General features: G+C 44.0%; 5 protein-coding genes and 1 long non-coding RNA gene across 18 annotated transcripts; 3 read left to right on the top strand and 3 right to left on the bottom strand.

Annotated features, from left to right (window-relative positions):
- Positions 1-9,333: 9,333 nt before the first annotated feature.
- Positions 9,334-27,549, bottom strand: LOC142032551 (lysosomal amino acid transporter 1 homolog). 3 transcript variants are annotated; one of them, XM_075031278.1, is made up of 10 exons: positions 27,309-27,549; positions 24,638-24,761; positions 23,334-23,444; positions 23,099-23,234; positions 21,723-21,852; positions 20,507-20,597; positions 18,602-18,726; positions 17,624-17,719; positions 16,393-16,578; positions 9,334-10,346 (listed from the first exon to the last, which is right to left on the bottom strand). In XM_075031278.1, exons 3-10 carry the CDS (start codon positions 23,434-23,436, stop codon positions 10,245-10,247), a joined length of 969 nt encoding a protein of 322 aa, XP_074887379.1. In that variant the 5' UTR covers positions 23,437-23,444; positions 24,638-24,761; positions 27,309-27,549; the 3' UTR covers positions 9,334-10,244. The 3 variants fall into 3 exon arrangements, with proteins under 3 accessions (XP_074887379.1, XP_074887380.1, XP_074887378.1); XM_075031279.1 differs by having other exon boundaries at positions 23,361-23,444; XM_075031277.1 differs by having other exon boundaries at positions 23,099-23,444.
- A 393-nt stretch (positions 27,550-27,942) lies between these two features.
- VEPH1 (ventricular zone expressed PH domain containing 1) lies at positions 27,943-124,993 on the top strand. Its single transcript, XM_075033179.1, has 18 exons — positions 27,943-28,189; positions 28,682-29,506; positions 30,292-30,389; positions 31,843-31,964; positions 39,732-39,802; positions 45,800-46,091; positions 48,146-48,361; positions 52,646-52,820; positions 66,807-66,973; positions 68,520-68,729; positions 76,721-76,941; positions 83,672-83,881; positions 84,791-85,185; positions 100,425-100,564; positions 104,377-104,511; positions 109,900-110,017; positions 119,783-119,919; positions 124,623-124,993. Exons 6-18 carry the CDS (start codon positions 45,954-45,956, stop codon positions 124,857-124,859), a joined length of 2,499 nt encoding a protein of 832 aa, XP_074889280.1. The 5' UTR covers positions 27,943-28,189; positions 28,682-29,506; positions 30,292-30,389; positions 31,843-31,964; positions 39,732-39,802; positions 45,800-45,953; the 3' UTR covers positions 124,860-124,993.
- On the bottom strand, positions 56,585-62,300 carry PTX3 (pentraxin 3). The gene is made up of 3 exons (XM_075033178.1): positions 61,912-62,300; positions 60,982-61,515; positions 56,585-57,893 (listed from the first exon to the last, which is right to left on the bottom strand). The coding sequence occupies exons 1-3, from the start codon at positions 62,057-62,059 to the stop codon at positions 57,280-57,282; spliced, it is 1,296 nt and encodes a 431-aa protein (XP_074889279.1). The 5' UTR covers positions 62,060-62,300; the 3' UTR covers positions 56,585-57,279.
- Positions 124,994-152,019: 27,026 nt separating the features above from the next.
- CCNL1 (cyclin L1) lies at positions 152,020-166,014 on the top strand. Of its 4 annotated transcripts, XM_075031274.1 has the most exons (11): positions 152,039-152,650; positions 152,870-152,944; positions 153,181-153,290; positions 159,583-159,703; positions 160,110-160,174; positions 161,515-161,614; positions 161,760-161,864; positions 162,134-162,275; positions 163,833-163,944; positions 164,103-164,201; positions 165,219-166,014. In XM_075031274.1, the coding sequence occupies exons 1-11, from the start codon at positions 152,339-152,341 to the stop codon at positions 165,565-165,567; spliced, it is 1,590 nt and encodes a 529-aa protein (XP_074887375.1). In that variant the 5' UTR covers positions 152,039-152,338; the 3' UTR covers positions 165,568-166,014. The 4 variants fall into 4 exon arrangements, 2 of the variants coding, with proteins under 2 accessions (XP_074887376.1, XP_074887375.1); XR_012650881.1 differs by lacking the exons at positions 164,103-164,201; positions 165,219-166,014 and adding an exon at positions 163,236-163,331 and having other exon boundaries at positions 152,023-152,650; XM_075031275.1 differs by lacking the exons at positions 163,833-163,944; positions 164,103-164,201; positions 165,219-166,014 and adding an exon at positions 163,087-163,286 and having other exon boundaries at positions 152,021-152,650.
- Positions 166,015-171,072: 5,058 nt separating this feature from the next.
- Positions 171,073-182,822, top strand: LOC142032550 (uncharacterized). 4 transcript variants are annotated; one of them, XR_012650886.1, is made up of 5 exons: positions 171,073-173,711; positions 174,501-174,658; positions 176,444-176,661; positions 176,826-178,106; positions 178,226-182,822. It is a non-coding gene; the product is annotated as an uncharacterized LOC142032550 (long non-coding RNA). The 4 variants fall into 4 exon arrangements; XR_012650885.1 differs by having other exon boundaries at positions 174,486-174,658; XR_012650884.1 differs by having other exon boundaries at positions 171,073-174,658; positions 176,826-177,066; positions 177,815-178,106.
- Positions 182,823-190,849: 8,027 nt separating this feature from the next.
- On the bottom strand, positions 190,850-254,429 carry LEKR1 (leucine, glutamate and lysine rich 1). 5 transcript variants are annotated; one of them, XM_075031269.1, is made up of 13 exons: positions 254,347-254,429; positions 253,851-253,932; positions 243,292-243,506; positions 230,544-230,663; positions 229,718-229,893; positions 226,173-226,358; positions 205,920-206,001; positions 204,007-204,084; positions 203,545-203,748; positions 201,636-201,729; positions 195,489-195,641; positions 194,186-194,485; positions 190,850-191,471 (listed from the first exon to the last, which is right to left on the bottom strand). In XM_075031269.1, exons 2-13 carry the CDS (start codon positions 253,896-253,898, stop codon positions 191,058-191,060), a joined length of 2,070 nt encoding a protein of 689 aa, XP_074887370.1. In that variant the 5' UTR covers positions 253,899-253,932; positions 254,347-254,429; the 3' UTR covers positions 190,850-191,057. The 5 variants fall into 5 exon arrangements, with proteins under 5 accessions (XP_074887370.1, XP_074887371.1, XP_074887373.1 ...); XM_075031270.1 differs by lacking the exon at positions 254,347-254,429 and adding an exon at positions 254,266-254,338; XM_075031272.1 differs by lacking the exon at positions 254,347-254,429 and adding an exon at positions 244,292-244,353 and having other exon boundaries at positions 253,851-253,884.
- Positions 254,430-288,358: the final 33,929 nt, after the last annotated feature.

Raw genomic sequence — 288,358 nt, 5'->3', positions numbered from 1 at the left:
TTCCTCACTACCACCAGATCACCTTAATGAAATCAATGAGTTTATACAAGAAATACTAAGCTGTCAAGAAAAGTCTTTCCCTATTAGTGCAGTGATTTTATTAAAATGTTTCAAGCAAAACCAAACAAAGAACTTAAACAGATCTGGGGGGAAAAAAGTCATGGACAAGAGATGGTGGAAAGCCCTGCAGTACCAGACACGGCGGCTGCAAAGACCAGGGGCGCAGGGGATGTCTTGGCGAGGTTGGCTGTTTACATAAAGGCGTTTGGCTACGAGCAACAGGCTCCTGAAAGGTTTTGCTACTCCCAGCATCGTTTGCTGACAAGTTGCGGAGGTTATCCATCATTGTCAAGGCTCCCTTTGCAGTATAAGCCGTCAGAGGGATTCAGAATACCGGCAGCTATAGCTGTTCCTATATCTTAAAGATATCCTTTTCAGAAGACATCGGTAATGACAACAACAAAAAAAATCCCTCTTTGTAAGGGTCTCATCACGCTGAAAACTTGCTTGGGTTTGTGACAGCACTTTTACATAAAGATAAAAGAATTCAGTTTCCCCGCGATGTGGTACCAAAAATCACATTAGCAGATAGTTGAGCAAGAAGATCAACATTTAATATGTCCCCATCATATACCCGTTTTTAAGTACAAAATGAAATATTGAATAAAGATGGCTTAAAATAAAACCTGTCTCCAGCTCTGTGCTTGGGGCATCTTCACGCAGCGGTGGTAGCCACCAGGATTGCATTATATTTGTTGTCGGTTACATCAGGTTCCAAAGCACAACTAAAATAATTTGTCTGTTGTAGGTAGGGAGATTGAACTGATGTGTGTTGGCACGGGGAAGATTAGGAGAAAAGATATGCTCTAAAGCTTAATACATCTGGAATATATATTATAATCTATTCTAAACTAAACACTGTGTGTGAGCAGCAATTGGAGTTGGCACCGAAGACCTGTAGACCTTGGTGTAATGCAGACCCTCTTCCAAGCCCCTTTAGCTCGTACGGTTTCTAAATTGAGCCAGACATGGTGTGTAATACGGAGCAGGGGCACACATCAGTGATCTGGGCTCAATGCAGAGCGACTTGCATCAAAAAAAAAATCTCGCTTTCTCTCGGTAAGACGTGGATTTAACACAGGGCAGGGACGGGCTGTGCTCTGTGGGCAGCGGGGGGTCTCGGCTCGCCGCGAGATGCTCTGCTGGATGGAAAGCTCTCTGGCGGGGGGGCGGCAGATGAAAGCGCTCGTGCTGCAGGTTGTTGCTGCACCGAGCAGCAAGATTTCTACTTTAGCAGCACCTAGATCTGTATTTTGGTGCCCAGGCAGCACAGTAGGAACCTGTGAGTGCCTCCGCCTGCCCGCCCTGCTGTGATGCTCCCACGGCAGCACCAGGAAAAGGCAGCAAATAAATAGGCATGGGAGAGTTACATACAGAGAAACATGTGGGTTTCGAGGCCAACAGCATCCTTTTGTGGGGGTCTTTCGTAGCAGCAGCTCAACATCCAAGCATTTTATTGCACATGTTTGGCTGAGACACATCTCCCAGGACAAGCCACGGCTCCTGTCTCGCTGCCGGCCAGCTCAGCTGCTCGGAGGTCGCACTTTGCAGAAGTTACTGCGCTTTCATAGGTACAAATGGGCAAAAGACGTTGGTTTCCTTTGGAGACACTCTGACCCCGTCCCATCCCTCCAGTCCCCGGGCAGGAGCGCTCCCTGCTCCCCGGCGCTGCCCACCGTCCCGCAGCAGGTCCCCACAGCCCCACCAGGAAAAGGACGACGGACGTTATCCACCAGGAGAGAGGGCGAAGCATCCACGTCTGTGCAGGGAGAGGATGCAATAAATAACAAATGAGATTTGACTATATAACATAAAATTACTTTCAATGTAAAAATGAATTACGCTACATGTAGTAATAAATCATAACTTCACGTTTCACCAGCACAGAGCCAGTTCTGAGCTGCAACATCTGGAGCTCAGGCTGAGCCTTCCAGCTTTTGGGGATACCTGGACCCCAAGCTTCATCTCCAGCAGATCAGATGAAAAACTTGAGCCTGATTATCATGAAGGTACCTGCGGGCAGGAAGAAGGCATCACAAATCCATGGCAATATGCGACCCTCGCAAGAAGGCCAGATGGGTCAGGAACAATTTTTTTAAAGGAATAGCAAAGCAAAGTCAAGAAGTCCTAAGCTTGGTAATTTGAACAGCTTTCCTACTCCCACTGCAGCAGCACATGAAGGTACCGGTCAGTGATACGTGTGGGGCCAACATCACGGGTTGTCCTCCCGGGGAGCAGCATCTCTCTGCAGCCAGGGCTGGGGGAATACTGCCTGCGTTCCTGCACAGGGCAGGTGTCAGATCCACGAGGAGCAAGGGCGTGGGATGGGATTCAGGGCAGATTAGATGGGTAAAGCTCAGCGCTGATGTTCTTCCAGGCCCTGGCGCAGCCGCAGCCCCTCTGAGGCGGTGGCCGGTTATTCGGCGCATCGCCGGCGTGCCTCTCCTTACCCGCTTGGTGCAGCTCTGGGGAACGCACCCACCGGGTCAAATACCAGACGTGGCCCCACGCGGGTACGTCTTGCCCACGCCACGTTGCCGGTGGCACCCGTGGAACCAAAGCACAACCTGGCGTGACGCGGGGCGAGCTGCCAGACCCGTGCACCGCGGTCACCGTGCCCCAGCCGGTGGGCAGCACGCCGTCGGCTCCCACCCAGGAACGGCACAGCCGGATCCGCAGCTAGGTCACATTTGACTTTTAAGCGTTGCACGATTTTTAAGCACCTGTTCAGCATTTTGGCCAAACCGGGTGGAAAGAAACAGTTTGCTAAAAAAGCACCAGTCCCCCGTGCCTGGCCCCTACTGCAAACGGCAAAGTTAGAAAAAACACAGACAGAGGCTTGGGCACGCTCGAAAAGCGAGGAGCTGCCAAAAAGCAAAGCAAAGGACCAAACCAGAGGCAGTGCTTCAGCTCGGCTCACGCGGCTCTGGGACTTTTGTTCCAGATTTACACCCCGGGAGCAAAGGCGAGATCAGCCGGAGCACTTGCGGGGCACTTCAGTGAGGATGCGCTGCGGGGTCCCTCCTGGGGGCCGGGGGGCCGCATCCCCGCAGGGTTTGGGGTTTCACGGCTCGGCAGCACTGAACGGCAACTGCTCCATCTGGTGGGAACTGGGTTGGGACCGTGGGCTTCCAGCTTCGTCCTACAGAACAGGCGGCGATGCCCTGGCCAGCCCCGGCACGCCGCGGGGCTCCCAGCCCCCTGCCACCACCCAACCGTCGCCCGCTGGAGGCACCAGCCCCCCGACGTGATGCAGCAAGGGTGGACGAGGGAAACGTACTTGTGGGTAAAGGACACGTGTAAAAGAGGAGCAGAGCGCCCAGGATCGACCGAGGACGAAGCATACGCCCTGCGGTGGTGCTCACATGCTTCAAAGGAGAAATGAAAGCGGACGCGCTGCAGAGCGATGCCTCTTCTGCCGAGTACCCCGGCGTTGAAGGGTCCCTGCCAAGGGTGTTTGAAAAACAAGGCCAGCACACGACCTGCAAAACCGCGGCAGCGAGCCAGCTCAGCCCGAAGAAACGGGCGTGCAGCTTCAGCGACCCAATCCCTGACATGAAGGAGAGCCGCTGTGGGCACGTACCCTTAAATAAACCCGGGGCCGGCTTCTTTCTGGTTTTAAGCATACGACAGGACAAAGGTTTGAAAGGAGGTTTCACCGGGCTCAGCCCAGTATCGCAGCACAGGGCAGGGACGGGAGCCAGCAGCCTGTGCCGGGCTCTGCCTGTGTTCGCAGGCAGGTGCTTTGCTGATTAGTTAAATGATCTTAATATTTAGGAAAAAACTGTGAGCGAAGATAAAAGTGGAAGGAGCTGCTTTCACTACAGCTTTGGTTCAACAAAACAAACCAGTTGTGAAGTGGTGGGGTGGTCGAGCTGAGCGGAGCTCTGCCCCTGCAGCTGCCAGTAATTCAACAGCCCGTTACCATTTCATCCTACATCAAACATTTCTCGCTTCTTCACTACAAATATACAAACAAGAGAGGACTGCAGCACCCTAGGACTTGTAGAAAGCTTCCAGCTTCCGTACTTTAAAAAAACAGACACAGAAATGCAGAAAAAAAATTCTATGATGTTCAGCATTTAAACTTTCTTTCTGTATGTTTTTGCTTGCTCGCAACCCAGGGAGAGCGCCGAGACGAGGCTGTACTGCAGGACTCATCTCCAAATTAATGATCATAGATGTGCTTAGACATCATTGACTCCATACACTTGCCCAGGGCCAACTTAGGTGCGCGATGGGAGAGGTGCCCCGCGCCCAGCCCCGCTGGCCCCATGGCGAGGGGCTCGCAGTGGCTTTCTGTGCTATCCAACGTGCCCGATGTGCTGTACGGAGACAAGCAAACAAACAAGAGATGCTGGAAGAAGAGGGGAAGAAATACTTGCTTGCTTTCTAAGCGTGGCACTTTTGTATCTCAGCGAATTGGCGTAACTACAGCTGGCAGTCCTTATATTAAAATATGGGCATTTCTCTGCTGGAAATGCTATCCTCCACTATTTCCTTGATCTGAAAGCTGCAAGTGTCAATACATCAGCACTGAAGTCTGCTGAGTGCCTAGAAATAAGGTGATATCATTTCCAAAAGTAAGTGACCACCAGGCTGCTGTTAGCTCTGCCAGCGCAGAGGGAGAGATGGCTTTTTGCAACTTTGATTTACTGACAAATGTTGGAAAAGCAGCAAGCACGAAATGAAAACCCAATATTTCCATTACAGTTTACTTAATAAAAAAATATTGTAGGGAAGTCAGACATCATAAAATGCCCATCTTCCCTGTATATTTACAGGATCATACAATAACTTGAGCCAGACCAGTAATCAATTTTAAAAAGCCCTTTGCAATTGAAGGCACAGACGAGTGTTCAATATCCCCATAGCAAAGCAGCATCCACACTGCACCAGAGTGCCCCGAATACGGCCAGACTGCATGACAGCAAAGGGCAGAGGGTAAAGTACTGACTAAAAGGCTGCTCGCAGAGAGCTCTGGAGCGGGACACCGTATTTCCAAGAAGCCGTTTTGGACACCGAGCAATTTCTCCTCCAACGCGCCCAAGAACTCTTCTGCATCAGCCATTCTCCCCACTTGCAAAACACCTTCTCTCGTTGATATGGAGGATATTTTTAACATCAAGCTCCCGTGTAATGGCCAATCCGTCAGGCAGCAAGTGCTGCCGATGGCAAAAAAAAGATGAATTCTGACTAGGTGTTTTCTCCTCCCCATCACACACTCCTCCCTCTCCTCTCCCCCAGCATTACCCCCCCTTCCTTGGCTTCTTCTGGTCCTTCCCATTATCTCCACTTACTCCTGGTCCTGCAAAAGTCTTTGGTTTTGCCGTAGATACCATGGCCTCAGTGCTAGGGGCTGGTCCTGGAGCAGAGGACCCTGTCACCCAGCCCAACCGCTCTGCTCCAGCGTTCCCACCCTCCAAGACCCACACCGGGCGCTCTGCCCCACGGGCTGTGGTGCCTGGGGGAGTCCCCAGCCTTCCCACAACCTGCCACGGTTTCGGCTCCGTGTCCTACCTCCTGCTGAGCCAATGTCCCCCAAGGAGACGGCGTGAGTCTGTGCGAGATGCCTGGCCCATGGGCTGGTGGGTTTAGGACTACCCGGGGTCCATCCATGCCCCACCGCAGACGCTGAGGCTCTGCTCACGCTGCGGTCCCAGTAAGTAACTCGGGCAGCTCCATACGTTCGGCTTTGTCAGAAGAACCGAGTCATTTCACGTACGAGTCACTTCGGGACTTATCTACAAGAACTGCCTTTAAGAGGAGAAAGTTCAGGCTGCTGCTGAAGGAAACGCAAAGACAGTCGCTGAGCTTGCTCTGAGAAATAAAGGCTCATTTCCCAGCAAAGGCCGTTCCCTCTGGGTATGTTAAGACCCTGGAAGAAGTCCTTCAGCCGAACGATGGCTTGGGCTCCCAGAAGAAGCAGGTACAAGCCTGCGACCCACTAGCAAGCCAGACAAAATGATGCAGTGCTTCTTTCTTCTTGAAGTCTGCAACCTGTCCTCCAAAGACATTTAAAGATAAAATGTGCTGTTACAATAGGAGCCAACTTTGAGGCATGTGATGCTCCTGACGAACAGTAACTGGTACCTGCCCGAACCTCCACGCAGCAGCGAGAAGTTTCAGGGAGCAGGAGGGGCACTGCTGTAAAGTCACACCAGCACTTCTGCCGGAGTCAACCAGCGTTTCTTATTTCTCAGTCAATAGTTTAATCTATTTTAATGATTATCAATACTGATGTTGAGTGTAATCACCTTGTCTGATACAATTGCTAGAATCTAAAAGTCAACTTGATTTTAACGGTTTATTGTTAGGAGTATTATTTAGTTGGATTAAACTGGTCTTAATTCCTCCGCAGTCATCATTTAAAAGCTGTTTGGAACACATTACGGCGACTCCTCTCATCACGATATGAATCAATGCCCTGTCTCCATACCATATATTTTCAGCAGCATCTAGCAAGCAGCCACATGGACGGACACCAAAGTACTACAACCTATTAATATTCATGAATCATCCCTACCACCATTAAAATTTCCTTAAAATGCACCACAGCAGTGGTTGGATTTACCTCTCCAGGTGGTGATGGGGCCCATTAACCCCCGACTGTCAGAAGAACGGCCGGGAAATGCCCACGAACCAGGATTTGGAGGAGGAGCTGGGGCAGCCCTCGCTGCAGTACTGAGGAGCTTTCAGGGGACGGATCCGGATCCGTCGGAGGAAGTGCTGTGCTGCAAAGGCAGCTCTGGGTGCATCCCCATAGCTTGCCAGGGCTGTCTGTTGCCCACAGCGGCAAAAAAGCCCCAAACACGAGAACCAGGCTCCGCTAGCAGCAGGGATGTGACCCAAGGAGCATCGGCCTCCTGCCTGCACGGCCGCTGTAGGGAGCAAGGGCATGTCCACAGCCCAGAGCCGTACCGGTGGCTTTTGGAAAAAAACCCTCTGGATCTCACCCAGACCTTGGCCCCGTAGCAGGAGGGGGCTGCGGACGCAGCGGGGCTGCATCACTGCTCCGTTCCCGGCCGGGTACCAAAACCGCATCTCTCCTCCCTCCACAGCAGCGCCGTGCTCCGCTCCCCCGCTCGCGGGGACCACCACCCTCACCCACAGGACCAACAGCCTTCATGTGCAGAGCGTTAATTTCCCGGCTTTCTGCCATTAGGAAAGCAGGGCGAAGTATTTGTGCCGCTGGGGGACTTGCCTGGGCTCGCTCTGGGACGCAGGCACAGCCGGTGCGGGGTGCACGGACCCACCGAGCCCTGGCTCGGTGTCGTGGCATCAGCTCACCGCAGCCGCTGGCCCAAGCGTTTTCCGTGTCTTTTCCTTGTTATCCATCAAGTCATCTTCGTTGTCTGTTACCTGAGTACTAATAAATGCCATTTGAAGGGACCCAGCCCTGGATGTGGGTAACAGTTTCTTAGGGTTCCCTCAGTTAAAGCTTTGATTAAGTATGTATTTTTCTTGTTCAAACAAGTGATCAGAACCGATGTGTAATGGCCAGGAGTAACTCCATTCCTGGAAGAATCTTCCGTGGACGATGGAGAACTACGGTAGCTGAATTATTTCATTGATTTGTTTAAAAATAAAGCCCTGGAGACATTTTAGATGTTTCCTTTAGTTAATGAGATTTCCATGATAGTTAAAAAAATAAAATTAGAAAACAATGCCGTTAATCTTGGATTACATGCAGCATGAGGGAAGAATTAGTAGCATAAAGTGAGAAGATTAAGACACTTTGCTTCCAACAAAGTAGCTGCAACAGAAGCTACATGTCGTATTTTCCTGCCTGAGATTAACAAAGAGGTGATCAGGATCTGCCCTTTAGTCTCTAACCTGGTATATTTGGGCAAGGCTCTACCTTCTCCTTCTGACATGGCAGGGTCTGGTTCTGAGAAAATAATTATGGGCTGAGCAAAGGATCACAAAGACCTTGCATCCTAATGGGCGACAGGAAACAGCAGGACAACTGTATGTATTCGATCAGCTCTTGCAGTCAAATAGCTAATTGGAAATAATGTTTTCTCAAGTGTAGGTATTTAATTTAACCCATATGCTAAATATTACGTATATATAAACTATCAATAACTAGCTATCATTGCTTCACATTTAAAAAGTTAAAGTATTTTCCATTAAAGGCTCAAATTAAATCACAGTAACTTTATATACCCCATATTTGGCTGTTCTAATAAACGGCAGTATGAAACGGGGATAAAAAGACATCCCAAAATAAGACTACATACAGTAATAAAAGGGGAAATAATCTTTGAAGAAATGATGTAAGAACAAATTCTAACTGCATTAAAAAGTAACAAGTCATGGTTTCAATCACCAGCCAGGCAAGAGTTTGATAATCTCATGTGTAGAGCATATAAATCTCCGAGTACGACAAATTGCATTTTAATTTATGTACTGAAAAGGTTAATTTCTAATACCCCCTACTCGCTTCAGAAATCAGGGCAAACATGTTCCCCCTAAGTACACACTGGGACTAATAAAGCAACCGACTTCACTGGGGTAGACCTCGCATACACCCTCAGCGTCTCGCAGAGCTGTAAAACGTTTCAGAAGTACTTGGCTTTTCACAACACGACTTAGCAAATCCCTTTTACTCGGCTGTTGTGGCACTGCCTAAACCAACACCACCGACGCGGGGATTGCCAAGCAGCATTTTCGGCGGGCGGCAGGGCCGTAAGCCATCCAGACCTACAGAGCCGCCGGAATGGGTTTATCCTTCCACGGCATGCTGTGCCTCTAACACCTAATCCACCATCTCGCAGTCAGTCATCACTTAACAGGATCCAATTCATTTCTAGCAAGGACACAGAATTCAGTTACTTGTCTAAGTTACTGCTGCAACAGAAGCTGAAATTAAATCTCCATATACAGCAGCAGGGATGAGGTTGCCCCCGCTCCACTCCAAAACCACCCCAACCCTGTTACATGGGGTGTTATCAGTGGTGCACAACGTTCTAGAAAAGTTCAGAGAGAAAAATGCTTCATTTTTAGTGTGCACTTTTGGCAGCAATTTAGATATGATCAATTGCACTCATTAGTTCCTTAAAAATAAATTCATTATTTATTAGTTGTTGTTATTTAAAAACAAAATTTAAATCACGTCCCTTTAACAGTTACCTGAAATCAAAGGGAAGGAGCTTCATGGTAAGCCCACAAATGTATAAAATGCTCATATTGACCTTTTTAAAAAAGCAGCCCTTCTGTTCACAAACTTATTTATTGAAGAGTGAATCATTATACATATATTCAATGAAATATTAATAAGAAGTTTATTCTTTGAGATAATTTTATTAAACTTTTCTTCAAACACAACACAGTATTCCAAAAAATCCAAATTGCAAGGTACAGTCTCCTCAGTTTCTAATTTTTCTCTGTGGTACTTATCTAAACCAGAAGCTTGCAAAGAGAATGAATGTTGTACAAAAACATTATATGGGGTATATGATGACATACAGTAATTATAATCCTTGGAACACACCGGTATTGATGTACAAATGCTTTAACTCTTAAAAATAAAATGCATAGTGATACTCTGCAACGAGCTGTAAGTGAGGCTCCCACCAACTTACACCAGGATTCTGGTTTTGCATCCATAACAGATCCTCTGCACTTAAGTTACTTAATTATAGGATGTTTTTAATTCAGATGCATACAAAATTGAGTATGAATGAAAAAAGGCCAAGTCTTACCATACAATGCAACTGGACCAAGCAGTCTGTAACTCCAGGCTGGGTTCAAGGCACAGGAGTAGTCTCATCCATTGTTTCTAAACCAGCCACACTACTCTTAACTAGACATACGTGTTCATCTAAAAATAAATAGTCATCCCATGATATGCACTGTATCATGATGTCAAATAAATATTTCTACAGCACCTATTGCTGTGACTCCATATCACACTTTGGGGAGAAACAGTTAAAATCAGGGTGGGGGGTGGGGGGGAATCAGGAAAAAAAAAATTGTATCTATCCTGAAACAACACAGTAATTATTAAATATTTTATTATTGGCATGTCATTTGCAAATAAGTAATGACAAATTAATGACAAAATAAATAAGAAAAAATAAGTAATAAATTTGGTCCCTAAGCAACTGCAATCTTAACTGTTCGACAAAGTCATCCAAGAGCAAAATCGGATGAAAACAGGAGCTAAATCCAGCACGGCACTAGGCAGTCTCCTCATTCACCAGCAATGGTTCCACTTCCAGTGCTACTAAACCAGATTGTCCCTCCTTGTGCTGACGATACAGGATGAATTGCACAGTCACCTGTTATTTTGGGGTAAGGAAGTAATTAACTAGGATACAGAGGTAGCATTTGCAGTACTTGCTTTCAATTAAAACCAAAATAAGCTGTACAGAATAACAGCAGCCATCCGTTTAGTTCTGGCACAGGCTCTGAATACCACAGTCCGCAGAGGAAAGCTTAAAACTTGCTGTATCTAATTCATGTACTGTAGAGTAAGTATTATCCACTTATTTAATCCCGACTGTGGAATTTTCTACATTAGCATATAACCTTTTCCAAATCCTACTTAACGCTCATTGTCCGTACTTCTTTATGGCAAAAAGTTTAATCATATTTTATTTGCAACACTAGAAAAGGGAGCACACAGAAAAATTGTAACTCAAAACTTCAGATCCCCTTGGTTACATGGCTCAAATACACATGAAAATATCCTTTACTACCTCATCCTCGTGCTTGCAAGGGTCCTAAGCGTGAAATTCATTAGCAGCAGAATAGGAACAAGGTTCATTTGGAACAAGGTGGAATCAAACATATTGTCCTGTACTACTCCAGCCTCAGTGGTCTAAATACTGCGGGCTGGGCTGAGGGTGGATGCTGGTAAGGAGAGAAAGTTATTAAAAACTTTTCTTACCAATAGATCAGGAAACAAAATTCTCATTTCCTGCAAAATTCTAGGCCGTTTGATATTTACAGGCACTGACACACAGACAACCCCATGACTCAATATTTAATGCTATTTTCAACACAGAATTGTGCAATTAGACATAATTATTTATTTCTATTGTAAGACAGACCATTGGAAACACTGCCAATCTAAAAAGGATTAACAACTATGTACTTGTCCTTTTTCTTGATGGCTCCAGCTCTCAAACAATTTTTTTTATTCTGAGCATAGATAGCCTTTAAATAAAAAAAATCAGGGGTGTGCATCTAGAACAGACAGGAGAGAGATTTCTTACTCTTCAGAATTTTTGCTAGACAGTTGAGGAGTTTGATAGTTGAGTACTGAACTTAATACAAAACACTTTGTTTTCTGATTGAAATACCATTTTAAGATACAAAGATATCGTACAAACCTATCCAGCTATGCCCTTCCCTAAGTATTCTTTTCTAAGAAATATGCATAGCATGTTACAGAAGAAAGATTTCCTAGTCACAGAAAATCGATATGGAAATGAGGTGAAATGCAAAGCCGCAGGTACCAGAAGCCTGTCTTCACAAAGAGAAACCATCGCCAGCCAGCGAAGTGGCAATACTCGGTACGGCAGGGTTTCTGGCTCCTACTTTTTCACTCACTTTGGGCACCTTTGGGTTTTTTTTTCCTAAAAGATGGGAGTGATGTCAGCAGCAGACTACGCTAAACCCAGCATTAGTTGCTATCCAACTCTGACAAAGAAGGCTTTGAGGACAGTAGATGGGTGGAAGCAGGTGTACTAGATGAGGTCAAAGAGAGCCTCCAACATAAGGATCAGCATGAAAGCAGGTTTAAACGCATGTGGTGTAGAAACAAGCGGCCATCTGTACACCCCGGCACCTTGTACAAAAGTCCAGTGTGTGCTCATGTAAGTTCAGGTTTTATAGAGCCTGGATCACCACTACTGTTAGACATAAAATTCCCTTTTAAAAATGAAATCGTTTCTCTGGGAGGAAAGTTGACATACAGAATTCTTCCACCAACACTTTAGATCAGTTAAAATAACTTGGCTGGTAGACAATGGTTGTGAGAAGTTTGAGGCTAATGTATGTAATTATTTATAAAAATAAGGAGAGAAAAAAAAAGGCTTTCTGGGAGGCCTGGATGAATGGAGAGGAAATTCTCTACATCCTAGGCAGAGCACCAAGAATTATCCCACCTTCCCAAAGCTTTCCAACATCCCACCTCTGAGGCCCCCCAACTAAAGACTAGACAGGATTTCCTTCAGAGACAGCAGGTCAGCACTCCTTTTTTTAGTATTTCTATAGTATTATGTGGGGAATGCTTTCTTCTTAGAGCTTAGCAAATTAGTTTTATAGCATATATAGCTACCACTTAAATTTCCTGCCGCCTTCTTTTTTTCTTTTTTATAGGCCTTACTGTATTTGCAGCTGAGCACCTCCCCAAGTCTTAATAGTTGCACTGGTGGAAAAAGACACTGTGAACTGGGAATCAAATTTGCTGAAATCACACTGTGGGCTTGGGACAAGCCTGGGCTCTAGCACTGTGCATTATCACTCTCAGCCACCAAGTTGGCAACAGCAACAGAGCTTTTAAGGAGGAATAAATTATAAACACAAGTTATGTGGAGCTTATCAAAGAGTATTTCCAGAATATGTTTTTGTAGCATACGTACTCAGCTGCTCATATTTTTAAAATAAATGCTAAACTGCCAAGACTACTTAATATAGAAACTAACTTGCTCAAGTCTGACTTTCTGGGGGAAACTTTAAGACCTAAGCATGCAGACAGCCCAAAGTAGAGGAGACAACCAAACTGACTTCTCAGAGTAAAGTTCATGACAGCCACTAAGCTACTGTATTAAATTTGTTTCATTAAATTAAACAATTTAATGACAACTCAAAAATTGAAACAGTTTTGAGACAAAAGCAGTTATTTACAGGAGCACAGAGAATAAGTTGTACATTTGGCTGGGAAACTCTCCTGGCTGAATTGTCAGGACAGACTTACATTCTTTGCACAGTGTAATTAAATTACAAAGCGTGATGTTTTGTAGAAATATATAATGGATTCCAAATGGTTGCCCTGCAAATCACAAAAGGTGCAAGAGAAGAGTCTGTGTACAACAGCTTGGCTCTTGCTGAATATACTTTGGCTACCCAGTTAACAACCTGGCTACACTTAATGAAAAGAAGTACATGTGCAGGATTTGAACACAGTTCTCTGACAATAGGGTGATGTCAAATAATAACAAAAAAAAGGCAAAAATCTTGGTAAAGGGCTTTGTCTGAACTAAACACAAAGCAGAGTTGTTTGGTTTTGGTGGGAGCAGGGGAGGAAGGAAGCAGGGTGAAAGAGGATAGCAGACTTACAGAATGGACCAAGTTTTCTGGAAAACCTTGCACTAGATTCAGTCTCTTAAAAACTTCATGATAGCGGCTGCTACAAGTCTAAGGGCAGAACTACTCATCGACTGATTTAGTGTTTTAAAATACATAGTACTGCATCCTTGTGTTCAAAGTGAAGCATTAAGTAATCATCCACATAAAATAAAGCTCTAATAAGGCCCACCGTGGAACCCTATAGCAGGCAAACCTGGACTAAGCATCTGACTGACAAGGCACCCTATCAGGCCCACTTAAACCCCGACCGTCGTGGTTTCTTGAGAAACTCCAACCACCTTCCACTGCAAAACAGCAGTTGGAAGGAAGCATTTACTGGAAAACAAAATCATGTTGAATTTATAATTCAAATGTGTAATGCTATGAAACTCCTCTTAAAATGAAAAGGAGGACAATTCATACTTTACAAGTAATTGGACACTTCCATTATTTATCAAAAATAACTGGCTTTATTGTGCAACCAAATAACTTTAACTGTAGACACCAAAGAAACAGGATGACTGTTATCCTGTTAAACCAAGCCGAAACAACTCCAGTGTAATCCTGCACTAAGTAATGCTGGAGCTGCTGTTCCAGCTATGATCAGGAGTCCATTTGTTTCTAAAAATAGTCAATGCCGGCTGTGTCAGATGGAAGCAACAGAATACTGCAGTAGACACAGAGTAAGTGAACTCTTAATCCTGGCTTGGACCTTGAGAAATGAGAGTTTATCTTCCACCTAATGAAAGTCCGGCAACTATCAGGAATAAAGTCTACCAGAATTAGGCAATTTCTGCAACTACTCCTCAAAACAGAGAACGTCTGTTACACAAATAATCAATTATGAAACACCTCCCTTTTAGAAATTGTGACTTTTTGGTTTAATTCCTCTGTTTTCCAAAACCAAGGTGATCCTGTTCTTCGTTTTCTGGTCTAACGTGACATACCAGTTTGTTAGATTTTTTATTTTCTTGCTTGGCAAGAGACAGTAATGAAGCTCTCTTTTTAAAAGCATTGATTTCCTTACCTTCAGGGCTTCTCAAAGCAGGAGGTCTGCTTTTGTTTTCTCTTGATTACAAATACATCATACATTTTCAGCTAACACTATATACTTGACTAGATTCCTATAAGCTCCCCAACCTGATTTGGAAGCATCTGTTTTCAATATAATTTGAACTGGAGGACTATTAGCAAGATTGGATTCAGACTCCAATCAAGACAGAACCCAGAAATGAATGTCATGTGCACACTGGCACTGCAATCCTGGGGCAGGGCTCAGGGAGGGGGGAGGTTTGTGGCCAATATAAAAGTTCCTTTTCAGAGTACATCATAGCAAGGCATCTGCAAATATGCACATAATGTACTGTAAGGGTCATCAAGATCAAGTTCTAGGGGTTTTTTGGGTAAATAAATACTGGCTGGTTTATGTTTCCAGCTGGGGGGCTGGGGGCGGAAGAAAGAACGAGTCACTACTTCGTTCATGGAACAAAAGGTCCGAGAGCTCAAACCAGCCACATGGGCTGGCTAGCGACCCTGAATCCCTACAGTCTGCTCACGCAAAAGAAACAGCATTGTCTCATAAAAGATAAAACTACAATTTATTTCAAAACGGGCCACGAACCACAGTTTAGTCTCACCACTGCAGTGGAGTATTGCGTTCCCACGATGCAGAATGTTTTACTAAACTGCCCACTTAAATCGCCATGGCTGGAGACACAAAAAGCACAGATGGCTATTCTGAATGACAGTATAATTTAACAGTCCATCCATAGGCCAGGGTCAGCTGTCCCATCGCTAGTCTAATCGGAGTGGCTTATGAAATTACTTTAATCAGAAAGACAAGACTGATGCCTGGGAATCATAACTTCTGGAACTGTTCCAGGTAAATCTGGTAAAGAACTTCCTTTTAATATGGAATGGATTAACACAGTATGCTTCAGCATGGTCCTGAAATCACTCTTCATTTTATCCTGTTTTATAGTTTGAGTTTATGGAGCTAAGTACCAAGATGTTTTCAGACACAACCCCAAACTTCTGACTTCAGGAAAAATCAGAAAATCTCCTCTTTGTACTCTTTTAAGTGAAAATACAAGCTAGAGTAACAAAACAGGTGACTATGAACCTATAGTGAACAGTAAGACCAAGTACCACCACATTACTGTTTGCTAGGCTTTTGAAGCAAAAGTACAATAGTACTCTAAACATTTTGCTTTAACTTTTTGATCACAAGATGCTAATGCTCAATCTAGAAAGAGCACGTCTAACAGTAACTAATATACTGTGGGCCTCTTATGTATGCCCCCTGAATATAAGAATAAAAATTTACAGTGTTTTAAGTTTGCTCAGGACTTTCAAGAAACTGGCATACAAATCTAGATAATTGTGTAGTTGGCTAGCCCTTAGCATGACTTAATGAGCATAGCTGCTGGATTTCAGAGGCACTCAGTGTCTCAATGCATCTGATTTTGCCCCGAATTATGCAATTAAGGGTAGCTGCAGCATTTCTTTGCTAAGTGCTATTTTCTGAAACTAAGTTTGCCAAAACCTCATTGTTTGTCTCTGACGTTAATGCAATCTTGCAATAACACTTAAAATTTAACCAAATCCTCAAAGCTATAATTCTGTATTTGCATTTAAAAACAAGCAGGCTTGAGATGTGTTGTGGGTTTTTTGTGTGTTTGGGGGTTTTTTTTGTTTTTTTTTTTTTTACATTTATCAGACAGCAAACCTAAGAAAAACAGCACAATGTGTAACAGCCCCCCCCCAACTTATAGTATACTGCATATTGGCTACAAGATATAAATTAACCTGTGCAATGTAGCTTTAACGCAGGTATTTTCTACAAACTTGTTATTCTTATCAAGAATTATTATTATAAAAAGCATACAAATTATTGTTCAGAAAGAAGATTTTATGATCAGGTTAGAATCATAGAAAAAAATTCAATTTAAAAAAAAATCAACTTGATTTCTGATCTACTTATTAGCAAGCCTATCCTGAGAAACTCTACCTATAACAGGAAAAGGATACAAAAATGTCTAGAAACAAAACTCCAAAGCTCCCAATGAGCCATGGAAGATGGTGTAAAAAGTAGAGGGCCCGGAAGGATTCAGTAGCTGGCATCTTTAAAACAAGACTCAGTCCATATGTACAGTTTCCCATCATGGCTAATGCAAACAGCAGGTAAGAGGTGCCTTCTGTTGATCTTCTTCGGAACTAAATACAAAGAATTTTTCACAAATACAAAGAAATGTTAAAACATGTATCACAGTAGCCAGTTACAGATAATTGTGGTGGGTTGACCCTGGTTGGATGCCATTTTTTGGGACCCTCGTTTGGCATTTTGTACTATAACACATCCAAAGACTTTCAGTCATTCTTGTCCATCTCTTCCTGGGCTCTGAATCCTCCACCCTTAGTACTTTCAGCACCTATCACTGTAAACTATAGAAATTGTTACGCTTCTTAGAAGCAGCTCCAGTTAAAGTAATTTTTATGTAAGTGCAAAGCAGCAAGGATAATCTGCTTCCAAATGATATTTAGTTCTTAAGAAATCTGTTGCTCTATCAGCCTGTTTAGTAGACCTTTTTGAAAATATTGTGGTATTCCAGCTATGAAGGAAAAAGTAAAGGAGGAATATGAATAGGCTTGAAAATGAACTAATCATTTCAATCAATTAAAAAGCCTGTATACAATTGACAATGTAAAACCTTCTTTTGTTGTGTTTGGTTTTTTGGGGTGGGGTTTTTTTCTTTTGTTTTGTTTTTAAATATACTGGTAGTGAAGAGGCTGTGGGGGAAAAAAAAAAAAAGCCAGTAATGGCATCTTTGTGAAAAGGGTGTAAAATTCCAAACTAATTTCCCTCTAATTCTAACTTTTGATCCCACAGTTGGTTTCTTAAGGTACAATAGTTTGGAGAAGGAAAAGGGGAGATATCACTTGCTCACGACAACAATCATGGAAAGCATGTTTCTGCTCATATCTGGTAAATCCAACTGTAAATACTTCAATTCCTCTTCCCTTGCCTATCAAACCTCTTCCATCAGTCAAAGACCACCATTTTCCTAAAACTCTCATCACGCTCCTCTGAATGGGAAAAAAAAACCCAAACCATTTTTTTTCTTTACCATATCAGACACTCACAAAAGCAAAGCAGGCTTTTGAGCTCAAGAGGGCTCACTGTTAGGGAAAATCCGACATCTAAAGCAACAGAGAGCATTTTGTAAAATACACAAGTATACTTAGCCAAAAACCTACTTACATTTTTATACAGCTGAGGAAATCTACTTCCCAAGTAAAACACACAGGATATATAGCCACAAATGAAGCCTGACATTTCAATCATATCAAGAGAGTTCTGAAAAAGAAAGGTACATACATTTTGGCAAGAATGTTTTCAGGCATTTCAGAGGATTAAACTGAGAGTCCACTGGCTGATTTTCTGGACAGAACTCCTTTCAAAGCAGTTCAGTGCTGCTCTTCAAATGACCAAAGAGGGTTAGAAAGGGTTTAATCTTTATCTCACAACAATGCACACTGCTGCGTCATAGCCATGACCGAGATCAAAACTAGTGCTGGGCTTTAGGATACGACACTAGTATCAATCCACTCCTCCTGCTAAAAAAGCCTGGGCACAATAATTCAAACCAAAACTACGAACTGTAGCTAGGGCCACTAAAAAAATGAATCGTCCTGTCTGGAGGAAGCAAAATACTCATTTTTCATAGTTTAAGAGTTGTTAGTTTTCTCACTCTAGCTGTGTTTTGAAAATAAGCTGCTTCCCTGCTGGGCAATGTTGCTGGATTACAATTATTTTACTGGCATTAGTATGAAGGCCATCAAATTGCTAGAATAGCCTGTGAACTTTCCTGCTGAAATGACAGCAGCAGCAGGTACAATTGTAATTTTCCACTTTTATTTATTTCACTTGTGACTGTGTAGTCTCTACATGGATGTCTACAGTACTTAACACAAGCAGAAACACAACACGTATACATGTTATTTCACAGAGCAGCACAGGGACAGAATAAGCCCGAAACACAGGAAGCTGAAGCAATTTTCTAACTTCTTTATTTTGGGATGCATGGGCCACAGTTAAAAGATCCACACAGTGCCACATTATGATTTCTAAATCATTGTTAAAAACACCATCCAAATTTCTTTAAAGCTCAGTGTACACAGTCTTTTCAAGACACGTTTGGGTGGGATTTTGTTTGAATGGAAGCAGGGAAGAACTTACATTACTTCTTTCGATTACTGTATTCTGGTCTTGGTTTCTTAGTAACAGCTGACAGAGTAAAATAACACACAGTGCTATACACACCATGATCCAGGTTATACAGAAATTCTTCAGGCTTTTGCTGCCTACAATGACATACAAACAAATTAGCTGAAAAATAACATCTGCTGTTGATTGGAGGTTACTTTTTGTTTGCAGTATAACTACGTAAATTTAAAGGTACAATTTCATGTATCATTTTCTTGGCAGCAATGTAAGTCCACCTCTTTCTTCTGGGCTCTGTGCCCACCCCTGCTCACTATCATAGTTGTGCTGTGTCTTTGTGCAACAACCAATGGTAGCAGTGCAGGAACGGGACAGGAACTCCTTAAACAGTCATTGTTAATGACAGAAAATTGTCATACTTGGCTTATCTCTTATATTAACTTCTAATAGTTTATGATTAAATAACAGTTGAGAAAGAGAAAACTAAGTAGAATAGAATGTAACAGTTTCTTTCAACATATCTTGATTAAAACCTGCAAAAGAAGGATATTTGAAATTTAAATTAACAAAACTAGCTCTAAGATATATATGTAATCTAAAGTGCTGTGCTGGACCAGTCTCTACATCCACGGTTAGCTAGATACCGAGCCTCACCGAGACTCCGATATTCAAGGACACAGACTCCATACAGCAAGTCTCAAGAGACACCTACAAGACAACTTGAAAATGGCAGACAATCCTACAGAACTCTGGAGCTACGGTACCTTCTGTATCTGTAAGATGCTGGTAAAGTCCTGCGGTCGCTGTTACCAGTGAGACAAATTGCTGTATGGCATTAGTAAGTCTGCCCTAAAGACCTGCAGGGCTAATTACACAGGCTTAGTAGTGCTGGTCCACAGGCTGCACCTTGGGATGCAAAATTGACCAACTTGTCTAGGGTAACTGCTCCAGAACTGGGTACTGAAAAGTCCTCTTTTGCAGCTTTAATCACAGTACCATTCCCCCCCCTCCAGCTATGCAAACCATTGAGCTGCAACAGGCACTGGCAGTTAAAATGTACAAAAGCTTGTGTTTGTTTTCAAGAGTAGGCAGCAGGAAGGAAATATCTTCAGCACTGACCTATCTCCAGGTTTATTATCAGTTCCATATTGAATGAATCTGCTTTATCCCTCTTTAGTCTGCTGGGCAGGCATCTGTTTTACTTCAGCTTTTTGTTACCTCTGCTGTACCATGGATTTTCTTTGATTTTTTATTTATTTTTTTTTTTAGTTTGATGAGTTAATGTTTTTGATTTGATACAATGTGAACAGGGCTTTCTGTCTTCCATTTCAGTCAAAACAGTAGTCCACTGGTAGGCTGAATACTACAACTACTGCCAGGATTTTATGAAGCACAACTCGAGTAATTTCATTCCCCTTGAATATGTTTTTTAACTACATGTATTGAAACAGAACACATGAAGATGTCAAGATATTTTATGCTATAAGCAAATGAAGTCCAGTTTCAATCAACATGGAGCAAACTAACTGAACCACACAAAGAAATAATGCTTGCATTCAACTTATACATATATTTAGATAGCTGTAAGTAGATAGTAAAACCATGGAGTAAGTTAAAATATGGAACTGGATTCCACAAAACTATTGCATTTTTTATGTCTATATAAACTGAAACTATTACATGGAAAATATTTACAGATACTATGTGGGTAAGAAAAGAGAAGAGAAAGGAAGAGAAAATGTAGGATTTTCACAAGAGCCTAAGAAAACTGGAAGCAATAGGCCTAACAACTTCAACTAGAATTTGTGCACTCTATTTTTTGATCCCTCTGAAAAAAAAATTATTTAAACACTGTAGAAAATATCAAAGCAAAGACTGTGCTACAATATGAAGAATATTTTAATTGTTGAAAAACCTTACATTTTGTCATCTTCTGATTCTTCAGCTTATAGTAGACAAATTGTGAAATCATAATTACATCCATGTTAACATAAAAAATGGCAGTGACAATCTGAAAGAGAAGATACATTTGCTTGTTCAGTATACAAATACTTCAAAATACCTTAACTTAAATGTATAGAAATTTTGCTTCATAATCATAATGTGAATGACAAATACCAAAGCACTTTCCCCCCCAAAAAAGAAAAAGAAAGCATTTCCAGTACAAAACAAGTTAGACCACTGTAGATGAATGCAGTGTAAACCTTACGAAACAGGGACTTGCTGACACAATCACAATAGTTGGTCATTTTCCAGGACGCATAGCACAAATTCCTACCTGGGCAGACTGATAAATCCTTCCTGCCCAGAAGTTTAAGTCTGCTCCACCTAGTTTCCCAGCACTTCGGAAGCTACTGCTCTTACTTAGTGCCTCTTATTTCAGCAAGACAAAACCAACATTCTCTTTTCCCCTTTTCGTAATGGGGAGATGGAACAGTTAGCGCCACACGTTAAGTTGTAAAAGAGAAGACAACTCTGTCCATCCTTGGGTCCATCTCCAGCTTGTGAAAACTTCTGCAGGTGGCTGACACATACCTCTTTCTCTTTTAATTAAGAGTCAAAAATAAAAACTGCAGATAAGAAAGTTTCAGACACAATTAATGTATTGCTGAAAATGACTGTTTCTTTCAGAGAAACCCTCCCTCTAATGAAGAAAATATATTTTCAAATTAGTCAGACACTAACAGCTTTGAACTAGTATTTCACTGTTAATAAACAGTTTTCTTAAAAAAACAAACAAACAAGAGGAAGTTTAAAGAGTAGCTGCCCCAAAACAGCTTGATCTATTACAAACTAAACAACACAACTTCCTTCCGGCCCCTTCCAGCCCTCTGCAAGCTTACTTTGAAGCCAAAGCTCAAATGAAAATTCCCCACTTCATTCATCATCAAGTAATACCCAGTAAGTCCCTTTGAATGTTAATTACGAGTGTGAAATGACTCCTATAACATGTAACAGCATCAATGTAAATATTTAGGAAATTATGACTTCTGTTCACAGATCTATCATCTGTAAAATAACACAAAACTATTTTATTCCCCAATATGTACTTCACTGTGCAATATTAAGTTATCCTAGACTTTAAAGAGACAGTTTGAAAAGAATAAATCAAAAAGTAGGAATATTGACAGATTACCTGAATTGGCAGTTGATTTGTTAAATAGCAGCCTATGAAATTGGTAAGATCTCCAGCTATCCAACACAGCAGAAAGCCCAAAGACAGTGCTTGATCCACTCTTCCATTCTGACAGGCAACGTAAATTTGACTGGCACAAATTTGAGAAGTAATTGTAAAATAGTGTAAGTAAAAAATGTTTAATATGTTCAGAAGTACATTTTTCAAAATCTGAATAAAGATTAAAACTCTAGCCACAAGAGACTTATCACAGCAATACTCCACTTACCTTTTGAAGAAGAACTCAGTATCACTATAGCTCACCATGTCTTACTCTCACATAACAAAAGACTCAAATCACAACCTCATTACTGCTTGCATGCGCTCCTTTTTTTGTGGCCTGCACTGAACTACAATTTTCCGGTCACCAGACCTATGCCATAAGCATTTTATATTCATTTGCTGTAAATACCAGCCATTAAAATATTGAAATAAGAAAAACACTGTTATTTAACATAGAAGGGCTAAGAATGAACAAAGCTGCTAAAAGAGCTGACAACTACACTTATGCCTCTAAATTGGAGAACTATTATTCACATTCACAACAGGGACTATGAAGCAATCCCAAATGTGAGTCCATTAGACATATCTTGATGAATTCCATGCTCACTAACATGACAGTTTTAATGTAAAGCCCCCTTTCAACGAATATTTCAACTAATATTTTTGAAGCTCAACAGCTTACTATGAGTGGTTTTATTTTGCTTGATTTCCATAGCCTTTTTACTAGTTCAGTAAATTATATCCCCCTTATGGGGACAGACTTTGGAGTCAATCCCATTTTGTTTCAGGCATTTTCACCTGCTGGGAGCATTTCTACTTTTCCTTTGTCATCTCCTACCTTCAGGCTGAAACCTGAACCCAGTGCCAGCGACCAAACAGCAACTGATTTAGCACTACCGAAGTGCTAACTCATGTGCCGCTTCTGACCTTCTCCCAGTCCAAATTTCGTTGGCAGGAGCCAGCACAACAGTACTGGTGACATAGCATGTGGTTTAAATAAACAGTGAGCCAACTTCTGCTGCAAGTGTGCCTGCGCGTGCACACACATCTCAGGGTGGAGAAGATAAGAGAGAAGAGGTGATTTATTCTCATTTGCTTTAAGTGGCAGAGATTAGTGTCAAGTCAGTACAACAGAACAGTACATCAAGCTCATTTGTCAACCACCAAATATTTTTGCAAACATGAACAACATGCTTCTCTGGCATATTATATCTGTATTATGCAGATAGAGAAACATATCCAAGATAAAATAAAAAAAAGGCAGCTTTTGAAAAAGGCTTCAGGCAAGATTACTCATGTTTGAATCTGAGGACTGCTTAAGACTTTAAACTTACGGTAGTGCAGCAAACAGAAAACAGACAATGGAAATCAGTCCTATGACAACGCTCCAATACTCCCACGCATTCTCGACACATTCTTCTAGGAGATGCCAAATCCATGGTGTTCCATTTATGCACAATCTCCTATTCTCTATTGGGGAGATATTGAAAGCATGTGTATACAGCTGAGAAGCCATCATTCCTGGACCGAGATTCAATTTCAGAAGTTTATTTCTGCCTCCATTTTTACCCCATGCAAATCCGCAAATCCGTTTACCAATGCTGAATATCCTCTGTGAAAAGACCTCTGCATCCAGACGGATGCTTGATATCACAGTTATTTCCAATCTCATAAACGAACCTGCCAAATTCAAAGAAATAAATATAGCCAGTGTGAATAAGACATTAACAGTACAATGCTTGCTTATATTTATTGCTTACAGAAGAGAAGTTAGACTTCCAAGAAAGAAAAATACTTCGCGGTCCATCGCATTCATTAGTTCTTGACAAATATGCAACACTGCAGATTATATCACTATAGCATTCTAGTCTGAGGTTGTGTTAGACTAAGACTGCCAGTTACACTGAGATGTCAGCATTCCGCTACAGGGTAAAGTAAGCCAAGCTATTTATTTGCACTTAAGACCAAAACTCTGATTTTCATGTTCAACTTTATGCCAATAAAGTAACAGTACTTTATTTAACGGTACTAGCCCAGATTCTGAACACTCTTCTCACACTTAAAAAACATAATGTTGCTTTCTATGCAACTAACTTCAGGATAATGTTATGAAAAACAAGTCAGTCACGACTCGGATTCCAGACAAGCTCTAAGGTCTACTTGAATCTAGCTAGCCTGTCAGACTAACCAGTGATTCAACATAGTGTCAAACAGTTTGTATTATTTAATACTCCAGAGGAAAGATGGAAAGCATAAGAAACTTGCAGAAGGCAAACATAGGGTACTGCCACCCCCAAAATCCCCAGAATGAAACATAATAGTAAAATGCGGCTTAAATTTTGAAGCAAGGGAGGGTTGGGTTTGACCTTTAAAAATATTTTCTTGTAGCCAATTATAATAATTCTGGTATTTTTTGTTCCTGCTGAAATATCCATCCTATTGGAAATGTTAATATTTACTTAGAGGGCTAACCACTACAAAAACGAAGAAAATTTTAACAAAAAATGCAGAATTATCTATTACTATTCCTTGAAACTTCCTGGTGACAAAACCCAGCTGATACATTATCATCAGAATGAGTAGGTTAAGTCCTCTGAACATTAATAATTCCTCATACAGAAGAGTCTAAAGTCAACTAGCTATTATGGAAAAAAGCCAGAGCAAATGCACTGTTTAAAAAAACCCAAACAAAATAAGTACTATACTAGTAGGTTCACTTGGGGACAGGGCTTGGAAGGGCTGACAATATACCCTTTCTGCAACGTAACATGTTGGAGCCACCCTCATTATGCATCAAACTACTCTCAAATCTTGATAAAGTTTCTCAAAGTTTGTTTTCATAGAGCATCATTCACTGTAAAGTTAGGACTCACTTTGCTAGTCGTCGAGAAACCTGCTTTTTCTTTTCATGAGACTTCAAGTATCTGCGGCATTAAAAGCTGGAACAAGTTTTCTGCAGAAACTGGCTGCCTCTCAAGAGAACCGTCATCATTGGACCTAAACCAATTAAACGATAAAGAAAGAAGATGTATTCACACACTGAGAATTCACCTTAACCTATTAGATATATTCAGCTTATAGTGGTGAAGTTATTAGACTTTGTAGCTATCTTTGAAAACAATTTTTAAAGTTAAAAAAAAAAGTTGCGAGTAATCTTTCAACTAAGTTTCCCATTCTGGTACTCTGCAGCTGAGCAGGGTTTTACCACCCACTAAAACGGGAGAAACATCAAAGCACACATACTACTTAGGAGGCAGGTTTTAGGCATGAACTTGCCATCATTCATAAGCTTTGTAACAAAAACCTTACACATTTTATTAAGCTTCATCCCCAAATGCCCATTTCAAGATAAGCAAAATGTGTCAGATGTTAAAAAAAAAAAAAAAGAAAAAAAAAAGAATATGGTATTTGTATTTTAAATGCATGTCTGAAAAATTAGGTTTAACATGGTATTTAAAACCATGTCTGAATATCATAACTGCAGTTGGACTCACACATGCAAAAGTTCTCTTACAAGATCAAGGACTATGTGGCAGCAAGTCTAAACAAGGCAATTCAGACTCAACCACCTGATCTTATGCTATACCCTGCTCCAAAACCCTGCAGCTATTACGGAAAACCAAACAGTTTAAAAAGTGGTGGGAATTAGACAGGCCACTTACACTTCCCAGATGACGGAAGACTTGAGCTTTGGCCTCCTGCCACACAACATACTTAACACATTTAAAGCATGTGGATATTCTTGGGTTGTTATTACTTAACATTTATACAGCAGAATAATGTTCGTGTTGCCAGTCCTTGTGACTGTATTTTTAATCTTACAATAATTGCTATTTTTCTTAAATCCCCAGTAAAATACTCTGTCCTAGTAAGAGCCCGATCACCAAAACCAGCAATTCCAGCAGCGGCTAGAACAACTGGGTGCCATCAACCGAACATATCGGCCACAAAAGCTGAACTCCTCCTGCCATTGCTGGGAAGGCAAAAGGCAATGGTGTCTGTGTTTGATCTTCAGTTATTTTCACACCTGGACTGGGTGTGCCATATTAGGATATAGCCTTCACCAAACAAGCTATGTCTTCTGACACTAAAGCACTTCATAACTACACCTTCAGCTCAAAAGAATAAAGGTGTTTGAGCTAGGCCCATACAGATGGTTCCCACCCCCAATATGTCGAGTCTTCCAGAGAGATTTGAAATTTTCCTCAACATTTAAAAAAAAAAAACCCTTCCACTTCTCTTTCGTTGCGTTAAATGCTTCCCACCTGAAAAGAGGATAAGGAGACTGCTATGACATCTCTTTTCTTCCTATAGTATTTAAGTTGCCAATGATGAGAAAAGAAAATAATATTAAAAGGTGATTTATGGTCCTATAACAATTCCTTGCCTGCAACCTCACATGCTTTCTTAGATTAATGCCCAAATACTAGTTACTACCATTTGGAAAAGTTATAGTAAAGGTATTCTTTTCACAGGACAGTGAACTTGGAACCTTGACATCATACCTTTCTGAAAAGTTTTAGTGTTTGTCTAGCTAGAAGTAAAACCATTATGGTGTAAGATACTTAGTAAGAAGGAATCAGTAGCTTAAGGCTGCTGTTTGGACACTCTTTTTCTTATTTGAATACTTTATTCAGGAGTAAAAACGTGCAAACAGAAGTAGTCAATGGTTTAAAAGTGAAATCCACTTCATTAAGAATAGCTTCACAGTGCAGACGAGGAAAAGCAAGCTTTCCCTGGAACCTGGGAGACTTGCTGCAGATTCTCTGCCTCCCCAGCTGCCAAGCTGCCGTGAACATCCATGCGTTCTGGCTGCTGCGTGTTCCTGGATGTCAAATAACGAGACATTGCTAGTAATGTGTAAAGATGTCAGATATGTGTGTTTGGCAGATTTGCAAGTTCTCTAAACAGCAGCTAATAACAGCCTGAAATCTAAAAGGATGTTCAGTTGTACGGTATTCATAACTTAATTACTCTTGGGGGAAATGGAAAAAAAAAAAGTGGAGCTAAACTAAGGAGTAATTCAGGGCTTCTTCACACGCTTCCCAGCGGTAACCAGGTGATCGCGTTTTGTCTCCAGCTATTCTCTAAACATATTTTTACACACTCCTGATTGTGAACGCCGCCTCTTCAGAGCCGGTGAGCAAATTTTACCTAGAAACCAAGCCCAGTTCTCACAGAACACTTCCAACTTAGCTTATAAAAAATAGTAACAATAAAAAACCCCAACAACACATAAGGAAGCATCTTTCTTCAGGAGAGTCCAGCTGCCATCCCAGCCCTAAAGCCCCCGGGGGAGCACCGTCCCTCAGGGCAAAGCGGGTCCAAGAGGCAGCGGCTGCTTGTGGGGCCTTCTGCAGACGCGGGGTGCTCCGGGGGAAGGGGTCTGTGTCCCCCCGTACCTCCGGCCGGTGACGGTACTTGGTCATCAGAGGAGAAACGGGAGCGGGGAAGGCAGCGTTAAAGGAATCACGATAATGGCGGAGGGGGCTCGGCCTGTGTGGGGAGGCGAAGACACGCACCCGAGCGGGGGCTGGCACCGACCTGACGAGGCTGTGGCTGTGGAGGCGGCGGCTGCTGCTGCTCCGGGCATCCGGCCGGGCGCGGCGGTCGGTCGGTTTCACCCCACGGGAGACCCTGCGGACAGGGAGCGCGTTTAAACTCCCGCCGGAGAGGAGTCGGGGGAGCCCGCCACCCACCCACCCGCGGCAAGGCGGAGAGACGGACGGACGGGCGGGCGAGAGGGCCGGGCCGCCGGCCCTCCCCTTCCCCCGGTAGGGCCGCGGCGCCGCCATGAGCCGCCACAGCGGCGGGGCCGGGGCGCCCTCTGCGGGCGGGCGGGCGGGCCGGCCTTCGCCTCGGCCCCGGTCTTCGCCGCGGAGCTGCCTCCCGCCGGCGACCGAGAGCGGCGGCGGCGCCGAGGCCGAGCTTGTGCCCGGGGAACGGGGGTGGTTGTGAGGGGACTGAGGGTGAAGGGGCGAGCCGCCGCGCGCGCGCTGCTGTCACCAGGCGCGGCCATCTTCCCTGCGCCCTTGAGGTGGAAGGGCGAGGCGGGGGCAGCGGAGGCGGCCCTGTGGGGGCGAAGGTGCACGAAACGCTGACGAGGTGCCAACAGCTGTGGTGTTTTTAAGGCCTGGGCGGTTATGTCAGTGGCGCTGCCCCTCTTTCGTGCAAAAAAACCCCGTGGCTTTCAGGCCTGTGTACGCAGAGCGGCCGCGGGGAGGAAGAGAGAAGCGGGGTTTTTGTGGAAAGGGGCCCCTTACCCACGCGTTTACCACAGGGTTGAAACCGACATGCCCTTCGCAAGCCCGGCCTTGGCTCTGGACGCCTGATAAAGACCATGGTGACCGTTCCGTTGCGGTGTCGGTGCCCGCTGGACCGGCCGAGCCTCGGCAGCTCTGGAACGCCGCCCTTTAATTTGATCGGTAATGGCAGTTAGCGATCGGTGATACAAAGAAGTCTGATGAACAATCCTGGGATCTTTGTAGGATGTGCACTCTTGGACACGAATAGTTTAAAATATTGTGATAGGAAAGAGAGTTGTATAATTTACTGAATTTTTATTACAATTTTACTTTTCATTCTCATATAGGCTCATCATTTCTGTAGTTACTGCAGCCTAGCTAATTAACACAGGGTTGGGAGAATGATTAAAGGAAGGCTCCGGGTATCTGCATTGTTCTAGTTTAATTGCTGCTCAAGCAATGATTCAGTGTTGGTTTTGGCAATCGAGCAGCATTTGTCTGGCACTGTGAAATTCCCTGTTTACGTCCACGAGACTCATCTGTTGTTGATGGGCAAAAAGCATGCAGATCTGTAAAATTTTTAGCAGTATACAGACTTGTGGAAGGAATAGGTTTTGTTACTCGCCTTATAACGTTTTGGCTGAGACACTGAGGTGGTGCCTGTTGTTACAGTGCCTGCTAGCTGGAGTCTCCTCACCTGCATAGACAGAATTGGGTCTCGTGGCTGGTGCAGAGCAGGAGAAGTGAGGAGCAGGCTGGAAGGAGCTGCTTGCGCTGCAGGAGGGGCCGTACTGGCAGCAGGACTGCAGAGGACCCGTCTCCTACACACCCCCCCCACTGCCTAAAGAAAAGGCCTCTTGGTGTAAGTGACCCGCGTGGTACCAAACCCAGAACTGGATGTGAACCTGAAGCACGCAAGGGCAGTAACTGGAGAGACCATGCAGGTGACTGGAGAGGATAAAATAATCTGCAAATGTTCCTCATAACAATTTATGAAGGCAAGCAAAATTTGAGCAAACAGGTAATGGAACCTGGAAAGTGTTTGTGCTCTGAGGGTGCTGATGGGCCTGGATGGCCCTGACTAGCCTCACCTGGAGCCTCCACCCACACCTGCCCAGGGGCCCCAGTTCAGCTCAAGCTGAGTCCTTCAGTCCTGGATAGACCTTGGACCGATGCTGTTAGCAGCTTGGCTCCTGGATGGACCCTTCATGCAAGCACATTATAGCTTGCATCCAGCCCTGTTTCCTGGATGGACTTTGGACTTACGCTGTAGCCTTGCCACTAGACCTGTCTCCAGCCTTGTCTCCTTTTGCTCCTGGCTGGACCGCCTGGGTGTATCTGGGGCTTGGTTCACCGCTTGACTCTCCTGGGACCGTTAGGGGCCAGTGTTGCCTGCACCCACCTCTGCGAGGCTAAGCCCTGCCCGTGAGGGCATTGCCTATGCTGAGACGTCTCTCTGCTCCTGGCTTGCCTTGCTTTAGGATACCGACTGAGGAGGTTTGAGTATTTTTATTATTTAAGTCAAAACTCCACATATCATTAGATACATGAACGTAAGTACGTTGATGATCAATTTGTTGACCTCAAATGATTTAATACATAACGTTAATCGTAAGGAAAAAGGAGTAAAGTAGCAATTTATATGTGGAAAAACACTGTAAAGATACTTCCAAAATCCTTCTAGACACTAGAAAACGTTTTCAGAAACAGAGGTTGAAATTCACAGGTTTTTCCAGGCCAGTTGCTGTCTCTGTTCCTGGAATGAACACATCTTCTATGTCATGAACTGCATTTTATGACATCCGCTTAAAAAAAAAGTGAATAAAGAGAGGATAATGTGGTGAAAGACAGCCAATTATTTCATAAATGTAAACTACATTAAAAAGTGGTGTACAACATTATATATTTATGGATACAATTTTGTTCTGCTGTCACATAACAAAATGAATAATACATTAGTCCAAGAACTTGTCATTAAGTGAATTTCTTTGTTGCCTTGCCATTAAAATAAAAAAGTCCGTGGTCTGTATATATGCATGCCATTAACCCTTTTCTGGGATCATAATGTAGGGTGGTTGAAGGTACTATTAGACTGCAAATTTAAAGTAGATTTTATAATTTTTAGGGTGAAATAATGCTAATGAAATTTGTCAGAGAGATTTGAAGACATTCAGGAAGGCTTTATAGGTTTTTTTACGTTAATGAGATGTGATAAATGGAACTGGTATTGGATATTATTTAGACAAGAAAGTGCTGTTCTTTTTTACCCTCTCTATTGTCAGAATATTATTACGGTAATCGGTAGGAAAGAGTTTCTTTGCAAGAATTAATGAGAATGTGGAATTGGAGAAGATTTGTTTAAGCATCAGAAAACTTCCAGGTAAGGCTGACAGTTCTGTTTGATCAGTTTTAACTCTAAAATACTAATCCTTTTTCTCTTGCAAGTCATTATGTATTACAATACCAGTATCACACTTGATGTCTGTCATCTTGTAATGAGGTTGAGTCCAGTTGTGACAGCTATGACTTTTCTCTGTAGTGCCTGTTTGTATTGTTCTAAAGCCTGATTCTCAAAAGTAGTGAATGAAAACATTTGAAAACAATGCGTGGAAAGCTGAACCAGTGTCTATGGAAGTTTATGGGTACAGAGGACTTTCAGTGGCTCGTGAGCCAGCAACGTGCCCTTGCTCCCTGATGGCACAAGTGCCCTGTGGAAATGGGCCGAGAAATTCTAGAAAAGAGAGTGCACAGGAGATTCAGCCAGAATGAAAAAAAGCAAGAAAACATGAGAAGAGTGAGAAGCTGAAAGAGACGTTTGCTCCAAAAGGAGATGTTTTGGAGAGCAAAGAATTGTAAAGTCAAACACCATAACAAAACAGTGATCTGTTGTCCTCTCTTTCTAATGGAGTTGGAAGAAGTCTTTGGCTACTGGGTAAATTCCTAATTATGAAGTGTTGAAAAGCTCTGCTTAGGGAAGCAAGATCAGAACAAACGTCAGGTGTGCCTAGACCTGACAGTTCTTGCCTCAACATAAGAAGATAGGTTAGATAATCTCTTGAGGATTTTCCAGTCCTACATTTCTATGGTTTGGTGCTCACTTATAAAGAGGCTTTCTTCTACAAATCTAGTAAATAAAACTTTGTCCTGGAAAGGCATTTACATACCCATATTAGTCCTGATATTAATTAATTGAAATAACTTGTCCCATGAGGTGCTGCCCTTTTTTTTTTTTTTTTTTTTTTTTTTTTTCTACTGACTGGTTTCCTTAAGCCTCCAAATAACTGCCACTACTTAGCTCTGATGCCATTATTGAAATTAGAGTTTCTGGTGGAAGTACTATTCCTCTTGTTTGTATTTGAAAGCATTGTGCTAATCTGTGAGGTATAGTGTTAATGATTATAAGCTTATTAAGCATCTGACAGATGTTTTAGTGTTTTTTAAATACTGGCTCTTACTGTGGCATCTATCCATAGCCAAGAGGAGAACCTGTGCAGAAGAAAGGCATGAACACATTGTATCGCATGTACTGCTTCTCTTTCTTGTAAGTTAGCATAAATGCCCATATTAATTTTAAATGTGGATCTATGGTATGGATTATCTGGTTTCATTAGTAGCTTCAGAGTGTAGGTGTTTAATATTAATAATCACTCTTAGCCTATAGACTTAATTAGGATGAGAAACAGCTGGGTGCTGTGCAGAACCAGTCTTGGCTCCAGAGGCTGTGTCTCTCTGCAGCAGGCATGCCCTGATTGCTGAGCTCTTAACTTGTGGCAGCTGAGAACAGCATGTCCTCATGGTTACTTATCAATACTGCTTTTCCCTCCTACTTCTAGGACCATTTTAAAGGCTTCTGGCTCTTAATCAGAAACCAGGAGTGTGAGTACCTATTGGAGCAGTCCTTTGTGGTCAGGCAGTTTTTCTTCTGCATGGGAGTAGCTGCCTTCACTCACTTAGGGTAAGTTTTCTTGACTTCTGCTCTCAGGGACAGAATACAAGGGTTACTTCAGCTGTCGTCAACAGTTTAATTAATTTGTCCTGGCTATCCTTAAAAAACCTTTTGCTTAAGCCAAATTTAAAGCAGATTTCAACCCATTCTGGTATTACAAATTTGGAAAAACATACAGAAATCTAAGAAGTGAAAAATAGAGCTGAACCATTAAAGTACTCCTCAACTTGCAGAGCTTGTAACTCCAGTGGCACAAATATGTTTGATACACTTGAAAACACTTGATATGCTGCTTGGTACAGTATATAAAAACTCAGTAGCAGAGTTACGCAATTCAATTAGCACAGTTCATAAACTATGCAGCTCAATTAAGAAAGCACTGTATGTGGGAAACAAAGTGAATGGAAATAGATGCCTGAAGTAATAAAATATGCAGTTCAATTGGAAAATGATGCGGGTGGTTAACGAAAATGTTATCTGATATGCAGAATGTGAGTGTGTGTGTGCACGTGTATATGTAAAAAAGAGATTGGGTGTGTTTGCAGTTTGCCCATCACAGCAAGCCGGGCTGCGGAGCATCTGAAGTACTGTCAGATGGACCCGCAGTGACATTTGCTTGTTGCCTATGAGTATTTTGGAACTGCCTCCAAACCAGCAGTGGCTATAAAGAAATGAGTATGCAAACTTTTTCTGTTTCTGATATACTTTATCAACGAGATGGCATCTAGATGCGCGGCAGATGTTGTCTTTTGTGATGCAGATGAGCCTTTTGGAGCAGTGCAGCTGATAATGAGCTCTGTGTATTGTTACAAGATAGGGCTGCCAGGCAATAACCACCTACGAACCTGACTAACGATCATCTACAGTGCTGAGGCAGGGTCTAGCTCCTCTGAGACAATGGGTCAAATCCTATAGTTTTTAGACTTCATTCGGGGAAAACCTCTTTTAATCTCAACAGGAGCTTTGACTTTGTCTGGTACACATGATTCGGCCTTTAGAAATAAACAGCTATTCTAAAAGTGTCAAGCAAGATTGCCATGCTTTGCCAATAACTGAAGTAGAATATAAGCAATACTTAGTATGGGAAAAAATTTAGAATAGTTAGAAAATAGCTTTAGTAATTAATATGGAATTTGATAGAAATGTTAAGTTGACATCAAACTTTTTTTATTTGGCAGGACAGTTTACAATCCTGTCTAATCCACTTAGTGTATGAAACTATGCAAGTACAATAAATTTTGGGCTGCTGCCAGTCAAATGCATGGCCCAGAAATGCTTATTGTTACCTGGGCCATATAGAAACCAAAGACTACTTCATAAATATCTGTGTCATTATCTACTTCTTTGTCTGGGACAGCAAATGGGTATAAGGTAACTTCAGGAAATACCTACTGGGAGAACAAAAGACTATAGATCCTTGTAATGACAGTAAGAGTCTCTCCGTTAACTTCAGTGGGCTTTTGAGAGGCTCTGTTATGTCTGGAGTGACATATTTCATCCTCACAGGAATGGGAACACCAGGATGTGTTATCTGAATGGAAAAAAAAATAAAATTGGATATCTCCTATTATGGCAGAGGAAACATTGCCTCCGGTTCTACAATTCTTGGATGAAATTCCTAATATGTATGTAAAAGATGTAGCTGGGAATTAGTGAACTGTATGTCATGTGATAAATGAAGAACTTGCTTACATGGGAAACATTTTCATGGTCCTCAAGGTATTTGTGTCCTTGGTGATTCTATCAGAATCAGAGGAATGTTGCCAGGTTTTAAAAATATGAGTGGGTTAGGGGAACATTCACCAGTGTCTTGCTTGGCAAGATTTTGAGAGGCATGAGTGCACGTATTTAAAGGACAGTAATAGGTGGTACCCCATCCTCTGCTGAATCTGTCCTCTGACAATGCCACCACCAGTGACTGACCACCAGGTCCTACAACACAGAACAGATTTTTGCTATGTGAACTTGTTGATTACAGCAATGCAGACTTTAACTTTGAAATCGGATAATTATTAGCCAAACATGTAAACTGTTTGGAGGTATGATCTGTGATTTCTATACTGTTCTCCTTGGTTTTCCATAGCTGACTCTTGGTATACAACAGACTTTTGGCATCAAGACAGACTGCAGGGATGTAAACCTGTATTTTGCATTAGCCTTTTATGTTAGTAGGTTGGGAGGGGGTTGGATTTTTATGAAAACCCTAAATTAAAGAGACTCCAGCCTGACTGTGAAATTAATAGAGCTATCAAAAAACCCACTGTCATTATACAACAATTGTTAATTATTTACAAGCAAACTTCTGCAAGAACGGTATTGTAGCTGTCAGCATTGTCGTTATTAAAATTAAAATGCTTTGTCTGAGTAGAAGATAACATGACTCATTTAGGCTAAATGCAATGAATATGGAATATTCTGTTTCTCTTCACCAATTAGTCAGAGAGAGAACAATAGCATGTCTCTTTCCTAACAAGATGTTTATTTAAAAAAGAAGTCTAACAAAATAAATATTTTCAGGGCTTTGTTTAGGAAGGACATCAATTCATTGTAGTTGTTATAATAAAAGTTAAAACCAAGGTTTTTTTCTAGGATGGGAAAAATTATTTTCATAAAGTAAATTATCCTTTTTCAGATAGTGAAATGTATGTGAAAATCTTTTTGCCTTATTATCATAATATCTTGTTTTGCTTTATTATCATAATATCTTGTTTACCATGTGTATTATGTGGTTTAGACTTATGAGTTGCTCGAGTGCTCTTTGCTGTCTCTGACTTCATTTGTCTTTCCAAGCATATCCTGATCCAGGGGTAATTTCTTGGTTCTCTTCGAAGTTGATGACAATTTTTATAAACAGCAAGGGGAAGGTCAGAGAAATTCTAAGACAACTGCACTGTGTGGCTTGAGTCAGTCTTCCTGCTATATTCTTTCACATGCCATTTTCCATTAGCTAAGATTTCATTGTCTTAGTGACATTAATGGTTTATAGCAATGAATCCATCAATGAAAAAGCAGAAGCAAAAGAATTAAGGTATGACTATGTCAGGGTTGTAAAGGGTGATGCTAGCATGACAAACCTCTTCGGGGAGTGTGCAGAACGGAAGGAATCGAAGTGCCTAGCTTGGAAAGGGCCACGTCGCTGTCTTTCTCCATGGTAATGCCATCAGTCTTCTTTTCAAAGCTTGTTTGGGTCTCTCTCACTGATCCTTACTTTGCTGCCTTATATTCCCCAGTCTGCTGTCTGTCTTGGTTTTCTTACTGACTGTACAGATGATTCTGGGAGCAGAGCGCATTCACCTCAGAGTAAGAGGAACCCCTTCCTACTGTCCACCTCATGACATTAAGAGAATGGGTTGTCTGAGAAGACAGTCAACACTGGTTTTATCCTTCCAGCATAGTTATCAGAAAAGCTTTTCCATGTAAATCTTCTGAGGACGGTCATTAGCTACAACTGTAGTTGTGTTTGAGTAAGTACAAAACCAGCTCGTGGTTCTACTTTTCCTTCCACATGAAAAATTAAAAGATTGTCATATGCTGGGGGGAAATGTTACTTTGGTTGCTATTAGAAGTCAAAAGTAGGCTCACAGTGAGTGAAGGAATCAACCTCTTAATCCCTACTGTACAATGACTTATGTAGTTACCAGTGCAGAAGTAAAATTCAAGACTCTCATGTATGCTTTCCTAGTTAGACCATGCTGCCTTTTGAAAAAAGTTTTTTTTAAATCTCTTATTTAGAAAATGATTTTTAGAGTGAGAATATTTATGTTCTGCTATCAGCTTGCAAGTTTTTTTACAGTCTTGTAGAGGTAGGAGACAAGCAAGCTGTATTCTTCATATACATAGTAAGTTAAAAGGAAGATGTAGAGAGCACACAATTGCATTTTATTTAAAAACCAGTAACAACAACAATGATGACTTAGCATCATTAAAAGCATGTGTTCACCCACCATTAATTTTGTATTTGGTTGTAGATGCCATGGTGGAATGAACAGGAGCGAAAAAGCTATTTGGAGGATTTGCTATCAAATTGAGGACTCATATGACTGAATGTGTATTCTATGGAGCAGATTTTTTTTCTAAACTGTATGATTTATAAATCCTTTCTGTATTGCAAAAAGACAAAAACCCCAGCAAGAATGGTACAAACGTGCCCCCTTGTTATCTTTGGGCAAACAGTCTTTATTTTCTTCCAGCAGCTGGCTAAGAGCATTCGACCTTACACTTCGCTGTTCTAAGTGTTGGTTCGTTTGATATTACTTTGGCTGTTATTAGAAAAATGTCAGTGCTGGGACACTCCCAGTGTGGGTTTGCTCCTGTGGTCTCCCAGGAGAGGAGGACATAGCCAGTATCGGTTCCATCATGTTCCTTCGGGTCTGTGTAGGGTAGGCTTTAGTTATGGTTGATTTGTTGGGAATCTGGAATTTATTTATTAAAGGAAGGTTAAAGGGAAAAGTGTACAGACGTGCTTAATGTGGAAGGAAAGCATATTCAGCTTGTGTGCAGAATGCCGCCAGAATGATTTAGAAATAATTTCTCTGCTACGGCTGCCAAGCTTTGGAGGTTTTCAGGTAGGTCCTGGGCACTGGTTCCACCTGGGCAGTTATGCTTTCTAAGGGCTGGCTGAAGTTCTATGATTTGGTGAGATTCAACGAGTGTCAACTGAAAGGATGAATTTTCTCCAGTGTCCTCCTCTTTCCTGATTTTTCTTTTGGCTAATGTTCCTCCAAAGACACTGAAAGGGTCCAGCCTTCTCACCAACTTCTGAGAAGAGGCCCCATAAGTAATATTAAACTTCTGCAATTTCCTCGTTACTCTTAAGCAAGTTACTAATTAACTGAATGTAACCACTGGCTGTTGATAAATCCTTTTAACTAATTCAAATTCCATATCAAGCTCAGAGCATTTTCACTCAAGCTGCTGCTGGAGTTAAGCTTTGTGAAGAATTAGTTCTGATCTGTTTTTGAGTGCTGAAGTTGGGGAAAATGGAGAGAAGATATTTGTTTGCTTGATTCCACATGACAACTCCAGGGTAACTGAATAGACTGTACGGTTGGTTTGACAAGGCTGTGCACTGAGCCAGCAGCCTCGCATACCAGAGACAGGGGGATGGAAGGGAGACTGACAACTGTAATGGATTTTATCAGAATTTCTCTAAAGAGCGACAATTTGCCTTCAATTATTAATGTTTTTCAGAGGTTTCTCTTCTGAGAGGTATGAATAACTAACTTAAATATGCATTCATGTAACATTTTCAATAATGAATAAATTACTGCATGGAAAGAAGTTGAGTAGCAGATTCAAATATTAAATAATGGAAGAGGTTTTTGAGAGTGTAGGAAAGGTAGTCTTTAATAGTGTGACTGTTACTGTTTTTTTCTGTGAATGCAGGAACTGTGCTTATTATATGTATAACTGTGTTACAATAATGTTTGTGAAAAACATTGTAAGTTAGCTTGAAGTGCCACAGAAAGAAAAAGCAGTGCCTGTGTATCGTGGTGTGTGACAGCATGTAAGTTAATCCTGCAGTGCTCTTGACTCATCCTGGGGCTCAAGTGTGTTTCGCTTTCCTCCCCATGCTCAGGAGGCACTTTGTGCCCAGTGCTGTAGAATTATTGCCTTACATTAGGGGAACTTTGAAGGCTAGGGAAACTGTTGGCCCTGTTAAAACATGTGCTGAAGAAACTGGAGTGGATTGCCAGGTGCCTGGGAGGAACTTTAGGACGTTCAATGATTGTTCGGTGACTGCTGCTTCAGGAGACTTAAAGGGACAGTGACCTTGCATTTATTTATTGCTCTGGTTCAATTTTCACTTCCAGAGTGGCATTCTTAGGGACCCTATCCTGTAGTCCCTCATGCTCTGTTCCATTTAGTCTTTCACTCTCTTTAGACAGAAATACATATTTATACATTTTGTAAACTTTTATAACAAGTTCCTTTTCTTGTAACATTGAAAATTTGTCACAGATATGAAAGCTCATTAAGCAACACTTGAAAATGACCAGCTTTTGACAGCATCACCATGACAATGAGTGTACTGGTATTTGTTATATGAAGCAATTTATTCGGTATTAGCAGAGTGTTGTTTATTTTAGCATAATATTTTAATATCATGAAGATATTTAGAAATGGAATTCTTACAAATCTGTCTTACTGATGTTAAAAAATGTTAAGTCTTACAAAGTGTTATATATAGCATTGGTGTGTTCTGATACAGCAGTCAAATATAAAACTTTGTGATTTCTTATATACCGAAAATTGTAGAAAACTGTCTTGACAGCACACAGGTTATCAAGTAGGTGTATATATATATATATATATATATAAAAAAAATTTGGTCAAGTTATAAACTGTTTGCAAAAGTAGCAATTGGCAAGTTTATAAGTACATTCTTACCACTCTGCATCAGCTGGGTTCTGCATGGATTGTGCAGCCAAAATTGCCTCGGAGATCTGTGAAATCTGGTTCACTTTGAGCAGGATCTGACCTATAAAACCTACTGATCAAGCCAGTTTATCGCAGGGGAGAATATTTACAAGCTGGTTTACACTTCTAGGAAGAACATTGAACTTACTTCAAACTAAGGATAGTAGTATAGCCCTGCAATTCTGGTAGAAGAGATAGATCTTGAGAGAGGCTGTATAATTCTTCTGATTATTTTGCAGTTGCCTCCAGTAAGAATACTGCTTCCTTGTGTATAAGAGCTGGATGTTGAGAGCAAGTCAGTTCACAGTTCCCAGGACTGCAGCAAGGTGTTTCATTAGCAGAAAACATTTATAACCCTAGCCTAATTAGTAGACTTCATAATTTATTGTTTCATCATCTGGTCTAGCTCAGCATCCATGGGATTTCTAGACGACATGAAGTGTGGAAACCTGTCATGACAGAAAAAAAGAGAGAGGCTTGTAGGAAACAATGGTTGTCTTGTGGGAAGAGTTTAAATATATGCAGCTGATCCCATGGGAACTGCTGTAGTCTATTCACCCTGTGTGAAAATGATGCTCTTTCAATATAATCTTTAATCCTTTTCTTTCACTGAAAAATGTGAGAACTTTATTTAAAAGTTTTGAAAGAGTGCTCTATTTTAGTCAGTAAATGCTTTTCAAACATAAAAATAAATCAAATTATTAGTCTAACATGGAAGAGGAAAGTTCTCTGAAATATCTTGCAATATTCTGTCCATAAATTGCATATGTGAATGTTATTGGGAAAGTTTCAGGCTGAAAATAAGCAGGAGATGTATCCAGGCTTTCTTTTTTTTCCTGGATGGGTGCATGTGGCGAAGGAAGTATCCAGCAGTCTTGGAGATATTACAAACTTCTGTAACTGTTTGAGACATACTTTTTCTAATTCCACAAAACAGATTTTTCCTGTGAGATGGGAGAGAAGGATTTCAAGAGAAGGGAATCCTATCATAGGCACAGAATAAAAGTTTGCTTTAAAGATGATTCTAACCTTCCTCCTATTCATGAAAATGTAAAGTAAAACTAAATATGCAGTTGCTGAAAACATTTTTCCCCACCCCCAGAGAGAATGGAAATCTAAACGTCATCTTGTTCAATCCATGTGTGTGTGAATAACATCACAAACTCCCACAAGGTTTAGTAGAGCTGCTGTCCTGTTTGGTTTTTATGGGACCAGGTCCTAAATATTAAGCCTTGTTTGTTGAAATACACAGTTGTATTCCTGGAGGTATCATGTGGCATATATTTTATAGTCTGCACACAGAGTGCTGAAAAGGCAAGGAGTTACTAATACTGGTTTGCTTTTGCTTTCCTATAGTGTCTTTCATCTAAGGCATCCAAAGCACTTCATACAATCCAGTGTATTAAGCATGGCAACATGTCTGCGAGGTAAGAAAATGGATTATTTTTTTTTTTTTCCCCCTTTCCTTTTTATAGATAGAGTAGTCAAACCACTGGACTATGATTTGCCCAAGATCGCCATGGTAAAGCAAAACCTCTGGCTTCTCAGTCCTTTGACACAAGTGTCTCCATTTAAGGGGAATTCTCAGATCACCTTCCTCTCCTGTGTAATTTACTTGACACTTTAAGTTACTTTTTTGAACCGGGTGCTTGCTTTATACCTTTTAGATTTCTTTCTTTAATATTTCAGAAAATGAATGTTACCTTTTGTTTATCAAAGAGCTTTGGTGCCTGTGGTTTCTTGGTCCTTCAGGACAGAATAAGAAACACCAGCTGGAAGTGCTCCTGTCAGGAGCTGTGCTGCAGCATTTGAGGAGAACCTTGCATGGTGCCCGTGGCAAACTGAGTGTTACAGAGGAGAATGGGGTTTGGGAAGTGCTGAATGAATCTTGGATTCACTTGGGAGTTCTGGCTGTCTGCTGGGTTTGGAGTATCATCTGTCCTCGGTGCTGCTCCAGCAAGGGGATGGTTTGTACTCGCAGCCTGTTGTCTCTTGATGTATTCAACTGCAACTGGACAGTGGCTTTGAGAGCCTGCAGGGACTATTCCTGATGGTGGTGGGTTATGGATTTTGCTGCAGGGCTGAGTTAGCTCAGGACTTAGTACTGTGCATGCTTAACCTTCTGAAATGCAGTATTAATGTAAGTCCAAGTGCAAGATTGGTTCAACAGTATAGTAAGGTTTTAATTGCCTCTTGCTTTGCAGTGAGCAAACTGGAAGATACTAAAAGGTTCACTTAACATGAACTCTAGGTGGCCTGCATTTCCTAAAATTCCTTAAATATAGTGAGGTTTTTCTCCATTTATGTTGCTTAGCATGGAACTAGATTAACAATATTATTGCACAGTTCTTTGCAGGTTGCACTTTTGTTTTCAGTGGGATAGCACCATCTGGTAAAATCAAGCAACGATACTTACATGTCAAGTCTTTTGAAAGTTAAGGAAATTATTTTAATTTCTTGTAGAATATGCTTCACTGTAAATTTAAAAATTTTTATCCTCTCTCCTTCCTCTTTGATTTAAAAGATATATTTTTTTTTTTTTTGTCCTTCTAATGTCATTCTGCAGAATCCAAGTTCCTGATAAAACTCTAAGACTCAGTCTTTTAGCTCAGAGTTCAATTGGCTTTTGGATGCCCTTAGGTCCAACTGCCCTTTTACATGGAATTTTTATTGTTAATCTTCTATTATTGGGGGAATTATTTTGCAAACACACCAATTCAATTGCTTCAAGCTCTGAAACCTGTCAGGCTAGCTTTTATTCTGATTGCTTCTGATAAGGAGCTTTGGTAAGAATGCTGTGCCTCCAGCAAGTTAAGAGACTCACCTTGGAGGGGAACAGCTTCAAGGTCCCAGGGAACGTATGGCTCTTTCAGCTTGTCATGAAAAGGGAAACTAGGTGTTGAAAATCAGAATCAAAACTTTCAATTAGATGTGGGACTGCACCATGAACCAGTGGAAATGGCCTGTGTAATCAGCTGAGTCTTTTTTTTCCTGCATAACGAGTTGAGATTTGCTACAAGTTTGACAAGAGTCACTGCTTTGTTTCCCATGTTTTGACCATAAGAAGGTGTGGTTCCCTGCTGCGACCCCTCACAGACACTCTGCCGATGGGGAACCACACAGGACTTACAAACTTTGGCAAGACCATTTGCCTCTTCTCTGTTGCTTGTGTACATGGGACGTAAATATAAGTCTGATCTGTCTCGGACACTGGTCTGACAGATACAGTAATCTCTGTCCTATCTGAATGAGAAGATGCTGATAGGTGATGTGAAGTCAAGCTTATGAGACATCTTGGGAACCATACTCTGAAGGAATTTTATCGTCCAACCTGACCCTTTTTAAAAAATAAATTAAAAACCCACAACATTTTAGAAGACACATATATTATGCTTTTCCTCAGTGCCAGCTACCTATTAGTAGGACAGAGTATAATCTTGTAGTGAGCAAGGAGATGCTTAAAGGACATTTTTCTCCTTTTAGGACCTATGCAAGAAAAGTATTTTCAGCACTGTTACATAATGTAAGTATTAAGAAGATTTGCTATAATTCCATTTCAAAGAGCTTATAGTAAGTAAACATTTTTCTGTATTGTCCTTAGTGTTGTCTATAAAACTTACATAAAAAGTGTCTGTTCACCAGGTAGACAACAGGGCCTTTCTGACAAACTCTTCTTCTGCAGAAGCACATTGAGTAGAATATCATTTGCAAAAGGCCAAGAAGGGGTTGCTGTGTTTCAGTGCAGCTGATCAAAGAGAGGGTTCAAATGGATCCTCGTTCCTAGAGCATTTTTCTAAATTATGTGTGCAGATTTTGTTAGGCTACTTATGAGAGTAACGTTAAAAGCTAAAGCGAACTTCAGACCCTCCTTTGTATTCATGTAAAGTTTTCCAGAATGATAGCATTTATTCCATTGGACAGAGAATCTCTTCTGTAGCAAGTTTGTTCACTTGTTCTTTTTCTTTCAAACAATGTGAGCTTACTGAGGTTTTTTTTTACCTTCGTCCCAGGGAAGGATAGCTTTCCACTAACACAGAGAGTTCTGTTTTCTCTATTAAAACCAACTGCCCTCAAGTGGAGTAGGCTTTGTATTTTGTCCTGGAAACAGAATGTTTCATTCAGAGATAAGGCCTCTCTGCATTTAGGTTCCTTTAGTCACCTGACGGAGCCATTGGTAACTTTTAGGCTGCTTTAGTCTGCATTCCTGAAATGCCTTACTCCTGGCACTGCAATTAACAGCTTCAGGTTCACTGCTTGCCACCCGATTCCCCAGCTTTCCACTTGCTGTGCCCTGGGATGCTGCCTGGGGTAGCAGGAGAGCAAAGCAAATGGTCAGGCTTTGTTTCCAAGAACACAAGCTTTGCACCTGTAACCATCATTGAAGGTGTCGTTGTGGAACGTGAACAGGTAAAAAAATCAGTTTGTGTTTGTGGCTTTTTGAACTTTTATTTTTGAATTTGAGAATTGCTGAGTATGAGAACATGGGCCCAATCTCCTCTGTACTTATACCATCCCCTTCAGCTCGGTGACTGGTGATTTATGCCATAGCAATTGTCAGGAGGACAATAGCCTGTTGTGCTTCAGGCTTTGCAATCTTATTTGCAGGCTCTTTTCTGCTTCTGTCTTGTTGCAAATAATCAAACCAAAAGTCCTGTGTAATGATATTGATAGATTTGGGAAAATTAAAAAAACCCTTACAATCAGGCTTGTGGCAGATCAAGTGCAAGGTGCTGTTTATGCTATTAAAATAGATGTTGTTTCACTGAGTTATTTCCAGAACGCTCTCAGTGTTCTTCCCCTTATTTGACATTTTGCATTTTTTTTTTTCCTGAAAAATAGCTTAAAATAGAGTAACAGGGATTAAGGATACTCTGTATTTCAAGTAATAATTATAGATCCAGTTTGCAACAATGTAGTACTTTGTTCATCAGCTCAAGAGAAGAACCTAGAGGAGTTGGCCCCCTGGAAGATGTGCTTGGTATATACTGTATTAGATGAATAAGTGAAGACAGAAGGAAAGTTTTCATTTGTGACTTAATGTTTGTGTTTTAATGCATGTTATCGTGTCAAGCTACACTGGGTTAGATACAGATCTGCACAGAGGTTCCTGCAGGCCTCCACGTGCTCCAGCGGGCAGGCAGCAGCAGGCAGGAGCTCTCTGCCTGCCCTGCTTGGCATGTGCCATCGGGGTGACCGTGGTGGTACCTATAGCAGGTTCATCTAATGCAAGCCTGTGTGGAAAATGTGGTGAAGTTTGAGTCCTTACTTTGTCACACTTACTCAGCCTATTCATCACTCTGTCCAGACTACAAATAGCCTGGTTTTCATAAGATTCCCTTTTCTTCTATATTTTACTTCAGCTAATATATCTGTTTTTCATAAGATTCCCTTTTCTCCTGTATTTTACTTCAGCTAACATATGTCAAATCTCAGAGATTTCTCTTTCCTCTATATAAAGCTGCGGGGAAATTTTACTCATTGGAAACGCAGGCTAGGTCATTTAAGCGATATGCGCAAACCAAGGCAGACTGGTCCAGTTCTAGCAACTGCTTTTCCAGTGTGTGACATTTGAAGCTAACTCAAGCTCTTCAATTAATGAGTATCATATATAGTGTATGCCTACCTTAATGTCACAATTTTGTCAGCTAGATGGTCGTGTATCTGTTGTATTCCTGCAAAGACACCCACTAGTGGCTAAGCTGAAACTTTTAGATTGTTGCATACCTAAAGGTAAAGGACATGCATATATACACATATATTATATGTAAGGCCTTTACATTTAGGTATGTTTACTTCAATTCAGAAAGACATTTTTGATTCACAAAACAGCCTACTTTGCAGTTTCTCTGAGTGGTGCTGTGTTTATCTCCACACACTTTGTTATGGAGAGAATATTGATCATGTGGAAGATGTTGGTGTTAAAGGAGTGAGAATGATCACTTGTGTACTAAAAGATGGCCAACACAGATGCAGTTAAAGCTAAAGGGAGCTTGAGGTGACCGTCAAGCAGAGTTTGTTCGGGGTGAAGTCGTTGAGCTGTGCAGCAGCTTCCCGGGGCACAGAGGCATTCCCATTTGTAACCTCTCCTTTCATGTGCTTCTGAGCTTACTCAGGGCCATTATGCTATGTGTCTTTGTGTCCCTTTTGACTGGCAGAATCTCAGCGTGCTGCCGGCCAGTGTGGCTCCTATGAGTGCCGGTGAATGTCCTCTGTGTGGTTCACCCCTTTCTCAGTAGGGTCTTGAACAGCAGGCTCTTCCACTGCCCTACTTCCCTTGCAGCTCTGCCTGAAGAGCTAGCAGCCCGTGGAGGGCCCCACACTTAGAGGTGCTCTTTGGAGCTGAAAAATCATAGCTTGCTGGGTTTCTTTGTCATCGTGAATAGTGTTGGTTGGAAAGGTTGGAGGAAGTGCAGTACAATTGGGACCTGAGGGAGGACGGACTATCCTTCCCCTGTTCCTACTGGCAGGGCCATAATGGAGACCCTTGGAAGACTCAAGAACAAACATTTTCTGCTGGCATGGATTTGTACCTGCCTTGGCAAAGCCCAAGGAGGGTGTCTAAGCCCCATGGGATGTTCTGGGCTTGAAGAGCCCTGTGCCGTTAGTCCCCTTCTCGTGTGCACTGAGATTGGCCATGAAGACCCTCACTTTAAAGGTGTATGAGCAGAGGGGACCTATCAGCAACAGGCAAGTCCTGGAGGGCTTGGAATAACAAATAGCACTTCTGAAATGTGGAAAAAATGAAATTCTATAATTAAGGCAAATATCTCCTCTGTGGATGCTTTAAACACCAGAGTCTAGGGGCACAAGTGCAGGACTGTCCTCTTTCACAAGTGTATGCATGGTGCTGAGCCCGGCCCCGCTTGGCTCGGCTTCTGTTAAATTCCCCAGCCAAGAAATGCATAGTTTCAGCTCAGCCAAGTGTTTGTTTTACAGGAGTTGGAAAGACTGCAGTGATCATTTTGGCAGTAAAACTGACTGTTTTTCTAAACAAAAATCATTATCTTCTCAATCTTGCTAATAGTGTATTTCTGGAGTCAAGACACAACAACCCAGAAAACAAACCAAGTTGCTTTACCCGCCTCCTCTAGCTCCACTCTGCTACTGACCACAGAAAGGCAGTTTGTAATCCTTATCAGTTAGTCCAGTCACCATCCTGCTCAGGTAATATGCATTGAAATGAAAAAAACTTGGTTTTGTTTATTAAGAATTTTGTACTGTTTAGCTAATTTTAAGCTCTTTAGTGTTTGAGGGGAAAAGGTCCTTCAACATGCAGTTCATGGTATGTGCTTAAGGATGTCCCTGGATCAGGGGATCCTGTATGCTTCTCGCATACACCATTTAAAAATCTTTGCTAAACTGGAATATGACAGTCAATGCATTTGCTAATTCCTCCCCCCGCCCCCCTTTTTTTTCCCTTTTAGATGGGGGCCAAGGAAGTCTTGAAATATGCCCCAGAGTTATTCTTCATATTAAATTGATCACTAGTCCACAGGATTGTTTCCATTCTGTCCTCATCTGAGTCATTCACGCACATGGTGCATGCAGAGGTCTGGCTGAGTGGCAGCGAATGTAGCCATGCATCATCTGTTTGGACTGGTTTTGGCACAAAAGGACCTTTCACGTGCAGGGGATCTTTTCTCCTTAGAGGATGCTGAAATTGAAGGAAGCCTCTCGGAAGCTCTTGAACAAATAAGAATAATTAGTTCATCTGCGGTAAGTGAAACACTGTCCTTAATAATTTTGCATGAGATTAAATGTGTTGTATAAATAAAATATTAATGACAGGGTCATAAATGATTTAAGTTTTTTAGAAACTCAGGAATGCCAAGCAAAGTGTAAGATTTAAAAATGTGGTAACCAAATCCAGTTCCTACTACCTGGATTTCCTTTAAAGATATTTCAAGTTCTTCTCTATCATAATTTTTATTAAATATTGTTTAAGGCATATTAAAGATTAACAGGCAGTTACAGGTACACTGTATATATAGTGTGTATTCTGTTTGCAGTGTAAAGTGTTCTGAATGATGATAGGCTTACAGATTTTGGTAAATTCTTCGAAAGTGCTGTCCAAAAAAAAAAAGCTCTTTATCCTTCCTGCTTCCAGTTTACCAAAGGGAAGGGAAAAATCTTTTTTGAGGCTTAGCATATTCAATTAGCAACATGTACATGTTCTCACAACTGCGCTTTTCTGGCACTTCATACAGCATGTGATTTTTAGAAATCACTTTTGGCAAGGTGCAAACCTCTGACTCTCGGAGCATTGATCATGACATTGCCAGTTGCAACAAGAACTGACTCATCCATCAGGACAGCCACTGTACACTGGCTCTTCTCTTTGGTCATTTCTTTGACAGCAACTATATCTGCACAGTCTTTCAGAACATTAATCAAGTTATTTTGGCCATTGCTTCTGCTGTTTGTGATGTACTTTGACTCGCCTAACTGCAGATTATCAGGAATTTTACACAAATTCCCCCTACCATGCTTTTTGAGAGAAAATGCCTGAATTGGCTAAAAAATGTTTTCATAAACACGCCGGTCTGCATTAAGCAGCTAAAGCATCATGCAGAGCCATCCTCTACCTCCAAGCGATTCCCACCAGAGGGCTCTGGAGATCGGGCAGCTGCTCCAGCACTGCCTGAGCAAGCTGGGTTTGACACAGGTTTTTCTGCAAATGTGAGGACCTTCACAGCAGTAGGGACAGGACCGCTCTGCTCTCCATGTCCACGCACAGCCAAAGACCATGACTTTCGCTAGGGGTTTGCTCTTGTGCCTTCTCAGCCAGCGGCTGTTATATTGTTCACCTCTTTATCAATAGGTAAACTTATACAAAAGAAAAATCTAAGTGTTTTCCTTTTTTAATAAGCGCGTGGATTTTTCTGTCATGCCAAGCAAAGCTTGTAGAGGGCTAGCTGTGAATAAAGGCAGAGAATTGCTTTGAGACAGACCCAAACGTTGTGGTTTCTGCCTGTGATACACTGTCGTACCACGCTGCAGCGCAGAGCCCCTGGAGCTAACTCTGGAGCTGCACTTCTGCAAGCTAGTGCTGAACTTAGCTCCAGCCCTTTAAAAATGACCTTACTTTATCCAGCAAAACCAATGACTTTTGATTAATACTTCAGTCTGTCTTTCATCTTCATTACTTTTTAGGGTGGAACAGCATAGGTTAGACTGAGGGACGGCGATTGTGTATTCTGAGTCTTTTAGTTACAGCGAAGCACTGCCATTTCATATCCATGTGGCATCTGTGTCAGTAATTACAGGGGATTACAGGATTTTCTGATAAAGCCTATTTAATTAACTTCTATTCATGTTACATTGATGCTAATTGAAACTAACTGTTTTTACATGAGGGACTCAACACGATGGGAAGTATTTGGGACACTGCATTTGGCTGTGTATATTGTGGGTGTATCAATTCCATTTTCAGTTTTAGGACAGTTATGGGAGAAGAGGCCTGTGTAAGTGATTCTATGGTGTGTGGCTACAATCCCTGGTCAAGAAAGCCATGCTTCAAGACAGACTACTAAAAATCATTTGATAATATAATCCATACCTTTACAATAATGAGAATTAAGACCTAAACCAGTGAATTGTCTATGGGATGACTAATTTCTGTGCTTAATTGCACTAAATGTTTGTTGTAAATGTGGAAGTGAGAAAACAGACACTGGACAGTTACAAAAACTTCATGCCTTCAGGCTAATTTTGTGGGGTCCTTGAAAAGGATGGGCATTCATTGGCAAATGTCTTTTCATTTGAACCAGGACTACCAGACCAATGACAATGACCAGGCTGTGGTGGAAATCTGCATCACTCGCATCACCACTGCCATCAGGGAGACGGCGACCATAGAAAAGCACGGGAAAGCCCTTGTGGCTCTCTGGGAGTCATGTCTAGAACACAACCTGAAGCCCTCTGGAAAAGATGAGGACACACCACATGCAAAAATTGCATCTGATATCATGAGCTGTATCTTGCAGGTAAGAATGAGCTGAAAACAGGGGAGTGTAGTGCATTCGTTGGCTATTCAGTTTTATCTTTTAGAAGGCAGTTGTACTTTATGGTTTTTGAGGGTGCATGGGAGTGGTTGCATTTGTTTAAAACCAAGAATATGACCCCAAATGTTAAAGTATATTATTACATGTGTATGGCATCCATTGCAGTGAATCAAAAGTTTTGGCAGCCTCCTTATCTTTAGAAGTGTCACGATTGTTTAGTACTAGATTTCATTAATTCTCCATTAATTCTAAGTATTGGCATTTCATGTAAGTATTAAAGTGGGAGATGTAGGACTATCACTTTCTGTGGTTACAGAAAGATTAATTTGAAAGCACTTAGCATCAGGGAAGAGGTTATTCTTTTGAATCATTCTGGAAGGCAGCAAAATGCCAAAGAGACTTTAATGATGTGAAATTTAGGTCACTAGACGTGCTGTCAGTAAGGAGGATCTCCCTTACCATTTTGATTGTAAAAGCCAAGTCCATATATAACATAGAAAACTGACTTCTGAACTAAAATCCAATTTCTACTACTCTATTTAGAGGACTAGAAAGAAGTTATGCTCTGGCCAGGAGTGTTGAAATAATTTCTTAGAATACTTTACTAAGTGTTGGAGGCAGCAACAAGAAAATCGAAAAGGTATTTAGGTCTCAAAAACATTTGCTAGAAGAACAGCTAAAATAGGGTCCTATCTGAACTCAGTAGTCTATGAACTATCACTCCCTGTGAATGCAAGACTAAAAAGAAGACATCTTAGTATATAGCAGCCTTCTGGAGAGAGGAATGGGCTATTCCAAGGCTTTCTAAGAAAGTAAGCTGGGAGTGAAAAGCCATTTAAAGGTGGGGGGGAGAGGGAGTCTGGTATTAAATCAGCTGTGGGTACAATTCATGGGGACCAGCTCAGTCTCAGATGAAGAAACAGTTGCTATGAAGTGCCTTTCTATACAGACTGCTCTGGGGTGATGTTTGCAGTATGTCTGCTGTTTCATAGTTGCTTTCTTTACCTCTGCCTCTGAAATCAGATGTGGGGGGTTTTTTTGTTCTTTTATTATAAAAATTCAAATGATAGTGGCACAAGTAAGTCACTGTCCCATGAAAGTTACTGCTTATCCCCTTGTAGAATATATCGTTCCATAAACTTACTGAGATTCCTCATCTAGTTTGGCTGAAAGTGTTTAAAGTCCAAAAGAATCAAAATGTTCTGGAAAAAATAACATCAATGCTGAACTTGCTTCAATGAAATTTTAGTTTACAATCCTTTAGTATGGTCAGTTCTGTTTACTCCCAGTCTGTCACTCTAAAGATGCACAAAAAAGTGTATTATAGCAAAATACTAAAAGAAGAAAAAACCCTTCTTTTCTGAAGCCCATGTTCATATTAATTTTGGTTTAGGAAGCATAGAGGTTTATTCTAGCCAGACTTTTGGTCAAGACTGCAGATGAAGCTTAGCAAGATTTCTTCTGCACTGTGCTGGCACCCCTGAGCCATGAACCATAAGCTGCACTGCAGCACAGGGCACAGTAATACATCCTATGAAGGTCAGTGGTAAATCAGGGGGTTACGTCCCCTCTGCCTTTCTCTGTGGATGACTGGCTTTGGTAGGGACCACCCTTTCCGATTAGGCAACGCATTCCTGGAGGTGTCGGTTAACTCTGTTTTGGTCTCGCGTACCCGGAGGTGAGACAGTAACTGGATTTGGATACTGACAGCAGCACAACTTAAACTTTCCAGACAAGAGACTGTACATCGTAAAATCATATTTGGTCTTTGAGGTACTTTAGCAATCATATTTCATAAGAATACTGAAGTATGCAATGGCTTGTCTAAGCTTTCAGTTTGTGCTGTTGGCAACTGTGTGCCTAAATCAAGCTAGCTCGCATCCAAATGTTTTGGGATTGCACTGTGTTGCAGATTACTTCAAGGAGTTCACTGGAATAAAATGAGAAAGTTATAAAAGTACATTTATTGCTCCCTGAAACAGAGCTATTATCAGCAAGTTCCTTTGCATAAAAGAAGAAAGAAGGCATAAAATGAGTTTTTATACAATACGTGAGGGATAGTTGAAGTAGTAATGAATATCTGACAGCTGGGTTGAATCTCACAGCATGTTTCTGTTGATATTAGCAGCAGGGAGGTCCCCTAGGTTTGCAAACATCACTATATCATATTATTGAAATCTGTTTTTCATTGTCACCTTCACATTTTCATAAGCGTGCATTCATGCCCTGATATTTATAACAGAACAAATGAAACCTTTCTCCTCCCATCTGAATTCAAACCTTTTCTTAACTAGGTATTTTGTCTTTATTGTAGAGGGAAAAAAAATTGTTCTTTGGAATTTTCTTAGATCTTTTAAATCCTAGTCAGAGGGCCAAACCTTATCTTCCCATTCTTTCTGTGTGGAGTCCCAGAGTATAACTTGGAGGCAGAATATGGCTCCTACTCAGTAGTACCTCTCAGCCAAATATAATGAGGCATTATGTTGATTTAAACATGCTGCTGCATAAGGCTCTATTCATTTTAAGGGCTATTCTCATTAAAGACGCAGGTTTTGGTCATATGGCAGTTGCTACGATGAGCTATCTTGACACCTAGGAGTTGCTGCAGCCCCTTCTTCCTTAGGGGCTGGCAGAAAGGAACTGTCCCAGCGCGGCTACAACAGTCCACTGCTTGGCAAGTCTCTTGCAAGGAAAAATCCTCATAGCCACTTAAACTTGGCTCTTTTGCATTGGTTGAGTAGTGTAATGTAACCTTAATTAGGGTCAGTCCTGCTCTCCGTGAGGCTGATGGCAAAGGCAGTTACTGCTGATGAAGGCAGAGCTGGCCTGGGAGGCAATGTAGCAGGGTATATGGAAGAACAGATTTTTTTTTTTTCTCAGGTCTAAATTTATTTTTTCAGCACTGCTCCAGAATGAGCATGTGTTAATTCTGGACTGCCTTTCTTTGCACTGTTTTGTTGCTTTCTGAAACATCTGGGTTCCAGTGGTTGCCTGTGATTTCAGATGCTAATTAAATATAATCATATTGCAGGATTATTTTCAAAAACAATGAAGTACTCCAGTTTCAAGGAGATGTTCAAAACTGAGTGAAGAGGAGAGAAAAGCACTGATTAAGGAAGGTTCAAGAGAGATTGTAGGTCCTCAGTTACACATAAACATATCCTACTAGTTTCAAGGGCAGTTATGTATGGGGAATTTAATGGGCAATAGATGTGTATAGTCTGTGCACACAATTTTACATATTCAAATAATTGCAGAAAACCTTTTCTGACCTTAATGTCAAAACCAAAGTGTACATGCAGATACCCCTGAGATTGCTGAAGCTTGGTGCCGTTTTGAGGACAGAAGTTAGCAGTCCTGAAAAATTTCAGTTGACCCTGGTGTTCAGAGAAATTGGCTGGAGTTTAGAAAAGGAAATTATTACAGGAAAATTGATGATCAGTACTAAAGCTATTACCCTGTGAGCAAGTCTCCCACTACACTTACTCATGCATCCTCTTTTTCCTCATTTGACCGGTCTGCCTTTGATTTAGTCCCAGCGGCTTAGCCTGGGATCCTGTTCTGGGAACAGAGGAGTCCTTTCTTCACGTGGTCTCTGCCAGCACAAAGATAGACCAAAACTCAGAGTAGTAACACACTTCAGTTTAGATGAGGGAAGCTGTGACTTGTGCTGGGGAAGATTTACCCATGCTTGAAGTAGTTTCCCTGAACTTCGACTGCCTGCACATTGGGCTGCCCTGCTTGGGGCTGGACCTTGGTGTGGGGCAGGTCACTGCGACACAGGAGTGAAAGGCAGCAATACCTCTTTTACTGCAGGGAGCAATATTTACCAGTCAACAGAATCAGTGACTGCTCCAAGGTGTTTCCTATGCTTTGGGATGAAAATTACCTATGCTGTGTGAATGATGGATACAGCTTCTGCTGTATTCTCTGAGAGCACCAAACACAAAATACCGTGTTAGAAATGTTACAGCAGTTAACATTTAACTCGTACACTTCATATCATGTTTTCTCCTTCTCTTGCAGAAGAAAAAAATAGGTGCATTACTAACATTTCCTGGCGCAGTAGTTTTAAAGTTCTTTACTTGCTCTTTCTTTCAAGTCTGCCTCCAGCAGTGTTACCAAAACATAACCTTTCTTGACATGTTTTTTGCTTTTTTTCCCCTGTTGTTTTGATTTTTGTTTTTCTACTCTGATCAGCATGAGACTTTATTTTAATCATTATTTCAGCTGCTTATTTTTCAGTGCTTTTTCATGTTTTTGCAGAATTACAATCGACCTCCCATAATGGCCCTAGCTGTTCCAGTGGCAGTGAAATTTCTTCAGAGGGGCAATAAGGAACTGTGCAGAAACATGTCAAGTTATCTATCCTTGGCTGCAATTGCTAAAGCAGATCTGCTGGCTGATCACACAGACACTATTGTCAAAAGTGTCCTTCAAGGTATGAAAGCACTGAGATTTTGGATTTAGTCCTGCAGCATGCCCACCATTAGATTAGTTAGGCTGTATTAGCCATATATACAAACATGTTATACATGAAAACATGTATGAGGCATGTATGTATAAAGCATGCCTATAAAACATATTAGACACAATCTAATAACAGACTATATCAAGGAAGACCTTTCAAGAATATGTGAATTTACTGAACCTTGTTGACTATGGAAGTCTTATTATAGATTGGATGACCCATAGGGCAGGAAATAACATCTGTATTTGTTAGTATACTGTACTAATGGACTTCAAATTATAAGCCATGATATGAGACGCTAGTTACTGGGCTCTTATCCTTTCTATTAGTGTCATTGGCAATACTCCAAAATATAAATGGGGATGAAATGAATCCCATTCTGTGGCAAAATAGTCAGATGTAAAGTATAAAAGCTTTGTCGTGGTTCTTCAATTTTGCCTACTTTGTTAGCTTTGCCTAGAATATTGATGCTAAACTCTGTACATTTTACTTTTGTGGTTTAAAAAGCCAAAAATATTCATACCTCTACAGAAGGAAGACCAATTTAGTTGAACTAGTAGTGTTCACAGTATTTGTTGCAATACAGTGCTACTGCAGTAGTAAAATCACTGCTTGTTCTTCTTCAAGTATGAGCAATAGCAATAAGTAGCAATAGCTGTATAATTATTCCAAGAACAATTTTATGAAGATGTTAAGCCCTTGAATTAAATGTATGCATTCTGAATTTATTAAAAAATATAAATGGAGCGTATTATGGAGGGATAGCTAAGCTAGAAAGTAATTTTGTCCCTAAGACATTGTGGTAAGAGCTTGCATATTTCTGTCTGCTTTGTTTAAGGACAAATGTGTGATAAATATGATAAATATGTATGAGCTATGTGATAATACTAACTGAATAGAGTCCAAGAACAGGATATTGCTAACAACTTCCAAAGCCACATGGATAATTCTTTTAAGACTTGTGACATTAGTATTTATGTGTTAACATTGTGCATTGCCACTTGTAACTGAGTGCTATTAATAGAAACAAATAGAGTGAAACAGGTTTTATGGTATAGTCATAGGTTTGGGAAAAGTGATAAACACCCACAACTGAAGGTTTCATCATGAGTGAGCCTGCTTGTTTTTGTGTATTTATGTTATTCTACCAGCAGATGTTGCTGTGGACATCAGGTTTGGAAATTCCAGACTGGAAGAGGGCACTCTGAATAGGCAAAGTGCTTTGTTTTGCATAGTGGCTTAATTGCACTGTACATAATTTGTATTTCAGGCATGAAAAGGTTGGTTTGCAGCAGGCTAAGAACCACGCTTCAGGACTGAGTGTTTGCTGAAGGGAGAAGAGAAGCTAGAGGATAAGCTGCTAAGGATGAATTTACAAAGCAGCATGGAGACAAAGGGCCTTGTTCTGGTGCTGCACAGACAGGGCTCAGCCTAATGGCACCAGTGAGACTGATAGTAGACTTTGGCCTGCTGCCTGCGAGTGTTTGAGAGCTAACTGGATTTTTTGATTACTTGGGGCAACTGTTTGGCTGCATAATCAGTTTCTTATCTTATTAGCTAAAAAAGAGCTCTTTAGAAAGAGTGTTTAACTACTCTGTTCCAGTTAGTGTGAACTCAACTTCTAAACATGCAAATGTCTGTACTGTGCTCGTGATGCTGACAGGCCCTGTGCTGACACCTTCCATCAGCATAAGGGATCAGGCAGATTTATTCTGATTTCCAGGGGACTGCAGCAAAACTACCCTGAAGTTGTTGCTGTAATCTGAGAGTCCCACAGCTGTTCCACCTTCCAGAGGAGCTCAGGCAAGGGAAGTGGGTGTTGCATTCAGCAGAGGCTTGTTAGAGAGCATAACTGGGCTCAGCAACATACTCCAGAAATGCATGTCTTGCGCTCGCTCCTTCATTTCTACGTTTGCAGTGCAAGAGTAGGGTCACAGTTCCTTTTCCAAACTCCCCCAAAATGCTATTTACTTAGTGTTTTCTAAACAGGCAAAGTAACTGTTGACAAAGAAAAACATAGTTAAGCTAGGAAGGAAAGAGAGAAGTGTCCTGATGGAGGTGACAGAGGGGACTAGACTGTGGGAAAGCTTTGCTAGTCCACAGAAGTGATAAAGGAAGAGCAAAGCAGTTGGAAAGAGGAGAGTTTTCCAGCTGAGTCAGTGAGAATGAAGGGACTGGCTTTGCATTTGGTCATCTGCCAAACCAGAACAGAGATAGGGAAAGGCTACTTCCAAGACAAAGCATTTCAGGTATGAGGGTACAGTAAGAAAAGTAGGCAGGAAGGATTTCTGGTAATCTTTTTGAGGATTTTGCTTTTTCTGCTGCGTTTCATGGACATTTGTTTTCATTTAATGGGGGGCGCTCTATGGAAAGAGGATTTGAGAGCGGTTTTGCCCTTGCACAATGTTGGGACCTCAAGTGTTTTTCGTAACTCTGAAGATCTGTTTTCTGGCTGACAGCAGATGAACGGAGATAATCTTTCATTGTTCTGTAGTTAAGGTTATTTGCAGATATTATTTAGTAAGGGATTTTTGTCATGCTTACCACTAAGCATTTCTTAATTTAGATATATTTTTATTGTGGGCTAATAGGAGAAATTCCAACAATCGGAGCAGTTATTTTTACCTTAAATAAACAGCGTTGACAAAACTTTGGAGCAGGTCCTATAAATAGGTATCAAGTACAGCCGCCTTGAATGGCATAGTAAAGTGGAAATTACCTTGTCATAGCTTTTTCTTACTACTTTTGTATTGTGGAAGGAACGATCTGGTAGCTGTTCAGGAAATAAGCATAGCAGCAACATGTCAAGAAAGTTTTCAAAGTGTTTTCTTAGGACATCTGTAGAGAATAAGAAAGATGGAGAAACGTGTGAATAGAGCAGAAGGGTGGGCTGTTTCCAGTGGAAATAAGAATTGCTTTGAATAAGACGTTCTCCATGATAACTTGTTAAGAGGCTTCAACAGGTAGTAAATAATCGTTCTTGTCATAAATGGTTACATATACAGTGAACAACTATTCATCATTGTCTAATTCTGCTCTGTTTCCTACACGCAAATCACCACTGGTGTCTTGGCTCTCTGTGCTGGCTTCTTATGTGCTGTGTCCAGCCCTAGGTTTTTATTGGATTTTAGATAAGCTTGTGAATGTGAGAGAAGAAAGCCGCTGCCACCAAATATTCATCAATTCTGCCTTGTACAAACCTCCTGTTAGAATCAAACAAGTTGGTTACTTTGGATATCTAAACATATCTTAAAACTGAGTATGTCCTTCTCAGATGGCCAACATTATGCATGGGGTACTAGTTGATTTTTTTTTTTTTTTTTTTGGGGGGTGGGGGCGGGGGATATCTCAAAACCAATCTTTCCTTCAGTCTCCAAGTGCTGTGCTACCACAGCCTCAGGTCAAGGTGCATGTGTCAGTATGTTAAAGCATCTCTTCTGTACAAATGACCACATCCATGTGGGAGAACTCCTAGAGTGGCAAATCCTTGCACATGACAGTGTTCACAAGAGGGATTGTTATCATGACAGGCCTTTAAAGCTGTGTCTGGCTAATGCTTGGATTTTGGTCCTTTGAGGGTCTCTCCATTTGTATGAGATGTTGATGTTTATGTTCTTTTCTATTAGCAGCTAAAACTGCATGGTTCAAAACATGGAAAAATTCCCAATTAGTACTCACTTTCAGAGTTTCAGTTCATGAGAAGCATGGAAAGTTTTAGTTTAGTGAAGTATCTTTATTTACAGAACAACTTTACAAAAATAATTTCAATAAAATTATTACAAAGTCAATTTACAATATAATACAGCTCCAAATGTAACACCAGCTTATGATGGGGAAAATATTATTTTTATATGTTAGGTCAATCCGTGGCATAAATAATGCTTTAAACAAGGAGCTAGTTTTCTTATAGTCTACAAATTACTAACGACGATTAATAAACAATGCATTTCTTGGCTTATGTGGTTCCTCTGTACAATTCACATTAGCACTATAAAAAACAATGACTGGAGGAGCCTGGAAGATGTACAGCCTTACGTCTGTTCTGCAGAGACTGGTCAGCCGGATACCCAACGTGTTTGCTTCAGCAGGGCTGCCAGGAGCACTGTTCGGCTCCAAAATGTCCACAGTGGCACTCACTTCTATACATCAGAAAACATTGCACTAGAGAGACACCAGTCGTCTGACCTCAGGAACAGCTTTTCCAATGTCATGCCTTGATGTGGGGGTTTTTGGTTTTTTTCAGTGTTTTGCCAAAACAGCAGGCAGACATCAAATCCTGTCTCCACAGTACCTCGTTCTGTGAACTTCCAATACTCATCTTCCTTGGGAATTCAAGACACGGGCTCCTATGGCTCTGTTTACTTGTACGTAATGGCATTCGGCTCTTTGTGAAATATGTTCTCTGCTTCAGAAACTGCCTTGCCAGAATTTAAGAAACATACTGGGCTCCTCCGTATGGCAAAACTTCTGTGACTCCCCACCCAATGATGTTGCCCCTGATACTGCATGCATCTTCTCCGCTCTGCGCTGCTATCTCTTTGGCACTGAGCACTCTGTCCCACATGTTAAAGCCAGTTAATTTTCCGGAGAAGGCTAAAGCTTCGTCAAATCCACCTCCAACGCAGCAGCCATTCTTTTCTTGACCGAGCTGCAAAATCCCTCCGTCTGGAATGGTGTGAGCATCAGCAATGTCTGAGGCAGTGACTGCGAGCTCTCCCTTCACCCACAGGGATGCAGATCCGTTCTCTGAGCTCCAGGCACCGCAGAGATGGATCCACTTCCCAGGAACAACTACGTTTTTGACAGCTAACTTGTGCTGGTCACTACCAACAACAAGCACTGCAGACTCCTGGCTGAGATAAAGCTGGATTTCATATGGATTTAACTTGGTTCCGTAGGAGAAGACAATAGTTTTGTCCAACACCTCAGTCACCTTGATCCAGATACAAGCAGTAAAGGAGTGAAGGGTCATTCCAGCAGTTGGGTGAACGCTCCCAAATATCTTTTTTGAACGCATGGGGAATAGAATTGCTGTTTCACACCCTGAAAAAGTTAGAAAGATTGTTAGGTAGATAAAAACTGGTCTGTTCGTACATGCACAGTTAGGACCCTTGACATATGCTTGCTTCTGGGCTTCTCAAAGGGAGCAGAGAGCTCAGCTCATCCAGTGGGATGTTAGGATGCTTTGAAGAAGCCGTCAGATCTGATGGATGAATTTGCCGAACACTATGGCAATGGGTCTAGGGGCTAATCAGGCTGCAGGAACAAGGCTTGGCTCTTCCCTCACTGCAGTAGCAGTGTATTGTATAGTCCCGTGCCATGCTAAGTGACATTTGAGTTTAATGCTGCCTGCCTGCTCTGGTGCTTGCCTTGGGAAGTTGGGCTTCCCTGATGGTCTGTGCGGGGCAGGTGCCTTCTGCTCGGAGGTGCCTCCTGGGAGAGCTTCTCTTTTGCTGGGTCACCTCAAGAATTTAGCACTTTACATTGGGTAATTATGCCGGGTAGTCCCCTCTGTTTCATTTAAGTCTTGTTTTAGCCTCCATGTTCTTTTTCAGTATGGAGTGATGAAAACAGCAACGTTATGGTGAGGGGATGGGTTCAGTGGTCTGTCAAACGGCGGGTTTAGATACCGTGCCGTTCCTGGGATAGCAGTGCGAGACTGCTGCTGCGGCTGGGGAAGTGGAGCTGCTGGGTAGATGTCACGGGCAGTTGTGCAGTGTCCTGCGGTTGTCCTGTGGATAACTGGGCAGCAGAGGAGACAGGGACAGGGGCTACGGAAAAGCAGTGCAGGGAGCATTGGTAGAGGCATGCTGAGATGCGTTTATGGTAATGACTCCCTTTTCTGACCCTGCCTTTAGGGCTATTGGTCAGTAGCTTTCATCGGCGCTGGTTAAGCATGGGAAATATAGAAGACAACTGGTCTTTTAAAAACAGTTAATCTCTCATCTCCAATGAATCAATATGTTGATAACAGAAATTAGATTAGCTAAAACCACTAACAGAAATTTATGGAACTTGGAAAAGTGACTGATGATCACTAAACCCAAGCCATTTTTGGTATTCTATGTACCATTCCCTAATTGTATATAACTTAATATTCTAGGTGACATGGGGGGAAAAGCAGCTCCCTTCTACAATTAAGCTGGCTCATTTCCTGTTTAAACAAGCTAGAGGATCTAAAATGTCTAAAAACGTGTGGAAATTTCTGCTTCTGTGAATGAAGGACTCTTTGTGTCCTCCAGGATCATGCTGCTGTGTTATTTCATAGACTGCTTCCTTTCAACTTTGAGCAGATTTTACATTTCTTCATTGGCCCTTTTGAGAAGGGGCAGGGTCAGCAAGCAACTGTTGGGGATACTCCTTAAAATGCTACTTAGGAACACTATTGTGAAAAAGCTTTTAATTAGGAAGCTTTCAAGCTTTATTATCAAGGCCTAAACAAAATTAAAACCAGCCTCACTGAAGAACAAAAAGTGTGATTAGAAAATCCCTCAAGAGCATGGCTGGCAGTAATTCAAGATGTGAGAAATGAAATTCAGTTGCTAAAAATTCTTTTGAAAAAAAAATTCTAGAGACACACTCTGGAAGTACTTAAAATGTATCCTTTAAATTAAAAAATAAGAACATTTTATATAAAAACATGTAGGAACCAGTGGAAATAATCTGGATTTCCACTGATGAGACTGAGATTCTTAATGCCGATCAAGTTTTTACTCTCACCTAGTGCAGAGTAACTGACTGCAAGGCTGGCTGTGTTACAGGAGAGTGATAAAGAATGAGATCATGCTTTCTGGAAGGCAAGATTCATGTGCTTGGGGAAAAAAAGGAATATGCTGTAAGATCTACTCCCAGTACACAAAGATTACTGAAGTGTTATGATAAATAAAGGAGTAAAAGCAATTTACTTATAAAGCTGAATCCATGCCCTACATGAAAGGATAGATTCACGTTAGATTGTAAAACGCTTTGATGTAAATTATTGTGTTTGTATTGCAATAGGCTTGTGTCAGTTGTTGCCTTTGCTTTAGCAGTTACAAGAAGCACTCCTTGCTCACCTGTGCAAGAGCTCAGGCTGGTGGTGCTGCTCAGGGTCGCTGGCAAGGCTGGTGTAACTGCACCCCTAACTTCCTATTCACAGACACCCGTGGGATTCTGTGAGTTTAGATTTCTGTGGGGTTTTTAAGCTGCAGTAACCTCCATTTGTGGAAAATACGGTTGTTAAAGACATGTCAATGTTCAGAAGACAGGCAGCGATAGCTATCTGGTAGGCAGAGTTATATTCAGTGTAGTTATATTGTGCATGTAGCAATTTTGCATCCAACTTTAAATAGATGGGGGTCTGCTCTGCCATACCCAAGTTGCTGTAGCTGCTTTTTGGGTGTCATATTACAGTGCACAGAAAAACTGATGTGAAATTTGAGATATGAGCTCCTTTTTCTATGGCCACCTTGCTTGCTGACCAATGCAAACATTTTGGAAGGGGAAAAAAAACCCCGCAAACCAACAATACCACAGTGTTACTAATTTTTCCATGCTTGAGGAAATATTCTGTCCTGACAGTTGCATGCAGTGAATGTGCCCTCCCTGCTGCGGGAAGCGTGCTTAGCTGGTTGACATCAGCAGCATGTCCTCAGATCTAGCTCTGCTCCTGGGCAGTTGGAGTTGGTGAGGAGACAACATTTAGTTTAGGAAGAGAGAAGAGTAGGTACATGCATGAACAGAACAGGAGAGCTCAGCAACTAGCGTGTATGTGTAGGCGTTACCAGCTGGGAAGGTAAAAGGTGAGAGAACGTAATTTGTATGTTTAAAATACATTTGCTGCTCTCTGGTAACTGTTTTGATCTGGGAGAGCCTGCAGGAGGTGGGATCTAGCTGGCTTTGCCCTCTCTAAGGACTTTGATTAAAGCCTTCTTTGATCCCACGTTTGGAAATCTCAGCACCTCTTTTCTGAGAACAGTTAATGGGTTTCCTCCCTGTATGTACAGACTGCTCAAAGCTGCTGTGGTGTTTGTAAGATTGCTTTGGAGTCTTATGCAGAGGAAGGTGCTTAAGAGGGGTGTTTGCAGGATGTCTGTTTGGACAGGCCCACCAAAGAGAGCTCTCTGGTAAAGCACAGCGCACGTGGACTTACCTGCTGGCAGTAAGTGCTGAGCCGCCCATTTCTGCGATGCTTTCAGTTCAGCTCTGGTTTGCTGTAGCTCTTTCCACAGAGAGTTCAAAATGAGATTGTCTCCTCTGGTGGGACTGAATTTATCCTGCTGAAAAGCTGTCTCCTGAGCCTCCGCCTCAGACCTCCTCAGCCAAGCACTCTCCAGCCGGCCGAGCCTGCTGGACACGTTGTGGCTCAGCAGCAGAATGTGCTCAAGAACCTTTCCTTGCTCGGACTCGTGAAGCCTCTTGGCTTCTTCAACTTGGTCAGTGTTCCTTACAAGTGCCTGCTCTACCTGTGACATGATGTGGGAGGTGACTTTCTCGATGGTGGCGGTGAAGGTGCCCGCGAGGTTGGTGGTGAGCTGGCTCAGCTCTGCTTTCAAGGTCTGCAGGTCCACCTTCAGGATCTCGTCAATCTGCTGCAGCATCATGTTCTCTTTCATTTGAGAGTTCTCAAGCATGATGAAGAGCTTGTCCCACTCAGTGTGCTCTCGCTGGCAGTCGCATGAAACAGCTGGAATGGAAGATACAGATGTTGCTATTCCTTTGTACTTACATTTTTAAACAGAAGGAGTATTTGACAAAATCTGGCTCTGTGCAAGGCTTACAAGCTCCAGACTGTCAGTGTGTGTCCCTCTATATCAAAGCAGGAAAGTGGTGTGTATTATAGCTATTTTAAAATTGTCATTGGCAGTCTTTTGCAGGAACACTGAAAAATAGAGAGTATAAAGCAAATTTCAAGGCACGCCATCCAAGTGCTTTAGCATTTGCTGACCATAATAACCTACTGGTGCAAGCACATGCTTCTTCCTCTGAGAAAAATATTTATGTTTGTAATAACTGTTACAAGAGCTAGGCAACAAAGAATGCAATTCTGCACTTAACACAAATTTAGTTTAAATCTACTTACTTTCCTCAGTACCAAGAACTGGACCTTCAATTTCATTATCCATATTCACATACATGAGATCATAGTCGTCATCTTCATCCAGAACAGAAACAGAAGCCCTGAAAACACAGAACAGCGTAAGCAGAGAAAGTATTTCTTGGGGCAGCATTCTTTAGCTGCTTCCTGAAAATAGCTGGGCTGTCTGGAGCTAAAGTCTAAGTCAGACTTCAGCAGAGACAAGACTGCTAGTGAGACACAGCGAGCCCCTAATAAATGCTCCGAGCGCCTCAGCTTGAATGAATGAGCAATGCTAGTGCCAGTGTTGTAATAAGAGCACTTCTGACTGTTGGTTTTGGCCGAGAGGAGAAGGGGGCGTGCAGCTTGCTCAATTCCAGCCTTCCAGGTTTGCACTGGGGGGAGATGTACTGGCTCACGAAGGGGAAGAAACGGGAAAAACTGCTCTTGCGAGCTGCCGCTTCCCCTCCAAGTGCAGATTGCTGTAACGTGCATCAATGCGAGGGTGAGAGTGGGGGGTGCAATCACTTGGAGTTCTCTGCCTGTGAGCACTGGCTGCGTCAGTTATGTTATTTTGTGTTATTTGCGGAAATGAAAGTGTTGTCTGCAAACTCATTTTGTAGTTGGTATGTGCCAGGGCTCTGGAGGGGTTTCGCAGAAAAATAAACATACCTGGAGTTGGTTTGGATACACACGTATGGTTTAACCTAAATATTGTAGCTTTTTTTGATAGTTACATATAAAAACTTCTATTATATACTGACAGTTTACTGCTTTAAGCAATAAAGGAGAACTCATAAAGACAGCTTGTTAAAGTTTTGCTTTTCTAGCCCTAATTACCAATAACAACATCATAACTATGCGGATAATAGGTTACTGCTAGTATCTTGTTTTGCGAGCATGTAGATTATCAACTGCATGATTAGAGTTGTTTCTGTTAACTTGGAAAAAACAAAACAAGGCACTCTTGGATTAGACATTAATCTAGTGCTAAGTATTATTGTTATTGGTGTTAATCTGTTTTAAATTCTGGAAGGCTTATCAGTTCAATGGGCCATTAATTATTTCAGAGATGCATTGCTTAGGTGAGATTAGGGATAATATGGTACAAATTATATATTGGCTATGAAATATTCAGAGAATAGCAAAAAACCCTGCATAATTGCATCTAGCTTCCAATCAGTGTTCCCTTTCCATTTAGGTCTGGTTTAGCCCCTTATCACTTGATGTAGGAGTGTGTAAAGAGGGCCCTGTGCTTCTGTTCTTGTTCATTCTCCCTCCAACACCCGGGCCACGACTGGGAAATGCAGCTGCATGAGGCAGCAGAGACGGTGTGCGTGGCCTCAAGCGTTGCTCCCTCCTGCAGCGGGGATCAGGAGGCACTTTGCAGGTTTCTCCTTTTGCTCAGGAGGGAGGTAAGGCTGGAGCTGCCTGCTCCCCAGCCCCTCCAGGCTTGCTCCGCATACCTCCAGGCACACCGCTGCTCCAGGGGCCGCAGAAAGCTGCTGAGAGCCTGGTGCTGCACCGGATGCCTCCTAGCACCCAGCCTCGCTGGTGCAAACCTGGACTGCCTGCATGTTGGACTGCTGGCCACGGTACTGTGCTATTCCTGCGTGCCAAACTGGTCTCACTGTTTCACCCTGTGTGTATGTGGGGTTTCTGCCACTGTGGGGCCCCCAGCTGCTCTTACGCAACCACAAATAATAAATAGTAACATCGACGCAATATGTTAGAAACCTCAAAACTTTGGTAAAGTAGAGGTGAACATTTTGGGGAGGTACATGCCTAACTTAAGTCATCCTGGGGAAAAAAATTAGGTGTGGGCTCTTATCTTTGAATACTCAATTTTTAGGGAATGTCAAAACACTACTGTATAGCTTCGAGAGTTCCTTCTGTCCATGTTACATTTGCAGTGTGCTACAAGGCTCTTTTTTCCTTTTTTTTTTTTTACAAGCTCTCTGTGCTGCTGAGTTGGGCAGAGAGCACAAGGCAACCTTTGCTGCTCATCGTCTGTGCAGAGAACATGGCCAAAGTGCGCCCTGAGCATGGTCCTGGGGCAGCCGGGGTGGACTGGCATCGTCACAGCACGCAGTTGTGGTTGCTCCTGCTGTACGTGCCTCCTCCTTGCCTGACTTGCAGCCAGAAGTGCAAAGCCATCGAGTGTCCCCAACTGTACATTAGTTTCTGCCTGAGTTGCATAATTCCCAGTGTGTGGTCTGCTTGGAAAGTCTGAGAAAATCTAATCTGGAAAGTATTGGGGGGGTAAGGGTGGTAGGGGAAGGAAGAGGGAAAGAAGGTAATTAAGGAGTAGAGTATAATGTTTTTCCATTCTCAGACAACAAACATACTTTTCAGGCTCTTAGTTTAGACTGAGACAGATGAAGCAGGATGGAAAAAAGTGAATTACTTGGGAGCGGGTACAATATCGCCTCTGACTGCCCGAGCTCTGAGAATCAAAAGGTTGGTGAGTTGCTTGTGCGTCATACCCTTAGAAACTGAAAAGGTGTGACAAACAAATGGCAAGAAGTACTCAGAGCTAACTTGAAACATGGAAAGAAAATAAAATAGTGAATTGTGTTGTGCTCCATGACCTTTCTTAAGTTATATGAAGAACAGACACAAACTGTAGTATCTGCTTGGATCATTTACAAGTTTGTATACACAGGTTATTCAATTAAAAGCAATTCCATGTCAGTGAGGTCGCTTTAATATCACTCCAAAGTGATGGGGTTGCTTCTAAATTGCCTTTGCTTTTCATTTATCTTGGTTAGTGAATATAAATGCGGCAATGCTTGCTGTAGGAAACTGCCCAAATTTGTGTTTGTATGAAGTATTTTTGTCCAGAGAAGTTTCATGGCTGCAATCCATCATGTTGTGTCACATCAAATTGCATCCCTCTTCTAATACATCCGACACTTGAAATGCTTGTTTTCTCAGGTTGAATAATTAGTCTTACTTTCCAGACACCTTCCTATCTGTGACATCCTAGCTTAGGCAATAGCACATCTCAGGCTTGTGCCTGTCTTTCCTTGTTTGAAGCTGCTAGTTTTTGTTACTCTCTGCTGAATTCCTTCCCTCTACACTTTTACAGCTGAGATGAATTTGTTTGTCCAGGAACATGGGAATTTCATCTTTTACAATTGTTACCATTGCCGAAATTTGACTGGAGCTTAAGGGTTCTCTTGCGTATGAGCAGAAAACTTCCAGTAGAAACTAAATGTGTGCAAGTGCAAAAAAAGGACTTATTTCTGTAAGCACTAAGTTATCTGGGGAAGAAAATAATTTTTAGTGTATTCAGTTACAAAATTGTTCAATTTCAAACTCAGATGTGAGTCTAGAAAAGTTCAAGTAAATGCATGCTCCCACCATTTTAGTTCTAACTTTGGGTGGATTGGTGCTTTGCCTGAATCCCACGGTACGTTAGTGAGACTCGTAAAAATGTGACACTTTTTTACAGACTCACTTGTAACATCAGGAAGAGATTTGCACAAAGAATGTGGGTAGAAAGTGGCCAGAACTGAACAGCTTGCTAATTTGTTTAGGGTAATTCATCAGCAAATATCTTTCCTTTGCAACTCACCTTTGTGCTTTACATATAGAACAAAACAAGACTGAAATTTGCCATGTGCATGGGACTAGAGGTGGGGTCTGAACCTTGCCTTTAGCACTGCAGTGCTTGTACAGAGGGCTCAGAGCTGCCTTCAAGGAGAAGCCAACAATTCTTCAAGCAGAATAAATGCTTCAGGATAGGATGCAGAAGTGTGGCTGGCTGAATAGTGTGGAGACTCTCCTCCAAAGCGTAAGGACCCCTTAGGGATCATTACAAGCTGTTCGACTAAAAGTTGTTTGAACCTGCGATAAATTATACGTTAGTTACTTGGCTCAGAGTTGATGTTGCAAGACCTAACAGTGTCTTGGGGTGCGTTTTCTGCGTCTGGCAAGAGCACGATGTGGTCCGGTCTGACCCATATATCCTTTTTCTACCATCCGTGAAGTGACTTGCTTATCTTCCAAAATTCGAAGGCTCAGATTTAAAAGGGAGAAAAAGCAGCAGGCCAGAGTGCTAGTTCCTATTGGAAACCAAATCCAAAGAGACCTTAAGAACTTTCAAGGGTTTACAAAAAGGAGCCATACTACATTGCAATAGGCAGATGTTTTCCATATGTTGTTCAAGTGAAACTTAAATATATTGAGGCAGGCATGTACAGCAATATGAAGTTATATATTTTGGTATGAGCCTGGGCTTCAAACTGAATTATGCACAGACATCTTAAGAAAATGTGTGAGAGAGGGTTTTGCATATCTCTCTCTGTCTGCAGTTGACTCTCTCTGGCTCCTTTCTATTCCTGGAAGTGGCATCCTTAACTATTTATGTTCAAATTTACTGTCATGCATATTTAGTTCTCTTAATAACCAGCTATTCTTTCCATATGCTGCTTATTTAATTTGAAAGTCTGAATCTCGACAAAGCAGAAACATAGCTTTTATGTGCTTTCTAGCTGCCTTCTTTCTTTTTTCTTTTTTTTTTTTTTTACTTTATTTTTTTGTTAATTTAAATCACACTTAGTTTGGTGTAGGACTCAACAAAGAATCATTCAAATCTGAAAGCTCATTAAGCAGCCTTCTCATGATATTGTACTTGAGAATTATCATTAATAGTATTTTCTTTTTTTTACACTTACATTGTTATGCCTGCAATGATTCATTCTATTTAGGTTATTTATTTGTCTTCTTGGCCCAGTATATATTTTTCTACAGTGTGTTCCATGTCTCCCTTATTTTGTACTGATGATTCTTAAAAACTGGTGTCTCCAGGTGTGTGCTGATTTTCTAGGGCTCTCTCCAGCTGTAGGCTATGGCTATACAGTAAGTCACTGGCCTCTCATTTGCTCTGTTCTCAGGGAACTTGATGCTGCTGCGTGTCCTGCCTGCTCTGTATGAGAAGCAACCGCAGCTGATAAACCTCCATCTGAGGGAGCTGGTGGCACTGATGGCTCAGCTGGATCAAGCCGAACAACACCACCTCCTCAGGCTCCTCCAGATCGTGGCTAGGAAAAAAGAACTTGGGGTAAAACCATGTTTGGAATATCTTGCTGCTAAATACTGCACCTCCTTTTGGAGGAGTTTATTTGTTTCAGATGACTTGGCAAGGTCTGTCTGCTCACTGCTCTCTGAACAGTGAGGAGTCCCGTAACATGCATGACAGTGCTTTCCTACATTAATTCCCCGTGAATTATTTAATTTCATTCCAAATTCTCCATCTAATTATAAAGAGAACATAACAATGACTCTGCTGGACCAAAAAGTTTGTGTTAAACCAGAACTGTTTTCAACGTTTTTGGTTCTTCCTCTGTCAGCTGAATATGAATTCCCATAACTATGTTTCTGTTAGAATACATGAACTGTATTAAATTATATATCAAGGAAAATTAAAATGAGTTAGGAATTGATTAGAAGTGAGCTGGAGATTAATTATCTAAGGCAAAATATACCATGCTTTGGAAATTGCATGTCATTGACAGCACCCAGTGCATTTAGAACAAGGCACAAAACTACCTGCTTTGTGAATTTATTAAATTCATAAAATTTTTGGAAAAGAAGAATCAACAGTAGTTAGTATCTTTCCCCAGGTAGCCAAGGAAACTTTATTGTAATACAGAGTCCCAGATGAAATAGGGCTCCTTTCAGAAGCAAGGCCCTTGTCAGCTGGGGGAGGCTGGGGTGCACCTCTGGCTATTGCAGGGGTCCACACTGGAGCCGACGCATCAGAAGTTGTTTTGCATTCTCATTATTACTATTATCACTTATTGCTACTAACAATTTATTCAGCCACCTACCTGCGGTATTTTGCCACAGTGACAGGTATCAACTTGCTAAAACTGATAATCCTCAAAAAAACGATAGAAGAATCGGTTACTTTGTGCCCCGTTTCTGTGTTGAAATGTCTTTTGCACAGATGCAACAGTTTCTTTGAATCAAAGGTGTATTACTGTACATGCGTGTTTATGTGAAAAATAATCATTTGGTAGATAATTGTATACGCTGCATCCTGTTTGTAAGATGATTTTAAGGACTACACCCTCAGCCTCTTGAAAATTGTGTTGTTACCAAGAAATGACAACTTGCCTACAGCATTTTTTTGTGCAATGAAGATCTTGCCTCTTATTTTTTCCTCTGTTCCAGCCATTAACCTTGACACGTTATTTAGTTTCCGGTAGAAACCAAAAAATTCTGCTAGTACTTTAATTTACTGTATCATTGGGGAAGGCTAAGTCCTACATTGTTTTAATCAATAAAGTATAGGACAGGCCCAGAGCAAGGGAAATATTTGGTGAGGGGTTTTTTTTGTCTTTTTTAACGATTGGGCATTTCCTTACTTATATATGCATAACTGCAATATTTCAAGGCTGCAGCTTACCCTTATTCCATATGTTGAGCTGAACTTTGATTGACCTCAGCAATAGCTCTGTGCAAAGGTCAGCAAGGGTGGAAAACTATTTTACTAAATCAAAGTCTAGTGTTTTATTGCTCCGATGTACAGTACCTCTTTTGGTTATATGTGTTCGTAATTAAAAATGTATTCAATATTTGTTTCTGTCTAATTTTTGTAATAGGTGCTGAAAGAGTGTATGCCATTTCTATTTGGACACTTGAGAGACCCTAACCATAGTGACATTATTCTAAACATACTTATAGAAATATCCACCTATGAACCAACAGCCTTAGCCACTTTTCTTCCAATGCTGAAGGAAATTGGTGAGAGTTTGCCAAGTTTGATTGGGCAAACAGCAAAGATCTTTGGAGCTGTTGGGCATGTTGATGAGGTAAGTTTAAAAACAAAAGAAGTTGGTTGGTTGGTTTGGGGCTTGGGTTGTTTGGGGTTGTTTTTTTCTAAATCTTGTATAAAGTAATACACCTAAGTATTCCTTTCTTCATGAGTAACCAGACTGCCCTACCAGAACATGTTCCTGGTCCTAAGACCATGATAGGTCTAGACTGTAATACCAGTATGGCTGGGAGAGCAAGTACCACAAAAATCAGCTGTGGTATTTTGGCGACTGAGACTGACTTTCAATCTTCTAACCAAGGAACTGTCAAGTAGTAAAGGGTCTCTGCAGATATGGGGTTCAGGTTAGCGGGAAAGAAAGAAACTTTGTAGAAGAGCTTAATGAACATAAAAAAGATGAATACTTAAATTCTCATAACTGTAAAGATAAATATCTAAATTATTATTATTATTATTATTAAACTGTGTATCTCTATGCATGTATATGTTCTAAAGCAGGTAACTGTCATTATTCCAGGGGCTTAGCTAAGCTACATTGCAGTGTACCTATGTGTGAAATGAAAGGCAGAGAAGAGGAAAGAAGTATTTTGTACACCCTTTGTATGACATCATATTTTAGATGCACATAGCCTTCAGGAATGTTGTAATCATGCAGTGAAATATGAACTTCCTTGTATAGTGTAATCCAGATATTTTGGCTTTGTAGCCATAGTTAATTGGATACTTCTGACAAATGTCTTTATAATGAAATGCTCAGTGGTGATGCTGGGCTCAAGCCTCATCACAGGAACCTCTTCACAGTTAACTTGGTTTGGGATCTGATCCAATGGGAACATTTTGCCTAAAAAGGACTTACACTGACAAGCTCCTAAAAAATTATGGGAGTTTCATGGCAGCATAATTAATCTGCACTGAAGTTTTTGCTTTAGTCGTAAGTGTGCAGTCTGGATGCTGCAGCAATGTTCACCTAATCCAGGTGCCATCAACAGACTCAAAGACAGTGTGTACAGAAACCATTGGGTAGTTCGTAGGTCCCAAAGCCCTCTAACCTCCCCAAAATACCAGCTCCGGTGAGCAACCCGAAAACCCCTGCGTACCCAGCAGCAATGGATGCTGATCACAAAGATCTGATGTTAGCCCTGCCTAGCTGGGACTAGGAAATGCCTTAGACCCCGACGAGACCCATCTTACCCCACTGCTGTCCCCAGCTCCTAAAAATACAGCCTGAAGGAGGTTGCTACCACAAGCTTGTAAACTACCTGATTCCTCACGACCTTGGGTGTCCTGAGGACACCAAACTGGTTAGACTTACTTATGACACATCATGATTTTTAATGAGATTTTATTTTCATTCCCAGGTATGAGCTTATGTCTCTTTCACCACTGCTAACAGACATTTTCCTTCCACTTCAGATCACAGTTCTGTAAAGGCAAAAATAATGTTCTGCTGAACTCAAAGAGTTTCTGGTAAATAATTCAAATTTTTATGGCTGTGACAAAACGCGATTATATAGCAGAAAATGATGGTATGTAATAAATCTAAACATTTGCTGAAGTGTGGCATTGATGCCTGCCATACAGTAACCTGGATAATTTATTTCAGCAAAGAGCTGAATCCTGCAGTTTCCGTGTCCTTTCAGTGATCCTTGAGGCAAAACTTGCACTAAGTCTACTGGAGTTTGTCTGCATAAAGGCTAGAGATTTCACTGCAGCTTTTGCCTTTCTGAATCAGACCTTGGGGTTGTCCTTCCTTTGACTCTGCTGGAGGCCGGTTTGGAGGGAGGAGGGGAGAAAAGTGACATTGTTTTGCTGTGCGGGGAAAAATCCTCCACATGTTCATCTTCTGTCTTTAAGATGACAGTTCTTCTATTTACTTGTTTAGATACAGATAACAATGTGCTCTCGTCAATGATAGTGGTAATCAGAGAATCTCCAGAGAGACTTTTCTCTCCTGAGAAAATAGTTTCTTTTGGCCCCTAACCAGTTAGTCCCTTAAATCTTGGGAGTGGAGGGGTTAGGCAACTTGAAGCATATCTCCTACCCTGGTGTAGGCAAGTCCAGCAAACCCATCGTAAGGCATCAGGGTGCGTTATGCCCTGTTAGGTGTCGCTGAAGGTAAAACAAGACCCGTGAGAAATGCAGGGAAGTTAAAAGGGAAATTTTCCTTTGCACACCCATTTTAATAATTCAGAATTGTCTCAGTAATACTCTTAGATGAGATAGTTGCACTAATTTAAATGGATATTGTGGAGCGGAGAAGCCTGGCGTGAGGCAGGGAGAAGCCGCGTGGGGCAGGAGCAGAGGGTCAGGGGGCAGCCCCTCAGCAGTCCTGTTCGCTGGCACGGAAGGATGTTACACAAGTCTTCTTTCACTCGTTGCAACAAGTCCAATCCTTTCTCCTTTGGCATTCAGTTATGAGTGTGTATTGGCTGGGCGATGGTGTCTGATCGTGGTGGGTACAGCACAGGAAGACACTACACTTGCTGTTTCTGCTGATCTTGAGCTTTATATTCATTTATCTTGTAAGAATCAAAACCAGATTTGGCTTGGCTTTGTAAATCTTATTTCTGGGGGGGGATGAAGTCAAAATCACATTGAAGACTGTGAGCCAAATGAAGTTTGTTGTTCTCTCCTTGTTTACTTACATAACCCCAGCAAAATTTACCTTTATAAGAACTGCAGCTGACCACATTTAGTTCTGCGTTTAGTACTTAAAAGTCAACATCTCCTAGAAGCCTTACAGCTTATAACTAGCTAATCCTCAAACGAGCACAGCTGGGATCAGAATTTAAGGATTTAATTTGGATCCTGTATTTTAGTGTGTTGAACCAGCTCTTCCCATGTGAGTGTCTCTGAGGCCCCTTTTCTGCTGTGTTCTGCTACTTAAAAGGGACTGAATTTATTTTGCCTTTTGTTGTTGTATTCTTTTATACCAATACCAAGAAAAAGCAAGGAACCAACTGCACATGTTGTATTTCATATATTGTTGGAAATTATAGGCTATAGTAAAGTTTACAAAGAAATGATTTGCAAAACATTTTCTCCTTATGTTTTTTAATCTGTTGGTCTGCATGGATACACGTAGCTACCAAGTGTTACACACAGCCTGGGCAAGCCTGCATTGCATAATTGATGTCCAATCTCTCTTGTAAGTGTCAAGTAACTGGCATTATGTCCTGTGTCGTATGTCTTATTTTTCTAAGAAGCTGCAAGCTGCTGACTTAGCAGCAGTCTGCATTCCAGCCCGCTCTGCCGCCACCAGCACTGTGTGTTTGCAGAGATGGCACGCTTTTAATTTGTTTGTAGTGGGCTCTGTTTTAGTGACATCCAGGAGACCTTTCAGTAGATACTCAAAAACATTAATAAAAGCAGCACGCAAAGGGTGGCAGGGGTGAACTTTCCAATGTGAGGCGAATGGCTCCTCTCTTGTTTTCAAAAAAATATCTGAATTATGGAAGATCTGCCCTGATTGAAATGTGTAAGTAGTTACCAGTGCTCCGGTGACTTGATTTTGTTTCTGCAGTCACCTTTGAGCTGTATCAGTCCACCAGGCTCCTGACATCAGTGTCAGGCTTGCACAGCACTGTCACCTGGACACAGGTGACACTGCCTTTCCTTGGTCAGGAGCGGTACGTCTGTGTCACTGGTGTTCTCAAAGGGGTTGGATGTGTTTCTGTCAGTGCCACGCTACCAGTTCAGTTATTCCCTCTGGTATAAATGGTGCAGAAAGAGCCTTAAAACGTGCTTGGGTGATGGCTGGGCATTGCATGCTGGACCCAAGGTGAGTCACCCTTTTGGGTGCAAAACGTATGCTAGAGTTGCTGGCAGGGCTTAAAGTTTCCCCTTTTCTCCTTGTGGAATATTTTTGTTTCGTGGGTTTTTTGTGATGTGGGATGCAGTCTGCTGCCCCACATCACCTGGGCATTTTCACATAGCAATTTCCCTCTTCCTTCACAGACGTTATAACTGATAGTCTTTCTTTCACCTTCTACTTGTGAGTTTTGTCTCTTTACCCTAAGGAATTTTTATTTTATTTCAGGGAACTTGAGTGCTTTGTGGCCCACAGTTTTGTGGGGGTATGAGGAGCTACTTTGGCAGGACATTTGTTGGTCTACAATTGCCTGGGGTTGCATCAGACCAGACGTTGACTGAAAGGTCCTTGTGGCTCTTGTGTGTTTAGTAACACAATGGATCTCTCATAGTCCTCCTTTTCCCTTGTAAAGGTTTTGTTTGCTTTACTCGGGCAGTTTCTTGTGCAGATTTTACCCTCACCGTATTGTGAGCCAAGAGACGGATCATGTCTCTGGATGCTCCCATGCAGATCAGGCTTCTTGAAAGGAAAAAAAATGCCATGGATTTCTCTGATGTATGGGGCATCACTCACTGCAATGCAGACAATCAGCCTGTGATAAAATCCGCAGAAACACGTCTGGCATCATAAAAGCTGGACAGATCTTAAAGGCTCAGTATATAACAATGAGTGCACCCACAAGAAAGAATTAAAATAATACTCTGACCTATAAGCATAACTGCTAAGTTACAAGCATCACTGCAGCCAGTTTATTTAGATTAGGTCCAAGTAGAAACATGCAGGCAGCAAAATGGTCCCTGCAGACACATGCACTGCTGATGGTCTTGTCTCGCAGCCCACCATGGCAATGCCTTCCTGAAAACCTCTGCTGTCACTTCTCCCCCTCTTCCTTTTCCTGTAATGGAGCCGTGTTACAGATGGGCTGCTAGCTCTTATAGATGTGAATTAGCGTCAGCATCCCTTTCCCGGCCAAACAAAACAAGTGGGAAATGAAATGACAACGGTAGTGTTGGAATTTTAGTGATCGATATTTTATTTTACTGGGAGGTTTACTTGGGGAAAAGAGGTGGCAAGGATCGAGGCTTGGCCCTTTACAATATAGATTGCAGATATGAGCAGAAAATCCTTTCTGCTGGCTTCTAGAAGCAACCTCTTGTGCTTTCACTGAACTGCTCTCTCCACCTTGGCAGTTCAGACCGACCCCTGGAGAGATGAGAGGTTTGGCTGAAAAGAGATCCCTTTATTTAAAGGTTGCCCCCTTGTTTATACACACCGTTTCTGTTGATGTCAGTGACAGTCTCATGGGTGAAGTTGAAATCAGAACTTGTCCCTTAACGATAAATTTGTGCAAAGCTAAACACCATCTTGGGGCATAGGTCAATCAAAGATTTTAATGATCTCTTTTCCTCAATAACTGTATGTTTTGAACCAACTGGAATTCAGAGTTGCTTCTGAAAGCCTCGTGATCTCTTTTTGTAGTCTCCTGAGCCTGATTTTAGGGTAAAGCCAAATACTGTGCCACACCTCATTGTTGTATTTTAGATCTTCACTTACTGGCAGATGTAACGCCATAAAATGCAAGGGATGCTTATGAAAAAATACATGAATACATAAAATAAGCATTGTTAGAATAACAATGGGTTACGTACAACCAAATAGGCTTTCTGAAAATTTTTGGATAAAAATTGTGGCAGGGATAATGACTGCTTTCATGTTGAGCTATTTTGCTGTAATTTTGTTTTGTATAACAGTTACATATTATATTACTCAGTAGAGTTTATTGTTCTTTTACCTCACTCCAGGCGAGTAGCAGCATTTCAGCATGGCTGGAGATACTCCAGCTGGATCAAAGTGACATGAAAATGGTCAAAATTTCTCTTCCAGTTACGTCTGCTGCACAGTTTGTTTAGGAAACAAAAATGTGTTTTAAATGTTAATTGAGCCTGTGTTTATCTCTTGGAGGGAGGATCGTCTTCCAAATAAACTAGTGAATATGTACCAAAAAGTCAACCTCTTTCAAGCCATTGAGAAAAAAAGCTCATTCCATCACACCATCCAGCCCATCTGAGGATGTAGCTGTAGTTTTTCCCCATATGGCTGAAGGGAAGCAATTTGTCTGATATGCTTTTCTCATTTATCTCTGTCATGGCATGGTGTAGCAGATCCTCTTTTGTTTGAAATAAGTTGACATTTTCTTCAAAAAATCTCTTGCTTGTGATGCTCGGGCCACGTTCTGCCAAAGTCTCCCGTGTATTTTTATGGCCCAGCTGTATTTGGAATCAAACTTTCAGCAATTTTTTCTCCCCTGTTACGAGGTCTCAGAAGAGAAGAGGTAATAATGTTATTGTCCTGCAGTGTTTGGAGTATGTGCATGACACGTGACTTCCCCTTCTTTTCTGCTAACCCTTGGGAAGAAGAGAATTTTTCATTTTTGCCTTTGCTTGCATTTCAGCACAGGGTCTAAAAGCAAAATATCTCCCAATTTCTGTAACAATCTGCTGAGTACCAAGTGGGTTTCACTGAGCGGAGCCATCCCCAGTTACCCCAGTGGAGGATCTGATACGAACTCCTGAGTTAACTGCTGCTTTCTCTGCTGCTTTTCCCACTTAGATATTGTTAGGACCGTAGAACCTAATACACTTAGGACAATTATAACAAAACAGAGGAACCCTAATGCGTTTCTTCACCTTTGGGGTTTCTGTTTTAGTATGTGCATTTGTACACGTACATACAGAAATAGCTGGAACTGGAATTGTGTGCCCTTGCCAAGCAGAGATGATAAAGTATCTTTGCTAGAAAATATTTGCGTGTTTAATATTATGATCTGAAACAGCCCCTTTAATCCTAATTTGTGGGGGATGTGATCTCGCTGATATATTGGCAAGATCACATCCCCCTGAAAAATTGGCTAGCAAAACTTTGGCTACAGAGGGCATATCAGACTTCAGTGCATTGGCAGTGATTGATACAGCTGCCAGACAGTGCCTTATCACGTGTGATGAGATCTTAAAACAAAATCTCATTTTAAACTTCTCTTTGTTGCAGTGTTAGTCATGGGTCTAATCTGAGTGTTGCTCCTAAATGAATTGCTATGAAAGGAGAGAACCCTGGTGATTTACGAGGTGCTTTAATCTCCTGCCATTAGCGAGAAGAGATGCTGATAAGTCCCCCTCTTCCTGCCTGCTGCATCTCGCTCCTCTGCCGACGCTGAGCCGGAAGAGTCCTGCTCAGTCTGGGTAGCATCGGTGACGACAGGCTCTTAGGTGACACTGCTAAATATAGCAAATCAGCAACACCCAACAGGTCCAGAAAGGAAGTTGCGATTGGGAAATATTTTACGGTCTGAAAAATGGATTTTAATTCCTGGCAAAGTATTTGTAACAGCTAATGGCATACGCAGAATTCACTGCAATTTCCTGGTGACCATTGATTATTTGCAGCTATGGAGCGGAGAGTAACACGGACAAAGCAAAAATCTGGACATTAGCCCGATAATACAATGAGGCTGTAACGAAGACACAAAACCACAGTCGGTCATGAGTCATGCAGTGCCACAAACCAGTGCAGACCTGAGCTGCAGGGTTTGTTGAGCTGGTCTGCCAGCAGGTTATAACATGTTTGTGTCCATGCTAATGCCTCTGCGAGTTCAACGTGCAACAGGTGGGATACGGACAGGAGGAAAAAAGACCCTGGAGGAGAAGACCCCGTGAACTGGAGCAGCGTGCGTGAGCGCTTGGCCCCTTACAAGAGAGTTTACCTGCCACAAACAGCACAGGATAAAGCAAAAAAGGGGCACAGAAACTGGGTACAGGGAGGTGAAGTAGCTTGGCCAGGCTTATAAGACTCCTCAAAGACAAAAGGGGAGCTAGGTCTGCTGCTGATGCTCTGATCACTGAGCCAGGCTGATCTACTACCCTAGAGCAAAGCAGGGCCCTTCAAAGAGGCTTTAGGAACTCTGACTTTAGGTCTGAGGAGGAGACAAGGTGTACTGAAGTTAGACTGGGTTAGGTAATACCAAGAGGTAGAAATGTAATGTCAATAGTACACAAAAATCAACTCTGTGTTTGATGCAGTTGCCTTTTTGTTAGTTATCATGGGGTAGCCACTACTCCCCAGTGACAATGCTTTAATCAGCAGCATGCACACAAACCTCCCTTGCACAAGCAAGCAATAAATTAATTTGTTTAAAATTGTTCTTGCCTCCTCGTGTTGTCTAGGAGCGAGCCAGAATATGCTTGATGTATTTGGTGAACCAGCTGGCCAACATGGAGCACTCGTTTCACCATATTCTTTTGCTGGAAATTAAGAGTCTCACTGACACCTTCTCGGGCATCTTGGGCACCCAGAGCAGAGACATCTACCGCATGAGCAACAGTTTCACTGCCATAGCCAAACTCCTCGTCCGACAGCTAGAGAATGACAACACGTCAGGAGCCAGGTAAAGCTAGCTTTTGTATGATAAAGCCACAGGTATCTCTGTGGCTGTGTGAGGCTGTATAAACTTATATTAAATATGTTCAAGTTGGGATGAATGAACAATCAGCTGAAAGTAAGATGTACTGCAGCTCCTGTAAGTTGCTATGTTGCCATTTCCATATTGATCTTGATATCCCTTGTGTACTGTTCCAGTATATACTCACTCAGCCATTGGGTTGTGTTATTTATAGGGTCAGGTAAGCATACAAAATAGTTTACAGGCACCTGATGGGCAGCATCCCTACTTGTAGAAGTAACTTGAGGTATGCATTTCAAATGCAAGCATAAGGTTGATTGACACTAAGGCAGAAATCTGTAATAAAGAGTGACAGTAAGAGATGTAGGTGCACTGCAGACACTAGCTTCATACTACCAGGCAGAATGACCTCTGAACATCATACAACAGAAATTGCATCATTTGGCACTGAAGAATAAAGCAGCTGTTCAAGTTTTAGCACTTAAAGAATAGGAAGAAAGCCGTGTCTCAGATAAGTAGACTAAGGCAATCTAAAAAGCTTCAGTTAAAAATAAATCTGTGAAGTCAGGCTACACAATTATCATTGAGTTTATTCTAGAAGATAACCACTGAAGCTGATGAGAATAATGACTGGCGTAGCTCTGATAAAGGTTTGCTAAAAAAAGTCTGAAAAAAATTTCTCAAGTTTGTACAAAAAGATGTTCTGCTCGCTCAGCTTCTTTTAAATGTGTATCCTAAGGTTAAAGCATTGGGAGCGTTGCTGCATTTGTCACCATAAGAATGTAAGTGTTATTTAAATATATGGTAGTAGTCACTTTTAATTAGGGAGAGACTTATAATTAGTACTGTGTACACTGAAATAGGTCAAGAGGGCACAAAGGAATAGTGATTCTTTGAAAAAATTTAACACAGATGTCAGAAAACTCATAACCATGAAGGATAGCCTTAGAGACAGACTTGTAGAGTTGGAGCCAAAACATTGAGGTCATTCGAGAAACAATTAATTGGTATCCTGGCGAGAGTTAAAAATGAAAAAGGAGAGGAACCCTGATATAGTCCCTTATTTTACAACAAGGCTGTAAGAAACATCTGAACTTCACCTGGTGGCAGAAACCTCAGCTGAAATCAAGCCCTCGGCACACGTTTTATGAAAAAAGTTTCATTGAAGATAGTGAAAAAGCCTAAGTGGAGATAGCAAAGCGAGCGTGAAATGACATACATGTTTTCCAAACTGGTCAAGTTCAACTGTGAAGAAGAGTATGCCAGATGTCACTTAATGAAGGGGACTAGAAGGATATCATGTACTCTGGGAACTGCAGTGAAGCAGGACAGGAAATGAGGCTTCAGTAACAAAGCATAATAATTATTCACACAGCCCATCGTGGTCCCTTGGTTTATGGTAGAAAAATTACTTTATTTGCTAAAATGTTGTGATATTCCTATTCCTTATTCCTTTCTGTGCTTAACATCTATCTCTAGAGCTGATAAAAAACAGTACAAAACAAGAAAAGATTTTCATTAAAATGTTCCTGCTGTGTTTCCCCATTTCTCTCTAAAATTCCCCTTTGTTAAGGACTTGCTTTGCTGAGGAGTAGAAGCTTTATCTGTGTGAGTGTGGTTACAGATGCAAAATACTGTCTGGGTGGAGAGTCTGGGGGAGGAGAAGGGAGGAAATGATAATATTTTTCAGTGGATTTTTCAGAAAGCATCCTTATTTTCCTTCAGGAGAAAAACTGTACTAATTTTACTGAGCATGAAAGGAAAAGGCTTTGGTTGTTTGCTTGTTTAAGTTGCGTTTGCTTCTGAGTGACAAGTTTGAACGCAGCCATGCGTATGAGGGAATGAAAATGTAACTGCTGTCTTTGGAATATGAAGGCTACTGTGGGGTCAGAGGGCCAGACTTTGAAGGGTAATATGTAGGGGCAGATGATGGAAAATGAACCCACCTTATCCCAGGGCTGCAGTGGAGCAGCTCAGAGTTTATTCTGGTCTAAGGAAAGGCGGAGTTTGGCCTTAAGTCTGCAGTGGAAGGAACTTAAAATAGACATGCCTCCGCACTATTTGTTTTGTTGTTATCAGTTTTTAACACTTCTGTGGATAAATTGCTGCTTTTATGAGACAGGACAGTCCCTGCGATGCAGCTGTGCTCACCACAAGGCGGGCGTGAGTGTAGCCAGAAGTGATGGGAAGGAAAACCTGTTCCTCATGCTCCTGGGTGAAGAATTGTGTCCCGGGACGTGTCTGCTGCAGTGGGGTCTGCCCTGCATACAGCTGTCTTGAGCCAGTGGCAGGGCCTGGACCCTTTCAAACAAACCTTTCTGAAGTTACTTCTTATTCTCTGACCGCTGCTTGAATTTATTTTTTTTTTTAATTTTATCCCATGCCCACAATCCTCTCTGACCCTGGCTGCTTGCAGCAGCCACCATCTTGTGATCTCAATGTGGCTATAAGAGATCACAGTGAAACACTGACTTTTCACAATTACGCTTTTTAGGTATTTGGTTTTACATTTCAGGCCTGTATCAAGCAAAGCGTCAGCTAAATAGGACAAGAACAAGTATGGCGCAGCAATTAAGGCTAAAATGAGAGTTCGCTGCCGATTTAGGCGGAGTTTATTCTGACTTGTACTAGCGTTAAGTGGGTCCAGTTCAGACATTGACATGGAAATATCCTCCTAGCCCCAGAGTTGCTGCAGTTACCAAACAGCAGTGTTTTTTAAAAAGCAGCAATCCAGAGTATTTATGCTGTGAAAGGAAAACAGGATTTTAAAATGTGTGGCTGGATTATAACCATTCCTTCCAGAATCATGTGTTTACATAAGAAGAAACTGATTTCTTTAGAGCGATGGCTGGCTTGGAGTTGTTTGACACAGGAAATTTTACATGCAGTTAGTAGAGAGTATAATTAAAACCATGCGACGCTCTGTTGCCCCATACTGTCACAAAATTGCAAGTTATTCAGTCTCAGAGGTGCTTTTTAAGAACACATACAGAGTTTTAATGAACTGATCCAACCTAGAAGTATAGCATGGTCAATCAAAAGAAGGCAAGAAAGGAAAGAAAGAAAGAAAAATTAATGACCTTTCCAAGCCCTTGTTCTGGGTAAGAACTGAGTGTAACAGGCTATACCAGTGCTACTCATTTTAGTGTAGTGGCTGGATGAAATTATCTTTTCTCCTTAAAGCAGAGGATAGGTCTAGCACATGGCATCATTGAGCATTCCTTTACCATTCATTTGCCTTTCATTTTCTACAGTATTTGTCCTTCTTTAAATCAACATTTCTAGTGGTGAATAGAGCTGTAATAGCATCTAAGACTTTCCTATGCCAGTAAGGGACTACAGCGTGATTTAATTTGGTGCAGGCCCTGAGAAGTATCCACTCCCCTTGCTGCTGGAGCAGCTGCCCTGCAGGTAGGCCAGGCAGCGTGTGCCACTGCCTGCTGCCTTGTGTCCACCGGCATCAGCAATTAAAACGTTTTGGCCTCCACCATTAGTACCTGTGAGAGCACAGGCTGTGAGCGGCGCTGCGTGGGACATGCCAGAGGGTGCAGCCTCCTGCTCCTTGTGACACCTCAGCCCTGAACGGTACCTGGCTGATGGTGTTTCCATGATCGTTCCTAGCAATGTTTGGAAGCTCCTGATGGGCTTCCCAACCGCGAGCCAGAGGTTTTGAGATTGCCATCGCTATCCACCACTTGCTGCCTTCAAACATGCGTGTCGTATTTGAGGAGGTGATTATGTCTGTACACTGACAAACCACAAGGACCCACACTCGATTCATTTGTGTTGTCTCCATCTGCACAGAGCTGAAGCCCTGGAATCAATCCCATCTTGAGTGTATTTTTAGTAATTTCTATTTGTGTATGCTCTTTTTCCCATTTTAAGCACCTGACTGGTGATGTTGATAATGGTGCTGGTGGCCTGGAGAAATGCTTTTCAAATTACTGTATAACTCTTGACTTGCTGACCTGTGTATTTAAGTTTCTTTCTACACAGAATTTAAAAGCAGTGAAACGATGAGTAGCATAGCACTATCTTTGCAAGCCAGGTCCTTATGATTTCTTGATAGGTTCGTGCATCCTTTTCCTCTCGAAAACAGCCTGAGCTTTGGGGTAAGCTGATCCTGCTCCAGCAACCTCAGCAATGTACCGAATGCCTCTTGCCAAGATTTCAAACAATAGTTTATTTGACTGTTGCTGCAAGGGGAGGCCAGCAGGAAGGCCTGCCAGGCATCCCATTGGGTGCGGGGCGGAGGCTTCATTGAAAATTTCGCTTGGGGTACGTGATTTTGGCTTCCTGGGAATTGATGTGAGCACAAAGCGGGTACACGTGAGAGCAAGTGGTCCCGCGGGGCGTGCCCGGGGCTGAGCGCTCTGCCTCCCGCCCGCAGTGCTTGCAGTTGCTCTGAAATCCTGGGCACCAGCAGGGTGAAAACCGAGGTGATGGCTCGAGGAGCACCAGGCAGTGATGAGCCCCGTGTGCACTAACTTACTGCTGCTTTACATATGGCAAACTGGATTAATTAATGTGTTTCTTTAGCAGAAACATTTTCTTGTCTATCCTTCACAAAACCATCAGAGCTCAACGGGAGAATGCTGGACAAAAAGGTGCTGTTATAAAAGGCCGTTTTTATTTCCAAACATCATCAAGGCTTGCTGGTTTGGGTCTGTCATTCATAAACCCCATCAGTCCATCAATCCCCTCTCTGTAGCCAGAGGGCTTTAAATGTATTTACGTATGTAACAGACATTTTTCTTCGTGCTTAGTTCCCACAATGGGAGCAGTGTTGAGAGTTATATTGGAGTGACAGCTTTCTAATAAATTAAATCTTGTCCCACATCTCCAGAAAGATTTGTTAGTAAAGGTCATGCCACGGTTCTTTATTACAGAAGAATATTTTTTTCAAAGTGTTCTGCAGTGTTAATGTATTATGAGATCTTGCCTAAATTAAAAACAAAACAAGACAAAACTTGCCAACTCCCCTGAGAAATATCCTGAACTGCCTTTATCAAAACAAATGAAAAAGTGCATTTTGTGATGCAGTGTTCATGGTTGGTTTTTTTTAAACATGCTTTTTTGTCTCCACAATTGGTAATTTGCAATATTTGGGAGTTTTTAATAGGCTTCCCAACTGTGAGCCTGACTTGTTGAGACTCTGCAGCTTTGAAAGTGCTGTGTTAAAACTCTCATTTGTGGCTTTACATACCCATATTTTACAGATTTAGCTATTCAGATGTTTGTTCATCAGGAAAAAAAGAAAACCCACAAAGAAATGGTCAGAAGGAAAACAAGCTTGTTTTAGAGCTGTGGGTAGTTTAAAAAGTAAATACTGTCAAATATCCCTTAATCCTCTAAGAGATTTCTGATTGTCTTTGTACTGCTTTCATGATTTTTTCAGTCCAGTTACTCCATAGCTGCAGGAGTAAGACGGGAACATGTAAATCTGCAGCAGAAGGCACGTCCCTGAAGGAGAGGGGAAGGAGCAACAGTGCTTTTGCCACAGTGTGCTGTTGGTCCCCTGGGAAATTCAGTCCTGCTGCTGCTGCCTAAAGGGCAAGCAGCACCTTCAAGGGAGAGTACAGATACACAAGGTTTAGGTTTCTGGCAAATGGCCCAATATTTGGAGGAGGTGAGTCTCACTGGGAGCTGTGTAGGAACCCAGCAAGCCCTGTTTTCAGAAGCCCTGTTTTGGGGAATCTAGCACTCAGACTGAAAACTTTAATCTAGGAAACCTGGGTTCGGGCACAAAAACGGCTGCACTTGGCATAGGGTGAGACATCGGTGTGTCTCCCCTTGCCCTGGGCCGGGGTGGTGGACCTTTCATCCTGGGACCCTTCTCCAGAGGGTTTCTGCTGTGCCCAAGGGCTTTGGCCGGCAGTGATTACTGCCCCTGCGGCAGCACGGCTGGGCCTCCAGGGAAGACAACGTTTTTCACTGGTCAGAGGATATTTTAATGGCTAGAAAGCAGGTTTTTACCAGCAGTATATTTGACAGCAGATTTCTTTTTGTACTTTAAGATTAACAGCTTCCCTTCAATTTATTTTAAATTTAAAGTTGACTTTGAATTTTGCATTAAAAGGTTACATATTCAAAGACTAACATAACGATAAATTTAAAATAAAGCAGCTTGTCGTGCAGTCCTACAAGTTCATTTTAACTCTTTATTTCTCATTCTCTTTTGCTGAACTTTAGTCATGTTGCTTGGAACTTTTCCTGAGCCTGTTTCTGTCCATGTGCTGAGTTTTAAAAGATACTTTTCTTACTCGGAGTACAATAATTTGGTAGGAACTGCATGTACTTTTGTCAAACCTTTAAAACCACATTTCTATAAACTCTGCAATTAGCTTGACTTTTGGTTTACAAAAATTATGTAATAAGTTGCTGTTTAGCAAGCCTGAGAGAATGGTTTAAGTTCAGCTGAAAACCTTTTTGCTATGGGACTATCAGGGAAAGAGTTGGATTTTGCTTGTGCAGATATAGCACATGCAGTTTCTAATCCAGTGTTGTCAGAGATGTTCAATGTTTCTGATCCATCTGACAGAGACATTGATCTAGAATATGTTTCTGCAAATGATTAATCAACCTCTAAGAGAATCTCTGCTGAAACATAATTATTTTACCAGATACATAATACAGGTCACAGGCAGAAATGCAGCATCAGCATCAGTACGAACACAATGTACCAGGGTTAAATCTCTGCTTTTTACTTCCTTAGGATGGAAAATGATACTGGAACAGAATCCCCTGTACCACTGGATGATTTAAAATCTGTTATGAATGGAAATGAAGAAGATGAAAAGCTTCAAGTTAAAATACAGGCTTTTGAAGAGAAAATAAATGTTGACAACAGTACTCCTGGCTCAGTGCGGAGATATAGTTTAGGCCAGGTTTCTAAAGAAGAAAGGAAGGATATGAGATTTAACAGGTATGGCCCTGTAAAATGTGTGAGTGGTTTTCATGAATATCGGTTTTGTAATAAACCTTTATCCAAACATTGAGAATTTGGTCTGCTTGCATGATACCTGTGGGCATCATAAGTCTAATTTTAACCAAGTCTCGTATCCATGAATTCAAGGGCTGGATAAAATCTTTCTAGATTATTTATTTAATCTCTTCTGTGCCCTAAAACAGCACAAGGGATAGGAAAATATTTGCATACAGATATTACTAGAAAGGAAGATACAGAGACCTTCCTTGGGTATTATTGCTAATACGTATCAAATGTTGGAATCAAATTTTGCCCATGTGCTGTGTGAGATGAGTGCGACTCTCCCAGGTGAGATAAAGGCTCAGACAGCAACGTGCACCCACGGTCTCCTTAGGCTGCGTGTGCACTGCAGCTTCACAGCAGAGGTTTTCTCTTCCTGCTCCAGTATTTGCCCTTTCAGTCACTTCACTTCTACCCTTCTTACTCTTACAGAGGCCGAACTTCATCCTCAGCATATAGGTACAGGGCAATGAAGAGCTGGAGGCTGAATCTTGGTTCAGTTAAATGGCTGCTGGATGGCATTTTTATGATGTGATCAATAAAGCATATACTTCAGTCCTGGGGTTATAAGTTTCTTGCAGATAGGTTGACTAGCTCCCTCCATGTCATGCAGATGTTGTGATATATGGATATTATTTAGTTTCATTTGCTTATTAAAGCTGTGGCTTGAGTTTTGCTTTTGAAATGCATATTTACCACAAGATACTTGCCTCTGGCTAAATGAGCCCCACACCCAGCTCTCTGAACCAGCTGCACAGAGGTAACTCGGAAAAGCACGTGTTTGCGTGATTTTTTGTGTCTTACCTCTATTCCAAAACATTTTTTCTCTCCTTAATCACCTTCCAGGTCCAAAAGCCTCGCTTTGCATGCAGTCCGCATGAAGGGGGTAAACTCAGAGAGTGGACAGGACGAGGAGAACGGGGAGATACCAGCAGTTATCTCCTTCAGTGAGATCTACATTAGCCAAGAAAATGACAAATTGCCTTTTAGTGTTGATACTGAAGCAATGCAACTGGGAAATTCTTTGGTTTCACACCAAAGTATCGATTACACGGAATCAGCAAATTTGCCAGAGTCTACTAAAGAAAAGGCCCTCGAAGGAAGCACAGAGGCAGTGGCAAGACCTGTGGAATACCAGGACAAGCTCTACTTGCACTTGAAGGAAAACCTGGGTAAAGTGAAAGCGTATGTCACAGAGATGGGGAGGAAAATTCCTATCCCCGATCAATGTGTTATTGAAGGTAAGAGGACTGAGCCTTTCCAATTGCAAGAACTTTACACTGAAAGTCCTCCCAGGGTTCAAGCAAATGGGTAGCAAAGATCCTCTAGCAGAGAGCTCATGGATGGGGAGGAACATTAGTTTAATAAAACAATGTCATTCACAAATTGCAGTGTTTTGAAATCTTTCAGGGCTGTTCTTTCCTTCAGGGGTATAGTGCAACCCTCACCTACCCTAGACTCCCATGAAGGTTAACATGAGGATTGCCTTTTGGCTGTCACAGAGAATGAACCCCGAGCTCTCTGGAAAAGGGCAGGACCTGTCACACTGAGCTGAAGAGCTGTGGCTATTGGCTACGGCTGGCAATACCTCTGGGCACATCTGCAGGGCAGGCAGGCAAGGGGAATGTCACCCAGCTCCAGGCTGTAGGTTACGGAGCTGTGTTAATAGTCGTGGAGCATCGAGTGCAACGGAGTGCACGTGCCATGGGTCGGACTTGGCCACGCAGGCGCGTGGGTAAGCACATGCCAATACTTAAGCTGCCTTCTTGGCCTGCTGGGTTGGTCTAGAGCAGATCTGTGTCTCCTTCCTCATTATTATCATATTATTAAATCAGTTGACTTACAAGATACCCCAGAAACGAAGCAGGTCAGGACCCTCAGGTCAGTACATTTCAGTCCAGACACAAAGCTCCTTGAAGGCGCAACAGAATGCGATCCCCAGTGCTTTGGGTTGGATCCTATCTCACCCCTCCCTAGGGTTGTTTAATATTTTCTGCTTTCATCAAGGGTGGGTATTTGTTTTCAAGTGTGAGAAAGCTGGTTTTGTGAGACTGCGGGGGATGTGGGCGATACACTGCAAGACGGGTCTTTGATACTCCTCTTTGAAGTAAATACTTTAGGTTGGGTTGTGAACTCTTGCTTATACTGAGCAGCAGTCACTCCCTTTAACATGAATTTGTGTGCATCTAACTGCTTGCTGGTGGTCGTGAGCTATTTACAGCCCAACCCTTCGATGGGCCACACTGATTTCAGAGAGTAGCTGAGTCAATAAATTAAATTAATTTTCAGTCACTTAAAATATCATCTTCTAATACTATGTAACTTCAGGTCTATCAAATATCAACTTTTGTTGATAAAATATTTGTCCGTTTACTTTTTCAGTGGTCAAGAAGTTGAAAAGCAGTTTCCACTCATAAAAGGGATATAACTATATATGTTTTAAAAGCTTATGTTTCTGAAGAATTTCCTAAATATCTTAAATTCCAGGTTTACTATTTGAAACAGTTATTTGGTAGAATTAATGATAAAACTTTTGTTTCATAAAATTACAGTGAAAACATGAGAATGAACAATCTGGCTTTTGAAGTGCTGAATGCTATGACCTTGCATTAATCAAATACAGTATGTTGAATACTTTTAAATGTATTGCTTAGTTTCCTTTCTGAAGTACCTATTATGATATGTTCTGAGCATGTGGCTATTTCTAAATTCATTCAAACTATTGTAATTTCCTGAAAATCCTCAACTAGCATTCTTAGGGAAATTCTTTGAGCAGGGACACATGTGCAGAACAGGAGATTTATGTGACTCATTCTAAATATGTTGAAGAAATGCAGTCTGGCTCATTACGCACAGGGCAGCTTTGTTAATATTTCAGATATTACGTAAACCACTCCATCAAAAACAATGTAGTTATTGGACTTCTGTGATTCCCGCACACTATAAAGGCCCATTCAAATGTATCTGTTTTACTTTTCAAATAAGATGTTTAGAAAATAGTAAAAGAAAGTTAGAAAATATTAATATACATAGTTGGCTAATTTTATTTTGGTTATGTATGAGTTTGTTGAACTGGAAATTTATTATGTAAAATGTGGAAAATATGAAAAGATAGGCACTTCAGAGCAATCTCCCGTGAAACAGAGTACTTGAAGGAAACAGTGGCAAAATGTGTTGCAAGAAAATAGCACTGCAGTGTGCCAATAAGGGAGAGCGCAAGTTTCCCCACATACCCTTTCATTAGAGTCATGCCTTTCCTGGGCTTTCAAGTGGCAGCTTGCACACAGGTCAACAGAGCATTAATGTAAGTTGTAAGAATTTCTGAGTAATGATGGGTCAAATTCTGTTCACTTAAACAGAATTCAAACCCTTGCTTGCATTTCTAATGACGATGATGTCTAACCTTTGGGCAGACTGTCTTTGAACGCGGTGAATTCCTTATTGCTTAAAACCGAGACTGGGTGGCATCCCCGAAAGGGTGCTGTGATGACATACTGGTGAGGACAGAAGAAGCTTGCGTGCCTTTGGGTACACCCAGAATTAGCGTGCATGGCCCCTACTAGATCTGGGGGCACAAGAGCAGTAGGAATGAAAGCAAGAGGCTGCTGAAGGTTTTCCAAATACAGAGTCACTGCCTTGCAGAAAGACAGAGAACATTCAGTTCAGTGCTCAGCAGCTGACAGAAAAGCAGATGGACAAGAGAAGAATTATTAAGAAAAATAGATACATCAAATGACATCATTATGTCATTGTCTGCATTAATTGGAGCCTGAATCTTGAAGGACAAAACAGACTGGTAGCAGGAGTATGAGGATAATCAGAGACCTCCACGTGAAGAAAAATGGACTGGGACTCCACAGCCTGGAAAAGAGACAGCTGATAGAGATCTGCAATATTGTGAATGACTGAGAAGATTAATTGGGAGTGCTGGCTCACTGTCTGTCCTAATACAGGTACTAGAGAACATGTAATGAGGTTGTCAGGAAGCAAATTCAAAATATACAAAATAGTCACCTCTTAACACATAATTAGATACATGTAATTAAATGGCAGAACTGATTGCTACAGTACATACATAAATATGCTGAAAGGGTACCTGGTTTCAAAAGTGATTAGGTAAATTCATGGATTAGAGCCATTCAAGGGTTATCAAAATACCACCCCTGACTCTGGAAATGCCAGAGCCACAGATGGAGGTACCAGGAGGGAAGTTACTGCTGTGTGCTTGTTCTGTTCTTGCCCTCCTCGCTTACAGCTCTTTTATGTGCCCATTGCGAGCTAATACCAAGATAAGGTACTGGTGGGACTTTCTGACTTGAATCAGAATTGCCATTCCAACATCCCTCAAAAGGGCAAAAATTGAGAAAATTTGGTTTGTTAACCAAAGGAGGAGAAAACTGAGGGAGGACCTAATAAGGATTTTCAGCTCTGTGCAAGACAGTTAAGAGAAGAGCCCATGGTGGACAAGGCAAGAAATAATGAACTTATATACCAATAAAAAAGATTCAGCTTAAACAGTAAAAAAGCTGTCTAGCTTGCGCTGGCAGAGGAGGTTGTAGAGGTTAAGGAAAGCTGGAAAGGTGGCCTAGGCAAGGCTGCAAGGTTTGACAGATCTGAAAAAGGGTTGGTGCTCCTTAAAACATTTCTGGGTTTTTTCACATACATCAGTTGATTTAACATAAGAGTTTTTTGTTTCTTCTGAAGCTTGCCTTACACCATCAGCCAGCTGCACTGCTACTACAACTCCCAATGTCATAGGCACTCTTGACTCTGAGTGTGGGTAAGGGGGCAGATCCAATGACCGCTTCAGGTCCCCTACATGTCTTTGATCGCATCCTCTGCTCTGTAATATTGTCTGTGATTTGCAAATTTTCTTTTTTGCTGTTGAGTCAGACATTTGCTGTGCAGGTCTTAGCCCTCACAAAATATTTTTGCTTTACAGGGTGTGTTTTTTCCATCACTTTGCTTACTTATAAGCTCAATCAAATTATATTATATTTAAAAATCTATGTAATATTAACTCAAGTGTTAGATGTCACAGCTGTGAAGGGATACAGGTTAAGAACTGTAAGGGTGGATCCATGATCTGTCTGTGACAGTTTGAAGATGCCTCCTATACACGTTGAAAAATTGACATGTCCTCAGCTCTGTTATCTCATTTAGTGTTTACTATTTTTGTCTGCATGTGCTTCAGGCAGAGGACAGTTGTGAATTGGGTGATGATCCTACAGCAGAAGCGGGGTTAAGACCGGGCTGTTGGCCAGAATGTCTTATACTAAGAAAATGGTCAAGTTGAGGGTGTTTTGAAGAATAGACAAGCTACAGCAGCTTACCAGATGCATGTGTGTATGTGCATAAGTGAGTCTTTTAGAACTAACACTGCAGTCAGAGAGGGAATTTAAACTGGGGCAGAAAGAAGTATCCAAACCCACAAAAGTCCATTTATTTTAGCTTGTTTCAGTTTGGGGCTGATGATTTTGTTCAGTTCCTGCTTAGTTTGAACCACTTTGCCCAGATTTGCATCTCTGCCATACCTTAAGCAATTTTGAGGCATTCTTTTATATCATGTTCGTCACTTTAATCCTCTTAATCCTGCGGATCTTTTCTAAAAAAAAAATTAAAAAAAAAAAGCCACCGTATTTGTCAAGCACTTTAGCTTCCATGGAGCTAGCAAAGTAGTTTTCACCAGCCCATATTTTTCCAGATGGTTTGTGATCTTATATCTTATCAGTACGTCCAGGATCTTGCAGATGGCAGTGGCCCAGACTCGTGCATCTATAATTTCCTGAATACTCCCGAGTTTGGTTATTGCTTTTCAGCGTACAGTGGGCAGGGTTTCCGCTGCCTCAGTGTGGCTGGGATCCCAGTGATTAAGAACAAGAGCCCGTGTTCAAGATCCCCACGTTGCATTTGCAGTTTCTCCACTGGCTGCAGTAGGTGCTCTCTGAAAGGTCCTTCAGCCTTTCTGCTTTTCTAGGTCTCGTGTACTTGTCTGGGGAGATAGTGCTGGCAATGGTTTGAGTAGGTTCCTTTGAAAGGCTTAGGTGAAAGATGGCATTCCTGTGTTAGGCATTATTGGTGTTATGACCTGCCAGAGTTGGTTTCGGGAGTGCCACAAAATCCAGCTGAGACCTGAGCCCACTCTGTTTTACCTGCTTTAGCCCCGATTCCCCCTGCGTGCAGCACAGGGTTCTTGAGCAGCTGGCAGGCTCTACCTCCCCTAGCCTTGCTGGGTCTCCCCTTGAACCCTGCAGGGTGGATGATTTTTGACTTATTCTTCTTGTTTCCCAGACACGTAGGGTTGGTGAATCAAATGCATGGCCATGTGTATCCTGCCTCTGGGAGCGGCTGGTGTCAGATGGTTCCCAGACACAAGCCTGTATGGCTGCTGGGTTTGATTATAACTTGAGGGCAGGTCCTTGTTTTCCACTCTAGTTCTACTTGCTCTTTCGATAATGAGGATAAGAATGCCACCATTGATGCCTACAGCTCAGAGCACGGAGTGTCAAGCGAGCTGTTGGAAAGAAAGCATTTGATAATATGTGTATGTAGAGGATGCTGAAGGCTTTGCACACCTCCAGCCTGCCTACCCTTCTTTTCAAAAGGATAGAGCCCAGGGAGACCTAGTGCATCATTCAGTCCTCGGTCACTGAAGGCATATTCAAAATGCAATGGCATGCAATGAAAAATATTATAAACATTTTACAGTAGTAAGTCACTCCTGGCTTCTCGGCGCCCTACAGGAGGAAATACAAACAGCAAGCATTTTGTGAGATTAATGACAGAATGCTGAAAGAGGAGGAGGCAGCAGGGGAAACAGGTTGCAGTACGCTGGCCCTAAATCTGGTTGTTATTATGTTTTGTGCTGTACTGAGAGATAATCGGTACCATATGATGGTGTAGATGGAAAAGCTCATTGCTCCCCTGCAGTGCTCACCCCTGCACTGGTCTGATAAATTCCAGCATTCCATAAGCCAAACGTTGATTTGGAACAGATGGACCTCTGGTCCTTCAGTGGGATCACAAAGTTGCATAGGCTCAGGCCAGCATTTCCAGAGATCAACTCTGCTGCTGCTAGGCCAAAAAAAATATTAGTTGGCATTTTATTCTACAGGACTGGTATTTCAAACGCATCCCAAATGTGAGGACAGCAGTGAGAATGGAAGTGCTAACTCACAGGATGGCCATCACGCTCGCGGTGATCTGCGTCGTCAGACCGTGGAGAAACTCCCAGCACAACGGGGAGCGTAATAGGAACATGAATGCGCTCATAACTTGCCGCCCTCACATACGTGATAATAGCAAATCATGTGTGCTTTACACCTAATCTGGAAGCATCAATTTAAACAGACTGCTCTCCAGACACACTTTACCTGGTAGCTGGGAGATTCCTGGTTGGGGTGGTGTTATCACTCTCCTGGGGGAAAAGCCAAAGAGGACTTTGACTTCTGAGCTTCTGGGTCGTACAAGAATGGAGCTAACAGTTCCTCCAGGAGCTGCCTGTGCCCGCTCTGCCAGGCTGGGGGTGCTGGGCAGAGGCACCAAGGGATGCAGGTGGGAGACGGAGGAGCCAGGCAGTGGCAGGAGTGGGACATTTTCCCAGGACCCCGCTTTCCTGCGCACACCTTGTGGGCTCTTTGCACTTCAGTCATCGAACAGGCAGCGGAAAGGTAAATGCACTTTTGCTTCTGAAGATGGGACCATGTGGCAGAGAGATTTTACTGGTGTACCTTCCCGAACGACAGAGGCTTTTCATTGCCCTGATGGTAAAGGGAAGGAAGATGGAGGGGGTTTATAAAGTTAAGCTAATCTGTATGTTGTCAAACGTGGCTTTTACCACTCGGATTTGGACTCTGTGTGTTGAGTGCGTTGTAGTGGCTGTCCAGACCCCATTATAGTCATGCTTTCTTCATTAATTTTTGTGTAACTTACTGGAGGTGAAGTCTGTTGGCCTGAGTTATGGCATGCATGCAAAGGTAGTAGTGTTAAAAAAAATATAAATCAGCATTTCTTGAAGCTGATTGCTTTAAAAATTAGCATTTTCTCCTATAAACTTATTTATTGTTTGCATACTTATTTGTAATCCGAGCTGAAAAGATCAGACAAAGGAAACTGAGGAAGCTGAAAAATGCTTAAAACTGAAATTTAAAAAGTTGTATCCATTTCTTATTCCCTGGTTTCACATTATGGATAGGTTTGATTCTGTTTGGGAAATTTATGAACATACATTCACTCCTATTAACAGATTTTATTTAATAGTAAAGGATCACCAATGTAAATCAAATAATGCATTAATTGTTCCCAGAACCAGTGACTCTGTACCTACTTGCCTATGTCCCTCCTGGTTTAGCCCAGCATGTTAAGCTGGAATAAACAACAATTAACAACTCTACTGACATTCTTCTGGTTATATTTTGTTCTTTTTCCCCAGGCACAACCACTTAGTAGTGAACTTTAAAATTGCAACATATATTCTCTTGTTTCCTGTAAGAAAAACAAGTAGTTGCTTATTCTCTTGCTAGAATTTTGAGACTTGCCAACAGATGTGATGAGAAATGTTTCTTGACTGGGAGGAGAGTTTCCTTGGGATCTTCATCAGTCCCTGCCATCTGGGGCATTTGGTGACTATGTGGGGGGAGTTGTGCCTAGCATTGCCTTTCACATGTTCTTCATGTTATAAAATCCTTTCCTTGTGTTACTTGGACTCTTCTTCCAAGCCAAAGCCAGCCTGAGGAAGGAGGAGAACTCATACTTCTTTATGGAGAAAATGTGCCCAAGTGTTACCAGCGGCTGCTGCCAGCGAAGCGGGAGAGCAGGACATGGGTGCAGCGGGGTACGATGCCCGGGGGATGCTGAGATGAGAAGCTGCTTGAGGGGAGGGATGCACGTAGCTCTAAAATGTTGTGGTTTAGGTTTGCTCTTAGGTGCTTGTCAACAGGGATAATTCATAGTAGTTGGATAAAACAGGCACTTGTTCTGTCTGTTCAGTGTGTTACCCCAGATATTCAGCAGCAGTAGATATGACTTTGCTGCTAATTTGAACACCCTGCTTCAAATTTGCTTTCCACATTTAGAAGCGACAGTAGTTTTTAAAGTACAAAACTGGTTCTAGAGTCTGTAAATGCATAGCTTAAATGTGACCAATGTAATAGGCTTAATGTCCTCAAGGAAATTAGTTAATTTTTTGCTTCCTCTCTCCCCTACATACTTTTGACCAATTATTTTAAAGAGTTGCAGATCCATCTTTGCCATAATTTGGACTTCATTGCTTTAAATCACATCAAAAGGACCTTTAGTCGACATTGGATTACCAGCACTTGCCAAGATGAGTCGTGTGCTGGGGGAGCTGTTGCAGAGCAAGTAGGTTTTGCTGACAGGAGTCTCCTGTGTGTTGTATCTTACTGATATCCTGAAAGGTTCTTGGGGCTAAATTAATCTTTCCTTACCAGGCGCAGTCAGGATGAGCAGTTATGTGTTTCCACACGTGCAATTACACAGAGATTCAGGGAACTAAGTTGTCTCCACCTTTGTAGGCTGAGACTGGTTTCTTTTCACCTTCAAAGCTTTTCCACTAACTCAAGCCTGTAAGGGTTTTGTTTGTTTGTTTGTTTTTGTTCTTCCTAGCAAAAACATTTGTATGCTGCCCTTCATAGACGAGGCACTTCAGGACATGATTTAGTGGGCATGATGATGGGTTGACAGTTGGACTCGATGATCTTAAAGGTCTTTTCCAACCTAAACGATTCTATGATTCTTTCCTGGCTAAACCTACAGACCTGATCCCTGCTGACTCATCAGATTCCCCTTTGTCAGCCACTGTGCATTGCCAAGTGCAAATGCAGTGAGTTGTTTTCTCTAGAAATGACTGCGTTCCCACAGGTGTGAATGGGTCTTGCTATGTTGTAACTCTGCTTTAACTCCTCTGAAATCCTGTGGGATTACACAAGGTTGATATTTGATTCATAGTGGTTTATGTAACTTGCAATGATGGACTGGGAAAAGTATGCAACATAGCTCACCTAAAGCTCAGCTGATTTATGTACTTGTGTTTTAGGAAAACCCAAAATGTATCTTCTTAAACTGCATATCATGCTGAGTACATGAGTAGACACAATTCATAAATACTGCAATGATTTTAAAGCACCTTTTTCATTCTCGGTTACAGTATGTCTGAGTACAAGTATGAATATGGATGTGTTGCATGCTTGGCTCCTAAATGATTCTGTCACGCTTCTAACTTATCCACAAGGTACAGCAAAAATGACCTACTGTGATGAACATTTTGAGGTTTAAATAATGGTTCTTTGGGATCCTTGAATAAGATATTATGAAAGTGCAATATTATACTAGAAATATCAAACCCCATGGTGAATGTTATTACTCTGCTGCAGTGGGATACAGTGCATAGACCCTGAATCAAAATTGCTACACAACTGGGGAAATACTTGTAAAGAGTAATACGTTGTCATTTCTAGAAACATTCAGTGCTTTGGTTTGGCTTCTTAAAAATGAAAGCACAGCAGACAAAAGTTAGTGTCTAACAACCGCTGGGTGTTAGGATAACACTTGCCATATACAATACAGACATTTGGGGGGATATTTTGAGAACAACAGACTCTGATAACCTGTTGAACAGTATTTGCAACATCTGCAATGTTTTTATATGGGATGTAGTACAAGAGAACTCTACTGACATGGTTACATTTGAATAAAAGTTTAAAGCTCTTTTATTATTCAAAATGCTAGAAGGAGAAAGCTGCAGTGGTTAAAGATCTCTCAAAACTTTGGCCAGACACTTGAGCGCTTGGTTACTTGTAAGCAGAATTGTACATTCCCAGGTGGGAAGTGCTCCAGTGGGCAGTACTGCAGGAAAGCAGTGCTTTTAGTTCTGCTCCTTCAGTGGATGCTGTCAAATTTTGGAAGATGATGACTCAACCTATGTGACTATTACAAGACGTATTTTTAGTTAGAGGTCTGTGTCCGTGCAGGAGTTGGTGATACAACGAGCCACTGGTTATTCTGCAGTGTGTGTATGTCCAGTGAGCCATTCTCTCATGCCGTGGGTCAGTCTCTGATGGTGCTATTCATTAAAATGATTTTTTTTTTCCATTTTAAACATTTTGTGAAATGGCACAACGTAAACATTTTTCTGACGTGTCATTTTCTTGAAAATGTGCCCAGCTTCATTCTGGGCAGCTTCATGTGCCCAGATGATAAGAAAATCATTTTGCCTTGCCTATCTATTTACAGGTCTCCCATGACCATAAAAATGAATTCCCATGGTATTGGTGTGTTGGTTTGCACTTGAGTGAAATACAGTAAAATAGTGCTAGATACGGATTGGGGTCATCTTAGTCTTCGTCAGAATAGATTTATTATTTAAATACCACTTTCTACTGACTTTGGGATAACTGAGATTAGCTGTTACGTGTTGAAACTGGTAGTTCATTGCAAACAATTGAAGAACTTACGTGGTAAACTTTGGCTTGTTATCAGACATTGCCAAATTCAGCATATCGAATGTAGCAGAAATAGCTATGAGTAATCACTCATCTCATACCAAAGCTTTGAAAATTGTCTGAGTAGGAGGCTTTTTTCAGTTGATATTGACAAACGAATGCTGCGTTTTTCCAGGAACTAACTTTTTGCTCAGCCAGCGTGGACTCCAGCACTTGAGCTGACATTTATTTTGACATGTGTTGGTAGCCTCAGTATTTTTCTCAGTGTCACCCACAATGGCTTGCTAAGCAATTTGTTAGGGTTTTGTGTTTCTCCATGTATCCTTTGCAGTTTTTTCTTCTGCAGCATTTAGGAACCTCCTCCACAGTCCCATCAAACACACTCCCACCCAGCACTGGGCACCCTTTCTTAATTGCTAACCAGGGGCTGGTATCCTGGAGCTCTGCCACCTTCTGCTCGCAGCTGCGATGACTTCTGTGGGAGACTGCCCAGGTGGGATTTAATCAGCTTGATGTGGACTTACTGTGGGTGACAATAAATCTAGCTCTGGACTCTGCTGCCTTGCACAGTTGTTTAATGCACTCCAATGTTTGCCTGCAGCCTTTAAATGCCTCCCAGGTTTCTTGTCAATTCATATATTTGTAACTGAAAAAATAACTGCTATACTCACTGAAGAGGAAGGCATTGACTGCCAGCTCCTTTTTGCAGTGGCAATACGTGGTTTATGGTCACGTTTAGCTAAGAGTGATTTCCCATAATGAAGCATTAAACTTTTCACACACATGGACCGAGGCCAAGCCTCTACTTCTGGTTGAGTGTATTGAAGTTAAGGTTTTGTTAGCATCTGTGGTGCATAAACCAGGGGTCTTTAGTTTGGACCATGCTGTTGGAAGAGCATTCTCTCAACAGCCTCCTTGGAGGCATCGTTTAATTTTGTGCTTTAATATGTCCCAGGACTTAGGGTCACTCTAATTAACCCCTTCAGTTTCTCAAACTCCTTCTTTATATTGAATGTGAACACTGGCAGGTTTGGGTATGAACCAGTAGGTTTGGGTAATTAGGTTAAACTCAAATTTTCCCCGTAGGCACTAATCCAAGAGTGGTGGATTTTATGCCCCCTCTTTTTTCCCTGCTAAGTTGAGTGTGTTGCTTATGGGCATGATGTATCTGTGATCTGCAGCTAAGTTAGTTTTCTTTTCAGAACTGTTATCTCAGTTTAGCAGCATTTGCATCTTTGTTGGTTTAAATTTAAGCCCTGGCTTTCTGCTGCTGAAGGCTTACAGCCATATGCACGCTTCTAATATTGTCCCGCTGTGGATCTTGGAGTATGTTTGTGCTCAGGCAATTGATATGGCCCAAACAGCACTTCCACAGGATTTAGTCAATGTGCACAAATCAATATTGTCTTCTTCAAAGAGCAGCCTACAAATGCCCAATGCTTGGCATCAAGCCACCACTTTATGAGGATTCTTCCCTTCTACAAGGCAACGTTCTCCTGTAATATAGTCATTTTTTCAGGCCTGCACAAGAGGAGGGAGTGCCATATTCCCTAACACCAATAAGTGTGCCTCTGTTTTTTGGTATGTTTGGTGAAGCCAAGAGAAGTGGCCTCACTTCAGCTCTGCTTTCCATCGCTGTCTCAAAGCAAATGAGACATCTTCAGAGTTGCCCTCTGCTAAATGCACTCTCTAGAGGCAAATACGGATGGGTTTTCTTGTTGGCTCACCCATGTGTTAGGAGAGCCGGGGCCAGTCTAGGTCCTTCATCCTGTCTCTTTAGAGGGGAGTGATCTGGATGATGTTTGTGGTCCTGGTCAGCCCAACATCTTTTTTGACTCGGTTCGTGAACTCCGTCCCTGGGAGGAAAGCTCACCGCCTGGTCTGACCCTCTGACCTAGTGCCTGTGGCTTTTCTTCTGCTTTCACTGTCGCTCCTTCTGGCCCCATATTGGCTTATGGGACTGCCTATGATTAAAGATTAATGAACTCCCCATTGGTTTCCAGATAATCCAAGCTTCATCTGCTGTGATGTTGCTGATTATACCCTGTAAGTGTTCCTCTGAGGAAGGAGTGCTGTTGTCATCCCTTGCTCTATGGTCGCTACAGTCTGGTTTGGTGCTTGTGCTCACTTCCAAATAATTACGCATTGCTTTGGCTTGTGTGTGTTTCCCCACAGTATGTGTAGTGACTCTAGCGGTTTTGGTGAACTCTAATCTTCCCGTGCCTTTACATCTCAGATCTCCTGGGCTACAGTGGAGTCTCGATGAGCTCTGTAGCCCCAGCTTGACACTGGTGACTTCCTTTTCTCAGCAAATTGGAACAGCTTTGTCAAAGGATAATAAAGTGGTTTCCACTTGCCAGCTTCTGAAGTTTTTTTTTCTCCCAGCCTAACAGCCACCTGGCTGCTCTGTAGCATCTTCAGCAGGTTCCAACATCCCAGTTTTGAATATTCTGCGTTTTCAGTAACTATCTGATCCATTGATACTTTTGGTCTAGGGACCCATACTTTTGTACCTCTGGTAAATTCATTCCTCATACATCGTGGTTTTATGTGAAATACTGAATTTATTACATTTCTCTCCGATGCTTTCACATCTTGATTAGATGAAAAATGTTTAAAAACCGCAAGTATTTCAAGATGCTCTGTTGTTGGACAGAAAGGCTGCCTTCTGATATCAGTCTTCCTTGTTGCTGGCTCTCATTGTCAGCAGATCCAGAAGGCTGTGCTATTTAAACTGTTTCCCGTTACCCACATTTTCTAAAGAGTTAGAACTCATTTTTCCAGTTAGGGTATTTTCTTACAGCGTTTTATTCCTACACCTTCAGTGCATGGTGACTCACCAGGATAGCATGAGACTCTGAGTAATGCTCCCTGCACAGCTGGCCTGTGTCAACCTTCCCAACTGCGTGATTTCATTTTATGGACGCTGCACGGTGAGACGTGACTGGCCGACCCCGCAGGAGCCTACGCTGCTCCCTCTTCTTGAAAATGCTTTGGCTTTGACCCTGCAGGTGCTGGCAGGCCAGGACCTCAGGAGAGGTGAGCAGTGGTGGCTTTGTGCGTGGACCAGTCTGACGGGCTCATCAGCCACTGCAGGGTGGTTTGTCTGTCTGTCTGTCATTTCTGCCTTTAGCTAGGCAGCAAGTGTGGCAGCAGCAGCTGGGGCTACTGGTTGTTCCCCTCCCCTTCCAAGGTCAGCTCTCCAGCTGGATGAAGAGGGTCCCACTCTCTCCTGTGTTTGCATCAAGGTCATCATCCAAGGATCTCCATTTTTTGTTTTCCATGCCTTTTTACCTTGGATGGCTGCTTGTTCCTGTTCAAAGGGGCTATAAAACGGTACCACTATTTTAAGTTAAAAAAGAAGTCTGATTAGGTTATGCCTAACATGCTGTTATCATTATGAGTAGTCATCCAAAGACAGAAAATGAGGGTTCAAGGTCAATATTTTGCAAAAACAGAATTGTGAATCTCAAGGGCTTCGTTTCCAGTTGAAACCAGCGCAGGAAGTTCAGAGTCACGTAACATTACGTAGCATATAGCTTTGTACTGAGCAGCTGATCCCAAAGGGCACCTTCAGATTGCATGTAGCTGCGGCGGGATTTTTATCAACAGATGACATGATCACAGGTGGCATAAATGGTTGATATTTGGCAGAGCAGCGAGAATTGGAGATGCTTTGTCTGTCTGTAGTGTTCCGGAGCTGGGACTGCGAGTCAAACTGCACTTTGGCAGAAAACCTGTGTGTTGAGTGGGTGACACTGAATCACAGCTGTGAACGGACATATCCCACCTTTCCCGGTGTGTAACTCTGAATGCATTTGCAGTCTCTTGTCCAGTTGGACCTGGAGCTCCATGCCTTTTCCTTCTCTGTGTGTATTTTTGCTGCAAATTCTGTGGCTGTGCTGGCCGTTGTGGCCCATGGGCTCTGCCAGAGGCTGCCCTTGCACTGGCTTGCTGATTTGAGCAAGTCACTGTGCCACATTGTCCCTTGCAGCGCGGCAGCAGCAACGATTCCTGTCCCTTGTGTGTCGTGCCTCTCGGGGAACGGCTGCAAAAGCTGCAGCTCCCTGGCTTAGCGTGTAAAAATCAGGGACGACCAGCAGACTTGCGGCACATAGGCTTGATGAGAAGTGGGGTTTGTAGGACCTGGAGCCCTTAGAAGCCAAGCTGTAGCCAGGGCAGGTTCAGGTGGACCTGGGCTCTAGGGCTGCAGCTCCCGGGTGGATGGGGAGAGGGGCTGTGGCTGGGAGCCCTCGCGGAGCGGGGCAGGAGCTGGCACGTCGACTTTCCGTGGGGACGCAGGGCTCAGTGGATGCTCGCTAATGCTCTTCTTTCAAACTGTGGTATTTCTGGTGATGAATTTATAGGATGGCCTGTGCAGCAAACGTGCTACGCGCACAGTAGCGTTGTACACTGATTTATGCATCTTTTGGCTCCTGGAGAATCCATTGCAAATGAGAAGTACCGCAGCTTTTACCAGCGGCTGAGCGACCCCGTTCCTAGCTGGGAGCCCTGCGCCGCACTCCTCCATCCCTATGGACACCAGCTTTCAGCTGCGCAAAGTCTCGGCAAGGATCCCACAGATGTCAGGCCCCCATATGGCTGTTTCCTAATACGGGATGGTTTTTCCAACAAACTCTTTAAATAAGAATAAGTGATGCACAGTTTTGACAGATCTGTCAGGTTCGATAAGCTAGACGATTCTACAGAATGCATGAGAAAGCACAAAGAAGATAAACAGCCTGACCGTGTGCTGTCTTGCACCTTTTGCATTTGGGAGTAAATGATTACTACGTAAGATTTAAAGCACCGGAGACTAGATTTCTCTAGTACTGTCAGATGGCTCGTGTTTAATTTGAGGGCGCAGACACAGCAATGCCCTTCCGAACGCTGCAGGAGTTGACCCAGACCGATACCCTGTAGTGGAAATGTATGCCCACGCACTGCTTGATTGGAAATATGCTGGTACAGTTAGGTTTCTGTGTTTAGCTGATTTTAATATTCTGCATATTTATTTCTAGATACCGTTAGAAGTTGTGTAGCAAAGCTGTTCTTCAGCTGTCCCCTGAAGGGCCACTACTGCTTGTACAGTAAATCCAGTTTTACCCTCATCAGCCAGCAGCCTCCACTGTGGATCCATATCATGTTCCTCTTTCAGCAGGTGCGTGCAGTACAAATTAGTGGCACCTCTATATTGTTCACATTGTACTGGGGAAAAAAATGTTTTAATGGTTAATCTCTTTACATACGCTTCTAATCCACAGTGCTTTGTGACCCTTGCGATGTCTCAGAAGTCGTTATAGTAGGTTGAAGTGGGTTTGCAGTTTTTAAGTTTTTATATTTCTACAAAATACAACAAATTGAAACTGTCTGGAGAGATTACAAAGTCTGGGGATAAAAAAGTGGGACCAAACCTTATTGTCCTCATTCAGGCAAAACTTCCAGTAAAGTCCCAGGTGCCTTGCAAATGAAGAGGAGCATTGCAGTAGTCCCATTGCAGGGGACCAGAATCAACCCCGAGACTGCAGGTGGAGGTTGGAGATGCAGCACCCACTGGGATTTTTTTACTGCAGAAGTTTTGACTGAGCAGGATTTGCAAAGCTGATCAGTGCTGTTCTCCTACCTACCCTAGAGCTATTTTCTCATGTGTGATACCGTTTCCAAATACAGCCCAGTATTTGGATATACGTGGAATTTCCTACTAGGTTACAAATAGTATGAAATTGTAAGAGAAAACCCTACATTCACACTTCAAGATGAAACAGATGGATTTTGTGTTAAAATAATAAGGTTCAGTTTCTTAGCCTATGCAGAGCCATTCACCACAGTTTATCCCACCCTAATGCAACCTTAGAAATACAAAGGTTTTATCTGAAATTTAAAACATGCACGGCGAGTTATGCTGTGAATTTAAAAGCTCAAATCACTCTTCCCTGTGTTTGCTGCTAGAAATAAATACAACGCGCATTTTCAAAAAATGCAGGTCAGTCGGAGGTAGTCAGGGAAGGAGAGGACAGTGACAGAGCAGAGCAAAGGAAGCAGAGGCAGAAACAGGAATGAGGAGACAAGATGAAAGGGGAAAACAAAGGAGCTGACTTACTCTGTAAGTGAAAACCTGAAGAAAGAGGTTGAATTTTAAGAGGACCTAGAGAGAATAAATGAATTATGTTACAAATGCATCATTTTATTCCTGATGAGAGGAAAACAGGTGTTGAAAAATATGGACAAAAGTACTAAGCCACACAAAAACAAGAAAGGAAGACAAGAAGCAGAGGAGACAGGCAGCAGAGCTGGCATACCTCGCTTGCCACTGTGCAGCCTCTGCCGCCCCTGCCACCAGATTTTAACGCAATGACCTCTGCTCTGTCTGTGGTTCATGGTTTGAATCAGTCGCACTGACAATTTAATCACTGATCCACCTTTAATCCCTGGTGCCTAGCCTTTTCCCGATACATTTTTCATTGAAAAACCTCTCCCTTTAACCCCTTCCCAGATTACCCTGATTTTGGCCCTGCTAGTTCCATCTTTTATCAGGACTATTGAGCTCCACATAGTTCCCAGCTCACAGGGGCAATATTACTTTCCTTCCCCATCCCTATGTGCTCCTGCTGGGTCCTGGTTCTTTCGGACATTGCCCCCAAAGAGCGGTCCCCCCGTTTCCCACGGCTGTCCTTGCCCTGGGCTGGGTAATCGCATTTGTCCCACTGCAGCTCCTCTTCCTGAAGCTTTGCTTTTATTCCCTACGGTCTTGCTAGTTTTGTCCCGGCTGTGCCAGTGCTACCCCTGGCCCCGGGCTCCCGTGCCAAGGACCCCCCAGCAGAATCCCCCCGCGCTGCCGGGGCCAGGCTCAAAGCAATGCAATTCAGTTTTGTGTCTTTGCAAATATGTTGTAAACACAGAACTTTTTTCTTACGGGGAAAAAAAAATGATTCCTCTTATGTTGCACAGAGTGTTTGAGCCTGCTGTGCGTCGGGGCGATGTTTAATGTCAGATAATTTATGTTTTTCTTTTGTTCGAAATCCTAAAGCTTTTAAGTACTGGATATATAACTATTATTAAATTAAATACAGGGCACTAAATTCAGCCCTGAGATAATGTTATTTAAGCCTGTGAAATTGTACAAGAGATAAATTTGACATAAAACATATTTATAGTGTGTTAATAGTAAGTTAAATGAAAGGCTGGTGATAAAAATGTAGTTTTCAGCAGATCCATCATAGATTCACAGACAGACGACTAATAAATGGTTTCTGAAGATTCCAGTACCAGTTGCCATATTTTTATTCCTTTTTTGTCAGTTGCTCCCTATTCTGTTTGCCACTGCATTCTGCAAAAGTAAAAGCGAGAAGAGAGACTTTTTCTCCCAGGTCTCCAGAACAGATTCTTAACTTTATAACCCTGCTTTCTATTTCATTTAAAAAATATTAGTGAATAGTTATATCATGTTTTGAAACCCTTGGATGGAAGTTGTGAAACAGTAAATTATTACTGCAGGGCAGTAGGAAGAGAAGCATAGGTCAGTGAAGATCTGAGAAATTGTCTTACAGATAAGCGATGATTAACAAAACAAAACTAGAATAAGGGGTGATGTTAGAGAGGTTATTCAATAGACAGGATGCTTAGTTTCACAGATTCATTCATTAAAGTAATCCTGACTTATGGTTTCGTTTCTCTCATCAGGCAGGGACAGTGTCACGCCGCTGTGGTAGCAGCAGTGAGGAAGGGGCTGCCTGACGCGTCCCTTTCTAACGCCTTCCCTAGAGTCACTCATAACTTTGCCAAACACAAACTAATTGAGATGCCATTTTCTCCTGCCAGGTGGCTGCCTGGAGCTGACTTCTCCCTTTTAATTTGGACAAAATGATCTGGCTGTTTCTGACAGCTTAGCTGGAAAAAACGCCTTGCCTCGGCCACAGTAAAATTCCTGGTTGAGTCTTACTGAAGTGTGTCTGTGTCAGTTGGATGCCAGACAGTGGGATTAGGATTGCTGGGTTTCTGCTTAGAAAGAGAGGAAGGAATGTCCATCCAGGAAACCTACGTTAAAAGGACATTATTCGTATTGCGAAATCAAATACTTGAAATATGGAAAATCAGATTTGCTTGTACATGCTTAACTTGGCTTCTGCATGCAAATGCATTTTTTAATTACAAGATCATGTAGCAGATATAGGAGAGGCAGAAAAGCTAAGCTCTCTCAGCTGCAGTAGTGTTCTTGTAACATTGATTTTGTGTGCAGTTTATACAATGAGGAACTTAATGCAGTTGAAATATTAGAATAATTCAAGGCAGATTAAGGTTGTATCCTTGCTGTCCTTTGAAACAGGGAGCTTTGGAGGTGAGAGCACCCAACCCAACCCAGGTTTCATCTTGTTTTGTGAATGTTCAGGGCACGAAAATTCCTGTCCTCTGCCAGCAAAATCTGTCGAATGTGTTCTGTGGAGTTTTTTCTCTTGCATTTCATCCCACTGTCTGTTCAGCGCAGTTGCAAATGTTGCACTTTCACTCTTCCCCACACAAGGACCAAGAGCTGCAGTCAGGTCCAAAAAAAAATATACAAACCTGCAGTGGTGCTAAGCATCTTTTCATGTCAGCTGGTAAATGACACATCTTTTCCAAAAAGATGCATGCCACTGAGATCTACACCTGGTTTGCAGGGGCCAGTGCTGCTAACATTTTGATAAACTAGCATTTCAATACAAAAATGACATGCATGTTGCTATGCGTAGTGGTAGTTGATAGATACTCTTTGGTGAGCCACAGACCTTAAAGACATGTAATGTACAATAAAAAAAACCCCAAGGAAATATTTGAGGATTTATCTAATTGTGTGCATATTGATCCATCGTAACTCCTCACGGAGAAATGAACTAATCCGTGGTTATTCACATGGCTGTCCCACTGTAAGAACAAGATACTCTTTGTTAATGGCCAAGTCAAAAATGCTTGAAACCCTGTTTTCAACATTTTCTTCAGAGCTTGTTTGCAGAACCTTTGTCCATACAGAGTAATTCTGTGCAAGTCCTTAAGGCCCTGTGGGAGAAGACACAGCTCAAGGGGACACACAGTTTTGAAACTGCCATGATCCAGTCTACATTTCCACACCAAAAGGTAAGCTTTTATTTTTCTCAGAAAAAAACCCAACAACTTTGCACTGACTTTTACAACAGCTGTACAAAGACCTTTACAATAGCTACAGCAAGTCTTTGCTGTGCTCAAATAGTGAAAAACAAAATCTCTTTCCCTGCCCCTTCCCGTTCTTTGCTTTAGCTCCGGCGTCTTCTGAGCATTTGCACTTACTGACGTGCCAAGTCCTCTTCTCCTGGACGGCCATATGGCTATCCATAGTGCGTGCTTCTAACCTCCCTTCCACATGAAGCACTCGGCTTGTGGGAAGGTTGAAAAATGTTCACCAGCCATTACATTTTCAACCTCTGTAGAGGGTCCACAGTGTTGTTTTGTACTGTGCTTTGAAAGGGCTCCAGGCTTGTTCTCCACCCCCTCGTACATGCTTCATGTGGATTGTTCCCGACGTGATGAAAACTAGTGATGCTACATATGGATTTTTTTTCCTGCTCGCAGTTTCAAACTCTAGATTCAGATTAGCTGCCACTATGGACTGTTTGGCAGCCGCTTGGAAACTCACCTAGTTAAGCAGAGACTTGGATTTTATGGAAATGATCATTTGTGCCTCCACCGTTAGTTACCCCCATCAGTTTAAAAGATTACTCTTTCAAAGCTGTTTACTGTCTCCAGGATTTCAGCGAATGCTATTTCAAAGCTATTAATCGGGCTTCTTGGAAAAGGACGCTGTAGGATTGTAAAACAAATTTCTATTTATTCCTCAACATCTCGATCCAGCTCAATTGGATGAAATGAATTGTCAAAAGTGATTTTGAAATATTCTTTCTCAGAATGTTGTACGCATGAAGATGTCTGACTGAATAAGATTAATTTACTAAGGTTATGGCTGATTTGAAAACAGGACTTCTGTTTGAAACACCTTCTGAACCCCCAGGATAATGTTGCATTGAAGTGGGAACTCCTGCTGTGGCTTGTAAGAGGAGCAAGGGATCCCCACATCTGAGACCCAGCTTATGGGCCAGTTTTACTTAGACACAGTGGGGCTTGCACTAAGTATTTTAGCTGCTATTGAAATCCTAGCCTGACTCATCCAAAGGCATTAGAACTGCTTTTCTGTTCAATACTGGCTTAACTTGAGTCCATGCCAAGATCTACTAGTCAAAAGTCAGAGCTGGTGCAGTGTATAGGAGTTTGGGGTGAATAAAGAGCTTAGGAAAGAGCGTGCCTTCACGGGTAGGATTAGATGTAGTGCATCATGCACACAAAGTCTACAAAATGTGTCCAACACCCCAGAAACGTGATTAGTCTCCAGTGCATCAGTTGCATAATCCTACTACTGCTCAGATACTAGTGTTTGGCCTATTTTGGGAACTTCCATCACTCCATGACATTAAGAGTATCTTTGAGCTCCCAAAATAACAGAGCTGGAAAATGAGATACTGATCTTCACTGATTTAATGAATTAAGCAGTGAACCGAAGTTTGGAAACTCCAGGAGCTGCAGATTGCCTAACAGCCTTTGGAAGCTGAAGACAGTCAGGCAGGTGTAATGCATCTAAAATGGTAGAAGACTTTAATATTCAGTCTTGGTCTCCGCAGTATGCTGCTGGATTTACTTTCTCAGTTTTGTTTTTGCTTATTAATACAGAACCTGAGTTTGTTTCTAGTGAAATTTCCGTTCAGTTTACTGAGAAAAATCCCACTGAGTTTTCTGGGAGCGAGACCTAGGCCTGCCCTAAGGAAGATTTCCTTTAGCTTTTACATTCCCCAAAAATCTGGCCACAGCATTCCTGGGATGACCTAGTCCTTACTTTGCTTGACAGACTAAGCTTCTGCGGTGATCTGAAATTTTTGTTTCAGAAGTTCTTCCCATTGCCATAGAACTTCAAATATTGTGAATTGATTGACAAAATTATTGTAGTTGTTTATATTATTCCTCTGCCAATAGTGCAGGAAGCAAAATTATGGGGGTGTGGTTGTTTCAGTAAGCGTAGCACTTTAAATTTAAAATATTTTTAAATCTATTGATACAAATGCAGTATCAGCATCCTGTATTACATTTTGCATTAAGTTTTATGCGTCGTGTGACAGCAATGTCTGATTGCTTTATCAGAACTGAGGAATTTCTGTGCTGTAAGTACGTGGGGAAGGTCTGACCCCCAGCAGCCAACGGGAACCACAGCGGAGTCGGTGCTGCCACACTGCTCTGCAGTCACTCCGCTTCTGCCCTCTGACCCTGGGGCTAATCCAGAGTAAATGAATTTAGACTTCTTTTTCGGTATGTATTCTAAAGCATTTTGCAAACCTGGAGAAAAATCTATTACGTCAATGATTTGTTCCAGAGTAAATTCTGAGAAATAGTTTCAGATCTACATCACTGTAAGCGATTTCTGAATTTGGCCCAAGGTGCGTGTGCAAGGAATTGCAGCGAATACCTGGCTTACAGAAAGCATGTCGTGTTTCACTGGGCAAGCCTGTTCATGCCACAAAAAATATTTATACAACACGGCTTAAGATGTGCCAGAAGTAAAGCGTTTCCAGATGTACATCCTTACAGATTTCCGTTTGGTTGCTTCATAGTTCTTTATCAAAGTACAGGCAGGCCACATTACAAAAACTAAGCCCCTTTTGAGCTCGTTGCTGAATTCTTTGTGTTGACTCATGCTGTGTCAGAAGAGTGAGATGGTGACTACTTTACGAGCCCTATGTGATGCCTTAAAGAGAGTCTTTTGTTAAGCAGTGTTGCAATAGAATAATTAACATTTTTAAGCTATTGTTAGTTCTGTTCCTCCCTTGCCTTTGTTTGCTATCTCACTTACGCAGCAGAAAGAAGTGCCGCGTTTTCACAATGGAGTCACTGAAATTTTCAAGATGATGGAGCATGGGGATGAGATAAATCTCTCCTCTCCAATTAAGCTTTTTCCTCCTGCTTCCCCTCCTGAAATAAGTGGCTTATTGCAGATTGTTTCAAGTGTACTAGAGTACAGAGTGGAAAAGAAAGATTGCTGCATTGATATTTCAGGGATGCTTGTTCTCTTTCAGTCTAGAGTTGCCTCACTGCAGCCACTAGAAGATTTTTTTTCACAGGATGGAGAAGCTCCCAGGCTTTCTGTTCAGCGTCATCCATGTTCCCTTACAACGTCCTACCTGAGAGCAGTACCATTGTTATTTTGCCCATCTTCTGCCCTCCCAGATGCCACAGCAGGAGGAGGATCAGGGCGCATTGCTGGCCATGCTCTGCCCCGCTCTGCCCCTCCGTCGGGAGCCTGCGGCAGGGAGAAGACCCTGGGGGGGCTGCTGTGGTCTGTCCCTCCCGAGGACTCGGCTCTCCTGCCCAGGCAGGATCTGCTCGGGATCCCACGCCACGCACAAAGTGTCTGAAGGGAGGCAGTGGAGCCTCGGACTGTCAGATCCAACACCGAGCGACTGGCCAGAGAAATAGGGAGAGAAGCTGCGCAGCGCTCCTGCTGCACAGGGCAGCAGCCAGCTAAATTCCTCCAGTGTACAGAATTCCTCTTTGGAGGAAAGTAAGAACTTCAGCAATGTATAAAGAGCTGTTACAGGGCAAAATAATCAAGTTTTACCCAGGATCCCTAGTATAAGCCAGTTTGAGCGTGCTGGGGCAGGGCAGCCCAGCAGCCGGCTGCGCAGAGGTACGGATGGAGCTCCGACCCCAGCAAGCAGGCACTGGAGGCATACGGAATTGCAAAGCCAAACGTTACGAGGGATCCTGGGAATGCAGGGGACGTCTCTGCTGCAGCCTGGCCGCTCACCTCCCAGGCGAGGACAGAGCAAAGAGCTGGGCTGTGGGGCTGCTGCCCTGCAAACCCTCTTGCAAACAAAGCCAACATGTGTCTGAGCCCTTCGTCCTGCGATCGTTCTCTTCCCGGGAGTTGTGAAGCCCGTTTCTCTGCATGTTCAAGCTGGAAAGGGAAGAAAACCTTTGTCGTTGGAGCTTCTCAGGTGACATGAGTCGTGCTCCCTGTTGTGCCCTGCCATCCCTCCTTCACACAGCCTGAAATCCATCAGGAGATGGCCTCTGGTGTGCAGGGGTGGGGGGCACCTGAGAACCCCTGTTAAGTTAAAACTCAACTTTTGGCTCAGCTGAGCTTGTTATCTGGGGCGATGGCTAGAGGACTGAAGTGGTCTTGGGCATTTCGGTTCTTGCGAAAACAGCCAGTTCCTGCCCATTTCTGGGGTTGAAAGAGGCTGGGGAGGAGAGATGCCGTGCCACCGGGTCTCCCTGAGCCAGCCGGCCTCCTGCTCCCTGTCCTTCACTAAAGCTTTTCTGAAAAGGCCTGAATCGAACAACTCCGTCCCTTGTACAGCCTTGTTCAGTGTGATGAACTGATGTCCCTGGCAAGGGATGGTATTTTCCCTGCTGACTGCGTAAATCCGTGTTTTCTTTGGGCTGCAGCGTGCAGTGTTGCAGATCTCTGAAGACCCCACACAAATAAATAGGAATGTTTTCTAAGCGGTCCTGGCAATTCCCTTTGTGTTTGCAGCGAGTAACTTGGTTGCTGTTATTTAACACCAACGTTTGTTTAAGTGTGAGATCACATTCTGTTTTAAAATTAAATAACGCAGTTTAAAACACACTGAATTATACAGTGTTATTAATTGCCTCAAAAGGAGTATCCTCCAGCTTTTCCCATACTTGAAGCTACAAGTATACTTTCTGTAGGTTTCTTTGATCAAGTTAGACATTCAGTTTACTTTGCAGATGCATAATGCTTACTTTCCTGGCTTGTCACTGGCAGAATAACATTGTATTTCCCTGGGTATGTTTCGTGTGAGCTAAATCAGTCCCGTTGTAGCTGTGTTTTTGAAAAAGTTCATATTAACATTCATATTAAACATTCATATTAGTGCTTTTCACAGGGGGCTGGTTTCAGAGCCTACATTCTTTCTTTAAAAAAAAAAGAAAAAGTAAAAGTAAAGTGGTCCCTAGCCACTAACTCCTCTGCTCTGATGGGGGATCCAGCTGGACAGGAGGAAGCCCCCAGCACTGCAGCGTGTTAGCAGAGACCACTACCTTCTGGCTCATTGACAAAGTCCTGAGAGAGGGCTGGAGGTAATAAAAGTGGTTCAGCTGGTAGGAAACGTGCTGCTGAGGACAGGACTGCTGAGCGTGCTGCTGGCAGCAGTGTTGAAGAGGCAAAAAAAAATCCCAGACCAGTCCTTTGCCTCCTACAGACCAATATATGATTTATATATTAGCTGCTACTGATGATAGAGAGAGATACATCCTGCTTAGCACATTTGCCCCGGCAGGTTGCGTGTCCGCAGGAGACATATGGAAAAGGACGCTCGTCGGCACCCGCTGCGCGTCCCTCTGTGATTTCTGGTTACGAGCTGTTAACCGTACAGCGGTTCACCTCGTGAGTGAGTTTGGTTTTTCTTATTATTGGCCTAGGACCTGGACCACGTGCAGATGCACCTGGAAGAAGTGAGGTTCTTTGATTTATTCGGCTACAGCGAGGAAGCGGGAACTTGGCAGTGTTTCATGTGCAATAACCCTGAAAAGGCAACAGGTAAGTGGTCTGCCTTCGGCGCCGGTGGGCTGCGCGTGGTGGTGGAGTTGTGGTGGGTGAAGAGCGGAGCTCACAGGTAACGCTCTGTCTCTGGTGATGGTGGCAGAGGTCTGGGAAAAGGGAAAGCAAACTTTCCAGCATAGCCCAGGCAGCGTCTATTTTAATTTGAATTCTCCATTAAACTCCTCTCGTCTCAGCATCTCTGATGACAGATAGTCAAGCACAAACCTTATTTGGCCTATGCTTCGAGGGATACAATCCAAAAATTAATGTAGACTCATAAATCTGCATGACTACTAACCCCTGAGGAGTGGGAGGGATCCACACCTATCTCGCAGTGTCCGGATAAAAGAGGTGCATCTGCTGGACCACATCCCACGTCCTCTGGAGGCTGCACAGGTGCCACGTGTCAGGGGACGTTGGCATAGATACTACAGCCAGTTCTGAGAACGAAGACGACATGAATCATTTGCTTTAATATAATCAAATCCATAGTATGCATCTTCTTAGGAACAAGGCAAAGCTCTAGAACAGCCATAATACTTCAGCTATATCAAAAAACAAGGTGAGTGGAAACCACACTTTTTCCCAGGTAAAGGATCCTGGTGACCTTTTTTTGAAGTTTTCTGATACTCATGTGTTTTAGATCAGTGTACTGAAATTCAGAGGAATGGCCTTTTTCTTAGATGTTTTTTGCCACTCTGTAAAAGTCTGCACAATTCTTGCCAAGAATTTTGAATATTTGGGCCAAGCCTTTGAATAATTGGCTGTTTCAGCTATTTATTTTAACAGCTAGCATCTCTTTATATTTCATCAAACCTGAATTTAGTAAGTCTTGCAAGAGTGGCACAGCCTCTGCTTCAGGCCGGGCTGCCCGTGCTCATTTCGTGAGTGTTTGACCATCTTCCTCCTTCCACGACTCTCATGGGACTCAACAACCATAAAAGAAATCATGGTTTGAGCTGAAATTTCGTCTCAGTACTGTGGTCTTGCTGTGGTTTGTCCATCACATCGGTGATAGATGCATGTCAAGCTACAAGGAAAAGGAGTCTGTCTGTCTTAAAATTTCAAAGCTTAATGAAATAGCTTTGTTTTGAATTTTCAAAGACATTTAACTAGTCCAAAAAGGGGAGTGTTTGTAGCAAGCTATTGATTATGCTGGTAGGACAGCTGTATTGGAGCCAGCAGACCAGATGAAGGTGGCAAAGGCAAACCTTGGGGGTGACGTGAGGCACCATTTCTTTATTGATGCCACGGGTTTTGCTGATGACGCTAGTCTGGAGACCTCAAAGGACGGCTGACACCTTGCTTCCCTGTTGCTCTCCTGCCGAAACGCCGTGTCCTTCAAGGAGAGGTCTAAGAAGGGCTGGAAGCATGACGCGGCGCGGGGAGGTCCACGTGGCACAGCACCACGGCTCTGCTGAGAGGAGCATGGTGTTGAGACTGAGATCTAGACCCCACCAGTACGACCAGTATAGAGCTGGTATTTTCAAATGGGTCTGAACTCAAGGCAAACGGCACTAAAAGGCTGCGACAGCAGGCAGCAATTCCCAGTGAGCTCTTCAGTACTCTTTGGTTAGTGCAACAAGAGCTTACAAAAGCAGGGAATGTCTCTGTACCGCTGACAAGAGGCTCTTGAGTCTGTTTGCAGAGCACTTGAGCTGACATCTCGAGTAGGGTAAACTGTATATTCTGCCTGACGCCGGTGGTCCTCGGGAGCGTAACGCCTGCCGTGGAGCTCGGCACGCCGCCTTTCTCACTGACTCATCGTTGTTTCAGGCTGGTGAAAAGTCACGTCGCAGCGTTGTAGATAATAGATTTGGTGTTGCGATATCCCGCAGAGATGAGGGAGAAGGCCACGACTCTTCTAAGGGTTCACCATTTCCCCTAGCTGCTCTGAAAAGACTGCAATGAAATGCGTGTGCCGATCCCACTTCCCGGAGTGTGTAAATACATTTCTCCATTCACGCTCTGGGGTCAATGGAAGGGATGAACCCATTCAAAACTCTGCCCTACAGCCTGAGCGATTTCCACCCAGCAGCACAGCGGTTCTCTCCTTCCCAAGAAGTGCCCAAATCTGCTCCACGGGGAGATGTGCGAACACGGGAGCACTTGGCCAGCTGGGCGAGGGGGGGCTGCCCTCAATGCCCCCCAGCTGCGGAGGGTGATGGGAGATCACCCAGCAGGCCTGGGCACAAATTAGACTTTCATTCCTATATGCTGATATTTATAGAGGCCTTTGTAAATCTAGTGCCTCCTTTAGAAGTGGAAAAAAAAGTTTATTTATTTTTTTTAGTTACCTTTTTTCTAGCTTGTGTCTGTACGATGTCAACTAAAGCCCAATGGAAGAAAAATGCATATACAGTGTTAAGGCACTAAGTGAAATGCTACCTCCTCAGCAGACGCAATAACTTGAGACTTTGCTTTCTTGCATGGAGGATGCCTGGACATTTGGAAAAATGTTTTCCCTCCTCAAGCACGGCGGGCACCAAGGGTGATACCTGGAGTTTGCGAGGTTATCGCTGCCCACAGGTCTGCCTGCTTCTCCCCTGTTCACAGAGGTTTCCAGCCTGTCCTCCTCCCTGCCCGGCCACCGGCTGTCTCTTTGTCTCTCTTTGTCTCAGTTTAAAGAAAATTTTGTAAGAAAGGCACGTTGTGAATATCATGATTTGCTTCACAGTTCTAAAAGCCTTCAGAAGACCAAGAAAATAAAGTATTGAATGGTTCATATGAAAGCTCAGGTGTAGGAAAGGAAAGTGGAAGATAGTCCTCAGTGGAATAAAAATCTGCAGGTGAATGACAAATTCGCCTTAGTGTTGGTGATGTAGAGCTGTGGCAGCTGGGAAAAGTCATACCAGAGTGGGAAACACTCCAGGGTTTTTTTGGGTTTATAAGATCTGACACAAGAAAGAGGATTCAGAGGTCTCCTTGCATTGGTAAGAAACGTAAAGGCTGTAAAACATCTTTATTTTCATTCCACGATGGGACAGACCCTTTGAAATCCCAAATACTTTAGAAAGACAAGAAAGTAATTTCTTCCTCTCAGCAATGCTGTTTAGCAACTAAATTCTTCTTAAAGAAGGAATTCAGAGGCAAATTCTTCTTCTATTATTGTCTTTTGTTTTTTGTTAGTGTTGGTTTTCGTTGCATTTTTTGGATGCCGTGTTGCAAGATGCCATTTATCCTCCAGACTTAGGAAAGCATTATGCCTTAAAGCCTCGATCTTGCCTTAGGATGCCAGATTAATGATGGTTTTTTCGGATGTAGCTGGGAGGATTTTTGGAGCCGGACTACACTTGGAGACTGAGTTTGTGAGGAAAGAGGCAGTTATGCTTAGGCAATGTGGTGGGTGTACCCAAAGTGGCAATTAACCCAGAGAAAGTTTGAATATTTCTCATGCATTCTTCTGATTGCAAAGCATTTCTTACACAGCCATGCTTCTCCAGAAGTGCTGTTAAATCATCCCTAATTGTTTTTTTCCTGCCACTCAGGAAGAGCATTCCCACAAATCCCACTCATCTGCTCAAATACACGTATGTGCCCTGACTGTGCAGCTGGTCTCAGAGCTAGGAAAACCAGGTTACACTTTTTTTTTTTTTTTTTTTTAATGACAACCATTCAAGCACAGATACAAGGCATTTGAAATTTTGGTAAATGCAGTGTGTGCCTCTTGTTAGGAAAAGCCGTCCTTTAAGAGCCTCATTTCAACATAACCTCCTGTATTGACAGTTGGCTTCACAAGCTCTTGCACAAAAAAATTCAGTAAAACCACTTGATAGCCGGAGAGGGAATTGCAGTACATTCCCTATTCTGGAAGCTTACAAAGAAATTGCAGTAATCCCTGTGGGCTGCAGAAGAGACATTGTGCCCATGGGCAATGATTCGGGTAAAACTGAGGGGTTTTTTTATGAATTCCTCTTTAAAAAAGCAATTCACTCAGAATAGCCTACACCATATTAACTTCTGAATACATTTATCTTTTGCTAGCAGTGGTGATTATCTAGTGAACTGAAATATCCCAGCTATAATGCTTGCTTGAAAATTATAAAAAGTGGCATTCAGTAATGTGCCCTTTCCAGGTTTTCAACAAAACCAACTGTGATGATTAATGAGAGAGAGTGAATCCATATTCCCTTAGGTTAATTGCATTTATCTTCATCTGCTTGCCACCCACACATTCCATTCTTTCAACTTAATAGAGGTTTATTATCATTGAGATCATTCATGATTGGACTGAATTTTTGTGGATGATTCTATGTTTCATCAAATGCAAGATTGAATGCTTTGGTTTTTATCTGTCTTGAGTTCATCTTGGAAGAGTTTGGAGGTTTTTTTACTTTTTATCCAGTACCCAAACTACTTAAAGCTTGATGCATTGTAGCTCTGCAGAGAAAGCAAGATACAATTAATAGAAAATAATTCCAATGGACACTTACATCAATGGGTACTATTCAGGGTTAAATTGATTTTGGGGTTAGTGTGTCTATATTGAGATGGTTTAGGAAGCAATGGACATTACAGTAAATAATTTTTCATTTTGAGTTTGGGTAATATTTTTAGCTTCATTGTGTGTTCTGCAGGGAAAAAAAGCGATGAAAAATATATAGTAAATACAACCTTTTGAATTCTTTAACTCATTTTTGCAAGCTAAAGATCTCATCATACATACATGTCAGCATACCAGAACACAGAGTGATTTCAAACCCAGAGACGATGTGATCACCTAGTTTGACTTTGTATAAAACAATAGTCAAAGAATCTAGTCCAGTAATGCTTATATCAAAGAAATGTTTTCTCTTTGATCTGTATTACTTTTGCATATTTTTCTAAAGATGCCTAAACCTGATTTTTAAAAGTCAAGTGAAGGAGAACCCGTGACATGCCCAAGTTGTTGCTCAGGTAATTTAACCACACTGTTAAAATGTGGGTTTATTTCTAGCCTATCTCTAAACACTGCATCACATTATGCCCTTCCCTGCTATGCAGAAAATCTCTATTTGTAGACTTTACCATGTCACATCTTGATCTTTGCTTGGGCAAATTAAGGAGAACACACGTCATTAGTTTCCCGTGATATGAATAATCATATGAAAGATCAGTCTTAAATAATTCTTCTATCACTTTCCTGGAGTCTTTTAATTTGTCCTTTTTCGTGCAAGGTGAAGAAATCAAAACCAGACATAATTTTCCAATAATTAATATGTGTATAAGGAATATGCACACGCCAATTGGCAGCTGATTGCATTTTAAAAAAAAAATCTTCTAACTGTATTAGAAGTGCAGATGCTTCTTTCAAATAACCCTGCTCTGCCGTGGAAAGCAGTGGGAGTCACCAGCTACTGAATTTGGGTTTGGGAAGAGTTCAGACAGAAGAGTAAACCTCTGCATTTCTGAGGCAGGATGTATTTACTCATGGTGTCCTTTGCTCCGTGCACTTACTCCTACTCTGCACACAGCAGGCATGGAATGGCTACAGCGGTGACTGAGTAAAATCCCAAAGAGGATTAGGACAGGCTTCCCCAAGGGGTTTGGGGGCTGAAGCTCTTGCCCTGTGAGGGGGGGCTGAGGGACAAGAGCTGGTGCAGGCAGGGCTGAAGGGGGACTCCGTAGTAGTCTGCCCGTAACTACAAGGAGGTCATCAAGAAGACAGAGCCAGGCTCTTTTCGGTGGTGTGTGGTGGGAGGGCAAGAGATAACAGGCATAAATTGGAAGAGGAGAGGTTCAGACTGCTGACGAGGGAAAACTTTCCCACCATGAGGATGATCAAGCATTGGAACAGCGTGCCTAGAGATGATGTTGAGATTTTCAAGTCCGGGATGGATAAATCCATGAGCAACCTAGTCTGACCCCATAGGTGACCTTGCTTTGAGCAGGAGGTTGGTTGAGAGACCTCTTCAGCTCTCTTCCAGCTGAATTATTCTGTGATTCTGTGAAGTTAACCACAATGAAAATAAGCAAAAGGACTTAGAAAAATATTGGAAAATAGCTTCATTCTTATCTTTCATGGATCTTTTTCTTCTAATCAGACCCTCAGACATACTGGCATCAGATTCATTACGACGACTTTGGAAGCTGACATCAGAATTCCCCATGGGCTTCTTTGTGGATGTACACGAGAAGTGCTCTGTTAGCATTGCTTCCAGCCACCGGGTGCTTAAAGAGAGATCAGCGTTTCTTTAGTAAATCCTGGTTTTGAAAGATTTTGGCCATAAGAATCCACTTTCGGCCAAAACTGCACATTCACTTTCTCTCTCATGTTGCATTCCTGACCACCAACCATCTCTGTATCTTCTGGTCTCCGAACTTTTTGTGCTTTACACCTTCTTAGTTTGGGTTAAAGTATGTTCCTACTGCACTGGAATCAGTATCGTGGCCATTCCTGCGGGACCAGGAGCCAGGCAGATGCACAAGACCCAACCACTGAGCAATTGTCTTTTCATATCAAGTCCTTCTTTTGCTGTATCGAGATGTTTATACAGCTGTCATCATGCTCTGAAAGTCACTGTGCACATTATGAATTCTTTATTGTTATCATGTAGGAGTAAAAAATCTTTTCCTGTCCTACCTTTGTCATTTTTTATTAAAGTCAAGTTCTCTCCTCTTTCTTTTATGCACACTCCAGGAAAGCTTACTCCTCAGTGCTGCTGGTTTGAGTTTCTCAGATTCACAGCTCTTTGCTCTGTCTCTCACTGGGTAGGCTGTCACAGCGGTTCTGACACTTCATCTTGGGAGACGATATGGAGCCATGCCCTGTTATTATCACCCACATGCTACTGAGATGGTAATTTCCTGACACCAAACTGCATATTCTCATGGTGAGAAAACATCCTCCACCAAGAGAGTTCACATGTGAGTGGCAAATTATGGGAATGACAGGGATATTACCCTGTACATCATTAAGCTGTGTTTTACACAAGCCTCTGTTTTGCTTTGTCCCGTGCCAGTTTGGGTGGTGTAACGCGTTGGTGCTGGCGTGCAGATATACAGAAAAGAGCTGCTGCATCAAGCTAGGGATGCAGCGGGCTGTGAGAAGCAGAGCATGACCTGGTTTTGTCATGGAAATCACAGCTGCAGTTCCCCATCGAAGCTGAAACTTGGCCACCCCCCCTTTCCATTCAGTCCGTCTCCTTCCAAAAACTCCCTATCTACAGAGACAGAAATATTTATAGTCTTTCTTGAGGAAATTGAAATAGTACACACTGAAGACCCCCAAAGCCTGCCTCTCTGCCAACATAAACAAAGCTGGGGAAAAAATACATTCTTTATCTAAATCTGATGCATTATATTTGCATTGTTTGTTTTTCCTCTACCAGACAGGAGGTAGTGAAGAGAGGTATGTGTCCAAAAAGCCATAAAGCCTTTAAAACCCCAGGTGCTACCTTGCCTGCCCCACTCACCTCGCGTCCTTAGCATCACACCAACCTACTGCATTTTGGGCTCTGAAAGGCTCATGCACAGACAAAAGCAAACACTTTCCAGCAAAAGCGTTCCTGGATAAACTTTTGTGCTAAGGTATGTAAGTACGGCCAGCCAGAGGATAACTGACCGTCTGACAGATGCCGGGAAGGATTCCAAGGCAAACAGCACATCAAAAAACATCCGTTCTCAGACTGCTTACGCCTTGGACTGCTCTTCAGTCTATCTGATCCATCATCTCCTGTCTATCCGTGTAAAAATAGAAGAGAAAGAAAAAAGAAACCCAGCCGTGGTATTAGAGAATTTTTAAATTGTTTGCTCCATACACAAAGGGCAGTGGCTCGAGCTTGCTCTGCGGTTGTGGTTTAAAGCCCATGGTGATCCCCTTGGTTGCTGGGCTTTTCTTGTGCTGGAAAATTCCTTTTTGCGTGCAAGGTTTGGGAATGCTCCTCCAGCTCCCAAAACCTCGCGTGCTTCTAGCCGAGGTAAGTGCCAGTGAATATTGATCACAGGTGAGCATCGTGGTCACAGGGCTGGTGGTAGAAGTGGCCACAACCTTATAAACACGCTGTAAATGAAAGCACAAGGCTTCCCAATATTCACGCAGTGCTTTGAATTCTGAAAGTATTTTTAAATATAGCAATAATTTTGCAATAAGGGGAAAAAAGGGCTTCTTTCCCTTTCTTAGAGACTTTATTTGGTTTTTATTTTTAAGGGAATTGGTTGAAGGAAAATCTGTAGTGGCAAACATAAGTTATTTTTCTAAGGCAAATTGAAGCCACTTTTCAGGCCACTATAGAAGATGAACTGACTGGAAAGTGGCTGAGCTGCAGGTAAGGTAGCTGAGTGTGTCTGTATTTCTGCTTCCATGCTGATGACAGTCATTACGGTTACTGAACTCTATACTCTACAGTATATATTTTTAATTACATTTTAGATTATTCTTGGGCAATGTGCTATAGCGCAGGTCATCAGCGGGGGGGACAGAAGCTTTTGTGTCTCTCCTTCTCCTCCTTCCTTGTCTTTGGCTTGGGCAGAGTTACCCATCCTTGTATTTGAAGTAGGCTCTGTAAGGACGGCGTTTAGGTGCACACATGGCAGAAATGCTGGTTTAGCTCTTACCACCTAGGGCACAGGCGAGGCAGTGTTATTGGCCAATGACATGTTAAGTTTGTAAGTAAATTTTGCCATAAGATGGTAAAACATCCATGTCCTCAATGGGTAACGTGATGAAACGACCCTGACTCTTCCTGAGGGAGCAGGACAGACACCGGGTCCCTGGGGGCTGAGCTGTGAGTTCCTCCGGCCTTTGGCAGTCCAGATGTCAAAATAAATTGTGTTATTTTAGAAATGCAAAAATGATAGAAATTAGCACATTCCCAACCAGTCAGTGCTGTGAGATTTACAGGATGTAAGTAACTCTGGGCTTGTTGTAAGGATTATTTTTTTACAAAATGGATTGCTAATGTTAAATGACTTTTGAAATATTCCTGAAGTGAGAACTAGAAAAGATAATAAAGATGTAACAGGGAGTGACCTCTACAAAATGCAGGGCTAGATTGTTTCTCGAACACTGGATAAGGGAGGGCTGATAATAAATGCATCCCTTTCCCAAGAGAAGGAGGACTTGTGTCTCGGAAGGGTGAGGAAGGGAAGGGTCATGTCTGGGAGGCAAAGCCCTGGGACTCACCAACCCCTTTCTCAGCCAAAAGTCTCATTTCTGGGCTGGAATTACCTACAAGAGGTTGGCAGTTGTTCCAGTGGGGTGGCACCTGGTCTCTCAGCCTCACGCACACATCCCACTTCTGGCTCTTAATTCCTTCTCCATAGGGCTGCTGCTGCGATGAAGCAAGCTATTGCAGTTAATGGAGAGTGATATCCTCAAAATATTCCTATCCATAATACTCCACAGCAGGAATATAACTGTACTGAGCTCTGTAGTGTGGACTAAAGCCTCAGAGACAACATAAATAACTACTTTCAATTCCATGAAATTAAAAATTATTACTTATAATACAACAATTGGGAGGCGTGATGGCAGGGAGAAGCGTGTGATGGTGGGGAGAAGTACGTGATGGCTAAGGGAACAGAAAAAGTGATGGACTTTTGGATGGATGAGGAGTCCGAGCTGTCAGCTCCATCTGCTAGGCCTCCCAAGCAAATATGACTAAGGGCTGAAATGTCTTTCTGAAGTGACAGCTGAATGCTTGAGGTCAGGAGGAATGCGGTCTTGGAGCTGACACAGCTAAACTGCAAAATAACTTTTCTGCATCGCAGCAAAAGCCTGGCTTTCAGCTGGGGCAAAGGGAGGACAGAAATAACCCCCGCGTTGTGTGTTCACCTCCGCAGTTGTAAATCAGGATGGCCAACCTCTGATTGAAGGCAAGCTTAAAGAGAAGCAAGTCCGGTGGAAGTTTATCAAAAGGTGGAAAACTCGCTACTTCACTCTGGCTGGCAACCAGCTGCTTTTTCGGAAAGGAAAATCTGTAAGTCGGAAGACCATCAGTTTGATTTTTCTCTTTCCCTCCTCCCCAGCACCATTCCCCAGAGGTTTTTAACCGCTCAGCTTTGCCCATGGTCTCTCTACGCTGCGTGGCTAACTTCAGCCACGGGGTTGCTCACCAGCTTGAGTTAGATTTTTCTCTCTGGATCAAGAGCGTGAGATTTTCAAGAGTGCTCGGCGTCAGACTGGCGCTACTCTTGTTCAACCAACAAATGCCCAGGGCTCAGCACTGCGACTCAGTAATTTATACCCCACTAGCTGGTGACCTGTGCCCGAGCATCGTCCCCTCTGCCTCGAGGCATCCCAGGGTCACCTCTCGGATATTGCAAAAGCTTCTGTTCCTGAAGGAATTACAGTGGGTTAAAAAACAGTTTCCAGTCTTGACCAGCGATTCTTTATTTCCTTGAATAAACACAAATTCAATAAATTCTGCTCAGGTAAATATATTTTTTCCACTTGCAAAGCGCATGGCATGGGACAGCGAGGTATGCAGCGGCCACAGCCAACGTGCTGCAAATGAGGTGTCATTTCTGGGTCCCCAGTTTTCATGGGACCAGCAGTGTTTGCTGGGGAGATGGTTGTTCAGCACATCTGGAAAGTCAGGCCCTTCTGAACACCTCAGGGCAGTCTCCAAAATCAAGCAACTGCTCACCTTTCTTGAAAGGCTTGCCTGGTTTTGTACATTAATAACTGTTCTTGAGATGACAGCATTATAATTGGTGTTATATGTGCAGGAAATACACTTGTGTATTTAGAGCAAGGTGATGCTAAAATGCTTTTCTTGCAAAGGAACAGAGGGCTTTTTGCTTTCACTTCTACCCTCATCTAAATTCAGTGAAATTCTGTTGAAATTTCTGTGAAATTGTTTGAAATTTATACCGATAGGACTCAGAGACAAGTGTGTCCGAGGGCATGGAAGAGCAGGTAACTGAATCCAGTCCTCATTAGTTATTACTTCTCAGTTACGAGAAACTCATTTTCTTCAGCTTTTCACAATGAGCATTATCAAACATTGTGCAAAATAGTCTACTTATTTTTGTTACAAGAGCTCTCTGTTAAATAATCCAGGAATAGCAGCATCTTCCAACTATAGCCAAACCATAATATTTCTGGTAAATAATCTTTATTTTTATAGAAACTTAGTAAAGCTCTTTAAGCTTCCCAAATGGCTTTCTGAGCCCCTTCCTATAAGAAATACAACAGGGTGTCCTGCCTAGGAGGAACACGTACCTCTTGTGGGACAATACAATCCTTCTAAAAGCAGGTGGTTCAGGAAGCAGCCTTTTCCTTACTTTCTAGTGACTTTTTCTGATGTTTTGGTTGAGATTCTGAAGACAGTTTAATCTATACATGTCCCATAGCTACAGCTCAGTACTGGCTGATGCTCACTTTTGAAAGAGTGTCAGAGTAATTGTCATTTTTTAGCAAGTCGATTGGCTTATAGAAATGTATTTAACAGAATGGCTTTAATTAGCTATCCAAACAAGCCAGGCATAAGGCACAACAGAATACCTTGATTACTCCTGGGATGCAATCACCTGCTTAGATTTGCATTCTCCGTGCTCCCTGTGTTCACGTGGGGACCGTACAATGCACCGCAGGCGGGTGAAGCTGGCAGATTAGATTGTTGACCAGCAGATTTTGCAAAACAGCGTAATTCATATAGATTAACTTTCCCTTTTTAACTGGCAAACTCGAGGCTGCTTTGCTTTTTTTTGAAGTTGAACACAAATACCTGGACTGGTTCGTCAGCGTAGCAGGCTGGCGCGCAGCCCCCCCGAGACAGCAGCAGGGTTATTGCGCCTGGGTAATCAGTCTTTCAAGCTGGTGCGTTATATCCTGTTACATTTTTGGCCTAAATTTGAGAGTCAAGTTAACCATTGCTTGGGTTGCAGCCTGGAGCAACCCTGAGCCCACCAGTTTAGGTCGCACACGTGCCCTGGGCTGACCGTTGCAGCCACCAAATGCAAAATTTTAAGCCCTTTAAGCAGGGCTGGAGGTCTGAAGCCTCACAGAAGTGGATTGGACAATAAAAGTGTGTGATTTTCAGATCCCACGGGAGGTCTGCTCCTGCACACCTCCGGCACCCTGCGGGACAACCAGTTCCGCGCCTCACTGGCCGGGGACGGGTGCCGAAAGCATTGCAAGCGCGGGGCTACAGGCTATGACCAGCCAAAGCGGTGGTGGAAGCTCCTGCCCGGCTCTATCTGGTGCTTGTTTCAGTCTTTGAGGCCGGACAGAGCTTGCCTGGCCAAGCACGACAGCTCTGCCCCATCATCTCTGGCGTTGCAGAGCAGGGCTGGGTGCTGCGTGGGTGTTTGGACTTTGCTGCTCACTTAAAAATACAAACCTAACACAGAGGAGGTATTGTGAGATGGCCAGCTGGCTGTGCCTGCTTATTGCTGGAGCCCCACCACGAACCCTCCCTTCGTCAAGTAACCGTGTGGACAATATTCGCTCTGTGTGAGCAACTGTATGGCCAGTGGGTAAAGGGGAGGCAGGAGAAAACCAAAATATAAGAGGTCCAAAAAAGAGCCACATCCTAAAGTCCTGGAAAATTGTGGTAAATTCCTTCCACAGAAATGTGCCTAGGGTACAATCAACCTTCTTTAGCGAGTTGAGGTCAAATGTTGTGTGGTAATGAAGGGAGTATATAATTTTTGCTAGGTAGGCTTCTAAGTGTAAGGGTCTGGCACATGGGGTGCAAAGTTTTCGTTCTCGAGTCTATCGTTGCTTTGCATTTTCTGTGATAAAATTTTCATAATGTTTATCCCAGGTCAGATGTCAGTGCAGAGCCAGCTTAACACTGTCGATAAAGCCTTAGTTGGTGTTTGTGGGTGCAGGGGAGGGTATGCCACTGCTGTGGTCCTGTGGTTGTGCATGGGGAACCAACGATGGCTCTGGAAACGTTTGTTCCCATGTGAAGTTAGAGATGAACTTCATTGTTCATGGAAAGTCATTTGGTCAGAACTGAACATCTTAGTGGGAAATTATCCATTTAAAGAGAACTTCTCACATGTGGAATAGGATCCCTGATAAAAAATGAATGAGACAGACAAATAAAAGTTCCACCCCAGAATGAGCAACAGCAACACCAGGGGATGGGGCTGTGCTGGGAGGATGACGGCTCTGCCCTGTCCTTGCCGTTCGCAGCCCACGGACCTCCCGTGTCCCAGAGGGGTCCGTCTGCTCCCCCAGCCGCTGGCGCTGCCGAGGGGTCTCTTGACGGAGAGCTGGTCCGGTCAAGGGATGGACTTCAGTGCTGTTTTGTGTTAGAAAGGAGGGGATTGCCCAGGCAAGTGCCCGTGGCACTTCAGGAACGTAGGAGAGCTTGACTGTAAATAATACATATGTATACAATACAGAAGAGCTCCGAAAGTTGGGAAACGCATCCAGGGTATTCAATATGGATGTGGAAAAATGGCAGGTCAGTGGTAATGGTAGGGGACTATCAAATCCCAGAGGGGAACCGCAGCCATTGGGCTTGGGACTTCTTTTGGATGGTCTTTTCGGATGAGAAGAGTAGAATGTTCCTGGTTCTTTCCCAGAAGGACTGAGATGTTATTGCAGGAGAAGTCTCCCTGCCCAGTTCTGGTCCTGCATTTCAGAGCTGGCCTGCTGGGAGAGCAGATGACGCTGGGGCAGGCAGAGCAGCTCCGGAGACAGCAGCTCCCACACTGCAGCCTCTCCCAAGTCGTGCTCAGCTCCTGCAAGATAATTAGCCACTAATTCTCACTCAGAACAGTCCAGACCTTTCCTGTAGGATAGGTTCAGAAAGCTTTTGGAAAATCTGCCTTGCTCCTCTTGGTAAAAAGTGTAAGAAGCTCAACAGGAGAAACATAAAATATTCTGGAGGAAACAGGGCCTTGGGCTTAAACTTCTCACCTAGAGACCCAATTTGTACATTTTTAATGAGCTCATGAACCTCTCCTCCCGCAGGAAACTTCCATGATTTTGTACAACTATCTTTTATGCTTCCTGCATTATATTTCTTACAATGACACTAAGATTTCCTAGACTTACCTACTTTATACGTTTTCAAACAAAACTGCAACTGAGCTGTCCCGTATTCTCCATTCCCCATGGAGAAATGCCATGATTTCCCTCACATTCCTGGGTCAGACTCAAGGTATCTCTTCTGTTTTCAAAACCAGCAAAAGGAGTTGCTGCTTCCATTTTTGGGTGGAGATTCTGAGAAAGGAAACAACTTACCACTGCTTAAGAGAAGACAGCTTTCTTCAGTCCCCAAGGACTGGCTGATTTTTGTACCTAGGAAGCTTTTGCCATTGGCACCAGTTGTACCTGGAACCGTTAACAGAGGTCACCATTATTAAAAGCCAGAGAAAGGAAGATCCAAGCCCACGTTAACAGCTGAAGCTGGAACTAAAAAGTACAGATGCTGAGGGGGAAGAGCTCACGGGCATCAGCATGGACCCTTGGCCATTGGGTGCTGTAGACCACGACAGCCCATGAAAGCCGATGGTGTTCAGTAGGGGAGTGTGGCACTGCGTGGGGGTGGGAAAGGGGGTTCTAACTCCCCTAAGGCATTTTTGGGAAGTGCCCATCAGTGCGTTTGCCCGCAGGAGCAATGTTTACAAGCCCAGCTCTAGAGACGTCAACTGTTTGCTAAGATGGTGGAAGCTCTACCAGATGAACTTGGTTTTGTCTGTCTCCCCTCTGTTTCAGAAAGACGACCCCGACGACTGCCCCATCGAGCTCAGCAAGGTGCAGAGCGTTAAAGTGGTGGCAAAGAAGCGCAGGGACCGCAGTCTGCCCCGGGCCTTTGAGATCTTCACCGACAGCAAGACCTACGTTTTCAAGGCCAAAGACGAGAAGAACGCCGAAGAATGGCTTCAGTGCATCAACGTCGCCGTGGCCCAGGCTAAAGAGCGGGAGAGCCGAGAGGCCACCACCTACCTGTAGAGCTGCGGGCACCTCCGTGGCCGTGCCAGCAAACCAAACGTGTCTGGGACTGCTCCGGCACGGAGCATCCCACTGCCATACCGTGGACCTCTTTTACCTGCAAAAGCCCCGTTGGCTCCGGGATCGTGGGAAACTGTGGGGAAGACGGGGTGTTAGCATGGGCTAGGGAGAGCTTTGTGCAGGGCGAGAGGTCTAAGGCATCAATAATGCTACCCGGTGATGGCGTGCCACCACGCGGGAGTGCTCCCTGGCACCGGGACGTTGGCTGGTGTGGAAACAGCTTCCACGTCCCGGTGTGAAATGCAATTTTTTGTCTTCAGCCTAATGGCCTGCAAGCCAGGAGACGTGGTTAGAAACGAACCTGGACCCCATCCCCTCAGCCTTTGCTTCTGAGATGCACAAGGTCTCGGTGGCTTGAATGCCAAGAGCATTCGAGTGCATAAGGACTTTCTGCTTTCCTCAATCACTTTCTGTCTGTAAAAAGATAATTTTCCTTCTTATTTAATCTCAGTGTACTTTATCCTTTTACTGTTTATATGTGTCTGTGGAAAAAATCAAATTTGCTGCTTCTTTCAGGTTTGAAATTGAGCCATTTTAAAGATTTAATACTGCTGAAAAATAATTTTAAATACTTAACCATTTTGATTTCCCCTCTTTTTCCTGCTTTTTCTCCCCTTTGTAACTGAATGTAATTTTAAAAATTTATTTTCCTTTCTTTCTTTAATTGCCTTTTCTGTTCTGTAACTTTTCAAAATTTCTCTAGAACTGGAAAATTCCCAGTTTGGTTGATTTTCTTGGTCACTCTCAAATGATTCCAAAGTGGAGGAAGTGCTGTAGAAAAGACTGAAAGCAAAAAAGGAAAAGAGGGGGGGAAAAAAGAATGAGAAGTCTGCAAGTGAAGAAATGAACTCAGAGATCATTCAGGGCTGAGTAGGAATAAAATTTGAAATTTTCCAACCTAGAAAAACGTATCTTTTGCAAAAAAGTTGTTGCCAAAAAGGGGCAGTTGAGGGGGGGGGAAATCAGGGGAAAAAATGAACTGTAATGCTTTCTACTGTAATATGTGTCTTCCACTCAGTAGCAAAGGGAGCTCACAGCTCTTTTGAAAGTTCCTTGCAGAGCACGGCAATATAATCTGCTTTCTGAAATTTTCTCGTGTCGACTTTCTGTAGCGTTTGCTGGGTGAGTTTTGGCTTTGGCTGTGGGGACAGGAGGGCAGCAGGGGCTGGTGAGGGTGGCTCGGGCGGCTGTGACATGCCAGGGGTCATCAAAACTGCTTGGGGAACGGGGGCAAGAGGAATGACATGGGAAATAAATTCGGATTAAAGTCTATTGAGTAAAGCTAGTGCTGGTGCTGCCGAGTCAAGCCTGTTCTCAGCGATCACCACGAGGTTTATGTCTCATATCACGGTTCTCTGTTGGGGTGCAGCTTGAATGGCTGTATACCTCTGAATTTACAGCCTGGTTTTTCCACCATCCCAACCGTTCCCAGCTCTCTGGATTTCACTGGGGCTGCTGCCGGTCAGCGGCTCTGAAAGTGGGGAGGAGAAGATGGGCATGAAGCTGAGCAAGGGCTGGAAGAGGTGCGGAGGGAATGGGACCTGAGGGATTTAACTTCATGGTTTGGTGTCTGCTTCCTTGATGTGGTGGTTCAGCGGGGTTCACGGCCCAAAGCTTGGAGTCTTGTAGCATGCCATAGACATATTTATCTTTGGAGTCTGATAACTTGCAAGCACTGAGTGTTGCTGGTGTTTGTCTCTCCGGCTGCCAGAGCTCTGTAATTTGTTACACTGACGGGTAAGATGCTAACGTTTGGTAATGAGCATTTACTTGAATCAGAACGAGAAAAAATTAGTTTATGGTACCATAAGAGTGCCTCAGTTCTGCTGCCAGGTCAGAGCTAAGGGCTGCCCGATCCCTTGCAGCAGCCAGAGCTGGCAGCTCCAGAGACATATTTCCCAACCTCACCCATCAAAGCACCATCAAACCTTTTGGGGAGAAACACCATGGACCCTGGAGCAGTACCAATGCAATGAATTTCCATTACAGTGAAATGAAAATCAGGCTAAACTTTGAAAGGCTGTTTGCTATTTCTGTGTCCTCCTTTTTGTTGCCTGCGCTTGTGGGGACGTCTGGGTTTCTTTGCTTGGTTTTTTCCCCATTATTTTCAATCATTTCCCAGACCCGGCGGTGATGTGCGTGGAGGCCCCAGGGAACAGCGGAGCACCGGGGAACTGGCAGAAAGACGCCGAGACCTTGAGCCACGCATGGGCAGCGTGCAGTGAGCGCAGGGTGGAAAATAAAAGCAAACAAGCTCAAAATTGGTTTGGGGCAGGATTAATCCGAGGTGAGCAGGCTCTGACAGTGACCTTCTGGTGGCAGGGATGGTGGACCTGCCTGGTGCCAACATGCTGCCTGCCCATAGCCCTGATACCACCTTTCCAAACCAACCCTCCAGCCTGGAGACATCCTCGTTCCCCCGGTTGTGCCACCCAGCTGTCCTCTTCCTCCTTGTCCACTGAGCACCAGCTGGACCAATCCCAAATCATATCTTTTCCAACTCTCCACGTTTTCCCCAAATCCTCTTTGAGACAGCGAAACAAAACGGGTAATTCCTTCCTTATGCTCGCGCGCTCCTTCCCCGGCTCCTGCAGGAGTTCGTGTATGTTTGTTTTGTTTTGCTCGAGGGTCTCCAGCATTTCCCGAGACCTGGTTCCTCCCAGCGCTGATGGGCTGGAGCCGACCTCCAGCCCCGCGGACCTCTGCAGCGCATCTCAGCCAGCGCTTCAGCCCGGGCTCCTAACACGAGTCAAACCACTGACCTGGCACCTGTGCCCTGGAAGGTCAGCAAGCCCTGGCCTGAAAAGACAATATTTAATTTCCAACATTCCCATGCTGACTGGAGAAGGAAGTGCCGATAGATCGCACCACGTGGCCGGCGGCTGAGAGCAAAGTGGTTGCTGAAGCATTCCTGGATGATGGAAAATGAGGGCGGGCTTTAAAGCTGGCCATAGGTTTGCAGATTGAAAAGATAAATTTGCATTGACACTAATGATGTCAGAGGGGAAAGAGAAGACCTCAGTCAATGGCCCGTGCAATGCCTTAACCAGCTCCAGACTTCCCGATGCTCTCGGTGCTCCGGAGAGATGCTGCAGTGTTCGAATTCCTGAAAATTCTTGCAACAACTAAAATGTGGAGATGAGTGTTAGATCATAGAATGTAGCAAAGTGTTCAGAACAACTTCGTTAAAGCTAAATTGAGTCACAGAAAATATCAAAAGCCCATCTAGGACCAGTCCATCCAAGCAAGTCTATGGACGTCAGCGTAGGTCGCCTGGCCGGGCAGAGTCCAGCTCCCCGGTGCAGAGCTCCATCCCGCTCCCTGTCACTTACACGGAATCAGGCAACGTGCCTTGTGCCAATAATACAATATTATAGTACTTACAACTTCTATTACACTTCACGCCTCTAAAACACATGAAGTCAAATTCAAGCCTGATGTTGAAGACCAAAAGCAGGGGTTTTGGGGGGAAGATGCACCCTTTTTGCCTGCGACCCTTTATTTGCTGTTATCTCAGTGACACGGGGCGGTTTGTTTAGAGTTGCTCGTGCACAGCGTACGAAGCAGGCTTGATGCAGACAGCCTGCCCTCCAGGACTTCATACAGCATGTAAGGAGTGGGGAAGAAGTCTATGGTAAATTGCGTATTATGTCCATACAAATAATGCAGGTCTGCGGACAGGACTGCTGCCACCTCTCCTGCCTCTGGATGTAAATGAAGCCGTGGAGCCAAACCTCGATTTAAAGGCAGCAGTGAAAGGGTAAGAAAAGACATACAATGGGAAATTTCTGCGGCCTCTCTGGCACACAAGGAAAGATTTCAGCCATTTAATTTTCAATACCTGGACCAATAAATCCTTACTTTACCCACAGGACACACTATTGAGTCTAATGGGAATGAAGTTAATTCATAGGTGTGAACTTGTGGATTTATGGTCTTAAGTTCCAGAATTACATCCTATACTAAACACTGAATTCACCCACCGAGGCATGTCACTGGAGTTCAACGATACAGTAAGTTGGCCATTAAAAACATATTTTACAGACAAAATAGTCTGTATTTCTTAATCTTGATGCCAAGTTTCAGTCTGCCACCTATGCATTACACCATCGATTTAACGCACCTGCTTATCTGTGTGTATGTATGTACAAACTCATGTTGTCACCTATCTGACCAAGTATGGGGATGTGCAAATCGGGGCTGAGCATCCACTTCGCCATCAAGTGATTTCCAGGTCTGAGGGTGAAATTCGTGTATGGGGCAAACGCGGCTCTGCTTCACCTGCTGTCTCAAGGCTTTGTCATCAGCACTTGGCTGTCACCAGTCGCTTACATCCTTCCTTTCAATCTCGACGTGATTGAAACAATATGGAATGCATAGCTGTGTAGTTAGAGAGACCCTGCGTTCTGTGCCAAAAAATAATTGCATAAAATAAGAAGCTTAGCCACACTTCTCCTGTCTTAAATTAAAACTTGGAATAAAATAAAAGAGAAATTCAGCTGGCAACTCATTCTAGTCATCCTCCTAAAAGGAGAAACACAGAAATCATCAATCTAGTTATGATGAGAGCAGGGAGATTTAAAAATAAAAATAAAAAAATCCCACTGTTGCAAATTTTCTTCTCGAGCAAATATATAAATAGTTTTTATTGGTTCTTTTTAAAATAGCATGTATTGAAACACTCTAGATTTAAATAGCTGCTGCCCTCTGAACAGGGAACATGTTGGTCGTTCCTGCTACGCAGCATTTTCTTGGTTTGTTTGCTCATCCCTCGCAGGAACCACCCCGGCCCTCCGCGAAGACGACATGAGAGCTCCCCGCGGCTTCGGCCTCGGGTCCCTGGGCACGGGAGCGTGTGTGGCTGCGCTCTCGGAAAAAGGGATGCAAACGCCCTCCTCAGCTGCAGCACCGGGACGCTGCCGAGCGTCCGCTCCTCTCTGCCAGGAAACAATCTGCCTTCTGTCTTGCACAACTTCTGGGACAAAAGATGTCATTGTCTTCCCGGGGGTGGGGGGCGCGTTCACCTTTGCTGAAGAATCCCGTTATTCAGACTGCGTTTGGCGGAGGAAAGGAGCTTCGCTCCCATGGAGAGAGGGACGAGTCCCAGCCCTGGCCCTGTGGGACACCAAACCCAGCTGGTGTATCAGATACCGCGCTGCCTCCCGCTCCCCGGGGGCAGCAGTGGTGCTGTTTCCACGGGGTCCGTGAAAGCAGGCAAGATTTGGGGGGGTCCTGGCTGCGACACCGGGCCTCAGCCAGCCGGTCCCCCCGTTACGGCGAGGCATGGCCTCCCAGAGCCGTGGCACAAGGCGGCCCGGAGCACGGGCTGCCAACGGGGAGAGCTCCCAGCCCAAACCAACACCCTCCAGCCCTCTCTGCGTACTGGGCGGACAGACCGAGGTTTGGGATCTAAACCTGAGCCTACAGCTACAAAGCCGGACCAAAATCCAGACCTGAACACTCCTGAATGCGAGTAATTTCCAAGCCTAACCTGAGTTTTACAGATCAGCATAACTTCTCTAGGCAACATAATTCTTCAAAATACTGGCTCCAGCTTATGTGAACATTTTTATGTAAGGACAATAATCCACTTTTTGCGGGAAGAGTTGATGTCCACCGTGACTTCTGCACCACATCACGTGTATCTTTCAGGAATCCAAGCCTGGGCGAGTGTGTGGCCTCACATTACACTCAAGAACAACTGGTATTTCAGCATCACTTCTTCGCCCGTCTGACGATATGACAACAAAGGGGAACAGTCCGACGTTTTTGGCACAGAAGAGCTGGCTCACACCTCTCGGGCTATAGACCAGCTTCATCACGTAGCACTTCTGCAGAGCGGACAGGAGCCTGGGACCCATCCGTGGGCTAACGCAACGTGGGGAGCAACTCTCCCGCTGGCGGGGTGGGAGCTGGCAAAATCGGAGCGGAGTGGGGTGGCCAGCGGTGGGACGAGCTGGCTTCCAGCTGTCTGCAATGGCAACCGTCTGCACTGACCAGTGCAATCCGCAGCACCGGACCGCTGGACCAAAGCTGTGCTGTGAAAGGACCGGATGACCTCCCGAGGTCCCTTCCAGCATAAATTATTCTGTGATCTATAGGGGGGCAAGAGGATTGCCAAAAATGTATCAGCAGCTACCTCCGCTGCTTCTAAAACAGACCGCAAAGCAAGGCTGCGGCACTGCGCAGCCCCTGGCGCCGTGCTGCGCTGTATGGGTGCAGCTGCGTGCGTGTTTCCTCTTGTGACGACCGCTAAGAGAAGAGCAAACAAAGAATAGACTTCTCTGTAAGCAGTGTGGCTGGCGATGAGCTGAGCGATGAGCTGCTGTGGAAAACTGTCTCATGGGGAAAATCTCTTCCCCCTCCTTCCTTAAAAACTGTGCTGTCATGACCATCTTTCTGTGCTTGTTTTGGTTATGGCTGTTTGCATCTCCGTAAGCCTGAGATGAGTTTCTCCTGTGCAGACCCATGCCCCTGTGCGGAGTCCTGCTATCGAGACATCCTTTGATTGCGAGGATTGACCCATGCCCTGCCAGGGTCGGAGCAGAGACCCACAAGCACCCGTTTGCCGGCTGCACAGTGCTCAGGGTGGCCAGTGCACCCACGATGTGCAAAGTGTGGGACCCTTCTGCTGCTGGCTCCCTTCTTTCTTCTTCTTCTTCTTCTTCTTCTTCTTCTTCTCCTTCTCCTTCTTCTTCTTTCTCCTTCTTCTTTCTTCTTCATCTTCTTTCTTGTCTTCTTTGTCTTCTTCTTTTTTCTTCTTCTTTCTCCTTCTTCTTTCTTCTTCATCTTCTTTCTTCTTTGTCTTCTTTGTCGTCTTCTTTCTTCTTCTTCTTTCTTCTTTCTTCTCCTTTCTTCTTTCTTCTCCTTCTTCTTTCTTCTTTCTCCTTCTTTCTTCTTCTTCTCCTTCTTCTTCCATCTCCAGAACATAGATATTATAGATTTCTTACCTTCCAATTTCCCTCTTGTGTCTTGTGTGGTCTAACTGCCCATGGCTGTAGGGAGAGGAGCAGCGAGGACTGGTTTCTCCTGCCTCACCTCTACTGCATCCAACCATGGTCAGGGAGAGCAGGCGGCACAGTGGGTAAAACAAGAGCAGCTGACACTGGCACTTACGGCTGCTGCCCAGGCTGAGTTGCATCACGAGTAACACCACTGGTTTCAACAGCTCCGGGGAACGTGAAGAACGAGGTAGTTCCATGGTAAAAGGTTTGTAAGATAAATATGAAGATGAATGATATTTAGCCAGGCAAATGATACGTAATCATTGATTTCTGTAACAAATTTAACTACTTCATCTATTTTTCTGTTGCTCACAAGCAAATCATTCTTTGTTTCAAATATATTTGTTCTATTCCTGAAAAATTCCTGTATTCCTTCTTGTAAAGTTTTTGCAAATGGCTCTTTCTGATTACTTGACACCTACGCTGTGCTGGTCAGTTTTTACTGCCCAAGCAGATATTTCTGTGCCCAGATGGCAGGATCATGCATTCTGGAGTCAGGTGACAACCACCGGTCTCCCACGGACATCCTTATTAAATTGTTCTTTCCTCCCCAGTGCTAAACTGCCTGTGCTTGAAAATTAAAATTAAAATTTTGCACGTTTTTGCTGCGCTTATGAAGTCTCAAGGGGATCACATTCTCAAAACCAGCCGAACAACAATTTCCAAAGAAGCACTGCAGGAGCGTGCCGGCGGGCTGGCCAGGCTGTAAGCTCTCCAAGCCTTGTGCGCTTCCACGGGGCCGTTAGTAGCTCCACTTGACAGTATTTCCTAGAAATATGAATCATAGGTTGTACACCAGAACTGCCTTCTCAGGGCTTGTTTATGAGAGCTGAGCCCAGTTCTGGGCAGTTTTCCAAGGAAATTTTACCCTACAATTCCCTCCCACCTCCCTGAACAAAGCATTCCCCAGCGTGTTTGACAGGAACAGAATAAAACAGGCGATAAATGTTTGGGTATTGCATATAGGCATCGCATGCATGGTGGGTATAAATGGAATAAGCTGGACATTATTTTTCCAGCTTTTCCGATTCCGAGCTCAGCAGCCCATGGGAATAACCTTGCCTGCTTCTTGTTGACAAGTTGTCTAATTCATCTTGATACTGATGACTAATACTCCTCGGGTAAAATCCTTGGCCCCACTGAGGTCAAATGCAAAACTCCTATTAACTCTAACAAGGCCAGAATTTTGCTCCGATGATTGCCTGTTGTGGTGATACCTTTACAGCTTCCTACGATCACTGGACTTGCCCAGCTGCAGAAACACAAACCCTTCCCTCCCCAGTGACAAACCTCAGGCACCAGGTTTGCAGCCAGGAGTATTTGGGAGAGAAAAGCTGCTTCTCTCACTCCTACCGGCATCGAGCATCGCCCGTGCCTTGAGCAGCGTGCACCGGGGCTGCCTCGCGCGGCGGCCCCCCCACGGGATGTGGCCACCCTGTAATGTCGCTTCTCGTGCTTTTGGGCAGTGATGGTACCCCAGCCGGCTTTTCATGCTGAAATGGTGGGAGGAAGCAGGAAATAAACACATTTTATGGTTTTTTTCCTTTGTTTCCAGTTAGGAAGTATTTATACTGCACCTGTGAAGGAACTGGACATCGATTAATCAGATGCCAAATTACAGCCACACTGAGCTGGCTCAATTATACCATAAATCTCCCCGTTGTCTAATTAGGTGAAGAAAGCAGCAAAATCAGACTTGATTCATTTGACCGCTTCACTGAAATATCCTGGAGCTTTCTAAATTGTTTGTGTTGGGGTTGGTCGTGTCGGGACCTGGATGTCCCCAGCCAGCCCCAGTGTGTACCCCCACCCCTGCCCGGGACCCCAGCCCAGCCGGGGGCCTCCATCCTGCCCCAGTGATGCTGTAGGAGCTGGTCCCAGTCCCCCCCCCGCCCCCGGGGGATCCCCTCAGCCCCAGGGAGCCCTGACAGGTTTCACACAGCCTCAGGACATCAGAAGATTTAGATTTATTTGCTTCTACCAATGCAGATACTCTAATATAACTGCCCTGTCCATCTTCCATGGATATAAGGCATTCAAAAGGTAATCCTGGTATTTCATTAACTGCGACTGAGAGTACACATTGAAGTCACTTGGCTTTTTTAGGACAGAAGTACCAATACGTTTAAGCAATAGCTATTGTTTAAGAGCGAAGTTCTGCCTGCTGATCTCTGCGCTCCACCCCAGCCCTTCACTTCTTCTGACTCCTCCTCAACAGGGAAATCAACCTGGACGTGCGATTTCTGTCTGTCTTGCAGATAAAGCATGGGGAAAATGGAATCTGAGGGGGTCCTTACAAACCAGGCAATGCTTTTGCTGGTGGTAAGCCTCAGAGAAGATCGCTCGCTGAGGTCGGTGGCACTGCAGCCCACGGTCTCCCCCCCCGGGTGATGCTAACTGGCTGCCTCTTCCCCGATTTCACTGTGCAGTACATGGTTAAAGATCATTAAAAAAACATGATCACAGGAGGGACGGCAACGCCTCCAGGTTAGGAGCAGAAAAACCTGTTTTCTAGTTACTGGCAGTTATTCATGGAAAATATGCGTGTCTGTAAGAGGGTCCTTTGTTTTTACTTATTTTTGTAAAAGATAACTTTGCATTACCACATAACACTCTCGTCAATGGCTACAAACCTGTATTCTGTGGAATGACTCTTTATTTAAGAGTAAACAACAGTAGAAGGCCATGTGTCACAAGGTGCAGAACAGATCTGCAACCAAAGGTCTCTGCCTGGTTGTGGTTTGGGGCTTCCAGCCCAAGGGAAAACATTCGTGGCAAGTGGTGTTGTTTTTCCTTTGAAGAACGCAAGTGTGAAGATCCTTTGCTTCAATGCAGGTGGTGTTTAGGCAACAGCAGAGTATGTTTTTCCAGCTGTCCGTGACTGTGCCTCAGTTCTGACACGGAGAAGCCACCGCCAGGTTTCGGATGGCCCAGCACCATGCCGAAGGCAGCGCTGAATCCTGCCCATGCACCAGCGCAGCCTGCCAGGCTCCGCTTTCCCATTTGATGGATCACGAATATTTTCCCCTCTACGTGGTCTCGATTCTGCTCTCCTACCTTTGCTGGACCTTAGCGATGTCTTGTTCCTGTTGCTGAAACATTCACAGTTCTCTGTTGGGTTTAGTGTGTAGGAATCCGCCTGTTTTATTTTCCTCGACTCGTTAACTTTCATCAAGACCCGCAGTGCTCTCCGAATGTGGATGGTAGTGGTGTTCACTTACACATCCAGCACGGAAGGGCAGGGCTGGGTGAGTGTCCTGCTCTCATGCTGCCCTTCAGCAGTCCAGTATGGCCACTCTTCTCTTCTGAAGGGAAGAAGTGAATCTAAAATAGATCAGGAATTCAGAAGGAAACAAAAAACAGGGTCCCTTTCACTCCAGCCATGCTTTAGGTAACCTGCTGTGGCCGCCGGTCCAATGAAGTCCCTCTGCACCCCACTGCCCGACCAGCAAGTGACCAGGACCAACACCAGCACCAGAGGAAGGGTGGGAGCACACTGTCCACTAACACCTACAAGGTGTGTCTCTAAAATATTGACTACAGCCCAAACTACGAAGAATCAAAGGCGCTTTCTAAACACATCCCATGTGTGTACGGGACTGTGACTGCTCCATTGGCTCTCTGCCGGAGGTTGTACAGTATTGGGTTCGTTGTGTTTTCACCACATGCCTTGCAGATCTGGATCTAGCACGATATGTCTCCAGGATAATTGGGTCCAGCCAGCTTGAGATTTCCACCAGCAGGACAAACAGGACTTCAGAGGAGCTCCACAGTACTCCTGCTCCACGGCTGGGTGTCCAGAGACTAGTCCTGATGGCACCGCACCAGGCAGATGCCTTACATCAATAAAAGAGGTAAATTATGTGTCTAAAATACCACAAGCCCTCTGACAAACCTAAATTCCATCCCCAAGGCTCAGGCCTTGGGTACTCTGAAAGATGCACGTCCATAACCTAAGCGCTGGCTTAGCTGCGAACCGCTGGCTACCCTGTCTTCCACTGAGAATACTGAGAATTCCACTGAGAATACTCCCCAAAACCAGGGCTGAGTCCTGACCCCCGGCAGAGCTCCCTGATGCACCACCGAGGTGTCCTGCTGAGTTTACGCCAAAGTTAGAGCCGTCGGAGCCCTGCGATGCTTCATGGGGCGATGGCCAAAGATTTGGGAGCACTTTTCTTCCTGCTACGTGGGAGCAGCAAGAAGGGGCCGCAGGAGCCGCCTTCATCTCATTGCATCAGCCGAAGTCGTTCGGATGCTACGAGCGTAGGTGGGTGGCAGAACTGCTTAGAGCCCAGCAACTACTTAGAACCTGCAACTACCTTGAGCACGTCTGATAATTGTAGGGGACTAATTACTTGACACTCTTCATTTTGCTGAAGATACTACTGGCCACTTGCTGTTGCTTCTGCTTCCTGAGAGAATGGCTGATGCTGATGGATGGGAAAATAAAGATAGTAACTGTTGGATAGGCAAAAACATTTGTCCGGTGCAAAGTTATTCCAGCCAGAATTCATCAATAGCTTGGTAAACACCTTGCGACCCTCCAGATACTTTTGTGGATAAACAAAAAGCAGCAAACTGAATGGAAGCTGAGTATTGAAAATGATCTTTTGCAAACTGTTTCAGCTCTGTTGAGTGCTTCACATCTGGCTGTATCCCGGTCCATTTAATCACCAAGGGGAACACATGTGAAAAGCAGTTGCCCTCTTCAAAAAGCTTATTTCTGCTTTTGGGCTTCCCTTTCTGCTATCTATTAGCTCTCCATATTCACAGCAGCTCACTTTCTCACTCGCAGCCTCCTGCTGCTCTGATTGTCTTTGACAAGGGCAATGCAATGGGGGTGGGGAAGGATGATGGAAAACATTACGATTTTATCAGCAGCCTGTTGTACATACTATTATGAAATGAGAAATAAAACCCATGTGTAAAATACCAGTATTGGTACTAAACTATAAAGCCCATAAGCCTGTTAACTGGAGGGAAGGCTGTGATGGGGTGGATCAATGCTCTCAGACGAAAACCAGCTGCCCAGCATCTTGCCTCTGACAGCAACCAGTAGCAGATGCTTAAGGAGACCGTAGGAGAAAACGAATATCGAGTGACCCCCTCTCTGCACCATCCTCTTTACTGTGATGCTTCAGGGACCTCTAACACCAGATGCTTCTTCCCGAACGTTACGTTTAATAACGAGATTTTGCCCAATCCTTTTTAAAGCTGTCCACACTCTTGACATCCACAACGTCCTGAGTTCCACTGTTTAACTGTGTGTTGTTTGATCGTTTCAGCGTCCTCATCTGCAAATCTTCTGATGGCAGCATGAAGGCACTGGAAAGCACCTAAAGTAATTCAGTATCCCAGCACTGAGGTTTCCTGCCTCCTTTTCCATACATGAGCCCAGCAGGCACTATGAAAGCTTTTTGGGGCATTCACAGCAAGCGCGGCAGGCACGTCGAGCTGGTACGTGAGCTCCTTGACTCACTGCAGAAGAGTCAAAGGGAAGATGGCTCAAGATCGTTGGGCTTATCTGAAATCTAAAGTTGTATCTAAGCATTTAAATGCAACAGGATCTTCAGGACATTTCTATTGTTTATTTCTTCTGACCCTTTCAGTCAGAAGGAGCAGCACAGAGTCTCATACCATCCAGTGTAACGGCAAACTAGCCCACAGGTCCATTGAAATACAAGCAAAATAGGTCTTTTTTCCCCCAAAGCAGCTAATGGGCCTTCTAAACTTTCACAGCTCCTAAAGAATTCACCATGTACATCCATCTCAGTTAAAATATTGTCAGCTGCCAGTCCTGTAAACCTGGCCTTACCCAAAGAGCCTCAACCAGATAACAGCTGTGAGCGGCATTCAAGGGCTTTGTGTATGCTATATTTTGCCTCTTCCTTTCAATCTTCCTTTCTTTAAATCTATGGCTCTAAAAATGATATACCAAGACCTTTTTTTCCACTTCTGCATCTGTATCAGTCACTTTCTCTAGTCCACTCCTCTTTTCATTTTTGTTTGAAAAAGTTCATCTCTGTTCTTTCCATCTAAAAGATTGGATTGTGATTAATGGAGGCAATGGGAAAGCGAGCACCTGAACACATGGGATTAAAGTGCGACGTAGTGGTCACCTATTTGTTTTAGGAAAGATCGGGCAAATCCGTTGGCAGAGACTCCTATTCATACGCAGACGTTGTCTGTTTATTTGGTAAGGAGGATCTTTAGGACAGATCTTAGAGAAGCTGCTGCCATGTAGCTTTTCAGAAGGTACCACCAAGCAGGTAGCTGACTGCAAGGGCACCGGCAAAAAGCAAAGTTCACGCTTGTCTGCAGCGTGGCATCTTCGGCAGAAGGTCTCACGCACTGATGGCACTTTGTGTGATCCACCAGCCTGTGAGGAGTTCCCACTATAACAGTGGTTTGAATTTTCCAGCTCCTTTCTACCGACTTTACAGTCCCCATGGGATAAGTGTCCCCATGGTAGAGGTTCGCTGCTGCTAGGACCCAAGTTATCTCAGATGTCCCCCAGCACAGCATGGTGACGGGTACGAAGCTGTAGGAGGTAAGTGAGAGAAGAGAGAGTGAAAAGAGGGAAGGAAGACGTTTCATGGACCTTCATGTAATTCTGAATAAGAAAACGATGAGCAAAGTCTCAGTGGGATGTGACTAGATGGAGCGTGTCTCTGTACGTCGTAAATCATCGAGGAGGCATAGGCACCGCAAAGTTATTTACTGCGCACCCGAGGCTGCTGGTGTAACAAGTTGCCTCCTGCAGAGAATGTCAGCAAACACTACGGATTCACTGCCTTCCCCACCGGGCCTGGTAATTTTAGGAAAGGTCTAGATGCATGCGTATTGTTTTGATCATTACATATATCGGGTTAACAAATAGAGCTCGACATGAAGTCCAAAAATGCCAGAAATGCCTTTTGTCCACCAGTGGATTTCAGCAGCTTGTTAAATATTAATGGGTTGTTAAGGCAGGCTAAAATCTGACGGGCCCCAGGATGGCCCGTTGGAGACATCTTTCATTTATTTGGCCTGATGTGTGAGCTTACGCAGCACACCCTCCCTCAATCATAGCTGCATCCCAAAATGGGACTTGGGAAAAACGCCATTGCAAAGCGGTCAGCTGGACTTTGCCAAAACTGTCTGGAAAGTTCCCGTTAATGACTGAGCAAACCAGGTTTTCTCACCTCCTAAGGAGTAACTGAACTTGAGGTGGGTACGGAGAGGTGAGCGCCTGAGCTTACAGAGCTAACAGAGAACCAGCCGCCGGGTTTAGGTAATAAGCTGCAGGTGGCAGAGAGCTATAAAATGGGTGGCCATGGCAGCTGGGGGTATGGAGAGTGTGAGCAGGGTTTGCTGGTTAGTGATGGAAGAATGTGGTGGTAGCGGTGGCTCAGGGCTTCCTTGTCGTATCATGTGCTGGATGGTGAAATTTCATGCAGGCTCACAGACCAGAAATGTTCAGCAGGAAAAGTTCACCCAAAAGTATAAGTCTACTGGCTCCTGAATTTGCTGGAAGCTGGGTGATGGCCTGAAGAAAGCCGTTGTGTGGCCGGCTTTGGTCTTGGACTCTTCAAAAGAGTCCTACTGCTGCCGGGAGCAAGGATGCTGAGCAGCACGGATGTTTGGTCCGATCCGGCACAGCCGTTCTGGAGTTACAGAGGCAATACCGCAGCTGACCCCCTCCCCTCGCAGGGCTGCGTTTGCGGATGCTCTGAGCAGCGGTAAGTGGTTTTCTGGCCACGCAAGGGAAGCGGGAGAGGGTGCGACGGTTGGTTTTTAGCCATGCCATGCGCTGAGCTTTGAACGCACGGTGGGTTATTTCAAAGGAGCAAAGACTTTTAGTGGAGGCCTCACTCTGCTCTGGAGTCACTAGAGAGAAGGAGGAAATATTTGGGGGAGCACAGCCTATGAAATACATCCAACCTGAAATCCTATATTGGTTACCTTGATGTGGTGTGGGTGTGGGAGAATCAGAACCATCCAGATACATGGTTGAGATTCTGATGCTTTCAACTGACTGAATCATTTAGGTCTTCTATTAAGATCCAGTGCAGTAAAAATTATAATTATAGTAAATTGTGAATTTTCTTTTGATAATGGTGTATGCAAATAGGCTTAAAAGAGAATAGTTGAGTTATGCTGATCACTTCTGTGGGTTACAGTGTAACACCAAAGCAGATGTATGGCATTTTTTGAGAGAGCGTAGAATCAGCATAAGTCTTGTTCTGCTGCATAATAAAGTCAAAAGGTCTTTCTTCCAACTCTGCTGGTAATACTTGCGGCCCAAAAGGGCCACAACATCAAAATTAACACATTTTGAATCTGACATAATCCATTATTAGTACAGTCCTATTTGCAACTAATGCAGGATAAATGTGGAATTTCCCTTCTAAAGATCCGTGAGCTTCCGACCTTCTCCATATAGCTGGCTCAGTGCTTTCTGCCACCCTCACCTGCTTCGGTGGAGGATTAGTACTGCAGGATCCACTGCAGTAACTTCTGTACAAACCTCTATCAAAGCTACTGGAGACAAGCATAAGATGATGAGTGTTATTTTGATTTTTTTTCAGTTCACTTCAAAATCTAGTTTTACCTAAGGTCAAACACAACTGTGCCTAAGTTTTGGTTGGTTTTGTAGTAAAGTGCTGCCTCCTGCTGGGTAGAAGGCCCTATAATAAAGCTTTTCTTCAGTAATTTGTTATTAAGTTCACCTGAAGTCTAGGAAAGGGCTTTGCAGAGATTGCTCCCTTGGCAATAGGATATCCGATTTGCAAAGTGTCTAGCACAGAAGAAACTGAACTGCCTGTGGACACAAGGGCTGCATAAGAAAATAGCCTGATATTTCAAGGCAGTGTATTTATCCCTCTGAACACAGAGGGATGCTGCCAGTGGGCCTCCTACACAGGGGCAGAGAGCCAGGCTGCTGCTTTTCTGCCTTACCCTCGTTATAGGTTCAGGCCAAACCTCTTTGCATGTGCCCAGTTTGGTGCAAGTGGAAAGGTGAATCCCTTGGGGAAGGAATGGGGAATGTTAACTTTTCCTGCTGTAGCACTCAATGTCGAGCTGCTTCTGAGGCGGTCTTTGGCGAAGGTACGAGATGTGCTTAGGAGCAAGTGCAGGGTCCTCTCCACTCCCCCACCCTCCTCTAGCCTTTCTGGCCTGGTGATGCCGCGTGTGTCCGCCTTAGCGAGCACGTAAAGCTTGTAATGGGGAGGGGGCGCTGAGAACTGATGTTCTCAGTACACCTGCTGAGCGGGGGGTACTTCAGACCCACTCTAGGCAGTCCGGTGGGCTGAACTCTCCCTACCGTGACACTGGGCACCCAGAGTTCTGTCTCTGGTGCAGCTCCATCCGAGAGGAACAAAGATGAAAACGGAGCCTGTCCCGCTCACCTTCTCTAGCGGTGGGTCCCAGAGGGGCACCCAAACCTCCTCGGGGTGCGTGAGTGCTGGCGAGCGAGCGCTGTGGGGGAAGAAAGGACGCGCGGGGTGCTCAGAGGGGTCCGGGCTGGGAGGATGATTGTTAGCAGCTGTGAATGAGTCACAAAGAAGAAGGGGGCCTGGGACTTGCCTGTATGCCCAGGGCTTTTTGCTGGCAAGCTGCAGGGTGCTGCATCCCGGCTGGTGGTGCCCGACCACCCCCTTCCCACACTCGGTACGGGTGCTTCAGGGACCGGCGCTGGGCTGCAGTCCCCTGGGAGCGTGTCGGTTCCAGGCTGGCACTGAGGCCTCCCCGGGCTCTCCTGCCCAGCAATCCTTGCAACACCTGCAGAATATCTGCTGCTGCATCAGAACACGCCTGTACTTAAAACAACAACACAAAAAAAAGGTAGGAAGGGGTTTACTCACCTGTATTTGATACCCATGTATTATTATTACATACGCTTGCCAAAACCTGGTTTTTTTATTAACTTGGGGAAATACTAGCAAATGATATTGTCAGTCTTTCCAGAAACTAGACAATGCTTAGAGCATATTTAAGAATCTCCTAGTTCAGGCTGTGATCTGCTCCAAAAATAAGTGACAGAATTATTCAATTATCTTGAGTAAAAGGAGAATTTTATTAAACAAAAGCCTTGCTCTAATATATGGCACTGTACGGTATGGGGGAACTTTGCTTATAATGGTAGAAATCCCTATTTATGTCAATCATTGAACAAGATGTGTCCACCTACACTCATAAATGACCTGCTAACATGAATTTTCAAGTCTCCCCTTCTTTCTAATTAACTGGCACTGAAAATATTCTGGGATGTTGGTATCCCAGTCTACACTTACATCCCAGTACACCCTGGCAATGTACACCCTGCATACATTTATATGCCAGTTTTCTCTCAGTGCTATGGGGACAGAGAGCTTATTGATGACAGCTATAATTAATTATTTCAAATTACCAGTTTCTTTTATTTGCAAATGACTTGTAGTCTATCAGTGGCAATATCTGCATGTATTTAATATTGCTGTTGGTTATATCAGTAAGGAAAATCTTGCTCATATATTATCAATTTAATTTCCTCTCCCTTTGTTAGTGAGGCTCTTGATATCTCGGCATTCCTTCTCCGTCTGTCCTGCTGTGCTTGACCTGGGATGGCACAAAAATAACTGTCCTAACGCTTTTCTGCAAAATCCCATTAACCCACTAGATGGCAAACAACCACTTACAAAAGCCCACGGATACAGTTATCTTATATAAACAAAGCCACCCCAAATTCACCACTGGTAAATAGCTAGAGGAATTAAATTTCTGCTTATAATTGACCTCACAGAGTATAGTGAAGCTTGTCCAATAACCACTAGCAAGATACATTACTAAAATCTTTCACATTCTTGGATCGTGAGCTACAATATGAGCTTTCACATAGCTCAGATCACAAGCTCCAATGACCAGCAGCATATTTAGCATCATCTCCTTCTGCCAGGAGTCCTAAAGGTGTCTTTCTAATAAGTTTCCACTTTATCCAGTGAGTTACTTTTGGCAATGTGATATATAAACTCTAAGAGGTTGTGCTATTTTTCTAAGCTGCCCCACTATGCCCATAAGGACAGAATTTCATGCTTTACTGCAATCATTGGGAAACTTGCCACTGACTCAGAGCTCAGTAGAGATTTCACTTAGATGCTGCAGGAGAAATAATGTCCCTGACAGAGCAGCAGAGATGAAGAGGCAAGGACCTGATGGACCTGGTCTTTCTGCTTTGAATCATTCTCTGGGAAATTAAAAATAGAATAAAAGAGCTCTTGAGGTTAACAAGACACTTGAAAAAGCTTTAAAGGCAGAAAAAGCTTGCGAAACCATGAAGAAATGCTTGAACAGCTCGCAGGCTGTTACAGCAATTCCTACAGTGAAAGAAGGCAGCCAGCTGACACATTTAACTCTCCCCCAGTGCTACCACCTCTCTGCTCTGTGCTCTCCTCTGTTCGCCAACTGCTATTTTCATACTTGGATGCTAGTGGTAATAACAACTTGTTCAATATTAAAAGCAGCTTTTTATAATACATGGACAAAGGGCTCCTCTTCAGGGTAACAGAGCAGTGGAAGTTCTTGCTGCAAAAAAACCAGCCACAGAGCAGGAGAGGGTGTGCAGCCCCTCGGGTAACCCTCGTAGCCCTTTCGGAGAAGTTCTGAACAGCCCGAGAGCCCTTTCTGGTAACTCCTGCGTGACCCGAGGCCAGGCGTGCAGACAGCGCTGCTGTCGTTAACCTTGCCTTACACTCATTTTGTGCTGATCCACAGTTCAGTAATTACAAATATGCAAATGGATGGAGCAGTGAAAGATTTGCTTGATATTTACATGAGATTTAAGCATTTCTGTACTGACTGTATCTTTGTCTGTAGGGGAAACACCTGGTGAAACTGCTGGCTGATTGCAGCTCGATGTTTTCTACGCTGTGCAGCTGCTCCTGCAGTCTATCAGATAATGTTTCAGGCAATGGTTGCCCCCCCAGCCCCGTCCCCCACAGCAGGATGTGGTCCTGCGGCCTCGGCGCACTCGCTGCCGTAGCACGGAGCTTCTCTGGGGCTCGCAAACACGTTCCACAACCTGACCATGCCTGAGGAGCCCGGCCGGGCTGACGGCAATGCTGCAGTCAGGGTGGGAAAGTCACCTTTACCTCCTGCTGCAGAGCGAGGTGGCTGTCGGACTGAAGCATCTTGCTGTGGCTGGACCAGGGCTGCTAACGCAAGCTGGATGGGCAGAAGCCACCTGAGCCTATACAGCATGTCTCTGTTAGGCGGTTCCCGGGTAAAGTCATTCAATCTTAAACAGATTTTGCTAGGCAGTGCTCGCTTGGGCTCAGTCTGCTAGTTAGACTGCTGCTTGCATGGCGCAGGATGAGGACAGCATGTGTGATGCTGGGGTTTGCAGACTGCAAGTGTCACAGCTACTGGAAATAAAACCAGACATTGCACTTGCAGCAGCAGCACATGGTGGCTTGTACGTACCAACATGCACTCCCCGGCTTCCCAGGGCTGCACGTGCATCGCCCTGCTCCACGAGAGCAGGGTAAGCCCTCACCAAACAAGCCAGCTTCATCTTTCTTTTTCTGTCCTTCAAAGCTGCAGACTCATGATACAGCCCCTAAAAATAATTTAGGCCTCTCCTCATAGTGACAAATATCCTCCTGCATGAACCAGAGCTAAATCTGTCTCTGATGCATGCCCTTCAGGACACAGCCTGTTCTTTTCCATCCTGCCGGTGCTTGCTTCTGTTCGCACTTTGGGCTAGCGGCTCTGCTGTGACTTATTCCAGGTTAACACCTTGAGCCTACACCTCCTTGTTCACACGCCTACAGCTACCAGCCTGCTCAGCTGTGATATATTTGCGAGAACCACATCTGCACACAAGGAGAGTCAGCACCGGAGGACAGCACGCGAAGGACAAACTCAAGCACGTTCCCAGTTCAGGTCTTTCACTGTCGCGATGATGCAGGGTGCAAGAGCCTCTCACTGACGCAAGGGGCTGTGCTGAGAGTTTGGAGGATCTGTCCTGTGCTCGATGTCACGCTCTCCCATTTGCTATTTTCGCAGTTTTCTTACCTCCAGGTGGAAATACTGTCAGACCCATGGTAACTTCCCCGGGACAGATCTGAAGCAGATGTTCGTGTAGGCACGCATGCAGAGCTTATCACTTCTTTAAAGTGCATGGTGACCAGCCGGTGGGGCTAACATCAAGCCTGGTTGTGCATTTCCCCCCATTCCCAAAGCTGGCCAGCGGCATTGCTGACCCTCCAGGGATGGGTTGCCTCGAGGGATGGGGAGAGGAGAGCTCACTGCCTGCTCCTTTGGTGCCAGCTCCGCCTGGAGCAGCTGACTGTAAGCTGCAGCACACCTCAGGGACACGAAATAGCCTGTTTTTTCATGTAAAACCATTCCATGTTCTGGGGTATTACCTAATAGTGCGAAGCCAGACCTGAGATACAGGAGAAACTGCCTGCTTCTCAGCACCCCTTGCCAGCAGAGACATCATCTCATCACTGTTGCACATTTTGGGTCATTATCTACACCAGTGCAAAGCAATCGTTACACCCTCTCAGATCTGCCTGCCTGGATTTTACACGATTCCAGCTGCTCACAACCACGTGAGGTCCATGCCGTAGACACACATGACCCACAGAAGCCCAGGATCTGCCTCCTGCTTATGGAAACAGCAACCTTGACCCAGAGGAGGAAGGACTGGCCTGTCCTTTTGGTGATGGTACTGCTGCTGCCAGGGCTGCCCTCTCTCAGAAGCTGCCTACCGCAGTTCAAAGGCCGGCGCGTTAACCTCAAGTGTCGGCTGTAGCTGGACACATTTATCATTTTCTATTTCTCAAACCAGTTTAGTTAAGGCACATAAGTTGTGTGCAGATGAAATGGGCTCTCGCTGATCTGCATCTGAATATGACTTTGCTGCCATATCACTGTCTGACCACGATAAGGTCTGATAAATCAAATTCCATACGCTTTTTCTTGAATACCAATGTGTCTCCATGAGAAAAACAGGTTTGAGTTTTAAATATGCTGCAAAACAGGTCTGAACTAAAATTACTTTAAGCATGATGTTCAATTTGCAAATGCATCAAACTACTGTTTGAGCTGGTGAACATGAGTCTGTAGGAAAAGCTTACCGATTTTAATACACAGTGAGCATTCTTTATTTGCTTATTTTCCAAATGCCTTATACTACTCTGACAGAAGGCTAAGCAATTGGTGTGTATTGTGATGGGAAACCTGAAGCCCTGAATCCATAAACTCAAAAAACAAGAGACACGCAGGCTTCAATTAGCATCCAAATTCTGCAGAGCCTGCACTAGAGTCTTCTGAAAAATCTATAAAACACTTCTACAGAAACACAGCTTTACTGAGAAAACAAAAGGCAACAAATATTGTATCTTGAGTACAATGTTTGAGGAACACAATTATTCCAGTTCAGCAGCATATTTTTACATTTTAGATGACAGCATCCTTGGAAAAAAAAAAAGGGGGGGGGGGTGTTTTCACATGGGAACAATGTTTCAATCTTTTCTTGATAAAAGACCAGTCAACAGCAGTAGCTTCACTGGAGTAAGCAAGAAATGAGTAATGCCAGGAGGAATGCCACTGAAACCAACAGAGGGAGAGATTTAGGGAGTGGAAGGTAAAGAATCAGTTAACGCAAAACAGAGAAACACTCATATAAAAGGCTGTATTCATAATTACACTTCTGGTTTCACACCAAGTTATTCATGGTAAAAATTGCAGGATGTAACTTACGCTACTGAATTCCTCTTTTCTCTTTCAAAACCAGTGAGTAAGAGTTTAGAGAAATCGCCCTCTGGGAATGATTTCAAATAATCTTAGTTGTTCTTCTAGGCTGTTAACTGAGAGTTCAAAATTGGAGTCTCTATAAATCTTTTATAGAAGTACCTAATTCCTCTTCAAGTCATAATTTGACAGAGTGAAACACTGTTTCTCCAGCCTGAGTAAATTTCACTGCCAGGACTTTTGGTGCCAAACTCTGCTATCAACGCAAACCCAGTATTTGACCCATACTGGAAGTATACTTGCAGTAAGAAGTCCAATTAGAGCTGATAACACATATTCTTATCACTGAGATGGCAGATAATGCTAGATTCTTGGTTAATTTATCAGATTCAACATGAAGAATTGAAGTCAATCTCCTAAATGATTTGATAAAAAAAATCAACTTTCTAAAATCTCCAAAGTAAAAAATTAGTTGAATTCAATGAGTAAATTGATCTAACAATAGTCTCTGTTCTCTTAGTCTAGTCTATTTGATATGACAGCAGAAACTTTCAGATATCAGCTCATGTCAAAATAATTTACTGCCTAACTCCCTATCACATTGTTTTCTTACATACTGCCATCTATCATTGTTTAAGGAAATTAGATTCTTCTGTCATCACAGATTCTTATTTTTCCAAACAAATCCTTTCTACTCTGTTAAGGTAATTGCACATTGCAATTTGCAGTTCTTTGCTAAGAATCTGTTCTTGTATTATCTTTTGTGAAACATTTGCTGACAAACCTGTAAAATCCTCAGGGGATATTAGGCACTGAGGTGGTCTAATTACCTACTAGGAGAGAGGTTTTAGGGTATCCTAAAACTCCCTTCCCACGAGGCTCGCTTGGAAGCTGGTGCTACTTTCTTTTTAGCTCAGCCATCCTCTGCCAATGCAGATTATCGCTCAGCTTTGGAGTCTGCAACTGCAATCGGAAGCCTGGGAGAACGAAACAGCATTGCCGGATGATGCAGAAACGCACAAAGGTACGGATGCAGGACAGACACCGCAGATTGGGAAGACGTGATACGCTGCTCTATCCCAGTCCCAAGTGCATTCGCTTGCTCGGGCGCGCTGGGGAATGGCTCCCTCCCAGAGGGGCAGCCCCAGTGGGGCTGGTGCTCCGACGGTGCGCTGATCGCCGTGTGAGCTTTCGCAGCTGCAGGTGCTGTGGAAGGTGAGGAAGAACGATTACGAAAGGCTGGAGGCAACGTGGCCTTGATGCCAAATCTATGCGGACACCAACGTTGCAAATGCTGCAGGTGATTGTAGGCTGTTATGTGTGAACATATGACACCAAACACATGTATTTTAGTATCCATTTTAATGCCAGTAGCTATCTCCATACAATCAATTTAAAGAGCGAGCTTCCATGAACTATACAGTTCCAGGCCAAAGGGCACAAAAGAATTCGGCTCGTTAATGCACTCACATTCATGACTCAACCAGCAATTATTGATTGCCATTGTTTTCCAGCAGTGTACTGTGTCCTGGCAACAAAGCATGAACTTATTAAGCTGCTTCGTTAACAGGCTTAAATTGTACTGTGTGCATCTGGGTACACTTCTACAGCAAGGGGACCACTCCTGGGCACCACCTCCCATCAACTGTGTTGCAAAATAAAACATTAATGTAACTCCATGTTTACCAGTTTGGAGACATCACGTACCAGCTCACCAGCTACTGTAGGCTGTTTGCGCTCTTTATTTTTAAACATGCTACAGCAAAACTTTCTGGCATAGCTAAGACTTCCAATTGCATAACAGCTGAGGGGACAACGCATTGCTCAACTTTGAATTCAAAAATATATACATGAAAAACATCAAGAATTGGTAAGAAAGGTACGGGCAGGTTGAGCCACCTAAGGAAAGCAAAATACACTTCTCTTCAGGTTTTTAAAACATTAAGGTGTAACCTGGAAAACCAGAGCAAATTAAAACCAATATATGATGGGCGTGTGCCTGGAAAAAAAAAAAAGGTGGGCAAATTCCACTGCAATGAGTGACACCTGCTGCCTGCATGACTCCTGTTTTTCCTTCTTTTCAGCCTGTTTGGCACACATTGCTAACTGCTACGAAAATGGAAAGAGCTGTTTGCCTTTTGCAAATACCATGGAACCTGGTATTTTCACCTTCACAATAATTTGAGGGTTAGAGAACTGAGCCAACCATGGCAATTTTTTCCCAGCTCCCCTTTCTATTACTATTTCTTTAATCTTCAGTACATTCAATGGACTGTAAATTGCTTTTGTCACTGCAGGGATGCTTAGCGCTAGCGTCATGGGTTCACCGGACTTTTCTTGGCTGTGTTAATGCAACACAGAAGACCACTGCAGGTTTCTAAAAGGCCGCTGATGTTCCGGCTCGGTGGTGGTATTTTTTTAATTTATGTAAAATTGTTTTTAAAATCTCAGTGACTGTACAGTACATGGCTAAAGGGAGGGGGCTTGTGAAAGGACCAGGAAAATAGGGTGAGCACACTCCAGCTAACTAGGATCCCTGCTGAGTCATGAACCTGCAAGTACAGCACCTCCCTATTAAATGCTCTATTTCTCCAAAAAGCACTATTTCAGTGATAGTTACAGACTGGCTCTCAAACCTCAAACTATAAATGGAAAGGAAGGCTTAAAAAGCAAATATTGCATACTGCGGACTCGGTCATCGTTCTAAAAGACTTGCTTGTAAAACTAGGAAAGTTTGACTAATCACTGTAACCATGACACAAAATAAGGTGCTGCACCCAGCTACTCCACACCCTGTGCTGGCTGTGCTGAGGAAGAGCAGACCAGGCCACATGCTCCGCAGCCCCCTTCAGCAAAGCCATTCCTGTGAAAGCCTGGCAGAGTAGGCTTCTGCGCTGATTTTTCTTGCCCCTGATTAAAAATCTTGGATTTGTATCTCTCTACAAATGCTTTTATCTTAGGCTCTCTTAGCACAACAAACCTTAGCAGCAGTGAACTACCCTGACCCTTTGCACAATTAATTATTATACTGCAACCTGGCCTGGTTCCATGGGGGTTAGGCAACCTCACGTCCTGCGAGCCCTCTGCTCTGACCAGGTTTGCTCATCCTCGACAACCACCAGAAAAAAATAATAAATCCTTCCCGTGCCCTCTGCAGCACTGCAACCTTACCCTCCCTGCAGAGCTCTCGGCCTGTCCCACAAGGTCAAAACTGCACTGACGAGCCCATCTGACTGACAGGTGTCCTATGCGCATGCATGACATTATCGCGACTAGCTGATGGCGAGCACATCCCCTCTAGCAGATCCTGTAGGCCCTGGGCTTTCCTCTTTAAGACAGCCCCCGCGGCAGCACAGTCAGTCTCTTTTCTTGATTTGCTGTTTGGTAAATTGCTCCTGGATTATGGATCAGGCCCGTCAACTATCAGGCACGCTGGCTGACGAGAAACGGGTTACAACGCATTGCTGCGAGGACTGGGCCCTTCTAGGCTGTGAGAGCATGAGTTGAAACCAGTGGACGGTGCCCAGGCAGAGCAGGAGAGCTCAGAGGGACCCCTGAGGAGAGTTGGTCCCTGCTCCAGACAAGGCCTGCGCCGGCCGGCCCAGCCTTATCTCCTTCTCCGGACAGGGGCCCTGTGGAGGCGGCGACAGCGCCGGGCTGCAGGCAGCGGCTCCGGATCTCCACAGGATCCGCTCCCCCCAGCTCCCTCCTTGCCCGCCGGGGCGATACCGGCCGGCTTCGCCGGCCCACGGAGCCACACCCGCGGCTGAGGGGACACCCGAGGACGCGGCCGGGCTGAGGAGACGGCACCCAGCTCGCCCACACAACATGGCGGACGGGGACGGAGGGAGCGCTCTGCCACTCAGGCCGAGCGAGCCAATCAGATTCCGAAGCTGTCGGCCGGGGCGGGATTTGCCGTTCATTTCGCGTGCAGTAACGGGGAGTTAGTCCCGGCCAGGGCGCACGGCCGCGGAGGGATATCGGTAGCGGGCCGTGGTGCGGCGGTTCCGAGAAGTGATGTCAAGCGGCGGGAATTTCCCGCTCGCCGCGTCCCGCCGTGGATTGCGACAGCCGGTCGCTGTGGGGTCTGCGCCATGTTCGGGCGTGCGTGGACCTTGTCTCCTCTTCCCCGGGTCTGCGCTGAGGTGACGGCGGCCGCCTCGGGGTCGGAGAGCGAACGGCCGTCGCAGGGTAGGCACCGCCTTGACCGAACACCGGGGCCGCCTCGCCGTTCTCCTCAGCGAGGGCGGGGCGGTTAGGGCACCTTCGGGCTGTCGCTCCCGAGTGTCGGGTCCCGCAGAGGGACCGATTCCAGCCGCTCGTTCCCTCAGGAACGGGGACAGCCGGTGCCCGAGAGCGAGGACGGCCGAGCCCGAGCAAGGCGGTGATCGCTTTTCTTGCAAACGTGCCGTATTTGTGCAGTTTGCAGGATTGTAACCAAAATACCCGTGTCTTGTCAGAATACTCTTTCAGGCAGCGCCTGAGGTTGCAGTGAAAACACTTACTACGGTAACAGTGTCCTAGCTTACTAAAAAAGGACTGTTTCCAGCTCCCAAACACGCTCTTGCTGGAAATAAACATATGTCATCAGAAATCGGCCGAGCAACCGTGCAGCCTTACGTGAAAAGCAATGTGAGAAGTGGTAGCTTGTAAAAATAACGAATTTCTAGCAAATAAAACTCGGGAATGGTGAGCATAGGTCATGGCCCAAGCAGCCCCTAATCCTGTGTGTTACAACGGGCTGGTTACGCAGTGAGCAGCAAAATGAGGGAAAAGCCTCCAGAATTGGTTCTGTGGGGCCTAGGAACGCGGGACAAACGGGGGGCGACGGAGGGGCGGTGGGTGGCTGTTCCGTGCGGGACTGTTTCCCCAGCACTTAACGCTGTGCGTTTACATGCAATGGCTTAAACCGCAGTAGCTGCTTTAAGCTTCTCTTTTTTTTTTTCCTTTCTTAAGAAATGAACTTTCTGCTAGAGTATGCTTCCTGTCGGGAAATACACAGCCCCCCTTCTGTCAGTGTTGCACCACGGCCATCCTGTTTATTTTCTTACCCAATTTTATGGATTTTTTTTTCCTGCATGACACAGCTCGGAACCAGTTAACGTATACGTTTTTTAAAACACAGTTTAACCAGCGCTATTTCTTTTTCCTCTGCTGCTCTGGAGTTATTTTTCACTGTTTAAAACCTTTTGCAGTGGAAAACGCTATTAAAAAAAAAGTGAATCGTGCCAGCCGCCCCCCTCCCCACGGGAGGCAACAGGGCCCCCACGCGTGTCCTCCTTTCCTCCCTCGCTTGCCAAAGGGGATCTTCGCCCCCGGGACGTTTCACCGACGACCGGGCGAGCTTCCCCTCCCCGGCGGCAACTCCCAACGAAGGTCCCCAGCGATGTGGACGGGAGCGGGTTCGGCCGCCGCGTCGTTCGCCTTGTAACGGAGCGGGGCAGCGCCGGCCGGTTCCCGTTGCCGGTTCCCGTTGCCGGTTCCCGTTGCCGGTTCCCGTTGCCGGTTCCCGTTGCCGGTTGCCGGGTTCCGCCGGGGCAGCGGCGATCGTGGGCGACCGGGGCGGGGCGGGGCCGGGCGGACTTTTTTTTCCCGGCGTGCCGCGCGCGCAGGCGCCGCTGTGTGCTGCGTCACGGCGCCGGGCCGCGCTAGTCTGTGCGTGGCCGGCTGCGGGTGAGGACGAGCTCCGCCATCATGGCTTCCTCCGCCACACACCCGGCCCCCCCCGCCACCGCCGCCGTTGCTGCCGCCGCCGCCGCCTCCGTCTCCTCCTCCTCCTCCGCTACCGCCGCCGCCCCGCCGGCTCCCGCCGCCCCGGGTATCCTTATCGGTGACCGGCTGTACTCGGAGGTATCGCTCACCATCGACCACTCGCTCATCCCCGAGGAGCGCCTCTCGCCTACTCCCTCCATGCAGGACGGCCTGGACCTGCAGTGCGAGACCGACCTGCGCATCCTGGGCTGCGAGCTCATCCAGGCGGCCGGCATCCTCCTCCGACTGCCGCAGGTGGGTGCGGGCCCCGGCGCCTTCCCGGGGCGGAGGGGAGGAAGGAGGGAGGGAGGGAGGGCGGCCGCCATTGTGGCGCGGCGGGAAGGGCGTGTGAGGCGGCCGCGGGGGGGGGGGGGGCGGCGGCGCCAGCTGGTGCCTGACACAAAATGGCGGCGGCGGCTGGGCCCGGTGACTGACTCCCGCTCCTTCTTCCTCCTCCTCCCTTTGCGTTCATAGGTGGCGATGGCGACGGGGCAGGTGCTGTTTCATCGGTTCTTCTATTCGAAGTCGTTCGTCAAGCACAGCTTCGAGGTGAGCGCGGCACGGCCTGGCGGGGAAGTGGCGGGGGGGGGGGCGGTTAGAGAGGGAGGAGAGCGCTAGGCGCTGTTCTGGGTGACCGGTGAATTTGGCCAGACGCAAGCCAAACGGGCTGCTCTCTTCGAGCCTTTAGGCCGTGGTTGTTGGGGTTTTTTTTCTTTTTAGTTATGTAACTGTAGTCTTGGTGGGATTAAAAACCATTTTCTGATGGAAACGGGGCTTCCTTTCAGATTGTTGCTATGGCCTGCATCAATCTCGCATCCAAAATCGAAGAGGCACCTCGTCGTATAAGGGACGTGATCAACGTGTTCCATCATTTGCGTCAGTTAAGAGCAAAAAGGTAAGATAAGCTTCGTTATGAACATAAGCACATGTTGTCTCTAATGTATACTGCAGTTTTCAATTCACAGTACTTTTCCAGGCTAAGTTCAACGACCTAAAATTGAGAAGGGAGTGCTCTTTGGCTGCTGTGTAGGCAGTACAGTTCAATGCTAACTTCTACTGTTACTTCTGTTTGCTTGGTAGACCCGTTTTCGTTACTTATATAGCTACAAGTCACGAGCATTGGTTCTAGTTGTAGGTCCATGGTTGTAGTTTTAGGACTATTGCTAATTGATTTTTGATGTCTTGTAGTTCTTGAAAGGTAGTCTTAGGTGTGAGTAGCCAATTAGCATGTTGCTGTGTATTTTCCAGACTTTTAACCACGTTCAGTAGTCTTAATGCTTTTCTTTTGTTAGTATGTAGCCATCCAGATGTGGTTATGGTGCTAATAAAGTATCAGTTAACAAAAGATGAAAGCTGAACTTTTCCCAGTGATGACAGTATTACCCTTTAGAAAAAGCAATTTTAGAAAGTATCTGAAAAAAAGTATGGTTTGGCCTACAGTGTTTGCAGCTTTAATGACACCGCTTCAACAAGGAATGTGTAATTGAGTCTTGGAAGCTGAAGGCATCTTTAATTGCAAAAAGTGAGACTTGTGTTTCTTCATGGTACCGTGTGCTTGTGTCAATGAAGTTGGAGTGTAAGCTTACCTGATCTGTGTGCAGATCCGGATAATTGTCTGCTGAGTTGTAGAGCTGTTCTCAGTTGCGAGTGCCTAATGCTGCTTTTTTGTGTGTAAAGTGATGTATGTTTTCATGTGTAAAGCAAATTAACTTGACGTATCGGAAGGAACAAGGAATGGTTGAAGGGAAGGAGTTTTCTAAGTTGCTATTAAATGCAAAATTTCTTTAAATCTGTCATGCAGCAGTATTATAGTCTGTGAGATTGGAGACACCAGCTGTGATGAAGTAGCTTTACCTTTAGTAGCAGATTGCTTGAAGTGTAAGGTAGTCCATAGTTAGAAAGGGATTTTGTCTTCAGCTAGATTCTTAAATTCACATTTTCATTTCTCTGTATCACCAGGTTACAGCAGGAATTTAAACTTTAGTGTTGTGTAACCTTTTCTGAGAAGTAGAGTAGAAATCTCTTAGGGAAACCAGCTGTTTCTTGGTGTCGTTATCCTGGTTATGCTTCTGTTGAATCTAAAACTTTGGCTTTTATTGCCTGGTGCTCATGTTATGGTAGTTAGTTTTAGGTAAGAATGGTTCAGTGTTACACATCGGAACTTAGCTTTGTTTTTTTTGTTGGTTTTTTTTTTTTTTTAAGTTGTATCCCTGATGGCCCTCAGAGTTTCATGAAGTTGTGCCGAATGTGAATTTGGTGGTATTGTTTCTTACCACAGTTATGACAAGGGAATCTGGTTATTGGAATTATTGAAGCCGGTTCAGTGATTCGTAGTGTTTTGGCCTTGATCCAGGCAGTGAAGGTTAATTAGTCATATGCAATGCTTTTCTTTGCAATGAGGATACAAATTAGTTGTTTCTTTGTGCTGTGCGAAGGATCAGAGAAACTGAACTTAACCTGTGAACTTAAATCTTTCCAGCTAGCCTGTTCCAAATCAGAATGTCACTTGTGCATGTTACATGGTGTCTAAAATGCATCATGTCGAGAGAAATCGTGCACTTCTACCCATTATTTTCTGGAGAAATGGGTATTGTTGCTCTGAGATTCTGAGTGAATCTGCATGAAATTAATCTTAAAAATGCTGAAGTCTGACATTCAGACTTGCCTTTTTTTTTTAACAAGCAGGATGTAAACGTTTTTCTGTACTTTTTACAAGATTACAATTACATAATCTGTACACGTTATTAACTTCAACTCTTTTTTCCCTTGCAACCGACTATACAGCGACCAGCTACATTTACCAAAGCCTGGGTGATGTGGAGTGGTACATAAAGATGAAGCTGTCGTCATGGCAACAGTGAGTGAAGTATCGAAAATCCCCAAGGAGAAGCCAGTGCTCTGAGAATAGGTCACTGGAATCGGGGGACTAACAGGTTGGCCGCTGGTGAACCATTTGGAAGAACTCCTGTATCTTGTTATAAGCTTTTTTCTTTGCTGTCCAGGTTTTTAGAATACTAGCTTAATCTTTTTTTATCTGAAGCTAACACTTAGGCTGTAGTTAGTTTCTCACACACAACCCAGAACTGAAAGTCAGTTAGGCTGCTGTACTTTCTTTTCGTCTCTAGTCTAGTACTTCTGTTAACTGAAGCTCTTAACCTACACATGAAGTTTGAGTAGTTTGAGTAGGCTTGCTTTCTTTCTTAAACAGTTTTGGGTTCTCGGTTCCACTTTCTGGCTCTGTATAATTGCAGTTTGAATTCATAGTAAAACATGCCTTCACAAGGATATGGAAGTCTTGAATTTGTAACACTATTTATATAAATTATTATGTAAGCAGTCCCTTATATGTACGTGTTTGCAGAACTGGGAATTGCATTGGAATTGTCTTTTTGTAAGACCTGAGTTACTGCTAGGTGGTATTTCTAATACTGAGAAGTAAGAAAAAGCTAAAAAGTGTTTTGGACAAGCATATTTTCTTTTGGATCTTTCACGAGCATATGTCATGTAGTACTGCATGTAAAAATGTTTGTGTGCATGGAGAAAAGCTCGTATTATGAAAATACTGCTTTTTAAAAAATTGTGTGCTGAAACATCTGTGTTCTGAGCGAAGTGCAACTATTGTTTAACATGTAGAATGTAGTTTGAAGTTGATTTTATTTCTCTTAAATGTGCCTGAAAGCTGCAGAAAGTCCTTATGAGACTGGAACCAAATGTGACTTGTGTAATCTCACAAATGTTGGTTTGAGATGCTCAGTCAGCCGTTCTTTACTTATGTTGCAGCAAACAGGTTCATGCAGTCATGTTGGAAGTGGCCTGTATTAATAATGCACACTACTTAGTGTTCTTCAAACTGTTCCATAAATCTACGGTGCTTGTATTTACAATGTTGGAGACAAACATAGAACTCAGTTTCTTCTCTCTTACTGACTGGCATGAGAGAGATCTGGTCTTTGAAATGAGATGCTGATGTTATGCTGTACTTGTCAGAAGTACTTTTTGCATTATGAACAAAACTACATGGCAGGGCACTCTTCCTCCAAAGTATTAGACGCTCCAAAGATGGCAAATTTTAGTATTACATCAAATGAAGCTGTAGCTGTGTCGAGAACTTAGGTTTCACTTGTCACAGGGATTTAAAAACAGGAATTTGTAATTTATTTATTGTTACAAACACATTACAGTGTGCGTTAATCTTTTGGGTTGTTACACAATCACTAAATCCTGATGAAGTTTTGCAACTAAATGTTGAGTTGACTTACCAGAATGGGCACTGTGTGCTCCCTGTTCTTAAGTCTAAAGTCTTGCCTGGAGCTCTAGTGCTGATCTGTAAGAACAGATTCAAAGTAAGAATTTGTAATGCTACTTGGCTATATAGGGCTTGAAGCTTATATTTTATATGTAAGCTTATAAATTATTTTTCTCTGGTTTGTTACTTGGACCTAAAATGGTTGCTGCTTGGACTGAGGACTAAGTGCAGCAAATACAGTAGCAAAGTTCCTCTTTTTTTCTTTTCTCAGTAGGAAAGCTAAGAAGTTTTGCAAAGGGAAATCTCTGAAGTTTCCAACTTCTAAATAATTATGCGTACCAACACTTGCGAGCTTATGGCAAAAGTACTAAATTGGTAAATCTTAATAGACTGGGGAACCTGACTTTTGCCAGTAATACGGTGCAGTAAAGTCTTCTGCAGATTTTTTCTTTGCATAAGTAGGTAAAAGCCTGCATTTGTCTTTCTATTTCTGGAAGTACTGTCTGGATAAACTGATGTTTTTCATGGCTTTTAGATCTCTAGAACTTGGGTGTCGTAAGTGACGAGAGTAACGGGGGACGACAGTAAAGCACGCTTTCGAGTGTCCTAATTTTGAGTTTCCTATCACTTTGCTGTTGAACATGTACAACCAAAGTATGAACTGTTGTGCTGGTCCCATGGCCCTGCAGTAAGGCCCACAGTCTTTACTGTTGCACTTCGAGCTACCTTGTTGTGTTTTCATAATACTGACTTTCTTACATAGCTTTCAGAGAAGGCAGAGACATGTGGAAGATAGTAATCCTCCAGCAGGTTATTGGATGATTCCATGGAGTCATGTTGTCCCGTTGTTGATTATTTTTTTTTTTTTAGACTGGAAGTCATAGCTGCCCTCTTTCATCCAAGATTTGTCACCTCTGATGAAGTGTTCTGCTAACAAGATAAGCTGAGCCTGGACACCTAAACTTGCTCTGAATAATGCCTTGCAGATCCTGTTAATGCCAGTGATCTCTAGATAAAATTAAGTAAAGCAATATTGGAGGAAATGTTGTTATAAAACCCAGTATAGTTAGTTGAAATCAGTTGGAAGTCAAATCAGTTTCACTGATTTGAAGAACTTCAGCTTGGTTCTTCCAGTCTCCTACTCCAGAGCATTGTGTTCAGATAGCCTTTGTACTTCTGGAGCGTTCAGATAAAATCATAGCCTCTCTACTGAAGTAGTTACCTTAAAGGAGCTTTAAAAGTTTTTCTTTTCCAGTTAATTTATGGGAAGAAAAAAAAAAAACCAACAAAAAAAACCTCAAACAAACAAAAACCCCAATATTTGACTAGGTTATATTTAAAATCACGGTCTTTGTAGATTTGCCCTGATGAGTGAGAGTAACACTTGACTAGTGAAGTTACTCTTGTCTAACATGGAAAACACTGCATATTTTTTTTTTTTAGGAGACAGAAGTAGTAAGGCTTAAATTGTAGGTCCTGCCTGGCACCAAGAAGCTGCAATAGTTCATTTCAGGCCTCCTGGGAGCTGCTTCTCAGCCCCTTGGGGGGACCAGGGAGAGCTCACGCTTCAAGTGCATGGTGATACAACATGATGCTTTTATTAGTGAAGTGGATGGCTTGTTGTATCCTTTGACTAATGGTAATAAGCATCCTTCCAGGTGACTGCAGAAGTCTTAGCATAAATTCTGGATTATTGAAGTTGGGAAGCCCTTCAGCTAGCCTTGTAATTAAATTGACCCTTTCTTCCTGGGGTGGGAACCTAGGTGTTTGGAGTGTTTTTCTACTGTGAGCTATTGGGGAAAGAGAAGTGCGATCCACTTGTGGAACTTGCATGGAACCAAAAAAAGACAAGTTAGTAGTGAAATATTTTGTCTGATAAAACAGAACCTGTATTTTGAATCCACTTTGCATTACTTTTTTTTTTTTCTTTTGAAGGTAACGTAAGATAAATTTGTCACCAGTGCTTGGGGTGTACTAGGTTTATCATGTAAACAGACTGATTTATTAGAGTGTAACTAGTTGCAATAACATTCTTCTGTGTTGGAAAACGTGGAATATGTAAGGCGTATTGCAAACAGGGAAAAAGCTGGTCTGTCTTGAGGAAGTGGATTAAAAAACACCACGTGGAATGTTGAAAGGTCAAGTCTAAGCATGGACAAAGAAAAGAATATGAAAAGGAGTATGACATTTGTGCATGAAGCATACAGCAAGTTACTTTAAAGTTTAAAAAAATGCTTTGGGGAGTTCAGGTGTTGGATTTGGAAGTAATTAGGACTTGATAGTGGTAGACTTAGGAATCTTTCTTTGTGAAATGAGCTCTTGTTTTGCAAATGCAAACAGCAGAAGTGACATGATACCCACTGATTAGTGGGTGCAGTGTTCAGAATTGCAGGCAGATCTGTCGCCATTTCAGAGGTTAAATTCTTTGCTTTACTAGGCTTTTTGTATATCAGAGTAGCAGGGCTGTCTTGTTCTCTGAAGATCTGAATCATCTTATCTTAGAGTGCATAGGAAACTGAAATTTGTAGAGCACAAGCTTGCTACTTCAGTAAAAAAAGACTTTCTAGCTTACTTCTGCTTTGAAGTCCTACCTAGCAAAGGTAGTTGTATCACACTCCTCCCCTACCTCTGTCATGAAGTGTAAAGGTTCTTTGAGATCTTCACTGTAAAGTGGACTTCTGTTCCAGCAGCTGGACCAGCATAGTTTGCATACACAGTAGCAAAAGACTTTTTTTATCTTAGTCATCTAATCTGTAGCTAGTCAAAAGCAGAAACTAAACTAGTTTATCTAAACTTGGACAGCACAAGATTAATGCTTAAACTTGCTTGCAGGAGTTGAAAACCGGTTTCTGTTGCCATTAGTTGGTTGGAAGGGAAAACAGAGATGCTGCTATTTTTGGATATGCAAAACAGTTTTGATTTTATTTCTTGCAAACTATAGGACTCCAAGCCCCCTGATACTTGATCAGAACTACATAAACACCAAAAATCAAGTAATCAAAGCAGAAAGGAGGGTACTGAAGGAGTTGGGATTTTGTGTTCATGTCAAGCATCCACATAAGGTGAGTTATCAAAGATAATATTATTGTAAATATTATTTCACCTTGATGGCATCATTGTTAGCTGCAGGACAAGAAACACGGGTGTAAAATGACTGATTTCGTCTCTTTATTTCTTAGTAGTTATCATGAATGCTTTTGCCAGAGTGCTTGGGCAAATAGTCATACTGAGCTTGGTAGAAGTTGCTTCCTTGGGAAATGTTAAAGGTGACTGGTTTTGAAAACCATACAAAAGTAATAAAAGAACTGTCTCAACATGACTGGATGATGTGAGCTTACAGTGTATGCTTAAAAAAAGAGGAGACACAATTGCTTTGGAATACTGTTTGATTATGCGTAGTTACTTCCTTACTGTTGGTTTATATGTTAAAACTGAGTCTGGTTTTTTTTTTTCCCCCTTATTCCTCAGATCATTGTTATGTATTTACAAGTCTTAGAATGTGAACGTAATCAAACCCTGGTACAGACAGCCTGGTAAGTTGTTATTTTCCATTCTTTTCCTAGCCAGGAAAATAGTAGCAGAAATAACAAGCCTGACGATCCATATGCAAAGCAATGAGATGTAAGTTACTATAAAAATATATACTTCCAAAATATTATAGTGCTTGTTTCTGCTTACTATTTTCATGGCTTGATTCCAATATAGTAATGGAGAACTCAATTTAACTTTGTTCTTTTTTCTACTCTTTAATTAAAGGGTAGTCCATGATGGTAAGTCATAGAGCTCTGCCCTCTGCACCTCAGCCCATGACCTGGGGATGGCCTGTTTGGCTGCCCTTCTCTCCAGCCAACCCAGTGCAAGCTCTCATCCGAGATTCACTGAAGTGGTCCATATCCATCGGGCAGCATCTTCTAGTTCTGTCTGGGTGTCGAAAGGATTTGTATATTTGCTTTTAGAAGTAACTGTTAAAAATGTTTCTAAATGTATTTGTTGCCTAACTACTGTATACTGTAGTGTATTTAAAGGACACGTGGGGTAGACGTTCTGCCAACATTTATTTAGTTGACTTAGCATTTGGCTAAACTTGCGTTTAAAAACAAAAAGACAATTACAGTGCATGCAGCATGTTCACTTAGAAGCCATATTGGGCATGGTTTTCTGTAGAGTCAATACTTACTGACTGCTGTTCGTTTCTTTCCTGTAGCTCAGTAACTTAGAAATCGATGGAGGTCTCTGCTGTTTAAATGTATCTCTTGGCATGTATTGCTTGGCAGTGCCACTGTGGTGGAAGAACAGTAGCTTAGTGAAGTGGGAGACCCATTACTAACTTGCAGGTCTTTTTCCAACACTCAGTGAGCAAATTGGACGCTTCTATTTCTGGATGAAGTTAATGTGACTCGAGGCACACATAGGATTTAAGTGCAATGTTTTATGAACTTTAGAGGTTGCATCTAGCCTCTGGAAAATGGTAGGTTACAACTATACCATGCTTTCATGCTTGCATTTGAGTTTTAAGCATACTGATTTTTAAATACAAGAACACTGGTGTTTAAAGCAGACAGCTGCACAGATGAAAAGTACTTGTTAGATTGTTAACTCAACGGACACTTCATGGTATAACTTAACGTACCTACCTAGGAAGTAGCCATTACATACTATTACTTGCATTGGGGTTTCAAAACAATGGCAATGGTGCAAACTTTGTTACAGAAGTAACAGATGTAAACATCAAATGCAATAATTTGAAAGAAACCAAGTGTTTAATATAATAACAGAAAAAATAATAAAGTCAATTGAGTCTCCAGTATTGTTATCCTCTAAATAAAATGATGTAAACCTGAGATCCAACCTTTCCTAAATTTTTTTTTTTTAGGAATTACATGAATGACAGCCTTCGAACAAATGTGTTTGTTCGCTTTCAGCCAGAGACTATAGCATGTGCTTGCATTTATCTTGCTGCTAGAGCTCTGCAGGTGAGTATTCATCTGTCTTTAGTTAGCATTGCCTTTTATTGCTACTAATTTGGTTTCAAGAAAATTAATGGAAATATTTAAAACAAAAGCCTGGTCTGTAATCTATTACTAAGCTCTCAGTGTTTTGTTTTGTTTTTCTTTGCAGATTCCACTACCTACCCGCCCTCACTGGTTCTTGCTCTTTGGCACCACAGAAGAGGAGATTCAGGAGATATGCTTAACAACTCTTAAGCTCTATACCAGAAAGAAGGTAACTTTGAGATGTTTGTTCTTCCTTTTCAGTGCAGCTTGAGCTGCCCTGTGGTTGTCTAAGTGTGTTTGGGAATGCCTGCATATAAATCTACTAATTGGAAAGGCTCTGCTGTATGGCTTCTCCTCTGAGGGGCATGTGAGAACAAATGATGGAAGTTAGTTACGTTACTGGACAGATGATTAAAAGATAATTAAGTATTTTTCAAAAATGAGATGAAAATATGGATTGCAGTAGTTCAACTTCTTACCACATTGTTACTTTAACAGCCCAATTATGAATTCCTGGATAAAGAAGTAGAAAAGAGGAAAATGGCACTACAGGAAGCTAAACTGAAGGCAAAAGGTTTAAATCCGGATGGAACTCCAGCGCTCTCAACACTGGGTGGCTTTTCTCCTGCATCCAAACCATGTAAGTTGGTTTTCTGAACAGAAACTTGCATAAAGCTATTCCATAAGTCTTCTAAATCTGTGTCCCAAGCTGTTTTTTTTTAAAAAAAAAAAGTAGGTTTTCTTCTTAAGCTGTTAGACAATTTAGGCTTTCTTACAGAACTGAGAAGCAAGACAAATCTTTCTTTTTTCAAAACACAAATTTTACAGTTTCAATATCTTGAAATAGCAGATTAGAGGGAAACAGGGTGCTTTACTCCATACTTCCACAGATGGGAGAGTGATTTATTAGTAATATGCACCCTTAAGATAATTACGTTATGAAAAATGTCTAGACCCAGGAGTTTGCTGTATCTTACTGTGTTGTGAAGAGAGACTCAGGATTTAATCTGTTGGGGAGGGTGTAGCAATAGCCTTCGTGGTTCCTTTTGCAGCGGGTATCTCTGGAAATTGCTTTCTCTGCTTTCTTTTTTTTAATGTACTTGTCAACTGTTAAGTATCTTGAACCGGTCAGTAAATCTGTCTGAACTCTAATGATACAAAGAACAGACAGTTTTGTCTTGGTGCTTTTACCTCTTAATGCTGGTATTGATCTGTAACCTACCAATGAAATTTAAAGGCTACCATGAGCATTGGTCTGGTGGTGGTGGGTAAGGCACAGGCCCTTGTTTGTTACATGGCCGTCTCAGGAACTGAAGAACAAATTCTGAGAAAGCAATATTTGTAGGAGTTATTCCTCCTTAAGAACAATTCATCTGAGTTTCCACCGGTCTTTGAGCTGGCAAGTGTAAATTTCTCACTAAACAATGAAAGCTTTTTCTTATTTCTGTGAGGTGGGAGCCTAGGTGAGAAGAGTTTGAGTGAAAGCAGGACCTCTGGTGGGGTTTTGGAAGACTTCTTACTAGCTGACAAACTGAGGGAAAGCTTCTGACAGAATTCTGCCTTTCTGTATTTTCACATTAAACCTCTGAACCCTATTGAGTGAGGAAGGTGTGGTCATAATGCAGCACCTCTGCCTTACTGTCAGCAGGCCAGATAAAAATGCGTCGTTCTTGCATAGTAGCCCTTCTGTGAAAAGGTGAGTCCATCTCTGGGCTATATCAGCTGACTGTAGAGACAGGTTGATTCTAAACTAAGTTTTTTGTTATGCATTATATTTGTACCACTGATACAAAAATGAAATCTGTAATTTTGCTGTTGAGTCTTAATTCTTTCTATTAACTGTCAAGGTAACAATTTAAGTTATGTATTTGCGGACCTTGAGGGCAGCTTTTATTTTTTACCACTTGGGCCCTGGTGGACAAAAGCTCAACTGAGTCTGCCTACTTGGCTTGAAGGTCACAGTATTCTCTCCCCTGCCGGCAGCTGGCTTTAAACTATGCGTCTCCCCATGAGTATCTCACTGCAGTGTTCTCTTCTAGGAGTTTACTATAAAAGGAAAGTTGAAATGAAATAGTAGCTATTGAGTTCGTATTTACATTTTGTGCAAATACTGGTAAAGATGTATGAAGGATACAGTATGTTTATTACAAAGTCTATGAATAAAATACCTAATTTTGAATTTAAATCTAATTCTCAGCTTCCCCAAGAGAAGTAAAAACTGAAGAGAAGACGCCAGTATCTCTGAATACCAAAACCATTAAAAAAGAGCCAGAAGAGAGGCAGCAAGCTTCAAAGAGCCCTTATAATGGGTAGGTGAAAATCTCTTCCTGATGAAGAGAAGACTTCTGTAAAAACTGTTTGTTCAACTGAAGTACAGTGAACTACCTTTTGAGCTACTTCATGGATGAAACAAGTACCTCAGAAGTGTAACTTTTTTTTTTCTCCCCACCCCCCCCCCCACCCCAAGCATGAGAAAAGAAAGCAAGAGAAGTAGAAGCAGCAGAAGTGCTAGTCGATCTAGGTCAAGAACAAAGTCAAGGTCTCGATCTCACACTCCTAGGCGGCAGTAAGTAGTGGATTTTTGTTTGGTTGGTGGGCGGTTGCAGGGAAGGGGGCAGGGTTTTTTGTAGGGGTTGTCTTTTTTTGTCATATTTAGTTCTCTGGGATATTTCAGCAGGGCATTTCACTTCTAAGAAGTAGGACCACTCCCAAGTAGCTTGTTAGATGCTTAACGCAAGCTTCTAATTGCTGGCCGGCAAAAGTGTGAGACTTGGGTCTGGCTTTAGGCTCTCGGTTCTTGGCATGAAGCAGTTCTGTTGGTAACTGTGCTGTTAATAGTTCAAGTTCTAAAAGCTTTGCCATAAAATGGAAGCTTAAAAGTATCCTAACTGTAGATGTACATGATGAGTCTATGATGGAGTGAGCGTAAGGTAGTCTTACCATGTTTGATCATCTTCACAAGGTGTCCATTATAAATGAGAGCGGTCTCTCAGAACTCAGTCCACTTTGAAGGAGTGAGAAATGTCATAGGAGCCAGTTTCATGTTTTGCAGCTTGCTTACAAATGCATGGGAGAATGTATCTTCTGTCAGTGCTGCACGATGCACTGTCTGGCTCTTTAGTGCTCTGCCTCTCTTCTGCGACTGGGGAAAAGGGGGAACTGTGCAGGGTGATGCAGTGATACCTGCTGACTGTTTTTTTCAAGAATCTTTAGGCTGACATCTAAGTTGGAAGCTGCCAACTTGGATCTCAGTGAAGTGTTGCCCTGAGTATTGCTGACTGTCAAATTGTTGAAGGGAAAAAGGCAATAACCAATTTGCAATGCGGCATTGAGGGGAAGATTCCTGACAAGGTGGAACAGTTATGAAAGGCACTGCATTCTGGGTTTGGTTTGGGCTTTTTGTTTTCAAAGGAACTCCACTCAAAGGCATGTTCTGGGACAGTCACTATCATTCGTCAGTTACCTCTGTGGGAGAAGCAGTCTGGTTTCTTCCAGTGACTTGGAAGTTCCTAAGCAATGATTTATTTTTTTTATTCTCTTCTGTGTTGAAGACATGTTTTAATTTTAAACACTTTTCTGTAAGCTACAATAATAGGCGGAGCCTGTCTGGGACGTACAGCTCGAGATCGAGAAGCAGGTCCCGCAGCCACAGTGGCAGCCCTCGCCGACACCACAACCACGGCTCGCCACACCTGAAGACCAAGCATAGTAGGGAAGAGCTGAAGAGTGCAAATAGGCACGGTCATAAAAGGAAAAAGTCTCGTTCACGTTCCCAGAGCAAATCCAGGGATCACTCTGATGCTGCCAAGAAGCACAGGCACGAGCGGGGACACCACAGAGACAGGCGCGAGAGATCCCGCTCCTTCGAGAGATCTCACAAGGGCAAACACCACGGTAGTGGCCGGTCAGGACACAGCAGGCACAGACGCTGAGGTTTGCATCTGCGCCAGATTCTAGTTAAGCCTGTATATAATACAGTAAATGGGACTCTTTGAGAACAAAGGAACCGATTAGGATTTGATTAATTTAAACCCAGTATGTAATTTTCTAAAACACATAGAAGACTTTTCTTTTGGGAAAGAAACTGTTACCAACTTTTGCACATAATACCTTAGCAGTATCAAATTGGTGGAAAACAACGATCAGGTTAAATTGTATGTATTAGAGTTGTGTATTGTTTATTGATATGAGAACTGGAGAATGGATTTCTGTAAAAAAGCAAAATGTACCTTATTTTTATACAAGTCAATTGCAGACACTTATATTTAAGTATAGTTATTTGTTTAAACGATGGTGGATACTTTCTTACACTGGTTTTAGTCTGCATGTGTTAAAAGATTTTTACAAGAAATAAAATATAAAGCTTTTTTTTTACTGCCTGTCGGATGTCAAATATATGGAAACTAAACTTAATTTTCTTAATTGTGTCACTTTGACCATTGCACATGCATGGGACATTTGGGATATCGATGTGCTTCTATTGCAGATGAAGACTCGGAAAGCTTTAGAAGTTGGTGTCCTTCCTAGGGGAGGCAGCTGGGAAGCCAGGTCCACTGCTGACATACGTGCAACAGTTGGATAAATGAGCAGGGACTTCTCTGAAGTGGAGTGGGACAGGCAGCTGGTGGGGGAAGCTGTGGAAGAGCTGTGCTTTGCAAGCCAGGACTGGGCTACTGGTGTCCCAGCTTCGCTGTCAGCTGCCCCTGGGCAGGTGGAGACTTCTTCCCTGCCCATCTGTTGCAGCTGCCAGTGAGTTGCTGTCATCTGCTGTCCTCCTTTAGCCTGGTTGTGCCAGAAGTACAAAGCAGGACAGATAAGGACGCCTAGAGGGATGAAGTTTCAGGATTTTTATTTCCCTTCTTTCATTACTGGTGGCAGGATGATGGCAACAGAAGGAAGGATCCTATGGCAAGTCTGATGATTACACAGCTGAGCTCCCTGGGGCAAAGCTGCCTGCTGTGCTGCTGCACTTGGTTGAAGGGTCACACTGACTGAGCTTGGGGAAACTGGCTTTAAAGAGGCCAGGTGTGCTGCAGCATGAAATGCAGAGCAGCTTGCTGCTGGCAGCTCACCCCTGTGCTGGGGTGATTTCTTAGCGTCCAGCTGCTGGAATTGTACCCAGTGCCACTGTACAACCCAAAGCTGTAACCTGGCTTGGGGCAGCTGTGCAGGGAGTTGTGGGTGAAGGAGAGGTGAAATGGGTGAGGAGGAACTGGGTTTGATTCTCTCAGTTGCTGCTCAGGTAGTAACAAAACCTGAAGCCTGAAGGTGGTTGCTGTCCTTGGCAAGCTTTAGCTGCTGAGCTGGAGTCCCTAGCAGTCCCTTTGGGTATGAAGACTGCTAATGCAGTATAAAAAGACCTTTGCTCTCTCAAAATGCAGCTCACAATTTAACTGCTCTGGCTGAGGGTGACCTGGCTGGGTATGTTCACCTGCAGCATGGCTGAGGGCAAAGCCTGGGGCCAAACAAGACTGAAATGGGTCTGGAATCCTGTGCTGCTGTAGGAGCAAGTGCCAGTCTGTTTGGACACACATTCTGCAGACCTCAAGGGGAAAGAAAAAAGCCTGTGGTTGAGCAAAAGCTTCACTGGAACTGGTATGTTCTCGTAAGCAGGTACCCAGCATCCTGCCAGGCCTGATTTGCATCTGTTCTCTAGAAATACAAAAAAGGAATATATTTTTTTGAAAAGTGGGAAAAGATAAATGTCTTCCTCTGTTTCTTGGTTACCTCTGTGGTTTTTTTTTTAATCTGCAGTAATTACTGTGGTAACTGTATTTCATGTATTTGTTGCTTTCAAGAAGAATTATCTGTTGCTATGGAAATTAAGGTAGCTTGTGTCCCTAGATAAAAGTATTTAGATAGTCTAGGGCAGTGGTATAAACTCAATTTTGAAGTAGCACAATTGGCTCAAGCTCTGTTGAATGTCAGAGTTTGTGTATCGGAGTGAAACACAAAGAGGGCTCAGCCCTTATATTTGTGTTTATGTGTAAGCGCTAATTACCCTTCTGTGCTTCCAGTGCCCCTTGCTCCAGAGCTGAAGAGCAGAAGTTAACTTCCATGTAAAGCTGGAACATCTGGTGATGCTGAATGTCTAGACACCATCTGCTGCAGATTGCTTATGCAGTGAGCTTGCAGTCAGCTAGCAAGAAGTTCAGCGTTTGTTCTTCCATGGGAAAAAAAAGATGTCTTCAGCCAGCTTTATGGATGGTGGCCTTAACCATGCAAGGTCTTTGCCAAAGACAGGCCATAAAATTAATGGTTTTGGTTACTGAAACAAAAGCAGCAGTTCCTTCTTGAAGCCCAAGGATGTCATGTCAGTGCTGGAAAGCAGAGAAGATGTGCTGGGGCTCTGAGCAGCAAGAAGCACGCAGTGGGGAGCGAGTTGTTTGTTTCACTGGCTGGGTCCCCTCAGGCGGTGCTGCATGTTCACGGAGAGCAGGTGGAGCAGCCTGAAAGCAGCATAAGGGTCCCGAATGGCTGTAATCCTGTCAATGTCCCTTGACTTGTCAGAAAGAAAGCTTCTGGGTAAGTAACAGTTTAATACTTAAATATGTGAGTGTGGTTACAGCTGCTGACCCAGCTGCGCACGCAGCTGGGGCTGCTGAGCTGCCCTGACTGCAGGGCACAGCTGGGAGCCCCCCGGGTCTGACTCTCCTGCCTCTGGCTGGGCCACACCTGAGCAAGAGCTCTCCCTCCTTTGCCGTATCCCATGGGCATGCCGTGAGCTCCTTGGTCTCTTTGGCTTGATTAGACAGGAGGAAAGCTGCTCCCCCAAACTTAGGGTTGCAGGAGGGGACAAAAGCAGTGACAGAGTGAAAATGCCAGCTTGCTCGCAGCAGTCACGCATGTGTGACGCAGGTTGCGCTGGGAGGTGATGTGACCGGCTGAGGAACAGGGCAATGTGCCGGGAGCGGGTTGGCATCGGGGCCTCGCTCTGCTGTGTCGCGTGCCAGCGCTAGGTCCAGCGCAATAACCATCAACAATGCCGTGAAGCATCAGCTAAAGCTTATTTTAAGGGAGCTGCTGCATTGTTTTTACAACTAGATCTCATATGTCTCTCCCAAGACTTTGAAGTGTCCTTACATGTTCATTAAACTCTAAATCACAAAAATTAATAATTTGAGAGTGCTGTTTGACCTTTAAGCATCCATATCGACCTTCAGGAGTCACTTGAGGCTACACTGACAAATCTCAGTGGTTGAGAGGTATTTAACGCTTGTTATTTTTAAATTCTGTGTCTTCCGTGTGCTTGAGTCACTAGTGGGAACGCTTCGTCAGCTGAAACTTATTTCTGAAGGATGTGGTGGCTTTGGTGACCCACCATTGACATCAGAATGTAGAAGTGTCCAAGGGAGCAGTGCCTCACTGCAGCTCCTGCCCAGAGCCCACAGCTCTGCCTTCGCTACAGACCCAGGCAGCCACGCCGGGCAGTGGAAGTAACAGACAGACTTATTTGAGAAGCGAGGTGGAGTTTTGAGCACCCTACGCAGACCTTTTGTTTCTGACTGAGCTCATTGTCATCTGTACGGGCTTTCTTCTGCACAGTGGTATGTGACACCGTGTTTAAACATTTGCCCTTCAGAGTGGAAATGATTTTGTGGTAAAAACAGACTCTCTAATGCCCCACTGCAATGCTATTTCTAACTGAAACCCCATGTGTTGGTGGGATGGCAATGGCTTTCCGGGCTTGGGCTGTACCGCAGTACAGCACCCGTTTCCCTCTGCCCCGTCCCTTTATGCTTGATTTATTGTGCTTGTTCTCTCACCAGTACTGATGGAAGTACCAGGAAGCCAAAGAAACCAGTGATGGAGCATGCAGATGAAGCACAACAAGAGATATTTTGGTCCTTCCTCTCTACCTTTCCAGTATTTTCAGCAATGGCTGTCTCCGGAGCACAGCTTCTGCTGCTGCTGCCATCACAGCAGGCAGGAAGGTTGCTCGGGCTGCACCATCGAACCCAGATGGCCACAGGCAAATGTTTGCTTAACACCGACAGAGCGGATGCCATCCTGGCGAAGTGGCAGATGGCAGCCAGGGCGAAGCAGGAACAGGAGCTACGCATCACCTTGAGCCACAGCCCAGTGGCTTGGCTGCATCTGAAAAAAAATGGCTCTAACAGTAAGTGGCTGTGAAAGCCTCGAGCTGCCCAGTCTCATCTGCAACCCCAAGTGAAAGGAGACCATGGGAGGTCTGTTGATAAATAAATTGGGGTGTTAAGAGGACCTTGCAGGTAGGAGCTCAGGGATGGTGGTGACACCCGCCAGTGTCTGGGACCAAGCGTGGCACCCACAGCGCCTGCCCCACTGCATTGTGCTGCCGTGGGGACTGTTTCCTGGGAAATACAGAGTATTCCTGCATCACCTGCTGGTGAGGCTGCTGTTAGAAATACTATGATGGAAATAAGCTGCTGCCACTGAACTCTGAAGACCTAAGACCCCCAGAGACACCCGCAGGAACTGGTAGGAAATGTTCCACCTGACGAGTTCTCCTAGGGCATGGGTTTGGCTGGGTTGATCTCACCTTCAGAATTGCTTTTTCTTGGAAAAAGTATTTTGTTAAAATGCTTTGACTAGTTTTTCAACAAAATGATGCAAATATTTCAAGTGAGTAAATGCAAACTGTTGTGACTGTCCTTCCCTTTCAGCTTTGTTACAGTTGTTGGAAGGATGTACGTGGACTAAAAGCTCTGGATGGTTTGGGAAGAAAAATAATAGTGAACAATTTAAGACTATTCTCAATGGAAATTGGCCCAACAAGTACTCATCAGGGCTTTAGCCACCCCCAAAAACCACAGGTTAGTGGCAGCGGGTGCAGCAGAGCGTGCCATGTGCACGGCTGTTAATGACAGCGATAAGGGTCCCTTTTCCGGGAAATTTCTCCCCGGTCACTGCTCCTGCCAGGAAATGTTCATGAAATCCATCATTTGACATCAGCCCCATCCACGAGCTACCAAGTCCGTGGCTCTCCTGTCTTTGCTCCTTGTTGCTTTGCCCTCTCCAAAGCACAAGCTTTGTTGCTTGCAAGCTCTTTGGGGCAGGAAACGAACGTGCTACGGCCGCCCCGTGCCCTGTGCTCCCCTCTCTACTGCGGGGCCAATGTGCACCCCCACAGCACTCGGGTGTTGTCACAGCGGAGCACTGGCAATTACACCCCAGTTAGGAAAAAACACTTCTGTAAAGGAAACAGCTTTCCAGTCCCATGTCCTGCCTGGCCACAGCCCAGCGGGGCATTTTGAAAAAAAAAAAAAAAGTAGTTAAAATTAGTAAAGCTGGCCTGAAAAAAACAAAGTCTTTATATTCCAGTGGAAGGAAAAATAATTGCAAAATTTACCATTTTTGTCCCAGGAAAAGAGAATCTATCTTCACAGGTTTGCTGGAGAGGACACGGGGCGCGCACACACACACACACACACACACACACACCCCTTGCCCCAGTTCCCAAAAGCAGCCCCCCCCCAGCTGGGCCCCCAGGGATGCTGTGCACCCATCGACTCCCAGGGCCGCTGCTGGCTGCTCCTGCTGCCGTTCTGGATTTTATTCTGTAGGTGGAAGTATTGCAAAGCGGACGTGAGTATCCCCCTGCGTGCACACCCTCACGCATGCATGGATGCATGCACGCACACACTTGCACACACGCACGCACAAAGCTTTGCTGGAGCTGGGCTGGTGCTGCCAAAGGGACCAGAAGAAGAGGAGGGGACGGGTGCTCTGCCCCGGGGGGCCGGGGTGGCTGAGCCTTGCGGGCAATTTGGGCAGAGCAGCCCCATCGGTTGGGGTCAAAGGCTCAGACGAGCGCCCAACTTCAAGCTGCTGGGAGCAGCTGATGGGTGGGCAGTCTTGAGGGAGGGCATCTACCACCAGACGTGAGAGATATAGCCCGCTATCAACCAGGTGAAAACCAGTATAAAAGCATCCGCCCGCAGCTGTGCAACAGCTTGGTCGGACTGGCTGGAATTACCCCTAAAAGGCCAATTGCAACCACAGCCATGGAGAGTCAGTAAGTTAAAGTGGGGTTTATGCACCGCAGCCCAAGCTCATTCAGGCTGCTGTGCATGAGAAAACCTCTGTATGAAGCTAATGAATGTCGACTTAATTGCGCTGGTGCGCATCTCTCAGATAAATATATATTTAAGTGGTTTGAAGCAGGGGGTGGTGGGTTTAGGTTGCTTTAAGCCATGCTGGTTTAAAAGCTGTTCCAGGTTTGCAGGAGACAAGAGACAGAAAAGCCCTCTAAGGCGTCCCCGTATCTCATGGCCCTGCTCAGCTGCCGTTCCCAGCGTTGTTTGCCTGAGCATTAAAAGGTTTGTTATCTCCACAGGGGCGGTACACACATCTTGCTGCCCTGCAAGTCCCCTTAATGACTGCTCTGTTCAGCTAATTGAAAACTCAGATCACACGGTACCTAGTGCTTCCCTGTGCCTGGCACTTGCACCCTGTTCCCCAGAGCCGTGCGGGCGCGTGTGTGTTACTGAGTACAGAAGGAGAGTTTCAGAAACACTAACAGATAACTAATCTGTTTCCCAAATAAAATAAATATCCACTCCCAAATGGTGTCTCAAAGCAGCCGGTCACAGCAGGGCCACAGGCTTCCCAAGGGGCCCAGAGGAGCTTCACTGGTCATGTCACGGTGGCATCGGGATGCTAATACCATCCGATAAACCCCCAACAGGACTGTGCCATCCCTGGGATTTAAGGGAAGAATTTCATCTGACGATGAAAATGAGAGTTTACCCTGAGCCAAATCATTTCCTCGCATGCAGAGCAAACAGCGTGGGAAGGGGTGCGGAAGCACAGGGGTGTTTTGAAAGCTGCTTTCCTGGGGATGCATGGGGACCTTGGCAGGGTAACAAGAAATTTAGGGCTGGGAGGACAAGCGCGCTGCCTGCACACTGCCCTGCTCAATGCTGCCCAGAGAAAGCAGGGATTTCTCAGGAACGCTTTTAATCGCCTCCAGCGCTTCACTTAACAAACCATGTAGCGAAAAGCGCAGCCGGGTGCATGCTGCTCCCCATGGCCGCCCCTGCCGTGCTCCCCGGGAGGCTCCGCAAAGACCCCGCAAACCCGAGCTCTGACCTTGCGCTGCTCGGAGGGTGGGAATTCGATGAAATTTTGCGCTGGAAACGGTGACAGCCTCAGCCAGCGGGTAAAGGGGGAAGTGAGGGGTGGGCAATGTGTGCTCCCCCTCCCCGAATGCCGACAGCCAGCCAGCGCCATGCGACCTTCCTCCTGGTGAGCACGGCTCACGGTGGAGCAGGCTGGATGCAGCCGCGAGCCGCGCTGCCCTCCGAGTGCTAGATGAGACCAGACGCTAATATGTGTTTGCTGCTACGCGATGGCAACCTGTATGTCTTCAGAAAGTATCTGGATTTCATTTGCTGCACGTCGCGGAGCCCGGTTCACCTCGGATGCAGCAGGTGAAGTCTGATGGGAATTACAGGCATGTGGTGATCAGAGCAGGCACCCCCCAAGGGAAGGGATTTCAGATTGGCTTTACCAAATTGCACCTTTATTTTTTTCTGCTTCTGGCGAGAAGAGGACCAAGGCTAAGCGCCTGGCTCCCACTTCTCCAGCCACCACATGGCTGCTCAGAGCCCCTCGCCCGTGGATGGGGTTGCACAAGGGGGGGCAGTGTGTGGCTGTGCTCGCCACGCTCCTTCTGTTCCACAATAATCAATTTGTCATCAAGTTTCAATTTGAAATCACATGGCAAACGTCGCTGCTTCGCTCAGGCATCCTCCAAAATCACATCACAAGCGCAGGCACATACGCAGCGATCCCTGAGGCTGATGGAGTCGCTGCAGTCAGAATTAATTACTGTACAAACAGAGAGAGCGATACAATGAGAGGCTGTGTGTAAGATCTGATTAACGTATTAGTACCAAATATCAGAGGAAAACATTGACTGTTTAAGCCAAGACACGTCCCATCGCTCCGCTCAGCTCGCCCGTGCCGTGGGGTGGCTGCCCACGCCGGTGCCGGTGGGACAGCCGGGAGCTCCAGCCTTCCCACAGCTCGAGGGTTTGTGCACACAAGTCCTGCTCACCCCAGCCAAAAATTTTGCCTGCCGGGCACCCAGGTGAGACTGAGGGTCTGGGGCGGGGGGGGATGACAAAGATGTGAGTGGTGGTAATGGAGCATGGAGAGTGACGGTAGAGCACAAGGAGCGAGTCCCTTCACCTTGGTGTTAAAAAAAAAAATCATACGTGTGCTCTTTGCTGAGTACTTGTGAAAGCAAAATACATCTGCAAAAGCGTGGATAATTGGTGAGCAAGGCATATGGTCTGAACTTGTCAGCTAGTTGGAAGGCAAAATTCATACCCATTTTAACCGTGAGCAGCCTGCCAGGGCTCTGCCAGCTCTGTAGACCATGGCACTTCAGCTACGCCTGGCTTTAAGCCTCCCTTTTTTTTAAATTTGGTAGGGAAAAACTCTATACAGCTGCAATTTGAGCCTTTTTCCCCGATGTCAAAATCGTTCACTTAGCTGGCTAAGTGCTCTGCCTTGGAGGGAGCCAAATAACCCAAGTGCACTTGCACAGAGGGAGGTGAGGGTATGGGGACGGCGGCGTGGCGGGCATGCCGACCCGCGCATCCTTCCTCAAACGCAGCATGAAACGGCTCCAAAGTGCCGCAAGCGAGCATCGATCAAAGAAATTATATTTACCCACCAACTATAGCACAGCCGCTGTGTAAATATCATAAGGGATTGACCAAGGCAGAATTATTAGACTGACACCGCTGTTCCCTTCTGAGAGCAGTGATATCCAAGGGAAAAACAATCCTGTAAAGAATAATTAAGTTCTCCTGTCTCCTGTGCATTTTTGTGGTCTTACAAATCCCATCATTAAAAGGTTTCTCTGCTGCAGCAGAAGTCCACGTGAGCGGAGCCGAGGCTGCCCCCGTTTGCCAAACCAGCGAGCTGCTCCAGCTGAGGTAGTGCAGGTCCTGGGCAGCTGAGGGGCACGTGCCCTGTGCTGATAAGGAATCAAGAGAAGAAATCAATAGCAAAATGATCTTAAACCAGGTAAATCAACTTAAGGGCTTGCACAGATTCGAATACATCCATTCAGTGAAGCGGCGCAGCTTTTTAAAATGCCTATGTGACTTAGGATCCTCAGGTCTGTATTGATTTAAGCAGGAGTTAGGTACCCAAATGCATTTTGCAGCCAGTTTTAAAAGTCCCACTTTAAAGTGGTATAGAGGCTGAGGAGCTGAAGTTTTGTTCAAAGCCTGTAGGCTTTTCTATGCCACAATACCTCTAAAAAAAACCCCAACCCCATAAGCATCTTACACCAGTTGGCGATGTTTCAAAAATTAACCCCCCATGCTGAGAAGACACCTGGCCTGACAATACACATAAGGCTGATAGATAGTAAAGGAGAACAAACTGGAGGGGAGAGGACTAGAGCTATCACAGGTGTCCCTTTCAAGAGAATAAACTAGATGCTCTCCAGGCAAGGAGCATCCTTCTGCCTCCCTCTGCATCCCCGCGGGCGCCTCGCCGGGAGCTCTGAGCCCTGGGCGAGCCCGGCCCCAGGCGAGCACTCCCAGTATTTTGTATTTTCATCCACAATGACTTTAAAACGAGTCGGACACTAAAGGATTATAGCACAGTAGTTTGCCATCAAGGAAACCGCAAGCAACAAACAAAGATGTTATCTCTAACATATGGTTCTTATTTGAGGAAATATGTCTGGTTACATTAATTGACACAGTATGGCTCAGGGCTGTTTTTTGTTTTATAACTACTCGTGGGTTCCCTTAGCAACAGCAAAGCCAACGACACGGATACCAGAGCCGAAAACACAAAGGCAGGACCCAACACCCTTCTCCTCCGCCCCGTACCCATCCTCGACGGCCAAGTACCAGCGCTGGCCGCAGATGCCGGCAGGCATTGACCTTGCAACTGCGTTTTGCGGCATTCCTTAGGCCGGCGAGCCCTGTCGGGAAACGTGATCCCCGTCCACCCTTTTCAAACGCTTTTTGGCTGAAAGCGACGCATTCCTTTGCATTTAAGTCCTGCTGGCTGGTAAGGGTGGGAGTTCAGGTCCTGCATGGATGTCCTCCTCCCCGGGTGACTCTACGAGCATGACGACTACCTTTCAGCCGGGCGATGTTCCCCAGCATCCCACCTTCCCGGGGACACACGCCTGCAGACCGTGGCGGTGATGCCCAGCACCGTGCAGGCGGGATTACTCACGGGATGTGTCTTGAGATCAGCTGTAGCCTTAAAAAATGAGAACAATTATCTCTCAAAGCAGGGGCTGGAGAACTAAGTACAGTTAGTCATATTTGGAGACGTGCCTGCAGCACTTTGGTATCTGAAGAGAAAGTGGGAGCTGCGACAACCTGGGCAGACCTTTGGGCTCGGCTGGCTGCAGTCAGGGCTCCCTAATCCACATTTAGGTACCAAAATAAAGCAGCCTGATTTTCAGAAAAACCGAGCAGCTGTAGCATATATTTCTGAAAGCCGGTTACAGGTATCTAAACAAGAATCTGGGACCCTGGCTTTGGGAGCGAGACCCAAAGAGTTTTGGTTCATGTGTTGCAAACAAAGGGAGGGTTACTCCTAACTACTCTGATGTTAAGGGAATAATTTCTCACCTGAACCCCCACCCTGGCTCTGCTGCAAGCAGAGATGGGCAGAAGGGGTTGGGATGCCCTTCTTGGTAAGGTTGCTACTTGAAAAAATCCACTGTTTTCCTCAGATCAAATGCTTTCAGGTTACTTCTTGCCTCATCCTCACCTACATTTCTGGGGAGGTAATGTGGCCTTTCAGCCTTTATATTGAATGTTTTCATCTTGTAAGGCTGAAACCAAGTTGCAGACTCCGAGCACCTCCTGAGCTCAAAGGTTTGTGAGTTCACCGGGATAATGCAGCGGGATGGAAAAGCACCAGCACTACGCCAGCCAGCAATCCGTGGGATCCACGTGACTGCAAGGGCTACCACGACAGCTTCGTGGCATCTTCTCCAGCTTCATCCCATTTTTCCCATACGTTCCTCACCACATTGCACCGGGAAGCTGGTAAGTAATGCCAAGATATTCGATTGCTCTTTAGGCTCGCCTTCCACGTGTAGAGATTTGTTAGACACAAAGATAAAGTCAGGTGGAAAGAGGAGAACAAACCCCCTCATTTTAACCGGGGGATGCTGTTTTCCTAGCCCTGACTCATCTTTTTAAACTCACAGTCATCCAGCCCTGGGACTGAAAAACTCATAGACAACTGATGAAAATTACAGCAAATGAGCTCCCTTTGCATGATGTCCTGGAGGCTGCCTAGCCGAAGCGATGGCAGATGAATAAATAGAAGGATGTCCTTTCAACAGCAGAGCTCCTCAGCTGGGAAACCCTCTGTCATTCCCGGGCTGAGCCCCTGGGAGTGACCGGAGAAAAACAGCACAAGAGCACACGCAGAGGGACACCGAGCGGGTGAGTCAGCCTCAGTTTTACCAGGAAAATAAAAAAATATGTGGCATAAAAGAGTATTCAGGCCACTGAACAAGGACATGTGTGTACACCTGAGGGCATGTTTGAACATACTTTCTGCTGCAGGAGAATTCGGGGAAAATGAGAATTATTTAATGCCATGACAAATCCTAGGGAGCCCGATTTGCAAAGCGACTTGATGTCAGACTCCTTTTTTTATGTGGGTTAGTAGGTGATCTGCATCCTACTACTTGTGACACAAATTGGCCTAAGATGGAGTTTGGAAGATTTAAGGTGCAACAAGGAAGGTATGATGCTGGTGTTAGCAATGTGACTGAAGTCTTCTGTATGTCCAAACTGTCTACAGGGAGGAAGGGAGAGGGTGTGGAAAAGGAGATGTGATCATTGCTAACCGGATTGGTTTACACCCTGCTTAATTATGCTTTTGCTGATTACCACAAGGCCAGAAATGAGTTTTCACCTCTAGATGCGTTACTTTAAACAAAGTCCCCAAACCAGACACGGAGGTTGTGCACAGCTACAGACAGGGCTTTGGGTGAGCAGTGCCAGCCCACGATCAGTGCGTCCTGCTCACCCTCCCAGGGTTACGGTCTTCATCAGGTTTAAGGTCCAGGAATCATTCTCCCTGGATCAGGCTAAGGGGGACCTCTGGAAACTTTTGCCTTTTGGGATCTGTGCTGTGGCCTGATTTCTCCTGGGCATCTCCTTAATGCAACCTCTTCTGTTTCAGGAGCCTGCCAAGGCTTTTGCTCTCCCCTGTTATTTACAGTGCTGGCTTTTCAGTCGTTTCTGTAGATTTAATGCTTATCAGGTAAAACGTGAATTGTGCTGTGAGCGTGGTGAGAAGATGTTCTGCAGACCTTCTGCATGACCTTACCCATCCGTGGATTCCCACGTCTCCATTACTGCAGCTAATGCACAGCCGAGCGCCCTGGGAGTCAGGCAATATACGTACGGCTCATCCCCTTACACGAAATCCTTCGGGCTAAGGAGTGTTTCCTTGTAAGATGGATGCACAGCAGGTTTGTAACACCCTTGCCCAAAGATAGCCAGAGGAAAGTATTTCTATGAATTGCTGTGAATACTAATTTGTAGAAAACCCTGGTCTTCAGAAGCAACTTTTTATCCTTTTTTTTTATAGCACAGAAACTAAAAATCAAAATGCTCCCTGTGTAGATGAATTGCCGCCTCATTCTAGCTCCAGTAACTGCTTCCATTACCCTCAAAGGAGATGCTGTTGTTATTTTTAGAAGGAATCTACAAAAACAAAAACGAAAAAGACATTGGCAAATACAATGAAGTTGGCAACTGCTGATCTATGAAACCACTGAGGCAATATTGCTACTTGGTTACACGCACAGCACCCATAAATCATTCTCCACATCTGACCTCTTTCTGGACACTTTTCAGCTGTTGCTGATGATCCTTTTTTGGGTACTTTTCCCAAAACGCCCATGTGGTTCTTTGTTCAGAACTTCACGATGATTAAAATGACCCCTCAGTCCTGGTAACTTAAAACAAATATTGCAGCTAGCACAATGCTTCCCATACACAGGAAACAGCTGGATAAATGGATGCTGAAATGGATTTCCATAAAAGCCATTGATTCATGAAAACTGGTGTTCAGCAAGCGGGGTCAGGTTCGGGTCCTGAGGAGCTTCCTCTGCCGGAGACAGACTCCACCGCTCTGCGTAGCGTTACCCGAATGCCCACCCTCAGCATCACGTGCAATTTTAGCAGAAGAGCAGGAATTTACAAAATACAGCACTGGGGGTATGTTTCATCTACATTTTCTGCCAATTAAGTGCTTTTCAGGTGACCTGGACGTGGAAAAAAGTGATCTCATAAGTCAAGAGAGGGCAACCCACGTGTTACTAATGCTTTCGGTTGTTTGATTTCTCAGGGACCTGTACATTGACAAGGACTTTGGGGCAGGACAGAGAGCATGGCCATCCCCGTCAGCCAAGGAAAACCTGCGGCACTTGCAGTGGATCTTAACGCTCCTCTCAGTGCCTCTGTGACCACCACGGTTCTTCAAGGACTCTTTAGCCAGAGTTCAAAGGGGGTGCTTGCCAGCTGGGCATTATTCATTGTAGTAAAGCGGTGGTAGGCCAGAATAAATCACTTTCCATGTCACATAAATTGGGAGATGGAAAATACCATTTAGGTCATACGGTTCATCAGCTCCTGCCAGTGCAGGGCTGCTCCTGACAGTACATTTTCCATGGCTTTTTTCCTGTCCACTTTGAATGACTCAAGCACAGGGGCTCTGCCGCTCCCCCCAGAGATCTTCCATGGCTAACACAACTCCACGTGAGGACATTTTCCTCTGTACTGCACTGAAACTTTCCTTTGCTAAATGTCATCCCATTACTCCCATCGTGGACCACCCCGAATTATTCCACCCTTTTGCCGATGTTTACCACCCTCAGTTTTTATTCTGTGCCTGTCACCATAGTGTCTGAGTTCTTCTGATCAGCAGATACATCCCACCGTCGATAAAAGAAGGCACTGGGGTGCCTGGTGCTCGGAGAGGTGGCCCCAAAGACCCCTTGGGCAAACCATCTTCAGTCTGTGCCTCATGCAGACAAACCCAGACAACCTCTAAATGAGCGAACTAAAGCGACCAGCATTGTATGGCTGTTGTAGAAGAGTTCAAACACTTGATACCCACCTAAATTTAGCAGAAAGAAAATCCGTAGCCTGAACTGCTGTAAATGGAAACTGAGGCAGTGGTCTTCATCACACTTAGAAGTCTGGTGGCACTCGTGGGACATGTTTTCTGGTTGTAGGTAAATTAAGTGAAGATGTCACCACCCATAACCTACTTCCAGCTGCCCATCCTGATTAAACTGCAGCCACGTGGGCTTCATTTGAAAATCTTATCTTTGTAAAACAAAGGTGTGGGTCAGGAGGCTGTGAAAAACAGTGGCCACTCACGTAGCAGCTGGATATGTAGCCCTGAATGAACAACAGTTTTATATGAAAAACACCAGAAACTTGGCTTCAACTTATTTCTTCTGGCATGACATCATGCTCTTTTCTGCGTTACAGAAACGGAGTACTCACTCACAAATGTGCCCACCGGCAGCCTGATCCAAAGCAGAGTGCGGTTACAGGGCTGAGCAGGGTCCGAGTGAGTCTGAAAAAGTCCTGAGAGCAGAACTGATAGTCTGTGCCTTGGAGAAATGATCAGCGTTTGTTCATGAGCCTCTGCACGATGGGATGAGAGACGTTACAGCTCTCTGCTACAGTCACCTGTAGCACAGGGAGGCGAGAAGCCACGGCTACAAAAGCCCCATCACACTCTCCTGCCACCTCCTAAAAATTAATGAGAATAATTCTTCTGCAGCCTGCTTTAAAAAAAAGTTAGCAATTATCTGTGATCTTTTGGCAAGAAACACCACCGGTATTTTTCTGCAAAGCTGTGACTCCTTGACCGCAGTCAGGGAAAAAGCTGTGGGGCTGCGTCGTGGCAGGCGGTGCAGGGCTGAGCGAGGACTGCAGAGCCTGAAGAAGCCAGAAATACCCACCGGCCTCACATACCTTATAAATTCAATTATTTCCCATTATCCCTCATCAAACAACCCCACGGAACGGAGTGACTCTGGCATTACAAACCCACCCTGGAGTCGGCAGCAGATGGATGCCAGCCCCAGCAGCCTGTGTGAAAAAGGAAAAAAAAAGGCAACACCAGCAAAAGACACAAGCTTCCCAGTTTCACTACTCAGCCACAGATAACCTGGAGTCCTTCACCTCGCAGATCCTCTTATCTCGCTCTGGGTACGTGAGATTTTTTCACTACTCAGCCACATTTTTTCTATAAAGGACTTCTTTATTATTTCCTAGATCAACCACAGAAAAGAATGCCAGGACTGCTAAAAGTGGGAGAAGGGGCCAACATAGTTTCATGGCTCTATTTGCTCTTTGTCCCCCCAAAAGACCCAGAGAGCAGGTGACCTGGGTCAGCTTATGAAGAAGGACAAATTTAGCCATTTCTGTACGCAAAAATGCAGAACCGAGACTCTGTAGTTGCAGTGCATGTTGCACGATTGTACAGGCAACAAATGTGGCAGGTAGAGGACAGACACCCAGTTTTTAAAAATCCAGCTCCAAGAAATACTACTTTACACATGAAATCCATTGCTAAAGGTAATAATTAGATAATAATTAACTAATGCCAATTGCATCAACTTTAGAAATGACTGCTAACTGAGCAGCCTGAAGTCACCAAACTGCCAGCGACAAGGTCAAATACTGCAGTGACCCACCGAAGTAAACAGAAGAACACAGGTATTTCCAGATTACTCTTCTGCTCTATTATAGCAAAAAGCACTTCTTCAGATCCTTGCGCTTACACAGAGGCAGTGAAGGGCCTGGTAAGTGATGAGTTCTCCCCCTCCTGAGACGTGCGGAGGATTAATTTCACTAGCACTCTGCTAACGACTACTCAGGGATGCTTGGCTGAAGTGAGCAGGGATGAAGCCCTTAGAGAAATGCCTTCAAGGTACCGACTGCTGACCTGGTGGAGCGTGACATAAATCCTGTATGGTTTGAATCTGAAGCAGATTCCCACCCCCGCAGGGACGAGCACGTCCCGTCAGCTCAGCACAGGGTACCCCCACCTGCGGCTCGAGAAAGAAACCTGGAATAAAGCGGCTTCCACAGGCATTCCTGCCGAGCAACGTCGCCCCAAGCCCTTGGCTGGGTCTCCTCTTCAGACTCTTAAAATCGTTGGGCTGCGTTGGCAAAATACTGTCCGGTTATAAAGGAGACATCATTTCTTGTCAGGCCCCCTCACCCCCTGCAGATGTGGCCCCGTGAGCAGTAACGCTGCAAAGCAGGGCTTCGTGCTGAGGTCTCGCTCGAGGAGACCTACCTGTGGCTGCGTCAGGACGCCAGGGTTCACCTTAAATGATAATTAAGACCAGCCCTTTCCAAGCTGGTCACTAACCTCAAAGTTCCCTTTGAAACCCACGACTCCTCCACATCACCAGGGCTTTTCACCACGTCCACATTCAAAGTCGCCAGGGATGTTAGCATGGCACCCTGGCTGAATTCCAGCCTGAGCAAGAAGAATTACAAAGCGCAGCACTAATACCCCATTTAGTCCCATTTTTGGTTTGGTTTTGGTTTTATAACGGGTATGAAAAAGCGCTGGACCTCACGGTGGCGGCACGTTTGTGTCTGTGCCTAGAGCAAGCTCCTTCCACCCCAGACCTGAAGGGACCTCCTACAAACGTACGCCCGCCGTGCCTTCTGGCCTAGCTGCTCAATTATCTTCTTTTGTACTTTGTCCAAAAGTTGTTTGCATCATTAAAGACCTTTTACACACTGCTGACTGCAGCTGGCTTGCTTCGCGTGCACAGCAATCAACTTCTTATTTATACCGAACTGTTCTTTAACTCTTACATCAATGAATTCAGAAGCTTTGAAGCATTTCCAGCGGTAGCCGGCGTACGCCCGAGCATCGGCATGAGGGCACGAGCCTGGGCTTTTAGCACCGAGTCGCACAAGGTATCGTGTTCCTGCCCTGGGAGGGTTTAAGATTTCCACAGATAAGAAAATGAAAAGTTAAACTTTCTGGATTTGCTGAAGTGAAATCCTGTATGGTTTGACTTTCGGTTTGAACTCCAGCTTCTTTTGTTTTTTACCATAATTCAGTCAGTCACTAATTGAATTCTGTATTTTTTCCAAACGGAATAAAATATAAATTGAAAATAAAAATTTAACATTCAGTAGTGTCAAAACAGGATATTCTATCAACTTGAAAAACATTAAATGTCTTTTTGGAAATAGGAGGCTCCCAAAACCAAACCATTCCCTGTAACTTTGTGGGTTTGAGGAACCAGCAAAAACAGGTTTTATAGGCTAAAACAGCTCTGTGTCATCACTTGTGTCTTCCTGACATTTAGAAACCAATTGATTTTTAGAAGATATAAAAATCTACACAGCTTTCAGAGCAGCCAGCATCACTCCACACCCTATTAAATGAACAAGCGCAGGTAACAGGAGAGTATGGGTGCACGCTGGCACCCGCAGTGTGATTCAGGACTGCTCTTTTATTCTCTGGTACATTAGGTTATGACTCACACAAAAAGATAATAGTTCGGTCTGATTTTTGAAGAGGCTCAGACCGGAGACAGTGACATTTTTCTGGTGCAATTAGACAGGCTTCATGACTGAGACGGCTTCTGCATTAGCACATCCATTTTGTTCCTAATTTTGTTTAGTGTGTGACAGCGAATAGAGGATAAATAAAAAAAAAAACAACCTAAGGAGACTATCTGTTTATTCATGACCTGTGGCAATGGGGATGTGCTGACATTTCACAAGCAGACAAACCGTTGCGCAGGGATGACAACAAACCGCTCTCGTTTCTCCCCACGTGCCGTATTTCAGAGCTGCCCTGCACGCAGCTCAGCGCCGCGTTTCGAAACGTCCCTTGCCGTGGCCTGCAGTACAACGAGCAAGGCGAACACGCAGCAGTTCCATGGTGTGATGGGCCAACGGTGCCAAAAACTACAATTTATGGACCACGCGGAGGGCGGTCGCGTCCAAACCCACAGGGAAAAGGCAAAGAACGAAGGCAATGTGCCCAGGGCACTCAATCCACACCCTCGTAACACGCGAGCCTGACATAATGACATAATTTTGCTATCCTGCCGGTCCTTTCTGCTCCACTTTGAGTTCTCCTATGTTTGCCTGGAGCGATGTCCCCACAGCCGCAGGCACAGCCCTGCACGTGGCCGGGGGGGAAAAATGTTCGGGGCTCGTCCCACCGCAGCACGATGGTCCCTCTAAGCTCTTCTCCAGCTCAGCCTTGCCTCCCTGCCTTAGCTCCCACCTGCCCCCAATTCTGCTTTAATTCTCCAAAACCCTTGTTGTGCCAAGCCCCGAGAAGTTTGTTGCTCCAGAGCAAACCCTCCCTGCCACGGAGCCCAGCAGCCGTGAGTCACTTTGGACACAGCAACTTAACATCGAGAAGCTCTTTAAAGCGTTCTGCAGAGATGTGAAACTGCCTTTGTATCAAAGGAATCGCTGAAGCCTACTTCAGCGGAGGACAAGAGCCGTGGAGCACACAAAAAGGGCTTTCTATCTCACAAAAGGTATGGGGATAAGGTATAATACGCACTGTAGATTATTTTTATCTTAATACCTTTTAAAAGCAGAATTTTTTTAAAAGTTCTAAATGTTCTCTTGTGGACTTTTCCGTGGGAAGCACACTGTGAAAGACTGTCCATTTAAGCTGGCGTAAAGCAAATCGTAACAGGCTGGTGTGATTGGCGTTACCCAGTTAACCTCAAGGTAACACGGACCTGCTTTTGCCAGTGAAGCGCTGATGGAGTTGTGCTTGGTTTTGCCGCACGGTTATAATGCGATGGGATCCACTTGGGTAGAACAGACGGTGTTACTCGGGTAGGCTGCTCGGAGATGGTCCTTTGGCTTACTGGGAAGAAATATAGTCACATCCTGGCACTGACCTTAATTCACCACTCATTCAAGGCTCCAGATGGAAAACTGCAAGGAGGGAACGTTTGTTGCGCGGTTGTTTCAGAAGACAGAGGGTATCTCTGGAGAGACAAGCAAAAATAATCTGCGGGAACTGGCCACGCTTGCTTGGAAGAATTTTTTTCATTATCTGGGAACAGTTCACAGTGCAATGCCAGATGCTCATATTTTCCATCACACAAATTATATTTCCGGTGTTAAAATCGCCTCGACATTAATCTTTTGCAGTACCCTTTTTATTATCCTATCAAAATTAATTTTGTACTATGCTTTGAGGATGAAAAAAACCCCACATAAGTGCTAAGCATGTCTGGTTACATTGTTTCACACCATTACAGTTGTATGTAGAGTTTATTCTTTTTTCAGTACACTACACTTAATCCCCTATAACAATTAAAGACAAAATCAATTTTCATTATGTAAATAAGTCCCTGTTTTAGATAACTAAAAATAAAGACATGTGGGTTTTGTCTTAGAAAGGAAATTTCCCCAGTTTCATTCTTCTGCTCTTTCTTTCGTATTAAAAATGTACAGTGCTTCTGCAGCATACTGCAGGCTTTAAAGGAAACTAGTTACAAAACAGCAGGAGCCAAATCAAGAATTTAAAGCAAAGAATATCTCACAGCACAACTGTTTCTTTAAATGAAAAGAGAGTCTTTTTTTTTTTTTTCTTTTTCTGATTAATACATTTTAATGATATATGGCATTGGGTCTGGCTCCAGTTTCTATTTTCATACACTTTTAATGCTGCTAAGATACTACGATGCTTTTTTTCTGAAGTCTAATTTCTTCCTTCGTGGAAAAACTCCATATGCAAGCCACAGGCTGGGATCCCAGATCATACACACCAACTCAGTTAAAAGATCTATTTATCATTTTTAATACATGAGGCACATCACTGCTTTATTTTGTAATATCCTATTAGGAATAAAAGTTTGATACATATGGCAAGCACTTATGGCTATGACACATATGGCAAGCAAGAATTTAATCTCCTGTCAGAAGGAGCTCCATGTCACCAGACCCGGATTTGATTCTTTCTGTACTATTATCTGCGGAGAAGGCAGAAATTTTCGGCAACTTCCAGTGGAAAAGCAATGACCCATAATAAGGCATAGACCGACCGCTTTAAATTTGATTGCCGCTCCAGCGAGTGAACTGGGACAGGGAGTGTGTCTGGGGAAAGCCCAGGCTCTCCTGCCCCAGCTCCCCGCGGGCTGGATCTGAGCCATTTCTTGTCCGACAGCCATCGATTCGCAGTCGTGACGTGCTTGAAATGACATGCCTGGCTCTTGCTGTACCCACCGCGGGCTCTGCCGCTCATCAGCACTTGAGTTTTCGTTCGGTTTGGCTTTCCCGAGGCAGCCCATGGAGTCTACGAGCTGGGTCCTTCCAGTGCTGCCCAAGATCTCCCCGAGCTGCCGCGGGTCCCAATCTCCTGAGAGTCCAGGCTACGTGTGGGTACTTTTTGAGTCTTTCCTGTTAGTTTCTGCTCCTCTCTCAGAGCGAACCAGCAAGTTCCTTCTGAGATGCAGCCAAGGCACGGCTCTGGGCACAGCTTGCGCCGAGCACCGTCCCCAGCAGAGCTCCTGTCCTGCAGGACGTTCCCTGATCAAACTTTCCCCCTCTGGACTACATTGGCCATGTCCATCGGGTTTTACCTCCTGGGATGCAAAACTTTTGCAACAAACCTGTACTGTGGTTCTCTAAAAATTGCTCGCTCCTGCTATGGCAGCCAAGCATCGCTGCGGATGCACGCTGCTTGGGTAAGGCCCGTGAGAAGCAGCTCCATCTTCTGCTTCTCTCATTTCCATCCACCTTCTTCATTGGCACCTTCTGCAGGGACATGGGCAGAGCAAAGGCCTGGCCTGAGGCTGGGGAGCTCTGCCCGGTGAACACAGGCTGGCTGGCTGGGACAGCAGCCTCAAAGGAGCATCCAGAAAGCACATCCAGGAGTTTGAGGCATCCCAGAAGGACTCTGCTGCTGCTTTGTGTGCCAGAAACGCTGCCATGGCTCCGCTTGCCCTGTCCCACCTTGGCTTTGGACAGTGCCCTGTACCTCCCCTTCCATCACACACGGATATACGCACTTTCCCCATCAATAATGACGGTTCTGCACTCAAAAAGAGCTGGCCAAAACACAAACGATGTTTGATGCTCACACGAAGCCCTCTCTAAAGCATCAGACCTACGTGACTGGCTCTTGTTTTCACGCCCAGAGGAATCGGGCTTGGCGGGGGGGGCAGGCTGAAGAGGGCAAGCACCGGCAGCGCCCGCAACGTCCAGCTCAGCATCACCAGGACCTGGCAGGGGACCGATCCGGCCACGGTCTCCTTTTCCCATTCACAACCCCACGAGCGTGACAGCAGTTCCCTCGCAGCTCGAATCCAGGCACTTCTGCCTCCTCCCAATAACGCTGCGCTCAACCGTTGCACGTAGACTCTCTCCAACTAATAGTAAGACACTAAGTATTTGAAGCTTCTCTGGAAGTGAAGGCTACTGGATAAAAATACGTGGATAAATTTGGTAGTAACCCAGCAAGTTGGTGCATCGGATATCCCGGTTTGCAAGCTGGCAGTGGGATTAATACTCTACGGAAAGATTTAGGACTGTACTGGCTACTATTCTTGACCAGGCAACAATATCAGCTCTGTCGCGGAAGAAACAGAAGGCTTTGCATTAGGACAGAACAAGACAACCCGTTGCCATGGGATGTTTTCTTGTAACCTTGAGGAGTGAAAGGATGGCTTACTGCCTACAGCCAGCGGGTCAGGATCCCACAGAGGCAGATTTGTTTCAAGCTTGGAGATTTTTTTAGTATTCCCTTGTGCCATGAGTCCTAGAGTGCAAGGTCCAGCACACGAAAAACCCATTTGTAAATGACACTGCTTCTACAAGACGTATTGCCTCCAGGAAGTTTTATTTCCTGAAAATGTGGTGATATAATTAGGTGTCTACATTCTCCACGGTACTTTCTGCTGGTGCGTTTCATCCCATTACGAGAAATACTCTGTAAACTTTCCTTGACTATGTAAAATTACTTTTAATTGTTTTTAAAAGCTGGTAAAAAAGGTTTCCTGACATTTATGTATTTTGCTTATTGCTTAGCAGCAGGAGTTCTGGGTTTCTGTGAGGGAGGGGAAATAAGGGAAATATTTGTGCCTGGTTTGGATCCATGATTTATACACTCCCTCATGCTAGAAATGTTATTTCTGTGACTGCTCTCATTATTTTACATGCTATCCCTCTCTTTACGATTTATGAACACGCAGTCACTCTTTACTACTGCTGCTGCTACAGGACAAAAACACCGAAGCAGCGGACAAGAGCCCAGATTTTAAATCTGACCTGTTTGCACGGCCCCAGCAGCACAAGGGGAGGAATGGCTGCTACAATACGGAATTAGGGATACTCTCTTACCGAAGGCAAGAATTAGAGGGGGACAGGCTGCTTTCCGCATCCGTGCTCTGGCTTTGCTTTGTGCACAGAGCCCTTACTGCGCAGCGGTCATCTCCAGCCAGCAGAATGGTCCACAGGTAAACGTCCCACCTTTGCTTCGATATAAACATTCCAATATTAAAATTCCAGATTATAACACCACCTACCACAGGGTTCACCGTGACCCCTGTTCCATAGCTATACAAGGGCGTAAAATTATGTAATAGCATTTACTGCGTTTATATTATTTAAAAATTCTCATAAGACTGTAAAAAACAACTGAAGTTCATCTAAAAATTTTATGAAAAATCTACATAACAGCTCTGGAGCTCATCATTTTAAGAACTGCCTCAATGAAAATCTATTACTTCAGCACAGGAAGACTGTGGGCGGACAGTGGAATAACAATTTTCAAGCTTGAAGAAGTCAGGACTTTTCCTAAACAAAAAAAATAAAAATAAAATCAGCATCACCACTGATTAGAGAAGGGGACCATCCGGCCATACTCCAAACTACCTTTTGGGAGTGCTTCCCATCCCTTCTTTCTGCACATGCAGAATTGCTGAAAAACAAATTTCCTGAGGCTTGCATTTCAGTAGAATTGCTTTAACATCTTTGACATTTCCAATTTTCAACATCTTTAAGAAAAATACGAGTAACTGAGCAAAGTCAGCACGTCCCGGAGACAGTTCCCACTTTCCCAGGTATCTTGGTTGGGCTTAAGACTCACTGTTGCCATTGGCCAATTAATTAGTCAATCGGTATTGAGCATAATCCCATTTTAGTAAACTGGGCAAGCCTCCACTGAGCATAGGGAGGATAGAGCCTATCAGGACACGCTTGGGTTGGGAGCTACAGCCGGCCTCATTCCCAGCAGGCAGAGACCCTCCTCTTGAGCCAAAGCTGAGGAAAGCCGAAAGGTGAATTTTCAGGCTCAGACCTCCACCAACCTGAGTCTACACTCTCCTGGGGACGTTATTTGTCTGCGGTTCTAATGCACCCCAACCAGCTGATTTTTGTTAACAGTTTCTCTGAGGTCAGTGCATAGAGGACTGTCAAGTTCAGGTCCGTGCAATCTGCCAGCTGACTGCAGAGTGTGTACGCTATTGCTATACAGCAGCAGCTACCAGAGTAATTGCTGTAATTCTGGTTTATTGTTGCTTTTGGAATTTGTGAATAGAGGATTATTGAGCTTCTGGATAAACTCTGCTACCACTGAAGTCAGGTAAGGCTTACCGCTGGTTTCACTGGGAACAGAAGCTGATTAAGACAAAGCGTGTTCTCAAATCTAGCTCCAGAGGCTAAATCTACAATGGTCATTTCTTCCACTGATGTTATTGAATAAAATGCATTCCCTGCCATGCCATCAGACTCAGCAAAGCTTTTCTAATTTTCTCCAGCATTGCAGACATTGCTCTCATTTTGTCACATACAGGACTACCTCATCACTCAGAAATAATAAGGTTGAGGTTCATGGTGCGATTATAAACGTATTTGGGTTTACAAGTAAAGTGGCCTGTGAAGAAGCAACTCCATGACTCCAAGTGAAGAGCAAGCCCAGTCCCAAAACTGAAACAGGAGCAAGCAATTTCAGTCGTGCAGTTCTTCATATGCACGCTCCGAGTCTGCAAAATGCTCCCCTCTAACTTACCTCCCATGAAGTTTCCGTCCAAGTCAGAGCTGATGGTCTCAGAAGATGCATGGTGGTCTTCCAAGAGAGTGACTCCCGGGGCGCTGGGGGCACCAGCAGGTCTGAGCCCCCCCCCGTGCTGGGGGCTCCCATGGGGCCAGGAGCTCAGCTTCAAGCTCCTGCCCTGGCCCCAGCCCTCGCCCGAGCTGGGTCTACGTGGTAGATCTACCTTCTGCATGGTGTGGTAGGTCTACCTTCTACGTGGTACGGTAGGTCTACCTCTGCCCAAGGGACTCGTCGGGCTGACCTGGCCTGCTTCATCGCCCCTCCTGGTCTGATGACCACCGGGCTGTCGCCAGAACCAGTGACTATCACCAGACTGGCCCTGTTTGGGCTTATCTGACCGAAACGCTTGAGTATCTGGTGACTCAGTAAGTAAAATCTCAGACTGCGTCTGCGTTGCCCATCACTGTTTCACTTAGCACAGCCAGTGCTCCGCACTGACAAACTGCCCCAACAGCAGAGCTGCCTTGTTCGAAGAGCAGCTACTTCTGCAGCATCTGCATGCTAACAACGACAACCGAGACTTGTCTGGGCTTTTCATGCCCCAAAACAAACCACAGCTCCATGCATCAAGCAGCAAATAAAAATATTGATCCTCCTCTGTAACAATTTTGCAGAGAACACCAGCATGTCTACTTTGAAGCTAAAAACTATGCTTGACAAAAAGACACTTTTCCGATGAAATTCAAGAGGCAACCATCTTTTGGACAAAATATATTAAGTCTTCAACTCCTTGTTAATTAGTACAGCTTGAAGACTTGCACACAGAGGAAACTATGTCCCTGCCAATGGCTAGTCTACTGAGCGCACAGATTTGCCACATTTTCATGCTGAGTGATATATACTCCACAACTAGCGAGTCTCACTGACCTAAGCATAAATATTTGCAAATATAACACTACTCAGTTAAATCATTGCAAAAATCTGATTCTAACTGAACAAATCACTTTTTTACACCAGAAACAAGCAATTAAGTTACATGGGAGAACACACAAAATAGGTAAATTCCAATAAAGTGGTTAGGGAAAACAGTATTTGGAACTGGCAGCTATTTTAATTACAGATATTGAACATGTGCTCCTCTTGGAGAGACAATGTTTTTTCTTTTTTACTTTTCTAATCTTGAAATGTTGATAGCATTTAATTACATTGATATGCAATGGTAAAAGAAACATTATTGCATCAAAAATATATAAAACTTAAAATTAAGTTACAGTTGTAGAAATGCATGAATTGCATCGGCTAAGATTTGACCCTAGGGGTCCACAAGTAAATGGTCATTTGATGCACTGGAATGGTTTCTCACGTGCCATGCATGCGTACGTAGCTGTCAGAGCTGACTCAGTTGTCGTCTTATAACTGCAGCAATCCTGCTCCTGGGCTCATTCAGTGAAGCCGCCCTTCCTCTTGGAGGATGCGGTGGGGTTAGAGCCGGCAAGCCCATGCTGCCGCTGCTGTTACGCTTACTGGAGGTGGGTGCCTTAGCAGCTCTTGAAATACCAAACTGTCTGGAGAGATTGATTTCCTTCCCAGCGCCGGGGCTCGTGCGGCTTTTCTGTCCGTAATCAGCGAGCAGGGCAGCAGAGGAGGTTAGGCTGCCCTGAGTCAGGGAACACGGCGATAACGGGAAGTTTCCACTGAGCTTTTTTAGTTCCAGTACTTGTTCCCTGGCCTGAGTCAAAGCTGCAGTCAGCTCATAGCGTTCCTCACACTCTCTGCGCACCGTTTCCTGGAGAAGAGTGTTCTGCAAACAGAAACAAACAGTGGCTTTACAAAATGCTGTTGGTCAAAAAGTGCGCCTATTAAACTCCTCAGGCTAAAGGCAGGGTGGCTGGAGGGTACTGATGCCTACAAACCCTTCAACACTTCCCTGTGCTTTGGTTTCTCTGAAAGTCACTCAAAGGACATACATCACCATTCACACACCCTTCACTCCCTCAGGAGACAGTGGAAAACATGAGGTAAGTCGTCAGGAGTTACTTCTGATCTCCTGCCCATCCTCTAACTAGGGGGAAACTGGGAATGCTGATCTTGGAAAGGAAAAAGCAACAGACAGAGGTTGAGTATTACTGCGCCACTTCGTTATAAGTGTTCAAGAAGTTATCCTCCTCTGCAGTACAAATAATTGTGCACTGATGGTTTTTTTGTGATGGAATTCCTTATTGATTACTATTTCCCAAATAATTGGGATAAATGATTTCCAGCCTAGTGGTTTTCACAACCTTCGCACTGTGATTCCTGATACCTAAATGGTAAGTGACTGGTACTGGGCCTTGAGCAGACAACTGAAACTGTTTCCGTATTACAGAAGTCCCCAAGTCGGTATATTATGTAGAACTTATTTGTGATGCTAATTTTCCTGGCTCCCAGCTGAAACAAAAAGTAAAAAAACCACAACGGACAACATCACTAAATTGATTCATAGAAGTCAGAACTACTGAAAGTACTAAAATAAGCAGAAAATATCCACTTTTTTGTTTTTCTAAGCAAGCAATTGTTGCTGACACCAGGAGGTCCATGAGAATGGAAGGGAAGCAACCACCAAGGCAGTCTCCAACACAGAGCGATGATTCAGTCAAACAGAGAACAACACCCTCAGTCGTGCACAACCGCATTGCCCAGACACAAACTTTTCTGTGTAAACCTCTCCAGCGCTAAGAGTACAAGCTGTATGCCGGGTCAGGTCATGTATCACCCTGAAGTGAGGACAAACATTTGTATTTGAAATTCCATATGTGATTATGACAGTGGGTGTATAACAGGGAAGAAAATGTGTAAGACAGATAATCTCAATAGTACTTTTTTGATGTTTTGAAGAGCGAATACCAGTGTCAGTAAATTCAGAGCACAGAAGCGTGTTCCCACTAAAGCGGAAGGTGGTAAGCTCTGTTTAGCCAAGAAGAGCTTACTAAAACTATTACATTTTTGCATGTGTGTTCCTGTCAAAACTTCAAAAATGATGGAGAAATGAAAAGTCCTTTGTTGATCAATTTTTTTAGATTTTAAAATTTTACTTTGGTCAAAGCACCTGTAGCAGATGTAGAGTAGAAACACAGAAGTTCTGCTCAGGCTATCTAACCTCAGTGCCAACTGCAAGTGAAGGAGTTGTTGGAGAAGGAACATAACTACATGCAGAAGTAGAAGTGGGAGAGACATAAATATTCAAAATAACTTACTCTCTGAATACCTAACTCTGCAGACAACTTAATGAAAGAAAGTCAGATGTTACTTTCCCTGCCACTCAGACGGTCACTGTTAGTCCATGAAGTTATTTGGAAAGCGTTACCGGCAAATCGGAGGAAGTATCCTGATGCGAAGTTTATATTAAAACCAGTTTCAATTTTCAACCACTCTTATCCCTCCTTTTCCTAATATAATTGTATTAGGGGAGGAACTCTGCTCCAGAATGGGGAAAACTAAGCACATAAGCAGAGCTGGCAGAATCTCATGATTGAGGATAACAGTGTGTTCCTTACCCTGCTGAAGTTCCTGACAAATACTTGAAGAGTACGTGTCTTTCCAAGAGTCTTTTCCATAGGTACAGGACAGAATGACTGCCAACATCATTCTAATTTCACTAACACAGTGTTTCTGAACCTTTTTCAAGGGAGAAATAAATATCAACCCAAGCCCTAATTCATTTTGAAGAGTTTCATTTCCACTGTTTACCAATTTTCTCTGCCACTTAATTACTTTGGACATTCCAGTCTAATCTTATCTACAGTCCCTGGCTTCACTGCTTTCACATTTCTCATAGAGCAGTACAGCGCTCTCTTCCCTTCCCATTATATTCCAAACATTCAGCAAATGCCTGTGCTAAGAATATCCATCAGTCAAATTTCTCTTCACATTTGATCAATTTTTATGTGTTCCTGTGTTACAGAAAGTGGCTTTACTGGTGGGAAGTGGGCTACATCCCCATTAGCACGGCAGGATGCACACACATACTCCCACGTTAAAAGATGCAATTTCTGCCCCAGAAGCCATTCAGAACAGGACTGTGTCCACTCTCATTCCTACTGATAGCATGAAGTTTTATTCTTACAAATGATTTCCAAAATAAGTAAGATTACTGGGAGGATCGCTGCTGTCAGGTTCAAAGAATGAGAAATGTCCATGTCTTCTGCTTTAAAAACATGAGGAATGCTTTATTGTTTACTCATATTTATGCAGCATGATGTAAGGCTAGAGACTAGGAAACAAAGGTCTTGCAGGACCTGAAAAATTTATATTTTTTAAAAATAAAACACTAGTTTAAGTGCTTGCTGAATTAAAAATTTCACATATTTTGTGATACATTGTATTTATGAAATTATGATGGACTTGTTTTAGAAATATTTTCATTTCAATGGCTTTTAAACCAGTACCAGGGTCTGAAATATAGATGCTTTGAATGATTTTAGAAATCACATGTCTCTAAGTAAAAATAGCAAGGCATTTCCTCGGTCATGTTCCTACCTCCTCTTGAACTTGACTCAAATTGTGAATCAGCTGTGTCCTCTCCTGGGTTAATTTTTCCAGTTCATCTGACTTGTGTTTAATTTCTTTCCTCATATTATCCAGAAATGATTCATTATTGTTCTTTTCCATTGTCAGCTGAAATTCAAGTTCAGTAATTAGTCTTTTAAGGCTCTGAATTTCTTTTTCCTTATCTTCATCTTTCTCTGCAAGTTTGATCTGGGCATCTTGTAGCTTCTTTTCAAGAATTTCTGTCTCCTTCCTTAAGCTATTGGTGGCACTGGATATTAATCCTGGTATCTGCATTAGAGGAGACAAAAACTGCATTAGTCTACGTTCAGTGGATATTGTGAGGTAGGTAGAACTCAGTATCAGACAAAAGTTGACTTCAGGAAAAAAACCCAAACAAACATCCTCAGAGACAAAAAAAAAAGCTCTGACTTTACATAATACCCTCAAAGGATATCAGAGAGCTGTAAATTAATCAAAAGTCACTCAGAACAAAGAGATTAATTAGTATGTCCAAGATCAAACAAAGAAATAGAGGTAAAAATGGAAAAACTTAACTTCTTTACAGCAAGCTAGTATTTCTTCAGGGTTTTAAAATCATAGTCAAATATCTGTAAAGTGAACTAAGCCAAACTGCTATTTTCAGCTCTTTAAAACACTGTGTAATGTAACAAATTTTAAACAACAATGTAATTTCATCAAATTTCTTTGATTTTTCCAGAATTCTCAAGAAATGCATCAAACCTTTTGAAAACTAAGGTTATAGGTACAGTTTTCAATTTCTATATAAAACTTCAAAAACCGTACAGCTGGGTAGCTGGGAAGAGCCAACTGCATGTGATGCAACCACCAATATAGACAAGAAAGCAGTTAACTGGCCACTGGACCTTAGCCCATCCGTGCTGAACTAATTTGGGAAGGGAGAAAACAGTGCAGATGGTTTTGTGACAACCTGTCATAGTCTGAAACAGTCCAAAGCTTTTAAAAAATGATGATGTCAGTTTAAAAATAATTAACAGCTACAGTCAATGGACATAGATGAACTCTGGGCAGAGAAAATGCGAGTAAAGGAAGAACTTCCACACCATTTAACTAAGTGGAATAATTACTTATTAACCCGTTCCATAAAAAAAAAATAGTAATAATTGAAACATATGCTAAGACTGGGAAAAAAAATAATATTGTATCATCTAGATACAGGACTACACATAAAGAAGGTTTTACTCCTTCATATACTGTTTCTCAGAAGTTTACATTATCTACTGCCACAAAACTTTTCTCAAGTGTTACACACCTTCTTCTGGAGCTCTTCGTGATCTCTCTGATATTTTGTGATTAATTCCTGCTGTTTTTGTCTTTCAATGTCTAGTTCCACCCTCGCTTCTTCCTTGACTTTAAGAATCGCTTCTTTGTGTCGTGCTTCACCTTTAGCCAGATCAATTTCCATCTAGGGAACAAGTGTTTTTTCACAATATGTAGCAACTCACCTTAAAATATTTTTCACATTCCACACTGCCATAAATGAAGTGATGTGAAATTTGGCAGGCTGAAATTTTGGGCGTTGAACAAACACATCTGCATGATTGCAACCACTGGAGCCTGGCGAGGGAAAGCTCCCGCTTCCCGCTGGCTCACAGCGGCACGGACGGCTCCTGCTCCGCAGAGCATCAGGGCTGGCTCACAGCCGGCAGCCCCGGGAAGACGTCTTACAAGCCCCGTGGTGTCTCAAGTGGTGCTAGATGCCTAAATTTAGGCAGCCGAACTTCACGCTAAATCCCTATGAAAACACTAAATTACAAAATCCTTAGCTGGTTCTTAAAATAGCTGATTACTTCGCTGGAAGCATTCGCCCTGGAGGTAAAACTCAGCCCGTTATTATTTTCAAATGCAGCAAAATGATACATTTCACAGTAAACAACATCTACTGCGCTAAAAATGGGCCATAAGCTCAATATTCAAAGATGTTGACTCTTTCTTATAAAACCAGTTTTTATTCATGCTCTGCCACTCAGCTTTGTCGGGGAATAGGAATTACCATATAAAATGTTTGTCTGTCTGCTCCCAAGGACCACACTCAGATGACACGTACTCCACGCATGCCATCTTCCACTTTAGAAGCGCAGCGCGCATTAGGACCGCATACCGATTTTATCACGTGTCCCCCTTCCACTAAATCCGTTGTAAACAGCAGAAATCTAGGGGAAGGAGCATACAGAGGAATCTCCGCAGAACCTCTCGGCGAGGCATCAGCGGGATGCCTGCCTCTCCAAGCATCGCCCGGTGCCGACGGCACGCGGCTCCATCGCCAAGCCAAGGTTCGAGGGAGCGGCAAGGAGCAGCTCCAGCTCCTTTTAGGGTCCAGACAACACGGCACCGATGGTATGTATGTGGGACGAGCGCTGGACAAAAAAGCGGAGAAATGAAAAGTGAAAGCGTTGCAAATTCTGGGTAAAATATCCCAGTCTTGAAGGCATCTCATATATTTAATATTGCAAATTCCAGTTCGAAAATTCAGCCATAATTTCCTGAAAATAAAAGCCTGGATTCTGGAGGAAATACTGAAGGCTATATTTTGAAAAATATTCTTCCTAACCCAGTATGCTAATATTATATTTCTGCAGGCTGAATTCTAATGGACTTAACTGTAGCACGCTGAAAGAATATGAAAGGCACATTAAACATGCACAACACTAGCCTAATTACTTTAAATTATTAAAAGAAGAAAAGCCCAGAATGAGCTTAATTACAATTATCTAATTTCACACACTAATTATGAGTGAAAGTATAACAAATCCCCCTAACACTTTTTGGGGAAAAGATAAACTGAAAATATTTTCATTATTTTTTAAATCAAAATATACCAAATTCTGGTCATGGAATAGGCACAAATCCCCCACTAAGGTTTAACTTAAACCTGGTATATTTTTAAGATCCTCAAAGTAGACTATTATTATTGTTGTTATTATTATTACAGATATATCTTCTACATTATTAGATACGGGAGTTAGGATTCTAATCATAGAAAAACAAATTTATTAACTCTAAATATTATTATAGAAACAGATCGTATGTTGGATGCTACTTGATTAGAAAGACTAAAAAATAAAGGCAGTATAAAAAACTGAGCTCATTTTGAAGATTATACAAGCATTTTTCACATTTAACACCTGAAGCTAATAAAGCTGATAAGCAGAACAGGAAATAAAATGGCAGTTGATCTTCAGAGAAAGCGCAATGGCTACTAATTGCTTTAAAACCACTTACATGCCCCTCATTAATTAATATTTTAAAAATCCATTTAAACAAGTGTTTACATCAATCTTAAAATCTTTTGTAAAAGAGATTTTTTTGTTGTTCCATTAAAACAATTTTAAGGTTTATCTGTATTTTAAATAGAAAACTGGAACACTTTATACTCATGTAAGGGCACACTGACCCAAGAAAAAGATAACTTTGTCACTTTGTCACATTTCTGATTCTTTTTTCTGACGAGAACATTTTTAGAGCACTTGCCGTTCACTGCATTTTAATGGTTGTGATACCAAAACTGTAATTGCTCTCTCTTATTAGTAGCAGTCTTTATCTCATTTTAATGTCAGGTTGAACAATACATTGTGATTATGCAGACAGTGTGACCTCATTCTAAAATTATATCCTGTGACAGAGATGTTAAGAAGTTTTAAAAGAAATGTAACTGATCTTAATTGCTAGTAGCCCAAAAAATTTTCCTGAGACTAAATACAGCTTTCAGACACTTATCACGTACTGAACCAGAGAAGACAGACAGTCATTTTAGTCAGCAATTATGTAAGGCTTAAATCAGAAAAGTCAGAGTTATTGTTCAACACTATTTTAAATTATTCCTTCGCAGATTTTTGTTGTTGTAATTTCTTATATTCAGTTTGAGGTTTTTTTGGTGCTCATGTGAAAAAGTTGCAGATTAAAACAAAGTTTACACGCTCACAGCTGTTTGTGCTAAACAGCTTTCCAAATCCCACTGGAAGACACTGGCAGCTGGACTCCAATCCCAGTCGGAGTCTCCAGCTCAGAACTTTACAGCAGCTGGAAAACTGCCCGGCGGAAAAGGACCCGGGGGTGCTGGTCGACAGCCGGCTGAACACAAGCCAGCAGTGTGCCCAGGTGGCCACGAAGGCCATTAGCATCCCAGCTTGTGTCAGAAATCGTGTGGCCAGCAGGAGCAGGGAAGAGATTGTTCCCCTGTACTGGGCACTGGCGAGGCTGCACCTCGAGTCCTGTGTTCAGTTTTGGGCCCCTCACGACAAGACAGACATTGGGGTGCTGGAGAGTGTCCAGAGAAGGGCAACCAAGCTGGTGAGGGGTCTAGAGAACAAGAAGTCTTACGAGGAGCGGCTGAGGGAACTGGGGCTGTTTAGTCTGGAGAAAAGGAGGCTGAGGGGAGACCTGATCGCTCTCTACAACCACCTGAAAGTGGGTTGTAGTGAGGTGGGTGCTGGTCTCTTCTGTCAAGTAACTAGTGATAGGATGAAAGGAAACAGCCTCAAGTTGCACCAGGGGAGGTTTAGATTGGACATCAGGAAAAATTTCTTCACCAAAAGGGCCGTCAAGCACTGGAACAGGCTACCCAGGGAAGCAGTGGAGTCACCATCCTGGAGGGATTTAAAAGACGTGTAGATGTGACATTTAGGGACATGGTTTAGTGGTGTGCTTGGCAGTGTCAGGTTAATGGTTGGACTCAGTGATCCTAAAGGTCTTTTCCAACCTAAACAATTTTGTGATTCTATGACCCAAAACTCCAAGAAAAAGCGATCTGTCGTGCAGAGCAGAACCAAAGGTCATGATTCCTGAGATCGCTGTTACGCAGTGAGGCTGCTCAAAGCCCATAAACAAGGGGCTGTAGCATTGCCCCATTCCAACCAGCTGCACAATTAGCTAAGAAACCCATCCAATTAGCACATACAGCTGGCATACACATATATTTCTTAAATCAGCTGAAAATATTTTTCCACAGAAGACCCCAAACCCAAGTACATACTAACAGACGACTAACAATTATAACCTAACATTGTAGAATGCAATAATACCAGTTCAAGATATGACTAGCGGCAGGAAACCCTTCTAACAAGAAAACACATGTTGACAGGAGTTTATGCTTGTGGAACAGACCTGTGCAACGCGTACAGCACTGGCTCGGCCGTGGTGAGGTGCTTTGAGGGCAGGTGCGCAGCTGGGTGTGCTGCCCTGCATCTGAGCTATTTTCATAAGGGTGCATCCTACATCCATGGACCAGAACTAGACCTAATCTCTTTCCCACTCTGTTTCCCAACCAAGCCAGTTACCCCCTAAATTCAGGGTGTCCTCCTGCTGTACTTTAACCATCCTTCTCATCTGTAGCCTTTATTTAATGAGTGAAGGAAAAAAGAAATTAAGTAAAGGAAAAATGGGCATTTATAAAGGAGCATGCATGTATGGAAGGTGTATCATTCTCCCTCCCACCTTCCCCTTCCTCCTCACTGTGAAAGGAACCATCGTCCAATTACCAAAAGACCCCAGGTGGCACATGAAAGTGGCTTTAGAGACTTTTATAAGAGTCAAAGAATAAAATAACAAAGGAGAAGCCAAGCTGTAGGAGTGTCAAGTCTTTTCAAATGAAATACAGAGGTATTTTCACAGTAAATTTCACTGACATCTTTATCTCCATACTGCTCTGATTTGAAGGGAAGGCAAGTAAAAAAACCAGCAGAGTCATTAGCAGGAGCCTATTTGGCAGGATGTGACTGCCTGAAAGGACCTGGTGATGCCAGAGGTCAGCAGAAAGAGCAGAAGCCTTTCGCACCCAAGAGGTCTGTCCTAGCTCCAGGACTTTCACTGCGCAACTCCTTTAGCTCTTTTTTATTGTGAGGACCCCCAGCTCAAGTAAATGGACGAGCCACATGCCTTCTTTCTGCTACCACGTCTCCCTTCCCAATTCCCCAGTCTAACCACACCCCTCCACCTACCCACGGTGCTCCTTAGCCCCCTCTCCTAGCCCCCAGCTGCAGCTGACAGCCAGCACTACCTACCTTCTGCTGAGGTTCCCATGCTGTAATTAGCCACATGCTCACCAAGCTAATACCCATCTCCCACTGAGCTGTTCGCTCAGTCGGTGGGCACGCACAGCCTGCCACGTCAGGCACAACCAGGTGACTCTCGAGCACTCGGCAGGGAGGCTGCTTGGAGGGGCACACGCACCCCGAACCCCAGGTTGCACAAGCTTCCCTGTGCCCCCAGGTTGAAAGCAACGCTTGCTCCAGGTACTTCAGGTCTTGAGCTAGGTGACACTGCTAATTTGGGAGTGTCGTTTTACTCTCCATACATGTGGGGACTTGTCCTGACACCAGTGGGAACTATGGGCTCATACCAGAACAACAACAAATTTCATGTTCACAGAGGACTTGGAAAGGATAAAACTATCCTGTTACTTCTTACTTGCCTATTGCCATGAGTGACAGAATCATCCCAGGGATGGCATGAACATGTATCCTGTGTTCATAGCTGCCATAAGTACCAGGCAGGGTATCCACAGGCCTCTCACCTTCCTTGTCAGCTGTACGGCTAACAGCTCCTCTGCCTTTTGCTATTCGACAACTCCAGAAAGCTCCAGAATCACTATGCTAAAACAGCTTTTTTGTTTAGCTCTGCTTTGGTTTGCAAATACCTGTCTTCTAAGAAAAGGACATTTTTGCTCATCTGTTTATTATTTATTTTATAGATTTGTTTTACAAATAGCAATCTTCAGTTTCAGTTCACCTAACCTACAAGCAGGAAGGCTCTGCGTTCTCTCTCTCTCGCGGCAACAATGCCCAACCTTGTTTTTACTGGGAAACTACTTCAATATTAAATATATGCTTTCCTATGCTTCTCTGCGAGACACGTAGGGAAACAAATCCAGGCACTGATGCACTTCCCCATGCAGAATCGTGGTTCAGGGTTTATAACCTGGACAGTTGCACACAGAACAAGGTAGGCTCTGTACGTTCACCTCCTTGCAGCTCACATAGGACAATGGCTGGTGAGACTGGGCTTTTCCTGCTGCAGAGCACACAGGGAAAGCACGGAGCTTGGAAGAACAGAGGTTCTGAGGAACAGGCTCAGTCTTGCTCCTCATACCCAGGCTTCCAAGGGACTGCACTCCTAACACAGGCGCTTTGCAAATACCCTGAAACCTGGGAAGTCTGGATCAGACCTGAACATCTGCCAAGTCTGTAAACACTCATGCTAAACACCTTTTGCATTCAGTTCCAACCTATGTAGAGAGATCACCCATTAAAACCTCTTGTACAAAGAACACTATTGACATGTTTGCACTTGGGGAGACAGGTATCTGGCTTACTGTACTCACTCGTGACAGCTGACTACAACTAAAAAAAAAAAAAAAATAAAGAAGAAACCGAAAGGGTGCCAACTGCACATCCAGTATTACCTTCTCCCTCCAGTTATCTTCATTCCGCATCTTCTGTCTTAATGTTTCCTGCAGCTGCTCTGTTCTGTTCTGATGAGAAATCAGCATTAACTCCCTAGAAACCACAAAAACTCGTATGTAAATATGTGCTCTGCCCAGATTGGTGGTATGCCATTTTCTTGCAATTAAGTCCTTTGTGGCAAAGGCTCGTCTTTTCCTCTTTGTTTAGTATTCTGTGCAATAAGCCCAGGAATCCTGCCTGGAGCCCAGAGGCACAGCAGTAATCACTACTTAGCATTTGCATAATGCCATCACATGCTTTATGAATTTTATGTTTTAAAGAAAATACTGTAGTTGATCTTTCTTCCACACACACATATTTAAACCTCAAATATTTTTAATATTTCTTAAGTGAGGTTTTTAAGAACACTGAAAAACTGTTATAATATTCAAAACAGAAATTGTTGTATTTAATGAGCTCAGAATATTACTATCATTAATTAAAAAATTGTAATAGGTTTTGAATTAAAACCACCAAGTGCTTTCTATTGTTAGAGTTACTGTTTGTTATATGAAGCTTGTATAGCAAAAGCCCTGGAGAGTTTAAATTCTTGTAACTTAGATTATTAGCAAGGTACCAACTGGAACAACTCATGTGTCCGGGGTTTAAGTAGAAGGGAAATATTATTAAATTAACATGTAGTATCTTTTCATGCAGGTACTAAAGTACAGGGAATATTCAAATCCTTTAATATGAAAATAGCTTAATGCCTCTTGGTGTACATCACACTCAGAAAATGCTTATCTTCTCCAAAAGCCACTTTTATGAATACATTTTCCATTGTACACGAATCAAAAAAATAACGTACTGCCATGTCTTAGGTAGGGGACAGCACTTTCTATTTTGCTAGTAAATGACAAGCTAATTTATCAGTAACTGAAAATTTATTAGCAGGACACTTAAATAATAAAACAAAACTGTGATTCTTAGGAATAATACAGGGTATGTAGATCACACTCCAAGCAATTTTAAAAAGTGTGGATTTAGGGTGATAAGTACACAAGTCTGAAACAAAGGCACTCAAACTAGATACCATGCCAGGAAAGACAATCCTCAGAAGCTCAGTGTTTTATTTTCCACATCTGAAAAGTAATTACAGGGAAAACGGCAGCTTCATTGATATCTGAGAACCTTCAAAATAAGACTAGACTGGCAGGAAGCTGTCCATACACTTCAGCAAATACTAGACTGTATCCAATAACCTGGCATATTGTAATATTTACAGCATTATTGGTTTGAAAGTTGCTAATAACATAAGTTACAAGAATTTAAACTCTCCGGGGCTTTTGCTCTACAAACCTCACAATACAAATAGCAGCTATAACAACTGCAGTAAACGGGTGTTTAGATTAAGCTTGAGCTGAAGCCCTGGACTGCAAAACAGGGCTTTCCCCCCTGCTTTTTTTTTTTAAATAGGATTTTCTTTTCTTTGTCATTCAAGTTTTGTCTATATTGTAATAATTAAAAAAAATCTAATTAATTCCAATATTTCAGGATATGAGCTCAGGGCTGCCAAGGCTTTTAGAGTTTTGCCCTAAAAGCAGGAGATGAGAGAGGGCAGTGGCAGGGCAGGACTGTCCTGAGCACACAGGCAAGGCAGCGACTCCAGAACACGGAGTTGGGACCAGCAGGTCTCTCCCAGTCCGCCCAGTGCCCATAGCCACACTCCTCATTCTGCTGCCTCACCTCCCGACTGGCAGAAGCCACCTCTGGTGCTTTACAGAATCTATCTGTCCTTTCGGTAACAGCGAGAGGGGTTGAGGATCTGGCAGAGGAGAAATGTTTTATTTTTAATAGATTTCCAAAAAGACAATCTGGGCTGAACATACAGTCACAGGAGGTTACCCGTGGTGACTCAGCTCCGATTACCTTTCTTGTTTCAACATCACCACCTCTTCCTCTGTTTGTCTAAGAAGAGCTTTAAGTGCTTCCAGCTCACTTTCTGATCGACCGGTTCTTCTTTTTAGATCTTCTTCTTTCCTTTCTTTCTCAGCCACTTCTTCCTGTAAATGTTTGCATACTTGTTGGCAAATTAGAAGAGATTCCTCCTTTTCCTTGAGCTCTTTCATAAGTCTACAGATGAAATAAAAAAGTATCAGCATCGTAGTTACTATATTCTTATTTACAGACAGAAACTAAATAGACGGAAATCATTTGTACCTGGAAGATAAAATATTAGACAAAAACCTGTGTATCCTTTATGAAGTTAAATCTAGTGACTTGAACACAAAAATAGAAAAAAATGATTGTATAAAAACTGCATTAAAATCACAAAATTTTTGCTCTCACTGCTCAGAAATTTGTGTTATGAAACATAACTTCAGCATTTACCTTGATTCAGAAATTCCATTTTCGTATTTCATTTTTTTCAGTTCATTCTGACAGACATCAAGTTCCGCTGATTTCACCCTAAGAAAACATTAAAAAAAAGTGTATTGTCCAAAGAAATGATAGCCTTTACTCATGCAGTAACCCGACTGTCATTTATTGATGTATTACCTAACTTTCTTTTTCTATTTCAGTTAAAAGGCGGACAACAAACAAAACGTTCTTTCCATTCTAGCTAACGTATTTAAATAATTGGAAGTTACACTTCCAATGTAATCTCAGACTAACCCAGGATCACAACAAGTTTAATGTTGCAAGCAAGAAAGTGAGAACTTGCAACACTGATGAAAGTTTCAAGTAAGATATGAATAAAAATGAACAAAACAATTTAGTAGGTAAGAGGGCTGGAAACTTTGCAGGTTTCTTGTCATTATGTCATCATTTCATCAACTAATAACCATGGTTAAGCTTCATATTTACATTTAAACAGATATAGAATATGTTATTTTATTAAATTTTACCCATATTACATTGAAATTTTAATATTACATTTGGAAACCATTTAACGTTTATTTAACTGTGTTCATAAAATCTTTTTTTCATACTCAATACTTGTATTGTCATTAAAACACTTTGTTGCTAAGCATTCCAAATATTTACAACCTTGTTATGATCAGACCCTCTGAATATAGGAACCGAAACCAGAAAGTACACATCATAGAAGAATGAATCCTTGGTTAAATTTCAGGAAACACAGAAAAAGACCAATGATAGCTGGTCTCGAGATTTTCAGTACTAGTTCATTGCTTTTGAGCTTAATATTTGAAACAGTAATTTTTATTTTCAGTAGTGAATTATAAAGTGTTATAAAGTGAATTATGAAGTGCTGCTGTTCCGGAATGATTTTCTATGCTATATGCAAGCAATGAGGATTTTAAATACAGGAAAGCATTCAGATCCCAGATTTTAGAGGTGACAACACAGGTCCCATTGAGCACCACTGCGTCTGGATGGGACCCTGGATTTTGGGTGCCCAACACAGCTCCCACAAAAGTCAATGGAGGGCAGCCTCGGGGCGCGGGGAACGTGGCAGCTCCGCTGCTTGGCCATTTAAATAGTAACCCAGGGCAACAGTGTGCAACAGCACAACAACATTTAAGAAGTGCATCTTTTTTCTTATCTCCTCCAGTTTTGATAGAAGACTCCTTTCTGCTCTCCCCTTAGTCTGCAGGGGCAGGCACTGCTCCCTGCGGGTGGGCTGGAGACGGAGCAAGCCGAATTTTTTACTCCATGCGAGTGCTCTCTTTTCAGTCATAGTGCTTCAGTTAGCTCTGACAAGTATACGATGACATTCTATTTTTTTTCTCTGTTAATTTAGGTTTTGCATACTCTTACTTGAAACCATAGGCACAACACAGAAAAATTACAAACCGCAAAAGCGTACTGGTGCATGGGAAAAGTCACAGCAAATTTACATTGCAGGGGGTGAATAAAAAAAGAAATCATAGTCACTGACTAAATACTAAAGTTTCTGATTAGTTTTATTGCACCCTTCCCTCCACTCCAAACCTACAATGTGAAATACTACTTTCCACAAACATTTTTAGTCCAGAAGTCTTGTGGATTTCACAAAATGTATCCTACGCTTGTGTGTTAAATGAAGCATCTGACTGAGCTGACTTAGCCCCGCTCTTTGCTCTAGCATTAAACACAGCTGGGGGAAGAAAGCCCTGCTTCCACACACAGACATGCTCGGTCAGCCGGTTAGAAATACAGACTGTTTAATATGACGATAAAATATTTTCTCTGTTGGTCATAATCTTCTCAAATCATGACAAGCAGCGTGCTCTGAAAAAAAGTGGTCTGTTACAGCTCTATGCGCAGTGGCAAAACAATCAAGCAAATGGAAATCTTACATTAACAGCTTTTTGTAGTGGTCCATCTCAGCTGTTACTTTCTGCAGCTTCAGTCCAATTGTCTCTACTTGATTTGTTAAATCTGAAAACAAAAACATGGGTTTCATGCCTGTACTTATACTAAAATAATTCACTTTTATACATATAGAGTTTTATTTGCATCTCAGACATGTAGCTCCTCGCTCCCACCTCAAACAGGCAAAACAGTAGATCACAGCACTGCCTCTGAACAACGCAAAATGGCCATCTGTGAAAAGGACGGTTTATGATTTGTAATATTTGAATTGATTTCTCACTGCTTACAAACGATATAAGCCAGTTGTTTATATTTTCTTAAGAATAACAAATTACTTTAAAAAGTTGGAATGCTGTTACATCGCTGTACACTTCAGTTCAGAACAGCCTTCCAATTTCTAGTTATACAAAAGCAGAGACTGGCTTTATAGCAAGAAGCTGTTTTTTGTTTATTTGGGTTTTTTTATCCTACCAGGAAACATCAAGTTCAACTAAATGTAAATATACAATGCTTTAAACCATATGGTTTGTACATAATGCTAAGAGCAAAAGCACGCAGGAAGGTGGACCTGAAAATAACCTGCTAATGCTACTTCATATAAAACATTGACACTGACTTAATGGTACTATATATTTTGTCTTAGAGTCTCTTAGCTAAATGTTATCATTCAGAACACATCACCTATCAGTTTCAACTGCCATTGCCTTTTTTCTGACATATATCCCAGTTCTTTTCATCTGTACCACCAGTTTAATTATCTTTTTTTTTTTTTTCCCCACACTTGGAAAAAAAGCTTCCAAAGAAAATACTGAGCAAAGATAAAAGATCTGTTAAATATCACTCCTTCTGCACAGTCTCATGTAAATGAAAAAGTGACAAGTTTACTCCCAGTAGCCAATGTAACACTTCTGATTTATTAGCTTTCACCCCTCTGAGTAAGCCGGGTCTCTCCAAACACGGCTGTGCAGGACAGACGGCCGTCAGTTTGCACTTGCAGCACAGCACCCAAGAATTTTGGTGCACAGAGATCACAAGCATGTGCTGCGCAAAAATACAGGCTGGTGAGAAGAAAGCAAACGTTCTTGACATTTGTAACTATATCTGTCTGTTTGTTTACAGGTGCAAGCTAATTTTAAAAGCTTTCTTAAAATCCCTTAGTGACACATATTAGACCATTTTGTCTCAAAGAACACAATAACAAATAATTCGAACTCTGCAACCTTCTTAAACAGTTACGTATGAAAGACATCTCATCTAGTTTTGTGTGGCATAATATTATTTTATTTTTTTTTTTTAAATCACAAGCATAGTCTAACTTCAAGATTTGAAGCCCTATAAACTGACGTAACAGCACGTATGTTAATCTGATTCTCATCTTAATGAACATACCTAAATATGCTCAGGAACAAGGAGAGCTGGCTTTCAAGAAAACATAAGAATGCCCTGAAATCAAAGTTGCCTCTACAAAAAAGGTAGCATCATAAACTACATGGAAAAAAATGTACGATAGAACATTGTAACAAATCTAGAAGTGGAAGAAAAACCAAGATCTTTCCTCAAAATGCAAGAGCAAACTAAATGAGCTGACTTCCTCTCTGAAGGTGAACAGCCACAAAGAGTCCAATCTTTCCATCTTCAAAGCTCCAAGAAGCCAAATCTAACTGTGATTCCTGTTCTTAAATTTATCACTTCCAACATCAGAATTCACTTAATTTTTATAACCTTTCCTATGTGCCTGTTTCAGTCATTTCCAGAAACTATCATGATGACGGATAACCCCAGCGTGGGACTGCCTGCCAGCGATCCCCCATGTCACACTTTGCTAAATCCTCCTACATGAAAGATTCCCCCATTTTCAATAAAGGGAAAAGGAAAGCTGTTTATTATCTCAAACTACAACCAAAAAAATCAGGGAGAGAATTATGTAGGGTAAAGTACACACCACCTGTCAGATACATTCCCAAACTATCAGCATTTATAAAGAGCTTTTTTAAGAGAAAGTTAAAATTTGTTTGGGCTTGACTAAGCCCTTGCAAAAGTCAGTGGAAGTTTATTATAGAAGCACCTTCTATACCACCTGCCACTGACAACAAAACTAAAAATATATTTTTGTATAACATACCATTGCCATTGTGTTTATACATTTCAGAAAAAGAAATACTAATTAGTCCTGCATTCATTTTTGCAATTGTTAACAGATATTGCCACATCGCTAATCTTTTAACATTGAAATAGCTTCTACTCTGATTCACATCAGTCAGAGTCTACCTAATTAAATGAGCAAATAGAAGAGTGTAGGTAGATATTCAAGAAAAAAAGCCTTTTAATAAATGGGAATGGATGCACACAGAGCACTGCTTATTACAAGCCCTGATCGACAGAAGCGAACGGACCTGGACATTATAGATCCTCCTGGAGTTAATCTGTTCATTTTTTTAGCACACAAGGGAAGCTGATAGCACTCTTTGCTGTGCACATAGTGAGCTGCCTCAGACTGATGCCATTCAAGTGTATTTTTTGTCTCCTTGAAACAGTTCAACCTACTCCATGGAACATGAGACATCACAGAAAACGCAATTTTTGAACAGGTTGAAAAGACCAGTACTGCTGGGAAAAAGTAAAAAGTGTGTTTAATCACCATGTATAGTTTATAGCAGTATCACGCTGAAAAACAGTGCGTGTATATATATAGATATACTAAGAAATCAACAGTGTTGCATGAGAACTGACAAATAGAGAGAAGGTCTAAGATTATTTACTTCCAGTCATTATTTTTCTTATTTTTCCAATACTGTTGCAAGGTATTAACTCATAAAATGTTAACGTTGCCAAATTATACTGAAAAATGGCAAATGGCAATTCACATGGAATTTTTCCTGTCACGGATTTGGAAATGCAAGAGTCCATAATGATATGCTGTTCTTAAAAAAAAAACAAAACAAAACCAAAACCCAAACCAGTATTCTTGAGATTATGCAAGTAATTGATCTCATCTAGAAATAGAGGTGAAAGTTCTGAGAGAAAAACTCAGACTGAAATGCTTTCCAATGGGAAAAGCAGCCCCTTTCAGCACGGCCAGGGCCACAGTGGGAAGCATAGCAAACCCTCTCCAGCCTGGAGAGCAGATTTTTTCTTTTTTCCCCTCAAAGGCTCTGCTTCATTGTTTGCATTCTGTACTCTATTTTCCATTCTAGGGATGATTATATCTGAAGTAGTCTATTTTCTCACATTGCTTTCCAGGTCTCCAACAATACCAACTGTTTATCAACCAAATTAGCTGTCTCTTTTAGCCCAAGGTATAGCAGGTGATGCTTTATAAATAAGTCACCAACTATGGCGAAGGAACACAGCAGTGAATGGAGCAGCTAAATGTACACAAATATTCACTTCACTCTGAAACTGTAATGTAAATTTGCTCCAATTGCTTTTCCCCTAAACAGTATGGGAATATTAGAACCTATTTAAGAGCTTTGCCTGTCACCGGGTGACTGATTGCCCTCAAAAAATAATTAAAAATCAGGAAAGCCCACTATTTAAATAGAAGTACGTGCTTAATCACTGGCCAGACAAAAACACAAGCTTACCTTTATTTTTGCCAATTTTATGGATGCACCGGTACTTCTGCATTAACCAGCAGAAGAGCACAAACCCCCAAACTCTTCTTACTGATGCTACTAAGAGACGAATACACAAATGACACTAAGATCATTTCTCAGAAGACTTTTAAAAAAAGACACTTCGAAAACAAAACTTCCTGTAGTAGCAGCACAGTGGTATCATCTCTAAAATGATTTTACGATTCTGTAACTGCACTTTTTCATAAAGTGCTGCTCATGTGGGTGGAGGAAAAAGGGAGCCACGGTACTAACTGGGCACTGTTGGGCTGTCTTCATGGGAGCTCGGACCAGGGAAGCTGGAGGTTGCCAGGAACCCTTTTGTATCTAGCTCACCCGTGGCTCTTCTCCCGAGCGCTTGTGCCTCTTTCTGAGGATGCAGCATGGGAAGAAAGAAGAGAGTAGTCCTCATACGTCTGTGCTGAAACTATGTAAAAAAATACAAAGAGTATCTTACGTTTTTCTTTGTATAAAATACATTTTCATGAAAAATATTTTAGTTCAAAGCCATAGAAAGAATTATGTGAAACTGGGGAATCTGCAAGCAACACTCTCATTTTTTCATAGAGTGTGATCACAAGAGATCCACAAGCATTTCTATACTTGACATTATTTGCATAGTATCAAAAAATGTGAATATGCACGTATGTTTTCCATTCCCCAGAGTTTTTCAGCAATAAATGGTCTAGAAAGAAAAGAAAATGATGAAATAAAAACAGTTTTAAACTTACTGATAAATTTGTTTAAAGGAATTGATACAACAGTATTGCAACTAAAAACCACCCCCTTATAATAACAAAAAACCTAGAAATCACAGCTTAAGATTACTTCTATATACATATTCTGTTGCAATGTCTATTTCACCAATGTGAAATAAGTTCCTGAAGTTTGAATGGAGTGAATATTTGCTGTCTTTTAATATGCACATTATTCATCACAGATGAACATTCACACAACATCTTGCACAGTATCCTACAGAAGGTAGAAACTTATCTAGAAATTGGGGCTTCTTAGAAACATCTAAATTATTTATGTTATTAGCTTTCCAATAATTTCTGGCATCTGTTGTTCAACTGAGTTATTTGAGAAGGTTTGGAGGGGTAAATGATGGTGACTATTTCCAGGTGAATCACTGCCTGCCCATCTCCTTGGCATTCCTCATAGAACTGTCAAAAGGACCTTCTGGCATCCAACAGACGCATCCTACACTCAGCAAGGCATGCCCAAGTACACAGCATTTCTATGACTTATTAGCAACTTTCAGACTTCTGTCAAACTACATACAACTCAGAATTTCTTTCTCCCATTTCATAAAATATATAAACGAGGTTATTTGCACTAGAACTTCACCAGGTAACTTTTTTCTCTTTGAAGACAGGAATGAATTAATGCAAAAACTATATAAATGTAGCTAGATCCATATAAACTAATGCTCCAGTATATTCCACAAGTTGTTTTTCACAGAATACCATCATGCTATATTTTAATTTTGAGAGAGAAGTAGTCCACACAGCTTCAGAACAAGATGAACTACAAATACACGCAAACACAACTGACATTCTGGGCATTCTGGAAATTGCATATATTAAAAGGAGAAGGACATCAGCAGTATAGATAATAATTCACTCATAATTACTGTTACCTACTACTAGTAATTAACTATCTATATTCAGTTAATGGAGAATACTTATATCAGACTTTCAGAAACTTAAAAGAATCAAAAGCAGCAATTAGATACAGCTCTACCTGAGAGCATCGTACGTTGGCATTTAGACAAAAGAAGGCTCAGAAATCCACAGGGACTGACCCTCTTCATCATATAGGAAGAAGATACTTCTAGGTTTGTGGTGAGGGCCGTTTTTCCCATGACAATATTGGAAAGAATTGGAAAGTGAAAAGGTCTGGCAACAGTGAAATTAAGCGTCACACATAAATCAAGCTACAGTCTGGCAAAAGTTAAGTTAAACTTCCTTCGCACTCTGTTCCAAGTGGCATTTATTATGTCCACAGACCAGTCCCTGCCCCGTTTCCCTAGAGGCAAAGAGTAGGTTCTGTGCAGAGACAGTCAGGAGAACAGCAAGGAGCTGTGCGGTTCCACTTGTACGGGCATGCATTCGGCTGGGGGAGAGCCAAGACCTCTCAGTAAGACCGTACCGACGCTGTCAAAAACACTGGACTTAGCAGCAGCAGACACAGAATACGTTCCCACCATAAAACACACTGCAGCAACAGCTGAGCTAGGAGAGGCTTGAGGTGAAAAAGAAAGGGTCAGCTCTAAAGAGGCATTCCTCCAAACATCACCTCCCTGACCACTGTGCTCAGCAGCAGTAATCCTATTTAATAGCACACACGACTTTGCTGCAAACTATTCAGCTAAAACTTGGTTCAACATTTTCTCATCTGCTCTCCCCCACCCCATTAGGACTGTACATTTTCTCGTGCGATGAGTTAAGCAATCAGCAGCTATGCAGGCATTAGAAAGGAGTTTTCCTGAAAAAATCAAATTGTTTCAGATTCTACAGTTTTTCAATATACCTCATGGTGCCACTTCTAAGCTGGGTATGACCAAGGACTAGCGTTCAGCAGTAAAAAAGGATTAAAGACTGCTGACCTTGACTCCTAGAGAAAAAAATGAGACAGAGACTGGTACCTTCTCTTTTCCTACTCGAATTAGGGAACATTCCCAGCTCTTCATGGCTGCACTCTTGTTCTGATGTACTGGATGCTAACGAGACCTGGAATGATATTTACTAAATAACTGGTAGCCTGCATTGACCCCTATTTGTCCCTGCCATTCCCGTGATACCAAGCCCTTAGGTGCTTTGGTTTGACTGTGCTCCTCAAATTGACGGAAGGTGGTCTGAAGCTCTTCCACAGAGCTATTGTCAACAGTGCCCAAAGCTTGCTGGTAGTGCATAACCACAATAAATGGTAAGGGTAGCTTAACTGCTTCTCAAAACCACTGGGAACCAGTGGTTTATAATCTTTCAGTACCCTCTCCCTGTTTCATTTTTGTGCCTGGAAAGCCAACCACATTTTCCCTCAGTTCCCTGGGAAAGAGCCACTGAGCATTCACGCTTGCTGTTGAACAGAGCCCATAGAGATAAATCACTGACAACCTACGATTATTTAAAAACCGTGTTTGTGTGACAGTATTCTTGCCAAAACTTCCTCTCAGCTGTTTTAAAGGCTTCTCTGACAAACTCCCATTGTAATCAAAGCCATGCAGTCACTATGTTATCTAAGTCCTGTTATCTGCATCAAAAACCTGCACAATAGACACTGGACCAAGCTGCGATGTTTGCTGCTCGATGCTGGCATCTTCGCCTTCTCTACGAATGGGAACTCGTGGCCAAGTACACGGAGGACAGATTAGACCACCTGCAGATACTTTCGTTTAGTTTCTTCAGCTGGGCATTCTTCAGTAATGTATTGTTCTGTACACTTTTCCAAAGCTAAGTAATTCAACTTTAATTTCCTGTCATTCATCCTGACGTTGGCTTGTGAAATAAATGGCTCTGAATGCCTACAGAAAAAGGAGAAACTTTGGCTTCACACACCAGGGAGATGTTAGACAGAACATGTGGGAACAATCTAACACTGACAACAACAAGTTCTACTGCAATGCGACTGCTTTGTTAAAACAGATTAAGAGCAAATTACCGTAGATCAACACCACAGAAAGGAGAGCCCTTTGCCTCTCTTTGCATGGTGATGGCTGCTACAGAGAAGTTTTTCACAAACATCTCTTTCTGACAATTGTTTTTGTAAATTCTTACTACAGAAGATCTCTGGCAATTATTAACAACTGTGGTCTTTCTTCCTCTTCCTAGATGTGGGAGTATGGACACAAGTTCTGGAATAAAGGAAAAGGCGACGGATAACGCTTATTTTGGTTCTAGTACTTTGGGTGGTCTCTTTCAGCTCTGTTTCTTCTTTTACTCAATTTGTTTTGAGAAGTTTTCATAATGACTGAGCATTTGACAGGAGTTTTTCATGAGAGAGTAGATGGATTCAATTATATGGCTGGTTTCTGCAAGTCTTCTCTAGAGAGAGTTCCCACCAAAGTCAACTGGAGCTGGTTAGCAGAAAGTCTGAGGGATCAGACCCATGCCCACAGAGACGAAATAATACAGATTTCAATCAAGTTTGAAAAACATAGGAAAAAACGAGGAAACTAAAAAGGAGAATGGTAACACAATTGGAAACTTAGGCTGAAAGCTTGCCGAATAAAGAAAAATATATTCAAATGCTTATGTAAAAATGTTCTCCAGTAACGAAAATAAAGCTTATTGCAAAATATGCAAAACCAACAAAAAGCATTCACACTTTGTAATGCTGATAGTCATTTTAAAGCTTTAAGTAGTACCACATTTTAAAGAATCTTCAGTCCAAATCTATCTCAACATCATTCATGTTTAATTTTACTTATCTTTGTGATTCACAATGGATCGTACCATAGTCATAAACAGTCAACAGTAACCCTTCAGGCAGCCCATGCGATCAGCTCTGCCTTCAAACAGGGACAAAAGGTGGACAAGGCAAAGTTTGCCTCCCCTACACCTCTGTGTTTTAGCAGTATTATGTTCTCCATAAAGTGAGACTCTGTTGTCATAAGGACAGAGACCAAAGGGACAAAGCACAGAACATGCACAAAGAAAAGACGTGGAGAACCAAAGAAAAAGAACCAAAGTTGGTGACCGTTTCCTCTTATTTGGGTGAATTCCCATAAAGGCAGCCCATAGTGTCTGCAAAACACCGAGCATGGAGTCTGCCCAGGAATGGGTTTCAGGAATTTAGCCACCCAGTTTGCATCCTCTTCAGCTGCTCAGCCAACAGCACGGTGCTGAATGAAGGCTCCAGTTCCTGCTTTGTAAATAGCAACAACTGGTAAAGTTTTCAGTGAAGAAAAAAAAAAGCACTGTGAACTATATTCACATTGGGTAAGCAGCCACTCTGGAAACCATCAACTTTGCAGCTAATTCATAACAGATTCACAATGATACCAGTTTAGACGCACGTGTGCTAGAACTGTGTAATTTTCTACTTTTCCTGCAAAACCTGCAAAAAAATCCAAGATACTTTCTGAAAATTCTGGTCTCATCTAAATAAAAGCTCAGTGTCTTATACACATTTAAGAAAAGGAAGACTATTTGCCAGGTGTTAAGACTTTCTAGAGAGGTAAATATGCACAGCTCAAATAGATACTACCACTGAAGACATGCAGACCCCAGTCATTACTTGAGACCCTTTTGCCTTAGCAGCACTAGCTCAGCTGCTGGCGGACAGAAACTCAACAGCACAGCTCTATTTAGGTCAATGGCAGTCATGGTACGAATCTGCTCTGTATCACTAAGTCTCTGGTCTAAAATGACTGTGCCTACCTAAGAATAAATGCATGTCTACAAAGTTCATCTGCTTCTAATTTCAGAAATAGAGTCCATTTCTCACTACCTGGCTGGGGATTGGAAGCAAGTGGATTTGCTACTGCTAACCACATCGCTACGTTACAGCAGGTAGAAAACAGCACAGGGAGAAAGTAGTTTCATTTTCCCTTTATTTAAGCATGGCTTGGGAAACAACTGGCAGATAGTTTGGTCTAAACAAGACAAGCTCTGACTCATCATACCGGTCACAGATGACAAAGAGCTGCTGGGGCAGTCCCGCTCACGCTCTCACCGAGAAGCAGAAAGGCTGTGTGGGCTGCACGTGCTGCCCTCCAGTCCTGCTGACCACAAATACCCAGTCTCAGGGCATGCGTGCCAGCAGTAGACAATTACTTGCAGAAGAGTTACAGATTAAAATATTTTTTATTTTATCAAGCTTTATGACATTCTCACTGCGATTCAGCCGGGTACAGATTCACAGAAAGGATGGCTGGAAGGGACCTCTGGGGGTTGCACAGTTCCACCTTCTGCCCAGAGCAGTACTGCTGACAAAACCAGACTAGGTTATCTGGGGGTTTATTCTGCTGAGCCTTGCCGACCCCCAAGGCTGGAGTCTCCCCCAGCCCTTCGGGCAGCCTCTTCCCACGCTGCACCACCCTCTGCCGAAAAAACTTTTCCCAAGGTCCATCCCGAAGCTCCCAAGCTGTGGCTAGTGTCCCCTGCCTTATTACCACCTGCCACTTCCCAGGCCAGTTTGGATGTCCCACCTTTCCAACTCCTCTCCAGGCATTTTCCAGGCTGCTGCTGGGTCCCCTCTGGGCCAGCTGGGACCAGCCCAGCTCTTGCCATGATACGGTTTCCTTTGTCCAATTAATCTCATTTTAGGAACAATGTTTTTTTAGAGACTTCATATATACACAAACCCTGTGGGACACTCCCTGTATTACCTCAGATCAAGATAATATTTGTCATGCTGGCGGACTGAAGGAAACCTCCCTGAGGCTGGTGGGTGTGAGAAGCGTCCTTCCTTTGGGAAACAGCAAGCAGCAGTTTGGCTCTTTTGGGCACAGAAGGGACTGGCTGGAACAGAAACTCAAACGCAGGAGCCATGATATTGCCTTAAAGGAACAGGGAGAGGGGCAGCAGGGCAAATGCAGCCCAGTAACATTACAGGGATGGGCAGAAAAAAACAGAGAATCCAAGGGGTCAGGAAAATACTGGTTGCTCAAAGCTGGAAGATGGTCAGGAGATTGAAATGGAGATCCCGGCCAAGACAGACTGGAACCCACCTCCTGTTGCTAAATTTCTCTGGTATTCTGAGAAATAGGAGGTTGTGGGTATTCTTTAAAACCTACTGAATAACTACTCCTTGTAGGGAGTAACCTATGAGGCCCTGAATATTGGCTGATGAGCTGTGTCAAAAGGGGTAAAAATATTTAATTTTTCTTAGAACATTAATGCTAGACCAAATTCGGATGTACACTTAACACAGATACTTTTGTTTATTTAAAAAGAATAGTAGAGAAGCTGTGAGAAATATGAAATACATACATGAAAAATTACTGTGTCAGAGTAGGAATAATTTGCCTCACTGTGTGTTTCTAAGGAGACCAAAGAAGTGAACTAAATACTCAAAGTCCTTGCACGCACAGAACAGAACTATTTATTTTTATTTATAATATTTCATGTACTATGTTCTCTAAGATAAATTATTTTTTGTATACACAAGAAAGTACTTCTTTTTATTTGTGACTCACAAGTACAAGCCTGTCTGGAAGGAGCCCAGGGATGGACTCCAGCCATATAGATTTACATCCTTTCTGGAGACCTGACCAGTGCCACCAGGAAGTCTCTAAATCACTAAAAGCTGCCAGGAACTGGGAGGATATGCCAGAAAAAGGAGTGCCTGTTTCTTATCTCCCCCAGCATATGTTGCTGACCACTGCCAGAACTGGGCTTTCTGGACCTCTGGTCTGAACTAGTATGGTAGTTCTTCCATGTTCGTGCATAAAACAAACACAGAAAAACCAAGAGAACGAACCAGATTCTAAATAGTTTTGAGTGGCATAAATCTAGAATACCCTTAGTGCCCTCAAAAGAATAAGCCAGCAACTGCATACAGCATGCAAACATGACGGCAATCTTTTCCAAGACCTTATGAAGTGCTTAATTAGAGAAACAATGCTATGTCAGCGAACCTCACTCCTCTCTCTCCCCCCCTGCTCCCCGGGTGTGCGAGTGACATGTTACGAGCACTTCTGCAGTCAGAGGGATTGCTTACATGGTATTTGCTCAGCCATGGCCAGGGTTCACACTCCGGCATCAAAAGGCTTGGTCATTAAGCCTGAATTTTCTGTATACGTTCCTGCCTTTTTGAACCCCAGCTAATTGGGATATGTCAGAATTGTTCCTACAGACCTGCTTCTCCTATGTATTAAAATTGATTTGGAGTACTGCCACTTACCTATTGGCTGGGAAAACTGAAGGTGAGAAAATGGAGCTTCTGACCTTAATTTTCCTTGGAGACAGGGTTTTTTTTTTTCCCCTCTCCATGTTTAGGCCAAGCAGATGAAACAAAATATAATAAATATATTTCCTTTGACATGGATTCCTGCTTTTCCTCAAGAAGCAAAGTGGGGCCCTTCTGTAACTAAATCATACTCAAACACAGCATTATCCCAACACCTAGCTGAAGAGAACTAGGACGCTGTTCTTTCCATCGTATTCATCTGTTTCCTCTTCCACTTTAAGAGACTGCTGAAAAGCGCTAATGAGCCATTGCTTCGTCTAACCCATTTGTCACATTCTGTTCAAACACCAACACTACATTCCCCAGCTCTCACCCCGCAAATTCTTAGTAGCGCAGCTGGAATTAATAAAAAAAAATATTTCAACAGTACTTGTAGTATGAATAGGGGATATTTGAACTGCAGCCTACCTAAAACTACAGGAAACTATTCTCTCTTTGGATTTTCAAAGCTCTTCAAAGCGGTCTTTAAAGTGTCATTAAAGACACTTCATGTAGATGAAAATACTGCTCCTTCTTTCCATGAAGAGTGCTAACATTCCCCACTCAAACTACCCAGCTACTCCTACAGCTGCCTGCATTTTTCAATCATCTCTCATTAGTCTTATTATGTCAGCAGACCACTGCTAAGTTTATATTTAGTAACTTAAGTAGCCTATGAAGCAGTAGCATCAAAAGATTTAAAAGACAGATTTCATGTGCATAGCCAGCAATTTAAACCCATACAGAGGCAAACCTGTAACTATAAATGGGCTGAAGAAAAACTGCAATGACTTTGTGAAGAAAAAATATTCTATATCTGTGATTAAGCGGAGGAAAGGATTTGGCTGGTAATAAAAATGAAAGCACAGATATCAGCTCCTCTCTTTTAGGAGCACATGCTATTGCAGCTCTTCTGCTGCTTCTGACCCTAAGAATACAGACAAAGACACTATCACAAGGCATTATTGATTTTTTTTTTTGTGAGTCTATTTGATTAGACAGTTATTCACCAGACCTTACCCTGCGTTAAGCATTTTTCAAGACCTGTCATCTCTAGCTAACTGGATGATGCATTGCGAGTCTGAAAAGCGGTATGGAACCAGCAATCAAATTCACCTCTTTGGCAAAACGTAACTCACAAAGATAATTTTCAGAAAGTCATGAGAAGCACAAGAAGGAAGAAACAATAGTAGAAACTAATGCTTAGTTTCAGCTCTTGCAAATGACTGCTATCATATGAAATATTCAGTAATTTACAATTCTATGATAATTACACAAAACAAGAATCTTCAAAATGTTGGTTGCAAAAAGGGAAATCCTTTCAAAACATGTAAATCACAAATCCTGGTAGTGGTTTTTTTTCCTGGATCATCAAACAATTTCAGTACCAAAGAGGGATATTAGCTTCCAAGTAGTTTGTGGGGGAAAAAAAGCAAACTACAACAAAAAAACAACACCCCCCCCTCCATAGGCATTCTAGATCTGGCTGATTTCCTACACACTGACTTTATATGGTGTAAATCCACTAATTGGAATCGATTTTCACTAAGATCAAGTGAGGCAATTTAAAAAATAAATTTTAAAAGTGTTGTTTGTTCCCACTTTTTTTTTAATACAATGGCAAACTCATATAATATTTGAAGCTTGTTTCACGAAGAAAATCATGTTTTGTATTTCAAAGAGAACATTTTTATCATCAGTGCATTAGCCAGCTTATTACTCCAATCCAGAAACAAGTTCCATATAGACAGACCTCTTCAAATGTATATGGATTTGTTTTACTGATCTATTCAGGAAGGGTAGAATAAAGAGGCCTGAGCTAGCAGTCTTTCTGCCTTGAAATCTCCTTCTGGATATCCACCATCAAACATTTTATTGCTTCTTAATAACTGATTTATTATTAAGTAACGGCTATATTTTTTTATTCATAAAAATAAATTTTAAAATGCCTCACATAAAACGACCCTAGCTGATATTTTACCTGTTCATGAAGATTTTGCAGAGCCCTAATATTCTGTATGAATCCCATATACGATGTTTTATTCATGTTCTCTCCACAAAACGTCTGCTATTTCAAGTTTTTATTATACGCAGTTTAAAAAAGAAGCCTGACATGTGCAAAATAAGTAAATAGTGAGTCAAACAGCAGAGCATGATGAGCAGCGGTCACAGTGACCCTTCTGCTCAAGTATTACACCGCCGAGACGCCCCAGAATCCACACAGTCACACTAACCACTGAGATAACTTTCAATGAACCCGTTACATACGCTTTTTTTTTCCCCTTAATCCCTCTTCTCTGGAAATATATTTACAAAGGGTGAGTGAGCAGGAGAGATAATGTGGCACTGCACTTCACAGACTTCTCAAGGGAAGGAGTAGCTCTGCAGAGCACTAAGTTTTCAAATCGCTTTATAAACATAAACAAGCAGCTTCCAAAATATTCCTCTGAAGTGAACAGAAATAAGACAAAAACATAGATGGCAGCTCTTGGCTAGGTTTCCTATCAATGCTACCAGTGGGAAAAAAAATAATAAATATGTAAGCATGGATAAAACTTTTTCAGAATATTCTAACATTTTAGGCTTCTTTCAAGAGTCATGCCCTCACTTTCAGTTATGTCACATCAGAGTAAAAAAATGATAATTTAGTTCAATAAATCCCAAGGTTTTTCTCTCATCAAAACCAGAACTCCATAGTTTCTCATATTAACACTCAATTCCAACAACAGCATAGCTGGTGAGAGCTGAATCGCAAACGGCCTCCCCAAATTAACTCGGAGAAGGATTCTGGATGAAAGGAGTAATTTTGGAAAGTTAATGTTAAGTTTACATTCCACCCTTGAGATGTGATACTCACCACCTGCGTTGCTGATTAACAAGTCTTTACTTTGCAATTTACTACAGAGGCCAACAAGCTTACTAGATGATATGCAAGTCTTGTTAATACCATTTGGAAGAAAAGTCAGTGAGCGCTCTTCACTCCTGGAGGGGCCCAGAGGCAGGATGGAAGAAATAAAGGCAGGAGGCGGCATACCCACAAACTCCAGTACGACCCAGCCATCAGAGCAGGGATTCGATCCCATCAGTACAGAAACTGCAACGTACAGCTTCTTAAACCATAAATATGGAACTGAAAACACAAAAATGTGTACCAGCAGCACTGATACAGATATAAATCCATAGGATTTATGGGGACAGAGTAAAACTTTCATCGGAAGCAGGTAAAGGGGAGACTTTTCATCAACTTTTCTTTTGGTAAAAACATTACGAGCTCCTGGTGATGGCACGGAGGTGAAAGTGAGCTGTGGTGCGTGCAAGACGGATGCCAGGACAGCAGGGGGAGAGGACAGTCTGCAGTCCCATTGCTATTGACACCTTTGATCTACTCCAGTGAAATGCTAGACACCATCGAAAGCACACTCTGTACGCTCCCCTCCCTTGATTCACTGGCAACAGAAGAACAGAAACTAGAACTGCAGTGCCCGAGAACACGGGAGCTGTTGCTGTGCTGAGGACACACAACACAACAAACCATTGTTAGTCTTAAGAGTTGTCTGGAACCAGGCCAGAGGGGAAAGAGGAAAAAGCTCTTTTGGTTTTCCTTCTGTACCTGCTGTGCTTAACCATACAGCATTTTGTAGACATCTTCTCCTTGCACAGCAAGCCTGGAGGAAGCTGCAGTTCCCTGGCTGCAGGAAAGAAGAAGGACACTGACTCCAGCCCCCTGCCCATTAGCTCTTTCTTGACACATGCTGCTGAGAGCACCCTCTTCCCAGCCACCACACGGCACAGCTATCTTACCCCGTTGAGTTCGTTCTTTTAGCACATCGCTCCAGTTTCCTTCTGTGAACACCGTTCCAGAACACCCTGCGATGATCATGGACTTTGAGGATGAATCAAAACGAGAATGGGACAGTAGACTTTGGGTCTCAAACCAAAAAGGAAATGGCTCTAATCATGCTTCTCTCTGAACAACAACAATGTGCAGGCTAGGATGCAGGATAAGATACATACAGTGCAACACTCAGAAACTGCACTAGTGATTATGGTAAGTGCTGCAGTCAAACATACAAAAATACCAGCTGCTTCTTCATGCTTTATTAACTATGCATTACAAAATATTCGTTCAGGATATAATCACACACTGTTTTTTTCCCCCACATGATTCCTGCGTCTGTTGCCACACAGGACAAAAGCACTCCAGCTATTTGGGACTGGCATTTCACTGCTCAGTGTGTGCTCCCCAGCTCATTTACAGAGCTGCCAGCGAACTAAATTCCCCAACAGCCCTGTCACGACGTCCTAACCTACGCACTCCCACACTGGCCTCTGCCCCATCCAGGCTGTTCCCTTCTCCAGCGGCCAGTGTGCTCAGCAGGCACAGCGCCGGGCGTGCAGCAGAGACTGTCTCCTTGCTTTCTGTCCTGTTGCCCCACTCCCTGGAACACACAAGTCTTGGGAAAGTGCTGCCCAGCCCTTGTATTCTGGAGACGTGTAAACCTGAACAACAGAGAGCTTAGCCACCGCACCAACAAACAGCTCTATTCAACGCTTTCAAAGGCTTATTAGTCAGTTTAACTTGGTTCTCTATCTCAACAACACTGTCAAACCTCCCGTCTCGAAGTCCTTTTTCAGAGAACAGAAGGTTCATAGGGTTTTCAAGAAAATTTTTGCAGCATAAGATTTGAACGTAAAATCCAATTACTTTTCCAGCCACCCCACGCTTGTGAAAGCTATGGCTATTTCTACTGGAATTAATATTGAAAAATCATTGATTGGTTAAGTCTGGTAATATTCTAAGCCACTGAAAACAGTGATCATCTTATAGGAAATGTTGAGCAATCTTGGTTTTCTTATACAGCAATACTTCAAAAAAACCATGATGATCCACCGACTGGAATAGGGCCTTTAGACCAGGCACCACTTTGTAAGCTCAGATTTTTTCAGCACGAAAAGTAGAGATGCTCAATGCGAGCTAGCCGGAACCTGCTCATGATGTGGTACTCATATATATCCTACAGTTATTTCCCTAAATTATGCATATCAATTAAAGGCAAGAAATTAGAACCTAAATATAACTAACTGCTTGATGTGATGATCTGATGCAACATCCAACTTAAGGAAGTAAATTTAGATTTTGAGAAGAGCCAGAAAGCCATGCAAGCACCACAAAAATATATAACGCACCAAGTAATCTTTAAAAAAAAATATTAATAACAGACTGCAAGCATCTTTCTCTGGTCTTCTAAGAACAAGGCAATTCTCCATGGAGTTAGAGCTGGGCAAAACTCAAAAATAAAGTGTATTTTACAATGCACATGAACAAACTATGAACTCACTGTTTACAGGAACCTCTGAAGTAAACAGCTTTACAAAACCAAAAAGGGAACTCTAACTAAGGGTAGTTTCCATATCAGCATAAATGTAACAATACAAATATCTTATGTAATGATACTAAACCACATATTTCAAAGATTAAAAGATTGTGTTATTAAGCTCAAGGCCCTCTTAGATCAAGATGAGACACGTAAGGAAGATAAATTATCCTACAATTGCTGTTCTAGAGTTCCTGCTCCTTCCTTTGAATCATGTTGTGTTTTTCAGCAGTGAGGACAAGGATACCAAATTAAATGGACTTTAGACTTTCTACAACAGCAGCAAGTGCCAACATTCCAGCTCCCAAGAATGCCTGTGAACTACTGCTGAATTCACAGACAGCTTCACATGCCCACATACAGCCACCTCACCAGAAAAATTTAACTCAGTAATGTGCAAAATGATCCAAGTTATACTGAACATGGCACCTTATAAAAAGTAAAATCTACAGTGCTGGAAATTGTACAAAGGACTGTTCCTGAGAACTACAACACAGTCTGCACACCAGCACTGACAATTTAACTTGTGTCACCTACAAGTTTTTTATTTCATATAAAAAAAATTAAAACACTTTTCAACAGAAATGAAATGTCACAGTATACTTGAGAAGGAGCTATTTTTGCACTGAGATTATTTTGACTAATTTTTCCACCTAAAAAAATGCATGTCAAATTTAATTATATTTTCCTCAGGGCAGGCAGGTGGTAGACCCATTTTGAAATTGCAGAAGCTCAGATTTCTAGAGAAAGGTAAATAATAAGTGATCTAACTGCTTATGACTTATCACTGCTTCTGTCTATTTATACAAAGATAGAAGATAAGATGTTCCTAAAAAGAAAGTGGAAATAGATTTTCTGGTCATATTGAACACAGAAGAAAGCCAAATATTAGGGGAAAACGAGCATTTTACGTCCACTGCTGCTTCAAAAATACAACAGTGTGACCAAAACATCACACTACATAAGCACATAAGAAGCATGTACCAAAACGGTGCATGGATTCTGAACAGAGTATCTGTGACAAAGTAACATGTAAATCATTGCAATTATCAGCACTTGTAGTAGAATATCCAGGTGGTTGTACAAATGAACTTTCAGACAGTTTTCTTCGCATGGCACAAGACCACACTAAAGACCAAACTTTCTTCCTGTAAGTGCTACTCTACTAGCAAGAAAGGAAAGCTTAATCAACTGCAATAAATCATTGGTGCAGGTTTTATCGCAGGATCTGCGGCGCTCATGCTCTTTTTGAGCCAGTCACCTTGGCTATCTTCTTTTAAGCGATACCATCCGCTTGAGCAATTTCTAGTACAGTAAGAGCCTCTCAGCTCAATCTCTAAGGTTACTTCAGCATAAGTGAAGACAGAAAGTGAATGTTAAGAAACAAAACACACAGAATATTCTAAAGAATATAATTTCCAAATTTTGGACTGTGGCATTGTAATAGTCAAACCTGGCAGTTATACATGTACACAGATTATTTGGATAAAACATTAATCTCTTAATGGAGGAGAAACATACTTGTCTTTTCAAAAGAAATGAATGCATTTTTAGCATCTTTTCCAAACAAGTTTCAAGTAAAACATGAGGAGTCACAGGCAACCTGATGCTCTTGGGACAAGCAACGTGATTTAGTTAACCAGTGCAACTAGTTAATTCCTTAAGTTTTGTCTTTTCTAGTGACGTTATCTTATTTGGGATTTTGCCTTTTTTTTACCCAGGCACTTGTCTCAGACATATAATACATATTATATATATGTAATATACATATAATTCTGAGATTGTTTACTTTTCCTGCAAAAAATCAACACAACAGATACCATTTATGTACTACCAGCATTTTATTTCACATCTCCTAAAATATCTCTCCCAGTGATTTTACATACAAGCCAAACAAAAAGGTAAAAATTTCACTGTCCAACAGTGTGTTCAAGATTGTCTTGAAAAAGGAAATCTAAATAGAATTGATTCACTTCTTTCCATTTACTCAGGTTCAGAATGAGATACTGTGGCTAATGACTGACAGCTAAACACTTCGAAGGCAACCATCTCCCCAAATCTTGCCTGTCAGAGTTTACTCTGAACAGATGACTAAGTACCAAGAGGTAACTACAATCAATAAGCCTAGCAAAAAATGTCATGGGCAAGTTTTTGAGATAATGGAACACTTAGCAGCTCCCCAAGGGGGGGGGAGACAAAAGTGGATGCTGTGAATACTCCATAGAAGAATCTTGTCAGAGCAAAATCTAACTGATTTTGCATTCATTTAAAGTTAGTTTTTTTAATAAATACCACGGAAAGACAGACATACTAAGTCTATTTCTTATAAGGACACTGTCTGGAAAACAATGTAGAGTTATCTGTTCATTTCTACCATTCAAACACATCACTGCTGGAGCTTTCCTAACAGTATTGTTATACAGTGACAAAAATAAAGACTGATCTCAGAAACACGGGTTGGTAACTCATTGGATGGTATCTGCAGTCTCCTGCTTTGCAGTCTCACATTTGATATTACCACTGGTATTGAAGGATCAGTGAAATTCCTTCATCGTGACTAGCACTGAGACCTACTGCTTTAAATCTGACATTACATACTGTGCATAAGGCAGCATGGTAATTGCTGTGCCAATTTGATGACTCAAAACTGTGCCCGGAACAGCACAACCTCTGTATGTTTTCAAGGTCTTAAAATGTCTCTAAGCCAGCACTATGAATGCAATACTGCTTTAAAAAGAAAAGACATTCAAGAGATATTAATATAAATAATCTTTTTGTAATGAGATATTGTCTCAACAGAGCTCACCAGATATTATAATTTCAAGTGCTATCACTACTCTTACAGTTTTCAAGAGGACTCTCTAGATTCTTGAGACATGCTATCAAGGGCAAATCACTAGACAGTCTCAAGTTTAATGAATCTATGAGAGAAGAGACTGGCTTAGCCTGACCTAGTTTTCAGTTCTGTTTGCTGAAAGCCAAAAAACCTTCCTGGCCTTCCACTCAAATTGAGAGCATTTCTTTTAAAATTAATCTCAGAGCCTTCTCCCTGATGTTTTACATAAGATTGACAAGTAATAGCATAATTGTGTTACCAGCATCTTCGTTGTTTTCCTCCCTTCCTTCATTTCCCCCCCACACACACTCAGCTGACTCATGTTCCCAGCAGGGTAACAGACTCCTCAGAATGACATACTGTCTTTCTGACTGCACAACATTCACATTTTATTAGGGCCTGAGTTGGGCTGTTGAGTGCTTTCAAAGTAACAGCCACAACTTTGGTGCTCTTAAAAAATTTTTTTTGCATTTCATTTTACTTGGAAGTTTGCTTCAAACGTCAAAATTCTCTTACCTAATGTTTCCTTTTGTAGTTCACGGCACCTACTTTGTAGCTCATTCCCTTGCTGAAGTGAAGTTTGAAGCTGTTGAGTTTTCAGCTCAACTGTGTCAGCCACCAACGTCAGATGTTTTACCTTTTCTTGGAGGCATTCATTCTCTCTCTGGGATTTTGCTAATCTTTGATTCAATTTGGGTATTTCTGAGGAGGAAAAAAAAATCATATAGACTGTTTTCAAATATACCTTCTTCACTAAAATCATTACACCTGATTTACAACCTCGGAACTTCAGCATTCTGTAAGCCCAATTTAGGTATGGGTCAGTGTAAGCCACATACATTAGCAACACTTCTGCTGAGAATGTAGAGAGCCAAAAGAAGCACTTTGTGCAATATCTTTTTACACAGATAACTTGTACTTAGCCAAACACGTATTATTGACAAATAATACAAATTTTTTTCTAAGCAATAATATGTATTTCCTCTATGATCCAAAAATTAAATTAAAATACATGTATATATTCCAAATGAAATAACGATCGATGACAGAAATATCTGAATCCAAGCCTTTTATCTTAAGAAGATACACAAACCATTGTTGACACACAAAAACAATTGCAGACTCATTTTGAAATTAATCTGAGAAGATATCAAGGGGGTTAGCCTCTGCTAAAGCTCAGTTTGAAACTTTTGGTTCAGAAGATATTTGGGCATGTGTATTACATTTTATTTTCTCACTCCTTAGACGACTACTGCTGTTAAAGTAATCACAAAGTGCATCTTCATTATATAAAAGACAGGCTTTGTCACTCTCTCTCTCATCAGCTCTTCAATGCGGAAGAGCAGCAGTCCCAAGGAAGTTTCCCAGGTAGTTTTTACTGCAAGGTAAATAAGTAAATCATGGGTGAGGTATAGTGGGTCTCCTACATTTTCATAATTTTCTTCTGAGTTCCGTTATCCTTGATGAGTGCATTTGAACATTTCCAAAAGTAGTTGCAATTCTTTTCTACACCTTCTCCAACTACAGCCCTATATGTTCAGTTGTCCAAAGAAGTTATGTCACTTTTATTTACATTAATAATGACAACGTTCAAGTTAGATGAGCCTAATTCTATTGTCAAGTCAGCTATTACATATGTTTCATATGCTGCCCACATGCAAATTTTATATTCTGTGGTACACATATTTTCATTATCTACAATCTTTCCCAGCTACTCCACACTTAAATCAATTTACTGTTAGACTTAATAATGTAAATACCAAAAGATTTTAAGTTCTTATACTTCTTTCTACTTGCCATTAATTAACCAAGCCTAAATAATGTATATATACGATGGCTTTTAAGCTGTTTTCAAACTAACCAAGCAAACTTGTCTAGGCATAAAGAGTAGCACCTTGTGTAGCATTTTTCTTCTCAAAATCTGAATGGAAAACAAGTCCTGAAAATCTTGTTGCAAAAACAGTAAGTTAAAATAAACACACCCCCCCTATATATTAACATGTTACCCCTATGTTAATAATGAACAGCTCATAAAACAGAACATAAAAGCTTTTGAATGGCACTCTCATGCCAAAAAAAATAATTATGTGTGACTAAACGGTTTTGATTTAGAAAGCTAGATTTAAGGATGTATGTAATATTCACAGTGTGGCACTATTCTCAGTGGGATCTATTGAATACAGTCAGGGATATACTGCACGTATAATTGTATGTATAATTATTAAAAGAATGTGAAAGGCTGCACTTCTGCTTCCATACAGATATTCTATATATTTGCAGTATTACCACAAATAAAACAAGGGATACTCCAGAAAAGAAGCCTTAAAATATTACGAATCTCTGAACCTCACGATGTCTGCAGAAATTCATGCTCATATTCCCTTTATTAGCTAGAAGTAGGCAGAGAATGAGCACAGGAAGAGAGGAATCTTTAGGGACATACAATACTCAGTCTAATTAGGAGATGAAGTCATGATTCAAAATGCTTGATATTGACACTGACATTTAAATTAATTGTTCTTACAAAAACTGAATACTAAAGAGTGATTTTTTCCGGTCACGCTCATCTTCAACAGGCAAGAGCCCTCCCTTCTGGGCTCTCTGCTGCTCGGGCTCAGAGCTCTCTGTTCAGACCCAGGCGCTGTCTCAGGGGGACGCGTGCCTACTCGCTCCTGTGGCACAGCTGTCCCACTTATTTCTTCCCAGTCTGAACAAAGCAATCATTGAAAATGTTAAAAATTACTTCTAATTTCACAGGAAGCATAGGCTACTGGGGAGCTGTCATTTAAAATGAAACTACATATTTTCTGAGATAATCTGCACATGCAGGTTTCACTTAAGCTGTCAATTTGCACTGGAGTTCACACGGTTTCACGAGCAGAGTGATTTGGGAGATGCACATCACCCACCATGCCCTTAGATTCCTCCTCACAAGGACAGAAAGCATGATATCAGCTCACGTACTTCTTTGCTACCTAATAACCCTAATAAAACTAACCTCCAGAGCAAACAGCAGCTCATCAACTCATACACACAGAGCACGCTGGAAAACTATAAGAAGAGGAATACATATATGAAAATTACGTCCAAAGGCCATTAAAGCTGCAACAGCTGCCTGTTTGGATGTTCTGGATGTTACAGTGTGTAATTACACTACTGCACACTTTTTCAGCAAAACTAATCTCTTAACTGAGGCAGAGCAAAAATGGTATTCAAGGATAAATCTGAGTTTTCGAGTCTGACCGCCAGCCTGAGGGCTGGGCATGACCTTCACGAACAAGCCATCAGTTGTGACTTGATCCCAGCTTCTCTCTTCCTGAAGGCTGCCCTTGTTTGAGCCGGAAGCAGGCTGTGGGCCAAGTGAATTATTCTCAGCCCATGGGCTGCTCCACGCCCCTTTCAATCTCAAAGACCCCTCAGATAAAGACAGCTGTATTTGGGTATTACTTGTTCTTATTCAGAAACGGAAGGATGGGGTAATTGCTCCATGTTGGGTGCAGGTTTGCTCACATGCAGCGGCTCATGTATTCAAGGCAACCCAGCGGGTATACCAGCAGGTTGGCCAAGGAAAGAGGTGCAGCCTGCCCACGCGATGGGGAGGCGGCACTGCAGGACCCTCAAGCAGCTCCACAAAAGGATATTATACCAGTGCCATATAGCGTCGCGCGTGTCTGCAAGCATGTGCGAAAAACTGGCGATAGGAGACACAAGGCAAATTAAAATATCTCCAGGTCTTTATGTTGCAATCATATCCGTATACTCACTTTAAGTATATTATTTATGTTTCAAATCATGGTAAGTATTTATATTACTTCCATTTCAGTCTGACTTGGCTAACTGAACAATTGGTCCAGCACACTAATCCAATAGGAACTGGACCAAGTTCAACTCGGTTCACATAATGCCACAGCAGTAGGTAGGGTCTTCTAATACTTTGGATCTGGACAAGTTAATGTCAGAATTAGAAATTATCTAATTAATTTTACCTTCTAATTCACTGTGCTACACTCAACCACCAAAAAATACTTTACCTTGCCCAAAATCTTTGCAAGATGATTTACCTGTCAAAGCTTCTTTGCTAACAGTTTTTATTTGTAGAAAAATTTCTTCTTTCATGGCGGCCCAGTTCTCCAGGTTACTGGCGATGACTTCTTTAATACTGTCTAGTTCACTTCTAATAAAAGGGAACAGTGAGACAGCCTTGTTCAGAGTTGAGCAATGGTGTTCCAATGTATTTCTGCAAGACAGAAAAGTAATACCAGAAGTACATTTTTTAAATGATAACATACTATTAGTAAACTTGAACTAAAGTAAACTTGACAACTACTTTTCTGTTATATGATAATTTATACTATATTGGGTTACAATAATTTAGTGTATGAAATAGGCTGCATATTGAATATCATTATAGTAAGTTTCTCCCTTCTAAATGTTGATTTAGAACTTATGTGTATAAATGAAGAAAACTGCACAGACAATTGTACAATCACTTTTTATTGAGAAATCAGAGTAATCATGTTTAAATGACTATGTCCAAGCTTATGTTGACTCTTTATAAACAATATACGTAAGAAATACTATATTTCCAATGCATTACAAGCAAGTGGTACACACTTGCTTTTAAGTGTTAATTAATGCTTTTACATTTGTGAAGAACTTATCCTGTTGCTAATAACATCAGCAACCAGCAGTGATATTTTCTGGTTACATTTGCTAACACTACAGCATCTCGCTATATTCTGGAAAATTGAGACACACTGGGATGGTTATAAACACTCTTCTCACTCACAGTATTCTCCCTGCCTGTGCCTGCATCTCCACTGAATCCTCTTGACTCATTGTACACGTTCACAGGAGGCACGTCGGCATTTCTTTTTGGGTTCTTACCTGAGCACTTGTGATTGCTTATAGGCAGCTTCCTTTTCCTCTTGGAAATACCGCAAATCTTCTTTCACTTTTTTAAATTCATCTTGCTTGGTTTTAAGTTCCATCGTTAGGGTTTTTATTCTATAGATGTAAATAAAATAATCAGAAAGTATTATTTGCACTACTACCCCACCTCTAACTGTTGTTTCAGCTTTAAATCAAAAACATGCTGAAAGTCTTTTCAAAGATGATAACCACACATTTCAGACTGAGGTGTCAGATCTCCAAATGGAGAGAGTTTATCTTCTGGCCACTGCATGAGCCACTTGAGCAACTCTTTCAAAATAATAATCATAATGCATTTGTAAAACAATGTGGAAATGTATATGTCCAATATCAGCTCATAGGCAATGCTATATAAATATCTTAAGAATCCAGTGTTCATTCACAGATGCAACACAGAACTCATTCATCCTCCAAAAAACCATGTGCCATTATGAAAATCTCAGTTTAAAGTTCAACTTGGGTATGCAGCTTACGGGCTGCAATACCCAAAAGGTAGGTACCTTGTCCCAGCAGGGTAATGCAAAGTACCACAATGAGTGGCGTAGGTTCTATGCACAACTGCAAGGATGTGCAGGGAAGGGTAATAGAAAGCTCATCTAAGCTGAAGGGGAAATTCTCTTAAGTCAACCAACAGCAAATACTAAATATTTGGTTACTGTTACCATAAATTTTTTTTCTATTCAGATTGTTTACCTATTACTTAATTTCAGATGTTTGCAGAAGATGAACCCCAATTAGTCACTCTTGCTTCCCTTTGCCCTCGGTTTCACACTCATGATCATGGAACCGTACTTCTGCATTGCTGAATTAACTAATGGTACTCAGCAAATGATAATAAAAAAAAATACACAAGTAAAATATATTCCTATCTGTTATTTTTACACCAGCTGGAATTTAGGTCTCCGTTGCTTGACAATGGCATTTTAAAGAGCTAAAGAGAAACTTTTCACAAAAAATGTTTCCACCAGATGTTACTTCTATGTACTCAGGCAATGACATTAGCATCAAAACAATCAAAAATGTCAAGTTAGTAAGATTATTTTCCTACATTTTTCTTAAGGAAGACTTAAGGAGAGGGCAGGAAGTTCTGGACTAGAGCTAGGTTTCCATGTTCCCAGCCTGACCCACAACATGCCAGAGAAAACACACATTTATTTTCTGTACTTCCCCCGCTTCCTTTCAGAAAAAAAACCCACCCAACATATTTTGGGCGCAGAACCCTGTTGACCACAAGACGGGGTGGGAAGGATGTGATTTGGTGGCTCTACCTGACAAATCCTCGCTGGGTGCTGGGCTCCTGCCAGAGTCTCAGCTCTTCTCGGGTTCCCCTCCCTCTCCTAACACCCCTCGGGACGGCTGCAAGCAATCATCTTACAGAGGGGATTGAAGGAGACACTGTCACAACACCCTCTGTAAGTATTTGCCTTGAATAGATTGAAAAGTTTTTTCGGGCTTCCTCCTCCTTGGTCTTCCAGGGTGCTTCATCACAACAGCACACACTAGTTTTTTAAATTACAGTGCGGGTGACAGTGTTCAGCATTTTACTTCAGACCTGACACCAAAAAAGATCCTAAATCTGTGACTGGGAAAGAAAAGCTTACTGTTATCAGGACTCACAAATACATTGTGTAACCTCCCTCCTATTAAAAATGCAAATTAACGTTTGTCACATCTGTGCTTCAACTATGCTTATTCAAATGAGATTATGACACTGCAGAAGTAGAATATCTGTGCTGGGGGAAAAGTGATCAGAAACAGATGATACGTTCTCATGGTTATGTAAAAGAATATTCAACTCAAGATGTATAATAAGGATAAAGTGGGAAAAAAACCCATTCTTTCACCACTGCAGACTAACAGCTTGTTTTACAGCCAGCAGACAGTACTGCTTAAGCAGCCCCTGCCTCAACCACAGAGTAGCATCCCACAGGCGGGGAGAAGGGGCACCGCCGCTCGCAGGGGCTTCTCTCTGTCTCCACACCGCTTCCCACCCAGAAAAAGGGGGAACGAAACCAGACACCTCATCAGATGAGGCTGATCCACCTGGGGCTTCCCTCATTTATGGGATTTCCCACTCTCGCAGTTGGCAGGCAGGCTGCCTGCTCCGCAGCCGGCTCGGCCCATTCCCACCCCAGGTGTAGCAGAGGCCGAGGTCAGGCAGGATTCCTGCTGGCACCTGGAAGCACACGGAGATGCCGCCTGCTCAGGGTGGCCGTTCAGTGCATTTGCTAACATCCAAACAATCTCCTCATTTTAACTGCTTCAAGTTTTGTACATGTATTTTGGAAAAAAAAACCAAACCAAACCAGCCTCATGATAAGACACAGGAGAACTGACCAGTATTTCTTTTTACCACCATCGCCTGCTCACAGGAGAGGAGGAGGAGGGCGGCCACAGGAAGCACAGGGAGTTCTCCATCACTGTACAGCTGTGCCCAGTTGCACGCACTGGTCTCCCGCCCGCTCAGGATACAACCCACCTTCGTGCTGGACTCTAACCCACAGCAAGCACAGCCGCCCAGTTCAAAGGAACAGACAGCTGACCTGCAAGTTCTTCTTTGCCTCTTAAATTCACCTTTTGAACTCCTTCATTATAGCAGAGGTTCTGAACCTGTTTATTTTTCAAGCACAGCTATCATAGTGTAAATAAATACATTTTAAACACTGTTCTTTCAACAACTCGGGACTTATTCCCACAATTGTAATTAAAAGAATGGAATGGTACGGGAATAATAGACAGTTGAATCCAATTCCCTTCCTGTGTTACATGTGCAGAAAGAATACCACACAGCAGCACATCACTACCAGTTTACAGTACAACTTTTTTCTTTTCTGTTAGCTGTAGGTAACCATTCTAATATAGTCTTCTATCCCCAAAAGTACAACTACAATGATATGCAACTGTTAAAAACCAGTCCCTTTGTAAGCTTTCAACACTTACTACTGCAGAGTATATGATCTATTTGCCTACTGGCAACTCATTGTCACAAGTAAATAATATTTGAAATCAACAAATATTTTACAAAACCAAAAGAATGGCAGAAACATTATATCAGCCTTTGCTTCAACTTTAAAAAGCAAAAGAAAATGAGAATGATTTACAGTAAAAAATATTATAAAAAATAAGTCATAATATTCATGTACATTAATTCTGTTATCAGTTAGATCATCTATAACACATTTGCACCAAAAAGCAAATTTAAAAAAATATGAGCCCTGATAAAGGAACTTGGGCCTGTAGAGCTCTGCCAAAACCAAAACTGAACATCTGGTAGTTAAAAAGCCACTTGATAGGGCTCAACTGTGATGACTAAAAAAAAAAACCAACCAACCAAACAAACAAAAAAAACTTTTAAAAAAATTGAAGAAATTTCTGGTATTACCTTGCTAGGAAAATTTACCCATACCTACCTGTAAATTTCTTGCAGGCGGAGGGCAGGAGGGGAGAAAATAAAATCTGTTTGATTGCATTTGGGAGCAGAATCAGATTGGTGTCACTGACTAATGAGGAAATGTCCATCCCCGTAACAGTTACATTCAAATCTATTTTTGCAGATGATATATTCTGTTAACTACACCTTGAGGAAAAAAACCAGTGATTTATCATGGAACAATACCAAATCAAAACTTCGGGATCCATGGAAAACTGGATGCTCATTTTCTACTCTTACTCATTCCAGAATGGGCAGTATTTGAAGATCTTTTGGTTTAAAAAAGAAACTTACAAATAACTTGCAAATTTTCTTCCTCTTTCCATTCCAGAGATCTGATATAATGAGGTTAGCACAGAACTGCAGCCTCAGAGTGCAAAGGGACATTATCAGTATGTTCTGGTCATTCACACACAAAGAAGAGGTGGACAAGGCAAGACAGCTGCACTCTGCCTACTACCATCACCATAAGAAGGAAGAAAAATAAACATGTTATTTTAGTGATATTTAGCACAAAAGAAAAAGTTCAATGGATCACTAAATGCTGGCATTACAAGAGAATCGTGAGAACATACTGATCTCGCCCTCTGTCCTATAGTTCACACGAACTGTGAAAATTATCATCCTATCTTTGCAGCCACCATACTTTCTTAGTGAATACAGGAGAAAGCCTGCCCAGAGTGGGAGCTCAATTATAACATGTTAACTACTAGTGCTGACAACGAAAAGAATAGCATGAGAAAATAAAGAAGTAGTTGCAAGGGATTCTTGCCAACAAATATACTCATTGTCTTAAAAGTAACGACAAGAGCAATTGCCATGTTTGTTCGAATTTAAGACATTGCGTTTCAGAGAAGTTAAGATCAGAAGAAATAACCTTTGCAGATTACACGATACACATAGCCCCCTTACAAGTCCCAGTAGGACCCATTTAAGCCTGAATGAGCAACTGCATCCCTACTTGCCCGGAGTCAGCAGAGACAGTATGCACAGAGGAGGCTGGAACACACTGTCAATGAAAAAAGTTTCACTACAGTGTTTTCAGCTCCATGAAACTCTAGGACCTGCTCAGAGCCAGGAGTTGCTCATTTTCATTTCAGCACGTTGCAATCCTTCCAATAGACAAGTAAGTGTGCATCCCTATGAAGAAGCTGAGTATTCATTCATAAATTTGGCATCATCCACAAACTTCTTCATAATTGGGTTTTCTTTTAATATTCTGTTCAGCACAGACTATTCAAGTTAAGACTATTTAATAGTTTTCATGTGCCACTGCAGAATCATTCACCTCTTGATTGCAGGTTAGCATACGGTCCAATTTGACAGCAAATTAAAATTATCTCTGACAACCAGTCAAGAGGCTCTTTGTGAAGGTCTCTATCAAGTCTCATGTAGGCTGACAGTGTTTTCAAATCTTGCATTAATTTTTATCTATCTTTATTATCTCAGCAGAAATATAAGATGTATTATGAAGACAGCCTGGATAATTTTTGCTTCAGCAAAGGTAAACCTCTGGAACAGGTCTGAAAAACAATGATAGAAAGATGACTGCCTTGTCACAAGCACTTCAAAATTTATCTTTGAAGAAACTCAAGATCTAATTTCCCAGAGCTACCAATCCAGCTCTCAACTTCATCTACAGTAATTAAAGTTCACATAATTTCAGTCATAGCAGTCATACTCAGTACTGTCAGAGCAGTGTAACTCAGGAATAACTTCTTAGAACTCAGTGGAGTTACACTGATTCAGTTAAAATGAGATTACAGTCATGAGTAATTTGATGAATGCATAAAAAAAGAAATGGTGCCAAGGCAAATTTATAGGTGACTTTTTACTTATACTACAAATTTGCACCAGCAAATTCAAATAGAAGTTTCCCAAAGTGTATGTTTGAGTATAATTCCCAAGCAGAATTTTTCCTAGTTTCTAGACTTTGCAGGTACAGTAGAGACCGTATAATTATATGCAATAAGACAATACATTGCGTTTCCCTAACATAATACAAATATATTTTGTGTGTTTATATTTTTTTCAACTGGACAAGTGTCTTGCTGGTGAAGCCAACTCTGTTACATACATTATTACATCCTTGAATGCAAACAGAAACTAAATTTTTCCTCTGAATTCTACAACAGTCACAATCACGTAAACCCATCTTTTCACTACTTATTTCTTACGAAACATGAAATCTCTTTTTCTGTATCTTCCCTCTGATGAGGGGCTCCCTGACCACCAAATCCACAGAGCCCAGTGATCTAGAGCAGCAAGTGACCTTCATCCATCCCACACTCACCTCTTCCCTTTACTAGAGAATCCTTCAGAATGCAGCCATGGTCAAAAGAGCTTACCCCAGATTTTTCTCTGGGTAGCCACCTTCCTGTTTTGCAGTCTTAAAAGCAGAGTCAAGTGCAAGAGGCAGTCAAAAACAGAAGCGAAAATAGGTGTCTCGGTATTCAAGGATTAGCCTGTATTCACCTTCTGGTCCCATCCAAGTTTCATTGTTATGTGGCCATAGAGAACTCCAGAACATAACACCTTGTCCTGTATGCACATGCACACAATATATTAACCTTCTTCAGTAGATAATCACAAAGCTTTCAAATTTCACTTTGAAAGATAATAAAGCAGAACTCCTACGGGTTTCAGCAAGACATTCTGCCTGAGTATGGACTGAATCAAACTGTTTAAGGCTTTCCAGTTATGCCCAGAATCATTTTACAACTACAGAGCAAGCTTACAAATCTCACATTAAGTTACAAAGTGGAGATAAATGGAGGCACAGAAAATTATTTTATTAAAAACTTCTTGATGGGTCATTCTTGCATTCTTGCTTTTTTGCTTTCAACCAGTGGTCACAAAATGGATAGCGGTCACTATACCCAAGCAATTGAAAGTTTTAACTTGAGCTTATATTGTGAACAAATAAACGATCACTCATTAGAGGAAAGGGAAAAAAACTAAACAAATGTGCATCACACCATTTTCTTATATCTACCATGCAATATGGGATATTAAACACAAATTCAATTATCTGACAATTTATGAATACCATAACCATACAATAAAATAATATCTAAGCATTACTTTAATCTCTCATATGCAATTATGCTATCCACAATGAGTTAAGTTATACAATGACCTGTTGATCTCCTTCCCTAGTAAGCAGGTAATATGGCCTTTACCATTCTACGTGATGCTGTGCAAGGACTCACTGCTGGAACCATGCAAGGGTGTAACAGAGGAACTAGTCCCTGTAATTGCAGATGGCTGTGAGCACTGAAACTGGAAAACCTCAAGAACCGTAGCATATAAACTGTTCAAACAATAAGCAGAGAAGGAACTGAAAATACATGCCTAACACAAAAACCTTCACTGAGGGAGACGAACTGCTTTACTTTCCTGAGGAAAGTTAGCCATTCATGGAGGCATGCATAGACTTATGCGGAATCTTTGCTGGAGCTTTCTTGTCAGTAAACGCCTCTCAAGGCCATTTTTGCAGTATGTGGTACCGTTCTCAGGTGCCAAAAAACTGTGATAACTTTTTACATGTGACTTCAACTTTTAATTTTACCTATTAAATATGAAAATATTTTTAATGAAACATACAAGAAAAGTATGCATGGAAGCAAAAATGCAGATTTCATGTAGCCTTTTGCATTTTCCACTAACTGCTGGTTTAGCCTCTTCTGGATAAGGAATTCTGTTTTGCCAGAAGAAAGTTCATTTTGTCAGAAATTTGGGCAAAGATTAAGCATTACTTCAGGGTTTTGCACCTCATGAATCACTCTTCTGAACTATCTCTGTGAACAAATTTGTCTCGCTTATTAATAATCAATCTTGGCACTTAATCATGTTAATAGAAAAAACCTTGTCAAAACTAGAGCAACTCCAATTTTAACACATCAAGAGTGAGACTAAGCTATTGCTTGTCAGTAGAAAAAAAGCACATATCCTATTGGGAACACTGGCTTCAACATACTTTACATAAGAATCTAACAGCGATAGATTATTTCCCCAAGGCACTGTGCTGATTGGCTTTCTGAGACCGTGACAAGATTTGTCAGTGATTTTTTTTAAGTGTAAAAGTGAAGTTCACTGCTGTACAGAGGGTGAACACAGGACCTGGGTCCCACAAACCCTGTTAGGCCTTTTGCTGGCGCTCTGCACGAGCCTGAACCATACCCAAGTCACCATGATGTCACTATCGGGGCAAAATACACAGATCAGTTTGCAACTACTAAAAAGAACACACGAAACCACTTTGGTATAATACAAAATTCTGCCTTTTCCTGGTTAATAAGTACCCCCTAAAATTATCAAGTAGCTAATTAGAGAAGTACATACTATTATGTTATTTACAAAACAGATTGAATAAAAAAAGTTGAAGGCGCCATTTCTTAGTAAACTTCATATCCTCTCTTCAGAACACACACACACGGCACTTCCAAGTACAAACCAGCTCCTGTGCACTTCTAAACACTGCAACTTGAACTACCTAAAAGTAGAATTAAATGCATAAGGAGCCAGAAAAATTCCAGCACTTGTGCTCTATATTCTGCCTACAATAAAAAACCACTACATTATTTCCCTTTGCTGGGAAATGATGAGTGCAAAACCCAGGGACTCACTGAATCCTGTGCCCAGCTGATACCTGTTGGCAGCTTGTTTTATTTACTTTTCTCTTCCAAGCAGCCGCTGAAGGAGCACACAACTGAGACTTGCACAGAATAGCTGTAGCATGAAGAACACTAACTTACTACTTTATGAACTGATTTCTTCTTATGTATTAGATGATACAGCAATATCATTCTGAAAATACATTACAGTGCTGCAGTGGTTACAATGTTTTGTTTGTTAGTCATGCTTTCTGAAACAGTCAAAAGATGTGCAATCTCCCAGGTTACCCACATATGATGGTATATAATAAGAATAACCGACTGTATGCCCTAAACCACATTCAGAAAAGGAGAGATTAGCTCTTTACCTCTTTTTTTCATCCAGATTTGGCTCTCAGTGATTTTTTACACCAACTCAACTCCGTTTTATCACTAAATATTCAACAGAAACAGACATTAAAAAAAAAAAAACAAACAACGATTAAAGTGACCTTTTTGCCTTGTGTTCTTTCCCTTCAAAACCTATTTTTAAAATGGTGACACAGTTCTTAAAGCATGTACCACTCCCCATTCCCAGTATTTTCAGTCTCCCAGGATAAGAAACCAGACGTCATTTCCACCAAACTGTTGTGTAGGTTGCTAGCTAAGGGTAGAGCAGCATGCTGTTACCCCTGCCCAGTCACTTTAGTGTTTTATTACAAGTTTAGACTTTACCAAGCCAGGTAGCTGCTGTTGCATTCCTAAGCAATCATGTCGCAAAAAGGAAGATTTATTTTAGGCAAATTCAACAACAAAGCATTTTTCATGGTATTAAGGTTTTGCCATTGTGGTAGAAACTAACAAACTCAAGAAAACACACACAAAAAAGCACAAATATGGAAAAATAGTTTCCACAGGTTTAAATGTTAGGTTTACATTATCTTTAATATTTTATTATTTATAAATTTTCAACATCTATATGCATGGCTCAGGAGCATAAGTCTCATGGTAGCAACCAACAAGTAACTCCTCCTGCTAGATTTGTAAAAAAGTTTTCAGGAATCTATTTACAAGAGATCTTTGACATAGGACTTGCTAAGTGATATCTATATACCTCTTCACATCTCTAAACATCATAACAATTTTTATGCTCTTTGTCAGGCTCATGATATCCAGCGCTACTATACCTTTAAAAAGCATCTTTAGTATTTAAATCTATTTTACATTTCTTATATTGGGTGTTGTGAGAATTATCAAAAGTCACACCACAAATACAGTGTGCCCCTCATGCAGTGTCACAAATGTCAAAAGACACTGCTAGAGAAAACCTGTTAATAAAGTCAGCTTTAGGGACTCCAGGAATCTAAGGGGAGGTCCCACACAGAGACATGGCTAAATCCAGCCATACCTCTATCTCCAATGAATTAGAGAAGTAAGGCCCCAATGAAAGTGCCTGTTACTAATATGTTTAAATAGGTAAGAGACCAAAAATAGTTAGTCAAAAGACACATCAGCGTTTCAGCTTAACTAAGCATGAATCATTGCTCTTGCAGATGGTAGCCAGCAGCACAGAGCAAAATGCAGTACCAGCTGCACAGCCCACCTCAAGGCAGTAAGAGTATTGACTGGCATTGCTATTTCGAGCTAGCCCCAGCCCTTCAGGAATAGCTCTCATGCAAGTAGTCTGGAATTAAAACGATTTTAACACTGAATAAGAGTAAGACTTGAATAGCTAAATCAAATCAGCATAGTTAACTGCACGCCAGTTAGTTCCCCTTCTTCTGACAAAATCCCAAAGGGCAGGTAACTAATTTCTGCAAAAGCTCCAGTACCCAGGTGGCTTTCAAGGTTAACCACTGGTACAAACAATAGCAATACTTCAACCTAAAAGGAATATAAAACCGAAACAATCTGCAACTAACAAGAAAGATTAAATCTCCTGGTCTACCAGAGGAAAAAAAAAAAACACCTATTTGGCTCCTGATAAACATTTGCAGTTTGGGAGGAATGATTTGTCAGCCTTGCAAGAACCAGAAGATAGTATGTTGAATAGTTAGTTTATGCCAACAGCACAAGGTAACGAGAGGCCCAGGATAGTAAAGAGGAGATAAGGAATATTTAGACAAGTTACTTAACAAGGCACAATAGCTGATTTATGGTCTGAATGAAAGCCTACTGAAAGTACTTCACTTGATTTCAGCAGGTTTTAAATCAAGTCAAGCCTTAGGGAAAAAAAAATGCAGAGATAAAATTTATATTAACTCTTCCAGCTTTACGACAAAAAGTCAGCTAAATGAAAATTTTAAAGTTTACCTCTGGCAAATGATCCTCAACAAGAAGAATGTGCTGTCACTGCATTTGCTAACAAACTGAATACTACCACCATAACTGCCACCCAGAGCCATTAAAGGAACAATGAGCAAATGCACTCTTCAAAAATACAATGTTAAACCAAAGAAAACACTGAATATTAGGGGGGTAGAGGATGTGCAGTTCAAATGAAAAAAAAATATTGCAAGAAACGATATAAACAGAGTGATCTACAAGATAAATGCATTTTATTCAACTTTGTGTGAACTTGTGTTTTAAAATGAATCTTTTAAATAATATTACCAAACACAAGCCTAACTAAATCCATTAATAGTAATGTTAAATTCTTAGTAGTATTTGAGTGATTCACAAAAAAAAGTTGAGCGCTTCACCCATAGACAAGCTGTAGTTGTTTCTTCTGTAGTATTTCCAAAGCATTCCAGACCAATCTCTTGAAAGCACCTTAACACTCAAAATGCCCCACATTATCAGTTCTAGATCACTTCCTACTAGGTGTGAGTCAGTCATGCAAGAAACACCCTTACTGGGAGGTCTTCAGAATCAAAATGACTGAGCTGATAACTAAAATTATAATCTCATTCTTACAAAAGGCTTCTGACAAACAGTTTGATTCAGATGAGCAAGAAATTACCAAGAAGTTTATGATGCCCTTGTTTGTACCACATTATTCTATCAGTAGTCAACTTTAGCAACTGCATTTTTATAAAGTATCCTTTATTAGCCAACTATAAATATCAACGTTCATAGTTAACAAATCAGTGGAATATAACAATAGATTCCACAACATGAGGATAGAAAATTAGGATACAGAAAACTAGCACATAGCATCCATGTTAAATCTGACTATGAAGATTAGAAGACAAGAGGAAAAAAAAGGAAGGGCAGTTCTTCAGAGCTTCAAGTCTGGAAGAGGCCAAAACACTCGTATTTCTTTCACAGAACAGTGCAGAAAAGATGCAATTTGATATTATGAAATTGGTCATATTGTCATGGTGTCATAAAACAGCATAAAGCAACAGAAGGTTAATTAGGAACCAGAAATGTCAGTCCAGAAATCCTACAGCAAAAATAATAAGACTAAAAAAACCCACCTATAATGCTACTTTTATCATAAATGCTCATATTGACTACAACAATTTCCCTCTCTGTCCAAGTTCTTGATACATCATAAATAACCGCTGAGGATGGATAAATCAAAGCTAACAAGCTAGCTTGAGGTTCATGGTTGAGAACCTGATGGCACTCTAATTATGGGGCACAAAAACTAACACAGGTAGACACCAGGTTCTGCAGCCACTGCAGCTGTCTGGACTGCCTCAGGAACACCACTTCTAGTACATGAATCAGCCACATATTTTAAAGCTAGTTTCAGTATAACTGCCTTTGCACCCTTTACTGCAAACCCAAAGAAGAGGAAAAATATTAGAAAATATGAATGAAGGAAGGGCAGAGGGGAAAAAAGTCTTTGAAACTTTCCTTTTAAGCTTTGTTTTCTCATGTCTACCCCAAAATGAACATTTATATTTGTTGTACCAATCTGAAGGTTTAGGAAGCAAAGCTGTGCCGTAGGCCCATCAAAAGGACAAATATTTTCTAAGTATGACTTCCTTTTCTAAGTTTAAAGTTATCATGATGTGACAAAGAAGTAGAACACAACCAAAGCCTGGAAGTATGAGCTGAAAGCGAACACACTTAAAGGTTCTAATCATTATGCCCTAAAAACATAAAGGTGGCTCTGGGGCCTACTGTTAACTACTGGAGTTCTTAAGAGGACAAAACTCCCCCTTTAATTGGCGCCTTCACATACCTGCCAGTAAGCATTTGCAAACTCCTGTTTCTGAGGAACAATGCCACAAGCAGTACCCAAGATTTTCACAATTGCTTTACTATTCTGTATCATCCCTTCAGAGAGTGAACTGTAAGCTTCTCAGGGTAAGAACGCTGGTAATTCTTTACCATGTTACTATGAGACAGTAAGTAAAAAATTTAGAACTATGATACTCCCAATACTGTGGAATTTCATTTAAAATATTACAATTTTATTACAAAATGATAAGATGAAATATATGATCATTTCTCTTTGGGAGTGTGTGCAGGGGAAATACCTCTGAAATGCCTTCTGGCCTTTCTTTCACTTTAAATATACTGACTGTTTCTAAACTATTAAGGAATTTAAAACTTACTGCCAAAGAATACTATGAAAGGTGATTTAAAGTAAGTATTACAGTATATATGTTACATCTGATAAAACACAGACAAATCTTATTTGTATTTTAAACTTGTTTGGAAAGAAGCTACCTAATACACATACATGAGAATAACATCAGACTAGATAATATGGTCTGACCTTTCTGTTTTTGATTCACTGTCAGCTCGGTAGTGTTCAAGGTCTTGGTAAAGAGACTGCAATTCTGCTTGAAGTCCTTTTTCCCGTTCTATACTTCCTTCATAAAATTTAATTTCCTTTTCCATTGCTTTTACTTTTTCTTCCATCACCTTAAATTCATGAAGTATCAAATAGCTGACTCCACAGTATTTACACACTGTCTCATCCCGGGACATCTAGAAAAAGACAAAATTGTAAGATTGTTTGTAAGAAACAAGTTGAACAAAAAAACCTGAATAACACTAAATAATAATAATAAATAATAATAATAATAATAAATCTGAATAGTTTAAACCATTTACTGCTCTGCAGCATTTATGATCAGATTATGTTATTGCTTTAACAAATAATAAAGACAAAATTCTACATTAGCAGAATGAAATCAAACTATAACAGTACTTTCACTTACTGGAAACTTCATAAGATACATCAACTATGCAATTTACTATGTGGGAACTCCCACTGGAATTCTAAAATGAAGTACCTCTGAATTATGTTTGATGTATTTATTTAAAATAAAATGCTGTGTTTTACAAAGTTATCTCCTTAATGAATTTGTGATCACCAAAGCCAGAAAAATGTTACTTACTGTGTTTTTTTGACAACTGAAGTATACAAGATCAAAAGTGGAAAGTGAATAGAATAATGTAATCCAGCAATCTTTACAAAAGTAATTCAAATGAGTACAGGCCTAATTATTATGATGTAGTGTCCATGACACTTGAGTGTTGTGGAAAATGTAACCCATTTACTAGGTATGAAGTATTCATCACTGATTTAAAAAATACAGAGTACATAATACATATCTAACTGAAAGACCATTTCTTAAATTGAGAAACATACTTTTGTGAGTAATCAAATTAAGCTTTGCAGTAAGCAAGGCTTCATAAATATGAACAGATAGATGTGCGTCGACTTTGATACATACTTATTACTCAGTATATCAGTTGTTCCTGCATACCTTAATAATTTTCACTTCCAGGAAAGAAAAATGCTCAGTTTACAAGTGATGCGGAAGTGAACCTGCACAAGAAATGGATATCAAGTAAATAAATCAGCCAGACCAATCCAAGGTCTGACACTTCAGTAGGGGACGTGTAAGCATCTGCATACCAGCACAGATCCCTGAACATGACAGGTTTTACACTGTTCTCAGGTCACAGCATAAATATATTTGAGAGGAGATGGTTAGAATTAAGACTAGATCAGAGGACACTCATAATACAGCTAAAGACAAAACCTCAAAGCAACAAATATAAACAGGTATGGGTAAGCTTGGAGACATGGAAGATGGAAAATGGGTAGCAGCTGGAAGAGCAGTTACGTGTTTGTGTACCGAGAGCTTAAAACACACTTCAACCTTTCTTGCAATTATCAACTGTTACAACGATTTTAACACAATGACTTAGAAAAGTCAGAAAGCTGGGAAACTGCAAGCGGTTTAAGTCAAAGAACGTAAGAATCCTTTGTGTTACAGAAAAAGGAACAAAAAAAGATATTTTGAGACATTGGGATAAATTCAAAGAAATCATACTTAGATGAAAGAGAACAGCTTTCAAAAATTATAAACTAAAGACTCATTATCCCATGATTCAATAACCTTTAGCAGTTTAAATACAGCTTGATAAAAACAGTATTTCAGGATGCCCTGGAATTACCAGGCCAAGCTTTATTTTCCAGTTTCTTAGTCTTGCCCCAGTTTAAAATACCCCTAGTTACAGTTGCTCTGAATGAGCTGAAAATGCAAGTTTGTTTTTCCTGGCAGCTGCAAACTGTGCTTGGAAATATGAAACTGTTATTCAGGATAACTACCATAAAGTTCCAAAGCACTAAAATTACTATATTGAAAGAGGACAAAATGAGCTGTTATAAGGAGCACAGGAGGGGGGCTCTTATCCCCAAAAGAACATTGTGCTCTCTTGCAGCACCACCACTGCTGTCTTTCAAATAAACAGTTACAGAAATTTCACTGGGTACTAGGATTAAAAACAAAATAAAACAATTAGGGTCCTGAACTGAAAATGTTTTATGCAAGTACTATAACTTTTTAGTTTTGAAATTCAATTTTGTTATTGAACTTAAAAATAAATTACATCATAGAACAGTAAATATTATCCATCTGGACTTAGTGGGAAATGGGTCCAGTTCTTCTTCACATCCATTCCTCAGGTGAAGTAAAAACTTGAAAGGACTTCAGATCAGGTTGGATTTTTGAAGTATTTGCTACATAGTCAAAAATCACAGGAAAGCTCACGGGCTTTATACTACGGCAGTAAGGAAAGAAAGTTCAGGCTTTTAATCAGAACTTTGCTTCTGTACATGCACAATTATCCTGCAACCACTGCAATATGCTGTATATAGACATGAACTAGTTTTAAAGTACCTATCTGCAGTGTAAGTAGCAGTTTCTTAATACCAGTAATGAATCTGGCACGGATTGAGTGATGCTCAACAGGCAAGCTAGGCCAAACTAAATTCCATGCTGCAGTAGATTAACACCAATAAGCAAGCTAATTAACATAAACCCAGCTCATGTATGTCCAATATGCCTAGAAAATTAACAGGACCCAGCTGAAAGTGAATTGCTCCAAAGAGCAAGGTCTGAACTGGGCAGAGCAAGGGGAGTACTAATCTGAATTCTCATCCTAAATCCAAGATTCCTCTGTCATGCCCACAGTGGTAAAATCACAAGCAGAACTTTCCAGAACTTTCTCCCCCCCTGGCCCCACCCTCCCATTGCAAACATCACAACCCGAGATCTCCTTGCTGATACTTAAAATACCTCCTAGAATTCCTGAGCTGTTTGAACACTTTTCAGAAGCTACTGAAGCTTCACACAGACAGATACAGAGAAATACTGTCAAGCTGTAGATGCTGATTTCATTCAGCCAAAATAATGACAAAGCCATCTAAGGGCTACAGCAATTTAAAGGTCAGAGCCAGAAAGCATTTTATAGCTTTGAAGACTACTTGCAAATGAAATGTTTTGGGGTTTTGCACAGTTTCCAAGAGAAATAACATTACTTTGTCTAAATGTGTATTTCTCTATTGTCACCCTTCAATAATTTGCAAGCCAGAATGTTTGGTCATTTATAACCAATTCTGACACTGAGGGCAGATATATTTAAGTGTCTAAAAGTTTTAGACAACTAGGTAGGCAATAAAGACTTCTTAAGTTCCCTGCTGAAGAACACTCCAGAGTGTGAGTGCAGTCCTTATCAGATATCAGATAGTCCATACAGAAGAGAGCCTTATAAATGGTCTGTCCAGGACAAAGATTCCATTAGACCTTGCATCTTAGACACCAAAGATGATCAACCATTACACAAAGGTCTATAGGAAACAAATTTTCATTAGTTCTTATGCTTACAAAGCTACCTTTTTTGGAATAATATTACCCCTGAGTAACCACTAAGAATGTGTATTACAAAATTATTTATGTTTTCAGATTCCATATTTCACTATTTACATTTGATCAAAAGACTGTTGTCATCTTCTCAAACACAAAGCAAAAAAAAAAAAATCAGGGGAAAAAGCAGAGTTTAGAAAGAATAGGAAAAAAAAGGAAGCTATCAGAGCTCTATCTAGAAAGGGGACTGTGTATGTCCTTAGCAGTGAGAATAAGCAGTCAACAGAAAAAAATCAATTAGTAATAAAAAAAACCCAACACCAAACAGAAGGTCATTTTAGTAATTTTAGTATTGTGGTTTTGGTCAGTTTGGACAGGGAAACTCAGGGCAAACAGGACTTGAAAAGGTAACAGAGGGATACTAAAAAACCCCTGCTATTTGAGTTAGCACGACAGTACTGCATGCACGATAACAACATAAAAAGAAAAACAAACTCACTGAGGACAAAGTGCTTGAGCTAGGAAGATATTTGATCCACAAGATTTTGAGCTACAGTTCTGATACACATTACACCAGATGCTACAAAGAAAGGAAGAGAGCAATGTCCAGAACAAACCGTATCACAAGGTAATATTTCTAGCTGTGATATTCCAGCAACTGTTCCACTACAGCATCTGTGGGAATAGTTTCAACTCAGAGATGCATTTGGTTTGGGAAGAACTAATATTATTCCATGGTTACATAGACTTCTTCAGCTACCAAGGGCAAGTGGAGAACTGAGCCAAGACGGATAGTCACTTAAATTACATCTGTCTGACTCAGTACCATAAGCATCTGTAGAGCATAAGTTATAAGGAAAAAAAGAAAAAAAAGAAAAAGATTACTTTGGTGGTCTGGACCATTATTAGCCTTTTGAATGACGAGACAGGAATTTATACCATTTCAACTTGACCAAATAACTACAGGGAGTGTCAGCTTGTGCACTGCTATTCTTCTCTGATATTTCTGATTCCACCCGCAAAAGTTACCACGATAAAAAACTAAATTCTTGTTAAAAGAAAAATGATCTACTTTCTCACTTAGCAGTGCCTTGGTATTACAACATCCAGCATATGGATCCCTTATGCTAGAAATAGCCCATTACAAGCAGCTAATAAATAGCCATGACTCTTAAAAGCCAGAACTTAAGTCCTCAATTAATGAGATTCTTTTAAAATGCTTTGAATATGTTTCTGTGCATCACTGAAATAAAAACATAGAGCCATGAGCACAGATGGACTCCTTCTACATTAATTTTACAGTGCAGGGGAGGGAGAGCCTAAGGGAACTGCAGCACTGGCCATCCTCCTTGCATCACCCAGTGCTCCTCAGGCACATAACGCGGTAGTAACAGCCCTTGCTCCCTCCCCAGTTGATCTGTCAGGACTGAGACTGCTTTAGCAAGGACTGGCCAAATAACAAAAACCCCTGTATCTGTCCAAATACCACTTGTAGCAGAATGATTGTTTATTCTACCTCTACTTGATTCTACCTTATTATCTGGACCTAGTTTCTTTTTGTTTTACTCCTCCTCTCCCATACTCCTTTCATTTCTCTCATGCTGTTTGTCCCTCTCCTGACAAACTAGCCAATCCCTATTACACAAAAAGAAATCATTACTCAAACCACACAATTGATTTTCTAGGAAGAAAGTGGAATCTTCTGCTGTATATGCAAAACTGATAAGTTATTTGACTGAAATCGATCAATTTTTTTATTCAAAGAAAGATTTTTAAGAGTCTCTGTAGAAACTTCACTTAAAAAAAAGTTTATTGCGAGTCAAGCTTTCAGTCAGCATCTAGTCAGAAAGTAATACACATTGTAACGCTAAGCCATGCTGCATACATAATTATTTACTCCACTTCCATAAAATAGCAATTGCAAAATAAAAATCACAGTACTTGCTTTGAATACATATGAGTAGTGTAGAAATAGGCTTGCAGTAAAAACAGAATGTCCTGCTCTCAAAAGTTTCATTCAAAACATGCCCTGAAATAATCAGCTTGTCACGACAGGAAATAATACTCGGATTTCAGGTAGCTTTAATTTTTTCCTGCCTGTGAGTAAAGCAGACTAATGAATCATAAAAGACTGTGTTGCACTGCTAGTAACTGCACTCACTCACACAAGCCCTGCAAATATCTAACACATGTCCAACAGGCCATGCAGACCTTACGGGCACTCGTAAGCTCTTTCAGGATGTGTTAAGGCACACTCCAGCTCTCCAGCGCAACGCAGAGCAGAGAGTTCTTATAAACTGAACCTCAGGACATTGCGACAAAATGCGATGCCCGGGCAGGCAAAAGATAATTTAGCCCATTGTTAACCATATCTTTGCCTGACAAATACTGACTTTTTGCACCTGCAGTTGCAACTGTTGGGAAGCCCCTCCTAGCTACAACCCAACTGCTTGTGATGCAAGAGAGACTGCAATCTCTCCAATTCCTAGTAACACACTTGGATGCTGGTTGCAGAAAGGGTAGAAAAGCTTGAATATAGTGAATACAGCCCTAGTTTTATGAGAAAAGCTTCAATATAATGAATACAGCCCTAGCCTTATGAGTACAGCAAGAGATAAAAATGCTTTGCTGCCCTAGGTGACCACCAGTGACTCCAGAATTCTCACATTAAGAACAGAAGATCGTTATTCAAGTCCAGAAGATCTGCTTTCACAAATCCTCTGATACCACAATACACAGTGGTAAGAAAGCAGGTTGCCTTTACTACCTGGGAACTGGTTTTCCCAAGTCAGCTATGGGTCCATGCATAACCAGTTCACTGTTGAGAGCTTTCCACCTCTTCAGGCTGTAACATATGGGCTCATACCAAAAATAAGCATATACTTTCCAACATTTCCAAAGTACATTACAGCCACTCAGAATAGTCACATAGCCAGAGCTTGTCAACCCAATGAAATCTAAATGTTAAAAATCTGACGGCCAAGTATTGAAAATCTCAGCAGGCTTAGGGGCAACTCACAAATATCACCTTAAGAAGCATTCATAAGGTACGTGACAACAGGACCCTGGAAACACTTCCTGCCGTTCTGCATGTAAATGTTACTGTGTTCATCTGGAGGGCACAAATGGAAATGCTGCTGCTTCTGAATCCACATTGATATCAATATTCTAAGTACTAAATACATAACTATGTTGTTCACTTTACAAAGCTAGGCTTGGTGTATGGGACAGATTCTTTAGCTAATTGACACAACTGGAACTGTGTAAGAACCTATGAAAAAAAAAATAACCCCAGGTCCAAAGACAGCAAGAAAAATTAAAGATAACATAACGTGTTCATAAAGATACCATAATGTGCTCAATCTCAAGCACACGTGGCAAATCTATTGAGTAACCATTTGCTATTAGTAATGTACGTGATGTTTTGTGGCTAGTCAGATACCACGGGAACGTTCTGTACTGCTGTATAACGTAGCTTCAAAGTTCCTGCTCTGCTTACTTTCTTAAGCTCCTAGGGTGAGAGAACTACTCATCTGTAAGGGTATCTTGTGCTCAATTATTTTTTGATTTATGTTAAGCAAAGGTTATATATTTGCCAAATAAAATATAAAATTAAATATAACTTTATATTTTTACTGTCTTATGTAGGTAGCTGCTATTTGTTTCCCATTTCATTAAGATCTTCAGGGAAAAACTGCATCTTCCCATCTACTTACATCAAATGGACAACAACAATGCTGAAACAAACACAGTAAGTTCACAAGCATATAAAATATTTGTCTACCACTAGCAACAGACAGCTAACAAGGTACAGTATGATAATCTTCTTTCTCTTGAGGAAACAACCAACCAACCCAACTGCCCACCCAACACAAAAAAAAAAAAAAAAAAAGAGAGAGAGAGAACTCTCCAAAAATACACATCCATAACACTGGAGTAAAGGAAACACTAACTTCTTTTGTACCATCCTATGCTCTATGATACCTCTCAGACTGAGTTTGATGGCATAAACTTTAAGAATTGCAAGTACACGAAAAAGTAGGCATTACAAGCCAGCAATCTCTGCAAAGTTCTTTCTACAGCTCTGTGACAATACACTTAATGAGAAAATGTAGTGTTCTACAGAGGCAGACCAACCAACTTACTCAATTACCTAAAACACCTGCTATCTGACACACCAAGTGTGCAAGCATCACCTCCTAGAAGTGTACAAGCATCCCTAAAATAAGGCTCCCTAAATACCCTAAAATACCCTCCCTAAAAACTGTCACAGAAGAGAACCTAAGCTATGGCTTGGACTTTGCCATTGACCGACTTAGTTATTTCCCTCCTGGGAAGTTACCAATTTTCCTATGTATGCTGCCAAAACAGCAGCAGCTGTTCTCCACATTTGCCATCACCACCACTCCATGTGGCATAGCTTCCTTCAAAACTTGCAGGAAAACTGACTCCTGCTGACTTCTAACACTGGTTACCTAACTGAGCAACATTTGTCAAACTGCTCACAGGCAAAGTCACAACTCTGGGTTTTTTAAATTTTTTTAGAAACAAACCATGATTTAGATCTTTACTAATAATTCATTTCTAAGAAGTATGCAACTGTAAATACAAAAAAACCTATAAGCTTTAATAACAGACATGTGGATGTTTGTTTGCCTGTTAATTATTGTTTTTTTCATTTAGCGCCCATCTTGCAATGCATTTTGTGTCAAAGAGGTATGAGAGCAGTAGAAGGAATGAGAGAAAGAGAGAGAGAGAGAGGCAGGGCCATGTAAGAGAGAAGCAGACACACGTGTTCCTTTGGCCCGAAAACTGCATGTTGGGAGCATGTGCTCAGTTTGGCAGAGGAATCTACAGCTGGCACAAGTTCTGCATATGTTGGGAGCCATCTAAAAGAAAGACTCCAAAAGAGATGCTATAAAATCCAAGAAGCAGGGAATGTGAAGGGAATAACAGCTTGTGTACATCAAAGGTAAAAAATACAAGGTCAGGAAATTGTGAGAATGACTTGTTATCAAGCTCTGTATCTTGTAACTATACTGCAACTACAATGCAAGTCAGCTGAGTGAAGAGACGAGCAGCAGCAAAGGATATGTAAAACCCCAACTCTTAACTGATCCCAAAATCCTGGGCTGTCGTTGCCTTAGGGCTCACATATCTCACACTGAAGTGACATGGTAGGATAGGACAGGAACATAAACCTATTCATGTATATATCTAGGAGTACTGATGTGCCCTCTGCATATAGATCTTTTTGTTAAAGGTGTACCACAAAAAGTGAGAGAGATCTCAAGGGACTGCCTGCCCAGTCATTTACCCCAAAGCAAAAGTTTGCCTTACTTGTCCCCCTACAGTGCCACTGGAGGAATTCCACAACTCCCCTGGGTGAGCTGCTCCAGAGCTCAAACACCCCTACATCGAGAGTTTCATAACATTCAACTACAGCAAGTCCAGAAAGGTGAGGATCAGATTAATTTTCAGCTGGAGATGAAGGACAACCGCCATCTTCCTACACGTCAATTCTGTTACTGTGCCCTCAAGTATTTTCCAGAACAAGTAAACCCAGTTCTATTATCCTTTCCTAGATCAAGATTTTTAAGCTCTTTACTATTTTTGCACTTTTCTAGATCGCCATCAGTCACGTTATTTTTCTTAAAGCCTGCAGCTCAGAATTGATACCTCAACAGCCCTGAGCAGAGGAATAATGAAGGCCCAAGTTTTACATGCAATTCCTATACCAATACATTTAATTCTTGCTTTCTTTGTAACATCATTTTGTCAATATTATTATTATTCTGCTTGTGACCTGATTATAGACCTCAGTGTTAGGTTTGACAAGTGACAAGGAAGCTTAGTCAGTTACTATATATTTTGTGTTGATGCATCGGACATACTCTTTCTAAATATGCCTTATTCTTACTAAGAACATGAAGTTTAATGCTGTTCCCAGAATGCTCACAACCCCTCCCAGACTGGCATCAGTGTATTCCTTATTGTAATCTAAGTTCCTAGCTCAACAAAAAACCAGCAGATGCCAACACTCCTACGGAAAAGAAATAATGTCACCCCCTTTCTGTTCCCAGTTTGTGCCTGCGCTCACACCTGCTTCCTCCTCGTGCTAGCATATGCATAGCACAGAGTTCAGGAACTGATCCAAATGAAAGACAGGCAGCTGAAGTGCCACCAGACTACAGCCTTAAGTCTTTAATGGAAGTATTGAGCAGTACTAGATTCAGAACAATTCCTTGATGCGCTTCATCCAACAATTTGGCACAACTGTTTTTCTGAGAAACTTGTACTGATTTTTGCTAACCACCTTATCCTGTTGACCCTTACGAACTGATTTCTAAACAAACATATCTGGTATCTTTGCTGCTGCCAGAACATCTGATAATGAGTCTGTAAATTTCCCAGGTTCTTCCCCTGCCCTTTTTACGGGCAAGTATTCCTTTTCCTTTCCTTTGGCTTTCTTACCCGTCCTTGAATTCTCAGAAATCATCATTGATGGCTCAGAAATTGTTTCAACAGTTTCCTGGACTATAAATTTCTCCAGGCTGTGCTAGCCTGACTACATAAAACTTTTAAATTACTTGATTATTAGATGCATACCAAAAAAATGAGGACAGCAGGGTGTTTTACTGCCAAAGTAAAAACTTCATAGTGTTGTAAAAAGTGATTCGTGTTCCAGTTGTGTGCATCACCCCATATAAAGAGCCTCCTTGTAAGTTAACCCATATAAACAGCAGCAATGTTACATTAGTAGTAATCTGTCTCCCAAACAAAAGAACAGCCTCACACACAGAGAGAAGACAGACGAAAAGATGAAGGGGAATGTTCCATTCCTATTTGTATTGGCACTCCTTCGGAACAATTACATGTTATGCTCTGCAGTCATTCCAAACTTACGGCAACAAAAGACGCCGTATGGGGCAAAATTCGAAACTCGCCTAGCAGTGACAACACCATTACAGAATGACTATGTTCCTCTAGTGTTCCTATAGCATTAGTGTGTAAGTACATTTCATATAGACCTAGAACACACCCAGTCTAAAACCAGGACCAAAACGTACCAGGTAATGTACCAGCGTTCAGAGGCCAGCAAAACATCCCTAAGCTACTGTAGTACCTGGCCTCCAAATGGTTTGGTTTTTGTACTTCCACGGTTTCATACCTTTCGAATCTCCTCGGGCAGGGCGTGAATGGGGACGTGCCGCTCCATGGCCTCCCGAAACTCTGCGGTGGGCTCAGGGAACCTGCCAGAGGCCACAGGGAGGGTCAGAACCTGCCGTCAGCAGCAGGGCCGCACGTCTCCTCTGGCCCACGCGCGGAAACGCAAGCCCACACAAGCTACAGGCGGCCCAGGCCTGCCCCGAGAGGCCTCCCCACGCCCCAACCGCCTGCCCGGAGATAAGCCGCGGCTGCACGGCCGCGGCGGGGCCCCGGCAGCGGTCGCGGCGCGCAGGCCGCGGCGGGGACGAGGGAAGGAAGGGGAAGAAAGGGAAGGAAGGGGAGGACGGGACACCACCCGTCCCGGGGTACGGCGGTTCGGAGCCCCCCCCCGAGCCGGGTCCGGCCCCCCTCCCCACCGCGGGAGACGCCGGAGCCCGAAGCCAGCCGGAGGGGAAGCGGGGTGAGGGGAAAGCCAGCCGGGGCGGCCATTTTCTTACCGCGGCTTCCTCCGTAACCACGGCAACGGCGCGCCGCCCCGCGCCTGCGCCTCACGTGGCCGGGGCGCGCGCGCCCGCGCAAGACCGGCGCAGTTTGGGGTTTGGGGTTTTTTTTTGGGGGGGGGGGGGGGGCAGAGGGTCTGCGTTGCCCCTGATCCCGCCCCGCATAGCGAACGGTCCCGGTTGGAAAGGAATAACTCGGATGGGGAGGAGCTGCGGTGGCAGGGCTGGAGCTGGCTCCCGAGGGGGAGGACGCGGTTTCGTCTCAAAGCCTTTGTTTCGTTGGAGCCCCTGTCGCCCCAAAACCGGCCCTCGCGCCTGGGTCCGTTGCGTGTTCGACACCGAGGCATGTGCTCAACCTCCCGGTGAACCGGCTTTGCGCCGCCAGCCCCCAGTGAAATCCGCTCGGGTTCACAGCGGAGCCATAAAAATAAATAAATCAGGAAAAGATGCGAGAACCGGGAGTTTTCGGTACAACCCCATTTCGATGGAATTAATTTCACGTTCTGCCTCCCCTCTCCTTTTCATCGCCGGTTATTTTATGGGCAGCCCCTTCGACGCGGGCCAGAAAACCCGAGCTGCCGTGTGAGACTCCTTTTTATCGCATCCCATCAGCCGTGCCACAACGGCCATCTGCTTCGTCCCCACGGTCCCCAGCAAGGCAGCCGGCGCAGCCGGGGTCTCCCTCCACCTGAACCTGCTGCAGACGGGTGATGCTGCCGACGAGGGCCGCTCACCTCCCAAAGCCGACTTCCAGCCTGTCCGAAGCAGTTCCTGCGTGCCCAAAGAATTTCCTATAACCCCAAAGTATTTTCTGTATGCCCAAAGCAATTCCTATATGCCCAAAGCAATCTCTGTATGCCCAAAGCAATCCCTATATTATACCCAAAGCATTCCCTGCAAGCCTTATACAAAAAGATACCCCGCCAAAAAAAAAATAAATTTAGGGATGGCCACTAAAAACTGGGAAAAGGCCATCATGAAAAAGGAGGTGACCTTCCACCGACCTTTGTTAACCTAATTTAATTTATGCGTGACTCGCTCTTAACTGCAAAGGTTCAGTCTCTGGGGCAGCTCCGTGTAGGGCAAAGCATCGGTCACGTTTTTCAGAGCGGTGCTGAGCGGCTGAAGAGGGAATAGGGGGGGTTTTTGGTGGAGTAAGCTGCGTGGGGGCAAGGGGGGGTGCTATTGGAGAAGATAGTGATTTTTAGGGGGGGAAAAAAAGGAAAATTGCATGAGTAGGAGCTGTTGCAATGATACAGGGATGCAAAGCCGGGGGGGGGGGGGGTGCGAGGGAGGGCACCGGGCGCCCGTTCGGGCGCCCGGTGCCCTCCCTCGCACCCCCCCCCCCCGGCTTTGCAGCGCGGTCCCACGGGTGGCTGCCCCCCCCCCAACCCTGGCGTCTGCTGCCGGCGTGACCCCTTCCACGTTGCGTGCCGACCTCCCGTGTTCCGCTGCATCGTTAATCCCCAGTTTGGCAGCAACCGCAGCCGCATGCCCCAGCTTCCCCCCCACCCCCCCGTCCTCCTCGCCTCACCACCTCCTTTAACCTCTTCGTGATCCAACGCGGGATATAAGGGGGGTGGGGATGGGGTGTCTCGCGTGGAAAAGGGGGGGGGGTGGCGTGGGAATGTCACCCCGCGCCACCGCCCTGCAGCGCAAGAGCAAATTTAACGCGGCCCGTCGCAAGACGCTCAAAGGTCAGAGCGAAGAGCTGGCGATTTAAAAAATAAATAAAATATAAAGCCCCAGCGCGCTGCACCCACCCCCACGCGGGTGCCTGCGGGCTGGCAGCGGGGCTCACCCCGGCGGAGCGAGGGGGGGGGGAAGGATTGCGTGTGAAGGGCGGCTCGCCCCCCGCGGAGGTATTTAATTAAGAGCGGCATTAACAGCGAGACGGGGAAGGCAGCGCCTTTGATCGGGGTGGCGGAGGGAAAGGGGGGGGTGCCTGGCCGCGCCTTGCCGGCATATGTTCCCCCTGCGTGATGGCGGCGGTGGCGGGGGGCGGCGGGCCGGGCGCCCAGCGCCTCTCACGCGATGGCCGCCTACCGTGCCGGGGAAGGGTGTCGTGCGGCGGGGCGATGAGATCAGCGCGGATCACCGCCGCGGCTGTGGAGGGAGGGGAAGGGGAAGGAAGGGGAAGGCGGCCGTCACGCAGCGGCCGGGAGATGCAGGGAGCGGGGGGGGGGACGACGGGGACTGCTCCCTTCCCGCCCGCGGCTGAGGGGAGTGTGTGAGGAGATGTCCTGAGGGGAGCCTGTGCTGAGGGGGTTGAGGGGACCCTGTCCTGGGGGGGGGGGGGGGCGGGGGACTTTTTTGTTGTTGTTCTTTCGGTTTTATGCAAGCGTGTAAAAAACATGGGGGTTGGAACTAGATCATCTTTAAAGTCCCTTCTAACCCAAACCATTCTGTGACTGAGGGGATCCTGTCCTTGGGCGAGGGGGGGCTGAGGGGAGCCTGCCCATGGGGGGGCTGAGGGGAGATCCTGCCCATGGGGGGGCTGAGGGGAGCCTGCCCTTGGGGGGGCTGAGGGGAGCCTGCCCATGGGGGGCTGAGGGGAGCCTGCCCTTGGGGGGGCTGAGGAGATCCAGTCCTGTGCGGGTGAGAACAGCTTGTCCTGGAGGTGAGGAGAACCGGGCAGGGGACATGTTGCTGCCAGCCCGGACACTCACGGTTGGGGGTCCCTGTGGGAAGCACGGCAGCCGCTGTTCCCCCCCCCCCCCCCAGCCCTGCGGGAAGCCCCCCCCAAAATCCCCACTCTGTCATGGCCCCCGCACCCGGGTCTGTGCATCACGGGTGGCTCGGGACTGCGGTGGGCTGAGAGGGGTCTCTCTGCCCCTGCCCGTGGGTCTTCAGCTCCCGCGGGGCAGGCAGGCCGGGCCGGAGTGCGGCCACGTCTCGCCCGCATGGCGTGGCGGCAGGCCGGCGTGCGTGCCAGCCTGAACGAGCGGGACGGCTGGAGATCAGGTTCCAGGCAGCGCGAGCAGCTCCAAGGACAAACGAACAGGCAAGAAATGAGTGCGTGACACGCAACAGTCATAAGCCAGCTATTTCCATTGTTTTCCGGCAGGCTTTGTACCTTCTCAAACACACGTGGAAAGCCTCCCGCTGCTTAGAAATCCCAACCCGGAGGAGCAAAGTCCGTGCCAGTGGGCAGCTAGGGAGAATGGCTAATACACACGACCTTCGCACAAAGCAGGACCGACCGGTGCGTGTGTGAGGGTGAATAGGTATGCCTGCGCCTGCAACATTTCCTGGCCAAAAGAGAAATCGCATGTTTATACTAGCTCTCTTGTTTTAGGTTGTACTTTCATTTGTTCAATACAAAGACCAGCGCGGGGAAGCGGTTTTGCAGCGTTGTCTGTCAACAGCTCCTCTGGGAACCTGCTGGCGGTTCCAGTTGTTTTGCTAGGGAGGAGCAGAGCGTGAGCGCTTATCGCTCAGACCTGCGGTGCCGTAGGTACGCGGGGGCTTTGCGGAGGAGCAGGAGGGGTCCCTGCGCTGGGGCCCGCAGCAGAGGCTGACACGAGGAGGAGAGATGGCAGGAGACGTGCAGAGGGAGGGGTCAAGGGAAGGACAGGGCTTGCACGGCGTACGGCAGCGAGGTTATTTCTGGTGCTGCATGCACATCGTGTTAGTTCCCGTTTTCGAGCTATATTGCTTGCTAGATTGGTTTGGTTTGCTCTGCTCCCTTCTCTTTGCAAATGTCACAAGGACGAGACTGTGGTGGGAGAGCAGCCGCTGTGGAAGGACGTTTGGAGGAGGGATCCAAATGCGAGGGCTACCTGGGAGTCAAGGTCAGGCAGGTCATTCTCTGCGAAGGGACAGCAGTAGGACAGAAACTCTCCAAAGCAGCGTGAAAATGATAAAATCAGGAAAAGTGTGAAGGAGCAGGGTACTGGGAGGTATGCGCAGAAGGGCAGAGATCAGGTGATGGTACTGGATTCTGAAGGCACCGTGATGCTGGCTTAAATAGCAGAGTGAAATAGGAGCATGCTAATGACAGTGGGGCATGTGAGGCAGGAATCGGATCATGAGGGAGGAGATCCCAGTACTCCTGTTGTGACATTGCCAAATCAAAGTCAAGGTTTTGGCCGCAAGAGCACATGAGGTGAATCAGAGGAGGAATCTGTATGATTAAGCAGCAGCTGAGTGCCAGAAGCGAAGAGATGTCAAGGATAGTATCAGGAGTCTATGTGTAGAGGACAGCGGGTTTATTTGCCACGGTAGAAGAGGATTTGAAAGGGAATACAAGAAGCTTGGACTGAGTCTGAGTTGGCAGCAAGAGAATTTGGGAAGGGTGCCAGGAAAAGCGTCACAGATACAAGGCTGAAGTGAGAAAGGAATACAGAGCACAGAGGCAGCTTCAGCAGTCAAGCGGTTAGGAACGGGCACGAAGGGCAAGAGGGCACAGCCAGCCAGCTAGCAGGACGTGATTCGGGGAGGAAATGACCAAGCAAAAGCCCAGACCTCTGGGAGATGGGTGCAGAAGGGTTCAAGGTTTTGTTCTTTATCTAAGGCATTCAATGGCCTGGGCTCAGCATATCTAAAAGATCACCTAATGCTCTGGGAGGATGACGATGGTGGCACTTATGACAGCTCCTCCGGCACAACAGAACTTTTACCATCAGGGTGAGGTTCATCTGTGCAGGACTCAGCAGTTTCCCAGGGGCCTGCTAGGAAACTCCCACGGGAACACAGAAACCCCATAAATCTTTCCCCTTCCCCCCATCCACAAGCAGAGTGATCTGCTTTTTCCTAATTTAAACACACAATCTGTAGGGAGGAAAACATTTATACTGTTGGCTTTAAAAAAAAAAAACAAACCCTGAAAATCCTGCCAAAATAGAAACTGCACACAAAGCCCTCCCCACTGAAAGAGGGTGAGAATGGATGAAACAAGACAGATGTTACTTACAGGCTTAGTGAGCTACTGGAAGAAGTATCAGGCAATGATGAAGGAACTCTGGAGTCATTGTGAAAGAAGACAGGCAAAGATAAAGAGAAAAAAACAAATGAAGGAAGCCTGGATGTTTAGAGGACAGAGCATACCAAGGAGGATGGTGAGGCTGACTTGAATCGAGGAGGCAAGATGGGTACATATACATCACTCTCAGATCCAGCATGCAAAAACGATGCATCGCTCTCCCAGCCTACAATGAAGGGAGTGGGACTATCCATATGAATAAGGAATATTGAGGTTTGCAAGCCCTGAAACTGTATTACAATATCTACTGTTGAAACAGTTCTGGAGCTTTTCTTGGGCTCCACACCATCTCCTGATGCTACAGGCAGCCTTTTAAAATACTAAATAACAGCATATAGTACTTTGGAGTAGATTAGGCTACTCCTTCTTCCACTTCATGTTACTACCTCATGATTTGCGACTGCAGTGTAACGTCCTGGCACATCCTGATAGGAAAATGCAAATGTTGCATTTCCATGGCATGGCCTGACAATTTAAATTTATCTCCCACAAAGAGATAACACCATGTGTATGTTGATTGCATGCTGTTGGTACAACCTTGTTGTTAAAATACAGCCATACCCTTATACCTTGCTGTATGGAACTCAGATGAAAAGAAGATACAATAAAGATTTTCTTGCTGTGCTTTAGAACCTGTTTCCTCTTAACACTTATCAGTTAAACCTATTGACTTCAAATGGGGCAAGGTCAAGACCCCGTCCAAAATGGGGGCCTGTATTTTTGTTCCCCAAAATATAGGTAACATTCACTGAAGTGCAAAAATGGTTATTTCTGGGATCTAAAGATAGATGCTGAGGTGGATGATGGTCAAGAGAATTTGACTTGATTCCAACCAACTCCACTGCCATCGGCAAATGCACTGAGCAAAAGAGCTCGGCAGCCATGGCCTGTGGCCACCTAAGGTAACCTGCAGTGCATTGCTGCTCTGATGCTGGCTAAGCTGGCAGCTCGTGAGAGCTCGTGTAGTTAAATGAGTTGTGGCAGGCATCACCATCATCGTGCAAGCTGGTTTATGAGAGGCCTGGAATACAAATCAGCAGGAGTTAGAAGGTGGTTGCTTCAGGTCTCCTGTAGCACGTAAGAAGAGCGTGATGACCTACTCAGCACTGCAATTCATTGCATTAACTTAGCTCTCATTCCTGTGAATTATCTGTCAGCATGTCATGATTCACATAATCTGTTTGCTGCTTGTAATTATCCTAAATGGTTTAAGAAAGGCAATGTTAGGCAAAATACTTGCTTTAAAAGCTCTAGGCTTCTTTGCCATTTCTCCTGAAAAAAGCTATTGAAGAATTTGGCACGGCTGTCAGCAGAAGGCCCAGACTGTTGAGATGTTTGGGAGCACGGGTGGAGTCTACAATGTGTTATCAGAGGTATACACAATTCGGTGTTCATAGTTCCTGCTAAAAGCATACCTAGTGCCAGCCGGGCTGGGGCTGCAGCCTTTCACCAGCAGTGGGTCCTTTGCTAGGCTCCAGGAGAGGTTCAGCGCATGGAGCAACCTTAGTTCTGCTGTCTGATTTCTACACTGCTTCACCCCGAGGTAGGGTTCGTGACAGGTTAACATCCAGCTGTTTACCAGCGCTTGGTGCCTATGGTTTAAGTTTTAGCTGCCTAGCAGCTTGACTCCAGGGAGGAGCGGGAGGTCAGCGGTCCAGAGGCAGAGACATCTCATGATGTGCAGAGCAAAGTGCTGCTGAGGGCTGAATCCAGCTTGTCGTACTCACCTGACAGCAGCAGGTCTAGTCAGGAGAGCTGACGAACTTGAGCCACGAGAGGAAAGAGACGATTGTGAAATTGGATGGCATTTCCCTGTCACTATGGAGTCACTAAGGGAACAGGCATATTTTCTTCCTGTTTACGTTTAACATTTCACCAGTAGCTCTGCACCCATCTCTGGTGAACTGCAGCCACAGTTTTCAAGCCACATTGACACGCCACGGCGATAAAACTTGCCAGAGCTTTTTTATGGTCTGAAATAAAGAGGGTCCCTGGTGGGCACGGGGCTGGCTGCGCTGAGCCCGGGCTCGCCGCAGGATGCGGTGCTGCAGGAGCTGCATCACGGCGGGCTGAGAGGAGAGGTAGGCATGGCCTCCGTTTTGCTGAAACACCCACTGAGGCTGCAGCCGCTGAGGTACGGGTGAGGGCAGACTGGAAGGTTGCCCAGATATGTCACGGGGGTGAAACTGCTCCCCAGAGAATCCGGAACAGCAAGGTACAAACTACATTTCGTCGGTACGCCTGCGAGACTGAACCTTGCTGGGAAGTCAGGCTTGAACTGGGGTTCCACCAGAGTGACTAAGAGGGTGCTGCCACACTTTCTGGGTCCATCTTAAAGTGCAGTAGCTGGTGGCTTACACCCAAAGGTATTCACATTTCGTTCAGGACTATACACACCCACATCATACCACACAGGGGACATTTGCAATGCATAATTCACCATTTATTCACAATACTGTGAATAAAAGAGTGAATTTCTTCCCAGTGGTTGTGGCAAGTGCTTTAGTAATCCTCCACTTCATTGCAGAAACAATTTCATTGCAAAAGAGTTTTCATTTCATGTTGTGATGCTGAAAAGCGACAAGAGTCCCCAGCTGCACCAGTAAGAGCAGCAGGCTCCAAGCACGGGGCTGTCACAGGGGATTAGTCATGTCCTTAGCCACAGGACGGCCGCGGAGAAGAACAAATCTTGCATCCTACTGTTTACAGGCTCCTTTCACAGTCAATGTTTTTCTTCCCTACAGAATACAAAATTACACAAAAATGTAAGCTTCCCGACCTTTACCTGATGGCCCTTCTTTCCGAATGTGAGAGAAAAGGCTGTGGTTTTGTTCCACGAGGTGTGTGGAAAGCCTTCTCTAGCCAGCCCAGCCAGCTGCTTGTTGGCGAACGGGTGAAGGCCACTTCCCGCTTCCCTCAGCAGGGATTGAGGTGCCTGGCAGCTCGGCAGGCTGGGACCAGCTCACCAGGACAGAATGTGTCCCACTGTCCTTGCGCTCTTCCTTCTTACCATTCCTCTGCACTAAACAGTAGAGCTCCCCTCTCTAGGATCCGAGCCAGACATGACTCAAAGACTCTGCGATTCTGGGGGTTCTGCAGTGTTTTACTTGCCGAGCTGGGATTAGTGCCTGCAGAATAAAAGCACTCCCATGCTGCTGTTTGCTCTTTGTGCAATATCCCTTTGAGTACACTTTACAGTATCTTGGTTGATACTGTAGTAGATACCCAGCATGGTATCTTTAAGTACAATGACACAGTCACACAAACGGAGGCTCAGCGCTTCCTATTGGGGATACAAGTCACATTCCCCACCCCAAGATTAAAGGCACATTAAATATTTATATAGCTGTCACGCCTAGAGGCCCCATCAGGATTAAGGTCCACAGTACTTGGTGCTCTCAAAAGTTACGATAAGAGCCAGTCTCTGCCCCAGAAGAATGCGGCCCCAGCTCAGGCTTACCCACTGCCCTGGGGTGGTTGTTTGCCTGCGCTGCCCTGCCATGCCTGTTTCATAAACCTTCTGCTTGCGGAAAGACCAGTTGTGTTATCAGTGGCACTACAGGGTGGAGGCTTTGTTTTCACGCCGAGTTCTGGCTCCCGTTTGTTTAACAGATGAGGACACTCCGCTAAAAACGCCTGACTTCTGTAAGGTGCACCGTTCCTGAAGCGGGCGGGATGGGAGCTGGGAAAAAACCAAACCATACGGCACAGGAGATGCTTTCTGCATTGAGAAGTACCTCTTCTCGTGGAACAACCTTTTTCCCCATTACAAGAAGAGGATTTCTGGTAGGTAGAAGCACAGTCCTCGACCGTGGGAGGCCTACATTCAATTTCTGTTCCTCAGATGTCCCGGGCGAGTGACTCTGCTTCTTCCTTGTGCAACTCCTTAGCTATCAAATATTGCTGCTTCACCCAGGCGTGTTGCAGGCATTAATCAAGGAAGCAAGACCGCCTCAGGCGGGTGGCCTGTGCGTGGTAGCAGGATGGGTGCGCTTGCTCACCGCTGGCCCTGATGTTAACCACCGGTTTCACAATTAGAAGAGGCTTCGGCAGCAGAACCGGTGGCTGGAAGTGACTAAGCCCAGGACTGGGGATGGGGTGAGAGTAGCAGTTTCTGGTAAGGGCAGCCTGGCGTTGCCTGCGGAGGAAATCCTGGGAGGAGGTGACCTTGGAGGGAAACGCAGGGGTGGGATTGGGCTGGGATGGCAGCGGCATCAATGGCACTTGTCTCTGAACGCGAGCCTGCCTGCAGAAATACAGCCTTGCGAGTAAATAAGATCTAGCGCTCAACAATCCAAGCATGTGTGTAACATGCCCTTAACCATCATCTTTATCCACATCTGGAAGATAATTGAACGTCTTCCTCTAGCAACTCGAAGCACTTGCTCCCCGTGGTGGCTGCGGTGCCTGAAGTGGTCAGCTTTAGCCCGACAAAGCAAGCGAGCCCGAGCTCACCTTTAGCTCCAGCACGCCTTGTGGCTCGCAGCATGCCTAGGGAAGATCCTTACGTGAGGCACGGCGCATAGCTCGCAGGTACAGAGCCAGACGCAGCGCAGCGCTGTGGGCCAAACTTGTACAGTACCTGCTGCGGCTGCTGCATTTGTGCCTCTCTTTCTCTCGCTGCTGCCCATGACCTGCTTATTCACGTGCACGTTCCTGTACATTATCGCGCTGCAGCACAGCGCAGCGAGGAGCGCTCGGGCGTTTTTGCCAGCGTATTCGCTGGGGCTTCATTAGCCTCCAGGGATCTGCTTGTGAGACGAATTTAGGTCTCTGATAATCTGTTCATAGGCTGCTGCCTCACACTCCGCGCGCATTGCCAGTGGTACGCAAATGGCCCGGCTTGATTTGCCAGTGTGTTTTAGCGGGTTACCCCAGAGATCCCAGCACCCCCAGAGCAGCACTTGCTGGGTGACTGGTGAGCTCTTCCCCCCGAGCACCGAGCTGCTCTGAACGGCTCTGCCGAACTTTGTCCCCCCGAGAAGGGAGTTCATCCCGGTGAGATAAACCGCAGCCCTTTGGATCCCTGTTCCAGGAACTGGCTGTCGCAGTCCTCGCTGGACCACATCTGCACGAGCTGTGTTTTTTGTGAGGGAACCGTGCCAGGGAGCGGGTCCGACCCACCGGGAGCCTTTCCCTGGCTGAAGGCGAGCTGTACAGCGCCATGCCCCACCACGCACGCTGCTGCTCTGCATTCCCCGCGCTGCGTGTGTTCCCTGCTAACCGTGAATGTCAAAGTGCCTGGAGCTGCCATTTTGTTTATTTTAAGGATGGCAATGACTAGCATCTAGGTATCGCCTTTCAGAACTCTTAAAAATAGAAGTTAAAAAACTGCTTCACGTAATCCTTACCGTGTAATACCTTCCTGGCTGGGAGGAAGAGACCAGCCACAGTAGCAACAGGACGTGAGTGTTTTGGAAATTAACTCTGATCCAGAGAGAAGCATAATTACAAGTTATTTATACAGAGCCTTTTTCCTTCGCAGACTGCGCAAAAAGTGGATCAACAGAACGATTCCCATTTCACAGCAAAACAGAGGCGGGTTGCTCAGGCAGTGGCAGAGCTGGAAGAGGATCTGGATACTTCAGCTGATTTCAGCCTACTTGACTACAGCTTCCTTGCCTTGTAATAAATATACGATCAGTAAAAGATAATTCCGTCATGGTGTTAAAGGCAATTAGACATACAGGATTCATCATTTATGTTTTCAAACATTTAAAGCTCCCTCTAGAATGACTGCCTTCTGCCAGTTCTTCTTTACAGGGATGAGAAAATAGTCCCTTCCCTGATTTCTTGCGAACCGGCGTTTCCCAGCTGTGTGTATCATCAGTGAATCAAATAAAGACAAATCTGGCCTCTCATTTCCAGTTAAGCCTGTCATGTTATATGGCACTACATAATATGTCAAGAAACCAACGCAGCTGATCTGGTGTGTCATTGCCGCAAAAGGAAATGAAAACAAATACAGATTTATGAAAGAAGGCCCATTTTTGGCACCAGGCAAGGATTTCCTGGCTGACTGCTAATACCAAAGAGCAGATCATCTATTTTATGTTAGCAAAGGGAAATCCCAGCCATTCATGCCACAGCATTAAAATACAGGATTCTAAAAATAGCATTAAAGAGCTGGACTGGAAACAACTATAAAAACGAAAAAGCAAACCTTGTCTTTTTGCTTGCTTGCTTGCTTGCTTTTTTGAAAGTAAGGATGTTAAATTCAACCCCAAGAGCTAATTTCAAAATGACAGGGCCTGAAAGGCGAGATGAGAGTATCAAAATATCCAGGTGGCTTGCGTGGGACAGCTGCAGGAGATTCTTCGCCCTCCTCGGCGTGGTTTCTGCTGCAGTCCCATCCTTCGTAAACGGCCAGGGAGACGAGCACTCTCCACTGACTTGGGAAGCGAGGACAAGCAGGGAGAGGACTGACGGGCCGTGGACAGTCTGAGGATAAGGAAGAGACCCCCAGGTCTCTCATGGATCTCCCTGTCCTCCCACTCAGTTTCTCCCAGAGGTCTAACTCTCCCCTTCCTCTGTACCCAAATGTACTTGGAGGCTTCGCTGTCCTCCACCATTTCAGGCATCCCTGTCCTCAGCCCTTACACTTCAGAGCTTTTACCAAGCTAAATCAGCACACTACAGATGCAAATGCCAAGTAAGCCCCAGCCAGGGCATGGCACAATTTAAGGTAACTGGGTTTCAAAAGCAAGTTAGTGAAATCAGTTCAGTTCCCCCAGAGTCAGTGTTTAGTCAGTGCGTTGTCGGGAGGAAGCACACTGAATTAGGACCTGTCTGGTGCAGAGCAGAGATACAGGTGGAGGTAAGTGGACACTCAGGATGAGCAGTCAGGAGAAAATCATGGCGATTCAGAGATACGTAATCCAGGCTGCATGGCTTTCAGAATTCAGCTTTTTATTTATCTGTCTTGTTGCAGGACATGTAAATCCTCACACAGAAACATCACAAAAGACAAATCATCAATTTAAGAATGAAAACATATTCCACGGAGGAGCAGAAAAGAACAGAAATACTTTTGAAGATGACTGCAGGGAAGGAAAGAGAGTATCTGGATAGTCCTGAGACTTTCCAGGCCTCTGAGAATCACCCACAAATGCAGCTTTCTTTCATTTTGAAAAAGTAGTGAGTTGAATTTAGTGGGGTTGTGTGCTGCCTCAGGTACCCCAGCAATCGCCTTCTGTAAATGGGTTTTCTGCGAGGGGACAGCAGGAAGGCATCACGTAACAGAAGATAACACGTTGTGTGCTGGCAAGCAGCAATGGGAGGCAGTTTGTGGTGGGATTCCAGCTGGATGAAACGACTGCATACAGGGACATTTTTCTATTTAAATCTTACGTTTGTTTAGGATTTTCAAAACTTGCTCCTTTAAAAAGGAGGATGATTTCCCAACCTCCATGTGCTTTATCACAGTTTCGTCATTCCTTTTCAACTGTGTTCATTTTTGCCATGATCCTGATAATTAATCCACGTTGATACATGTTGAATTCAGATGCTTCACTGTTGGACCTGCAAGTCGGTAGTGTTTGGTCCCATACAACCCAGGCCCCTCACTCCAGGGTGCAGGGGGTGTGTGGTGAGGCAGGGATGAGAAAAACAGCTTCACTGCTGAACCTGCCGCCTCTTGCAGTTACATTCCCTCAAACCCGCAGGGAGAAGAAGAAACAGGGTAGAATCTTTTCCTTGCTGAGGGCCCCTCAAATACCATTGGGAGACCACACATGAAAACACATCTAATGTTATCCCACCATAACGTGGGAAAAATCAAGCATCCCTTGGCCAGAGAAATTATGTCAGCAGCTGCAGGTTTCTCATAGCTGTCTTAAATACACAGTGTCCTTAAAAATACCAGCTCAGTTTGCTCAAGGATGGAGGATGGTTGGGACTCACAGCGTTGTCCCAGGAGATGAGCAATCCTTGTAGCATTATTGTCCCAAGGAGATCCTCTGGGCGTCCTCCTATGCGTGACTCCCTTTGCAAACGCCTCTTCTTTGGCAGGTTGAGAAAGCAAAGTTTATGAGAATTTCTAGTGTTTTTCCCTTGGAAACAGAGTTTCTCAGGGAATTACACTGTCTGAGTGGAAGAGGTCAGGACCATGCAGTGGGGTATTTATACAGCTGGCTGATCAGATTGCCTTTGTATAGTTTTTCCAGAGGTCTAGTTATACATGGACCTACCAATTCATTCTCAAACCTGACTCGTTAAAATTAATTAAGCAAGCACTTTGGTATGGCAATATCCAGGATTCCTTTTCCATATTTTTTAGCATTCTTGCTAATCCATAAAATTTAGCAACTCAGAATGAAAGCCACAGTCAGAGAGAGCTAATGAGGTCCTCCTGTAAGGGTCTGGCCTCCACTGGGTGTGTATGCACAATTCCCATTAATGTTAATTGGCCTTACACAGGCACAGCAAAGGGAAAATGTACCCTAGAAGACAGAAAAATCTACTTATTTGTCCAGACAGGTAATGATCCCCTGTTCCACAGCTGGGGCTGGTGACAGCCTTATTTGGTACAATAGCTACAGCTATTTTTGCTTTACCTCCCCCTCAAAAGCCACAAGACGCACTGCAGGCGAAAAAGTTGCCAAATAAATTCAGTCACATTATTTATGCTATAACAGCACATGATTTAATAGAAAAAGAAAAATAAAACCCAAGCCCACTACTAGCACCCTGTATCAGGGGAGCGCCTAGCACCTGCTTAACTTTCAGCATGTATCTGAACTGTAAATAAGATTTAAATACATTTCTGGCTTGGACCTACAGTGAAATCAGCAAAAAAATCTCAGCTGATGATGCAAGGTGTTGGGAGTCTTGCACTCTTTGTACCCGTTGCTTTGCCGGCAGACCAAGATGGCCAGCTACAGCCGGGCTGCTCCAGGGCGAGAGAGGAGAGCGACCGATGTCAGGAGTTATCAGAAAGGCTCATCGCGGACGTGGCATTCCCCCCTGCTGTCCCCGTAGCCTTGTGCCGCTAGCGTAGCTAATCTGCTGCCGTTACCCAGCTAATCCTCCCCACCGAGCTCGCACGTCCATCGAGCGCTCTTCCCCCTGCACCGGCTGCCCTTAGCGGGACTCTGAGCCTCTTAGGGCAAAGATCATCGTACTGGTTTGCACATTGCCTTTCGCTGCGGGCTCGCTGTCCTCCGGCCGTTATCAAAATACAACTCCTTTCAGTTGTTATTCCTTCCCGAGACAACCTTCATAGTCGTTCCTGCCCTTCCTCCTCGAGAAGAACTGCTGCCACGCTGTTATCACAGCCCCTTCACCGCAAACACGACGGCGATGACTTTGTGTGCGCGGCTGTAGGGCTGAACAGCAGCTGAGACCTTACTGCTGGGTCAGCGTGGAGCCTTCACAGGACCTCGCGGCCTCCCTTTCCCCGAAAGCTGTTGATTCTCACCTTTTACTTCAGCGCTGGAGGAGATCTGACCAGTGCCTCCAGACCCAGCCAGCGCAGCTTCAGCGCTGATTGGAGCTGAACCAAGCCGTAGGCTGAAAGTTGTTCCCGTAACTATTCAAATAAAAGTATTTCCCCAACCAGGACCAATGACAGCAAACAGTCTGTGAAGTGACAAAGGAAGTCTTTCTTGAATAAGTTTCATGAGAAGGAAAGCGAGAACACGGACTGAGGAGTTTTCTTTCAGGTCAGATTAAGAAGCCAACTTTCGTTAGCTGATGTTTGCCCGCGTGGGAAGGAGCTGGAAGAGACAATACCCTTCTGCTCCGCACCATCACAGGGGCACGAGAAGTGCCTGGGAAGGGGCCAATACTTCTTTGATCTGCGAGGGCCAAGGCAACGCAGCGTTTCATTAGAAACCTCGTGTGCAAGCAGCGCCATTTACTAGACCAGGATTCAAACGCTACCTATTGAAACAGTCAGTGGAGCGGCTATAATCCAGCCCCTGCACGTGAAGGTGGACTCAGGACGTGCTGTGAGCTCTCCTGGTTAGCCGAGGACACAGATGGGTCTTCTCAAGCCGTGCAGGAGGCACCAGGTCTGTGCTCGCTGCCCACCGAGGTCCCCCCCCGCTGCAGCTGCCCGCTAAAGCAGTTCGTGCTCAAGCAAACCTGTACTCGTGACACATGCGAGACTTTTGAGCCGTTAAAAGCCATTTCCATGAAATCCACCACAAAACTTCCCTCTTAGGTAAGGCGCGTTTAAAACCAGTCAGGTTTTTTGGGGGCGTGGGGTGTTATTATCGAGACTACACAGCAACGAGAGGCAATTCCCTACGACTAACGACTTCTATTCCTCTGTCCCCTAATCCCACTGACTCCTACCGAAGGATGTCAGCAGCGGACACGGCGCTAGATTACCCCGCGTCAGACTCGTAAAGGAAATCGTTAAAATCCACTGTCGTTAAAAGGGTCAAGTAGTTTGGAGGTGTCCTGACAAGCTGAGTGAGGCTTTTCGAGCGCTGGCAGAGGAGCTGCTGGCTGTGCGGCTGGCCTGGGAGCTGTCGTGCAGCCAGCCTCCCTCGCACACATCTTGCTGACCCAGTCGATTGCATCACTCGGTCTCCTGAGGCAGAATCTGCATTTTTCCACATGGGCCCATATGGTACATTGAATTGAATAATGAATTCCTATTTCCGGAGGAGAGGAGCTCTCCGGCAAAGTGATGATTCTGGGAATTTTGGAGGAGGATGGCGGCTGGGGCTAGGGAGGAAGGTCTGTGACAAGCAGAGGGGAAGACCAAAGGCTTTCCCTCTCACCCCTGCCAGGAGAGTGCCAGGCCCACATATATACATCTGTGTTCCTGGGCGTCTTCCAGCTGATTTTTGGAGAATGCTAGACAGGAAATTGATGCCACAGGGCAAATATTCATTCTTCCCGACTTCCCTCCCAAAGCAAGCCCAGATTTGCACTGGCTAGACTTGCTTCCTGCAGAGCACCGTGGCTTCCCCCAGCACGTTCAAAGCATGGCAGAGTTGACTAAAATGCGTGCAAGTGCGGAAAGACAAACAAACGAAAGCTTGCCAGATGTTTGCAACGCAAACCTAAGGAGCGCAGAGCTCACGGGAGAAGCTGACGCTCGTGTTGCACTTCCAAGCCAGGCTGGAGATGCTGCCAAGGCTGTAGCTGAAGCAGGAGTGTGGCATTTTGATGCCGCATCCCTTAGAGTCAGGTAGATGTACTACCGCGTTTTCCGTATTTGCATCCTGGAGTTGCCCATTGCAGGGAGAGGTTAGAGGTGACGAGGATGTCGCTCGTTAGCGGCATCAAGGTGTCTCGCCGCGCTCCTCTGCGCCTCGCCACGCTCCCCGCTCCCTGCCCCTCGGCCGAGATGCCCAGGGCAAGCTCCCGCTGAACTTTGCGCTCCCGGGCCGTGGGATTGACTGGCTCCGCAGGGGAGCTCAGCTTTGCTGGCCCTTGCTTGTACCTTATTACTGCTCTCCCCAGGGTTTGCATTCAGCGTCAGCTGTAATCCTGCCCGAGTCTGTCGCCCAGCTTATGATCTGGACAGCAGGCAACATTCCCTGTGAAGAGGAGTTAATGGGTAAGAACAACCTAGTGTGGCATTTGTACATTTAGTCGTGCTTGCTTCAGCTGTTACTGCACTTTTGAAGTGCTATCAGCGAAAAATCGTTTATGGAGAGCTCTTGCAGCTTTTGACACAGCCCCTCGTGAGAAGCTCTTAGCAAAGCATGCAGGCTGCAGGGGAGAGGTAAAGCCTGGCTGCCAAGTAAGTGCTGCGTGCGTGAGAGAGAAGGGGAAAGAAAAAAGAGAAAGAGCCATGTACCACCCTGGAAAGAGCATAATGACAGCATTTCCTCGCACTTCTGTTAATGCTCCACCTAGAAGATGAGGTGAAGAGCAAGGCAGCAAATCCTCTCCGTACCGCAAGCAATTCGGCAAGAGCTTGGCAGGACCGTCGCAGAGCGGCTCGCTGAGCAACACGCCAGCGCGTGAAGCGCAGGGAAGACACAGGCGAGACCCCGTGTATCAGAAGGAACAATCCGAACAACTCACACGCCGAGTTCTGGTGTTGTAACGACCTCCGCGAGCAGAAACAGAGACATCTGGGGAGGGCAGATGAACTCTGCGTGGTGTCGAGCGAGCCTGAAGTGAGAGCCTGAAGCGAGAGCCGTGGCTCGGGCTCTCGCAGCCCCTCCCTGCCGCCAGCAATTAAGTTTATTTGCATTCCGGCCCCAACGGTAAGGAGGCTTGGGGGCACGTTCTTCCTCGAGGTAGCTCCATTCAATGCACACATAAGCTGGGCCCATTCGATATTAAAGCAGAATGAGCAGCAGGTCCCTAACAGCACTGGGTTTATAGCAAACCCTTGCCTGGATACAGCCAGCAACAGTTTTAGTCTTCCTTCAGGACAGATCCTTAGCACCAGCTCAAGACAAAAGTTCCAGCATCTGCTCCCCACAGCCAGGGGAGGCTAATAGGAGGAGGGGAGCATTAAGGAGCCTTTTTGGTGCTTCTCTTTTCGGCTAAAACTGTTGCTAGTTCTTCATTCTCCCTCGGCGTGACCGTCTGCCCAGACAAAAGCGTCTCCCCACGGCTGCTCTCGGCGAGACGTGCGGGTTCCCCGAGACCCTGGGCTGGGGCAGCCACCGCCGCCGCGTCCCGCGCCTCGTCCCCAGCACCCCGGGCAGAGGGGCACCGGACCGCGCGCCTTCTAACCGGGATGCGCAGCTAGATTCGGCCTCTTCTCGGAGGGCAAGCGAAACCAAAAGATGTTCGAAGAAGGGCAGCGGGAGCAGTTAGAGGTTTGGGAGGCTGTGTACGCAAGGGGAAAAGCAGGCAATCCTCTCCTTGACGCACACGTTGGGGCGTGCAGGGCTCAGGTAGCCTGACACAGCCCCAGCAGCTGGAATACAGCGGCGCTAAGCCCGTCCAGCTGTTATTCACGTAAAGCCACTGCGATGGCTGGGGAGAGTTTCCAACACCCGCGTTTCATCCCCTTTTAAAAACAAAAGACACATAAATCGCTGGTGAACCCCATCTCGCAACCCCTCCTCAGCCCCAGCGGGACAGCAGCCCCCTCCAAACCCCTGTGCTGAGGGGCGGGAGATAACAGGGGAACGACTGGTTCCCAGAAACACAACCGGTTACCCACGGCTTAGGAAAGAGCAATGTCGACCGCCTGTCTTTGGACATCTTTTCCTTTCAATCGGCTATTTGCGTGCTGATGGAGGACCTGACAGCGCTGCTAATTAACACCTGCCCCGTGCGACACTCGCTGTCCCAGCACGTACCTCCTGCACGCTCGAGAAATTTTATCAAGCTGCACAAATACCACTTGGCGACAGAACGAGAAACGTCCAATACTTCTAAAGAACACTTCACAACTCAAGCAGTAAATTAAACCTGACCGGCAAGAGCTCGTTCACAAGAAAGTCCTGTACGACAGCGGGGCGATAGGAAGAATTCGCCTTCTCCCTCTGGAGAACCTCCAGCGCAGGGGTCAGACGTGGCGGGGAGCGACCGAGAAAGGTTAAGTGCAGTTCACTCCGTGGCTCGCTGCGTATTTGGCTATCTCAGCATTTTAGGGCTTACGCTGAAGATCTGAGGTGACGAAAACCAAGCAGCAACGTTTGGTAGGTGCAGCTGGTCACCATTATGGAGGCGCGTTGCCAATAGCGCTGCTCTCCTGACTGCTGCGAGCGTTGAACGCCTTGTCACGGCCAACTGGTGCTAGGAACCGGCCAGCAAGCCGGGCTGGGACACATGGTGTGCTTCTAATGCAAAACAATATTCATCATTTAACTAGTATGCTGCTTGCAATAATTATTCGGTTTTGTGTATTATAATGGCCTCCAGAATGTGGTAAAAAAACTGTAGACTCCTATAAACACTTCTGCGGTTTTATCGAGCGTTTCTAAAATCTGCTTCGCACGCTTAATGCTCTGGAAAATGTGCAAGAACGAGAGAGAAAGCACCTGAAACATCTCCGTCAGCAGGAGTCTTCTGACTTCAGCAGATCACAGCTAGAGATTATCTGGAAAAGGCGTCAGTTGGTGTGTCAGCCTCATCATTACATCCCAGTGAAAATTAAAGCCGTTTGGTCTGACTATGCAAATATCGAGTTCATGGGAAATAAACAGGAATTTGATTCCATAGTGGTATTTACTGCAAAATTTCCTTACCCGGTCCTTCGTGCAACCTGGCACGACAGGCGTTCTCTAATGGTATTTTCAATAAAAACCTGTCCTGGTGGGCAACGCTATGAACTCTTGCATAAAACCTAGTTGTTTAGGATTTTTCTGAAGGAGATCCTGGTTCTTACACATCTGTACATGGTTTGTCTTGGCAAGCAAAACAAAAGAAATCCTGTAAGCCTACAGTATTCAAATATCATTGCATTTAAATATCAGGCTTTACTTTTTCCATGAAGGGAAGAACATAAAATGCCTTACAAACCTAAGCCTGATCCACAACATTATCACAGCTGTTTAAATTCTTACCCTGCATCCCAGCTCCTAAAACAAAACGACAGAATGTAGTCCAGCCTGTCTCCTTTCTGTGCTCCCCGAGAGATCCGCTTTCGTAGCGCTGATAAAATTGCTGCTACTGCTTCTTTATGGCTGTGATAGAATCAGTCATAACCGAAGCTGCAGGTAACAAGCACCAAAGAATGATATCGTGCAACAGCCTGGCCGAGAGCTCTTCCCCTGTGTTTATTACAAAGCCTCGTTTCCAGCGGCCTGCTATTCATATGGATGAGCACACAAGGTCTGCGAAGGTATACAATTATTCATGCTAATTTTACAGTGACTTTAGCTTTATGAAGGTATTTTTGGTGGGTGTGAATCCATCTTGCTATCAGCGGTGTCAGTACAGCAGATGACCTATTTTCTGGCATGAGACTGATACGATGCTCTCCTATTTAGGTACCACAAGCCCAAATATTCTTCCTCCAGGCTGCTTTCGTGCGACACGTACAAGTTCATGCAAGTGGACAGCAGCTCCAGACTGGCTGTCGATGGAGGGATTGGCACTGCTCCCTCTCTCTGAAGCACCAGGGCTTGGGGGTTTTTTTAATCATTTGGATGAAGGCAAATAAATAGTGTCCGACAGGGAGTAAATTTCTCGTGCTCCTTAGACATCTGTGCAGCCAGACAGTAAGCCTGCTCTTTCTAAAAGCGAAGAGGCAAGAGTTGCACTGATGGGCAACGAGCAGAGATGCTGCTGAAAACTGAGGCGGCCTGTACACCAAGGTCTGGCCACACGGACAAGTTCTCCAGGTTGAGTGAAAGCTTGGCTAGACATTGACGTTGGCGGTACAAGAGCTCCAGGCACTGACAACCAGCCATTAGTTCCTATCCTGGAGCCTTTTTTTGGAGTCACATACTAACATCTTCCAAAGAGGAATTGCCTATAGAGGGGACGGGGACGGAGACGGAGAGTCCCTTTGCACGGGTCCATAAAGAAGTTGCCCCAACAACCAAAAGGAAAATAAGGGGTAGATCACAAACTCTAGCCTAGAATGCTGTGACCACAGCAACCTCTAACGAGGGACTATATCCACATATTTCTCTTCCAGATCTAAATCCTTTGGGTTGAATTCTTCTAAGTACTGAGCATCCACAGCCCCAGAGAGGGCAGGACAGTCCACTGATGAGGATACTGGTTTAGAAATGGAGTTTGATCTCTTGTACTGGCCAAAAAATACATATGATCATGCAAGAAGCTATTTATGCTCTCTGGTCCTCTGTTTTCCATCTTCCTTACCAGATCTGCTGCATCTTGGATACAGCAAGGTTTGAGGGGTTCGTGATAGCCCGGTGGCTGGAGACATGCTGTATTTACCACGGGCAGAAATAACTTAGCAGATGTACAAAACAAACACGTGATGTCCAAAACGAATGCGTGGTGTACAAAATGAATGCATGATGTACACAAGTCAGGCCAGAAGAGCCCAGAGGCTGCAAGCAGAGACCTGGCAAGCAGCTCTGGTAAGAAAAATCTTGCAAATGAGAGCGCAGCTACCTCGTGTCGTGCTGTGCCTGCTGGGAGGGCCATTAGAGGATTTGCTACCAAAGGTTAGTGGCATCAACAGGGCTGCATTGCTTTTAAATAAAGAGAGTCATAGGTGTCTGTAAGCCTTGTTCCAGGCACGTCTGAGCTGCCCCGTGTGAACCGAAGCAAGCGTAACTGGGACACTCCCCGCTCTCTAATGGCCACTTGGGCAAAGCTACACTGAGCGCTGGGAGGGATGCTGCGCCTTTGCAAAAGCTGGGCATTGGATTGGGAAAGGCCTTTCAACATGAAGAACCGTCTTTGGAGCAAAAAGAGAAGAGCTAATGATAAAGATATTTGCGGAGCACATCCCAGCTGCCTGGGACAGCCCCAGGGAGCCCCTGTCCTACCCTGCGTGCTGAGCTTGTGTCAAGCCAGCTTTGCTCTCCGCTCCTTTTCCAGCTCTGTCTCTTCCCTCTCTCGGGCCGTTTGGGGCTGGAACAAGGAGGACCAGCAAAGCCACACCAAGAGGAGCCTCTTGTGCCGGGCAGCGCAGTCCCGGGAACTCGGGCTTCTCCAGACATCGGAGGAGAAAAACCACGCGTCGGCAGCAACGCACCCATCACGCCGGGAACAGCCAGCGCCCTGCAGAGCAACGCTCACCAGATAAAAACTCCCAGCCCGGCTTCCGCAAGGATATTTTGGCAGAGAGCTCAGGCTCTGCTGAAGCAGCTGGACCCTTCGCACCGGTGGCAGAAGAGCTGCTTTTCTTTCCTGGAGAGAGAGCCATCGCTCCTGTTCTCCTCGCCCATGCCACCGCGGTGCACGCCGGCTCTGCAGCAAAGAGCAGAGCACGGCACGGGGAGACGAGCTCCCGGCTCTCTGGCCGGAGTTCATGTTTCTTACTTCTCCAGCCATGAGAATCGGTGCTTAAGATTGTTTCTGCGCTTTGTAGTGGCTGCCAAGCCTGATCACGGCCCTGTTAACGATTCAGGGGTAGCCTCAAGGGATCCTGCAAACCTACCAGCGTGTTTTTCAAGATTTTGTGTGGCTGCTCAGCTGCAGCGTTGGGGAGGCTGTAAACTCCTACCTCTCCCAGCTCAGCCTCAAAACACAGAGTGGCTTTGGAGCAGTCCGCACAGCATTGCTGGACTGTGATGTTTTTATCAAAGCCAGTTTAGGCCCTGTTAGTGTTAAATATTGCATACCACCACCACCCCAAATCCAAAATCATCTATCAATTACGCGTATCACAGCACTCTGATTTCATTGCAGCTACTCACATGAACACAGCAAGCAAAATCTGGCCCCATCACTGTGACCCTCCTGATTCAAAATCTCCCCTTTTTTTCTGTGAGTGTTCCTTTGAAAGAGAGCTGTGCTCAGGAGAGCACTGCGGATCCCCTGGGCCACTCGCTTCAACTCTCTTGATTAAGCTGATCCGCAGGCAAGTTACTGTAAAAAGTTTGTGCACGGCTGAATTGGCGGCTGGTAGGAGGGGGAGGCACTGTCACAGGTTCTGGCTATTCAGCCATCTGAAAAATCCAGAATCAATTTTTTCAATCAAATAAGACAGTCAGCCTTTTGTTTCCCGTACCAGAGATACTGCAAAAGTTGGGAAACTGTGAAGATGGAGGAGAGAGGTGGAAATGTGCACAGTCATACAGCCCAGCGTATCTGACATGAAGCAGAGAGGGGAAAAAAATCCCTGCAGAGAGGATTTGACAAAATTCTGCGGGAAATCGAGGGAGCCTGCCTGCTAGCATGCTGCTTCCCGTGGCTTTCCATGAAGAAACTCAGGGGAAAAAAAAAAGCATCATTCAAAAAAAGAACAGCATGGGAGAAGCGAGGTGCCCAATATCAAAGCCTACTGTACTTTGGCCACTTGTGCCGTGGATAGAAGATGCTCGAAGGCCGGTGAGACCCCGCGCTGCCCTGCTTTCTGTCGTCACCGAGGTCCTCGTGGCTACTCTTCAGGCCAAGGGAGGGTGAGCCATAAATGACCGCAGAAGACACAGAGATCCTTTGACTGGACGCGATCTGTCTCGAGATGGTTTTATACTCATCTGTGGTGTTCTACCCTCCTCTGACCATCTGCTGGGGGGGGGCAGAAAACATCACCAGCTGGACCCCTGCCATGATCCAGCACGCCCGTTGGTATGAGGCGTTGGGTGCCAAGGCCAGGGACTGCTTTCACGGAGTACTTTGGATGTGCAAGCCAAGATGAGAACAAGACATCTTTACATAGCGCTAAGGCAGGTTTTGCTGCTCTGATGCCCGTGTGTAAAGAAATGCATTAGAATATTTACCAAAAATTGCAGGTGCATAAGCTGTAATTTAAGGGGACTGGCAGCAGAAGTACTCCATATGTATATATTTCAATTTGAGAACTGTTTTGACAGCTCTTCGGTAATACCCCATTTGGGTTTTGCTCCGTGAGCAGCCTTCCGCAGGAACTTCTATTTATAGGAGAGTAAACAAGGGGCCGGGTGCGATCTGCAGGAGAGCAATTATGGCGCAGAGCGCTTCCCTGGAGCTGGCGGGGGCTCTCAGCCTGCTGCCGCGGATTAAGTCAGCACCGGTCTGTCGCAGAGCCCATTCGCAGATGGGCTTTGACCACAGACCCGGATCGCCGGCGGAGGGCTGCCCGACCGCTGCCGACGGGTGTTTGCATCCCAGGTGGGAGGTGTGGGCTGTGGGTCCCCTCCTCGCATCCCAAACCGGCTGCTGGAGCAGGGAATGCTCAGACGAGCGGCCGCCCAGCAATAGAGTAAGAGCCCAAAAAGCAGGGTTCATGCTACCAGCTTCTGTGGAGCCGTCCCTGGAAGGAGGCGAGCCTCAGAGTCCAGTCTGGGGCCACGGGCGTGCTTTGTGCTAGACCCTGGACGGGGTCGAGATGGAGGGAGGGCGATGGAGCAGATGCCGTCCTTCCACCGCGGCACTCTGCCCACCCTGGGCCACAGCGCAGGGGTGAGCAACAACGAGGCGAAGCCACGAGGTCTTTAGCAGAGCCCGTACAGGCCAGACAAGTGTTTTTCACATGCTCTCCAAGCTTAAAAAGGAAAATAAAAAATGCAAAACACCAACCAAAAACCCACAACCCAAGCAGCCCCAGTTTATTTAAATGGGGATGTCACTCCTCCTCAGCTGCTAATCTCCAATAAAGCTGTTTTTAATAACCTGTTTATATTTAATTAATAAGGACGCTTATTATGTTTAAATGCAGTACGCATTTGAAGCACAGCTCCGGCTGAGCGCGTGCCCTCCCGCAGCGCGGTAGCCTGTGTGCCTGAGCTCGGCCTTGGCCCCGAGCGCCAGCAGAGATTTGGCACGGTGGGTGCCGGGGAGAGCCTGCTGCTCGCTGGAAAAGCAGCTCCTGTGCAATTGGGTCAATAATGGCAGCTCTTGAAATAAAACAAACAAACAAACAAACAAAAAAACCCAAAAAACCCAAAACAACGACAACAACAACAAAAACCAAAAAACAAAACCAAAGCAAAACACACCAAAAAAAAGCAAATATCAACTTTGTTTTGTATAAGGGCTGCTGAAGGATGTGTGCAATAACCCTGCTGCTGCTCCCAGCCCCGCGGGACCCCGCTCCGGGGCACCGGCTGCGACCAAAGGCACAGCCCGGTTTGGGCAAGCCAGAAGGCGGCAGGAGGAGCGATGGGAGGTTGGGGAGCAGAGCCTCGGGGACCCCCCAGAGCACCCGGTTCGTTTGGGCTGCGGCAGATAAGCCGGAGGCACGGCATGAGAGCACTCTCTAAGTACGCAAGAAGCTGCTGCAAAGGGAAGGGTACAGACTGCCTGTGACCGCTGCGGGAAGGACGTGTAATAACAGGTTTACCTTCCAGCAAAGAGAAGTTGGGCTCGGGCATTCAGGAGGATTCTGCATTTCCCAGCTCTGAAGGATTTCAGAAATATGCTGGCCTGACTTTAATCGGGGTGAATTCAGAAGTGGATCCTGCCTCGGGACAGGCAGGGAGGTCTTTTTATGATACACGAAGCATACCCTTACTTCTCCTGAGCAGGGAAGAGTTGCGACCCGGACAGCACGCTGCCAAGTGATCTAAGCGAAGGCTTGGTACAAGCCTGAAGCCATCTTCCAGGTAACGAAGGAGAATGATCATCATTTAATGATGAGCTCCACAGGCTCCGGGTACCAGCCGAGCGGCATCCCCTGGCCGTCAAACCAGCATCGCGACCGGCTCTCGGCACTACTGCAAGCGACTGCCCCTGCAAGTGTTCACGGTTAAACAGTGCCCAGCCCAGCCCTTTCCTGCACCCACTTCACCTGTAGCGTTCTGCTAAGCAAGAGACACCTGTAGTAACACCAGCGAAATTCTCTGGGTTTGTGCAATGCCAGTAACTGGAACCCGGTCAGCTTTCTATTGCTACGCAAGGAGAAATAAACATCAGCTCGTCCTCAGCAATGCGCTTATTTTTGTTCCCTAGCAAGGATGCTGTTGATCACTATGAGGTATTTTCACAGAACAAAAATACTCCGACAAATCGCCCTATATTTTTCTAAAAAGTCATTTCCAGTTTCACTCTATGGAAAAATATTAGCAGGACCACTCCAGGCAGTGGCTTCACAGTTTCCATTTCCTCTTGCCAAAGGCCTGGCCTTCCAAAAAAAAAAAAAAAAAAAAAAAAAGCAGGAACAGAGATATCTGCTATTCTATGGGATCCACAAGGGGTGAGAGAGAAATGAAGATAATAAACCAAAAACGCACCCAAACGCCGCTTGGCCTGCCTCCCCTTCGCTCGAGGGATGACGGGAAGCCCGTTGGGAGCGCAGCAGCCCGGCACCGGCGGAGGGAATCCCACGGCATCCCGCACGGAGCCTGGCCGCTGGCACAGAGGGGAGCGGGAGCCGGCCCTCCAAAACCGACCCCAAGGCAAGCGCGTCCCGTGAGAGCCTTCGTTTGGGATGACAGTTGATGAAAGAGGAGCCCCGAGCACCCCGAACAGCAGCGGCACCGAGAAAGTCTCACCCCAGCCTGGGCGCCTTTCTGTTACAAGCCCACTAATATTTTATTCGTTAGGAATCGGTCGCAGCCGCAGGGAAGGGCTTCGTTCGAGGCTCAGCCGGCCAGGCTTTGCGCTCAGATCACATACTCCTCGCTAGTGAGTTTTTCGGGCTTATTTTCCAAGTAACGGGAAATACAGAACTTTTTCGAAACAATCACTTATGTTTTTGTTTCAGGAGTAGCCCCACGAGGGAACAAGGGGAGCGACCAGCTCTGACAATACAAAGCAACGCGCCGTGACGCGGGTGCTGGACAAGACGACACGAGCAGAAGCAGCACTACGGGAAATCGTGAGAAATCGGGTCCGAGCCTTGTCCTGCTTGCACCCTGCTGCCGGACAACCCCAACAAAATCTCGGGGGGATGTTTCCCACCCATCTCCCCCCGGTGCAGCCCCGGCAGAGCTGCCTGTCGCCTGCCCACGAGCCCCCGGCCGTGGCTGCCAGAGCTGGGCAGATCTCCGCAACCTCGTGCTGGCGGCTGCTCCCTCATCACTGCTTCGACATCGCTCAGCGCCTGAGGATGTAGCGGGTGAACCTGACGTGGGGAAAAAAAAAAAAAAAAGAAAAAAAAAAACAGAAAAAAAATCACCTAAAAGCCCCGATAACCGCTCAGTGTTTGGAGCGAAGAGCGGAAGGTGGGTGTGTGCAGTTTCCACCCATAGCGCATGGCAGCAATAAACCCATAAAGTGTTAATCTGTCACCCGGCGCTCTCCTATGGGCTTAGTCACTGTTTCAGGAAGCCACTGGCATGAGAGAGCTCAGAAATTGGCTGGGGGCACGAAACGCAGCCCCAGCCCAGCCCTGCCCTGCCCGCAACCCCCGTCGGCTCCACCGAAAGCCGCAGCGTGCGGAAGGGCAGCGCCGTCCCTGGCACCGGCTTCTGCAAAGGGTTTGGTAACGAGAGCGTGGCTGTATCCAGGTAGAGCGGCTAGAATTGAACCTAAGTCATTAGCTTTTAAATCCAGGCTAAAACACAAGATCTTTCAGGAGGCCGCCCCCACCCAAAAAAAATACTGAACAAAACCCACAAATGCTGTACGGCACACCCACCGAGTCCTGCCCAGTCTTTCCCAACACGCAGCACTCCCTTCATCGGAAGGCCGTGAAAGCCAGCGGTCACGGCAGAAACTGCGTGCATGAACGGTTCCAGCAGCTGCATCCGCGTTCAGGGGCTGAGGGCGTATTTGCATCCTCCAACACAACGCCAAAAGTTAAGTGGAAACATTAAAAAAAAAGAAAAAAAAAAAAAAAGAAAGACAGAAAGAAATTACCTGCCCTCCCTCGCTCAGCGGTGGGTGTTTAAGCCCCGCGGTCCTGCCCATGGCTCTCTGGTCAGCAGAAGAGCTGTGGGGCAGCAGATCCCACCAGCGGCCAGACCCCCCCCAGGAGGGGACGCCGAACAGGTTCTGCCCGCGAAACACCCAACAGAGCCATTAAACGCTTGCTAGAGGGTGCGAGAAGAGCAAGACGACCGTCTGCCCGCCTGCAGAGCTGACGTCCTTGCAAGAGCATTAAGGACAGCCTGGCCCTCGCAAGACCCCCACGTGCCATAATACCATCACCAGCCGCCCCCCCGGCATCAGCCCAGTGGTAGGCGGAGGGGAGAGAGCCCAAAGCACGGGAGCACACGTAAAGCAGCACCCAGTTTCGCAGAGGCACCCACTCGTGATAAAGCACCCGTAACCGCACCTGGGGGCTGGATTTCGGGGGGTTTTGCATACCCTTATTTTTCTGACTATCAATGATTTCTTGCCTTTGGCACCTTCGTTTCCATTTCCTTATGTTTCCTCTCTCACTTTCTAGTTGTGTTTTTTCCTGCTGGACATTTCCCTGAGTGCTTCTTGTGATCCCTTCCCCTGTTTCTGTTTCTCTTCCTTTCACCCTCTCTTCCTCCTCCTCACCAGAAACCAATTCTCACTTTTCTTAAATCGCTTCCTCCTTTCCTTCTGTCCTGGTTTCAGCTGGAATAAAATTAATTTTCTTCTTAGTAGCTGCTATAGTGTTGTGTTTTGGCTTTAGGATGAGAATAATGTTGATAACACACTGATGGTTTCAGTTGTTGCTAAGCTGTGTTTGTACCAAGTCAAGGAGTTTTCAGCTTCTGATGCCCAGCCAGCAAGAAGGCTGGAGGGGCACGAGAAGTTGGGAGGGGACACAGCCAGGACAGCTGACCCCAACTGGCCAAAGGGGTATTCCACACCATGTTAGGTCATGCCCAGTATATAAACTGGGGGGAATGGGCTGGGGGGGATCGCTGCTCGGGAGCTAACTGGGCATTGGCCGGCAAGTGGTGAGCAATTGCATTGTGCATCACTTGTTTTTTATATTCTCTTAGTAGTAGTAGTATGTTCCCTTCCTTTTCTGTCCTATTAAACTGTCTCTATCCCAACTCATGAGTCTTACTCCCCCCACCCCGATTCTCTCCCCATCCCACTGGGCAGGGGGGCAGTGAGCGAGCGGCTGCGTGGTGCTTAGTTGCCGGCCGGGGTTAAGCCATGACAGCCTCCCCTTCATCTCCTCCTTCGCTTTGCTCCCCGCTAGTGCTGTGTTGAGCTCTGTTATCTGCAGCTTTTTACTTTCATCTACCAAGAAATATTCAGCCAGTTGATGCCAAGAGGGTATTTCTATGCAAGTAATCAGAGACAGCATCTTCCCCTCTGGTATCCAGAAGGTCCTGGGCACGTTTCCAGTGCAGACCTGTCCTGTCTCCCTCATAACCCCTTCCCCTCATCTGGGATCAGGACGCAGTTACAGAAGAGGTCCCGTATTTAATGGCATGCTGGCAGGAGCCCGAAGGGCATCTCTGCGCCGCAGCCGTGGGCTGAGCTGGCTTTGGCACCGCACGTCTGCTCGGGCAGAGGAAAATCGCCTTCCCATCCACGAGCCCAGGCAGCGGAACCCAGCAGAGCATCCCTCGAGACGCCACCACGGCACGGAGATACGGCCAGGCACGGCCTTGGGACGCTGCACCATGGATAACAGAAGTGAAAATGGTTAGGAACTTCCCCACCGTCGACTGGGATGGACAAAAAGAGAAGTTCGCTCTCAAAGCTGATCCATGACCGGGTCTCAGAGTAGGCCAACAGTGGACAGCAGCAGGTCATCTCCACTAACCTGAACCCGTGTCCTACCACGAGCCCATCCCGGAGCAGCTGCAGGTCCAGGTACCTGTGATATTTGGTTGTACGATTGGTTCCTCTTCAAAATACTGCTGGGAGAGAGATTGCACATTTGTTCTTGGTGGGGTTTGGTAAACAATTTTGTGCTGGTCAGCTGCAGAGGTATGAGGATTGCACAAAGTCTGACAGACAAAACAAAACCTGAGTGTGTATCAATGCATAAGAATGTGTTCCTTGTGGAAGGGGAAAAAAAGCAGAAAATGATTTATAATAGTCTAATTACGCTTGAAACAACTTGTACCCAGCTAGTTGGGGAAAAGGGAGCCCAAAGAAAATTGAGGAAAGAACAATCCTTAGGTCAACCTGACATTTGTTTTCCAGTCTATGGGAAAATATTCTCATAAAAGCAGACTTTGTAGCCATAAGAGAAAAAAAATATTAACGGAGAGGATGCTTTCAGTTGCCATGATGTTAGCGTGGCAATGACACTGTGGACTGCCAGTGATAGAGAAACCCCAGCAGCAGCCAGATGCTCCCTACTTCTGCAGCCCAGTTCCCAGTTCTCACTACGGTGCAAGAACCTCAGATTTCCACATGAAAAAGAAGAAAAAAGAAAAAAAAAATCCTCAAAGCCCCAGTTGTGTGCGCTCCTAGGGGCTTTGATACCAGGAAGCAAAAAGACTCATCATGCGTTATGCTTTGTCAAAGCCTCATGACTCAAAGCCTGGTTTCAGGAGCCCATCGTGTGAGGTCTCGGCCCTCAGAGCCGGTGCCGTTGAATTCCCCTCCAGCAGAAGGAAACCCTGGGCCGGATTGTGACTGCCCTGCCCCGACGCCGATGACAAAATATTCTCCTGGCCTTGTCTCGCTCTGCCTTTCCTGGCAAAGTTGAGAGGCAAGAGCTTTTTTCCCAGGGCTGAGGAAAGAAAGGCTTTAGCCAGCTATCAGAGAGCTGCAGAAGTCCTACCGAAGTCCCTGGGAGAGCCACCCTGCGTGAGTTCTTGCAGCCTGCTGCTAGGAAGCTTCTCACTGCATCGATTTATGGTCTCGCTCATCACCACCACCACTTCTAAACACCCCTGCCCAAAGTTTGGAAATTGTATAAACTGATTGCGACATACGGATGCCAGAAGCCGGGGCATGTAATCACGGGGCAGCGTGATCCTGGATATAAGAGGATTTTTTTTTTTTTACACCCCAACGAGGGCATCGCAGGTGGTGGAGCGGGTTGCCCAGGAAGCTCCGCAGCCTCCACCCTTGCAGGTTTTCAAGAACAGGCTCGATGAAGCCCTGAACTACCTGGTCTGACCTCGGAGCTGACCCTGCTTTGAGCAGGAGGTTGGTCTGGGCACCTCCTGAGGTTCCTTCCCACTTGAAGGACACGTCCAGGAACCTTCCCGTGCCGATCACCCGCTGCTACCACGTTTCTTCAAGCCACTTCCCCAAACACCTCGCGCAGAGCCGTCCCGACGTGCCCAGAGGTGTGAAGCCTGCACAGGGGTCCTCAAGCACCTGTAAGGAGGGGACGGAGACCACCTCCCGCTCCATGGTTACTGTTCTTTGAAGAAATCTAGACACTTGACAGCCCTGAACATCACTTGTACAAGACACAGCTGGGGTCCCTGCAGGGTGTTTTACAGCCCGGCCGGGCTCAAGCCTCCGTTAGGAGAGCGGTCGCTCTCGGCGAGCAGCGTGCCTGCACGCGTAGGCAGAGCGGACGGGAATCGCAAGGGTCTGGCTGTTCCCACGCGACCTCTCGGGCGGCTGGCACTTAAACGTCTCCTTGCGGAGCAGCCTCCCGACCTTCTGCCCAGCTCCCAGGACAGCACATGCTCGAGCTGTTCCTTCCTCCCAGCCACCGAGGCGCCTTTATTCTGCTGTCCAGAACAGTTTGTTTCATGGCAAAGCCCTCCGTCATCGCTCGCCCAGCCCAGGCACCCGCCACCAGCCACCAAAGAAGATGTGACCCCATCTTTCACCGTCGCCCAAGCCAGCGCTCGAACTGCTGCCTCCAGCTGGGAATCTGGACCTGGCAGGGTCCCCAAACGCACAGGTAAGTTAGCGGAGCCCCCCGGGATACACACCGCATCTTACAGCCCACGCTGGATTCCCACAGCTCTGGAAAAACGGAGCGCAGCCCAGAAGGTCCCTCCCGGCACACGCGATCGTCACTGCCACCCCCAGCCCCGCCACCAGTTGTGCCAGTTGGCTTTTCCTAATGACTCGGCTTTGCCCAAGGCAAATGTGTCATCACCTACAATTTCAATAATGACACAGAGAGATCTTTATCACAAAGACTCGTTTTTCACCTTGTTCCATCCTCAAATTCTTGAGAAGTGACACCACCAAAAACAGGACGAGAAACACCATTATTTACTCATACCATGGCAAACCCCCAGACCCCGTCGGGCGGCCATGGCACAGCCCTGCGCAGGGTGCTGTGGATCCCTGGATGGGGCCAGATCCTGCCCCAGAAACCTTGTGCATGGCTACAGGCAAAAGCCGAGTTCAATAACAAAACAAGTGAGGGGGAAGTGGGAGGGGTAGGAAATCTGGTGACGGGCATTTAAATAGACCAGCTGCAATGGCTGTGCGAGGGTTTCACTTCAGTTATATTTATGTACAGTTTTTATATAGATAAACACACACAGAGGGAGAACTGCTCGTTCCCAAGGTTGGGATCAGGCCCATTCTCTCCCGATGTTCCTCTTTGGGGCAGCTCCGGAACAGGATTTAGTAATAGCTGGTTCCTCAGCATAGTCTGCTCAGACACCCCTTGAACAACCGGTGCTATGGAAGGAGATGAGAAGATGCACGTAGGAGGCAATTAACAGTCTGCCTGGTAATTAGGGGCATGCTCTGTTCCCGCCAGGCTCTGCCCTGATGCCCACACGGCTCCTGCCCAGGGGCAGCCCCAGGACAGGTTGGAAGCCGGGAGGGATCCTCCACTAGCCCCGGGAGAGCTGCGGATGGATGCCGGAGCATTACTGATCCTTGCCGTGTCGTGCATCGGCAGCACGCGGTGATAAGGCGCGCGTCTGCCCGTACTCCGCTGCTGCGGAGCAGCCGTGCCGAATTTCGGCCAGCACGTCCCCGTGACCGGCCGGGCTCCCAATGGCTGCAGCAACACGAGCTACGGGGCCAGACTCACCTGGGCACAAAAGGGGAAAATCGGGTCCTGTGCCCTCCGCACAGGACCACGTCACTACACACCGCATGCTGAGGGGCTGCTAATTCGATAAGCCTTTCCAGGACGGTTTATATACTTGGAACAGGTTGGCATGGAAACAACATAAATATTTTCAATATATTGTCAGCAGCGTGTCACCAAGCTTGTTATCAGCGATCCCCGCAGCCACTTCAATGTGCTCACGAAGAAAGTCTAAAAAGGTGAAGATTCAGGAAAGCCACCCCCAGAGCATCAGTGGACAGCGAGCACAGGGCTGCAGGAGCATCCCACCGGCTGGAGAAAACTGTCAGCAGCATGGAAGAGAAGGTCCCAGAAGACCAAAACCCCATTACGACACCCAAGGAGAAAATACAACCGATTCCCCCGATGACGGCTTGAGAATGGAGCGAAGCCTCCAATCCCCAGCGTGAGGCTTTGCAGCCCCCAACGCACCCTCCCCGACAAATGCGTTTCCCCACCCGCGGCAGCAGTCCCACCTCCCACACTGATCCTGCTCATCCGAGTCTCAAACCGGCCAGAAGCCTTTGACAGGGGAACTACTGAACACAAAAGCCGCAAGAACATCAGCCCTTGTTCCAGATCTTTGTCCCTTAAGTAAATCTTACATCTGACGTAACTGCAGCATCCCGTGCAAAGACATTTCTAAAATATGCCCACGCAGATACAGCTGTAAACGTAACGTTACCGACTCAGACGATCAGCTTGTGCTGCTGGAGCAGCTCCCGGCCCCAGTTGCCCCCCAAAATGCTGCCCTGTGCCCCCAGAGAGCCAGGCTCCGCGGGCAGCACTCTCCAGCGAGGCATCTGTAGAGCGTACCAGCAATTAGAGAATTTCACCTTTCCACCCCAATTCCGCCATGGCTGGACCAAACGCACGCGAGCACACCACCGCCTCGCAGCCCCGGGACTGCCGAGCTGTTGCTTCAGCTACTGCAGGAAAGCCCGATTATCATTGGGAAGAAGGGAAGGCAAGCCAGAAGATTTAGCAGCTTTTAAAAGGAGACGACCTCGGCTTTACTTCATCATCAGCCACAAGCCACTTTACCTCTCCGAAGTCGTCTCTTGGGGAGGCAACCCACAGCCAGGACCAGCTCCTCCGTGTGGTGCATCCCAGCTGATAGCTCCCGTCCCACCATGCCAATGTCTCCTCCTCTAAGCCGAACCTCCTCAAATTTGGGCTCTCCCTGTGCTGCCAAGGGCCTCAGAAGAGACTGGGAGTTAAGTGGAACCAGCTGCTTGGACCTTCCCCCTCTTCCCACCTACGAGCTGGTTTGATCTACTACAGGTGATGAGGAACGATCCGGTGGGACAGAAACAAGTAGAGCACTGGTGGGAGTAAATAATTCCCTCCCGTGGCAAAACACTCCGGAGAGAAGGTGGATAGCGAGCAGGTTATCACAAAAGCGCAGCTCCAGGCTCAGCTGGAGGAGGTTTGCTGCAGAGCGCCAAGTCTGAAGGTCCCATCCCACCCCAGAGACCCACCAGACCTGCTCCTGGGGCTGGCGGAGGTACAGCAGCCACCCGGGCTTCTTGAGCATCAGGCGAGGGCTCCCGGGCCACACCTGCACTAATAAAGCAGGTGTAGCTTTTATAACGAGACGCGTGACACTTTGTAAAGGTCCTAATGAGGACAGGGCATCGCGGGTGTATCTCACTCAGGCTGCGCGAGGTGAACAACTGTAAAGCATCAAAGTTAACCTTGCTGGGCTGTGAGCTATGCCACTTGCCACAGAACTAAAATTTTCG

Source organism: Buteo buteo, chromosome 7 (assembly GCF_964188355.1).
Source record: "Buteo buteo chromosome 7, bButBut1.hap1.1, whole genome shotgun sequence".
Taxonomy (NCBI): Eukaryota; Metazoa; Chordata; class Aves; order Accipitriformes; family Accipitridae; genus Buteo; species Buteo buteo.
Note: the sequence above shows the minus strand (reverse complement) of the source record. Positions and strands in the feature narration are given on the sequence as shown.

Coding starts and splice junctions, on each gene's coding strand:
- VEPH1 (XM_075033179.1), top strand. CDS start 45,954: ATGCATCATCTGTTTGGACTGGTTTTGGCACAAAAGGACCTTTCACGT. Junction 48,362..52,645: donor TCATGAGCTGTATCTTGCAG/GTAAGAATGAGC, acceptor ATGTTTTTGCAG/AATTACAATCGACCTCCCAT. Junction 66,974..68,519: donor CTAGGAAAAAAGAACTTGGG/GTAAAACCATGT, acceptor TTTTTGTAATAG/GTGCTGAAAGAGTGTATGCC.
- CCNL1 (XM_075031274.1), top strand. CDS start 152,339: ATGGCTTCCTCCGCCACACACCCGGCCCCCCCCGCCACCGCCGCCGTT. Junction 153,291..159,582: donor CGTCAGTTAAGAGCAAAAAG/GTAAGATAAGCT, acceptor TGCAAACTATAG/GACTCCAAGCCCCCTGATAC. Junction 163,945..164,102: donor TCAAAGAGCCCTTATAATGG/GTAGGTGAAAAT, acceptor CCCCACCCCAAG/CATGAGAAAAGAAAGCAAGA.
- PTX3 (XM_075033178.1), bottom strand. CDS start 62,059: ATGCTGCCCCAAGAAATACTTTCTCTGCTTACGCTGTTCTGTGTTTTC. Junction 61,516..61,911: donor AGTTCTTGGTACTGAGGAAA/GTAAGTAGATTT, acceptor CTTCCATTCCAG/CTGTTTCATGCGACTGCCAG. Junction 57,894..60,981: donor TCAGCACTTACTGCCAGCAG/GTAAGTCCACGT, acceptor TAACTTTTTCAG/GGTGTGAAACAGCAATTCTA.
- LEKR1 (XM_075031269.1), bottom strand. CDS start 253,898: ATGGAGCGGCACGTCCCCATTCACGCCCTGCCCGAGGAGATTCGAAAG. Junction 230,664..243,291: donor AGTGAATCAAAAACAGAAAG/GTCAGACCATAT, acceptor TTACATCTATAG/AATAAAAACCCTAACGATGG. Junction 229,894..230,543: donor AAGCAATCACAAGTGCTCAG/GTAAGAACCCAA, acceptor TCTGTCTTGCAG/AAATACATTGGAACACCATT.
- LOC142032551 (XM_075031277.1), bottom strand. CDS start 23,436: ATGAGATTGGAAATAACTGTGATATCAAGCATCCGTCTGGATGCAGAG. Junction 21,853..23,098: donor TTTCTGTTTGCTGCACTACC/GTAAGTTTAAAG, acceptor AATTTGTGCCAG/TCAAATTTACGTTGCCTGTC. Junction 20,598..21,722: donor CAAATCAACTGCCAATTCAG/GTAATCTGTCAA, acceptor CTTCTCTTTCAG/ATTGTCACTGCCATTTTTTA.